We start from the raw sequence: 288,358 nt of genomic DNA on the forward strand, positions 1-288,358 counted from the left end.
TACAAATAATTTAATAACAAAAATACATTTGCATGCACAAATGGCTGATTTATGGTTGTTGGAAATTTGTGAATAATTCAGAATTTTTCACAGATTATTTTGCGTCCCAATGTAGTTTACACTCAGGGAATTATTTTGTTGGATGAAGACAGAATTAGTACAAATAGTCTGGTATTTCAGTGTACACGCAACCTCTTGTCCTACAATTATCAGCTTTGTTAATAATTAGGGAAGAAGTGAAGAAAGCAAGACTCCAAAGCTTTGTGGGTAACATAGCATTTAATACATTTCTGTACATTGGACAAGTGCAAGGACATCTCATTGTGTCCAGTTATTATAGATAGATGGACATTATTATAAACAGATTCTGTTGGAACTGATATAAGAGGCAGCTGAGAGTGGACAGCAAATCTTCACAGAGGATAGCATAAAATGCACAACACAGTTGTGATCGTTCCATTACTGTGAAATTATTTGAAACACATAGTGCCTCAAAGGCACCTTTGTTTGTTGTATAATCCCATAACAGTATTCGATGGATGTATTCCTTTATTGGTCCAGATTTTCCCCATTAGGATTTTAATCTAGGAGACACCTAAATAAAGAGGGGAAAAACCAGCTTAATTTCAGCATAGATTTCTTTGAATGATAACCTATGTACATATCACATTTTTTGAGTTCATATTATGAAAGATTTTGTCAAGTGCATGTTTATTTTCCTCATCCCTTGTCCGTATGCCTCTCTAGTTTGTCACCTTCCTTTTCTGCCCATTTCTTTACCATTTTTTGGTTAGCATTCCTTTCTGATAGCTTGTAACAAAAAATAAGCAGTTCTCATATACTTGATGATCATGGCCATTAAGTAATGCCTTATTTGGTTAGAAGCATGGGGAATCCACAGTGGAGAGCTGCTATCTTTAATATACCCATTTACTGGACATCATCTAGTAGCCAGATAACAATTTACCTTTTGTTCTTGTACGTCATATACTCAGCATTGTACATTGCAATGGCAGAACTGGAAGTAAAACAAATGCTGCATTTTGCCAAATGTGATGGATAAAATAACACATTTGTTCTCTTTCATAGGAAACCTACTGTATGCAGTGTACAAGTTTTTAAATATTCAGTGCTGAAAGGTCTGAGAATCAGAATCTGCATTAGGAATACACAGAAAAGGGGGCAGCAATAAAGTAACCTGTAATGAGCAAGATATGAGGGCTACCAATGCTGATTTCCATCTGAAAAAGCTAGTTGCTTGGTTGAACACATCTAGGAGATACAAATGGTCAATCCACATACAGTTAAAAAAAGAGGCTGCTAAGCCTCGAGCACTCAATTGTACATGGGAATAGCTTAAAGCGGAGTTCCCATTGTTTAAACATTTTTTTTTAGGTATATTCAGCGCACTCACATTTGTAAGATTAATCGTCACTCAATTGCCGATTTGATATAGGAATATATCTTATATTCCTGTTTACTGGAAGTTTCCATAGTGCTTGTGGGCATGTGAAGCCCACAAGCACTATCTTCTGGGCTTTGGTGCAGCTGAGCGACCAGCATGCACTGCCCATTCTCGCGCATGTGCCATATGTACGGCGCAGCGCCGTACACTTCTGACGTTGCCAGCACAACTGGCGACATCGTCGGAAGTGCCCGCCCCCATTGTGATGGCAACAAAGCCCTCGGCGCTGCCCAGTGACTCCTGGGAAACGATGACAGACATCTCCCAGGAGCACTAGCAAGCACGAGCACAGAGGGAAGTGACGTCAGGTGCCTTGGAGAGGAAGAGGCAGATTACGAGGGACCCCCTAGCAACAGACAAGAAAAGGTGAGTAAAAAAAAAAATTTTTTTCACAGGTTTTTATTTATATTTAATGCAGCTGAATAAAACAAAAATAATTTTAGGAGTGGAACTCCACTTTAACCAATTTCCACGTTGAACCTTATCACAATAGTGAGTTTACCACATTTATTTTAAATGATCAAATTCTAAAATATCAGCATATTATTTGTTGTTGGATGACACTCATTTCTTTAAACTGAAAACATCAGATGTATTCCTTTTAAATATTTGCATGGTGTAATTTGCTATATATGACTTGTGACTCCTGTCACAAAAAAACCTACCACTGTCAGATGTCCATTCTTGGCTTTGAACACCTGTGACTCGGTCCCTGATGTAAAATCGATAGACCCTTTCCTGCCTTGGAATTGAAATGTCATGCTAGAAGAAAAAAATGCATTAGGATACTATCTGAATGAACAATACCTTCCTAGGAGCTGTCCATACAATAAAAGTTTGTTAATAATTTATAGAAAGTAATCTATATGGCAGATAATAGAAACAAATGTAACTCATGCTTTACCTTCCATGGCCTATCTTGATTGCATCCTGCTTAGAAGCCAGCATGACCAGCTTAGTGGCAACTTCAAAAATATGATCACACTGTAATACAACATCTCCCTGCAATGAAAAAAAAGGGCTGCCAGTACTACTAGTGAAAGGTGGAAGAAAAACTATAGTGAGTTTCCATAATGTTTAATATATTTAGCCATACCCTGTTGTATCCCTCTCCCAATACCCTTTCTTCTATATTGTGTCTACCTCTCTACCCTGCTTCTGCCCTTGATAGCGTTCCTTGTTTCCCCTACCCTACCCTAGCTTTTCTCAGTCTCTCCCCATTTTTTACTGTACCATTACCATTACCATTTTTTACTGTAACTATACTCTTCACTCCCCTCTCTCTCCACCCCCACATTGTTTTCTGCCTAATCAACAGTTCAGACCACCTATCCACTATTCCAAGCCCATAAGGCCCTGTTAACAATTGTGTGATTTCAGATTTCAGATGTGACTTAAGTCACACAGAATTGCATGACAATGAAAATCACATTGCTTTCAATGGTGCCTATTCACATCAATACACCCCAGCATGGTGAGATTTCAGAAAAGGTTCCTACAGCACGCAGGGTCAAGACAAGGAGTGGGGGGGTGGCATGCTGGCAATGTGGCTGCTTGTTCTGCTCCTTACTGACAGTAACAGTGTCACTCCTGTCAGAAGGAGCAGTGACCATAGCTGCTGGAGGGAGGATTTGGCTTTTTCCTTTCTCCAGCCTCTAGGAGGGCGATAGAGAGCAGGCACTGAGAACTCACCTCAGTATCAGTGCAGCACAGCTGAGGAGTGAGAGCACACTGCTCTTCTTCCTCTCTCGCCTTGTCTTGTGACATATCCCATGACCGGAGTGTGAAAGAAGGAGAAGCTGCCTTCAAGGCCTGGGTGGGTACAGTGTTAATCAGAGTCATCTGTGAGTACAAGGGAAGGGGAGGAGGGGAACGACTCAGACCTCCACTCTCCTCCTCAGATCCCCTCAGACCCTTCCCTCTCTTAGGCTTGGTTCACCTTTGTGTGTTGCAGGAACGTGAGCAAATTGTGTGTGTTCCTACAACGCACAAAAACACACAGTTCTTTTGCAGATATGCGATGACCTCATTAATTCACAGGGTTGCATGCAAGTTGCATTATATAATCATACACTGAATATCAGATCATAATCAGATCACAGCAGTGTGAATCTAACCAAAAGGACCCTCACACAACACCATCCTACAGGCCTGGGAAATGTACTGATGGAAATGTTTATTCAATTAATTCTAATTATTTCCGATTCTAATGCTATGAGACGTTTTAGCCCTTGAATTTGCGTGACTGTTGTTATCCACTTCCTACATGTAGATAACCAGTTCTTTCTGATGCAAATACTCGTTCTCCAAGACAAACTTCTGCACCATGCGAGAACCAACAGAAATAAGCTTACAATGTGGGTTTGTTGTGCACAGTACATTGACACAGTAATCAGCAGTCCGATTAGATTTGGTCTAATGATTTTTTGCCCAACAATCAAGTCCTATATGGGTAACGTTTATTGGTACTTCACCAGTGAAGATAAGTATCAATGTGCCACAAATCTTGGCTGACAACTCTTTGAGTTCCAGGAACAGTCCCACATTTTAAGGACTTGGATCTGGAAAGGTCACTGATTCTGAAAATCATCCACTCCCTGACTAAATGCCTCTCTACTGGGAGGTTCCATTTCTAGTACACCGTTGAAGAGTTCCATCCCCATAAGGTCCCATTAGATAATTATTATTCATTCCCTCTTACCTTCTGCTTATTGTCTTCTGGAGATACATGAATTATGAGAAATCCATCACTCATGTCACTGACAGAAATTTCTGAAATGTAATAAACAAAATTAACCATATACAATTGTAGAGATCCAGCCCTATGCAGCTGTGTCTCTGTCTAAATTTAGGGTGTGTTGTGGCTTAGTTATAACCGGATTGAGCTGTTTATTACCTTTACTGGGTACTATAGTTTTTCATAAGCTTGGTGGGTTGACTGCTTCAGCCTATTGCTGGAAGGAAATTCCAGGAATAAGTGTGGGAAGGATTTTAATCGAGAAAACACATATATGAGAGATACTCAGGCTGCACACCCCAATAAATTGCAAAATGGGATGGTTCTCCGAAGGGGTTTTTAAGCAGCAATGTTAAATGGATGAAAAAACAGTGACTGATTATAAAAAGTCTTTATTTTAACAAGGTGAAATTCAATGTCACGTTCCAATTAAAATATGAGCTCTGGTTATACGATACAATACATATTCCACAAAATAGCAATGTTCACATACTGGAGCAGAACATTACATTACAGCAAGGGTCTCAAACTGGTGGCCCTCCAGTTGTTGCGAAACTACAAGTCCCATCATGCTTCTGCCTGTGGGAGTCATGCTTGTAAATGTCAGTCTTGCAATGCCTCATGGGACTTGTAGTTTTGGAGGGCCGCCAATAGCTGGAGGGCCACCATTTTGAGACCCCTGCATTACAGAATATCAGCCACATTGGCACCCCTTTGACATTCTGTAATGTAATGTTCTGCTCCCCTATGTGAACATCTCTGTTTTGTGGAATATGTATTGTATCATATAGCCAGAGCTCATATTTTAATTGGAACATGACATTGAATTCCGCCTCGTTAAAACAAAGACTTTTTATAATCTATCACTGTTTTTTGATCCATTTAACATTGCTCCTTGAAAACCCTTATGGGAACCATCCCATTTTGTAAGTGTGGGAAGGATTACCACAAGGTCATGGATATTTATCTGACTCAGCCAAACCCTGTGGTGTTCAGTGTTTTGCTTTGGGGAGATGATAAATGTTTGGAAGCACCGTTCCAGTACTCTCTTTCCCCTAAGTCTTCTCATTTGGAGGGGGCCTGTGTGAAGAATTAAGCCAGCCATAGATGGTTTTAATCTTGGCTGGTTCAGCCCAAGATTGGAACCACGTATTGGCAGGCTGAATGTACCTAAGTTGATTGATCGATCAACTTGGATACAACCAGCCTGCTGGATTTTACGAATGCAATTATTGCTAGCGGCTGTAATAGCCATCCCCTGTGGGAGAACACAATGGCCCTGCTGGAGGGATTCCCCCATGAACACTGTGTTAATGGGGGAATCAAGGTATTTCCTTTTGTGTAACCGGTGGTTGCAAGAAAGAAAATCGCTCCATCTATGGCCAGCTTTACTGTCTGGGCCTGGCCTCAGCATGAGCCATGTGATAAGGGCCCTAGAAAATACCCTAGAGCTAGAGTTATCACCTAAGTGGAACTGGGCTGAAAAAGAAATCTTCTTGCTGAAGAGTGTCGCAGAGAAGCTCAGTGAAAGCTGCTGTCTGGACATTGTAAGAAGGATTCTTTCCCTAGAAACACCGTCACTGCTCTCAAAGGGTCACAGATTTATCAGTCTGTCCTGTTTATCAGCATTAATTTTTGGAGGTCACTCCTATAGTGTCTGCTGCCAATTCAGTATATTTGTCCACCTATTTGTGTTTGTTGGGTATCATGTAACCCTAAACCCTCTCTCCAGTAATGCCGCGTACACACGAGCGGACTTTACGGCAGACTTGGTCCGGCGTACTGGATTTCGTCGAACAATTCGATGTGTGTGTGGGCTCCAGCGGACTTTGCTCAAAAGTTGGACGGATTTATGCCGCGTACACACGATCAGACTTTCTGGCATACTTGGTCCGGCACACTTTCTGACAGACTTTGTCCGCCAGGTGCGCCGGACTTTAAAATGGACGGACTTGCCCACACACGACCGGACTTTCTGACGGACTTTCGCCGGAGTTACGGCGGACTTTCAGAATGAACGGACTTGCCCACACATGGACAAGTCCGTTCATTTTGAACGTGACTCAGGTGTGACGGGACTAGAAAAGGAAGTCAATCTTGACGCTTTTATCGGCGAGATTGACACCTTGTGAGCCCCGTCGTGGGTCATACCAGGCCCTTAGGTCTAGTATGGATTTTAAAGGGAAGCCCCTCTACGCCGAAAAAACGGCATGGGGTCCCCCCTAAAATCCATACCAGACCCCGATCCGAGCACGCAGCCCAGCCGGTCAGGAAAGGGGGTGGGGACGAGTGAGCGCCCCCCCTCCTGAACCGTACCAGGCCGCATGCCCTCAAAATGTTGATGAGGACAAGGTCCTCTTCCCGACAACCCTGGCCGTTGGTTGTCGGGGTCTGCGGGAGGGGGGCTTATCGGAAACCGGGAGCCCCCTATAATAAGAGGCTTCTTGGCTTCTTGTCTTCTTCCCTCTTCTCTTCTCCAGATGTTGACATGACGCTCTCTCTGGCTGGACTGCTCTCTGAGGGCTCCGTTGTGACTTATATAGGCGGAGACCCCGCCCCCTTATGATGTCACAGTCCCCGGGCATGCTGGGACTGTGACGTTTTAGGGGGCGTGGTCAGGTGACCACGAGAAGAGAAGAGGGAAGAAGACAAGAAGCCAAGAAGCCCAGAAGTCCGGACCTCCGCTGGCAAGAGAGCGGCCTGAAGACAGCGGAGGAGCCGGCCGAAGAACTGGAACACCGGGAGAAGAGGATCGGAGGGACCCCCAAAGCCGGAAGAAGACACCCCGGAGCTGTTTAATAAATTATTTTAAAAACCTGTGTAGTGTGTTTTATTATTGACGCTTTCTCCCTAGGTAAATGGGTAGGGGTACTATGTACCCCATACTCATTCACATAGGGTGGGGGGCCGGGATCTGGGGGCCCTCTTATTATAGGGGGCTCCCGGATTCCGATAAGCCCCCCCGCCTGCAGACCCCGACAACCAACGGCCAGGGTTGTCGGGAAGAGGCCCTTGTCCTCATCAACATGGGGACAAGGTGCTTTGGGGTCGGGGGCCCCCGTAGGGTCCGTTGGACCAGCATACACACAAGCGGGCTTTCCGTCGGACAGCACACAGACGAGCGGACTTTCCGCCAGAAACTGAGTCCGACGGAAAGATTTAAAACTTGTTTCAAATCTAGGTCCAGCGGGCTTTTGGGAAAAAGTCAGCCGGAAAAGTCTGCTGGAGCCTACACACGGTCGGATTGTTCGGCGGACTCTGGTCCGCCGGACCAAGTATGCCGGAAAGTCCGACCATGTGTATGCGGCATTAGATTTGAAACATGTTTTAAATCTATCCGACGGACTCTTCTTTCTAGTGGACAAACCGGTCGTCTGTGTGCCAGTCCGACGAACTCAAACTGATGCATGCTCTGAAGCAATTACAAGACGGAAGCGCTCGGTCTGGTAAAACTAGCCTTCGTATTGAAGCTAGCAGATTCCTCTTCTGTGATCTTTTAATACAGCACTTTTTTTTTTATTTATAATGCGAGAGGAATGAAGTTGTTTTTCTGCTTTATATTCACACAGAGTTCTCACAAACTACTTTCTTCATGATTTATCCTCATGACATGACTAATATGATATATTTAAAAAGCCAGATCTCCATAAATAAAGTATTAAATTAGATTTTGGACTTTTTTTTTTATTGATTTCCACACTATCTATTTTGCAATGTGTGCTAAATTATACAAACATTTTTTTTAAATTTTATTTTTGTAGTTTCAAGTTACCACAATAACCTTAATATTTTGTGTTGTTTTAATTAACCTTAATGAGGTTGGTGTCCCTTGTTAATTAGACATAGGGGGGTTTATTTTCCAAAGGCAAATTCATTTTTCACTACAAGTGCAAATTGTACTTGGAATTGCACAGAAAGAGCATTTTGAAGTGCCTTCGCTGTGGATCCGAGGGGCATATGCAAGGAACCACAAAAAAAAACCTTTTTCTTGCACATGATTGTATGATAAAATCAGCAGAGCTTCCCCTCATTTCAGCTCTTCCCCTCAGATTTACAGCGACTGCACTTCCCAGGGCCGATCCTAGGGTCACAGGCGCCTGGGTGCAGAAATATTTCTGGCGCCCCCACATGGGCGTGGTCATCTTACTAATGCCTCACCTTTACTAATGTTTCTATGGCAACAACTCCACCTCTCCATCTGTAAGCCCTACCACTTTGCTTTGACAATAACTTGGTTAACGGCTTTGACAAGTCAAAATAAATGTTTTATTTATTGACAATCCTGTGTCAAGTGCATGTAAATCAAAAAGTGTATCAGAAAAAAAAACTTGGGCACAGTGGCTGCGTTTGATGGGCAGTGTCAGCTTTTGATGGGCACGGTGGGCGTTTGATGGGCACAGTGGCTGCGTTTTATGGCTCAGTGGCTGTGTTTGGGCAGTGGCAGCTTTTGATGGGCAGAGTGGCAGTTTTTGATGGGCACAACAGTGTCTGTGTCTGATGGGCACAGTGTCAGCTTTTGATGGGCAGAGTGGCAGTTTTTGATGGGCACAGTGTCAGCTTTTAATGGGCAGAGTGGCAGCTTTTGATGGGCAGAGTGGCAGCTTTTGATGGGCACAGTGGCAGCTTTTGATAGGCACAGTGGCAGCTTTTGATGGGCAGAGTGGCAGTTTTTGATGGGCACAGTGGCAGCTTTTGATGGGCACAGTGGCAGCTTTTGATGGACAGAGTGGCAGTTTTTGATGGGCACAGTGTCAGCTTTTGATGGGCAGAGTGGCAGTTTTTGATGGGCACATTGTCAGCCTTTGATGGGCAGAGTGGCAGTTTTTGATGGGCACAGTGTCAGATTTTGATGGGCAGAGTGGCAGCTTTTGATGGGCAGAGTGGCAGTTTTTGATGGGCACAGTGTCAGCTTTTGATTGGCAGAGTGGCAGTTTTTGATGGGCACAGTGTCAGCTTTTGATGGGCAGAGTGGCAGCTTTTGGTGGGCAGAGTGGCAGTTTTTGATGGGCACAACAGTGGCTGTGTCTGATGGGCACAGTGGCAGTTTTTGATGGGCACAGTGTCAGCTTTTAATGGGCAGAGTGGCAGCTTTTGATGGGCAGAGTGGCAGCTTTTGATGGGCACAGTGGCAGCTTTTGATAGGCACAGTGGCAGCTTTTGATGGGCAGAGTGGCAGTTTTTGATGGGCACAGTGGCAGCTTTTGATGGGCACAGTGGCAGCTTTTGATGGGCAGAGTGGCAGTTTTTGATGGGCACAGTGTCAGCTTTTGATGGGCAGAGTGGCAGTTTTTGATGGGCACATTGTCAGCCTTTGATGGGCAGAGTGGCAGTTTTTGATGGGCACAGTGTCAGATTTTGATGGGCAGAGTGGCAGCTTTTGATGGGCAGAGTGGCAGTTTTTGATGGGCACAGTGTCAGCTTTTGATTGGCAGAGTGGCAGTTTTTGATGGGCACAGTGTCAGCTTTTGATGGGCAGAGTGGCAGCTTTTGGTGGGCAGAGTGGCAGTTTTTGATGGGCACAACAGTGGCTGTGTCTGATGGGCACAGTGGCAGTTTTTGATGGGCACAGTGTCAGCTTTTGATGGGCAGAGTGGCAGTTTTTGATGGGCACAGTGTCAGCTTTTGATGGGCAGAGTGGCAGTTTTTGATGGGCACAGTGTCAGCTTTTGATGGGCAGAGTGGCAGTTTTTGATGGGCACAGTGTCAACTTTTAATGGGCAGAGTGGCAGTTTTTGATGGGCACAGTGTCAGCTTTTGATGGGCAGAGTGGCAGTTTTTGATGGGCACAGTGGCAGCTTTTGATGGGCACAGTGGCAGCTTTTGATGGGCAGAGTGGCAGCTTTTGATGGGCACAGTGTCAGCTTTTGATGGGCAGAGTAGCAGCTTTTGATGGGCAGAGTGGCAGTTTTTGATGGGCACAATAGTAGCTGTGTCTGATGGGCACAGTGTCAGCTTTTGATGGGCACAGTGGCAGTTTTTGATGGGCACAGTGGCAGCTTTTGATGGGCAGAGTGGCAGCTTTTGATTGGCAGTTTTTGATGGACACAGTGTCAGCTTTTGATGGGCAGAGTGGCAGTTTTTGATGGGCACAGTGGCAGCTTTTGATGGGCAGAGTGGCAGTTTTTGATGGGCACAGTGGCAGCTTTTGATGGGCACAGTGGCAGCTTTTGATGGGCAGAGTGGCAGTTTTTGATGGGCACAGTGTCAGCTTTTGATGGGCAGAGTGGCAGTTTTTGATGGGCACATTGTCAGCCTTTGATGGGCAGAGTGGCAGTTTTTGATGGGCACAGTGTCAGATTTTGATGGGCAGAGTGGCAGCTTTTGATGGGCAGAGTGGCAGTTTTTGATGGGCACAGTGTCAGCTTTTGATTGGCAGAGTGGCAGTTTTTGATCGGCACAGTGTCAGCTTTTGATGGGCAGAGTGGCAGCTTTTGGTGGGCAGAGTGGCAGTTTTTGATGGGCACAACAGTGGCTGTGTCTGATGGGCACAGTGGCAGTTTTTGATGGGCACAGTGTCAGCTTTTGATGGGCAGAGTGGCAGTTTTTGATGGGCACAGTGTCAGCTTTTGATGGGCAGAGTGGCAGTTTTTGATGGGCACAGTGTCAGCTTTTGATGGGCAGAGTGGCAGTTTTTGATGGGCACAGTGTCAACTTTTAATGGGCAGAGTGGCAGTTTTTGATGGGCACAGTGTCAGCTTTTGATGGGCAGAGTGGCAGTTTTTGATGGGCACAGTGGCAGCTTTTGATGGGCAGAGTGGCAGCTTTTGATGGGCAGAGTGGCAGCTTTTGATGGGCACAGTGTCAGCTTTTGATGGGCAGAGTAGCAGCTTTTGATGGGCAGAGTGGCAGTTTTTGATGGGCACAATAGTAGCTGTGTCTGATGGGCACAGTGTCAGCTTTTGATGGGCACAGTGGCAGCTTTTGATGGGCACAGTGGCAGTTTTTGATGGGCACAGAGGCAGCTTTTGATGGGCAGAGTGGCAGCTTTTGATTGGCAGTTTTTGATGGACACAGTGTCAGCTTTTGATGGGCAGAGTGGCAGTTTTTGATGGGCACAGTGGCAGCTTTTGATGGGCAGAGTGGCAGTTTTTGATGGGCAGAGTGGCAGCTTTTGATGGGCAGAGTGGCAGTTTTTGATGGGCACAGTGTCAGCTTTTGATGGGCAGAGTGGCAGTTTTTGATGGGCAGAGTGGCAGCTTTTGATGAGCAGAGTGGCAGTTTTTGACGGGCACAGTGTCAGCTTTTGATGGGCACAGTGGCAGTTTTTGATGGGCACAGCGGCAGCTTTTCATGGCCAGAGTGGCAGTTTTTGATGGGCACAGTGGCAGCTTTTGATGGGCAGAGTGTCAGCTTTTGATGGGCAGAGTGGCAGCTTTTGATGGGCAGAGTGGCAGTTTTTGATGGGCACAGTGGCAGCTTTTGATGGGCAGAGTGGCAGTTTTTGATGGGCACAGTGGCAGCTTTTGATGGGCAGAGTGGCAGTTTTTGATGGGCACAGTGTCAGCTTTTGATGGGCAGAGTGGCAGCTTTTGATGGGCAGAGTGGCAGTTTTTGATGGGCACAACAGTGGCTGTGTCTGATGGGCAGAGTGGCAGCTTTTGATGGGCACAGTTGCAGTTTTTGATGGGCAGAGTGGCAGCTTTTGATGGGCAGAGTGGCAGTTTTTGATGGGCACAGTGGCAGCTTTTGATGGGCACAGTGGCAGCTTTTGATGGGCAGAGTGGCAGCTTTTGATGGGCACAACAGTAGCTGTGTTTGATGGGCAGCACAGACTACTTACTTCCTTCCTTGACCGGCCTGGACGCCTGGTGCAGTGCAGGGACAGGGAGGCAGGCAGCCGCAGATCTGCTCTCTCCGGGAGGATTTCTTTCTGTTCCTTCTGTCTTCTCTTCTCTCTGTCTTCTTCAGACGGTAGACCAGCCAGCCAGGCACTAGTCTAGTCCGCTCCCTCTTAGCCACGCTCACGCTGTCTGAGAAGATGGCTGAGGTGGGCGGAGCTCTCAGCTCCGAGCTTCTTTACTAGCCGCGGAGGCGGCGTGCAAGGAATGCTGGAGCTGCTGCGGCGTCCCTGAGTGATGTCACTCTCTGTTCCACAGCTAGACGCCGGCCAAGCGGCCGGCGATTCTAGCTCGGCGCCCCTCTTCTGAAAAGAAATCCAGCGCTGGGGTGCGGTGCACCCCGCGCACCCCGGCCAGGATCGTCCCTGGCACTTCCAACAAGTGCACTTGCTGTGCAATTTCTAAAGTGCACTCTTCACTAGTATTTAGCACTTAATTTTAGAAATGATTTAGCCTTTTGGCAAAAACACACATAGGGGTTGATTTACTAAAGGGAAAGGGGTGCAGTTGCCCTCTGCAAGAGCAGTTGCTCCAGAGCTTAGTAAATGAGCAGAAGCTCTGCTGACTTCCATCATCCAATCATGTGCAAGCAAAAATGCTGTTTTTTTAACTTTCCTTGCACAGGATTGGGTACTCTTTGCAAAGTCAAGCCTTACCTCATTTCCTAAGCTCTGGAGCAATTTCACTTGCAGAGGGCAACTGCCCTCTGCAAAGTGCACAATCTATTTGATTTTATTAAATCAACCCCATAGCCTTTTTGACCTGTACCTGCCTACTCCCAAACAAAATGTCGTTTTGGAATCAAAACACATATAGTCAATAATGTAAGGTAACAAAAAAATTCATTTATTTTGGCTAACAAAAAATTAGGAAGGCAACACTGGAGACACTTTTAGAATCTGTGAAGCCTTTCGTCCCCCAGGACACACATCAAGTTTTAGGACAAAGTCAAGCCTTACCTCATTTCCTAATCTTTGGAGCAATTGCACTTGCAGATGGCAACTGCCCTCTGCAAAGTGCACAGTCTATTTGCTTTTATTAAATCAACCCCATAGTCTTTTTGACCTGTACCTGCCTACTCCCAAACAAAATGTCGTTTTGGAATCAAAACACATATAGTCAATAATGTAAGGTAACAAAAAAATCCATTTATTTTGGTTAACAAAAAATTAGGAAGGCAACACTGGAGACACTTTTAGAATCTGTGAAGCCTTTCGTCCCCCAGGACACACATCAAGTTTTAGGACAAGAAAATTGATATCTTGCGACTAGGGAGCCCAGTCAGACCAGACAGAAACCAGGCAATCACTTTCGAGTCTTCCGTGGAGCCTTCCCTGCACGCTTCTCTGCAGCCTTCCCTCCACGCTTCTCTGCAGCCTTCCTCGGAGGCTGGGCCTCTGGTGGTGTACTTGGGGCAGGAGGAGAAGGAGGAGTGGCTTCATCTGCCAGATACGTTGTAGCAGTAAGCTCCCCTCTCAAGCCCTTCTGATAGGCCTGAAAAATCAAACCCTCACAGAGGAGGCGTTGCCCCTTTTCCAATTCAAGCAATCTGGTGGCCATATATGTCCCATACGCCTCCTCTGCATTATGTGGTGTGCTGAGGATTTGGCTGGCTTCACGTATGAGGGCTAGGGATTCCTCCTCAGTTTGGGTCATTCTCCTGGGCCTTTTGGTGAGAATGCGGACACTCCGTGCTCCGTGCTGACACTCCGTGCAGCTTCTACTCACCCAGCCACAGCCTCCTCCTCTCTCCCACTGGGCAAGGCCTCCTCCTCTCTCCACTGGTCAAGGCCTCCTCCTGGCTGAGGTCATCCTGTGTCAAAAAAAGGGACATAGTTGTAATTTTGTGTTACGCAATCACACACAATTTTCAGCTCATGACTTGCAAATATAATTCTCAACAAATAGTAAAGGCTATCTATTTGACACCACCATTATTACAGCTGATCAACAATATCTGAAGAAGTATATTTTTGGCCACTACTGTCTAGTGATATGTCTACATATTAATATTTGTGATGAAGTCATTTTTTAGCAAGCACTTAAAAATTTGACACGTTAACATCATTAATAACATTTACACAATCACAAATTCCACAAAAAAGGATACCTGGCTGAAGCTGGGCGCATCCACTTCATCAGGGATGAAAAGGCCCAGTTCTTCCTGGGACTCCTCAGCTGGGGTGGAGGTGGATGGAAGGCTGGAGGCAAGAGTGGGGGGAAGGCTTGAGGGAAGGGTGGGGGGAAGGGTCGAAAGTGATTGCCTGGCTTCTGTCTGGTCATCCAGGAATCGCATTTTGTGGTAGTACCACAACTTGGGTACATAAACTTGGTCGGCTGCTGCTCCGGATCTGAGCGACTCCTGGATTTTATTGTGTTCCCACTTATACATGTTTCGCAAGATACCAATTTTCTTGTCCACAAACTTGAGGTCTGCCTGGGGGACTCGAGTCTTCACAAATTCTAAAAGTGTTCCCAGTGTTGCCTTCCTTACAGCTCGATTGAAATATAGTGGGTGTTTGACCTCCCACAGGTTTTTGTTTTCCTGATATAAGTCGATAAATCTCGACAAAAATCTGCCTCTTTAAAGGGATTCATTGGTGCTGAAAGACAAGACAGAAGATCAAAACTGTAATGTCAGTCAGAATTCCCAGGATTATTTTGTGAAGAATCTAGGGGACACATATACACACACACACACACACACACACCCACGTTTAATCTTAACTTCGTTTTTGACGCTCGGTACTTCCACACGGACATACGTAGGCCATCGTAATAGCTTTATATTCACTGCGCATGTGTCATGCTCCGCCTGCGTTGCCCGCCCCTGACGTTCTTTAGTACGATTTGTGCCCGCCCCTTCACTCTTCGTTGCACAGTGGGAGTAGATAGAGAAAGATGGCGGAGAGAATCAGTGGAAGTAGCGCGGAGGAAAGCCCGGAGCCACAACCATCCACATCCCGGAGGAGATATAAGGCCACCAACATGGCTTTTGAAGAGATAGTGGAGATGGTGTCCATATTGAGAAGGGAGGACCACGATGGCAAAAAAGGACCGTACACACGCTGGAATATACGGAAAGACAAAATAATGTCCTCAGTTGTCACCGCTCTAGAAGCTAAATTTGGCACTAAACGGAAGCGGTGGTCTGACATCAAAAGTCGGGAGCCAGAACAATATTGGCGAATAAAGAAGCTGCTTAAAAAAAGTAAGTACTTGTTGTGTTTTCGTATTGAGATACTTAACTTGCATGCTGATCCATATTTTTTTCGTTTATACAGCATCGTTCGTAAAGACCGTTCTTTGTAAAAGACATATGATACTAAAGAAACTGACATTTTTTTTCGCCAAATACAATGGTACAGGGTTGGACATATACATTTATGTCTTGATAATTTTTCGTATTCCAAAAATTTGTTGATGTGGTGTAGATGTGTTGGAAAATATAATGCTTCTTCAAAAATGATTCAGTGTAATGTAAGGACAGGACACAGCAGATGGTTCCACATCTGGACTCACAAGCACTAGTGTACTATGTGACCATAAAGAAATTTTAGAGGGGTAATACACATAGGAGATCATTGAGGTGTCTGCATCTGTGAAACTTGCATGAAAATGTGTATTGTTTATAATTGTTGTTCATAGGTAATGTTCATCCTGTCTTCTAAATTTTTGAGGACAAAAAAAGGCAATTGTCCACAACTCATAACCAACGTTTCAGATTATTTAAAAAAATCTAAAATATCACTGTGTTTTAACTATACCTTTTGTTGAATTATCATAGGGGAGAAAAGACTCAGACAACAGTCCAAGGATCCCGGGACCCCCCCAAGTCACCAGCCTGAGGCTGAAGATAGCCCAAGCCCAAGACCACGCCCACCCGACAAGCTGGAGGAAGGAGAGGTGGAGGAAGTGTGCGACCTTTCAACCCCAACAAGTGAGTGACTGACACCCCAGCGTAAGGTCATGTATTTAGGTGTGCATATTTTAACCCTTGTTTTTTTCACACATTTTAGGTGAGCTTCTGGTTGTGGAAGGCCAAGCGGCAGAGCCATTCAGCACAGACAGTGCCCAAAGACTGATTGGCCAGATAATGCTGTTGAATGGCCAAATTGATAAAATGCGTGACCAAATTCACAGCATGCAACTTCGCCTGGACTCATGCAACAGGAAATGAAGAACATGATTGATGTTTTGGGCAGAATATAATAACGTTTTGCCTAAAAACATCAATCATGTTCTTCATTTCCTTGTGAAGTTTCTTTCTTCTTGAAATTTTTGTTGCAAGTGTTTTCGTTAAAAAAAAAATTTTATGATGCACACGGTGTGTCATCATGTGCTATCTTCCATCATGGGATATCAATGTACTTGTTTTGTGTTTGCAACCCCTTCATCCTCAAAATTATTTAGTGGTGAGAGGAACAAAGGGATTGCACACACAAAACACGTACATTGCTCACCCATGATGGGAGATAGCACATGTTGACTTGACCCTTTTGTAATGCTCAATTTTGAGCATCTTAGAAATTATCGATTTACAAGGGTGACATCACCAGCACCGTTCTTAAAATGTTGAACTTTGTAAGTTCTTTGATTTTTTTGTATGTTTTTCAAAAACACTGTTGTGAAGTTAAAGATTTTAAACAAGGTCTATTTTTGTTTAAATATGCCTTTAATAATGTTTTATAAAAAAAAAAAATGTAAAAAAAAAATTAACCAAAAAAACAAAAAACAAAACAAAACAAAAAAAACAAAAAAAAAATAAATAAATACATTTTTCAAAAAATGCATCTTTCAATGTGCACACAGTAAAATGTTTTTACTACTACAATGTGTGTGGCTGATTATTTCTCAATAATATATTTTTTCCAAAATTTGTTTTTTTTATTTTTTGGAAAAATTAAAGCTCTTCTTGAATAGCAATGGCTCCCCGACCATTAAAATAATTCACATATCGCTCACGCACTTGACGGTGGCCAAGCCAATACGGCCAATTTCCAGGCCTGTCAATTTCCAGGCCTGCCTGTAATATATGTAGCAGAATGTCTACGTAAAAAGTTATGTAGTATGCAGCAAGTATGACGTGATTCATTTTATAGTCTGCCAGATTTATGGCTGAAAGGAACAAATGGAACCGGCTGGCCAGAATCCCAAAGGCATTCTCCACAACTCTTCTTGCTCTGGCCAGCCGGTAATTAAATACCCTCCTCTCAGGGGTGAGTGTTCTTTGGGGGAACGGCCTCATCAAGTGCTCACCGAGAGCAAACGCTTCATCAGTGATAAAAACTGAGGGGAGTCCATCCACATTCTGGTCATCAGGTGGCAATCCCAGGCCGCCAGTCTGGAGACGCTGGCACAGCTTGGTCTGTGCAAACACTCCTCCATCAGACATCCGGCCGTTCTTCCCCACATCCACAAACAGAAAGTCCAAATGTGCCGAGACCACCGCCATCAAAACTACACTATGGAACCCCTTGTAGTTATAGAAATAAGACCCCGAATGCGGTGGTGGCACAATGCGGACATGCTTCCCGTCAATCGCCCCGACACAGTTGGGAAAGTCCCAACAGTCAGTGAACTGGGAGGCCACAGTCTGCCATTCCTGTGTACTGGAAGGAAACTGTGGAGTGCAAAAAAAAATAAATTAAGATAAGGACTTTTAAACATAACTTGGATATCAGATTACACAAAAACATTAGTGAACAACAGCAGTCAAACATTATTAATATGTGTGTTTGTAATTTAAATTAGAAAAAACATAAGGCCCACTTATAAGATTAATCACCCCCTCTGATGGCCCATTGATCAATTTGAATGTGGGGGGAGGGGTTCTAATTAGGTTAAGAAACACACCTGACAGTTTCAAACATTTGAGGGGTGGGGGAGGGGTTCTAATTAGGGTCAAAACACACCTGACAGTTTCAAACATTTGAGGGGTGGGGGAGGGGTTCTAATTAGGTCAAGAAACACACCTGACAGTTTCAAACATTTGAGGGGTGGGGGGGTTCTAATTAGGTTAAGAAACACACCTGACAGTTTCAAACATTTGAGGGGTGGGGGAGGGGTTCTAACTAGGTTAAGAAACACACCTGACAGTTTCAAACATTTGAGGGGTGGGGGAGGGGTTCTAATTAGGTTAAGAAACACGCCTGACAGTTTCAAACATTTGAGGGGTGGGGGAGGGGTTCTAAATAGATTAAGAAAAATGGGGAAAAGTCCCCCGAGCGGGGTTTTTAGGCAGCTAGCTATAGATATGAGCAAGGCATTAAGTAAAATATTAAAACTATTTATTGAAGGGTAATGAATAAGTGTAACAACATATAAATATAAATTGGAAGCTCAAGTGGGAAAATACCCATACCAAATACATATAATAGCAAACATAGGTTATACACAGCATGTGATAAGGCTATTGCATAACAATCCAGACGCGTTTCGACCCATGAATTTTGGGGTCTATTCAGAGGATGAGTTTGCTAAAGAAAAATTTATAATAGTATGTCCAGCTTATTTAAAAGAGTTACAGCATAGGCAAGTTTGTTTAGCAACATGTTTAGTAACACTTTGCACATAATTACCACTGAGTTTGGATGTACCCCTCGATCAGAGCCTCCCCACATAGCAGCTAGACCATCCAGTGTGCCCACATGTAGCAGCACCCCGGAAGAGGGGGGAACAGGAATCCACTTGATATGGCTTGCAAGGAGTCACACGTATAATTGCCCCCCCACCAACACGCCACGGGGGGTGGGGCCGGAACCTACGAAAATTGTCAGAGCGTTAGCTCATGAATATACCCATATAGGTTAGTGGTTAGATTTAACTGTTGGGTGGTCAGAAAGTGTTGTAATAATCTATTACAGCTTGAATTAATCATGTGAAGGATAATAAGATTAGTAAAGTGACTATATTGGTATAACTAATATAAAATATGTCAGGGATGACCTTGTCTTTAAATGCTGACAATGGTGATAGGAAGAAAAGTGAGGGATGTGCACAGTGAATAATGATGTGTAAAATATAAATATAAAAAATATGAAGAAAATGTGAAAAAAGGAACGTGCATGAAAATGATGCGAGTGAGTGTTTAAACAGCAGAAAAAAAGAAAAAAAAAAAAGAGTGTATGTGTGATGTGTGAATTTAAGGAAAAAGTGCATGATATTGCCAAGTATCTAAGTCTACGGCATCCAGAGCTGGTGTGCATATAAATCAAATTAAATATAAGTAAAATATTATTCTATGGGGTCTGACAAAACATTGATAATCAGATGTATCATACGTTCTTACTCACTCCTACCGTTGAGGAAAAGAGTCTGGCCATCCAAGGAGGAAGTGGAGGGATCACACCCAAATCCACCCTCATTAAATAGTGTCCTTAATTAGTACTGAAATTAACAACAGGTATCGTTTCTTCCGGCCCTTAACCCCGTTGTGTAGAGGGACGCTGTGGCTGCCATTGGCAGGCCTCGTGTGGCTCCCCCGGCGTCCATCAAGGCGAAGCCCCGACATCTGTCGTCACCTTCGCCGTAAAATACGTGACGTCATGAGACCGCACGCATATGCGACCCGCACGTGTACGCACACCACACGCAATGTCCGAAGGTGATGGGGGATGCCGCCGGCAGGGTAATCACGCCCGTGGGCGGCCGACCCGGGAATCCGGCCATCCAAGGGGAGAGACAAGGGGAGCGCAGGTAGCTGAGCTCCTAACCCTGCCGGGAAGACACATCAGGGAACATGATCCCCGACCCGGGGAGCATGCGACCATGCAGGCATCACAGGGATCCGATGGCCCAAGCTGCAAGCGGGGAGGCGCCGATCGAGAGGCACACAAACGAGCTCACATATACAATTTGTGAAAAATAACAAATGACAAAAGTTTTCTACATAATTGCTTATTGATCATACAAAGTAAACATTGGAAACTGTGCACTGACAATTCTAACAATAGTCCTAAAAATATGTAAAAACCAAAACAACCCAGAGATGGCAACATAATTTCAACGTTTAAATAGATTTATTTGAAAGGAAATAACTCCCAGATACACAAAATAGTAAATGTATAACAACCCAAATAAGGAAATTTGCATCGGATCCAATGGATCCCTCATTGCTCGCGGTTGCGATGCAATTTTACTCTATTCGCAACCACGAACGAGGCTATGAATTATAGACTCGATTGAGTATAATAATAATACAGACTCACAATACAAGAGCGTAACTGATTTAGTGAGCTCAAGGGGAGAAATGTAATTCCGATTTAGTCCCCTTATTGAGAGTCTACTTAAGATCCTAATATGCGATTTAACACATTTTTGGAAAATATATGGATGCAATCTAATGTGGTATCTAGGATTAACACAGAGGGATATATACAGGAGAACAGACAGTGCACAGCTCATGTCTAACTCCCATGTGTCAAATGGGGGAAGGGGTGTTTAACCACCCGAATTTGTATAGCAAAGAGGGAAGACACATTAAGGAGAGATATCAATGCTGCTCACCCCAATATGGACAAGAAAAATGGGAAAAAGTCCCCCGAGCAGGGTTTTTAGGCAGCTAGCTATAGATATGAGCAAGGCATTAAGTAAAATATTAAAATTCTTTATTGAAGGGTAATGAATAAGTGTAACAACATATAAATATAAATTGGGAGCTCAAGTGGGAAAATACCCATACCAAATACATATAATAGCAAACATAGGTTATACACAGCATGTAATAAGGCTATTGCATAACAATCCTGATGCGTTTCAACCCATGAATTAGGTTAAGAAACACACCTGACATTTTCAAACATTTGATGGGTGGGGGAGGGGTTCTAATTAGGTTAAGAAACACACCTGACAGTTTCAAACATTTCAGGGGGTGGGGGAGGGTCAAACGGTACAATGGAGCTGACAATATACATTGTTCAAGGGACTATAGGCTAGAGATATAAATGGACCCAGGATTGCATGGTGGGGAGGTTATTGAATGTAAATATGCATGTAGGGCAATAAATGATTAATGTCCAAAAACAGGCATGCATGAAGATAAAGGGGACATTCACAGCATATTCCAAGCATGGTAATTAGGTAAGGAGGACATTTAGACTATACATTAGCAAACATTTAATACATATACATATACATAATACATATCATGTAATGTTAAAGGATAAAACTTACCTTCTTATAGTCCTTCTGCATGACTTGAATGATGGCAGAACAAGTCTCTGGGATTATTATCCCCAGAGCCTGGGGGGAGATGCCTGTCGAGAACTTCAAGTCCTGAAGACTTCTCCCAGTCGCCAAGTAACATAAAGTGGCAACTAGCCTCTGCTCCGCACTGATGGCTTGCCTCATGCAGGTATCCTGCCTGCTGATATAGGGGGTCAGCATAGCCAGCAGATGCTCAAAAACGGGGTCCGTCATCCGGAGATAATTCCTGAAATCCTCAGGATAATTCTCACGGAGCTCACGGAGCAAAGGCATATGTGAGAATTGGTCACGCTGGCGCAACCAATTCTTCATCCATGAACTCCTCCTCGCCCTGTTCATGGACTGGGCTTGGGTCAAAGTATTAACCCCAACACCAAGTCCTCACGCAGCACGAACTCGAGAACGAGTACGTCCACGCGACATGGCTTCAAAACGGTCGGCTGGTCAAACAAACAAACTTATAACAAACGCACTGAAGAACAGCAAGGCCTATGAAGAACGACCTGAAAATCAGGAACGAGCGGACCAGAAAGGCCTGCAAGGAAGGTTACAAACTGACCAACACGCACTGAAAAGCAGATACAAACCACACAAGCACAAACTGAACCGCAGAAAATGATCGGAATAAGCTGAAGTGTGAAAAGCGCAAATCGTCTCTAACCAAACTTCTACTAACACGAGATAAACACGAGATTAGCAGAAGGAGCCCAAAGGGTGCCGTAGTGGGGCTTGAACTTCCTCTTTATAGTCCCGTCGTACGTGCTGTACGTCACCGCGTTCCAAACCAGCGGACTTTTGCAGTGATCATGTGTGTCCAAGTCCGTCCCTTTTTAAGTCCGGCGCAAGGAGCCGACAAAGTCCGGCGTAAAGTCCGCCGAGCAAAGTCTGCCGTAAAGTCCGCTCGTGTGTACGCGGCATTATGGTAATGCAATAAAAGGTAAAAAGACCCAAATGACTAGAGACTGATTACTGCCAGAGGATTGTCAGAGAGCTGTTGGGTCCAGATACAGGACAGATAGCCGTAGGAAAGGTAGGAAATCCCAATTTATTTCCAGCAGATTCCTAGGGAGTCTCTGCTACACAATGGGGGTTATTTACTAAAGGAAAATCCAATTTGCACTGCAAGTGCACTTGAAAGTAAGGTCGCTGTAGATCCGAGGGGGACATGCAAGGAAAATAAAAAACAGCATTTTAGCTTGCACATGATTGGATGATAAAATCAGCAGAGCTTACACTCATTTCAGATCTACCCCGTTGATTTAGAGCAACTGCATTTCCAAGTGCACTTGCAGTGCAAAGTGGATTTGCCTTTCGTAAATAAACCCCAATGTTCATTGTTGCAGAATTTATTTTCTTTTAGCCAATTTTCCATTTTTGTTGTCAAAAGAGACATTTTTTTTTAGTTTTTGGCGTTTTTCTAAAGTATATGCCCAGACAAAACTTTTTTCTGATTTTGGGGTGGTTAGAATAGAACACCTGTCAGGTCTTTGCTGCTATCCAGGTATTCTTTAGAAAGCTTAACCCCTAAGTGGTTGTAAACCTCAGACATGAAATATAAATAAAGCATATCCCTCTATAGTGTGTACTTGTCTCAACTAAGTGCACTAAGTGTCACTAATATCTGTCTTCTGTTTCGTTTCTCTGCTATCAGCATGAATCACTTCTGACAAGTTTTCCTGACACCAGGAGTAAAAAGGTGACAGGGGAGGGAACTCCAGCTGATTGACAGTCTCAGCTCGGTTCCTGTATGCTGTGTGAAGGGGGAGTGTCCCTTGTCTCAAATCAGCTCTCAGAGCTCTCCTTACTGAGCTCTACAGAGTGTAACTTCAGCCCTCCGCTACCTTTTTCCTGACAGCTCAGACAAGCTTTATATATTCTGCATTTTGAACAGGATGTAAAGAAAAGAAGACTGCAGATAAATGGGTAGAACTATGAAGGTGGATTTGTTTCATCTGTATCACCGAAGGCCAGTCACTTCATTGGGTATATGTAGGGGTTTACAACCACTTTAAATTACTCTCCTGCTGACAGTGTTTTAAAAAGTAGAAAGTGAGGTGGACTCTCCAGCAATAAAAATAGCTTTTTTTTATGGTGGTGGTAGTAGTGGATGTATATTCTCTTAATTAGTGTAGTGCAACATTAAAATACCGTACTTGTGCATTTGAGCTCATAAAAAACAAAATGAGAAACAAACAAAAACCAAAAAGTTCTCAATTCAGTCCTTCGTATCTGTGAAATATTAAACACCATAGTGCAATTAGCGACAAACACCAATCTTCCGTCTGCCTCCTGTGACATGCGTACCTCCACCAATAGCCTGCTCATCGCCTTCTCAGACCTTTAAGTGAGTTGAGATCTCCAGTAGGAAACCTCTTCTTCCGATCCTCCTCTTGGAGAAATGAGAAACAAACGAAAACCAAAAAGTTCTTAATTCAGCCCTTCGTATCTGTGAAATATTAAACACCACAGTGCAACACCAATAGCCTACACACCTCCTTCTTAGACCTTTAAGTGGGTCGAGATCTCCAGTAGGAAACCTCTTCTTCCGATCCTCCTCTTGGCACCAATTAAAAACACTGTCTTCCTCCAGATGTACCTAAGCATCAAGCCATAAGGACACCATAAAACGGAAAAGCAGACCATAGTGCTCTCTGTATAAAGCTTTTATTTGCGCCCCAATAGCAAAAAAATACACTTACAGGATATCAAAACAGCAAGGATTTTAATATATAACTTGTGCGGCTCATCACTTCACTTGCGCTGACAGTCGCGAGTATGAAGTCATGGGTTCAGCTCAGGGGCGTTGCTGGGTAGCAAAAAGACCAGGGGCTTCAGCCCAAAGTCCAAGGCCTGCCCGGAGTGGGACCAGGGGAGGGGAGGGTGGTAATGACGCAGTGTTTTTTGGCTGGGCGGTGGGGTTGTGTGTTTGTGTGGCGGGGGGTAAGCTCGCTTGTTGGTTGCTGCCTGGCTTACCAGTGCCCATCAATGCTGACCACTAAACTCACCTGCCTGACACACTGACCATTACACTGACCTACCTACCTGACATACGTACACTGACCTACCTGACATACACTGACCTACCTACCTGACACACTGACCTAACTACCTGACACTCTGACCTACCTGACGAACACTGACCTACCTACCTGACATACACTGAACTACCCACCTGACATACACTGTCCTACCTGACACACACTGACCTACCTGACACACACTGACCTACCTGACATACACTGACCTACCTACCTGACATACATACACTGACCTACCTACCTGACATACATACACTGACCTACATACACTGACCTACCTACCTGACACACACTGACCTACCTGACACACTGACCTACCTGACATACACTGACCTACCTACCTGACATACACTGAACTACCCATCTGACATACACTGACCTACCTGACACACACTGACCTACCTACCTGACATACATACACTGACCTTCCTACCTGACATACATACACTGACCTACATACACTGACCTACCTACCTGACACACACTGACCTACCTGACACACTGACCTACCTGACATACACTGACCTACCTGACACACTGACCTACCTGACACACACTAACCTACCTGACATACACTGACCTATCTGACATACACTGACCTACCTACCTGACATACACCGACCTATTTGACACACAATGACCTACCGACCTGACATACATACACTGACCTACCTGACACACACTGACCTACCTGACATACATACACTGACCTACCTGACCAGGAGACAGACTTCATGTGTCCTGCAGCATCTCAGCTCAGCCGTGATGTGTGTGGTGCGCCCATCATCATCACAGCAGGCAGCCAGAGGAGGAGAGCCACCTATCCGAGAGCCGAGTGGGAAGCGGGGATCTCACAGTGATGTGGCCCGCCTTCTGGAGCCTGCAGTGCCTATGATGGACGTCACACGTCCTGCGGTCCCGACATTGGACCATCATAGGCGCTGCAGGCTCCAGAAGGCGGGACCTGCTATATCACTCGGCCGCACTCGGCGGCCCTCGGGATCAGGTCGGTCCGCGCTCGGTGGCGGTGCTCGGGGCTAACAATACAGAGGTACCTGCCTGAGACCCGGGGCTTTTCGGGGACCCATTCGGGGCTCCAGCCCCCCCAGCCCCCCTCCCGACGCCACTGGTTCAGCTCCTCCCCACTAAGAGGTTCAGAGGAAGAAGGTTCCTAACAGAGACAATTGGTTTACATGTTGCACGTCACAGGAGGAAGATGGAAGATTGGTGCCTGTCACTAATTGCACTGCAGTGTTTAATATTTCACAGATATGAAAGAGAATTGAGAACTTTTTGGTTTTCGTTAGTTTTTTTAGTTTGTTTTTTATGAGAACAGATGCACAAGTTTTGCGCTACACTAATTGAGAGAATATAGATTCTTAGGAGGAGTTGTGGAGTCATTGTTAAGTATTTAGTGAGCAATATTTCACAAAGAATATTCAGTGAGATTTTCACAAATTTTTTACTGTTTCACAATATTTTGCACATTTATTTTTTATGTAGTTTGCGCTGATTGGATTTGGTATGTATTTTGGTAGTAGTGGATGGTTGGGGTAGTGGGCGATGCTTTTCTTTAGTAGAGTAAGGGAACGCCAGTTCCGTTAAGATTTCTTTTCTTTGTCTGCAGTTGCACATTTTGCCTCGCTTCCTGTGTGCTGACAGAAAGTGAGGGTAAAGCTCTCCATTGGAGCCCCAGACAGCAGTACAAACCCATTTCTGACCCTGAGTCTGGGTCTATTTCTGACCCTGAGTCTAAAATGGTAATGGATTTTAGCAGTGCTGGGACAAGGCCATTTGGTGCCCAGGGCGAAGATGGCAAACTGCGCCCCCCCCCCCCATTTTTAAGAAAGAATCAATGTCGTTTCAAAACAAGAATATACCTAAAACAATACAAATTAAATTATCACCCCACACACAGTATTTCACCCTTTACATGACCCCCCCCCCCCCACACACACACACACACACACAGTATTGTTACTCTTATGCCTGCTAACAACCCGCCCAGGGCCATCTTTAACCACTTGCTGACCAGCGCACTACGATATACGTCACAATGGCACGGCTGGGCAGATTTTTTTTTAAGTTTTTATTGAACAATTTACATTTTGAACATAGTTCTGCAAGTTACAAGGCAATACTGGAGAATGCATAAAACAAAGAAATGTGGATTATACACAGCAGATCAAAAACATATTCACATCTGTATCCCCCCCTTCCACTGCCACCTCAGTATCCCCCCTTCTATAGCCACCTCTGTATCCCCCCTTCCACAGCCACCTCTGTAACCCCCTTCTATAGCCACCTCAGTATCCCCCCTTCTATAGCCACCTCTGTACCCCCCCCTTCTATAGCCACCTCTGTATACCCCCCTTCTATAGTCACCTCTGTACCCCCCACTTCTATAGCCACCTCTGTATACCCCCCTTCTATAGTCACCTCTGTACCCCCCACTTCTATAGCCACCTCTGTATACCCCCCTTCTATAGTCACCTCTGTACCCCCCACTTCTATAGTCGCCTCTGTATACCCCCTTCTATAGTCACCGCTGTATACCCCCCTTCTATAGTCACTGCTGTATACCCCCCTTCTATAGTCACCTCAATATACACCCCTTCTATAGTCACCGCTGTACCCCCCACTTCTATAGTCACCTCTGTACCCCCCTTCTATAGTCACCTCTGTATACCCCCCTTCTACTGCCACCTCTGTACACCCCTCCCTGTCCACAAACCCCTCTGTATCCAGCCCCCCCCCCCCCCCCAGCCACCATTGTAATCCTCCCTTTAGAGTTCTCACCTCTTTTCACAAATTCCTCCACCTCCTTCTCACAGTTCTCATCCTCCGTGACACTGCACCTCTCTGGTATGTGTGTGCGCTCTTTTTCAAACACACAGTCTCAGTGCAGTCTCAGATCTGTAGCATACAGCCAGAACACTTCACTCTGTTCTGTGCTGTGCTATAGAAGTGTGAGGGGGGGTGATGGGACGGGGGAGCACGGACGATCGCTCTGCCTCACTTCCTGTCACAGGACAGCCACTCCGATCCTGCAGCTCCTGACAGAGGGAGAAGCAGGACGGGTCGGCACTTACACACACAGCCCGCAGCTGTTCTCCTCCCCTGTCAGTGTGGCCGCCTGTGTTAACCCGGCCGAGAAAGCAAACAGGGGAGGATGGCACAGCTGTGTTCATGACCGCTACACCGGAGAACTATTCTAAGCAGTGCAGGCTTCAGGGGCAGCTGCTTTTGCTCTGCGTTAAAGAGGACTCTGAACCCGCCCCCTCTCACACTCCGCCCAGGGCACTCGTCCCTCTCGCCCACCCCTTGTACCGGCTCTGGATTTTAGTATCCAATACAAGAAGTTTGAGAGAATTGTAGCCAAACATTGGCCCATTCTGAAGTATGATCGGATACTTGGTCCAGTGCTTCCTAATCGACCTGAGTTTATTTATCATAAGGCACTGTCACTTTGTGATAGCCTAGCACCAGGAGTGGTGGACCCACCTAAATTAGTGGACAATAGAATTTTTAGCTTTTTATCTGGCTTTTACGCATGTGGCAAGTGTGCCACTTGCAGAAAGGCTAGGAATAACATTAAGAAGCGGAAAGATTTTATGTCTACTGTCACACGTAAACAATATAAGATTGAAGGCCTCATCACTTGTGCATCAGTTGGTGTCGTATACATGCTCGAATGCGACTGCGGCTTGCAGTATGTTGGACGCACTTCGAGAGCATTACACGTACAGGTAGGCGAGCACATTAGTAATATTATAAGAGGAGTTAAAACCCATAGTGTATCCAGGCATTTCAGATTATGTCATTAACGAGACCCCAAATACCTGAAGTTTAGGGGTGTTGAGATGGTCCCCAGACATTGGAGAGGAGGTCACTATATTCACCAACTAAGTCGCAGAGAATCCTTCTGGATTTATGAGACCAAGGTGATGTCTCCTGCAGGGATGAATGTCGACTTTGATCTCAATTGCTTTATTTCCAACAGATAGGTGGTATTTTTTCCGGATTTAGATTTTTAATCAAGGATTTTTATGGATTTTTATGAATTTTTGTACTTATTTACATATGTACGTATTTATTTTTCATTTTTTATTCATTCATTTTTTATTTATTTTATTTTTATTTTTGTATCTATTTTTTTCTACTTTTTTATAATAATTTTTTTATATTAATTTCTATTGTACATTTAATGCCTTTCAAATCATTAAGATGGCCGTGGTCTGATGTCACATTCATTTTAAATCTAATTTTAAATCTATATTTATATTAGTTTTTGGGGTAGAGTGCCCTTTTAATATGTTATGTTTTTTGTTTTAAGAATTGAGACATATAAAGCGCATTATGTTAAATATATTTATATTTATGAGGATATATTTATGAGGATTTAATTGTCCCCTATTTATTAATTCGAAAATAGCGCCAGTCTTATCGACATACATATTTTATTTATATTCTATCTCTGTTTTGTGATCCGTCCCATTTCATGGCTCCCCTGGTGGTTAATGGAAGTCTTTTCCTTGTGATATAAGCTGCTATTGGGCCGCTGTATCCGGGAGCCTGATTCGAGGATTAATGGTTACCATGACACTATTTAAACAATGCGGGCCGTCGATGTGTATTCCTGCCCCGCGCTGATGAAGTCCCGGCCACGGACGTAACACGTACGGGGGGTCAGGAGTCATGTGTGACGTTACCTACGGCCATCTTGATGGTTTGTTTACATGCCCGTACACCGGCACTCGGTTCTGAGTGCTGCTTAATGTGAGTGTACTCGCTTATATTTTTATATTTTATCAATAAAAAGTTAGACAGTGAACACTAGATTCCTCTCCCTCTGTCCTTATATGTTATGGAGAATCTAAAGTTTTACCCAAGTGTGGATTTGAAGACGCTATCCAGAGGGCATCTTACCTGGTGATTTGCTTTCTGTTTACTGCATTGTGACCTGTTTCAGGTCAAATACATGAGGTAAGAGGCCAGCTTTACCTGTGGTGGAGGGATCACTATCACTGGATATATCGTTGTACTCTTCACTGCACTGTACAGAATATAGATTTGTGCTGTCCCCACATGCACTTACCTGGACCTTTGTATTTAATTTTGGACATTTAAATTGTGCTGCACTGCTTCCATTTACATGTTTATTTGAGGTACTATTTGAGTTGACCTTGAGTGCCAGCTTGCATTTAATATGTATTTGATTTTACTTATTTATTATTTTTTGTATGTGTCAGCGCTGAATATCTCTTCATTTTTCTGACCCTGAGTCTATCCAAAACTGGAAAAAAGGTTTATGACTCAACATACTGTACACTTTTAACAAGGTGTCTGATAGAAGAAATTTTCTCAGTGCTGTGAGCATAATGTATCCTTTAGACTGGGTTCACACTGCAGCACGGAGCAGCTCATAGCGTCCCTGTTTCAGGTCAAATGTTTGGCTGAATTCAGACCTGAAGTGGACCAGAAGGCGCACAGGACTCCTGTGCAATTCGCACCGGAGCCACTACTGAGATGTGTGAACTGGCTCCATAGAGAGCCGGTCACAATCTCCTGACATGCGAATTGGATGGGGGGGAAACCCGCATCCAATTTGCAATAGTGTGAACCCAGCCTTACTCTCTTCATTTTATATTTGCAAAAAAATAATAGAATGACAAAATGTTTTTATTACCTTTTATGTTTGAGTATTCAATCATCTGCTTGATTTTGACTTGTTCAGTCACATACAGTTTTGTCTGTGTCAACAGAAGCTGTCGAGTTCGAGCCTTAAATCCATGCCTGTCATACTTGATTGCTGAAATGCCATACTGATCACATGTGGAAAAAAAATATTGCAAACATCTGTTTCTGTCTGCACAAATTTTCAAATTCATGTTTTACATTATTGGCCTACTTTACAAACTAAGAATGTTAGATTGCCTACAGTATACAGTAGAACACTCGTATTTTCTTTTTATAATAGAAGATATATTGTCTCAGAAATGCATTATGTCACTACCAATGCAGTTTATATTCCAGTGAATTTTTCATATCAGTTGTTATCACAACGGTTTGATAAATAAGGTGGACAAAAGCAGCTATGAAGTACAAAAATTAAGTAACCCATACCAACCAATAATTGGATAAGCATTGAGTTTTTGTTATTTGTTAAATTACTTTGCATCCGTGTCCACGTTTTTACATGCAAGTGTAGCTTTGCTGTCACCTAGTTATGTTAAATGCACATTTTAAGCACATTTTTTCCCGATTTGCATTGAAACAGTTTATACAATACATGCACATATTTGCATTTTGTATAGAAACATGAAAAGAGAAGCCCTGCTGCATGAGCATTGTACAAGACGCCTTACCTTAACCTTGTCATAGCTCATGTTCATAAGCAGTTTTATATTGAGATCCTGCTCACCTATAAAATTAAATCACAACATAAGATCACATATGATTCAATCAATACAAATCTGGTGTTGCTATGAAACTTTTTTTTTTTTTTAAAGAACAAACTGACATGTAAAGCTTCTAGCAAACTGTTTAAATTCACACTTATTAAGGCAAAGAGATAATTAAAAGGGTTAAACAAGCAAACATCAGATTAAAGCTGAACTGCAGCTTTACCTTACATCTTGCACAGCTGTACAGACTCCTCTCAAGTACTGAAATTGCTTAAGGTCCATACACACGATCGGACTTTTTGACAACAAACATGCAAATTAGCTGTTTTAAGGCAACATCCAACCGTGTGTACGCTCCATCGGACAAACTTATTCGCTTTTCATTGGACAAATGTTGGCTGTGCAAACAGACAAACTTGGCGGCAACAAAAGCCTGATGTCGGCAAGTCCGATTGTGTGTACACAAAACCATCGGACTTTAGTACAAAGTACAAACACGCATGCTCGGAACCCGGAACCAATGCAAAACAAATCAGACAACAATACAGAAGTTGACCAAAGGGTGGTGCCAGAGAATTGAACGTCCTCTTTTGAAGTGTCATCAGTACATTGAAACGTCCCTACGTTCGTGTTTGTTGCCTAAAAAGTCCTGCCATGTGTATGCTTAACAAGTTCACGGCCAACTCCCTTTGTACAGGAATCCATGGGAAAGTTTGTATAAAGTCCGATTGTGTGTATGAGGCTTTAGCCTGATTTTTCTGCATATTGTGAACTTCTCACAGTGTGTATTAGACAATGGAGAAAATCAGCTTATTTTCAGGGTGCAGGACATCTAGCATCTTCTAGCTCTTTCCTTCCCAACCTTACTGTCCCTTGCTTGCCCCTTGCATTAATTGGATTTCAATTTATTCAGTCATGGAGGCTCAACATTACATGTGGGCGTTACCTAAGGCAGTCTACATGCAAATACAATCTGCAAACTCTCAATCCTCCAGACTAACATCCACCCATCAAAGAATTTTAATTTAATTTGCATTAATCCTTCAAAGGGCCAGTTCACTGCTTGCATTAAGGTCTTATTATACCACACTCACTTAGCCGGGTTTCTTCGAAGGGTTGGCTGACACTTTGCTGATAGCCCTCTTTTTTCCCCCGGAAGAGGTCACTGGCTACAAGTTTCTGCTGCATCTTTATGTACAGAAAAAATGTATAAATCAGTACAAATACTACTGAAATCCAGATCTTTCTTTCAAGTCCTGTAAATAAACATACTAACACAAATAATGTACCTGCTCAATTTTCTTTGGAGTAACAGACCTGCAGTATTTTCTAACCAAATTTCTCATGCACAGCTTATAAAGCTTTTCTGAAACCTGAAAGACAGAATGGGGACATTTATCACTTCTGTCTCACAGTCAGGCAATGATAAAATGGAGCAGTGAAATTGTTTAAGACAGACTTTAGACAGAAATATGATAATTAGACAGCTACATTCATAAATTCCCCTCACAGCTACTCTAAAGTAGCACTGCTACAAAATAAAATTTGCCCCTAGCTACTTAATTGTGCAGCTTTTTATAATTGAAAATTTGTCCCATCCATTGGTAAATCTGTTGCAGTTTTCTGCCTATAATTACAAGTGAAGAGGTAACACTGTGCTAACTGATAGACAGCCTGATTTGCATCTACATACAATTTCCTTGATAAATATCCCTCAGTGTTTGGTTGTAAAGGTTCAGGTTTTTTAAAAAAACAAAAAACAAACATGTCATACTTACCTTCTCTTTGCAGTTGGTTATGAACAGAGTGGCCCCGATCCTCCTCTTCTGGGGTCCCCCCGCGGGGCTCCAGGCTCCTCCTCTTCTCGAGTGTCCCGTCAGAGAAGCGCTCTCCTACGAGACACCTGTGCGGGCATGCTCCCCTGTCCTGCTGCCGCGTCTGTTGATACAGACAGTAGGACTTGGCTCAGCTCCCAGGCGCCCGTGTCATTGGATTTGATTGACAGCAGAGCTAATGGCTGTGCTGCTATCAACCTATCCAATCAGGATACTAGACACCGGCCGGAGCTGGTGTGCTCTTTCCCGTTGCAGGAATTTCCGGGCTCAGCTAAGTATAAGGGGGGCTCGGGGGCGCTGCTGCAGTAAAGAAGGTTTTTTTATATATTTTTTTTTTCTATGCATTAAGGTGAAAAACGCTGAGGGTTTACAACCCCCTTTAAGTTTCCTATTTGCAAATGCTAAGAAAATTAAAAAATGGCAGTTGCCACTACAAGACACAAAAGAAACAGAAGCGTTTTACAATAAATCTTACTCGTCTTATTAACAAACTGCTCAGCAAATATTCCCTGAAGACCCAGACCTCAATACACACTAGCACTCAGCATAGCATTTACTTCACTTTGCACTATCCTCTAATAAAACATGAAGCTTGCAGTGTGTCTTCACATTGATGCTTCATCCTTTTTTTAATGCTCCTCACCCTACCTTTCCCAGCAGATCCTCTCTCCCAACTAAGCATTTATGCTTCAGAAAAACTTCAATATTTTTTGAAGATATTGTTCAATTTATTATAATCAAACACTAACCATACCTTTTCCATAGCTGATGGGGGAGCCAGCCAATTTTTGTCCAAGACATTTTTAGGCACATGGTCTCTAAGTCTGCAGAGGTAGCTGTAATACATTAGGCGGAGGTAGTTTCTATTCTCATCACTGGGAGACTGATTTCGGTTGATAAATCCAACAATGAACCTGAATATGAAATAAAACATGGGGCATCCTTATACAAGAAGCAGCAACAAGCTTTTTTGACAGTCAAGCATATAATATGGCAACAGCCTAAGATACAAAAATTGTCAACACACAATATATTTTTTTCTTCTGTAGATCCTGATATTAAGTATGAAAAATGCATAAGTGACATTAAATGATGGTTCTCAATTACTGAAACACTGTCTGGAGAGGTCCTGGTGCTCTGGATAGGAGGAAGATGGGGACAGGACATAGATAGCACAACCTGGGAAAGCCCCAAAAGTGGTGAAAAGCTGTATGCCCTGAAGTTGTCTACTTTGAAGTTGCAAACATAAAGCGTTAAAAATCTATTGGATTTGCCTCTTCTTACTACCAATGGTCTATCTTGGGAATTAAAACCTTGCTCTGCCAGGAAGGTTGTGGGTGAAGTGTCAAGCTTGGTAATGTACATGTAGTGGTGAATGTACAATGTATGCTATTTGGCTCCCTCTTGGAGTAGTCACACTATTGTAGAATAGGGCAAAAGACCGTTAGCGTTACCCTGGAATTAAACACTCTACCCATGTTCTAATGTTCCTGCCTACATTATGTTTGTACATGTTACTGTGTTCTAACACCAACTAAGGTTGGACATAGATCAGTGATCTCCAAACTGTGACCCCTGGGCAAGACGCAGCCTTTTGCTTGATTTTATTCAACCCTATTCAACCCTTGGGGCACTTTTCCTGACACTTATATGTAATATTATTCCTCCCACTCATACCAACAGTGGGGCATAATTCTTCCCATTGACACCAACAATGGGACATAATTCCTCCCACCAATACCAACAATGGGGCACTATTCATCCCACTGATACTAACAATGGGGCACTATTGCTCCCACTGACACCATATGGGGCACTCAAAGTACCCCCTGAACTCATCTTGAGTAAGATTCACAGAAGATACCGGTGCTCATTAGGGATGAGCTTCGCGCTCGAGTTGAACTCATGTTCGACTCAAACATCGGCTGTTTGCCAGTTCGCCGAATGGTGAACAATTTGGGGTGTTCGCGGCAAATTCGAATGCCGCGGAACACCCTTTAAAAGTCTATGGGAGAAATCAAAAGTGCTAATTTTAAAGGCTTATATGCATGGTATTGTCATAAAAAGTGTTTGGGGACCTGGGTCCTGCCCCAGGGGACATGGATCAATGCAAAAAAAAGTTTTAAAAACGGACGTTTTTTTCGGGAGCAGTGATTTTATTAATGCTTAAAGTGAAACAATAAAAGTGTAATATCCCTTTAAATTTCGTACCTTGGGGGTGTCTATAGTATGCCTGTAAAGGGGCGCATGTTTCCCGTGTTTAGAACAATCTGACAGCAAAATGACATTTAAAAGGAAAAAAAGTCATTTAAAACTACTCGCGGCTATCAATGAATTGCCGGTCCGACAATACACATAAAAGTTCATAGATAAAAACGGCATGGGAATTCCCCACAGGGTAACCCCAAACCAAAATTAAAAAAAAAAATGATGTGGGGGGGGTCCCCCTAAATTCCATACCAGGCCCTTCAGGTCTGGTATGGATATTAAGGGGAACCCCGGCCAAAATTTTTTAAAAAAATGGCGTAGGGTCCCCCTTAAAATCTATACCAGAACCTTCAGGTCTGGTATGGATTTTAAGGGGAACCCCGTGCCAAAATTAAAAAAAAAACGGCGTGGGTTCCCCCCAAAAATCCATACCAGACCCTTATCCGAGCACGCAACCTGGCAGGCCGCAGGAAAAGAGGGGGGACGAGAGAGCGCCCCCCCCTCCTGAACTGTACCAGGCCAAATGCCCTCAATACCTTGTCCCCATGTTGATGGGGACAAGGGCCTCATCCCCACAACCCTTGCCCGGTGGTTGTGAGGGTCTGCGGGCGGGGGGCTTATGGGAATCTGGAAGCCCCCTTTAACAAGGAGACCCCCAGATCCCGGCCCTCCCCCCTGTGTGAAATGGTAAGGGGGTACAAAAGTACCCCTACCATTTCACAAAAAAACTGTCAAAAATGTAAAAATGACAAGAGACAGTTTTTTGACAATTCCTTTATTTAAATGCTTCTTCTTTCTTCTATCTTCTATCTTCTTTCTTCTATTTTCTGTCTTCCTTCAGTTTCTTCCTCCATCTTCTTCTGGTTCTTCTGGTTCTTCCTCCAGTGTTCTCGTCCGGCATCTTCTTATCTTCTTCTCCTCCGGCCGCTCCGCATCCATGATGGCATGGAGGGAGGCTCCCGCTGTGTGACGCTTCTCTCTTCATCTTTTTCTTCATCTTTTCCTCTTCATCTTTTCCTCTTTTCCTCTTTTCCTCTCTATGCAATGCATACTAGCACATTATGACATTGCCTTGAAGGTTTAAAATAATTGTTTTTTTTAAAAGCCAGCGGTTATTACCGCTTTAAAGTGTATGTGTTGTGTCGCACCCTAGACATGTGCTGGGGTGCATATCCTTTGTATGTGCAGCCATGTGGTGAGGGAGCATGTTCACTCTTTAACTCATTCCTGCCTGGCATAGGTTGATCCACTTATGCCGCGTACACACGATCGGACTTTCTGGCATACTTGGTCCGCCAGGTGCGCCAGACTTAAAAACGGACGGACTTGCCCACACACGACCGGACTTTCCGGCGGGCTAGGTCCGCCCGTCTTTCCGACGGTCTTTCGCCCGAGTTACGGCAGACTTTCAGAATGAACGGACTTGCCCACACACAGACAAGTCCGTTCATTTTGAACGTGACTCAGGTATGACCGGACTAGAAAAGGAAGTCAATCTTGCCGCTTTTATCAGCGAGATTGACACCTTGCAAGCCCCGTCGCGGGTCATACCAGGCCCTTAGGTCTGGTATGGATTATAAAGGGAAGCCCCTACCCCGAAAAAACGGCGTGGGGTCCCCCCTAAAATCCATACCAGACCCCGATCCGAGCACGCAGCCCGGCCGGTCAGGAAAGGGGGTGGGGACGAGCGAGCGCCCCCCCCCTTGAACCGTAACAGGCCGCATGCCCTCAACATGGGGGGTGGGTGCTTTGGGGGAGGGGGCACCCTGCGGGGTCCCCCCACCCCAAAGCACCTTGTCCCCATGTTGATGAGGACAAGGGCCTCTTCCCGACAACCCTGGCCATTGGTTGTTGGGGTCTGCGGGAGGGGGCTTATCGGAATCCGGGAGCCCCCTATAATAAGAGGGCCCCCAGATTCTGGCCCCCCACCCTATGTGAATGAGTACGGGGTACATGGTACCCCTACCCATTCACCTAGGGGAAAAAGTGTCAATAATAAAACAAACTACACAGGTTTTTAAAATAATTTATTAAACAGCTCCGGGGGGTCTTCCTCCAGCTTCGGGGGTCTTCCTCCGGCTTTGGGGGTCCCTCTGGTTTCTCTTCTCCCGGCGTCCGGTTGGTTCTTCTCCGCTCTCTCTGGCCTCTTCTCCCGGTGTTCCAGTTCTTCTGCCGGCTCCTCCACTGTCTTCATGCCGTTCTTTTGCCAGCGGAGGTCCGGACTTCTGGGCTTCTTGTCTTCTTCCCTCTTCCTTTCTCCAGATGTTGACACGACGCTCTCTCCAGCTGGACTGCTCTCTGAGCGCTCCGTTGTGACTTATATAGGCGGAGACCCCGCCCCCTTATGCCGTCACAGTCCCTGGGCATGCTGGGACTGTGATGTTTTAGGGGGCGTGGTCAACATCACCCAGTGACCACACCCCCTAAAACGTCACAGTCCCAGAAGGGGACCAGAGAGAGCGGAGAAGAACCAACCGGACGCCGGGAGAAGAGAAACCGGAGGGACCCCCGAAGCCGGAGGAAGACCCCCCCCCGGAGCTGTTTAATAAATTATTTTAAAAACCTGTGTAGTGTGTTTTATTATTGACACTTTTTCCCTAGGTGAATGGGTACCCCATACTCATTCACATAGGGTGGGGGGCCGGGATCTGGGGGCCCTCTTATTATAGGGGGCTCCCGGATTCCGATAAGCCCCCGCCCGCAGACCCCGACAACCAATGGCCAGGGTTGTCGGGAAGAGGCCCTTGTCCTCATCAACATGGGGACAAGGTGCTTTGGGGGAGGGGGGGCCCCGCAGGGTGCCCCCCTCCCCCAAAGCACCCACCACCCATGTTGAGGGCATGCGGCCTGGTACGGTTCAGGAGGGGGGGCGCTCGCTCGTCCCCACCCCCTTTCCTGACCAGCCGGGCTGGGTGCTCGGATTGGGGTCTGGTATGGATTTTAGGGGGGACCCCACGCCGTTTTTTCGGCATAGGGGGTTCCTTTTATAATCCATACCAGACCTAAGGGTCTGATATACCCCGCGCTTGCTGCAATAGGAAAATGTGTTTTTCCTATTGCAGCGAGCGCGAGATGCAATACCCTGCCCTTGCGTCGTATCTGGTCCGTTGGACCAGCATATAGACGAGCGGGCTTTCCGTCGGACCAGCACACAGACAAGTTGACTTTCCGTCAGAAACTGAGTCCGACGGAAAGATTTAAAACATGTTTCAAATCTAGGTCCGGCGGACTTTTGGGAAAAAGTCCGCCAGAGCCTACACACGGTCGGATTGTCCGGCGGACCAAGTATGCCGGAAAGTCCGCTCGTGTGTACGCGGCATAAGATTCACTGAGCTGCTTTAATCACAGCCTCACCTGAGCACTAATACAGAAACACCGCCAGAAGACCCAAGCCTGTCTTAACCAGTACCACCCCGTAGCCCATTCCATCTTTCAACCTTCCAGAGCTGGAGCCTCAGAGATTACATTTTTGCCAGACTATTTGTATAGAGCCCTATTACCCAAGATGATTCACACTGGCATGGACAGGGCTGGAACTTCCTCACTATCTATGGTACACCCCAGTTACTACTCTTGGGATCTCTAATGACTACCTAGACACTTGCACTGCTAACTCTCACAAGAAGGGTTCCTGACCTTAATTATGTTGACATCTAGTAGCCAACTTAGGGAATTAAACAGGGCTCCCTACATATGTAAACCTTAAAACAGATTTTGACCCTCAAATTAAGAGTCCTTCTCAGAAAGGGTTCAGTCCCACCTCCAATGCACGTCATTCGCCTAGGCGAATGACATGTACTGTGCCTGCTCTGCTTCTTGGGATATGCATGTCACATATCTCAAGAGGCCTTAGTGTTTCATTCACAGAGGAGTAGGGGGAAAGGCCTAACAGTGCATCATCGGGAGGCCTACCAGCTAAACTCGGAAGAGCTGGCAGGCTTCCTAATGGTGTCACACACAAACATTGTGGCGTGGGACCCGAGTGGCAGCTGCTGAGAATAGGATCTCAGTACAACACTAGATCCGCTGCCTGGGTGGGTGGGTGAGTATGTGAACTGTGGAGAAACCACAACAAGATTGGCAAGGGTTAAAAAAACAAAAAACAAAGAGGTAGTGGGAAGGCAAAGATCTGCTTTAACCCTTTCACTGCCAGGTCTGTACGGCGTACAGGTCTACAACATTTCTTCCAGTTGCGCAAGTCCGTCCAGGTACGGCTGTACGGACCTATATTCCTCCTCTGCTATAAGCTCATGGTCACTTCAGTGACCATAAACTCATAGCAGAATTGTTCAGCAGACACCAATTTCTTCACTGTGCCCTGTAACCCGCCACTCCACCAGTGGCGTCTCCAGCTTTCATATTTGGGGGGGCACATGGGGGACAGGGACAAAAGTAGGGGGGCAACTATAAAATGCATATATATATCTATAGATCTATAGATCTATAGATATGTATAGATATATAAATATATACTGGGGCCCTTTACTACGACCCTACAACGGCCCTTTCACATGTTCTGCAGAGAGCTCCCTTCCTACTGCATTGGGGTCCCCCAGGGTGGCAGAAAACAAGATATATATGTCACCAGCATACCAAGAAAATATAAGGATCAAAAGCAGTGGGAGAACTATCAGGGTTGCAAAGGTTGTCTTGCCTCCGGACCCTGGTGTTCTGCCACTGTGGGGTTTCCCAGCCTCCTCTTGCTGTCCTGCCCCTGCTATTGACTGCTCTGGTCTGGCATCTTTTGGAATTTACAGGCTGGTTCTCCTGTCCTAAGGATGGGAGAAATCAGTCTGTTTTTTCAGTAACTGAGAGTCCTGGTGGAGTCCTTCCTGCAACTCGCTCTTCTCCCTGCCAATGAGGATGCAGGGGAAGGAGCAGATCGGGCAGCCGTGGTTGTGTGAGCGCTCGTATTATGCAGTGTCAGCAAGCAGAGGGAGGGGGGAGGAATCACCCACAGGAGCTGACTGGGGACTCTCTCCCTCTTAGACATTGATTGTTTGTAAAAAAAAAAAAAAAATGTTTTTTATTGGGGGGGGGGGGCACATGGTGGGGCACAGCATAATGTTGGGGGGGTCAGGGCCCCCTCTGGCTCCCCCCTAGGGACGCCATTGCACTCCACCTGCCTTTGCTGTCATCTAAATTGCTCTTCTATTGCCCTCTTACTGTACCTTTACCTGCCGCTTCACCCCCTACTATGATTCCCCCACCCAGTATCGATCCACCCCCCTCGCTTTCCATTGTGACTGCCCTGTAGCTGTCGCCTTCCCTCCTCTGCCCTCCCGCTGGCTTTCTGTGCTGCAGGGCAGCCACAAAGGTATTGATTTTTTTTCCAACCCCCCTTTAGTGCCCCCTGCCCCCCTGATGTCCCGCAACCGTCACTGAAGCTTCTAGCCAGCTGTTCCTCATCCCAGTCCCACCAGCTGCAGCGCTGACAGAACTGTCAGCATGGCGAAGCTACTGGAGAGCGGGAGGGGGCTGGTAAACAGGTGTGTTTAACCTTCCCCACAGCTTTCTTATCCCCTTTCAGTGCCCCGCAGCTCCCCGATGTACAGGCGGCCTCGCTGCTCTCTGGCTCTCCGTCCTCCCCCTCCCCTGTCAGCATTGAGGGGGAGATGGTATGCCCCCCCTTCAAAGAATACAGTCAGCAATCAGTACCGATGGGACTGTCGTCTGAGGATCTGGTCTGGCATCACAGGGTGAAATCGTTGCAATGATATTGGGAGGATGTAGACCCCTGATGTCTACCCAAAGTCCCCCTCCAAAAAAATGAAAGAAATATTAAAAGTAAATATGTAACTGTACAAAAAATTGAAGTTGTAAAGAAAAAAAAATTTAAAAAAACATGGTAAGGGTAGATTTAGACATGCATCTAAATCTCCCTTGCCTCTGAAGCCCGATCCATGTTCAGATTGCGCTCCAGTGGCTACCGAGGAAGCAATGCGACACCTCCCAACCACCTGTTTTAACCCCATTTTACCAACAAATGCACTGCGACCCCTTGCATTGCATGAGGTTGCAGGGCATTTGTGGCATTTCCCCATTGATATAAATGTGTAGTGTTTGGCGGGCAGCAAAAATTAGCTCAACTGCTCATTTTTGCCGCCTGCCGAGCACCCCCTTAAGCTGCAATAGGCATTGGACAGGGTGCTGGTGCTGTGATGCTGCACGCCCGCAGGAAATTTGACCCAATTTGTAGCAATGCCATGCGCCGAACACAACACATTTATGTCAATGAGGAAAGGCCACAAATGTTAATGGGTGATGCTGGTTAGTTACCGTATACACTCGAGTATAGGCCGACCGAATATAAGCCGAGGCACCTACTTTTACCACAAAAAACTGGAAAAACGTATTGACTCGAGTATAAGAATAGTAAGTAAGAGAGTAAGAATGCAGCAGCTACTGTAAGTGGAAAAGAGGGTCAACAATGCCCATTTGCAGCCTCACTGTGCCCATTTGCATGCCTCAGCCTCACTGTGTCCCCAATCTGCATGCCTCAGCCTCACTGTGTCCCCCATCTGCATGCCTCAGCCTCACTTTGTCCCCCATCTGCATGCCTCAGCCTCACTGTGCCTCAAATACCTGATCGGCGTTGTGCCCATCTGTCGTTGTGCTGGCGTTATGATCTTCCGGCGCTGTCCCCATCTGCAGACTTATTATCTCCCGGCGCTGTTATATATTCAGTCTAGTCAGCGGCCATGCAGTGTACCAAAGCCTTGCCTCCTCCTCCTCCGTGACGGAACACTGACTCGGTTTCCCAGCAGTGAGTCAGTGTTCAGCCTATCATGGACGAGTACGAGGAGGTGGCGGGTCTTTGGTACACTGCAGGTCATCACTAGACTGAATGTATCACAGCGCCGGGAGATAAGGCTGCAGATGGGGACAGAGCCAGGAGGACTCGAGTATAAGCCTAGGGGGGCATTTTCAGCACAAAAAAATGTGCTGAAAAACTCAGCTTATACTTGAGTATATATAGTTATTTTTTATAGCGTCAGGGCACCCGCCGTATATTACCAAATAAAAGATTTAACCCCCTGATCACCCGGCGGGTGATATCAGTTAGGTTTTAGCGTCAGTTAGGATCTGCGTCGCCTCAGGCAACATTAGTTTAGTTCCAGTAGCGCTAACGCCCACGCACGCACCATACACCTCCCTTAGTAGTATAGTGTCTGAACGGATCGATATCTTTGATCTGATCAGAACTATATTAGCGTCCCCAATAGTTTAGGGTTCCCAAAAACTTAGCGTCAGCGGGATCAGCCCAGATACCTGTTAGCACCTGCGTTTAGCCCCTCTGCCCAGCCCACCCAAGTGCAGTATCAATCGATAACTGTCACTTACAAAACACTAAACACATAACTGCAGCATTCACAGAGTCAGGCCTGATCCCTGCGAACAGTAACAGTTTTTTTTGGTAGTGATTGAAGCAGTCGCTGACAGTCAGGTGCTCTATTTTCCCGTGAGTCGCACTAGTGTACCAGTAAATTTAGAGGCCAAAAGTTCCAATTGAAGGTACACTAGCAAAGAGGCCTACACGTTTCTGAGCCTGACAGATGAGAGTGAATTTAAGACCTTCCTGGGCCTATTCCTCCTCATGGACATAGTTAAAAAAAAGTGAGTTACGGTCATATTGGTCCACTGACCCAATTCACCATATGACCGTGTTCTCTGCCTCCATGCAGGGCCGTCTTAAAAAGCGGGCACCCCTGGACACTGCCAGGGGCCCCAGCTGCATGGGGGCCCCTACACTTGACATGTCCCCTTGTAAATGTGTACTGCTCCTTCCCAAGCTCCTTCTTGCTCAGGGGGTGAATTGATATTTTTTTCTGGGCCCCATCAGTTCAATAGAGGGGCCCAGAAGGTGGGAGCTGAGGGACTATTTTTTCATTTTCAGGGTGGAGGTACACCATCCTGCGACCAACCGCATGCTCTAGAGTTCCTGGCTGCAGGGCTATTGGAGCTGCAGCTCCAGGCTCCTCCCTCAATATAGGCCCATGCCAGTGGCTTATCTGTGTCCTGTCCTGAAGGAAGAAGAGCCCTCTGTGCACACATGGAGGAGACAAGTTTCAGCTGAGTCCTGTCTCTGCCGATGCCTCCTATCACAGGATCTGTTCCACTCACACAGATCCTCAGTGTCCAGGAACTGCAGGCAGCTGTCTGGGGGAGGGGCGCTGATATCATCTTAGCCAGCAGGAGCCCGGAAGGAAGGAAATCTGCCATGCTGTTGAGATGAGGTTAGTAATCTTATTAGGGAGGGAGGATTGTGTAGTAACTGACCTGGGGGTGTAATGATTGTGCTAGGGGACAGACTGCCGCTCCCCCCATGTAATGTGCTCTCTTGTGCCCACTATGCCATGTGCTGTGCCATGAAGTGCCCACTATGTCATGTGCTGTGCCATGAAGTGCCCACTATGTCATGTGCAGTTCCTACCATGTAATGTGCAGTGCCCACGATGCCATGTGCATTGCCTACTGTGTAATGTGCTATTTATGCAGTGCCAACCATGTAATGTGCTGTGCTAAGCAGTGCCCACCATGTCATGTGCTGTGCCATGCAGTGCCCACCATGTAATGTGCTGTGCCATGCAGTGCCCACCATGTCATGTGCTGTACCCACCATGTAATGTGCTATGCCATGCAGTGCCCACCATGTTGTGCAGTGCCCACCATGTAAATTGCTGTGCAGTGCCCACCATGTCATTTGCTGTGTTGCGCCCACCATGTCATGTGCTGCGCCATGCAGTGCCTACCATGTAATGTGCTGTACACACCATGTCATGTGCCATGCAGTACCCACAATGGAACGTGCTGTGCAGTGCCCACCATTTAGTGTCCTGTGCCCACCATGTAATGTGCTATGCTGTGTCGTGCAGTGCCCACCATGTCAAGTGCAGTGCCCACCATGTTATGTGCTGTGCCATGCAGTGCCCACCAGGTAATGTGCTCAGCTGTGCCCGCCATCTCACGTGATGTGCTCACCATGTGCATGTGCTGTGTTGTGCCCACCATGTAATGTGCTGTGTTGTGCAGTACCAACCACGTCATGTGCTGTGCTCACCACGTAATGTGCTGTATTGTGCAATGCCAACCGTGTAATGTCCTGTGCCCACCATGTAATGTGCAGTGCCTTGATCACCATTGAATGTGCTGTGCAGTGCCCACTGTCATGTGTTGTGCCCACCATGTAATGTGATGTGCTTTGCCCACCATGTAATGTGCAGTGCTTTGCCCCCCCATGTAATGTTCTATGCTGTGCCCCCCACAGTCTCTCTTTCTCCCCCCTCTCTCTTTCTTTCTCACCCGCTTCACCCCCTCTATCCTACCACCCTCTCTCTCCCCTCTCTCTCTCTTTTACACTCTCTCTATTCCCCTTTTTCTCACCCCCTCTCTCTTTCGTCCCCTCTCTCTCCCAAATGCACACAGGATGTTTAAAAAATGCTCCTCCTCTTGGCAGTAGCCTCATGGCAAGAAAAAAGCCTGACACTTGTAAAAGTGTCCAATGCTTTTACAGGCGTCAAGCACATGGGCGTTAATTAATTTCATTGGCCAGAATAATAATTTATTCTGGTCATTGAAATGAATTAACGCTCAAGTGCTAAACACCTGTAAACATGCCTAAACGCCTGTAAAAGCATTAGACACATTTTTCAAGTGCCACATTTACACGTGTCAAGCATTTTTTCTGCCAAAACACTGCTGCTCCTTGATGCACTGGCCCTGGGGGTTTTTCCTGCTTGTTAGCACCCCTGCCACTAAAAGATTCCTAAAATTTAGGAAGGAGTAAAAAAAACATCGGTGTGCATGAAGCCTAAAGATCATAAGGCACTGTGAGATGCTACAAGCTACACTTTTTTTTTTTTTTGGGGGGGGGGGGGGGGGTTGCGGAAGTAAAAAACACTCAGCTCAGCTGCATCCACTATACTACCCTATTGTACTCACATCTGCCACTATACCACCCTATACTACTCACATCTGCCACTATACCACTATATACTACTCACTCTACCTCCCTATACTATCCAAACCTGACACTATACATTACTACACCCTATAATGTACCCTCCTGACCTTCCCTTTACTGTGTCATCCAACCCCTCTGTATTGTGCCCTCCTGCCCCCCCCCCCCCCCGTACTGTGTACAGTCATACATAAATACAGGCCGCTGATAGGCTGGGAAAGGCATTTATGAGAGAGGGGCAATGTGTACAGGAAGGGGGATAGTTTCAAAAAGGAGTGGGAGCAGTGAGTACAGGGAAAAAGAGTCAGTGTATACAGAGGGTCGTTATATATGGGGTGGGGGGGGCAGTGTATAGAGAAAGCGGAACAGTGTGTATAGGGGGTGAATTTAATTTTGGATAATTCCCTGGTTGTGTGTATTTTTTGTTTCTAATCAGACTCAAAAGCCACACCCAATATGTAGCAATATTTAGCCACACCCTCTCCTTGCCACCATGCACATAGCGTGCTACAGGTCACCATCTCCCTGGTCGGGGCCCTAGTGCATTACTTTGCCCAGGGGCCCATGATGCTATTAAGATGGCCCTGCCTCCATGACCAGGACACAATACAAGCAGATCTTGCGGTTCATGCATTTCAAAGAGATAGTCACGTGGAGCTCGAGAACTGCCCAGACTACATAGGGAGCGCTGGTAAGATTGTGTGGGACTTATTCGGAAATGACTTTTTAGTCACCTTTTTGATTGTGGAATTGGCGCATGTGGCATCGTGCGATCTATTTGCCGGGGCTTCCCCCAACGGTTAGTAGAATCCTTAGACAGGGGAGAGAGCCTGCTTTAAATGTAATAATTTGTTAGCAGTGAAGTGGAGTGATACACGGAATGTTTTCGTTCTGCCCTCCCTTCACGCAGATACGACTGTCCAAATTCCTACGGCGACTGATGTTGTGGAGAAACCCCTCTCTGTCCACGAATACAACCTTAACATGGGAGGGGTGGACCTCAACGACCAGTTGTTGGCACTGTACCTAATTGCCCGTAAGGCCAGACTCTGGTACAAAAAAGTGTCTGTATATTTATTCCAATTAGCTCTGCTGAATGCTTATGTGCTTTACAAAGCTTCAGGACGAACTGGATCCTTCCTTAAATTCCAGGAAGAGATCATCACAGCCCTTCTGTTTTCAGACGGTGTTGTGGCCCACCCTCCCAACACAAATGCAGTGAGCCAGCTGCATGAGAGGCAATTTCTGTATGTCCTCCCTGGTACCCCTACCCAAAGAAATCCCCAAAGAAGATGTCGTGTCTGCAGAAAACGCGGACTTAGGCATGACACTCGCTTTTATTGTCCCTCCTGTCGTGCCCAACCTGGTCTCTGCATCTGCATCCACACACTAGTGGAGATACAGCATTGCGCAGTCCTAGGGCACACTTACACAGGGTCTCGAAAGATGAGATGGCCATCACATTTTGAAAGACCCTAATCTGGAATGTTTACAGTTTACAGTTTATATAAAAGTGTAAAAAAAACACAAAAAAATAAAAAAGCCCAAAAATAGTTAATAAGTGGTTTAATTTTCTTCTAATCAAATACCACCAAAAGAAAGCTCTACTTGTGGGGAAAAAAAAGGACCGTTTGGGTACAGCATTGCATGACCACGCAATTACCAGTTAAAGCAGCGCAGTAGCGAATTGTAAAAAGTGCTCTGGTCATTGAGCAGCCAAATCTTCTGGGAGCCTAGCCGTGTCAAGATGAGGTGCAGACATGTGGCTCCCATGCAGGGCTGTCTTTTATCAGCATGGGGATGCATGAGCATTGTGTACATTTCTGTGCCAGCACCCCATTTATTTCTACTGGAACATGAGGTTGCATACACACAGCCTCTGTATTTTAATATGACATGCAGGTTTGGATCCCAATAGAAATTAATAGAACACTGGCACAGGGATGCACACAATACACAAGAGAGCCCTGCACAGGACACACATGTCTGAATTGTCCTAAACAACTCATGTACATGGAGGCTTAGTGATTTCCCCAGCTCCCCAGGCATCAGAAAACAACAGGGATTTTACACAGTAGCTACTAAGTCTGGACATGGATGGAAATTCAGCTTGTTCACCAGGGACTGGATGAGTTTCAATCCATCTATGGCCATTCCTGCTAAAGAGAAGTCGATCTAATATGATCAACTTCTCTCAAACCAGAAATTTTTGAGAAATTGTTGGAAATTTTTACTTTGATCTGCAGCGCTAATAAATGTATTCTGACCTTTATCACAATGCAATGTCTCAGTGGAGAGGATTCACTTATGTGGATGAGAGGATCGGCTCAGTTTTTTTCAATCAGACACTATCTGATCTGGTCCAGAAACCCGACTTGAAAGGGGGCGAAAGTTCAACTGAGCCTACCTGATCTGCTGGAGCGAGGCGATTTCTGCGGCTCAATCTGAGACATGAAGGATGAAAGATCTCCAAATAAGGCCTGAAATGTTTGCCCTAAGGGACCACGTGTCCATCGCCAAAGCTGTACCTATGTTCAAAGAGGAGCCACATAGTGCCCATAAGACATGTATGGGTGACACAATCCCCAAAATACCAGAAAGCATTCTGACATGGAGCTCTTCACTGACTTCTTGGATTAAGTGCTGGCTTACCAGTTTTTCCTTGACTCCCAGCCAGAAATGCAGAAGCTAACCTCTCTGGAGTGAGCGTGGAAACTGACTCTTGAGCTTCGGTCTCCTTTAACTCAATAGACATTCATCCTGAGGCAGCTAGTCAAACTGGCCGCTATTAATTTAGGCTTCACCTTCTAAGATCAAGAACAATGCAGTGATTGAGTACATCCTTGAAGGATGTAGACAAGACAGCATCTTCTGATGGTAAGGTCATGTATCTGGATAATCCCACAAGGGACACACACTGACCAAAGGAGTGATTCCAAACCCTGGACACCTTACTGTTCAAAAGGGTGTAACTTTGACATCCTGCCGTGACAACATGCTCCAATTTTGTAGAACAAGCACTTGATTCAGGCACCATAAGGAAATTGTCAAGCTGTCCTCTGGAGGCACTTGGAATACTTCCAAAGCTTTGCTTCTATTTAAAGGCATTTCATCAACCTTACAAACAGACGAATAAAAGTTCTGGACAAAGGTCCTCCTCATCTTCCTGTTCAGAAGAGACTGAAGAGGATCGATTGGCTTGAGACCAGTTTTAATAGCCCTGAAAGGATAACTGGATATTGCCAGAACTAGATGGCCCTTGCAGAAGGTGAATTCAGCAATTCATTTAGAGTGTCTTGACTGCATACTTAATTAATTGTGACAACTTGGTCACCATCATCTTAATCACTGTCTGCTTGAACAAAGTAGGACTCATACAGTCATGTTCATCCACATCTCATTGGAAAGAATCTGACAAGGGTTGATTTGCCAGAGAAGGTCCTGAGGCTGCTCATTGGCACAATATATGACCCCTCACAGAGTGAGTGGAAGCAACCCCTTTAGAATGTATTGACCACGTGTTCAATTAATGTGACAACCTGTTAGGTGTTGACATCTTTATCCCTGGCTGCTTGAACCAGCAGGACTTATACAGTCATGCTCATCCATATCTTCTTTTTGGGAGAGTCTGAAGAAGATTGTTTGCCTGGAAGGCTAGGAGACTGCTCACTGATAGAATAGATAACGCTTTCACAGGGTAAGTGGAAACACTAATTTAGAGTGTATTAGCCTCATGTGATAATCTGTTAGGTGTCTTATCCTTGGTTGCTTGAACAAAGCAGTATTCATGCAGTCATGTCTACCTGCATCGTTCCCTTTGGAAACTCAGAAAAGGGCATTTTTGCCTGGTGTGGCTATGTGGCTTCTCATTGCCAGAGCAGCGTGAGCAGAAACCACTCCTTTAGTGACTGACTCCTTTAGTGACATGACTGTATGAGTCCTACTTTGTTCAAGCAGACAGTGATTAAGATGATGGTGACCAAGTTGTCACAATTAATTAAGTATGCAGTCAAGACACTCTAAATGAATTGCTGAATTCACCTTCTGCAAGGGCCATCTAGTTCTGGCAATATCCAGTTATCCTTTCAGGGCTATTAAAACTGGTCTCAAGCCAATCGATCCTCTTCAGTCTCTTCTGAACAGGAAGATGAGGAGGACCTTTGTCCAGAACTTTTATTCGTCTGTTTGTAAGGTTGATGAAATGCCTTTAAATAGAAGCAAAGCTTTGGAAGTATTCCAAGTGCCTCCAGAGGACAGCTTGACAATTTCCTTATGGTGCCTGAATCAAGTGCTTGTTCTACAAAATTGGAGCATGTTGTCACGGCAGGATGTCAAAGTTACACCCTTTTGAACAGTAAGGTGTCCAGGGTTTGGAATCACTCCTTTGGTCAGTGTGTGTCCCTTGTGGGATTATCCAGATACATGACCTTACCATCAGAAGATGCTGTCTTGTCTACATCCTTCAATCCTGACAATCTGCTTATTGAAAGCGACATCCTTTTAGGTGGCATCATCTCTATCCCTGGATGCTTGAACCAGCAGAATACATTCAGTTACGCCCATCCGCATCTTCCTCTTTATAGAGTCTTAAGAGGGCTGTTTTGCCTGGGAAAACTATGAAACTGCTCATTGCCAGAACATATAACCCCTTCACAGGGTAAGTGTAAATAACTCTTTTTGAGTGTATTGACCACTTGTTTAATGAATGTGATAATCCTCATCTCTGGTTGCTTAAACAAAGAAAGATTAATACAGTTATGTTCCTCCGCATCTTCCTCTTTGGAGAGTATGAAGAGGCTGTTTTGCCTGGGAAGGCTATAAGACTGCTCATTGCTAGAATATATAACCCCTTCACAAGGTGAGTGGAAATACTCCTTTTGAGTGTATTGGCCACTTGTTTAACCACTTCAGCCCCAGAAGATTTTACCCCCTTAATGACCAGGCTATTTTTTTGCAATATGGCCATTTTTCATGCGACGCTGTACCCAAATAAAATTGATGTCCTTTTTTCCCACAAATAGAGCTTTCTTTTGGTGGTATTTGATCACCTCTGCGGTTTATATTTTTTGCGCTATAAACAAAAAATAGCAACAATTTTGAAGAAAAAAAAACAATATTTTTTACTTCTGCTATGAAACATATCCAATAAAAAAAATGTAAAAAAACTAATTTCTTCATCAATTTAGCCCAATACATTTTCTGTTACTTATTTTTGGAAAAAAAAATCCCAATAAGCGTATATTGATTTGTTTGCGCAAAAGTTAAAGTGTCTACAAACTATGGGATATTTTTATGCCTTTTTTTATTTTTTTAATAGTAATGGCAACTATCAGCGGTTTTTAGCAGAACTGCGACATTGTGGCGGACAAATCAGACACCTGACTGACACTTTTGACACTTTCTTGGGAACCAGTGACAGTATTACAGTGATCAGTGCTAAAAATATGCACTGTTACTGTACTAATGACACTGGCAGGGAAAGGGTTAACACCAGGGGTGATCAAAGGCTTAAGTGTGTCCTAGGGGATGCTTTCTTACTGTGCGGAGGATGGACTCACTGTATGAAGAGAGAGATCTGTGTTCCTGCTTAGCAGGAACACAAGATCTCTCTGTTCATACCTGACAGGATGGCAATCTGCCTTGTTTACTTCGGCAGACCACCTTCCTGTCTCTCTGGGGAGCGATCGCAGTTGGCTGGTGGACATCAATGATTGGCTCCCCCTGCTGGCTATTGCATGAAATGACGTACAGGTACATTGTTTCACGCAATAGAGCAGGTGGTTAATGAATGCGACAACCTGTTCGGTATCATCATCCTCATCTCTGGTTGCTTTGACAAAGCAAGATTCAAACAATCATGTTTATCCGCATATTCTTTTTTAAGAGCCTGAAGACGTATGGTTTTGCTTGGGAACATTCTGAGACTGCTCATTGGCGGAATGGGTAACCTTTTCACAAGGTTTTGCCTGCCGCTTAACAAAGTAGCCCAGAAAAATAATTGAATGCAGTGGAAAATAGTTTGCTTAGTAACAAACTCTAAAGGGTTAACTACGGCAGGCTGAAGCTTCCATCTACAACCCTGATTCACCAGGTGGTTAATGAACCAAACCTAGCCCTGCCAGGAATCAGGACATGATTGAAAATGAAAAAGTTATGTTCAGAACAGCAACAGAAAGGTAGGTATTTGCAACAGAATTACAACAGAATTACAATAATATTCTGCAATGTACACAAACCACCCAAGGGAATTGTAGACATCATAAAAGCATGCTTCTCCTTTTTTTTTGGGTGAAAAACTGGAGAGCACAAAGAAATATAAAAGGATGTCCTATATTTCAACAGGTAATAGCTGGCTACAGTAGTCATCCACAGGCGACTCCTCTACCTTCTTTGGGAATCCTGGTCTTTTGAGGGGGTTGACACAATGGCACATTAGTAAAGCAAACATGAGAAACCACCACCACCACCACCAATGGGTTAATGCCATGTGTGAACAGACAAAGTATTACTTTGTGCACCTGTTATGAAGAGTACTCACTGTGTTGAGCTGAGGGTATGCATAATGGCTGCAGGGAGCATGGTACAACAATACAGCATTAATTTGGATACAAAGCATTTTTAAATTTAGCTCTCCCAACCTCTGCCATCCAACTGTAAACACCGGCAAAGTGCAAATGCCCATGCCTAGGTGAGACTCTCCCGACACCGCTGCCCATTTCACATGGAACCAGCGGAACCCAAACAAGGCTGTTAGCCGTGATAAAAGCCGCCCGAGGACCAGCAGTGGGGCTCCCAGGATTATGGGTCATTTAGCTGAGACACCAGGGACTGCATCCGGCCTAAACCCACATGCATGGACGGAAAGACAGACAGACAACCAGCCTTTTAGACCAGCCAGGTAGAGGAGCACACCAAGGTCCTGCACATAGGAGAAAAAAAGAACGCAGAGGCTGCAGGTGGGCTCAATTTTTTGAGTTAGGCCCCTTTCACACGGACAGACCGTATGTCCGATTTTCATCCATCCGTTTTCGGATGAAAAACGGACATACATGTATCCCTATGGGATAGCGGATGTCAGCGGATGTACATCCACTGACATCAATCTCCGCTATGCTCCGTTTCTGATGACAGAGGAAAACCCTACTTTTCCATCCGTCTGCGGATCGGATGAAAATGGACTCTACGGTCCGTCTTCATCCGATCCCCCATAGAGGAGAGTGGCGCTCTGACAGGTCGGTCCCTGCACAGTGTGCAGAGACCGACCTGTCATCTGCCTGCTCAGCGGGGATTTACGGAGCGATCCCCCGCTAAGCAAAGCGGAGCCCTAAAGGTACTGGAAGGGGGGGGGGTGGCGGTGCCTATACCCAGCTGTGCTGACATAGAGCTGTCAGAAAAATGTATTTCCATATTGTAAGAAGAACAATAGGGGGGATTCAGTAATTTAAGCCAAGGACACCTAGGCAGACCTGACAGCATTCAGTCCACAAAAATGCTGTGTGTTGTCAGCCAACAACAGGAGTGAATGCATTTCTGGCAGATCAACAGGTATTTTTCTGTACTTGTAGGTGCTTTAAAAGAAAAAAATGGGGACATGTGAATGTACTGCAGAAATGTACTGTGTACTATTGTTTATTTTGCCCTGCCATTAACCATGTGTGGTTCGGTTCGTTTCGATTCAAAATTCTAACAAATTTTGAATTTTTTTGAATTTTTTGAATTTTTCAGAAATTCAGACACAATAGTAACAAATTTAAATGAATCTGAAATAACAAAAAGAAATTCAGCCAAAATTCGAATTCAAATCCAATTCAAATCCAATTCGAAAATGAATTTGAAAAAGAACTCAAAAACAAGAATAGAATAAAATAGAATAAAAAAAAGGAAAATGATAGAATAAAATAGAACAAAATAGAATATAAATGAAAAGAATAGAATAACATATCATAGAAAATAAAGTAATAGAATATAAAAGAACAGAATAGAAAAGAATATACAAGAATAGAATAGAATAGAATAGAAAATAGAATCCAATAGAATATAAAAGAATAGAATAGAAAATATTGGGAAGAATCTGCCTTGTTTACTTCGGCAGACCGCCTTCCTGTCTCTCTGGGGAGCAATCGCAGGTGGCTGGTGGACATCAATGATTGGTTCCCCCTGCTGGCTATTGCACGAAATGACGTACAGGTACGTCATTTCACGCAATAGAGTCGACCGGCCGCAGTATATGTACTGCGGCGGGTCGGCAGGTGGTTGATGAATACGACAACCTGTTCAGTATCATCATCCTCATCTCTGGTTGCTTCGACAAAGCAAGATTCAAACAGTCATGTTTATCCGCATCTTCTTTAAGAGCCTGAAGAGGTACGGTTTTGCTTGGGAACGTTCTGAGACTGCTCATTGGCTGAATGGGTAACCTTTTCACAAGGTTTTGCCTGCCGCTTAACAAAGCAGCCCAGAAAAATAATTAAATGCAGTGGAAAATAGTTTGCTTAGTAACAAACTCTAAAGGGTTAACTACGGCAGGCTGAAGCTTCCATCTACAACCCTGATTCACCAGGTAGTTAATGAACCAAACCTAGCCCTGCCAGGAATCAGGACATAATAAAAAAGTTATGTTCAGAACAGCAACAAAAAGGTAGGTATTTGCAACAGAATTACAATAATATTCTGCAATGTACACAAACCACCCAAGGGAATTGTAGACATCATAAAAGCATGCTTCTCCCTTTTTTTTGGGTGAAAAACTGGAGAGCACAAAGAAATATAAAAGGATGTCCAATATTTCAACAGGTAATAGCTGGATACAGTAGTCATCCACAGGCGACTCCTCTACCTTCTTTGGGAATCCTGGTCTTTTGAGGGGGTTGACACAATGGCACATTGGTAAAGCAAACATGAGAAACCACCACCAATGGGTTAATGCCATGTGTGAACAGACAAAGTATTACTTTGTGCATCTGTTATGCAGAGTACTCCCTGTGTTGAGCTGAGGGTATGCATAGTGGCTGCAGGGAGCATGGTACAACAATACAGCATTAATTTGGATACAAAGCATTTTTAAATTTAGCTCTCCAAACCTCCGCCATCCAACTGTAAACACCGGCAAAGTGCAAATGCCCATGCCTAGGTGAGACTCTCCCGACACCGCTGCCCATTTCACATGGAACCAGCAGAACCCAGACAAGGTTGTTAGCTGAGATAAAAGCCACCCGAGGACCAGCAGTGGGGCTCCCAGGATTATGGGTCATTTAGCTGAGACACCAGGGACTGCATCCGGCCTAAACCCACATGCATGGAGGGAAAGACAGACAGACAACCAGCCCTTTAGACCAGCCAGGTAGAGGAGCACACCAAGGTCCTGCACATAGGAGAAAAAAAGAGCGCAGAGGCTGCAGGTGGGCTCAATTTTTTGAGTTAGGCCCCTTTCACACGGACGGACCGTATGTCCGATTTTCATCCATCCGTTTTCGGATGAAAAACGGACATACATGTATCCCTATGGGATAGCAGATGTCAGCGGATGAACATCCGCTGACATCAATCTCCGCTATGCTCCGTTTTTGATGACGGAGGAAAACCCTACTTTTCCATCCGTCTGCGGATCGGATGAAAACGGACTCTACGGTCCGTCTTCTTCCGATCCCCCATAGAGGAGAGTGGCGCTCTGACAGGTCGGTCCCTGCACAGTGTGCAGAGACAGACCTGTCATCTGCCTGCTCAGCGGGGATTGATGGAGCGATCCCCCGCTAAGCAAAGCGGAGCCCTAAAGGTCCTGGAAGGGGGGGTGGCGGTGCCTATAACCAGCTGTGCTGACATGGAGCTGTCAGAAAAATGTATTTCCATATTGTAAGAAGAACAATAGGGGGGATTCAGTAATTTAAGCCAAGGACACCTAGGCAGGCCTGACAGCATTCAGTCCACAAAAATGCTGTGTGTTGTCAGCCAACAACAAGAGTAAATGCATTTCTGGCAGATCAACAGGTATTTTTCTGTACTTGTAGGTGCTTTAAAAGAAAAAAATGGGGAAATGTGAATGTACTGCAGAAATGTACTGTGTACTATTGTTTATTTTGCCCTGCCATTAACCATGTGTGGTTCGGTTCGTTTCGATTCAAAATTCTAACAAATTTTCAATTTTTCTGATTTTTTAAAATTTTTCAGAAATTCAGACACAATAGTAAAAAATTTAAATGAATCTGAAATAACAAAAAGAAATTCAGCCAAAATTCGAATTCAAATCCAATTCAAATCCAATTCGAAAATGAGTTTGAAAAAGATTTCAAAAACAAGAATAGAATAAAATAGAATAGAAAATAAAAGGAATAGAATAGAATAAAATAGAACAAAATAGAATATAAATTAAAAGAATAGAATAAAATATCATAGAAAATACAGTAATAGAATATAAAAGAACAGAATAGAAAAGAATGTACAAGAACATAATAGAATAGAATAGAAAATAGAATCCAATAGAATATAAAAGAATAGAATAGAAAATAGAATCCAAAAGAATAGAAAAGAATAGAGTAAAACAGAACAAAAATAGAATAGAAAATAAAAGAATACAATAAAATAGAATAGTGATTAAAGGAATAGAATAGAAAAGAATCAGAAAATAATAAAATAGATTAGAATACAATATAAATTAAAAGAATAGAATAGAACAAAAACAATAGAATAAAATAAAATAGAATATAACCTTTTGAAATTCGAATTTCAAATAGAATAAATTTGGATTTGAATTAAATAGATTAGATTAGAATAAAAAAGAAAAAAAGAATAGAATAGCATTGAATAGAATTGAATAGAATAAAGTAGAATATAACCATCTTCTGAAATTCGAATTTTGAATAGAATAAATTCAAATTTGAATAGAATAGAAAAGAACAGAAAAGAAAGCCAACAAGAGAGAGCACACTGCTCCAGGTAAGCTAAAGGTGCAGAGCGTAGTGAGCAAGCACGATATACCTGTGTGAAACACGTCAGCTGTGATTCCTGTACCTGTGTCTGGCATCTGACAATAAAGATTTACTATCAAGCATTCTTTTGGCTCCAGTGTGCGACCATTTCGTTTTCTAATTAATAGAATGGAAAAGAGGACAAAATAATATAATAAAAAATAAGAGAATAAAATAGAAAAGAATAGAATAGAAAAAACAATAGAATACAAAAAAATAGAAATAATATAACCATCTCCTGAAATTCTATTTCAAATCTAATAAATTTGAATTAGAATAGAAAAGAATAGAAAGTATATAACCGTCTTCCGAAATGTGAATTTCGAATAAAATAAAATACAATTCGAAAGCCAATTTGAATTGTCCGAATAAGGTCGAATTGCTTTCAATTCGAATGAATTCAGGAAATTTGAATCAAATTAGAAAATGAATAAATGAAACAAATTCCGAAAGCAAATTAAACGAATTTAACAAATTTAACTAAATTATTTAAATAATGAATCGAAACGAAACATATGTTTTCATTCTGCACATGTATACCTGCCATACACTTTAGGCTGGGTTCACACTGGTTTCTTTGGTCCACACTGAAATCGAATCACATGGGTGTTCACACCCATGCGACCCGATTCCTGCACCATTTGACAGTTTGCACTGCAATATGCAAACCGATCTGGGAGTGTCATTAACTTTCTATTGACACCCGCAGTGGTTCGCATAGGGCAGTGTGAACCGCCTGCGAGTTCTATGAGATGCGGGAACCAGCACTGGAATCGTGCTGGTTCCTGCATCACGCTAGTGTGAACCGGCACTCAAGGTTAAAGCCTCGTACACTCAATGAGAATATTGGATGAATGATCGTCTGGTTTTTTTTGCATGCTAGTCTCATATCAAAAATGAATAGGTTTCTAGCATTACGAAAATTCTCATAAAAAAGACAGAATACAACTTCTTGCAATCATGTAATGTATTTTATCGCATTGCAATGTATCCTATAGTTTCCGAGCATGTGTGGTCTTCATTCAATTTTTTACAGATGAATGCTGTACTGATTAAACGAAAATAGTTTATTCTGGTTTTGTATGAGAACATTTTTCATGCTTGTGCCTTCGGTTAATTTTGCATTAACTATCATGATCGGTTCTCAAAAGCTGTGTACTGTACTAATGATCAGATTATCGGACAATCACAAAGTGGTATTTCTCATCTCGTCTTTCAGGACAGCACCTGGAGAGAGCGCAGCTCCACCCATTTTCCCAGGAAACACTGCAGAAACACCGGAAACACCGGTCACTTCCACCATGGCCTCAGTTGTAGTGTTTCCTCTTCCTATGGTGGAAACGCTGCAGGGAACCAAGGGTGTGCTACACTCTCTCCAGGTGGGGATAGTATAGGGCATACCTGTGGTGTAGTCTGTGTGTGATACAGGCCAGCCCTGCATCCCCCCCTTATGGGGGGGGTTCAGGCTGCTGGGGGTCCCCGCTCTCTTTAGACCAGCAGCTGCAGGCTGGAAGGAGGGACGGCAATCTCCACATCGGTGAGAGCAGCATGTCCTCTGTTTGCAGCCTCCATGCTTTCCAGGTCCCGGGTGGCGAGTGCGTCATTTCCGGCTGGGGGCAGGACTTCTGGTTCTGGTTTTGGCGCTGGTTCCGGCCATTGGAATGCAGGGGGAGGCGGCAGCCTTAAACTGGTGTAATTTCTGGTCCTCGTAGTGGCGAAAGGACCGGGAAAAACAAGACGGCAGCCGGACGCCACTAGGACCTCGGCAGCATGGAAGAGGAACAAGCAGGAGTGGCAGGAGCAGGAGCTACTAACACCAGTCAGACCCAGGTAAGGAGGGGCAGAGGTCCCTGTATATTTTCCTTTAGGGGTCTTGTGTTTTCCCTCTCTTACTCCCCTGGAGGGGAAGGACAGGAGCCTGCATTACTCTCCTTGGAACAGGCACTAAGGAGAGTGTGTTTGTTTTTTTAACATGGTAACTCAGTGGGGGAGTCACTAGGGTTGTAAAGCTGCTGTAACAAACACAGGGGCTAAAGGGTTAGCTCTTCTATTTGGCAGCTGGTTATTGTTTCCCTAAAAGGTAAAGAGCCTTGAATATCGGGTTTTATTGTTTAGATAATGTTTTTAATAGAGTGGGCTTTTGGTGTATTTCAGACAAAAGCCAAGGAAAAAGCTAAACATTCCTCCCCTCCTCCTAAGAGGAAATGCCCGTCTTGCAAAAATACCCTTAGGGAGTCTTGGACCAACGTGTTATGCAGGACTTGTATAGCAGATCTAGTTAAGGAGGAGACTTCCTCAGCTACATCCACTATTCAACCAGGAAACCTACTAAGCTCCTTCCGGAAAGAACTTGCGGACACATTTGAGACGTTCCGTTCTTATCTGGACAAACGCCCAGCTGCACAGCCTAACAGTAGAGGCAGCTCACTATGCTGTTCTTGTCCAAGTGTTTTTGCAGCCAGAGGGGTCAGTGATTCAGAGGACAAAGAGTGAAGTGTTTCCCCAGGTTCTGAGGAAGAAGAGGATGGAGAGAAAGAGGCTTCTTCTTCACGCTATAGATTATCTTTAGAAGAGGTGGATGATCTATTAAAGACTATCCATACAACTTTAAACATTAAAGAGGACAAAGCCCAGTTGTCTTTACATGATAAAATGTTCCAAGGCGTGGAGGAAGTGAAACATCGGGTATTCCCAGTGCATAAATGTCTATCTGAAACTGTGAAAAGAGAGTGGAAGGACCCAGAAAGGGCCCCTTTCTTCTCTGAATCTCTCAAATGGAAATTTCCTTTCAAAGAGGATATCGCTCAAGTATGGATTAATGCCGCGTACACATGAGTGGAATTTCTGACAGAAAGAGTCCGATGGGAGTTCTTCCTCATATATTCTGACCGTGTGTACGCCCCATCTGACTTCTTCTGTCGAAAATTCAGACGGACATAGATAGAGAACATGTTCTATATTTTTCCGACAGAGCAAATTACTATCGGAAAAAACGCTCGTCTGTATGCTGTTCCAACGCACCAAAAACGACGCATGCTCTGAAGCAAGTACGAGACGGAAGCTATTGGCTACTGGCTATTGAACTTCCGTTTTCTAGTCCCGTCATACGTGTTGTATGTCACCGCGTTCTGGACGGTCGGAATTTGGTGTGACCGTATGTATGCAAGACAGCTTGAGCGGAATTCCGTCGGAACTCCGTCGTAAAAACCTTCAGAGTTTATTCCGAAGGCAAAACCGGTCGTGTGTACAGGGCATGAGAAACCAAAGCTTGATGCAGCTTTTTTGCAGGTGTCAAGGAACACAGACCTGGCTTTTGAGGATATGAGCGTCCTAAAAGACGCCATGGATAAAAGGGCAGATTCCCTATTGAAAAAAGCCTGGGACTCAACTTTAACCAATTTAAAACCAGCTATGGCATCAACTGTGGTGGCAAGGAACCTACAGCATTGGCTTGAACAGTTGAAACCCCATACTGAAGCAGGAACTTTTCGCAAGGACCTGATAGACACGCCGCCAGTACTACAGAAAGCAGTTGGGTACATGGCAGATGCCTCAGCTGAATCTATAAAAATGTCAGCAAGATACTCGGCCCTGGTAGAGCACTATGGGTTAAGACGTGGTCAGGGGATACGGCCTCAAAGGCAAATTTATGTGGTCTTCTCTTCTAGGGGAATTTAATGTTTGGCCCTGATCTTGAAGCACATAAAAGAAGGCCTTCACAGTAAAAAAGAAGGTGATCCCTCAGGGCAAGAAAAATTTTCGTACTTTTCGGCAAGTCCAGGGCACAAAGGAGACAGGTTACAAAAGATCCTGGAGGGTTCCGAACTCCTGGCCAAACCACAAAAAATCAGTGACAGTCCTCCGACAGTGGGAGGAAGGCTGCAAACTTTTTTCCCACATTGGAAGACAACAACTAGTCCGTTTGTCCTCAAAACAATATCAGAGGGCTACAGACTGGAGTTCGCTCAGTGGGATTGGAGTCCCCACCAAGTCGGTTTTACATAACCCAGGCTCCCCTTTGACCTAGGAAAATCTCTAGCAATGTCATCTTTCCTGCAAGAACTCATTCAACATAAAGTGATCATAGCTGTTCCCCCAGAACAGGAAGGACGAGACTGCTATTCGCACGTATTCCTAGTGCGGAAACCATCGGGAAATTCCGATTAATTTTGAACCTGAAAATACCAAATATATCCATCCGATACAAGAAGTTCAGGATGGACACAATTTTTTCAGTAAAGAGTCTTCTTACGCCAGGCTGTGTTTTTGGCATCCACAGATTTGAGGGATACGTACCTTCAGGTGCCTATAGCACCAGCATCACAGAAATACCTACGGTTAGCGGTCAAGGTGGAAGGGTCAATCTCACATCTACAGTTCAGAGCCCTTCCCTTCGGGCTGTCTTCCTCACCGAGGATATTCAAAAAAGTTATAGCGGAAGCCTTAACACCCCTCGGATTAAGGGGAATATCGATCGTACCATACCTGGATGACCTCCTGCTATTTGCCAAAACAGGGGATCTGTTGGAGAAGGTTCTGAAAGAGACAGAGCGACACTTGGAGAGCCTCGGCTGGATCATAAACAAAGAGAAATCAAATATGATCCTGCCTCAAGCAATAAGGTTTCTGGGGTATACCATCAATTCCATACAGGAAAGAATTTTTCTCCTAGTGGAAAAAATAGAGAAAGTCCAAAATGCAATAAAAAAGACCCAAACAAATCTCAGAATCTCAATCAGGGCAGCCATGTCAGTACAAGGACTCCTCACAGCATCAATACCAGCAGCGCAATAGGCATGTCTCCATGCAAGAGATTTCCAGCAGGCAATTCTGAGGAATTGTGTCAGAGAGGTTAGCTTGTTGGCCGCGGTGCTGGCCGCGCTGGTGCGCGCCGCTGTGCACCGGTCCATGTTGGCGCGCGCGTTCCTGTGCGTGTCGCTGTGCGTGTTTCTATGGGCGCTGGTGTGCATTCTCCTATGGGCCCTGGCGTGCGCACTGGCGTTCGGGGGCACGCGGGTGCGCGTGTGGGCGTGTGCACGCTCGTGCGTGCACCGGTGCGCAACGGCGTGTGCGCCGTTTGGCGCCAATCGGCCTATTTAGGTCTGCTCTGCACTCTGCCCGGTGCTGCCTGATCAACAGCTCCAGGGTTCCATAGTTCCCTTTGCCTGTTCCTGCGTTCCTGTGTTTCCAAGATCTCCTGACGACCCGGCTTGCTCCTGACATTCTGCTGATTGCTGCCTGTACCTGACCTCGACTGCCTGCTCCTATTGTACCGTGTTGCCTGCCTGTTGCCGAACCCTGCCTGTGCCTTGACCAACCCGCTCTGTTCCTGCTCAGCATCTGTTTGCCTGTGCTCCAGTATACCACTTGCTGCTTGAAGATCTTCTTCCCTCCAGCACCTGGATCCCTCACCCGGCTCTCTTACCATTCCTTACTCCTGTGCCTCCTGTCCATTCTACCACCCTCTGCCCTAACAGACTCACCGGTCTGGTAAGTAAAGTCTGACAGTATCAGGCAGCCATGACCGAGTCCGGGCAGGGGGCCTCCCCATGGATGAACTTTGTAGACATCTGGCGGGTCTTACTCAAGCCGTAAAGAGCCTTCAGGAAGGCTATTCAAGACTGGAGGAACAAGTTCAAGCTTTATCCTCTCCCTCCAATCCCCAGGGAGCATCTTCTTTTGGACTTTCATCTGCACCCTCCGTAGTGATGCTTCCTCCAGAGCCCAGAGTACCCACTCCTGAAAGGTTTGCCGGAGAACGTAGCAAATACCGTGCATTTCGCAATGCCTGCAAGCTCTATTTTGCCTTACAATCACGCACCTTCTCTCTAGAAGCAACCAAGGTGGGCTTTGTCATCCCTTTGTTGTCCGGTGAACCCCAAACCTGGGCCCACCGCCTGCTGAAACAAAAATCAGTATCCCTGGATAGTCTGGAAGCCTTTTCTTGGGCATGTCCCAACTATACAAGGATCCGCAGCTGACTGCGACTGCGGAAGCTGCTCTGCACTCTCTACAACAGGGTCGCAGGGCAGCAGAAGACTAGGCAGTAGAATTCAGACGCTGGAGTTCTGACACGAACTGGAATGACGCCGCCTTGTGTCAGTTAAGAATGGGGCTTTCGGACCCGCTTAAAGATGAGCTGGCACATGTAGGAATACCCCCATCCTTGGATGAACTCATCAACCTGTCCATCCAGATTGACCGTCGCTTGAGAGAATGCCGGTCAGAGAAATCTACTAACCAGTTCCGCCCTACTTGGATGCTACCTAAGGTTCCCAGTTCAGCCGGTCAATTTTCTCTCATCTCTATCACACCAGTCCAAGACGCCCCAGAGCCTAAGCAACTCGGCTTGCTCCGCCCCGCGCTGACCCCTGAGGAGAACCTGCGAAGACGAACCTGCAATCTCTGCCTGTATTGCGGTGAACCCGGGCACTACATGAGGGCTTGCCCCAACAAGATGCGTAAGTGCCTTCCTGTTTCCTCAATGTGTGCATCTGTTTTACCAAAGTCCGGTTCTCACTTAGCTCTCTCCATCACTTTGCAGCTCCCAGGAGGGAATACCCCAGTGAAGGCCATCATTGACTCCGGTGCCTGCAGCTGCTTCGTCGACCTGACCTTCGCTGCTAATCACCGCATCCCGCTTCAACCCAAAGCCCAGGGACTTACTATACACCTGGCGGATGGCTCCACTCTTCGCACTGGCCCAGTCACCCAAGAGACCGTTCCTTTGCTAGCCACCTTTGGCTCCACCAGGAACTCCTTCGTATGGACGCCATTTCGTCTCCTCTCTTTCCCATCATTTTGGGATTACCCTGGCTACAAGCCCACAATCCCAGTATTAACTGGGCCACAGGGGAAGTTACATTTCCTTCTGAGTATTGCCAACAGAACTGCCTGTACAGATCCTCTGTGGAAACCTCCCAACTCCTTTGCCTGGACTCAGATCTGGAACTACGTCAATCCATCCCTGAGCCCTACCAGGACTTTTTGGACGTATTTAGTAAAAAAGGAGCAGAAACATTGCCCCCGCACAGGCCCTATGATTGCCCAATAGAACTCCTACCTGGAACTGAGGTGCCCTTCGGAAGAATCTACCCACTAACTGAGCAGGAGCTAGGCACACTGAAGGTCTATATCGATGAAAATCTGGAGAAGGGATTCACCTGCCCGTCTACCTCGCCAGCCGGCGCGGGTATCTTTTTTGTTGAAAAGAAGGACCATTCCTTACGTCCTTGTATTTCACTATAGGGAATTGAATAGGATAACTATTAAGAATTGTTATCGCCTGCCTTTAGTGCCAGAACTTTTCCAAAGGTTGGGAACCGCAGTTGTGTTCACGAAGCTAGATCTTCGCGGAGCTTACAATTTAATTTGTATCCGGGAAGGGGACGAGTGGAAGACGGCATTCCGCACTCGATTTGGGCACTTCGAGTACCTTGTCATGCCTTTTGGGTTATGCAACGCCCCCGCAACATTCCAACATTTTGTCAACGATATTTTTCGTGACTACCTGGACTTGTACGTGATTGTGTATCTTGATGATATTCTGATCTTCTCTTCGTCGCTAGCCGATCACCGCAGACACGTCCGGAATGTTTTAACCCGGCTCAGACAACACCGCCTCTATGCAAAACTCGAAAAATGTGAGTTTGAACTTCAATGCATCCAATTTCTAGGCCTAATCATCTCGGTGAATGGCATCAAGATGGACCCTCAGAAGGTGTCCGCCATCCTGGACTGGCCTGCGCCTATGGATAAGAAAGGCGTGCAACGCTTCATCGGCTTCTCTTATTTTTACCGGAAATTCATTAGGGGGTTTTCAGCAATAATTACCCCATTAACCGAACTGACCAGACAGGGAACCCGATTCTCTTGGACTCCTAAGGCTCAGGCGGCCTTTGAAAAACTAAAGGAGCTGTTCACATCAGCTACCATCCTGAAACACCCTAATCTTGCTTTACCATTTGTCCTGGAGGTTGACGCCTCAGAAATAGCAGTTGGAGCGGTGCTCTCACAACGGCAAGGTGCCAAAGCTCTTCTTTATCCTGTGGCATTCTTTTCACGCAAGCTCTCAATGTCAGAAAGGAATTATGACATGGGAGATTGGGAACTTCTGGCCATCAAGTCGGCTCTGGAGGAGTGGCGTTACCTTCTGGAGGGTGCTGCACAACCCATCTTGGTGTATACGGATCACAAGAGTCTGGAATATTTGAGGACAGCCAAAAGATTGAGACCACGGCAGGCCAGATGGGCACTTTTCTTTTCCCGATTCCAATTCCACATCACCTATAGGCCAGGTTCTAAGAACGTTAAGCCAGATGCGCTCCCTCGCATGTTTCATGATTCAGAAAAGACCCCGCCTCCTGACACGATCCTCCCCTCTGGGAACTTTTTGCTCCTTCAAGTGGATCTTATTACCAGGATAAAGCGGGCCTCTGTGGGAATGTCTCCGTACCCTGAAACCAAAGTCGTAGTCTCTGAACCCTTAAGGGTGGCTGTAATGGAACTCTGCCATGACCATAAGCTAGCTGGACATTTTGGGGTCTTGATGACTACGGAATTGGTGCAGCGCACCTTCTGGTGGCCCCAACTGTCTAAGGATTGTAAAGATTATGTGGAATCATGCAACACTTGTGCCCGAAGTAAAAATACCCAGACAAGAACTTGGGGATTATTAAAACCTTTACCCGTTCCAGAGAGACCATGGAAAATTATATTGATGGATTTCATTGTGGAACTCCCTCCCTCGGAGGGATTTTCTACCATTTTTGTTGTGATAGATAGGCTATCCAAGATGGCACACTTTCTCCCCATGAAGGGCACACCCTTGGCCATGGACACAGCGAATATTTTTGTTAAAGAAGTGGTAAGGCTGCATGGGGTCCCGGCAAGTATTGTGTCCGATCGCGGTGTCCAATTTTCCTCGAGGTTCTGGAAGGCTCTCTGTGGTTCCTTAGAAATTGAGTTGGCATTTTCATCGGCTTACCATCCCCAGACAAACAGACAAACTGAGAGAACCAATCAAACCTTGGAGCAATACCTCCGCTGCTTCTCTGCTTTCTCTCAAGATGACTGGGTCTCTTTGCTACCCACTGCAGAATTTGCCTACAACAATTCCTTGCATTCCGCCATAAACCAAACACCATTCTTTGCCAACTACGGTTTCCATCCCTCTTTTTTACCCAGTTCGATACCTGAGTGTGCCGTTCCCACAGTTTCTGAAACCATGAATTTTTTTTCGACCAATAACAGACTTTTGAAGAAACTATGGCTAAGTCTCAGGAATACAGCAAAAGAATGTATGATAGAAAAAGGCGCAAGGAGCCGATACTAGAACCCGGCAACCAAGTCTGGTTGTCCACTATAAACTTAAAAATGGCCTGTCCCTCAAGGAAATCGGGTCCTAAATTTATGGGCCCCTTCTCTGTAAAAAGGAAGATAAATGATGTTACGTATGAACTTGATCTGCCTGATTCTTTAAGGTTGCATCCGGTTTTTCATGTATCAATATTGAAGCCTACTATTTCGAATCCCTTTACTGGCCGTACTACTGGCCCGCCTAAACCTATCATAATTGATAACGAAGAGGAATTCGAAGTTGAAGCAATCTTGGATTGCAGGAGGAGGAACAACAGAATTCAGTATCTCATCAAGTGGAAGGGGTATGGATCGGAGGACAACTCCTGGGAACCAGAGAGCAATTTGCATGCCCAGGAACTTTTACAAGCGTTCAAAAATGCCCATGCCCCCAGACTGGCTCAGCTGGGCATCCGGAGGCTGCCTTTAAGGAGGGGGCACTGTCAGAGAGGTTACCTTGTTGGCCGCGGTGCTGGCCGTGCTGGTGCGCGCCGGTGTGCGCTGGTGTGTGTTGGCGCGCGCGTTCCTGTGCGTGCCGCTGTGCGTGTTCCTATGGGCGCTGGTGTGCATGCTCCTGTGGGCCCTGGCGTGCGCACTGGCATTCGGGCGTGCGCCAGTGCGCATCGGCGTGCGCGCGTGTGCGCCTTTTGGCACCAATCTGCCTATTTAGGTCTGCTCTGCACTCTGCCCGGTGCTGCCTGATCAACAGCTCCTGGTTCCATAGTTCCCTTTGCCTGTTCCTGCGTTCCTGTGTTTCCAAGATCTCCTGACGACCCGGCTTGCCCCTGACATTCTGCTGATTGCTGCCTGTACGTGACCTCGACTTGTTTGACCCTGCTTCTGCCTGCTCCTATTGTACCGTATTGCCTGCCTGTTGCCGAACCCTGCCTGTGCCTTGACCAACCCGCTCTGCTCCTGCTCAGCATCTGTTTGCCTGTGCTCCAGTATACCACTTGCTGCTTGAAGATCTTCTTCCCTCCAGCACCTGGATCCCTCACCAGGCTCTCCTACCATTCCTTACTCCTGTGCCTCCTGTCCATTCTACCAGGGGCCACGAGTAGGATACGTACAGGAGACCACCCTCTGCCCTAACGGACTCACCGGTCTGGTAAGTAAAGTCTGACAAATTGGTCCTAAGGGGAGTCTCTGGAGAGGTTGATTAAGATGCCCCCTCAGGTTCAGAGAAAGCTGTGGTGGTGGAGGAGACAGTCAAACTTGGACAAGGGCCTACTCTGGACTTTTCCTATAGAAAGGAGGTTGAGAACAGACGCAAGCTTTTGGAGCTGGGGCACCCATCTGGAAGGACAGATAGCCCAAGGTGTATGGACAAAGAGGCCAAGAGATCCTCCAATTGGAGGGAATTAAGGCCCATTCTTCTGGGACTATGGGCCTTCAAGGATCAAGTCCGAGGTCACCACATTCAGGTGTTGTCCGACAACGCCTACATAACAAGACAGGGCCGTACACCTAAAGGGAAATCTGAATCTAGTAGCAGATTTTCTAAGCAGGGAAAGAGTACTGGAACCAGAGTGGAGTCTGAATTCAGACGTATTCCAGATGCTAATAGGAAAATGGGGAGCCCCCCAGATCGACCTGTTCGCATCCCAAGCTAACGCAAAGGTGGAGGTTTATTTCTCCCTGAACAGGCCAGATCAAGCGGATGGACTGGACGCGCTAGCGCATCCGTAGACCACTTGTGCTATGCCTTTCCCCCTTTCCAGATTATCCTATTACTCAAGAAACTGCAAAGGGTGGCTACAAGCATGACCTTAGTGGCTCCATTTTGGCCCAAGAGGTCATGGTTTTCAACCATACAGAAGATGGCAGTGGAACCCAACTCTTTTTTTCCATTATGAAGAGACCTTCTAACTCAGGGGCCCATTCAACATCCCAATATCAAGAATCTCAGATTGACAGCCTGGTTACTGAGGAGCAAATTCTAAAAAGAAAGGGCTTGTCTAATAAATTTGTTTTAACCCCATAAAATAGCCAAAAAAAGGTCACTGGGGCAATTTACTTTAAAACATGGAAATGTTTCAATTCCTGGTGTGTGACTAAAGTTTTTTTCGCCACAGGAAGTTATTTCTGTTCTAGAATTCCTCCATGAGGGAAAGGAGAAAGGGATGGCGCCTAGTACTTTAAAGGTCCAAGTGGCCGCTGTAGTAGAATTTCATATTAACCAATATATTTTATATTATTCATATTAATTTGCATATGTTTTATTGAATAAGAGAACACGGATGTGTATATATGTATTGAATAAAGCAATTAGCTTTGTTGGTATATATATATATATATATATATATATATATATATATATATAGAGATATATATATAGATATATATATAGATATTGATATTGATATATTTATATGTACAGTGGGAACAAAAATAATAATGGGGTGCTGTGCGTACATTAATGAGGAAAAAAATTAACTTAAATGATTTTAGCAAATGGTTGCAATATAATAAAGAGTGAAAAATTTAAGGGGGTCTGAATACTTTCCGTCCTCACTATATATATTTAATGTAAATAATACAGTACCTTTTTGTGAAGCCAATATATGAATACATACATATAGTATTGTATAGTGAAAAACTATAAGACATAACACACACAAAGCTGGGGTTGTTGCCAGTTAATTTTCCCAAAGTCATAAATCTGTATCCTTGAGTTGGTAAAGTCTTATCAGGACAAGGAGGGTTTGATTTAACCCCTTCCCGCCGACCGAACGCATATATGCGTACTCGGCTTTCCGGGGTTATACCGGGATGATGCCCGCAGCTGCAGGCATCATCCCGGTACCGTTGTTTTCAGCGGGCGATCGGCTACCCGAGTATAACAACCGATGCGGCTAAAAGCCGCTCGGTTGTTATACCGGAGGAGCGGGAGGGGACATCCCCCCCCTCCCGCCGCCTCCCGCCGCTGTTACCGGGCCTCCCGTGCGATCGGGAGGCCCGGTGTCCGTTCCGCTGCCTTCGGCGGCTGGGGGCGGACTGGAACGAAGCTGCGAGCGGCTTCGTTCCAGCCTTCTTCTTGTAAATGCGGAAGCGACGTCATGACGTCACTTCCCGTTTACTCGGCTGCCAATGGCGCCGAATTTAAAAAAGTACACAGTATTCAGAATCGCCGTTTTCGGCGATCTGAATACTTTGAAGTGTAAAGGAGGGATGGGGGGTCTTTTAGACCCCCCATCCCTCCATAAAGAGTACCTGTCACCACATATTACTGTCACAAGGGATGTTTACATTGCTTGTGACAGCAATAAAAGTAAAAAAAAAAAAAAAAAATTTTAAACACAATTTATAAAGTACAAAAATAAATAAAATAAATAAAAAAAAAAAATTTTTTTAAAGTGCCCCTGTCCCCGCGAGCTCGCGCAGCGAAGAAAACGCATACGGAAGTCGCGCCCGCATATGTAAACGGTGTTCAAACCACACATGTGAGGTATCGCCGCGATCGTCAGAGCGAGAGCAATAATTCTAGCCCTAGACTTCCTCTGTAGCTCAAACCTGGTAACCGTAAAAAATTTTTAAAGCGTCGCCTATGGAAATTCAAAGGTACCGTAGTTCGTCGCCATTCCACGAGTGCGTGCAATTATAAAGGGTGACATGTTTGGTATCTATTTACTCGGCGTAACATCATCTTTCACATTATACAAAAAAATTGGGGTAACTTTACTGTTTGGATTTTTTAAAATTCATGAAAGTGTCACTTTTCCAAATATTTGCGTTTAAAACACCGCTGCACAAATACCGTGTGATAAAAAATATTGCAACAATCGTCATTTTATTCTCTAGATTCTCTGCTAAAAAATATATATATAATGTTTGGGGGTTCTAAGTAATTTTCTAGCAAAAAATACGGATTTTAACTTGTAAACACCAAATTTCAAAAATAGGCTTAGTCATATGTACCTAATATGCTTGCATTGTAAGAAACTGTATAAATTAGACCTGCATCTTGTAATACTCTGAGCATAAACCTGTATGTTCCCAGCTGTTGTTAATAAACCTGCATCAATGAATCCCTGCCTGGTTCGATACGTCATCATTCTACTTCACCGTTCTATCGGTATTCCTGGAGAGACAGTTATCTCAGGATCCGCTTATTATAAGATTTTTTTTAAAGCATTGGCCAGAGCTAGGCCAGTACCTTTTTAATTTCTTTCCGAAATGGGATTATCGGTGGTATTACAGGGTTTGACGAAAAAAACATTTAAACCTCCAGAAGCGACAATCAAATTTTGGTCGCTCAAATTAGCACTTTTAGTGGCGGTTACGTCAGCTAGGAAGGTGAGCTAACTGCAAGCCCTGTCTATCATTGAACCATTTTTTTCTATGCTTCCGGACCGGGTAGTGCTAAGAACTGACCCGGGTTTTCTACCAAAGGTTCCAACAGTATTTCATAGGCCGCAGGAAATAGTTCTCTCAACCTTTTGCCCTACATCATCCAGCACTAAGGAAAGAGCTTTCCATACCCTGGATATAAGAAGATGTATACTGCATCTCAAAGTCACAAGAGAATTCAGAAGATCAAATTCACTGTTTATATTGTTCTCAGGCCCACGTAAAGGGTACAGTGCTTCTAAAAACACCATAGGAAGATGGCTGCGAATGACCACCAATGAAGATTACAAAGCTTCAGGGGTAAAGCCTCCAGCAGGGGTAGTGGCCCATTAAACCCGGTCAGTAGCAACGTCCTGGGCGGAACGAGCAGGGTCTTCACCGGGACGGATCTGCAAGGCAGCTACGTGGACAAGTTTGTCCACCTTTTCCCACCACTACAGGTTGGATTTGCTCTCAGTGTCAGAGCAATCGTTCGGCAGGAAAGTCCTGCAGGCGGTGGTCCCACCCTAGAGTAAGTACTCTTATCATCTCTAGGTGCTGTCCTGAAAGACGAGATGCGAAAAACTTAGTTAGACTTACCGGCAGACTTAGTCCTGAAAGACTCATAGAAATACCGTTACCGCTAAGTCTAAGGTTTTTTCACCTGATTTTCTCATGGTGGGTACTAGGGTTGCACCAATACCACTTTTTTAAGACCAAGTACAAGTACCGATTCAAGTACTTACTGATACGGATTACCAATACTTTTTTTTAATGTCATGTGACACTGGCACAAATATGCAGCACTGTTGAGGCGGCACTGATGAGGAGACACTAATATGCAGCACTGATGGGTATTAATAAGTGGCACTATGAGGCGGCACTTTTACAATTCATGCTATGTTATTTTTTTTTAAATGCTTTTTTTTTGGGGGGGGGGGAGTGGATGGTGATTTTTGTTTTTGTTTTTTTTTTTTTTGTTTTTTCACAATTTAACCTTTATATATAGGGGTAAACAGGCCCCTGACATCTCTTCTTTGAGACAGGGAAAGGGACTGAGCACAGAGATTCCCCAGTCCCTTTCTCTGCAGCCTCAGCTGCATTGAAGATAAATTGACAGGAGACAGAGGCTCCTCTCCATTCATGAACTAAAGCATCGTAAACACAGGTAGCTATGCTCAGTTATGAATGGACAGAGTCAGTAATCACTGACTCTGTCCATTCAGAAAAGGAAGGATCCGGTAAATGACATATATACCGGCTCCTTCCTCCGCTCTCCATCCTAACAGATCTGGGATAAGGGGGACCGGAGGAGGACCCGGAGAGAGCGAGGAGCAGACAGGGGAGCCGAAGGAAGACCCGGGAGCCAGGGGAGGATCTAGGAAGCCAGAGGAGAACACAGGGGATGATCGGTGTGGCGGTGGGGGGAGGTACAAGCACCGATCTCCCTGTATAGATTTTAATAAAGCAGCTGACAGCCACGGGAGAGAGAGGAGGATAAGCAGCTGTCAGATGCTTTGTTGAAAGCTATACAGGGAGATCGGTGCTCAATACAACAGGTATCAGATCAAACATCGGAGCATTTGCACGGGTACCAATACCAATACTGGTGCAAATGCTTGGTATCAGCACCAATATATATATATATATATATATATATATATACATATACATATATATATACATATATATATATATATATATATATATATATATATATATATATATATATATTTATTAAGAGATTATTGTAAGAGATTAAACCATGAAACAAATAGACTAAGAGACATAGCCTACAATACCGCTCCTCACTGGTTGCCGTAAATTGATCCCTGCATTAAGAAGGAGCCAGAGGTTTTCTCATTCAAGCTGGAGGGAGTGGCAGTGGGTACAGGGCACTGGTATGCAGAGCATTCTAGCACCTACCAATGTTACAGGCACTATCTAGCAGAATGATCCCCTTCCCGTTAGTGCTTGTATTGTCCATGGTGTCTACAAAGTAAGTGATCACTGAACACCAATGATGGGGCAAAATTTACCATTTATTCTTTCCACTAACAGATAGGCACCATCCTCCCAGTGAAGCAGGGTTATGTATTATTCCCACTGATGCTGGGGCATTTTTTATTCCCACTGACCACTGATGAAGAGATATATTTTACTAGCACTGATATAGGGGATTTTTTACACTGACCACTAATTTAGGGGGATTTTTTTACTCCCACTGATGTAGGGGCATGTATTACCACTGCTGACCACTGAAGTAGGAGTATTTCTTACTACCACTAATGTAGTGCCATTATTTACTCCGACCAGCTACTAATTTAAGGGCATTTTATATGCCTGCTGCAGTGGTTGTTGGTGGTATATATTTTTTTGGGGGGGGGGGCAAACAATCCACCACCACTCACAACCCCCCTGGTCCGTCAGTCGGTCACCAGCCCCACACCTACCCCATCTAGATCGCGGACAGTGCTTCCTCCGGGTGGCGGATGGCGTCTCCTCCTCCTGGTGCTTCACGGCGGCTTCCCCTGCATCTCTTCCCTCCTCGGTGGCCAATAGGATCGCTTTACCTCTCGGCCAATTGAGTGACGGGTCTAAGGACCCACTTCGTGATTGACCAGGAGGAGAATCAGGAATACAATAATGAATATTAATTCACTATTGTCACACAACTGGATGGGCTTGGGGTGCAGTGCTCTGCTCCCCGAGCCCACCCTTTTTTGAAGCCTATTAGAGCCTCTGGCTCTAATCACGTGCTTATAAAAAAAAAAAAACATTGCAATCCATGCATTCTTGCGCCCTTGTCATGAATCAGACCGAGACAGAAGTGCAGTAAAAATCACACTTGTTTAATAATGATAATAGTAGAAGGTAAACAGAGTAAACGTAGTCAGACAAGCCAGGGCGTTAGGGATCCAGGGATCAGCGTACTTCAGGACAAGCCAGGAAATCAGGTAACCGGAGAATCAGCGTAGTGGAACAGCAAGCAGGATTAGGAACCAGAAGGGACATCAGCCAAGCAAGTCTTTAACAGGTACACAGGAGAGAGTCTCTGGATGTGTTGACAAGGCGAAGGCAGATAGGATCTGGACTGAACAGCTTAAGTATGAGCAGGATGAGTCAGCAGGTGAGTCACTGTGGAAATATTGGAGCTGGCAATTAACCGATGGCTGAGTGGCCTGCTCTGAGAAGGAACCCCCTCAGTACCCCCTCCTCAATGACCCCTCCCCCTCGGAGGACCACCAGGTTTGAGGGGAAAACGTCTATGGAAAGCACGGAGGAGGACAGGGGCATGTACATCCGAGGATGAGACCCAAGAGCGTTTTTCCGGACCGTACCCTTTCCAAAGCACCAGGTACTGTATGCGCCCACGGAACCTACGGGAGTCAACAATGGACTGTACTGCATACTCCTCATGGTTCTCAACCTGTACTGGGTGAGGACGTGGCACTGAGGTGGTAAAGCGGTTGCAAACCAAAGGTTTTAATAAGGAGACATGGAATACATTTGAGATATGCATATTAGAGGGAAGGTCTAAAGCGTAAGCCACTGGGTTAACCCTGCAGAGAATACGGAAAGGCCCAATAAACCGAGGTGCCAACTTCAGTGAGGGAATATGGAGTCGGAAGTTGCGAGATGACAGCCAGACCCTGTCCCCAACCTGGTAGGAAGGCGCAGGTAGGTGTCTGCAGTCAGCATGAAGTCTATACCTATCATTGGCATGTTGCAAAGCCTCCTGGACTTGTGCCCAAGTGGAATGAAGACCACGGAGATGCTCTAACGCAGGAACGCTCTGCAGAACAAATGAGTCAGGCAACATGGAAGGTTGAAAACCATAGTTCACCATAAACTGAGACAATCGGGAAGAAAAATTCAAGGCACTATTGTGAGCAAACTCCGCCTAAGGTAAGAGGTCTGACCAGTTGTTATGATGGTTAGAAATATAGCAACGTAGAAACTGCTCCAAGGACTGGTTGGCTCGTTCTGCGGCCCCATTAGACTGTGAGTGATACACAGAGGAGAAAGAAAGCTGAATTCTCAACTATGCACAAAAGGCTCGCCAGAACCGGGACACAAACTGATTACTCCTGTCCGAGACGATCACCTTGGGTAGCCCATGTAAGCGAACGATCTCCCGAGCAAAAATGGAAGCCAGTTCCTTAGATGTGGGCAACTTCTTAAGTGGAATGCAATGAGACATTTTCGAGAACCGATCAACCATCATGAGGATAACTGTGTTGCCCTGAGAGTTGGCTAACTCCACAATGAAATCCATGGACAGGTGGGTCCAAGGCCTCTTTCTATTGGGTATGGGTTGTAGGAGGCCCACTGGAAGGTGTCGTGGTGTCTTACTCTGAGCACACACGGAACAAGCAGCTACGAAGGCGGCTACATCAGCACGTAGACTAGGCCACCAGAATTGTTGGGAAATGGCCCAAAAGAGTTGATTCTCCCCTGGGTGACCAGCAGCTTTGGGAGAATGGTAAGTCTGGAGCATGGCAGTATGGAGACTCTCAGGGACAAAGTAGCAGTCACAAGGTTTCTCAGGAGGAGCATTGATCTGAGTGGCAAGAATTTTGTCACCTAAAGGAGAAGTAATGCTGCGTACACACGACCGGACTTTCTGTCGGAATGAACTCTGACGGTTTTTTCGACGGAGTTCCCAACGAAGTTCCGCTGAAAGGAACTTGCCTACACACAATCACACCAAAATCCGATCGTTTAGAACGCAATGACGTACGACGGGACTAGAAAAAGGAAGTTCTATAGCCAGTAGCCAATAGCTGCCCTTGCGTCGTTTTTGGTCTGTCAGAAACAGCATACAGACGAGCGGTTTTCCAACGGAACTGATTCCGTCGGAAAGATTTGAAACATGTTCTATTTCTAGGTCCGTCAGAACTTTCGAAAGAAAAAGTCCGATAAAGCCCACACACGATTGGAATGTCTGATGGAATTATTCCGTCTGACCTTTTCTGCCGGAAAGTCTGGTCGTGTGTACGTGGCATAAGACTGGTGCGAACCGTAGCCAGAATACGAACAGGAGGAATCACTGAAACAGGAACCCAAATTGGAAGTGGAGGAAAACTGCTGTGACAAAGCATCAGCCCTTACATTCTTAGTACCGGGGTAAGAATGAGACTGTCATTGAAGCTAGACAAGAAAAGAGCCCATGGTGCCCTTTTGGGAGAGAGGCATTTAGTCTCAGACAAGAATGTGAGATTCTTATGGTAAGGAGGAATGAGAACCAGCAGAGTGGTACCTTCGAGATGCCTCCATTCCTTAAGAGCTAAAATGATCGCTAACAACTCTATGTCCCCAATCTCGTAATTGCATTCTGCAGGTGACAATAATAATTGGCAGAGGACGTATACTCATGGGTCGGGGCCACTGTAGGACTGCTAAAAGTTTTCTGGGTCCATCGAAAAACCAGCAGTGGAAATGACAACCCAGGAATTTAACCTGTTCATGATGGAACTCGCACTTCTCTCATTTACAATAGAGATTGTTTTCTCTCAGCTTCTGAAGCACATGACAGACATCTGTGTGGTGGCTCTTTAAGGACTTGGAAAATATGAGGATATTGTCAAGATAAACCACCACACATAGCTACAACAAATCTCGGAGGACATAGTTGATAAATTCCTTGAAAACTGCTGGAGCATTGCAAAGGGCAAATGGCATTACGAGGTACTCATAATGGCCTGTTCTGGTATTAAACGCAGTTTTCCATTCAGCGCCCTCCTTAATTCTCACAAGATTGTATGTCCCTCTCAAACCAAGCTTCGTGAAAAACGTTGCTCCCTTGAGGTGGTCGAATAACTCCGTAATCAACGTAATAGGATAAGCATTCTTAATCGTGAGACGATTGAGACCCCTATAATCGATACAAGGTCTCAGTTCACCACTCTTCTTCTTCACAAAGAAGAAACCAGCACCGGCAGGAGATGAGGATTTGCGGATGAATCCTTGATAAAGTGCGTCTGCAACATACTCCTCCATGGCCTTATCCTCCGAGACCGACAAAGGGTAAACCCGGCCACGAGGGGGTATGGCACCAGATTGAAGGTCAATTGCGCAATCGTATGACCGGTGTGGAGGCAAACTACCTTCTGAAAACATGTCTTGCTGCATTATTGCGACCAGGAAAGAACCTCAGCACAAAACCAATCAAAAGAGGAGTTGTACCTCTGTAACCAAATATAACCAATAACCACCGCAAACTTAGGTGAGGAATTGACTTGGAATTGGATTATCTCATGGTGAAGAGCCCCTACGGCCATGGACAATGGAACAGTCTCATGAGTCACATGGGCAGGCTGTAGAGGTCTCCTGTCAAGAGCCTTAATAGCAAGTGGAGTGGCACGAAGCTGCAGCGGAATCAAGTGCTTAGATACAAAGGCAGCATCAATGAACAGGCCTGCAGCCCCAGAGTCGATTAGAGCTTGTATCTCGACGGACGACTCAGACCAAGAAAGGATGACTGGGACCAGGGGCTTATCCTTCTGGATAACTGGGGACGAAATGACCCCACCTAAGGACTGTCCGCTACAGGACCACAAGGTTCAGGCTTTCCCAGGATGGGTAGGACTTCAAAAAGTGACCTGCCTTGCCACAATAAAGGCACAATCTCTCCCTCCTCCTAAAGGTTTTCTCATCCGCAGAGAGACGTGTGAATCCCAAGTGCATGGGTTCACCTTCACTGACTGATTCGATACCTGGAGGCATGGGAGGTGAGGGAGGCAAGGGTGGGACTGCAAAGCTCAGAGACAAATGAACAGGAGGCTTCCACAAGCGCTCCTTAAAAGAGAATCTTTCTCTGAGTCTGGAGTCAATGAGGATGGCAAATGTGATTAACTTCTCCAGCTCAGTGGATATATCTTGGGCTGCTATCTCATCTTTGATGGTATCTGAGAGACTATGAGAAAAAGCAGCCACGAGGGCCTCATTTTGTTCCAAGTGTAGCGCTGACAACTTTTTTTTTTAGCCATATGTGTGTTATACAGGACATAAGTTGTTATAGTGCCATCTTGTGGACAATTGAAAAGGTACAATACTTTTATGTTTCATGATTAAGAGAAATGACATGGAAGTGATTGATTGTTTACTTCTGAACTTTAACTGTGACCTACCCACAATGCTCCTGTACAAGAGAAGAACTGAACTGCATTGTGGGAGGATATAAAAGGGCTGGGAGCAGCCATCTTAGGCCTCTTGTTCCTGGGACGTGTGGGCTGCCTGCAGAGCTCTGTGGGTGTGTGTGTCCCACAGGGTTGTGGCCTACTTTGTGAGGGAGCGGAGCAGCAGCAGGGATCCTGTCGTTGTATCACAGTGTGCTGGAGGAGCAGAGGTGAATTGTTCCAGAGACCCGTGGAGGAGGTAACCGAGGAATTCTGGTCGTTACTGAACGGAGCAGTGTGACGGCATGGCGGTGGTTCCGTATGGACTGAGAACTGTTGAAACAGAGGCATCCATTTGCCCGGATCCTGTGTGGTGAGAGGGTTAACACCCAGAAGTTTGTTTAAATACTACACACACTTAGAACTGTTACAGAGTGTCGCTGGGACTGATAGTCCCACCGAACAAGTTAAGTTGGAGAACATTACATCTGCATAGACTTCAGTATTCAAGAATTGATATTAGATCTCCTTCGTATAAGAACACTTAACCAGTCTTCTGGATTATAACTGCTTTAGTGTATTACCTTACACTGCGCAACACCCAAGAGGAACCCCTTTTGTGGATTACAATTACAAATTCATAAGCTAGCGAAGACTGAAGACGTCAAGACTATCTCTTTTACTGCAGGGCCCTGCACTTAGTTACAGAGGATAGTGACTTTACAGTTTAGAGCAAGGGGAGCTCCCTGGTATAAATATAGATTTAGTTATATTCTGTGTATGTTATCAATATTGTCATAATTATCTACTATACTGTAATAGGGCGTACACACGGTCAGACTTTGTTCGGACATTTCGACAACAAAATCCTTGGATTTTTTCCGACGGATGTTGGCTCAAACTTGTTTTGCCTACACACGGTCGCACAAAGTTGTCGGAATTTCCGATCGACAACCACGCGGTCACGTACACCACGTACGACGAGACTAGAAAAGGCCGGTTCAGAACCAAGCGCGGCACCCTTTGGGCTCCTTTTGCTAATCTCGTGTTAGTAAAAGTTTGGTGAGAGACGATTCGCGCTTTTTCAGACTCGTGGCTTTCAGATCGTTTTCTGCCGTTCAGTTTGTGCTTGTGGGTTTGTATCTGCTCTTCAGTGCGTGCAAGCAAGTTCCGCGTGACTTTAGGCAGTCATTGTATTCTTGTTCGTTCATTACTGGTTTTCAGGTCGCTCTTCACAGGCCTTGCTGTTCTTCAGTGCGTTCTGTTACTTCGTTCTGAGCAGCCGACCGTTTTCTAGCCATGTTTCGTATGCGTACTCCTCGTAGAGTTCATGCTGTGCGGGGGCTTGGTGCTGGGGTCCTGACCTTGACACAAGTCCAGTCCATGAACAGGGTGGGGAGGAGTTCATGGACCAAGAATTGGTTGCTTCAGCGTGACCAGTTCTGTCATATGCCTTTGCTCCGTGAGATCCGTGAGAATAATCCTGATGATTTCAGGAACTTTCTCAGGATGACGGACCCCGTGTTTCACCGTCTGTTGGCTTCGCTGACCCCCTATATCAGCAGGCAGGATACCTGCATGAGGCAAGCCATCACTGCGGAGCAGAGGTTGGTCGCTATCTTGCGGTATTTGGCCACAGGGAGAAGCCTGCAGGACCTCAAGTTCTCGACAGGCATCTCCCCCCAGGCTCTGGGGATCATTATCCCAGAGACCTGTTCTGCCATCATCCAGGTCCTGCAGAAGGAGTATATGAAGGTAAGATTTTTATCCTTTTATCTCACATTTTATTGTATTTAATGTTTGATAATATATTGTATTTCTTTCCTCATTCCCTAATTACCATGATTGTAATAGGCTGTGAATGTCCCCTTTGTCCTCATGCATGCTGGATTGTTATGTAATTATTATTTTAGGTCCTTCATACATATTTGCCCTTCAATAACCTCTCCAGCATGGTGTCTCCTGCCCTATATTCACCTCATGTAGTCACTTAACAATGTATTTTATCAGCTCTATAGTAGTGCTTTACCCCAAACACCCCCTAAAATGTTGGGAAATGTTATTTTTTATTTAAATTCAGGCAGAGTGCCAGAGGGTTTTTTTTTGTGGTGTCCCCAAATTTTTTGTAACCCTCCCTCCCCCAACTGCTAAGTCAGCTGATCCCAATTCTCTATCCTCAATCATCTATCTGCTGACTTTGCCAAACCCATACACACTATACCCATCTCTTTACTGGTCAGATTTATGGATGAATTCCCCAAAGCATGTAGTGCAAGGGCCTGCCTGTATACTTTCCAATGGTACTGTTTAAAGTTTTTCTATCCTATTATTATCTTGATAGGTAATAGCAGAATGTTCAAATGTACTCAAATGTGTACAGTGTGTATTTATATCTTTGTATTTTGACACTTCTTACCTGTCCAGTGGTCTGCCAATAGTGTAACTAAGGAGGGTCTGTTCCAAGTAATAGCCATTATTTAGGCATTCGTCTCTCAATGAAGTGAAGAGGGTTACCTGTCCAAGAGTTCCCCCCTATAATGTTAGAAATGGCCCATGAGGGGGGAGGGGGAATATGATAGGTGTACCTTATACTTTGTTGTTGTTAAATTCCCCTTAATAAATGCTATCTGGAGGTTGCCCCATAATGTTTGTGTCTAATCTGCTTGCCATGTTTCTGTGAAAAAATAGTAAGGTTTATTGTTTTTTCCTCAACAGTTTCCTTCAACGCCACAGGAATGGCAGACTGTGGCCTCCCACTTTGCCCAGCGGTGGGACTTTCCTAACTGCGGAGGGGCAATTGAAGTGAAACACGTCCACATCGTCCCACCACCCAACTCGGGGTCGTTCTATTATAATTACAAGGGGTTTAATAGTATAGTGATGTTGGCGGTGGTGTCAGCTAATTACGAGTTCTTGTATGTGGACGTGGGGAAGAATGGCCGGATGTCCGATGGTGGAGTGATCGCCCAGATGGAGTTCTACAGGCGTCTCCAGAATGGCAGCTTGGACTTGCCACCTCCAGAGGACAATGTTGAAGGTCTCCCATTTGTGTTCGTTGCTGATGAAGCATTTGCGCTGGGGGACCACCTGATGCGGCCATTCCCGATGAGGACCCTCACCCCGGAACAGAGGGTTTTTAATTACTGGCTGGCCAGAGCCTGAAGAGTGGTGGAGAACACATTTGGAATCCTGGCCAGCCGGTTCCGATTATTTCTGACACCCATCCATATGGCGGAGTATAAACTAAACCATATAATACTTGCCTGCTGTGTTCTCCATAATTTTTTAAGAAAACATTCAGCCAACTATGCTGGCTCAGTTGGGCCTGAGGCCGGAATCCCAAATCCATCAACACTGACGGCACTTGAAAGTGGCCGTCCTGGCTTGCCCTCCCTGAGTGCCCGTGATATCCGGTTACGCTACCTGGAGTTCTTTGCGGGTAGGGGGGCTATCAATATGCCAGACAATCTGTGAAACCTTTTTCAAATAAAAAACAACCAAAAGAAATTCTTTGTGGACATTTACTGCTTGTGTTTGTTTTAGCTGACCCTGACAGAAATGTGTTGAGTGCAGAAAATGTCGTGATTGGGTAACCTTATAAAAAACAGTGTTGGCTGGTACTTCCTAAATGCAAAAACACATTTCACTACAAATGCACTTGCAACTGCACTGAACCTGCACTTGTAGTGCAAAGTGTATTTGCCCTTAGGAAATAACCCCCATTTTTGCATAAAACAGCAATTACATCACCCCAAAAGTGTTGTAGTGTTGAGACAATAATCCACACATTCTTGAGTAAGGCACTTTTTTATACCTGCACAATCACATGTGCATTTACGAAAGGTTTTTAAAACAAACCAACATGTTTGTTGTATAACAATTTTTGCAGTAGCATTATCAAAAATCGAAATATCCATTTCAGATAAAACAGGCCTGTGTAAAACCAACAAGAAAGCCAAAAATCTTGAACTTACAAAGTTCACATTAGGTAAAACCTGAAGGCTATATCAGACATCAGTATTTAGGAACTGGGTTTGATATAGCGTTCAGATGGGGGGAAATCACCCCTGGAAAAGCCAAATTTGGAAGATGCACACCAATTTACGAATGTCAACATGTGCTATCTGCCATCAGGGGGGATCAAGGGACGTGTTTTGGGGGAGCAAGCCCTTCCTCAACGCGACTTTATAATTGAGGAAGGGGTTGCACCCCCAAAACGCGTCCATTGATCTCCCGTGATGGCAGATAGCACATGTTGGCACACTGTGTGCATCCTCCAAATTTGGCTTTTCTAAACAATGAAAACATTTTTGGAAGATTGGACCACAATAAAACAGGTGATTTTGTGGGGTTTAAATTCGCCCCAAAACATCAATGATGTTATTATTTTTTTTAATAACATCATTGATTTTTTGCTGGATGTTTTGCAGTTCGGCATTACACCCCATGATCTCCCCGATCAGGATCTGGGCACTTTCAGAAGTAAAGCGTTCTCTATCCCTCACATCACGATCACCTAAAAAGAGATAAAGAACAAAAAAAAGGTCTCAAAAATCTGCCACCATCCATCTCTTTTACCTGAGCCTGTGGTCGCAGACACTCACCTGTTGTGGTGCCAATCTCCACCACGTCTTCTTCTTCCTCCTGCTCAGCATCTTGTGTTTGTGGTATTTCCCCTTCTTCCAGAGGTGGGGGGTCTCTGTTCTCCTGGGATGAGGGGTGTCCTCCGAGTCTTTTCTCCCCTATGTAAAACAAAAATGGTATACTTAGCACACAGATATTTGATGGCAGAACTAGAAATAGGAAACATTGCTTGGAAGTGGGGTACAATTGTCTATTTTAGCCGAGTTCCAAGATGTATATTTTTTAGTGTCCTTTTTCAAGCTGCAATATTTTACCTGTTTGGTACAAGCTTCACAGATGTATCCCCCCCTATAGTATACACTGGAGCACCTGTGTGCCCCCCCTAATAAAAATGGTGTTCTTGTGTCCCACACTAGTGCTCCAGTGTCCAGATGTGAAAACAGCTGCTCAGTGTCCTCTCCTTACACACAATCTAGTTGGCATTTCATTCTAGTAACAAACCCATCTACACAAACAAATATTTGGCATCCAAGTAGGCCCCAAAAAATGTGTGAAAATGCATATGGCCTAAACAATGGTGTTCTAGAGGCCGAAAGAAAAATGTTTGATACGAACGAATAATGGGCCTATGAACATTAAAGTTGCCCTTTTAAACTTTACAATTAATAAAAGCATATGGAGCAGAACGAACGGAATAAAGACAGAAAGAATAGGAACACAGCACAACTACTTACTTTTTTGCAGCACTCTCCGGATCTTTCGGTACTGCTCTGGCTCTCTCAACTTCAGGTCCGACCACCGTTTTCTGAGCTGATCTTTAGATCTTCGTACCCCGAAATTCCTCTCAAGACTCCTGACCACTTTCGCCATGATCTTGGCCTTTCAGATGTTGGGGTTGGGGTAAGGCCCATATTTTCCGTCATAGTCGGACTTCCTCATGATGTCGACCATCTCCAACATCTCCCCAAACGACATATTTGTGGCCTTAAAACGTCTCCTTCTGGATCGGGACGTGCCTGGATCCGGCCTTTCCTCCTCCTCCTCCTCGTTGCTAGAATTAGCATGCACCTGCTGTAACTCCGCCATCATGCTCTTCACCCACTGCGCCGAACGAAAAGGGGCGGGGAATAGACTAGAAAGAACGTCAGGGGCGGGCGGAGTTACACGCATGCGCAGTGTGTATAAAGCGTAACACGCGTGCGTATTACGTACGATCTGTGAGCGGAGGAAGGAGCATTGGACGCGCCGATCGTAAGAACGAAGGTAAGAGACAAACTTGTGCCTATACTGCTTCTAGATTGAGGCCTATATTGTAACAAGATTAGGAGAGTTTTGTCTGACATTAGGCTTTGTCTTGTGTTGTGTCTTGCAGTGAACATGGATATCTTAATGAAAGACAATGACTTCATGTCAGTATTCGTAGAGATGCTAAGTGAGCTGCCCTGTCTGTGGGAGATTACCCACCCCCATTTCAAGAACCAAGCAAAGAGGAAGGCAGCACTGGAGCAATTGTGTGAAATTGTGAAGCAGGTGATCCCCACGGCAGACATCACTTATTTAAAGATTTTCATTGGTGGCCTGAGGAGCACATATCTGAGGGAGCGCAAGAAAGTCCTGGATTCACAGAGATCTGGAGCAGCAGATGACATCTATGTCCCCAGGATGTTGTACTACGACAGGCTGCACTTTCTGGCAGGCCAGACTGAACCCAGGCCATCCCTCTCCAGTCTTCCTTCCACGCTTCCTTCCCCCCCGGCTGAGGCTTCTGACGCCCAACCTGGGCCTTCCAGGCCACATGTGGAGGAGCCCAGATTGAGCCAGGTATAGCATTCCTCTAAATATTTCTGCTTGTCCAATCAATGATGTTAACTAGATGTTAGTTGGGAGTACTAATTTAGGATTGTGATTGATGATGCAAAACATTACAACCATGTCCCTTTTTCATACACAGGGAAGTCTCAGCCAGGAGGTGGCCGGGCCGAGCCGGCTGGCTGATATCAAGGTCCCTCCACCCCCCCTGAAAAGAGAAAGTGGCAGTAGGAGGAGTACCCTAGAGGAGGCTGCTATAGCATTCTTTTGGAGGGCTACAGAGGTCCTGGGAGCACCCCACACCATGGAGGAGAACATTGCTGCCTTCATAGCCTATAAAATGCAGAGGATGGAGGAGGGCCAAAAAGTCTTGTGTGAGGCCCTCATATCAGAGGTTCTGGAGAAAGGTATGAGGGGCCAAATTACACCTCACACACATCTTGGGGATGGTCCTCCTCCTCCTCCTGCAGGTCCTCCTCCTCCCTCTCCTCCAGGTCCTCCCAGTCCTCCTCCAGGTCCCCCCAGTCCTCCTCCTCCTCCAGGTTCTACTCCTCCTCCTGCCACATCTCCAACTGCACAGCCACAGCCGGGAAGGAAGCGTGGAAGGAAGACCAGACAGTGATTGCCCTGGGTTCAGTCTGGTCGGCCAAAAGATGCAGCCTCTTGTGGTACCACAGATTGGGGACACAGATGTCATCTGCTGCTATCCGGATCTCTGCGAATCCCGGACCAGACTGCCCTCCCTTAGTTATGGACTCCTCAGGCCACCAATTTTGATGTTGAAGAATTGATGTCTGCCGTGGGGGTCCCAGGCTTCACTCATTTCTGCTGTTGATCCAGTGTTGCCTTCCTCTTTGTTTGGTTCTGATCCCTTAATAAAGGATTTTTGTTTTGAATTATACTCTCCTATGTGTTTTACTTCAAAAAGGACAGTTGGTTTGTGAGGATTCAGGTACATTTCAAATATACAATGTGAAATGAACAAGGGACACCAACAACAAACAATCTCCTTGAGATTAAATAATAAAAGATATCAATGGTGTTGGGGTAACTTGACACACAAAACACAGACAAAAATATTCGGGACTAAAAATAAAAATAACATTGAACAAAGATCAGCCTTGGCAAAAATCCAAACATTAAAGAAAAAAAAAGGCTGAAAATCCAAAAAATAAAAAAAATATAAAACTGTCAGATGTGACAACTAATAACAATATATTCAGGGAATCCCACTAAAAAAACACAAATAAAAGTTTGTGAGAAGTGTGTGTGAATATGAGCAGCAAAACTACTTAATTCTTGTCACATTATAAAGAAGAAGAGAGTGCGCTGTATTAAACCATTTTTAACATTGCAGCGTGACGAAAGTGCTGTATCCATTGCGAACGCTAAGTTTACCAGAACGAGCTGTCCCGTGTCGGAATTTCTTCTGAGCATGCGGGGCACTTTGTGCGTCGGAACAGGCCACACACGGTCGGAATTGACGCAATCGGATTTTGTTGTCGGAAAATTTTATCTCCTGCTCTCCAACTTTGTGTGTCGGAAAATCCGATGGAAAATGTCCGATGGCGCCCACACACGGTCGGAATTTCCGACAACACGCTCCGATCGGACATTGTCCATCGGAAAATCCGACCGTGTGTACGGGGCATTACACTACGTTGGTGTGATAGTGTAGTCACTGTAATAACTTTCTATATAAAATATATCATTTACCCAAAGAAAGAAGTCATTTTGATTATTACAGAAGTTTATGTGCAGTGTTGTTATTTTTCCTGCAGGTGGAGCCACAAGCACCCAGGTAGAGGTAAAATACAATATAAGTGTATATTGTGGGTTAAAGTTGGTATTAATATTATTACAACACTGCACTACAGTTGTGTCAAGGGGACTGAACAATTTAAGAGGGGTGAAGAGAATAGAGAACAGGCCCAATAATAAACCAGCAGCTCCACCGAGAGTTATTGCTACATGTGGAGGCTCGTCCAGGATAACTGTCACTCTAAAGTCAAGCACCCCTTAACCACTTAAGGACCGCCTAACGCCGATTTACGTCGGCAAGGCGGCACGGGCAGGCAAAATCACGTACATGTACGTGATTTGCCTCTCGCGGGTGGGGGGTCCGATCGGACCCCCCCCCGGTGCCCGAAGCGGTCCCGTTCTGTTCCCCGGCGATCCGAGATGAGGGGGAGGCCATCCGTTCGTGGCCCCCCCCTCGCGATCGCCGCCGGCCAATGGGAACACTCCTTTGCTGCTGTATGCTAAACAGCAGCAAAGGAAATGATGTCATCTCCCCTCGGCTCGGTATTTTCCGTTCCAGCGCCGAGGGGAGAAGACATCAATGTGAGTGCACAACACACTACACACACAGTAGAACATGCCAGGCATACAAAACACCCCGATCCCCCCCCCCATCGCCCCCCGATCCCCCCCCAATCACCCCCCCCCCCCTGTCACAAACTGACACCAGCAGGTTTTTTTTTTTTTTTTTTTTTTTTTTTTCTGATTACTGCATAGTGTCAGTTTGTGACAGTTACAGTGTTGGGACAGTGAGTATTACCCCCCTTTAGGTCTAGGGTACCCCCCTAACCCCCCCTAATAAAGTTTTAACCCCTTGATCACCCCCTGTCACCAGTGTTGCTAAGCGATCATTTTTCTGATCGCTGTATTAGTGTCGCTGGTGACGCTAGTTAGTGAGGTAAATATTTAGGTTCGCCGTCAGCGTTTTATAGTGACAGGGACCCCCATATACTACCTAATAAATGTTTTAACCCCTTGATTGCCCCCTAGTTAACCCTTTCACCACTGATCACCGTATAACCGTTACGGGTGACGCAGGTTAGTTCGTTTATTTTTTATAGTGTCAGGGCACCCGCCGTTTATTACCTAATAAAGGTTTAGCCCCCTGATCGCCCGGCGGTGATATGCGTCGCCCCAGGCAGCGTCAGATTAGCGCCAGTACCGCTAACACCCACGCACGCAGCATGCGCCTCCCTTAGTGGTATAGTATCTGATCGGATCAATATCTGATCTGATCAGATCTATACTAGCGTCCCCAGCAGTTTAGGGTTCCCAAAAACACAGTGTTAGCGGGATCAGCCCAGATACCCGCTAGCACCTGCGTTTTGCCCCTCCGCCCAGCCCACCCAAGTGCAGTATCGATCGATCACTGTCACTTACAAAACACTAAACGCATAACTGCAGCGTTCACAGAGTCAGGCCTGATCCCTGCGATCGCTAACAGTTTTTTTGGTAGCATTTTGGTGAACTGGCAAGCAAGCACCAGGCAGCGTCAGGTTAGCGCCAGTACCGCTAACACCCACGCACGCACCGTACACCTCCCTTAGTGGTATAGTATCTGATCGGATCAATATCTGATCCGATCAGATCTATACTAGCGTCCCCAGCAGTTTAGGGTTCCCAAAAACGCAGTGTTAGCGGGATCAGCCCAGATACCTGCTAGCACCTGCGTTGTGCCCCTCCGCCCGGCCCAGCCCAGCCCACCCAAGTGCAGTATCGATCGATCACTGACACTTACAAGGCACTAAACGCATAACTGCAGCGTTCGCAGAGTCAGGCCTGATCCCTGCGATCGCTAACAGTTTTTTTGGTAGCATTTTGGTGAACTAGCAAGCACCGGCCCCAGGCAGCGTCAGGTTAGCGCCAGTACCACTAACACCCACGCACGCAGCATACGCCTCCTTTAGTGGTATAGTATCTGAACGGATCAATATCTGATCCGATCAGATCTATACTGGCGTCCCCAGCAGTTTAGGGTTCCCAAAAACGCAGTGTTAGCGGGATCAACCCAGATACCTGCTAGCACCTGCGTTTTGCCCCTCCGCCCGGCCCAGTCCAGCCCACCCAAGTGCAGTATCGATCGATCACTGTCACTTACAAAACACTAAACGCATAACTGCAGCGTTCGCAGAGTCAGGCCTGATCCCTGCGATCGCTAACAGTTTTTTTGGAAGCTTTTTATTGAACTGGCAAGCACCAGCGGCCTAGTACACCCCGGTCGTAGTCAAACCAGCACTGCAGTAACACTTGGTGACGTGGCGAGTCCCATAAGTGCAGTTCAAGCTGGTGAGGTGACAAGCACAAGTAGTGTCCCGCTGCCACCAAAAAGACAAACACAGGCCCGTCGTGCCCATAGTGCCCTTCCTGCTGCATTCGCCAATCCTAATTGGGAACCCACCACTTCTGCAGCGCCCGTACTTCCCCCATTCACATCCCCCCAACGAAATGCAGTCGGCTGCATGAGAGGCATTTTTATGTGCTCCCGAGTACCCCTACCCAACGAACCCCCCCCAAAAAGATGTTGTGTCTGCAGCAAACGCGGATATAGGCGTGACACCCGCTATTATTGTCCCTTCTGTCCTGACAATCCTGGTCTTTGCATTGGTGAATGTTTTGAACGCTACCATACACTAGTTGAGTATTAGCGTAGGGTACAGCATTGCACAGACTAGGCACACTTTCACAGGGTCTCCCAAGATGCCATCGCATTTTGAGAGACCCGAACCTGGAACCGGTTACAGTTATAAAAGTTAGTTACAAAAAAAGTGTAAAAAAAAAAAAAATATATATAAAATAAAAAAAAATAGTTGTCGTTTTATTGTTCTCTCTCTCTATTCTCTCTCTCTATTGTTCTGCTCTTTTTTTACTGTATTCTATTCTGCAGTGTTTTATTGTTATTGTTATTGTTATTGTTATTATGTTTTATCATGTTTGTTTTTCAGGTATGTAATTATTTATACTTTATTGTTTACTGTGCTTTATTGTTAACCATTTTTTTGTCTTCAGGTACGCCATTCACAACTTTGAGTGGTTATACCAGAATGATGCCTGCAGGTTTAGGTATCATCTTGGTATCATTCTTTTCAGCCAGCGGTCGGCTTTCATGTAAAAGCAATCCTAGCGGCTAATTAGCCTCTAGACTGCCTTTACAACCCGTGGGAGGGAATGCCCCCCCCCCCACCGTCTTCCGTGTTTTTCTCTGGCTCTCCTGTCTCAACAGGGAACCTGAGAATGCAGCCGGTGATTCAGCCAGCTGACCATAGAGCTGATCAGAGACAAGAGTGGCTCCAAACATCTCTATGGCCTAAGAAACCGGAAGCTACGAGCATTTTATGACTTAGATTTCGCCGGATGTAAATAGCGCCATTGGGAAATTGGGGAAGCATTTTATCACACCGATCTTGGTGTGGTCAGATGCTTTGAGGGCAGAGGAGAGATCTAGGGTCTAATAGACCCCAATTTTTTCAAAAAAGAGTACCTGTCACTACCTATTGCTATCATAGGGGATATTTACATTCCCCGAGATAACAATAAAAATGATTTAAAAAAAAAAAAAATGAAAGGAACAGTTTAAAAATAAGATAAAAAAGCAAAAAAATAATAAAGAAAAAAAAAAAAAAAAAAAAAAGCACCCCTGTCGCCCCCTGCTCTTGCGCTAAGGCGAACGCAAGCGGCGGTCTGTCGTCAAACGTAAACAGCAATTGCACCATGCATGTGAGGTATCGCCGCGAAGGTCAGATCGAGGGCAGTAATTTTTGCAGTAGACCTCCTCTGTAGATCTAAAGTGGTAACCTGTAAAGGCTTTTAAAGGCTTTTAAAAATGTATTTATTTTGTTGCCACTGCACGTTTGTGCGCAATTGTAAAGCATGTCATGTTTGGTATCCATGTACTCGGCCTAAGATCATCTTTTTTATTTCATCAAACATTTGGGCAATATAGTGTGTTTTAGTGCATTAAAATTTAAAAAAGTGTGTTTTTTCCCCAAAAAATGCGTTTGAAAAATCGCTGCGCAAATACTGTGTGAAAAAAAAAAATGAAACACCCACCATTTTAATCTGTAGGGCATTTGCTTTAAAAAAATATATAATGTTTGGGGGTTCAAAGTAATTTTCTTGCAAAAAAAAAAAAACTTTTTCATGTAAAAAATAAGTGTCAGAAAGGGCTTTGTCTTCAAGTGGTTAGAAGAGTGAGTGATGTGTGACATAAGCTTCTAAATGTTGTGCATAAAATGCCAGGACAGTTCAAAACCCCCCCAAATGACCCCATTTTGGAAAGTAGACACCCCAAGCTATTTGCTGAGAGGCATGTCGAGTCCATGGAATATTTTATATTGCGACACAAGTTGCGGGAAAGAGACAAATTTTTTTTTTTTTTTTTTTTTTTTTGCACAAAGTTGTCACTAAATGATATATTGCTCAAACATGCCATGGGAATATGTGAAATTACACCCCAAAATACATTCTGCTGCTTCTCCTGAGTATGGGGATACCATATGTGTGAGACTTTTTGGGAGCCTAGCCGTGTACGGGACCCCGAAAACCAAGCACCGCCTTCAGGCTTTCTAAGGGGCGTGAATTTTTGATTTCACTCTTCACTGCCTATCACAGTTTCGGAGGCCATGGAATGCCCAGGTGGCACAAAACCCCCCCAAATGACCCCATTTTGGAAAGTAGACACCCCAAGCTATTTGCTGAGAGGTATAGTGAGTATTTTGCAGACCTCACTTTTTGTCACAAAGTTTTGAAATTTGAAAAAAGAAAAAAAAAAAAAGTTTTTTCTTGTCTTTCTTCATTTTCAAAAACAAATGAGAGCTGCAAAATACTCACCATGCCTCTCAGCAAATAGCTTGGGGTGTCTACTTTCCAAAATGGGGTCATTTGGGGGGGGTTTGTGCCACCTGGGCATTCCATGGCCTCCGAAACGGTGTTAGGCAGTGAAGAGTAAAATCAAAAATTCACGCCCTTAAAAACGCTGAAGGCGGTGATTGGTTTTCGGGGCCCCGTACGCGGCTAGGCTCCCAAAAAGTCCCACACATGTGGTATCCCCATACTCAGGAGAAGCAGCTAAATGTATTTTGGGGTGCAATTCCACATAGGCCCATGGCCTGTGTGAGCAATATATCATTTAGTGACAACTTTGTGCAAAAAAAAAAAAAAAAAAAAAAAAAGTGTCACTTTCCCGCAACTTGTGTCAAAATATAAAATATTCCATGGACTCAATATGCCTCTCAGCAAATAGCTTGGGGTGTCTACTTTCCAAAATGGGGTCATTTGGGGGGGGTTGTGCCACCTGGGCATTCCATGGCCTCCGAAACTGTGATAGGCAGTGAAGAGTGAAATCAAAAAGTTACACCCTTAGAAATCCTGAAGGCGGTGATTGGTTTTCGGGGTCCCATACGCGGCTAGGCTCCCAAAAAGTCCCACACATGTGGTATCCCCGTACTCAGGAGAAGTAGCTGAATATATTTTGGGGTGCAATTCCACATAGGCCCATGGCCTGTGTGAGCAATATATCATTTAGTGACAACTTTTTGTAAATATTTTTTTTTTTTTTTTTTTTTGTCATTATTCAATCACTTGGGACAAAAAAAATAAATATTCAATGGGTTCAACATGCCTATCAGCAATTTCCTTGGGGTGTCTACTTTCCAAAATGGGGTCATTTGGGGGGGTTTTGTACTGCCCTGCCATTTTAGCACCTCAAGAAATGACATAGGCAGTCATAAACTAAAAGCTGTGTAAATTCCAGAAAATGTACCCTAGTTTGTAGACGCTATAACTTTTGCGCAAACCAATAAATATACGCTTATTGACATTTTTTTTACCAAAGACATGTGGCCGAATACATTTTGGCCTAAATGTATGACTAAAATTGAGTTTATTGGATTTTTTTTATAACAAAAAGTAGAAAATATCATTTTTTTTCAAAATTTTCGGTCTTTTTCCGTTTATAGCGCAAAAAATAAAAACTGCAGAAGTGATCAAATACCATCAAAAGAAAGCTCTATTTGTGGGAAGAAAAGGACGCAAATTTCGTTTGGGTACAGCATTGCATAACCGCGCAATTAGCAGTTAAAGCGACGCAGTGCCAAATTGGAAAAAGACCTCTGGTCCTTAGGCAGCATAATGGTCCGGGGCTCAAGTGGTTAAGAATCATAAAATGGATCCCCCCACTGTGGCACAGTGGTGTGAGGTGGAAGGCACCCGCTCAGAAGCGAGCGTGGCCATGGAACTCTGGGGAGATATCTGGGAGAAAGAACACATTTTACCGAGTGGTAAAAACACTATCCCCAGAACAAAGAGCCAAGGTGGTCGCAGTAAGACCCAATCATGAGACATTACGTACTTATGCATTATTGGAGTGGAGAAAGGGAGTTCCGGAAAATTTCAGGGGTGCAAGTGTTGAACTCGCTGACAAGACCAAATTTTATCTGACCCACCCAAGGGAAGAAGAGGAGAATTTTGCCACCTTCCCCCAGATGAGTTCAGCAGAAACCAAGGTTCCATCACAGTCAGCAATTGCAATTGAGCCAGAACTCTTTAAAGCCCTGGGAGATTTGGTGTCCCAATGTCAAAAAGGGAACTCAACATGTTCAGGGATTGGGTACCGAAAACTGGGCATTTTCTCGGGCCAACGGCCTGTACCCAAAGGAGAAGACACCTTTGAAGAGTGGTTGGAACAGGCCACGCAAGTGTTGGATGAGTGGGACATCCCTGAAACGCAAAAAAAAAGCGGATTACTGAAAGTCTGAAAGGGCCTGCTTCCGAGGCTATTCGAAATCTGAAGCTTAGCAAACAAAACTGTGTAGCCCAAGACTACCTATAAATATCCTGCAAGATGTGTTCGGACGTACTGAGAAGGTTTCTGATCTAATTTATCAATTAGAACACACCTATCAAGAAACAGGAGAGAAGCTGTCAGAATATATGAGACGGTTAGACAAGGTCATTCACCAAATATTGTTAAATAAGGGATTAGATCCTAGTAAGGTGGATGAAGTTCGAGCCAAACAAGTTTTAAGAGGTGCCCAGCCTTTGGATCCCATCACCCTCCAGTTAAGAACTCGTCAAGATGGAGGCATATTGAAGTACCCAGATCTAATTCAGATTGTACGGGAGGAAGAAGCTATCCTAGAAAGGAAGAAGGAAAAAATTCAAGAACCAAAACACACTGTTGGAGTCAGGACAGTTAGTGTGATGGAAGAGGATCCTCAGATTGCGCTCCTTAAGACTCAGGTGGCCCAGTTAACAGAGATGATGGCTCTGCTGACCACAAGATTCTCTGATCCACCCAATGGAGGAACTAAAGAAAATAAAAAAATATCAGACTTCACATTCAGAAGGGAATCTGGACTTTGTTTCAACTGTGGAGGAGCTGGTCATGTTGGGAGAGTGTGCCCAAGCCCAAGGGCAGCAGCACAACATCAAAAGCCGGCGGAAAACTTCAAAGGGCCCCAGTGAAGGAGTCAACTGGGTGCCCTGTAACAGTCGTCAACTCCAACGAAACCCAGGTTCACAGAGTTTTGAGAGTAAGAGGAGGAATGAAGCTGAATGAGCGTCCATGGAAACGAGGAGTCAAGATGCGCACTAACAAGCAGAAGAAGCCGAACATTCATGGTGAATTTCCCCACAACTTAATGGGACCCTCTCCAATCATCCCCATCCAGGTAGAAGGAATATACGCCAAAGCCCTGCTGGATACCGGAGCCCAAGTGACCTTATTATATAAAGATTTCTATATGAAGCATCTCAAGCATCTCCCTCTGCAAAAGTTGGAAGAGTTGGAGATATGGGGCCTAGGTACCCAGAACTTCCCTTATGAGGGTATATCCCTATCAAACTTACCTTTGACCCGAGTGTGGCTGGAAAGGCGGAGACTTTCGACACCTTGGGGGTTGTGTGTCCTCGGCCCCCTGGGGCTCATAAAAGTTCCCTTATCATCAGAACAAATACTGACCTGGTCAGAAGACTCCTGACACCGCTTGTACAGAAGGAAAGTGCCCCAGCCATGAAGGTACACCCTATGCTAACCCAAGTGTACAAGAATATAGTACACGAACAGGAGGTTTCACCAGAAGGGGTGGGAAAGGTTTGGCATTTAGACCGAGGTGAAGAACTGCTACAACCAGCTGAAGTGGTATGCATGAGGGCCTCTGTCAAGTTGAGTTGGAGACAATCTGGTCCTTTCGTTGTCTTGGAGACAAACACTCAGGAAGAGGATGTGGGTCTGGAAATACTCCCAAAAGTGTTATCTACTAAGGCGCTTAAGAGAAGCAGGGGGAGAGTTTCCATCAGTGTTCGGAATACGACAGCCCTGCCGGTGAAGATACCAGCAAGAATGCTGCTGGGGCAGGCGAATCAAGCAACCCCGGTCTCGCCAAGTGATGTCAAAAGAGGACCCAAAGAGGAGATTCCCATAGAGAACTTTTACCCGAAGAACACCTCCCTTACGCCTGTGTGGATGGAGAGGGCCAAAGCTCAGCTCATAAAATGGAAAGAGGTTTTCTCGAAAAATGAGTTTGATGTGGGGTATGCCAAGAGTGCAGAGCACAAGATCCGGCTGGAGGAAGACAAACCTTTCCGAGAGAGGGTCAGGAGGATCCCACTGGGAGATCTTGAGGACCTTCGAGAACAGCTGGCTGAGCTGAAAAGGACTGGGATTATCAGAGAGTCCAGGAGTCCATACGCCTCCCTGACAGTGGTAGTGAGGAAGAAAAATGGGTCACTACAGCTGTGTATCGACTATAGGACCCTGAACCGACTGACTATTCTCGATCAATACACTACCCCTCGTATAGATGCCCTACAGAGCCTGTCAGGGGCGAAGTGGTTCAGTGTATTAGATTTGAAGAGTGGTTATTATCAGATCCCCATGAGTCCTGAGGATAAGGAGAAGCCTGCTTTCATTACCCCCGTGGGATTCTATGAATTTAACCGGATGCCACAAGGTCTGTCTGGGGCCCCAGCAACTTTCCAGCGGCTTATGGTAGGCGACATGAACTTGATTGAGGTCTTAGTATACTTAGACGATATCATAGTCTTTGGCCGAACTCTTGAAGAGCATGAAGAGCGACTGGAAAAGGTTCTGAAGGGATTACATGATGAGGGCCTGAAACTTTCAATGGAGAAATGTCAGTTCTATCAATCTTCAGTGAACTATTTGGGGCACATTGTGTCTGAAGAAGGGATAGCAACTGACCCTGAGAAGTTGGAAGCTGTTACTTCTTGGCCCAAGCCCACGAATGTGACTGAGCTCAGGTCATTCCTAGAATTCTGCTCCTACTATCGGAGGTTTGTGGAGGGGTTTGCAAAGATAGCCCACCCACTTACAGAGCTTCTGAAGAATCAGGAAGGGGCTGATGTGGATTCAGAGGAACCTTGGAGGCGAAAGGAAGGGCCTCGGAAGAAAAAGGAGTCCATACTGGATCAGTGGACTCCGCAGTGTGAGGAGACATTCAGACAATTGAAGTGGAGCCTTACCACTGCTCCAGTGTTAGCTTATGTGGATCCTACCAAGCCCTATGAACTGCACGTGGATGCTAGCCGAGACGGCCTAGGTGGAGTACTCTACCAAGATCATGATGGACATTTAAGGCCCATTGCTTATGTGAGCAGGAGCCTGTCTCCTGCTGAGAAGAACTACCCCACTCATAAACTTGAGTTTCTGGCCTTGAAGTGGGTCGTGGTAGACAAGCTGAGAGATTACCTGTATGGTGCAGAGTTTGAAGTCAGAACGGATAACAACCCCCTCACATACTTGCTTACCACTGCAAAGTTGGATGCCACAGGCCATAGGTGGTTGGCTGCTCTTTCAACCTTCTCCTTCAGCTTGAAATACAGACCAGGAGTGGGTAACAGAGATGCTGATGCGCTGTCAAGAAGACCCCACAGTCCCCTGAGCTCCCAAAAAGATTGGACTCAGCTTGCCCCCGAAGGGGTAAGAGCCCTTTGTGAAGGAGCAGAAAAACAGGAGAAAGGTGGGGCCAGAGCTGAAGAGATTGGCGTGACTACAGCAGGGGTACCTAGGTATTACTGTAATGTCTCTCAGATTGCAGCAGAAGGTCTAACTAAGTTATCGAGAAAAGACCTTAGGAAGGACCAACAGGAGGATCCACTCTGCAGTTTAGTATTGGAAGCTCTGGAGAGTCAGCACCCTGATTTACTTTTGAAAAGTGCTCAGAAAGAAGCTCTGTTGTTACATAAGAGTGGAGTCGGTTGCAGTTGCAACAAGGGGTGGTCTACCGAAGGGGCCCCTCTGAAGATATGAAGGAGAAGTAGCAACTGTTTCTGCCAGAGAAACACAGAGAGACAGTGTTAATCGCTCTACATGATTGTCATGGACATATGGGGGCAGAAAGAACTCTCCAATTGATAAGGGATAGATTCTATTGGCCTTACATGAGGAAAGAAGTGGAGAATTACTGTCATTCCTGTCATAGGTGTATCCAGAGAAAGACTTTACTGCAACGGGCAGCCCCGATGGGTCATTTATCAAGCCAAGGTCCCATGGATTTACGTGCAGTAGAAAAAATCTGGACAGCCGCACTCCGGAATGGATGAGTAAAATAAAATCTTCTTTATTGAATAACGTAGCATAAAATCAGTACATGGCACTGTTGGAATAATACAGCATAACTGCTAACGCGTTTCACGCTCTCCCAGAGCGCTTACTCATAGCTGGTCTATACAGAGGTGATAACCACTTTTATACACATTATACACCTATCACGTGACCCTGTGTTAACTATGTAACACTAAACAGCTGGCTATTGGGCTGTATAAGGTCTTAGCGCTGGTATAGCTGAGTCTGTGACGTGCAGTGGAATCACTATTGAGACAGAAATATAAAAAGAAGTATATTCATATAAGCAATACAAATATCTATGAATGATCTAAAAAATGTAATAGTGAAACAACCGAGATAAAAACTGAAGCCGACATTCAAATGAACAATATTGTGAAAGATTGCAGGCATATGAACCATATGAACTGGTAGCCGTGGGATCGCAACAAGAAATAAAGAATAAAGTGAAAGATGTTATGTAAAAACTATCGTGTCCGGAGTATACATATATATGTATGTGTATAGGTTATGGATAGCTTCTACCTAAAAAGAGAGAAATTATAAAGGGATGATTTTTCAGGGAAGGTGAACCCAATATAAATTACTGTGTGTGCGGTGCATGTATGTCTTTCGTTAGGTATTTAAGTGAATATTAAGTACATGTCTATATGGTGTAAAAATACCGATTTAACATCACTGACAATATTTGCAGAAACCGATGCAAATATATAAAGATGTGGTAAACAAATAAAACATGTATATTCAAAAAAAAAATTAATTAATAATGAATACCAGGTGGACTAAAAGATACATATGATAAGAGATCCAGGCTATGCAAAAATGTGTGTAAAAAAGTTCTAAACAAAGAAAAAAGAGACTGGTTGGACAAGATAAGGACTATAATAAATATCCGTATTTTATCGGAAAAGCTTGATCAATTGTGTTAAGACCTCTGACGGTCGATACATATATGGATGTTCAACACTCAATCTCAAAGTGTATGGTCTTCAATTCTCAAGCACACGATCTAAAAAAGAGGACATTAAACATATCATGTGTTAACGGTCCCACAGTACCAATCCATGTGTGCGTATAACTAGACCATTCCATATGACATAAGGTACGCTCATCCTTACCAAGGATCAGGGTCAACACTGTTGAATGTCTTGCTTCATAAAAAGAAGTATCTCACGATGAATCTTTTTCAAGTATTTGAACAGAAGTATGTAAGGTGAAAAGTGAATGGGATGCAAATTTTTGAATCCACATTGCTGCTCCTTTCGTTATAAGGTGTAGTATTAGTAATGAGAGTATAATTATCTCATGAATGTATAATCAAATAAATAAACCTATTCTTAATAAATAAGTAAATAAATAAATATTCTACACCTCAACAGGCTAGAACTCTCAGAACTGGTTTTTGTTGTATAGTACATTGTAAAAATGACAGTAAATTATACTCGTGTATCATCTATGCCGTCTCTATACAGCTGGGGTTTTAGTATTTATGTGGCTGCCGCTAAAGATAATGGCTTGTTGGTTACAGAGACTGAATATCAAAACAAATATATAACACATTATTTTATCTTGATATGGACGTGTGTGCAATTTCCCAATCATCCACTTGGATTAGCAGGTGGATACATAACTTAAAGGGGTTAATTAAAGAAGTCAATTAAGAAAATATATATATAAAAGGTAAAAGAGGTCCAAATGTCAAAACAGATGTATAAAGTGCTATTTCGTCTTGATGTGGACATGTATGCAGTTTCCCAATTATCTCCTTAATATTTAATTAACAAGTAGATGCATGACTTATAAGAGTGTAAGGGGAAAAGAAAAAAGAAGGAAACCAATCTAGTGATTGAAGTTGTTTTTCGAATGTTTTCATTCATAAAAATGGGAAACATCCCATTCAAAGTTTAACCCCCGTGGGATCCTAGTGTCTAATGAAAAAATCCAAAGGACTTCTCGTTTGCATAGTATTTGGAATTTGTCACCTCCTCTCACTGGTGTCATGATTCTCTCAATACCTTTAATAACCAAACTAGAGGTATGTTTATGGTGTGTGAAAATCCAATGTTTTGATACATTAGTCAGGTTTTCTTTTTCAATGTTATACAGATGGTCGTGTAGCCTGTCCCTAAGACGCCGTGTTGTGCGACCAACATATTGTACCTGGCAAATCGTACATGTGATTACATATACGACGAACTTAGTGTTGCAATTTATAAAGACCGGAATCAGAAACTCTTTCTTATTACTGCATGATTTTATGTGTTGACCTGTTTTAACGTAGCCGCAGTAGTTACAGGTTTTAGTTCCGCACTTAAAGTTGCCAGTAAAATTAAGCCAATTAGACCTGGTTCGATTAGTTGAAAACAAGCTTGGGGACAAAGAACGTCCTAAAGTGGGTGCTCTACGGGAGACTACCTTAATCCCTTTAGAAAGGATATTGTTGTATATTGGGTCATTGTACAGAACAGGAAGGTGCTTCGTAAGGATTTTCTTTATTTTATTAAACTCTGAACTGTAGGGTGTCGAGAAGACCGGGATCTTGAGGGACTTATCTCCTTTGTATTTAATTTTTTTGTGTGACTTTTTCTTTAAAAGTGAGGATCTTGAGATGGATTTCACTGTGTCAAGTGCCTTATGTATTGATGCTTCTTTATAACCCCGGGCTTTCAAACTGTGTGCCATGTCATTGGCTTCAGCTTCAAAGACTTTTGGGGAGCTACATAGACGTTTCAATCTCAAGAACTGGCCATATGGTATCCCTCTGATTGTGTGACTAGGATGTGCAGAGTCAGCCCTGAGTAAAGTGTTACCACTGAGAGGTTTTCTGTACAGGCTGGATTGAATTTTGCCTTCGGCCCCCACTAGTTTTACATCGAGAAAATCGATAGATCTGGCTTGCAAATTGCCTGTAAACTTTAAGTTAAACGAGTTATCGTTGAAATATGCAAGCCAGATTTTTAGATCTGCCTCTCCATCTGATGTAATAAACAGCAGGTCGTCTATGAAACCACAGAAAAAAACTGTGTCTTTGCGGCGGGGACTATCCGGTCCAAAGACGCGGGACCTCTCCCACCAGCCCATGTAGAGATTGGCCAGTGAGGGCGAAAATTTTGCTCCCATAGAGGCCCCGCACCTTTGGAGGTAATAGTCCCCGTCAAACATAAAGAAGTTGTGTGTTAAAAGGTACTCTAGAGCCTGCACAATGAATTCCTGAAGAACCAAAGAGAGCCTGCCTGTTTTTCTGAGAAAATAAGAAACCACCTGGATCCCCAGATGGTGTGGGATACTGGAATATAAGCTGGTAACATCACAGCTAATCCATCTAAAATTGTCCTCCTATTTAATGTCTTGAAGTTTATTCAACAGGTGATTAGTGTCTTTTATATAGCCAGGGAGGCTGGTTGTTAGGGGTTGTAGATGGGAATCTATCCATTCCCCTAAATGGTCATTTAAAGAGCCTATACCCGCCACTATAGGTCGTCCTGTAAGTGGATCCAACCCCTTATGGATTTTTGGTAAATGATGGAACACTGGTGTTATAGAGCATTCCTGAATAAGGGACTCTTTTTCTCTAGGAGTGAATATTCCAACTTGTATTGCTCTATCTATAAGAGTTGAGAGTGTTTTCTTGAAAGGGACTGCGGGGTTAGAAGACAGCCTCTGGTATGTATGTGTGTCAGATAGTTGGCGCAAAGCCTCTCTTTTGTAAACTTCTGCGTCTAAGACTGCTACCATACCCCCTTTATCTGCATTTCTGATGACAATCTGATCATCTGTGGAGAGATTTTTGAGTGCTTGTCTCTCCTTGATGGTTAGATTGTCTTGTGTCAACCTCTCTTTGTTACAGCTGCGAGCCAGGCGCACTAGATCTCCTTCCACCATTTTTTTAAATAAATCTAGATCTTTCCCTCTGGTAGCCACCGGATAAAAATCTGATCTACCCTTAGAGACCTCAATATGTACATCGGTGGGATCCAGAGGGAACGGATCTGATTCATCAGCCAAATCAGTCAAATCCTGTAAAGCACAGTTATCAATAAATTACATAGGTGAAGATGAAGACTCACCTGTATCGCAGCTGTCTACAGACCCATTAGACTCATTTGATTGACAATCAAAAAAATGCTTTCTGAGGGTTAGAGTCCTTGAAAATTTGTTAATGTCCAAGATCGTTTCAAAAAGATTGAAATGTCTGCTGGGACAGAAGTTCAGACCTTTTGCCAAAAGGCTAAACTCTTCTGTGCTCAGTTGTTTTTTGGACAGATTGATCACATTATGCTTTACTTCTTCGTCTTCTCCAGCAGCGTGTAGCATGCGTTGTTTGTGGTATTCATGCTTCCTGCCCCCTCTTCTTGTCTTTTTGTGGAGGATTTCTTTTTCTTGGTTTGTCTGGACCTGTGAGGGTTTCCTGAAGAATGATTGTTAGTCAATCTAGTTGGCTCCAAAGGGGTTAAAGATCTATCAAGCGATGAATTTGACATGGTGCGTGCTAGAGTGTTATCGGCTGACTCTCCTTCATAGTCTGAAAAGCTTACTTGTTTACCTCGGTATTTACGGGATCTGTTGGAGTTGTAAGATGGCTTATTCCAGGTGTAGACCTTGTTATTTTCATAGTCATTTTTATCCCGGGCCATTTTGCCTTTCTTGGTGTCAATTACAGTTTTTTCCATTCGATCCAATTTTTTGTTTAATCTTTCATCAAGCTCAGTGAAGCCCTTAGCTGTTTGGGAAGTGACAAGATCTTTTTGTATTACAGATATGTCCAGTTGCAATTTTTCTGTCTCTTTTCTCTTTGAGGCGATCAGGATTTTCATGAGTTTAAAGGAACAGGTGTCTAAAGTGTCCATCCACTCCTTTTTAAACTCTTCATCAAATAAATCCGATGTAGGAAATTTTTTGATCCTTAGTCCTCGTGGAATATGTAGAATTGATAAATATTCCGTTAGAAAGGTTATGTCCCAGTAAGCTCTAATTTCCTTAGCCATTAAATTGTTCTAATCTCCTGAAGAGCCATATCAATTGTACCCCTTCGTCTTCCGACGGTTGTGAAGTGGATGCTTGTAATGGCTGTCTTAAGGGATTATTAGACGGTGCCGATAGAGTTCTGCTGTAAACTGCTTCCACAACAGGCACTTGTATACTGGTATGATCCATGATTAGTGTCCAATGTGCTCTCACACTCTGAAACCGAGAATGGTTCTTCAAAAATTGAGTTTAAAGTTAAAGTGTACCTTAATGATGTGGGGAAATCACCGAGCTGGTGGGAGAATTTGTATAGCAAAAGTCCAGATACATGAGGTTAAACAAGATAGTTACCAGCGCTCAAGGTTGTCGGGTTCAAATCTCCTGTCCTCCACTGTGTGAACAACTGTGTGAGCCTCAGGTGCCGGCAATTGCTGTTCCAATGGTATACGTGCAGTAGAAAAAATCTGGACAGCCGCACTCCGGAATGGACGAGTAAAATAAAATCTTCTTTATTGAATAACGTAGCATATATAGCATATGTATACTCCGGACACGATAGTTTTTACATACATCCCTTCACATAACATCTTTCACTTTATTCTTTATTTCTTGTTGCGATCCCACAGCTTCCAGTTCATATGGTTCATATGCCTGCAATCTTTCACAATATTGTTCATTTGAATGCCGGCTTCAGTTTTTATCTCGGTTGTTTCACTATTACATTTTTTAGATCATTCATAGATATTTGTATTGCTTATATGTATATACTTCTTTTTATATTTCTGTCTCAATAGTGATTCCACTGCATGTCACAGACTCAGCTATACCAGCGCTAAGACCTTATACAGCCCAATGGCCAGCTGTTTAGTGTTACATAGTTAACACAGGGTCACGTGATAGGTGTATAATGTGTATAAAAGTGGTTATCACCTCTCTATAGACCAGCTATGAGTAAGCGCTCTGGGAGAGCCAACAGTGCCATGTACTATACTTATGCTACGTTATTCAATAAAGAAGGTTTTATTTTACTCGTCCATTCCGGAGTGCGGCTGTCCAGATTTTTTCTACTGCACGTATACCATTGGAACAGCAATTGCCAGCACCTGGGGCTCACACAGTTGTTCACACAGTTTAGGAGGGGAGATTTGAACCCGACAACCTTGAGCAGTGGTAACTATCTTGTTTAGTCCCATGGATTTAGTTTGCATAGATTTCCTGTGTCTAGAATCTGACTTGAGTGGGCAAGGAAATATTCTGGTAGTCACAGACCATTTTACCAGATATGCTCAAGCTTTCTCCACAAAAGATCAGAAGGCAATCACAGTGGCAAAGACATTAGTGGAGAAGTTCTTTGTCCATTATGGCTTACCACAGAGGATTCACTCAGATCAGGGAAGAGACTTTGAGAGTACGCTCATCAGGAGATTATTGGATCTGTTGGGAATTCAGAAGTCCAGAACTACACCTTATCATCCGCAAGGAGACCTTCAGCCAGAGAGGTTTAATAGAACTCTTGATATGTTGGGGACACTAACCTCTGAGCAAAAGCCCAACTGGAGTAAGCATATTGCTGCTTTAGTACATGCATATAACAGCACCAAGAGTGACGTCACAGGATATTCACCTTATCGGCTGATGTTTGGGTGAGAAGCTAGATTACCAGTGGACTTGGCTTTTGGAACTTCTCTGGATCACACCTCAGAGGCTTCTCATCAAGGATATACAAATAGGCTGAGGGAGAGTCTGAAGATTGCTTATGAGAAGGCTCGGACTATGTCAGACAGCAGAGGGAGCAGAAATAAAAGAAACTTTGACCTCAAAGTAAGGGTTCAAGATCTTCAACCTGGTGACCGAGTCCTATTAAGGAATTTGGGTATTCCTTGCAAACAGAAGTTGGCAAATCGCTGGAGATCACAGCCATACATTGTTTGTAAACAGCTCCCAGGACTTCCAGTATTTGAAATTAGGCCAGAAGGAAGTTCTGGACCAATTAAGACTTGGCATCGGAATCACCTTTTGCCCCTTACTGATGCAGTCACGATAATCCCAGAGGAGGAGTTATCATCTACATCAGAGGTTGCACAACGGCCTGTAACTAGGTCCCAGTCTGGGGCTTTGACAACTGAAGACAGTGTGGAGAGAGAGATTGACATTAGCTGGTTGTGGTCATCTAATATACCCCAAGCTGAAGCGAGTGTTTCATCACCAACAACCAAAGAGGGTAGTGAGGCCCTTAGGCCAGAAGCTTTAGAGTTTGTACCATTGTTCGAAAGAACTGAGAAGTGTTTATCTCCCACTGAAGTAGATGAGAATGGTGTCCATCCAGAAATAGAGGACACACCAAAAGAACAGAGGGGAAAGAGGAACATTCACCCACCTAAGAGACTAACCAATGATACTTTGGGCGAGTGTTCTGAGACAACAAAGGTTACCAGCAAAAGGAATGTTGATGAGCCTAGTACCTCCTCAGTCAATCTGGACAATGAGAGCCTTGTTTCACCCCTTGGCACATCTGTATCTGATACTAAGGTGACAGTTGTGGGTACACAGAATAGCTTTCCAACACATGAAAATTGGTGGGAGGCTCCTCTGTCAGTCCTGTGCACTCGTTTAGAGGCTAAGATGTGTAACAGGAACAAGGTCTTACATATCTATGGGGACCAAAGATTTAAAGCAGGGGGAGTATGTAGCGCTGACAACTTTTTTTTTTAGCCATATGTGTGTTATACAGGACATAAGTTGTTATAGTGCCATCTTGTGGACAATTGAAAAGGTACAATACTTTTATGTTTCATGATTAAGAAAAGTGACATGGAAGTGATTGATTGTTTACTTCTGAACTTTAACTGTGACCTGCCCACAATGCTCCTGGACAAGAGAAGAACTGAACTGCATTGTGGGAGGATATAAAAGGGCTGGGAGCAGCCATCTTAGGTCTCTTGTTCCTGGGATGCTTGGGCTGCCTGCAGAGCTCTGTGGGTGTGTGTGTCCCACAGGGTTGTGGCCTACTTTGTGAGGGAGCGGAGCAGCAGCAGGGATCCTGTCATCGTATCACAGTCTGCTGGAGGAGCAGAAGTGATTGTTCCGGAGACGCGTGGAGGAGGTAACCGAGGACTCCTGGTCGTTATTGAATGGAGCAGTGTGACGGCGTGGCGGTGGTTCCGTACGGACTGAGAACTGTTGAAACAGAGGCATCCATCTGCCCGGATCCTGTGTGGTGAGATGGTTAACACCCAGAAGTTTGTTTAAATACTACACACACTTAGAACTGTTACAGAGTGTCGCTGGGACTGACAGTCCCACGGAACAAGTTAAGTTGGAGAACATTACATCTGCATAGACTTCAGTATTCAAGAATTGATATTAGATGTTTATCTCCTTCATATAAGAACACTTAACCAGTCTTCTGGATTATAACTGCTTTAGTGTATTACCTTACACTGCGCAACACCCAAGAGGAACCCCTTTTGTGGATTACAATTACAAATTCATAAGCTAGCGAAGACTGAAGATGTCAAGACTATCTCTTTAACTGCAGGGCCCTGCACTTAGTTACAGAGGACAGTGACTTTACAGTTTAGAGCAGGGGGAGCTCCCTGGTATAAATATAGTTTTAGTTATATTCTGTGTATGTTATCAATATTGTCATAATTATCTACTATACTGTTACACTACGTTGGTGTGATAGTGTAGTCACTGTAATATAATATATAATATAACTTTCTATATAAAATATATCATTTACCCAAAGAAAGAAGTCATTTTGATTATTACAGAAGTTTATGTGCAGTGTTGTTATGTTTCCTGCAGGTGGAGCCACAAGCACCCAGGTAGAGGTAAAATACAATATAAGTGTATAGTGTGGGTTAAAGTTGGTATTAATATTATTACAACACTGCACTACAGTTGTGTCAAGGGGATTGAACAATTTAAGAGGGGTGAAGAGAATAGAGAACAGGCCCAATAATAAACCAGCAGCTTTGCTGCCAGAGTACGGAATTCAATGGCATAATCGGCAACAATTCTCGTACTCTGTTTGATGGACATGAAGCACTTGGCAGCAGAAGCTGAGCATGGAGGAATGTCAAATACCCAGAGTTTGTGGCTTCTATTAAAAGGGTAACTCAGGACAATGGGTTTTTGCGTCTCCCATAGAGGGTTTGCCCAGGCCAAGGCTCTCTCAGAAAGCAAAGATATCACGAAACCTACTTAGCTTCTGTCCGTGGGAAACACCTGGGGCAGCATCTCAAAAGTATATCTCAACCTGGTTGAGAAACCCTCTGCATTGGACTGGATCGCCCCCAAATCACTGGGGAAGCGGAGCGGAACCAGACATACCTCTTATAGAGGTAATACTCAAGGCGGGTGCCTGTACAGAGACTGGAGCAGCAGCAGGTTGTACCGGAGCAGCCAGGTGATTCAGGAGCGTCTGTAACGCTATGGCAAACTGATCCATGTGGTGATCCTGCTCATCCAATCTGGAAAAATATTACCAACAAGTGGATTTACTGCATCTTCTGAATTCATGGCCTTCGCCTCCTGTCAGAAACCATGAATCAGACCGAGACAGAAGTGCAGTAAAAATCACACTTGTTTAATAATGATAATAGTAAAAGGTAAACAGAGTAAACGTAGTCAAAACATAGTCAGAGTTCGGTAACCAGAACGGATAGTCAGACAATCCAGGACGTCAGGGAGCCAGAGATCAGCATACTTCAGGACAAGCCAGGAAATCAGGTAACCGGAGAATCAGCGTAGTGGAACAGCAAGCATAATCAGGAACCAGAAGGGATGTCAGCCAATCCAGTAACCAGAGAATCAGCGTAGTGGAACAGCAAGCAGAATCAGGAACCAGAAGGGACGTCAGCCAAGCAAGTCTTTAACAGGTATATAGGAGCAGTGCAGCCATCAGAAATTTTTGGGCCCCTTACACAGCTTTAGGCCTGCCCCCCCCCAGCCTGACCACCAACATTCCCCAGGGCTTACCCACAGGCCATCCTACCGAATCCACATGCCGGCCACCCCACCTGTACACACTCAGCCCCCCACAATCCTGTATATATGTCAGCCTTCCTGTATATATGTCAGCCCCCCCACACACACACACACCTGTATATATGCCAGCCCCCCACACACCTGTATATATGTCAGCCCCCCCACACACCTGTATATATGCTAGCCCCCACACACACACCTGTATATATATGCCAGCCCCCTCACACCTGTATATATGTCAGCCCCCTCACACCTCTATATATATCAGTCCCCCCACACACCTGTATATATGTCAGCCCCCCTCACCCCTTTATATATGTCAGCCCCCCCACATACCTGTATAAATGCCAGCCCCTCCACACACAGACACACACACACCTGTATACAGTGGCGGCTGGTGCTCAATTTCTTTTGGGGGGGGGCACAAATAAACTGAAAAATTCAGGAAAAAAAACATCAATTGCAGCCTCACTGTGCCCATCAATTGCAGCCACTGTGCCATCAAATGCAGCCACGTGCCCATCAATTGCAGCCACTGTGCTATCAAACGTAGCCACTGTGCCATCAAATGCTGCCACTGTACCCATCAAATGCTGCCACTGTGCCATCAATTGCTGTCACTGTGCCCATCAAATTCTGCCACTGTGCCCATCAAACTCTGCCACTGTGCCCATCAAATGCCACCAATATGCCCATCACATGCCACTGTGCCCATCACATGCTGCCACTGTACCCATCACATGCGGCCACTGTGCCCATAAAATACCATCACTGTGCCCATCAAATGCCGCCACTGTGCCCATTTAAAAGTTAACATTGAGACCCCCCTCGCCCGCTCGCTTTCTGCCCGGCACTTACCCTATCTCGGTGAGGCAGCGGGTGACGGCGGCAAGCTGTGTCCTCCATGCGTCTCCTCTCCTCCTCCTGATAGGCGTCCAATCACAGCGCCTGTCGTTTCAGGTGACAGGTAACACACCCTCGCTTTCTGATTGGTGGAGAGGCAAGTCAGTGTTAGAACAGCGAATATTCATTCGCTGTTCTAACACACCTGGGTGAACTGCGAGCGCAATGCTCTGCGCTCGCAGTTCACCTTTTTTAAAGCCTATGGCTCTAATCAGCTGCTTCAAAAATGCACGCCCGCCACTGTAATTCAGGTGCCCGGCGTCCAAAAAGGGGCCGGACGCCTGAATAGGGGGTGGCTGCAGCGGCCATGGATAGATTCATGCAATGCAATGCATGAATCTATCCATGATACATAGAGGTGGGTGGCTGGAGAGAGGGGGCGGTGCCCATGCTCCCTTAATATTACGCACCGCCACTGCAGCTGTATATATGCCAGCCCAGCCCCCCACACACACCTGTATGTATATATACATATATATATATATATATATATATATATATATGTCAGCCCCACACATACACAAATCTGTAAACACACAAGGCTCCGGCCCATCCCTGTTGTACACAAACAGTCCCCCTTCCTTTCACAGCCCCTACCTGTAAAGAATTTCTTCCTACCTGGTCCCAGCTCATTTTCACAAAGCTGACATGTTGCTGGCACAGAGAAGCACAGTACACATGGGGTGCACATGCACATAGTAGCCAAAGGTGGCAGTAAAGAGCTCGATGTCTGAGCTCAATGCCACAGAAAGCACACACTGTGAGATCGTTTCTGTAATGCACAGCACGGCTCCCCTTCCCCCGTCCTGCCTTCTTCTGGCCCGGGCAGGCCCCTCAGGTCCTGGGGCCCCTTACAATTGTAACAGCTGTATCCCCCTGATGGCGGCCCTGCAAAGGAGAGAGTCTCTGGATGTGTTGACAAGGCAAAGGCAGAGAGGATCTAGACTGAACAGCTTAAATAAACAGCAGGACTTGACGAGCAGGATATCATCAACAGGTGAGTCACTGTGGAAAGATTGGAGCTGGAAATTGACAGCTGCGTGGCCTGCTCTGAGAAGGAAGGGCTGAGCCCAGCCCTGACAGCCACTGACCTACTGACCACTGGAGTAGGGTAATTTTTACTACTAATAATATAGAGGCATTTTTTTTACTCTCACTGACATGGGGGAATTTGTACTCCCACTGACACTGGTGTTGTCTGTTGGGCATTTTGTACCTCCACTGAGCACCAACATGGAGGCATTTTTTACTTCCACTGAGCACCAACATAGAGGCGGGTTTACTTCCATTTATCAATGATTTACGGACAATTTTACTCTCACTGAGCTTCTAAGCCAGGACATCTTGTTCTACTCCTAACCATTGACATAGGTATTTTGTACTCCCATTCAGTATCTACTGTACATATTGACATTTTTACTTCACTGACCTCTGATGTTGGGGCTTTTTTTCCCCCTCCTACTGACCACAGTCCATTCCCAAATACTGTGATGGACAGTGAACTGGCTCTTTTTAAAAAAAAACGTTTGGGGACCACTGACCTACATGATAAAATAGTATTAATATCCTATATAATGTATTCTTGCTTACTTCCTGATTGTCTGAGCTGCCCATGCACGCTTCTTGGCAGCCCGTCGGGCTAAAACACCTCTCCAGCATGATTCCAGCTTGACAGCTGTAAAATATAATAAACAGTTAGCATAATCTGTTGTACTCATGAATCTAATCTGACATACTGTACAGTATCATGCACGGATAACAGTGAGAAAGATATCAGTTGTTACAGGTCAACACTCAAAGCACAACTTGTTACCATTTAGTACAGTACACAAATACAGTACCCATGGATTTATTTATAATGTTAAACTCCTAAACTTGCATTCCCAAATGGTACTGACGGGCTCCAAACATACAAAGCAGCCTGCACATAGCTGTAAATTTATTCTTTAGCAGCCTGGGTAACCCTAATTCTGGGCTGCTGTAACCAGCAAGTTGTAACACCCCTTTGTACTGCTGCTAGAATACATATTTTCAGACATACAGTATTATTATATCTTTTTTCTTTTACCATTTTTAATAGAGGACAATAGTGCTACGATTTGTGTCAGGAATCAGGGATTCTAAATACCTTCATGAATATACAGTGGGGACAGAAAGTATTCAGACCCCCTTAAATTTTTCACTCTTTGTTATATTGCAGCCATTTGCTAAAATCATTTAAGTTCATTTTTTTTCCTCATTAATGTACACACAGCACCCCATATTGACAGAAAAACACAGAATTGTTGACATTTTTGCAGATTTATTAAAAAAGAAAAACTGAAATATCACATGGTCCTAAGTATTCAGACCCTTTGCTCAGTATTTAGTAGAAACAACCTTTTGATCTAATACAGCCATGAGTCTTTTTGGAAAAGATGCAACAAGTTTTTCACACCTGGATTTGGGGATCCTCTGCCATTCCTCCTTGCATATCCTCTCCAGTTCTGTCAGGTTGTATGGTAAACGTTGGTGGACAGCCATTTTTAGGTCTCTCCAGAGATGCTCAATTGGGTTTAAGTCAGGGCTCTGGCTGGGCCATTCAAGAACAGTCATGGAGTTGTTGTGAAGCCACTCCTTCGTTATTTTAGCTGTGTGCTTAGGGTCCTTGTCTTGTTGGAAGGTAAACCTTCGGCCCAGTCTGAGGACCTGAGCACTCTGGAGAAGGTTTTCTTCCAGGATATCCCTGTATTTGGCCGCATTCATCTTTCCCTCGATTGCAACCAGTCGTCCTGTCCCTGCAGCTAAAAAACACCCCCACAGCATGATGCTGCCACCACCATGCTTCACTGTTGGGACTGTATTGGACAGGTGATGAGCAGTGCCTGGTTTTCTCCACACATACCACTTAGAATTAAGGCCAAAAAGTTCTATCTTGGTCTCATCAGACCAGAGAATCTTATTTCTCATATAGTGTCACAGCAAAGGATCTGAATGATTTTAGCAAATGGCTGCAATATAACAAAAAGTGAAAAATTTAAGGGGGTCTGAATACTTTCGGTCCCCACTGTAAATACATATATTAAAGCAGAAATTCAGTCATTTTTTTCATCTTTCCATTTATTAAATCTTCTGCCCTTGTTGTTTTAACTTTGGATAGTAAAATTTTTTTTTCTGCCAGTAAATACCTTATACAGCCCACTTCCTGTTTCTTGTCTGCAAAAAAGCCTAGGCTTATGACATCATGCACAGCTCTCTCTCTCACTCTCATGAGAGTTTGTTAGGAAGGTTGGGGAGATGAGTCATAAAAGGAACAATCAGAGCTGGAGGTGTGCCTCTGTGTGTCTGTGTAAATCCAGGAAGTGAACAGGCAGCAGCATCAGCTGCCCATAGTTAAAATGGTTGGAGCCAGACTCAGTGGAGGGAGCTTTTTGCAGCATATTTGGCAAGTACAGAATCATGGTATATATAAAATAATATGCAAAGTGGTTGATGATAACCCAATAACACTACTTGGCTTATACATAACAGGGATTACTTTTTTCAAGATCTTTTTCCCAACTTTCAACATTAGTAACGGAAGGATAGGAAACATACTTTCTCCCCCTGCACTTATCTCCTTGTTATAGAGCTGAGTATCCTTTGAATAGATATTTCAGTGGAGTAAGGAAATAAGAGCAGAAATCCATGGGTACCTGCTTTCTTCTTTTTCAGGAAAGCTCTTTTTCCTAAGCACCCTTTGTATTTGGCTTGGATTTTTGAAACTAAAATTAGAGAAAAGATACACACATAATATACATGAAAATCATTATGGGACTATCTACAAAGCTTTCAAATTAAATAGGACACCAAACTTTATAAAACATAACAATCAACTATTTACAAAAGTGAAAATTTTTTCTCAGAACGTGGAATAGCATTGCGAGAAGGAACAGTAAAATACAACCATGGTATAGAACTGCAAAACAGGAAGAAGAGCTTTTATATCTAATGGACATATATGGCTGTACTTACAGTGCCTTGAAAAAGTATTCATAGCTCTTGAATTTTTCCACATTTTTTTCATGTTACAACCAAAAACATAAATGTATTTTATTGGGATTTTATGTGATAGATTAACACAAATTGTGAAGTGGAAGGAAAATGATAAACGGTTTTAAACATTTTTTACTAATAAATATCTGAAAAGTGTGGTGTGCATTTGTATTCAGCCCCCTTCACTCTGATACCCCTAACTAAAATTGAATGGAACCAATTGCCTTCAGAAGTCACCTAATTAGTAAATAGAGTCCACCTGTGTATAATGTAATCTCAGTATAAATACAGCTGTTCTGTGAAGCCCTCAGAGGATTGTTGTAGAATCTTGTGAACAAACAGAATCATGAAGGCCAAGGAACACACCAGACAGGTCAGGAATAAAGTTGTTGAGAAATTTAAAGCAGGGTTAGGTTATAAAAAAATATCCCAAACTTTGAACACCTCACGAAGCACTGTTCAATCCGTCATCCAAAAATGGAAAGAGTATGGCACAACTGCAAACCTACCAAGACATGGCCGTCCACCTAAACTGACAGGCCAGGCAAGGAGAGCATTAATCAGAGAAGCAGCCAAGAGGCCCATGATAACTATGGAGGAGCTGCAGAGATCCACAGCTCAGGTGGGAGAATCTATCCACAGGACAACTATTAGTTATGTACTCCACAAATCTGGCCTTTATGGAAGAGTGTCAAGAAGAAAACCATTGTTGAAAGAAAGCCATAAGAAGTCCAGTTTGCAGTTTGTGAGAAGCCATGTGGGGGACACAGCAAACATGTGAAAGAAAGTGCTCTGGTCAGATGAGACCAAAATTGAACTTTATGGCCTAAAACCTATATGTGTCGGAAAACTAACACTGCATATCACCCTGAACACACCATCCCCACCATGAAACATGGTGGTGGCAGCATCATGTTGTGGGGATGCTTTTCTTCAGCAGGGACAGGGAAGCTGGTCAGAGTTGATGGGAAGATGGATGGAGCCAAATACAGGGCAATCTTAGAAGAAAACCTGTTAGAGTCTGCTAGACTTGAGACTGGGGAGATGGTTCACCTTCCATCAGGACAATGACCCTAAACATGATTGGCATCCCCTGCGCCCAATCAGCATGCAATCGCGCCTATGCCGGCGAATGCGCGCCCCCCCAGTGTCTATTACACTAAATGACGTACAGGTACGTCGTTTCACACAATAGAGCCAACATGCCGCACTACATCTGTGGTAGGCGGTCAGCAAGTGGTTAAAGGAAATTATAATGTTTTTTAATTTTATTTTGTTTATACATTTCTATCTAATGTCTTATTACTATTTACTGTCCAAATGCAATATTTGTTCTACAATTCAACATTTAATATATAACAAAGATTTCCCAGAACACAATGGGTTTTCTCAAAAGATAGCACAGCAGTAGTTAACCTGCCTTTTGAAGCTTGCTTTGTTCAGCTAATGCAGGCAATACATGATTATTTTTTTTCATACGGCCAGAGGGTTAAATGAAAAAAGCAAATTGATTAATCCATCCACACATACGATGTGGATGGAGGAATTGCTCTCACTGAGCTATTGTATTCCGCCAGCGGGAAGTCTTCTGACAGCAGAATACAATGATCAGTATTTTCTGCATTAGCCGGGGGGCACTGATTATTCAAGAAAAACCTGACAGGCCTGGCTGTACACAAGTTTATCGATGGACTGACTTACCACCTAGCTAGCCCATACATAGATCAAAATTCAGTAGGTCCCTACTGAAGTTTCGATCCACGTATGACCGGCTTAAGAACGCAGACTGTCAACTGGTGGATGAGTCACTGGTCTAAGTCATTTACTTGTATGTAAAATTGTCAGGAGGTATTTATGTGCAAGCAACAGGCCACGGAGCCCATAGAAAACATGTGAAAAGGAGCTTAAAGCTCACCTGCGGGCTCAAAAGGAGAATCCTGAATATTAATAGGCAATATTTTATATCTGACTTACAAAAAAGTTTTTTCTATTTTTTTACCTAAATAAATACAGACACACAAAATATGTAAAAAAACAATAAACATTCCCTTTAGCACAAATTGACAACTTTACATCAAGTTGATCTCTTTTACATATATGTTTTATCTTTTAGAGGACAGGCTAGGGAGTTCTGGAGGGAAAACTTGCACGCAATATGGACTCTCACCTACCCTTTAAATATCTTCTTCCTGAGGTGATTTTCAGAAGTTAGATCTTGAATCAAGACCAGCTGCCCTGCCTGCCTTTCCCTTAGTCATGACTATCCTTTGTTGGGGGTATCCTCACTGACTATTGTGGGTGGACAGGGTGATTCAGGACTTTAATGGACTGTTATGTTCAAATGAAGTCTTGGTGACTGAGATTTGGTGTTTGGTGTTTATTTCACATATTCTTTGTTTAGGGTTATTAAAAAAGTTTAAAAAAGGGAGTGGATCGGGGGGAGTGGTCTGGACTTGGCTGAGTGAGGACGCATAGTGCACGAGCTCCAGGCGCTCCATTAGTTACAGATCGACATCTCTAATATGGCTAGAACAAACGGTATGATTCAGGTTAAACAGTGGGATACTGAAACCTCTCGCAAGGCAGCGAAACTTAGTGATACTCAACCCGAGATCCAGCAATACTTTACAGTCCCACAGAAATGGGGACTTGGGAATAAAATGGAAAACTTGAAAGGTCAAATTGTGGGATCTCCCAAAGCGGTGAGTGACATACCTGGAGGAAAAGAAAGACTGGAGAATACATTGAATACTCAGGAAACCGTGGTTATAACCAAAGTGATATCCTCTCAACAGAGATCAGTGGCTCCATGCAATGTAGAAGAAGATCTAAGAACACTAATACAAGCGCTCCCAACAAGGGCAGACCTAGAGGCTCTCATTCACAGAGTGGAGGACGCCCATCGTACGAAAATACATCAGGTGCAGACGGAGATACAATTACTAGCAGACCGCCTAACAGCAGGCGAGGCAACAGCGATCACCTTGAAAGAGAGAGAGGACTTACTGGAGAGAGAGAGGGGTCACATTCGGAAACAGTAGTAGCATTACAGCTGCAGATCGAAGACCTCGAGGACCGTAGCCGCCGTTGTAATTTGCGGCTCTGAGGTATCCCAGATGTCACGGACCAGGAGAATCTTCAGAAGAAGGTAGTGGCCATTTTTCATAAAGTTTTGGAGGGCAGGGTTCCGGCTAATATGGACATGGACAGAGTACACAGGGCGTTGGGTCCTAAATCCCTGGACCCCCAATGCCCTTGTGACATAATCTGCTTCCTTCACCGATTTATACATAAAGAGACTTTACTCCGGAAAGCTTGGAAGGCAGGTACAGTAGAAGTTGATGTGGCATCTGTTAAAATATTACCTGACCTGTCCCAAGCTACATTACAGCGTAGAGCTCTGCTCCGTCCTGTATTGGACAGAGTGCGCCTGGAGGGCTGCCCTTATCGGTGGAGATATCCATGAGCAGTAACAATAAGGAAGGGTCTGTCTACATTTACACTCTGGTCGCAAAGTGACCTTCCGGACCTGTTTTCTTTTTTAAAAGTGGAGCCGTTTGTTGTCCCGAATTAGCTGCACCACTATCGCAGACAAAAAGTCATATAGAAGTTAAGGCCTTACAGAGAAAAGTATCTATGGATGAAATGGAGACTGGTACTGGAACGGGAAAAGGTCATTCTTAGAGTTCTCATAGGATATTGAAGAACAATAACTGTGGCAGACTTAAAGTCATATGAAATCCTCTCCATCCCCTGACTGTTCATTTTTTTTTATTTTTTTTTTCTCTCTTCCCTTTTTTTTTGGCTGGAGGGTTATTGATCTTGAGGAGTCAACCTAATCCCCATCCTATGAGTATCACCCTAATTGAAAGACCTAAACCAATGGAAGTATGGATATTGATAGATATTAATATTAATAGAGCGTTACAGTCCTATACTGTGAGGAAGGAGACGAGGTCAGATGTTATTCTGTAGTATGCGCTCTAAGGTGGAAGGAGAAGAAGAGTCAAACAGGGGATCTCTATGATGAGAATTGGGAAGACATATGAACATGGATATCAGTCAATATAGTATATAAGTGGAATGTATGGGGATTGAATGAGAAGAGATAGTAGAAGTGCTATAGATGGATGGGTAGATGAGTGGATGCAGGGGGGATATAGTAAAGAGGAAAGGTCTGGGGGGGAGGGGGGATACTTAGAGGATAAGGGTATGGGTAGTAAAGGCAATAGGGGGTCACTTGGAATACACTAAGATCTTTTTTTTTTTATTATTTCTATATGAAATAAAAATCGCCCTTTTTTTGACTAAAATGATAAAAATTATTTAAAAATATTTGATCACTAATTTCATGGGAGATATAAAGTACAAGAGGGGGAGTGGGGAGGGAAGTGGGGGGGGGGGGGGATGGGGGGGAGAAGGGAGATACATATATAACACATAGGGAAAAACAGAAAAAAATCACTCAAATCCTTAATAAGGAAAAAATAATTTGTAGATTACACAAATAAGTTTTATATAATGCCCTAATGAGGGAAACGCATTTTGATGGAGTTTATCACGGAGGTGTTTTTCATTTTTTTTTGCTGTTTATATTTTTTTTTTTGGTTGGGATTTTATTTTCCTTTTTTTTTTAATTTTCATGTTTGAATTGGTTTGAGGGTTTTCTTTTTCTTTTTTTGGAAGACATCTCTTCAGGGGTATCATCGGTAACACCAAACACAAGGAAGAAGATCTCCCAAACAATGGTAGAAGCGAGAATAGTGGATATATATATCTTTTCCATCCAGGGGAAACGGATTACACCTTTTTCTCCAACCCACATAGAGTATATTTGCGCATTGATTTTTTTTTTTATTCGACATAAACAATTACATTAAGTTATGAAGGTCTCTATTGGGTCAATCACTTGGTCGGATCACGCACCAATTTTTTAAAACTATAACCTTGTGGATAGGTGTCGCTCAGGTCCTACGATGTGGAAACTTAATGAAAGCCTCCTAGAGGACCCCTCAGTGATAGAGGACATCCAGTGGGAGGCAAAATGTTTTTTTCAGATGAATGATAGTCCAGAATGTGCTCCTGGAGTTATCTGGGAAACTCACAAAGCAGTAATACAAGGAGTACTGATTAAGCACAGTGCAAGAATTAACAAGGAAAGGGAAGCAAAACTAACAGTGATGTTGACAAATATTTACTGCTTAGAGGCGCAACACAAACACACCCCGACTACAGAGGTAGAAAAAGAACTTTTAAGCACTCGTAGACAAGTGACTGATTTACTCCAATACAAAACTAAAATGGCATTACAAATAGGATGTAAATGTAGTTATGAGTCTGGTAATAAATGTGGTAGACAACTTGCGAGAGCTTTGCGCGAATTGCATTCAATGACATATGTTCCTTCAATTTTAAGTGTCGAGGGAGATGAAGTTTAATTACCTAAACAAATTGCTGATGCGTTTGGTGATTTCTACTCCTCACTCTATAAATTGAAGCTGGATGTACCAGATCAATCTGGCATCATGTGGAATGCTGAGCTTGACAGATATTACACAGCAGGAGTTGGAATCACCAATTACGTTAGAAGAATTGCAGACAGCAATAAGATCAGCAAAGACGGGAAAGGCACCATGACCAGATGGCTTTACAGTCCAGTATTATAAGCTTTATTACCCATTTTGGGGCCTTATCTGGTCAAAATGCTCAATGGGCTGGGTGACGCAACATCTTTCCATCTAGAATCTGTGAAAGCTACGATCTCGGTGATACCAAAAGAAGGTAAAGATCCGAAGCAATGTGGAAGCTTTAGGCCGATATCTCTATTAAATGTTGACCTGAAATTATTCAGTAAGATTATAGCTCTAAAGTTACAACAGCAATTGCCCTTTTTGATCCATCAGGATCAAGTGGGATTTGTACCGACAAGAGAAGCCCGAGATAATACCATCAAAGCTCTGAATTTAATGCATATAGCCAACTCGACCAAGACCTCATGTGTGTTCCTGGGAACAGATGCAGAAAAAGCTTTTGATCGGATTGACTGGGGATTTATGTTTGCAGTCCTACGACATATAAAATTAGGAGAAAAAATGCTCAAATGGATCACCAGTATTTATAAGGGGCCTACGGGCCAAGTCAAGGTAAATGGAGTTATATCCCCTTCCTTCGCGATCACAAATGAGACAAGGCAGGGTTGCCCATTGTCCTCTCTATTGTTCGCTCTGTCTCTCGAGCCTCTCCTATGTAGAGATCGACTAAACGCGGATATTGGGGGGATAATGGTGGAAAGAATACAATACAAAGTGTCAGCATATGCAGATGATATGCTTTTTTCAATGACCAACCCCATAATTTCTCTTCCGAATCTATTTAGGGAAATAGAGCTTTACAGTTCACTATCCTATCTTAAGATAAACTTTTCTAAATCAGAGGCCTTGGTGGTAGCGGTCTCGAATGAAATGATAAAGTTAATGAAATTAAATCACAAATTTTAATGGATGGACCAGTCCCTGAAGTACTTGGGGACCTGCATTACTGCCGATTTCTCATGTGTATATGAGCTTAACTGTTTGCCATTACTATGCGGTGTTCGGCACCTGCTGGAGAGATGGCATAAGGGACTACATTCTTGGTTCAGAAGGAGTAACATAATAAAAATGAAAATCCTACCAAAGTTCCTATACCTTTTTCAGGCTATACCCATTGCTATTCCTAGGATGTTTTTTAGGAATATCCACACATTACTCACAAAATTTATCTGGGCACATAGACATCCAAGGATCAGAAGGACACTCTTGACGCTACCAAAACAATATGGGGGGCTAGCGGGCCCTGATATGTATAAAAATTATCAGGCAGCTCATGTGGGCCGAATGATAGACTGGTGCTGACATGGTGATCTAAAGATCTGGCCAAGATTGGAGCAAGCACAGATTAGGGAATTACTGCATAGGGCACCGTGGTGCTTTAGAGATCTTCTACCTACAACCAAGTCACACCCAACTATAGGACCAACATTACGTATATGCCATAATCTTTTTTCCAAGGGTAAGTTATCCTCAAGAGATTCACCCTTGGTCCCAATATTGGGAAACCCACAATTCATACTAAGCCTACAGAAAGGATCCTTTGACAAACTGATTAAGCGGGGATTATATCAGGCTTTGCATTTCCTGAGACTAGGTTGTTGGCCAACGTTGCAGGAATTGACAGGTAGAAAGGGTCCTTTTCAATTCAATTTTTGGCGGGTGGCACAATTAAGATACTTTTTACACACTATGGGGCCTCCTGAGTCCTTGGACCGCAGCTTGCTGCCATTTGAGAAATGCTGTTCAGAAAATGGACCACTTTCTCAAGGATGTATGCGTTATTGATTAAACCATCGGAGAACTACCAGTTGCCCTTTTTGCGAAAATAGGAACTGGATCTGGGAAGGACCTTCTCAGAAGGCCAGAGTATTAATATAATACAATCCATATTTAAAACAGCGACCTGTACGAAAATGCAGGAAACAAATTATAAGATCATATCCCAATGGTATAGAACCCAGCTATACTCCAAAGATGTTTTCCGAACATATCGGATGGTTGCTGGCACTGCCAGGTGGAACGGGGGACTCTATTACACATTTTTTGGTCCTGTCCTAGAATTAAGAAATTTTGGAGAGAGGTATGGGAGATTACCCAAAAATTCAGTGATATTGAAATCCAGGAAGACCCGGCCTTCTTCCTATTGCATTTATCGGAAATCCCGGCTAAAACCTACAGGAAGTCTATGTGCCACCTATTAAATGCAGCTAAAGCATGTATTCCCCTTATGTGGAAACAGATGCAACCTCCTACAGTCGGTATGTGGCTTAGGAAGGTAGAGGAAGCAAACGGAATGGAAGATTTAATCTGGACATCCTGACAAAAACAAGGATTTTATATGAAAACATGGTCATCATGGAATTCTTTCGTCTCTTCGCAGAAGGGAAGAAAACTTATTGATGTGAGCCCCAGGAGATGAGGTCCTTTTCAAATCGAGAGAAGGGGGTATAGAATGGAAGGGAAAGGGGGAATTTTTTTTTTTTTTTTCTCTTGGGGGGGGGGGGGTAGAGTGGGGAGGGAGGGCCCTCCCTTTTTCCCCCTCCCTTTTTCCCTTTGTTAGACTCAGGGGGGGAGGGGGGTTATGATTGGGGTCTGGGTTTTTTTTGTTTTTTGTTTTTTTAGGGGGGGTAGTAAAGAAAGGGAGGGGAATAGTCTGATATTAGCTGCCATAGCCGAAATATTAGGAGGGGTAGTTGTTGCGCCGGATCCTAAGTCAGAGGTAGCGTCAACCCCTGACCGGGTTTAGGGTAACAACTTGGAAAGTAGAATTTAGATAAAGATACTTCTTACTTGATTTCCTTCTACTGCCCCGTACACACGGTCGGATTTTCCGACGGAAAATGTGCGATCGGAGCGTGTTGTCGGACATTCCGACCGTGTGTGGGCTCCATCGGACATTTTCTATCTGATTTTCCGACACACAAAGTTTGAGAGCAGGCTATAAAATTTTCCGACAACAAAATCCGTTCGCGTCAATTCCGACCGTGTGTGGCCAGTTCCGACGCACACAGTGCCACGCATGCTCAGAAGAAATTCCGAGACGGAACAGCTCGGTCTGGTAAAATGAGCGTTCGGAATGGATACAGTGCTTTCGTCACGCTGCAATGTTTTAAATAGTTTAATACAGCGCACTCTGTTCATCTTTATAATGTGAGAAGAATGAAGTAGTTTTGCTGCTCATATTCACACAGACTTCTCACAAACTTATTTCTTTATTACTTATCGGGATTCCCTCAATATATTTTGATTTGTCACATCTGACCAATTTTTTTTTGGTTGTTTTTAATTTTTTAATTTTTTTTTCAAGGCTGTTTTTTTTTTTTTTTTTTTGGGTTTGTATTTTTTCAAGGCTGTTTTATTTTTATTTTTTTTTGGTTTTTACTCCAGAATATTTTTGTGTGTGTTTTGTGTGTCAAGTTACCACAACACCATTGATATCTTGTATTATTTAATCTCAAAGAGATTGTTTGGTGTTGGTGTCCCTTGTTAATTTCACATTGTATTTTGAAATGTACCTGCCTCCTCACTAACAAACTGTCCTTTTTGAAGGAAAACACACATAGGTGAGTATAATTGAAACAAAAATTCCTTTATTAAGGGCTCACACAGAGGGAGGCAACGCTGGAGAAACAGCAGAAATTGGTGAAGCCTTTGACCCCCAGGGCAGACATCAATTCTTTTCCAGCAAAATTGGTGGCCTGAGGAGTCCATATGTAAGGGAGTACAATCTGGTCCAGAAGTCCCAGAGATCCTGAAAGCAGCAGATGACATCTGTGTCCCCAGGCTGTGGTCATACAAGAGACAGCATCTTTGGCCAGACCAGACTGAACCCAGGGCCATCACTCTCTGGTCTTCCTTCCACGCTTCCTTCCACGCTGTGGCTGTGGTGGTGGAGTTGTGGCAGGAGGAGGAGGAGGATGGTCCAACTCAATCACTTCGGTATTGGGTGTGATTTCGCCACTCACCCCTTTAGTTAGGACTTCATAAATAAGTTTCTCACACATGAGGCGTTGACCCTCCTGCATGCCCTTCAGTTTGGTGGCAGCCATGCAGGCAAAGGCCTCTTCAGGAGTGGGTAAGGCTCTGAGGGACGCAGAAGCCTCCTGAATGAGCCTGAGCGCTGAATCCTGCATGTGACTCCCCTTCCTGGGTCTTTTGTATGGAAAGCGGAGGGGAGGAACCTGCGATTCGGTCAGGCTCCGACTGGTCCCAGGCTTCTCCTGGCTGACACTTAGCCCCGCCTCCTCCTGGCTGCCACTAACCCCCGCCTCCTCCTGGCTACCACATTCCACAGCCTCCTCCTGTGTGCCACATTCCACAGCCTCCTCCTGGCTGAGGTCTTCCTGTGTATGAAAAAGGGACATAGTTTTAGTTTTTTCTTCATCAATCACACACAATTTTCATCTCATGATTGTTGCAAATTGAATGTTCACAAATATAACAGACTATCCTTCTGAGCCCAGCATTTTTCATTCTTGTCCCAAGTATTTTCGGCCACTACTGTCTATTGATATGTAAAACACGTTCTTAAATCAGCAATTAGTGATCAATAATAACATCTAGTAAACATCATTTATTTATTGACCAGAAATCTGTAGAAGAATGCTATACCTGACTCCATCTGGGCTCCTCCACTTCTTCCTGGCTGGAAGTCCCAGGTTGGACATCGGAAGCCTCAGCTGGGGTGGAAGGAAGAGTGGAAGGAAGGGTTGAGAGGGATTCCCTGACTCCAGTCTGGTCTGACAGAAAACTAAGTCTCTCATAGTACCACAGCCTGGGGACATAAATGTCATCTGCTGCAGCTCCGGATCTCTGGGAATCCGTGACCTTCTTGCTCTCCCTTAGATAAGTGCTCCTCAGGCCACCAATATTGGTTTTTAAATATGGGATGGTTGCCATGGGGACCACCGGCTTCCCCAACTCCAGCAGTTTCTCCAGCGCTGCCTGCCTCTTTTGTTTATGATTATAATGAGGATGTTTCACCTGCCACAGACAGGGCAGCTCCCTCTACTTGTCTATGAACAGGGGAAGGAAGTTGTGGTCATTGAAGCCATCCATTTTATCTGCAAAACACAACACGAGACAAACCCTAATGTCAGGCAAAACTCTCCTAATCTTGTTACAATATAGGCCTCAATCTAGAAGCAGTATAGGCCCAAGTTTAGATCTTACCTTCGTTCTCACGATCGGCGCCTCCGATACTCCTTCCTCCGCTCACAGATCGTACGTACTACCCACGTGTGTTACGCTTTATACACACTGCTCATGTGTGTAACTCCGCCTGCCCCTGACGTTCTTTCTAGTCTCTTCCCCACCCCTTTCTGTTCAGCGCAGTGGGGGAAGAGCACATGGCAGAGACACAGCAGGTGCATGCTAATTATAGCAACGAGGAGGAGGAGGAGGAAAGCCTGGAGCCAGAAACATCTGGATCCAGAAGGAGACGATTTAAGGCCTCAAATATGTCCTTTGGGGAGATGTTGGAGATGGTCAACATCCTGAAGAAGGCCGACTATGACGGGAAGTATGGACCTTACCCCAACCCCAATGTCAGAAAGGCCAAGATCATGGCGAAAGTGGTCAAGAGTCTGCACCGGAATTTCGGGGTACGACGATCAAAAGATCAGCTCAGGAAACGGTGGTCGGACCTCAAATTAAGAGAGCATGAGCAGTACAGAAAGATCCGGAGAGTGCTACAAAAAGTAAGTAGTTGTCCTGTGTTCCTATTCTTTTTATGTTTATTACGTTCGTGCTGCTCCATGTCCTTTTCTTAACTGTTATCCATTTCTAAATGTGAACTTTCATGTTCATGGGCACATTATTCGTTCGTATCAAACATTTTTCGTGCTGCCTAGAAAACACCATTCTTTTGGCCATATGCATTTGCCCACATTTTTTAGGGCCTATTTGTCTGAAACTAATTTGGTTGTGTAGATGTGTTTGTTACTAGAATGAAATGCAAAATAGATTCTGTGTAAGGAGAGGACACTCAGCAGCTGGTTACACATCTGGATGCTGGAGCACTAGTGTGGGACACAAGAACACCCTTTTTATTAGGGGTCCCATACAGGTGCTCCAGTGGATACTATAGGGGTGTCTCCATCTGTGAAGCTTGTACAAAACAGGTAAAGTATTGAAGCTTGACAAAGGACACTAAAAATTTTACATCTTGGAACTCTGCCAAAACAGACAATTGTACCCCACTTCCAAGCAATGTTTCATATTTATAGTTCTGCCATCAAATATATGTGTGCTAAGTATACCATTTTTTTTTGACATAGGGGAGAAAAGACTCGGAGGACACCCCTCATCCGAGGAGACCAGAGACCCCCCACCTCTGGAAGAAGGGGAAATCCACCCAAGCAACACAGAGCAGGAGGAGGAAGACGTGGAGGAAATTGGCACCACAACAGGTGAGTGTCTGCGACCACAGGCTCAGGTAAGAGATGGATGCCGGCATATTTAAAATACATGTTTTTTTTTGGTTTCTATCTTTTTAGGTGATCGTGATGTTGTGGATCCAGATCCTTTCACCTCGGAAAGTGCACAGATCCTCATCAGGGAGATCATGGGGTGTAATAGGGACTTGGAAAACATCAAGAAAAACATCAATGATGTTATTCAAAAAAATAAGAACATCACTGATGTTTTGGGGAGAGTTTAAAACCCCTCCAAATCCCTTTGTTTTTTGGTGTGCTACAATTTTTAAACTTTTTGTGTCAAATTGTAGAAAAGCCAAATTTTGAAGAGGCACACAGTGTGTCAACATGTGCTATCTGCCATCACGGGAGATCAATGTAGGCGTTTTGGGGGCGCAACCCCTTCCTCAATAATAAAGTAGCTGTGAGGAAGGGGTTGCACCCCCAAAACACGTCCCTTGATCCCCCGTGATGGCAGGTAGCACATGTTGATATTCGGCTATTTGTGTGCATCTTCAAAATTTGGCTTTTCCGGGGGTGACTTCACCCCATATGAACGCAATATCAAACACAGTTTGTAAATACTCATGTCTGATATTGCCTTCAAGTTCTACCAAATGTGAACTTTGTAAGTTCAAGATTTGTGTCTTTCTTGTTGGTTTTAAACATGCCTGTTTTATCTTAAATGGACATTTCTATTTCTAATGTGACTCCAAAAATTGTTATACAACAAACATGTTGGTTTGTTTTAAAAACCTTTTCTAAATGCACATGTGATTGTGCAGGTATTAAAAAGATAATCAAGAATGTGTGGATTATTGTCTCAACACTCCAACACTTTTGTGGTGCTCTAAGTGGTGTTTTCTGTGACAATGGGTGTTATTTCCTAAAGGCAAATCCACTTTGCACTACAAGTGCAGTTTCAAGTGCACTTGTAGTGCAAAGTGTCTTTGCCTTTAGTAAATAACACCCAACAGTGCTTTGTAAGGTTACACAATCACACCATTTTCAGGACTCACCACATTTCTGTCAGGGTCAGCTAAAACAAACACAAGCAGTCAATGTCACCAAAGATTTGCTTATTTTTTTTTTTATTTGAAAAAGGTTTTACACATTGTCTGGCATATTGATAGCCCCCCCTACCCGCAAAGTATTCAAGGTATCTTAGCCGGACATCACGGGCACTCATGGGGGGCAAGCCAGGATGGCCACTTTTAAGCGCCGTCAGGGTTGGTTCATTTTGCATTCCGGCCTTAGGCCCAACTGAGCTAGCATAGTTGGCAGAATGTTGCCGTAAAAAGTTGTGTAGAACACAGCACACCAGGTTGATATGATTCAGTTTGTACTCCGCCATATGTATGGGTGTAAGAAATAGGCGGAACCGGCTGGCCATGATTCCAAACGTGTTCTCCACCACTCTTCTGGCTCTGGCCAGCCGGTAATTAAAAACCCTCTGGTCCGGGGTGAGGGTCCTCATCGGGAATGGCCGCATAAGATGGTCCCCCAGCACAAAAGCTTCATCCGCAACAAAGACAAATGGAAGTCCTTCCACACTGTCTTCTGGAGGTGGCAAGTCCAAGCTGCCATTCTGGAGACGCCTGTAGAACTCCATCTGGGCGATGACTCCACCATCAGACATCCGGCCATTCTTCCCCACGTCCACATACAGAAATTCATAAGTAGCCGACACCACCGCCAACATCACAATACTATTGAACCCCTTATAATTATAATAGTACGACCCCGAGTTGGGTGGTGGGATGATGTAGACGTGTTTCCCATCAATTGCCCCTCCGCAGTTAGGAAAGTCCCACCGCTGGGCAAAGTGGGAGGCCACAGTCTGCCATTCCTGTGGCGTGGAAGGAAACTGTGGAGTAAAAAAAAAATCAAATTAGTCTTTTTGCACATAAACATGGAAAGCAGATTAGACACAAACATCAAGATACCATTTATTTATGGGAAATTTTTAAAGACCAAAGTATAAGGTACACCTATCAGATTTCCCCCCCCCATGGGCAATTTCTAACATTATAGGGGGGGGACTCTTGGACAGGTAACCCTCTCCACTTCATTGAGAGATGAATGCCTATATAATGTGTATTACTTTGAACAGACCCTCCTTAGTTACACTATTGGCAGCCCACTAGACAGGTAAGAAGTGTCATAATACAAAGATATAAATACACACTGTACACATTTGAGCACATTTGGACATTCTGCTATTACCTATCAAGATAATAATAGGATACCAAAACTTTAAACAGTACCATTTGAAAGTATTCAGGCAGGCCCTTGCACTACATGCTTTTGGGAACTCATCCATAAATCTGACCACAAAAGAGATGGCTATAGTGTGTATGGGTTTGGCAAAGTCAGCAGATAGATGATTGAGGATAGATAGAGAATTGGTATCAGCTGACTTAGCAGTTGGGGGGAGGGAGGGTTCCAAATGATTTGGGGTGTTTGGGGTAAAGCACTACTGTGGAGCTGATAAAATACATTGTTAAGTGACTACATGAGGTGAATATATGGCCAGGAGACCATGCTGGGGAGGTAAGTGAAGGCAAATATGTATGAAGGCCAAAAAAATTATTACATAAAAATCCAGCATGAATGAGAACAAAGGGGACATTCACAGCATATTACAGTCATGGTAATTAGGGAATGAGGAAAGAAATACAATATATTAGCAAACATTATATACAATAAAATGTGATATTAAAGGATAAAAATCTTACCTTAATATACTCCTTCTGCAGGACCTGGATGATGGCAGAACAGGTCTCTGGGATAATGATCCCCAGAGCCTGGGGGGAGATGCCTGTCGAGAACTTCAAGTCCTGCAGACTTCTCCCCATCGCCAAGTACCGCAGGGTGGCGACGAGCCTCTGCTCCGGAGTGATGGCTTGCCTCATGCAGGTATCCTGCCTGCTGATATAGGGGGTCAGCAAAGCCAACAAACGGTGAAATACGGGGTCCGTCATCCTGAGAAAGTTCCTGAAATCATCAAGATTATTCTCACGGATCTCAAGGAGCAAAGGCATATGACAGAACTGGTCATGCTGGAGCAACCAATTCTTGGTCCATGAACTCCTCCCCACCCTGTTCATGGACTGGACTTGTGTCAAGGTCAGGACCCCAACACCAAGCCCCCGCACAGCACGAACTCTACAAGGAGTATGTATACGCAACATGGCTAGAAAACGGTCGGCTGCTCAGAACGAAGTAACAGAACGCACTGAAGAACAGCAAGGCCTGTGAAGAGCGACCTGAAAAACAGTAACGAACGAACAAGAACAGAATGACAAGAGTCACGCGACACTTGCTGCACGCACTGAAGAGCAGATACAAACCCACAAGCAGAAACTGAACAGCAGAAAACGATCTGAAAACCACAAGTCTGAAAAAGCGCGAATCGTCTCTCACCAAACTTTTACTAACACGAGATTAGCAAAAGGAGCCCAAAGGGTGCCGCGCTTGGTTCTGAACTGGCCTTTTCTAGCCTCGTCGTACGTGGTGTACGTCATCGCGTTCTTGGCAATCGGAAATTCCGACAACTTTGTGCGACCGTGTGTACGCAAAAAAGTTTGAGCCAACATCCGTCGGAAAAAATCCATGGATTTTGTTGTCGGAATGTCCGATCAATGTCCGATCGTGTGTACGGGGCATAAGGATAACGGCAAGTTTAAATGGTGTTGGATTTAAAGATGTACAATTAAATAAAGTGTAAATATCGCGCTCAGACACAAACTCAATCAGCAAAAAAGCAGCAACAATAAACCATCTAATACCTAATGGTGCTAATAAATACAAATGTGAAAAAGTTGCGCTACATTAAACCATTTCTCTATAAAAGAAATGCTATAAACCAGTGACATACAAAAATCAAGGACACGCCCAGATCAAGGGTGCACCCCAACACCCTAAATTCCTTCTGGTGATGGGTACATAAATGAATAGTGAAATTAACCAGATGGCAACAAATTGAAATAAATCATATGCAAGACAAATAAATAAATAAATAAGTAATGTCCATATGAAAATTAAATATAGTGAGCAGCGTCTTCCTTAAATGTGATACAAAGGTATGTGAGTATGTAATTCACAGCGGGTGTCAGGAACCAAATAATCAGCCTTATTCTTTGATGTCCACAAATGAGAGACAACTTTAAACATCTTTAAAAAATTGCAGCCTTTTATTGGGTCTAAAAGCACATGAATACATTTTTGTAATAAACCTTTTTTATGTATTTCTTTTTTTAAATAATTTCTTTATTTTATTTTATCAAAGGAAAATAAACAGCCTTTTCCATGATTAGCATACAGCATATACATACATGCAGCCAAGAACATATCTTTAAAACCAAATGTGAAAAAGCTGCGCTACATTAAACCATTTCGCTATAAAAGAAATGCTATAAACCAGTGACATACAAAAATCAAGGACACACCCAGATCAAGGGTGCACCCCAACACCCTAAATTCCTTCTGGTAATGGGTATATAAATGAATAGTGAAATTAACCAGATGGCAACAAATTGAAATAAATTATATGCAAGACAAATAAATAAATAATGTCCATATGAAAATTAAATATAGTGAGCAGCGTCTTCCTTAAATGTGATACAAAGGTGAAAGGTATGTGAGTATGTAATCCACAGCGGGTGTCAGGAACCAGATAATCAGCCTTATTCTTTGATGTCCACAAATGAGAGACAACTTGTAAAACTCTGTATATGATAACCCTTACCGGAACCGGTGGACCCCCTAAAGAGCGGGGTCATACGAGCAGACAGATTAAGCCCTCTGCGGGGACAATTGAATCCTCTGGTATCTCGAATCCTTTAGTTGCCTTGAGCGGTCAGCAAGGGTTTCACCAAGTAGCAATAAATGCTTATCAGCTGGATGTCGCCAATCTGAAAAGAAAAGCACACTCGGGCTCCCAGTCACGAGTGAGCAAACAGAGAGGGACTCCAGTCGTGTAGTAGGTTAAAATGAAAATCTTTAATGCTAACTAAATAGACAAAGCTCACAAGACAGCATGTACAGAGATAGTGTACAGAGATATTGTACAGAGATATTGCATAGAGGTGCATACATAAGTAAAAAGCTGGCTAGCTAAAACAGTCAATAAAAAGCACCGGTGTACCGGGTCACATGTAGCGTGATTGCGTCAGCACAACGCGCCGCCCTACATATTTCGCAATACCTTGCGTCTTCCTGGGGCACGGTCGACATGCTGACACATCACTCAAATAGTATCCATTTGGGACCAAGCCTCACTTTCACTCCAAATTTGTATTGGCTGTGATAGGGACCAAGCCTCGCTATTGCTCAGGAACCAAGCCTCGCTTTCACTCCCAAAGCACATAGGCTAAAAAGGAAATCAAGCCTCATTATCACATGGGCAACATATTGGAGCACAGAGACCACGTGGACCACAAAGACGGTACCAAGCCTCAATCTGGGACTCCAGCATAACGTACCAGAGCAAAACCATAATATGAGATACATAAAAATCACATCATATTGTCTTTATATTAAACAGAACTAAATTGCATTGAAAACATACTGCAGCACATTTAATACCAGAACAAAGGATACAAAATATATGAAATAATAAAAAGTTAAAAATAAGGAAAAAAGGGGGAATACTTTAAAACGAAGGGTATCTATAGAGACAGTTCCATGAGCTGAACGCTCATAAATAGGCATACAGACATACCACCAAAGAGTGGTAGGCCATACAATTAAACAGTAATCAGGTGTTCTTATGAGTTATCAATAAACGCATTAATTTCTATATCTGTATTCAAACCATAAGGTTTGAGACATCCCATTTTGTATATCCAGCTCATTTCAAGCTTTAAAAGGGCACGCCTCTTTGGTCCCCCTCTTCAAGGAAGTTTAAGCCTCTCTAACCCTATCATAGAGATACCTTTAGGGTTTTGTTGGTGAATCTCCAGATAATGTCTGGAAAGAGGATGACCCTTAAAGCCTCTTTTAAAGTTTTAGCTAGCCGGCTTTTACTTATGTATGCACCTCTATGCAATATCTCTGTACAATATCTCTGTACACTATCTCTGTACATGCTGTCTTGTGAGCTTTGTCTATTTAGTTAGCATTAAAGATTTTCATTTTAACCTACTAAACGACTGGAGTCCCTCTCTGTTTGCTCACTCGTGGCTGGGAGCCCGAGTGTGCTTTTCTTTTCAGATTGGGGACATCCAGCTGATAAGCATTTATTGCTACTTGGTGAAACCCTTGCTACCCGCTCAAGGCAACTAAAGGATTCGAGATACCAGAGGATTCAATTGTCCCCGCAGAGGGCTTAATCTGTCTGCTCGTATGACCCCGCTCTTTAGGGGGTCCACCGGTTCCGGTAAGGGTTATCATATACAGAGTTTTACAAGTTGTCTCTCATTTGTGGACATCAAAGAATAAGGCTGATTATCTAGTTCCTGACACCGGCTGTGGATTACATACTCACATACCTTTCATCTTTTTATTACATTTAAGGAAGACGCTGCTCACTATATTTAATTTTCATATGGACATTATTTATTTATTTATTTGTCTTGCATATAATTTATTTCAATTTGTTGCCATCTGGTTAATTTCACTATTCATTTATGTACCCATCACCAGAAGGAATTTAGGGTGTTGGGGTGCACCCTTGATCTGGGTGTGTCCTTGATTTTTGTATGTCACTGGTTTATAGCATTTCTTTTATAGCGAAATGGTTTAATGTAGCGCAACTTTTTCACATTTGGTTTTAAAGATATGTTCTTGGCTGCATGTATGTATATGCTGTATGCTAATCATGGAAGAGGCTGTTTATTTTCCTTTGATAAAATAAAATAAAGAAATTATTTTAAAAAATAAATAAATAAAAAAGGTTTATTACAAAAATGTATTTATGTGCTTTTAGACCCAATAAAAGGCTGCAATTTTTTAAAGATGTTTATGTGTTTGTTGTTTAATTTATTTACCCTTTTTATTTCAGGGGGTTTTAAATATTTTTATTAAAGGGGTGTTTATGGGGTCTGCAATCCCATGAGCTGGAACTATTTTTTTTAGATGTAACTGCCCCCTGGTAATGTTCAGACTTGGTAACAGCAGTATGGCAGTAACAGATGCCACTATGCAGCCATTCATATAATTTATATACATCTGTAGATACCATTTGTTTATTTTTATAATCAGTGACAGCAATCTCTCGTTAAATTACCCAGCTGATGCTTTCTCTGTTCAAATGCATCCACAGTAGCAAATAAGGTGCGAGGAAAACGTATGAAAAGCTTGGTTCTGAAAAAAACATAAATACAGCACATTTAGCACAAGGGATATACCTTGATATATGGATCCTAAAATGTTATCTTAAAGTTATATCTACAATTATTTTTGTGGCTTACCTTCCAAGTTTGTACTCATTGGGTTGGTATCCAATGTACTTCACCAATCTCTCTACACCTTCATGGGCAGATCCAGCCCAACTAGGCCAGGTATATGGACACAGGGATTTATACCTAGGTACATGTGAACGACACTTATTAGTACGAAGTATTCTTGTCTGCAAATATTTCAGCACTGCTAATGCAATAACACATTTTATGTAAATTGGAACCTAAGAACAAAAAAAATCATATTTTGTATTTGCCAATACTGTAGATTCATGACAAATCCTGTGAGCTTTAAATTTCTTGGTCTTAGTGAATTTATGTGCAAATCGGCATGAGCCTTTTTTTTCATATAATGTACTACATGGCCTTTGCACTGTGGTCAGTCAAAAGGGCCAATAAGGATTTTGAATTAGCCAGCTCCCTCACTATAAAAGTGGGGCTCAAAGCAGCCATAATGTCAGTATATTGGAAGTTGTAGGGTAAGCTGACAAACTGCATAGGAAGAGATGAGTTAGGGTTAGTAGAAAACTATGCTTTACAGCTACAGTGGGGCAAAAAAGTATTTAGTCAGCCACCAATTGTGCAAGTTCTCCCACTTAAAAAGATGAGAGAGGCCTCTAATTGTCATCATAGGTATACCTAAACTATGAGAGACAAAATGTGGAAACAAATCCAGACAATCATATTGTCTGATTTTTGAAAGAATTTATTTGCAAATTATGGTGGAAAATAAGTATTTGGTAAATATCAAAAGTTCATCTCAATACTTTGTTATATATCCTTTGTTGGCAATGACAGAGGTCAAACATTTTCTGTAATGCCCCGTACACACGGTCGGATTTTCCGATCGGAGCGTGTTGTCGGAAATTCCGACCGTTTGTGAGCTCCATCGGACATTTTCCATCGGATTTTCCGACACACAAAGTTGGAGAGCAGGAGATAAAATTTTCCAACAACAAAATCCGTTGTCGGAAATTCCGATCGTGTGTACACAAATCCGACGGACAAAGTGCCACGCATGCTCAGAATAAATAAAAAGATGAAAGCTATTGGCCACTGCCCCGTTTATAGTCCCGACGTACGTGTTTTACGTCACCGCGTTTAGAACGATCGGATTTTCCGACAACTTTGTGCGACCGTGTGTAGACAAAACAAGTTTGAGCCAACATCAGAAAAAATCCTAGGATTTTGTTGTTGGAATGTCCGAACAAAGTCCGACCGTGTGTACGCCCTATAAGTCTTCACAAGGTTGTCACACACTGTTGCTGTTATGTTGGCCCATTCCTCCATGCAGATCTCCTCTAGAGCAGTGATATTTTGGGGCTGTCGCTGGGCAACACGGACTTTCAACTCCCTCCAAAGGTTTTCTATGGGGTTGAGATCTGGAAACTGGCTAGGCCACTCCAGGACCTTGAAATGCTTCTTACGAAGCCACTCCTTCATTGCCCAGGTAGTGTGTTTGGGATCATTGTCATGCTGAAAGACACAGCCACGTTTCATCTTCAATGCCCTTGCTGATGGGAGGAGGTTTGCACTGAAATTCTCATGATACAGTACATGGCCCCATTCATTCTTTCATGTACACAGATCAGTCGTCCTGTTCCCTTTGCAGAGAAATAGCCCCAAAGCATGATGTTGCCACCCCCATGCTTCACAGTAGGTATGGTGTTCTTTGGTTGCAACTCAGCATTCTCTCTCCTCCAAACACGACGAGTTGTGTTTCTACCAAATGGTTCTACTTTGGTTTCATCTGACCATATGACATTCTCCCAATCCTCTTCTGGATCATCCAAATGCTCTCTAGCAAACCTCAGATGGGCCCGAACATGTACTGGCTTAAGCAGGGGGACACGTCTGGCACTGCAGGATCTGAGTCTCTGGCAGCGTAGTGTGTTACTGATGGTAGCCTTTGTTACGTTGGTCCCAGCCCTCTGCAGGTCATTCACTAGGTCCCCCTGTGTAGTTCTGAGATTTTTGCTCACCGTTCTTGTGATCATTTTGACCCCACGGGGTGAGATCTTGCGTGGAGCCCCATATCGAGGGAGATTATCAGTGGTCTTGTATGTCTTCCATTTTCTAATTATTGCTCCCACAATTGATTTCTTCACACCAAGCTGCTTGCCTATTGCAGATTCAGTCTTCCCAGCCTGGTGCAGGTCTACAATTTTGTTTCTGGTTTCCTTTGATAGCTCTTTGGTCTTCACCATAGTAGAGTTTGGAGTGTGACTGTTTGAGGTTGTGGACAGGTGTCTTTCATACTAATAACAAGTTCAAACAGGTGCCATTAATACAGGTAATGAGTGGAGGACAGAGGAGCCTCTTAAAAAAAGAGGATACAGGTCTGTGAGAGCCAGAAATCTTGCTTGTTTGTAGGTGACCAAATACTTACTTTCCACCATAATTTGCAAATAAATTCTTTCAAAAATCAGACAATGTGATTGTCTGGATTTGTTTCCACACTTTGTCTCTCATAGTTGAGGTATACCTATGATGACAATTACAGGCCTCTTTCATCTTTTTAAGTGGGAGAACTTGCACAATTGGTGTCTGACTAAATACTTTTTTGCCCCACTGTATATGCATGCTAGATGTTTTTGCAGCTGCTTCTAGGGGCGTCTGGCATTTTTGTTTTTTTTTCTTGCCTCTAAACTCCCCTGTTAGCCTATGTGTCCATGCTCACATAGGTTTTTAGCAGCATTTAGTGGCAGGGGCTTTTGGAAGCAGAAAAAAAAGTGCCAATGCATCCAGGAGCAGCAGAGTTTGGGCAGAAAAAGCGTTTGATGCTTGTAAATGCATGTAAACGCTTGTTAACGCTAGCCATGTTTAGCGCTTGAGCGTTAATTAATTTCAATGGGCAGAATAAATTATTATTCTGGCCAATGAAATGAATTAATATCCAAGCGCTTGATGCCTGTAAACTTGCCTGGACACTTTTACAAGCATCAGGCTTTTTTTGCCAAAACGCTGCTGCCAGGAGGAAGGGTACCCAGGAGTGTTTTGTTTGCAAAATGTCCTGTGTTCATGTACAGTTGTGCATATAAGTTTACATACCCTGGCAGAATTTATGTTTCTTGGCCATTTTTCAGCGAATATAATGATAACACAAAAACATTTATTTCACTCATGGTTAGTGTTTGGCTTAAGCCATTTATTATCAATCGTGTTTACTCTTTTTAAATCATAATGGCAACAGAAACTACACAAATGACCCTGATCAAAAGTTTACCTACCATGGTGATTTTGGCCTGATAACATGCACACAAGTTGACACAAATGGGTTTGAATGGCTATTAAAGGTAACCATCCTCACCTGTGATCTGTTTGCTTGTAATTAGTGTGTGTGTGTATAAAAATTCAATGAGTTTCTGGACTCTTGACAGACCCTTTTCATCCAGTGCTGCACTGACATTTCTGGATTCTGAGTCATGGGGAAAGCAAAAGAATTGTCAAAGGATCTGTGAGAAAAGGTAGTTGAACTGTATAAAACAGGAAAGGGATATAAAAAGATATCCAAGGAATTGAGAATGCCAATCAGCAGTGTTCAAACTCTAATCAAGAAGTGGAAAATGAGGGGTTCTGTTGAAACCAAACCACGATCAGGTAGACCAACTAAAATTTCAGCTACAACTGCCAGGAAAATTGTTCGGGATGCAAAGAAAAACCCAGAAATAACTTAAGGTGAAATACAGGACTCTCTGAAAACATGTGGCGTGGCTGTTTCAAGATGCACAATAAGGAGGCACTTGAAGAAAGATAGGCTGCATGGTCGAGTCGCCAGAATAAAGCCATTACTATGCAAATGGCCTACAATACGCCAAACAGCACAGAGACAAGCCTCAAACCTTCTGGCACAAAGTCATTTGAAGTGATGAGACCAAAATTGAGCTTTTTGGCCACAACCATAAATGCTACATTTGGAGAGGAGTCAACAAGGCCTATGATGAAAGGTATACCATTCCTACCTTGAAACACAGAGGTGGATCACTAATGTTTTGGGGATGTGTGAGCTACAAAGGCACAGGAAATTTGGTCAAAATTGATGGCAAGATGATCAAAAAATACTGGAGGAACATTTGCATTCATCAGCCAGGAAGCTGCGCATGGGACGTACATGGACATTCCAACATGACAATGATCCAAAACACAAGGCCAAGTCAACCTGTCATTGGCTACAGCAGAATAAAGTGAAGGTTCTGGAGTGGCCATCTGAGTCTCTTGACCTCAATATCATTGAGCCCCTCTGGGGAGATCTCAAACGTGCAGTTCATGCAAGACAGCCCAAGAATTTACAGGAACTGGAGGCTTTTTGCCAAGAGGAATGGGCAGCTTTACCATCTGAGAAGATAAAGAGCACCATCAACAAATACCACAAAGGATTTCAAGCTGTCATTGATGTTAAAGGGGGCAATTGTTTGAGATCTCCCCAGAGGGGCTCAATGATATTGAGGTCAAGAGACTCGGATGGCCACTCCAGAACTACCCAAATGACCCTGATCAAAAGTTTACATACCCCAGTCCTTAATACTTAAGAACTGGGGTATGTAAAATTTTGATCAGGGTCATTTGGGTAGTTTCTGTTGCCATTATGATTTAAAAAGAGTAAACACATTTGTTTGATAATAAATGGCTTCAGCCAAACACTAACCATGAGTGAAAGAAAAGTTTTTGTGTTATCATTCATATTCTCTGAAAAATGGCCAATAAATCATAAGTTCTGCCAGGGTATGTAAACTTATAAGCACAACTGTATATAACGAGCTGCTGCTTACCTGTGTGAGGTATCCATGTCTGCAAGTGCAGTGCAGCAGAAAGCTCCTGTCAGCTACAACACATGTGAATGAATCCTTCATTCAAAATGTCCTGTGTGCATGAGGCCTAAATGCTGGCTCTTTGGGCAGTCACCCCCTTTGCTGCCTCTTTTGCTCTCAACTCTAGTTTAGTTGATTTGAAGGCACCTGTCATATGTATATGCTGTTCTGTCCATAGCAAACTTTTTTTTTTTTACTGCAAGGCTTTCTTTAAAAAAAAGTACTTTTGCCTGAGAGGACTGAAATTGTGCAGTGTTCATTTCTTTTGGGGGTATATTGGTTTATAGTTCATGTTTGTATGGCCTTTCTTTAGGTTGAAGTGTTCTAAGCAAAGTGAATATTGGTAATGTGTTCACTTCAAATGCCTAATTGTGTGGGAGGGAAATGTAAAAACAAGATATTTGCTAACGCATGATTTGGTATTTTGCATTTAATTCGCTGGGCAATCGAAAGCCAGTGGATTAGCCAGTGGATTAGCAGAGAGGGGTGGCAGACATCTAGCAGTTGGTATGTGGCTAATTTTTTGCATCGTTCCTCTAACACCAGTAGCAGCAAGATCTCACATCTCCATTCATACAGACACTATTTTTTCTTTCTAATCATAATAGTTTCTTTCACCCTGCCATTCATTCAAAGTGATACAAGTGTGCGCTAAGATGCTTGTCTCATTTCTCCTTACATTGTGTCTTTTCGTGATCTCAATACCATTCCCAGCAAGTCCGAAATCTCTTTATGTTTTGTTTGCTTGCCAATATTGTGTACCTATACGCCATTTTTCTTGTATTTTCGTACAGTGTAATTGGAGTAGAGGAGTAGTCAAGGAGTGTTACTTGTTATGTTTATAAAGCTTTCAAGAACTTCAGATTTTCTGGTATTTTAGGGAAAAGTATTACATCTTATACATCATATTTGACAACCAGAATATCGATGATAAATACACAGTTACTCCAAGAATGAGATCTTGCTTGAAAAAATAATTTACGGGGGGGGCAGGAGGCGGAGCCTAGCGGAGCAGACATGCATTGTTAGAGCTCCACACCGCTGAGGAGAGAAGAGAAGGACAAAGCGGAGCCTGCAGGCTCAAAAGGTATCCATTTGAACCTTTTTGCCCCAGGGAACAAACTGTGAAAGTTTGGGCAGGAAATATGGTACTGGGAGGAAACTGTGGCAGAAATAAAAATCACCTCACAAAGAGCTCACAGGCACTCACTGCAGCTGAAGCAGCTCCAGTCACCTCACAAGATACAGCATCAGGGCGCTCTCACAGACAGAAAATGTCACAGCAAGACTCTCCATTTGAGTCAGATACAGAACAAATCCTCTCACAAACTTCTCCACAAGCCTCCTCAGTATCCCCAGTAATATTATTACAATTTGAAAAGATGCTTCATAAGGCTTTAAAACAAACCTCAGACCAAATAACAAAAAGCCTAACCAAAGAAATAAGAGAGCTGGGAAACCGCACCGCAGCCTTAGAAATAAAAATGGATGAAATTGAAATTACAACCCAAGAAAATGTAACAGAATTGGAACAATTAAAAAAGGAGAATTTAATACTTCAAACTAAGCTCGAAGATTACGAAAATAGAGCCAGACGTTCAAACTTGCGCATAAGGGGAATACCTGAAACTGTGACAGACCTGCAATCTACTATTACTGCTCTATTACAAGAACTAAAGCCAGATATCCCTATTGAACGTTTAGAACTGGACAGAGTACACAGAGCCCTCACAGCCAAAAAGAAAGATGGACCCCCACGTGATATAATCACAAAATTTCATTATTACAGAACGAAAGAACAAATACTAATTGCTGCAAGAGAAAAAAAGGAACTTAATTTTCAAGGACACAATTATCAAATTTTTGCTGACCTATCCCAACTTACCATTACTAAAAGACGATCCATGAAACCCCAACTAATGGAACTGCAACGCCACAACATTATGTATCAATGGGGCTTCCCCTTTTCAGTCAGATTTAACTACCAAGGTACAATTTACAGAAGCAGATCAGCAGATGAACTACAACAAACCCTTTTAAAATTAAATCTGACAGAACCCACAAGCAGCAACACTCCCACACGCAGAAGAATGGCATCATCTTCACCTTCAGGCAGCACCCAGAAAATTTCAGAACAAAATGGGAATCATCATTCTCACAAAAGAGGCCGTTATGCCACATCATCCATGGACCAAGAAGATTCAATGGACTGACATCCTAATTCCTGATATCTCTTCATTTATTATACTAAGAGATGGTTCTCTATAAAAAACCTATATTTATAACTGAATGTAACTGCATTCTGATAGTCACACACTGTGTGGGATCATGTTACATTCCAGTTTTATTTCTTATTACTTCTGATTCATATAGCCTTAGAATATATAAGTGAAATAAGGAAATTCTTGTTCAGTTATATATTATCAGGTAATAACAATAGATTTATTACTTTTTAGGACAAATATGTTCAATAATCCAGAAGTAATGGAAGCGTTTTCTTTCTTTTCTTAAAACAAATATATTATTACCTAACTAGTTCCTAGAATTATGTTTTTGTTTATTCTAATCTGAAGCAATACAACCTCAATTTTATGAGTTAACATATCTAAACAGTTACATATGAATAAAATATGTAATTGTTTACTCTAAAAGGGTTAAAATCCCAAAATAATTCAAACTGTCTTCATCAATACCAAAGTTATTAACAGTACCTTTCTAACTGAATTATTTAGCCTAGGGCAAGACTAACCATATACAACCACCCTGGAATAAATAATTTCAACAAAAACTATATTCTGCACTCCAATTAATGAAACATCATTTTGATGTCTTTTGACATAGCACTTCTCTCCTGTAAGCGGAAGAACCGTGTACCCCCATTAGCCCTCCTCATTCTCCCAACCATATTATGTGGGAGTGTGACGAAGGCACTTATTCCCCTGAGAGAGATATTTATTCTCTTTCACGGGTAAATTGTGATTACTTGCAAAAAATAATTTATACAATGTATCATCTAATCTCATATGTTTTTTGTTTACTCTTTACTCCAGAATTCACTGGTTTCTTTTCTATCTATTCATCTCTTCAGTCCACACAGGTTGATCTGCGCAGTCAGCTCTGCATAACAAAAAGTAAGTCAAAACTATTTGATCTGTTGCCATGGCACCACTGAATATACTTTCCCTGAATGTTCAGGGAATAAATGTCCCTCAAAAAAGGACCAAAGCCTTCCGTACTTTCCATAACAAGAAGGCTCACATAGTATGCCTCCAAGAAACACACTTCACCAAAGATTCTACTCCAAAATATATTTCTCCTTTTTATCAACAAATTTACACGGCTTCTGCCTGTACCAAGCAAAGGGGAACTCTAATTGCATTTCACCGATCCACACCATTCACCTTATCATCAGAAATTAAAGACCCAGAAGGTAGATACCTGATACTCATGGGTTATATAATGGATACAGCAATCACGGTGATTTCCTACTACGCTCCTAACAAACAACCTACACCATTCCTCTCACATATATTACAAGTGATTAATACACACAAAATAGGAACAGTGATAATGTGTGGGGATTCGAACCAGGTCCTCCTCCCATTTCTAGATAAATCACCTTTTACACCATCCAAAATAACCTCTAGATTACCTTTTTCTCAACTTCTTTCCAAATACAATCTGGTAGATTCATGGAGAGAAAGTAACCCAATGAAAAAGAAATTCACTTATTTCTTGCACCCTCATCAAACCTTCACCAGAATAGATCATATTTTTCTAACAATAGGAATGATACCAGAAATTATTGCATCAGATATAATTCCGATTCCGTGGTCTGACCATAATGCAGTATACACTACTATAGCCTCAGCTATACCAAAAGCGCATGACCCAACGTGGTACTTACCGGACATAATGCTCAAACACCCACTACATCAGATGGCCATTGAACAAGCTTTAAAGGAATACATATCAATTAATAATACAACAGACATCTCCCCAATAACACTGTGGGAAGCTCATAAGCCTGTCTTGCGTGGTACAATACAAAGACAAATGGCCCTATTTAAACGGGAACGCAAAAATCTAGCAAAAAAACTAGAACTCAATTTTAATGCAGCCTACGTATCATTTCAAGATAATCCATCTCAGAGTACAAAATCTCATCTGGAAAAATCTAGATTGGAATACGATCTATTTCAGTTGATAAATCCCTCAAACGCTCCAAACACAATTTCTACATGAATACAAACAAACCAGGTACATATTTGGCTCGGGCATTAAATTCAACTAACAAATCTTTCAAACCAATACGTTTGAAATTATCAAAAAATGTTTACACTTGTAATCCAGTCAAAATAGTCCATAAATTTCACTCACATCTCGCAACTTTATACAAGACAAACAATGAATTTAATCCTACAGAGGCTGAATCCTTCTTCTCAAAAATAACCTTACCTGAGTTATCTCAGAATCAAAAAAGCAGTTTGGATGAGCCTATAACTATAGATGAAGTTGCTAACGCCATAAAAGACCTAAAACTTAACAAAAGACCAGGCCCAGACGGCTACTCGGCTTTATACTATAAAACATTCTCAGAAATTCTCTCTCCCATTCTCACTGAAACTTTTAACAAACTTCTAGATGGACATTCTTTTCGGCAAGAAACACTAATGGCAATTGTTTGTATGATCCCAAAACCCCTTTCTGATGATACTTCCTGTGTGAATTATCGGCCTATCTCTTTGTTAAACCTCAATATTAAATTATTAGCAAAAATAATAGCAAAACGCCTCAATAGCATTATAGGAAAATTAATACATAGAGATCAAGTAGGCTTCATGCCAAATAGACAGGCAGGCGATAATATACGCAGGGCAGTGTTATTGGCACATATTGCTAAAAAACGGAAAATCCCTTTATGTTTTCTATCTCTCGATATTAAGAGGGCATTTGACACAGTATCCTGGCAATATATGCAATATTCATTACAAAAATGGGGTTTTGGACCCCACTTTTTAACATGGATCAAAGCATTATATAATAAACCCAAAGCCTATATAAAATATGCTGGATACAAATCTGAAGCCTTTAATATCGAAAGAGGTACCCGACAGGGTTGCCCATTATCTCCCTTATTATTTGCCCTTATACTCGAACCCATGGCCCAATACATCAGAACAAACCAAACTATAACTGGCATTGAAGTAGGAGGTATTACACACAAATTATGTATATTTGCAGACGATATATTACTTTTTCTATCATCACCACAGGTCTCTGGTCCTAACTTAATACCAGCTCTTGATGGATTTGCAGCCCTATCCGGCCTTATGATTAATCCTAAGAAATGCCTAGTGCTTAATATTTCACTCACAAACATGGAATTGATCCCGGCTAGGGCTGCACTCCCATTCACATGGGCAGAAAAATCAATCCCATATCTTGGAATTCATTTAACAGCATCTCATTCTGACTTATTCTCAACCAATTATCCTCCTGTATTAAGACAGATCACAAATCTAATAAAACAATGGTCGCAACTTCCTTTATCCTGGATAGGGAAGATTAATGCAATCAAAATGACTATTCTACCCAAATTGCTTTATCTATTCAGAGTCCTCCCTATTCCAATTCCTTCCTATTTTTTGAGAATAGTACAAAAAAGAGCAACTTCGTTTATATGGGGCTCTTCTAAACCACGTATACCTATACACACACTACATCTTCCCAAAAATAAAGGAGGCCTGGGATACCCTAATTTTACTAACTACTACAGAGCAGCACATTTGGCCAGTCTGTCCAAATACCATGCAAAACAGGAAATCCCATTATGGGTATTTATAGAGGCTTCAGAAAATGACCCTCTATTAATATCAAATTTATTATGGCTTGATCCTAAAGACCGCTTTAAAATTCATAATCCCATAACTAAACACTTCTTATCTCTCTGGGATAAACTAAAAACCAAATATCAGTTACAATCTCCACACAATCCTCTCCTTTCTTTTATCAGAAATCCGGCCTTTTATCCGGCATGGATCTACCCAAATTCTTTTAAAGCTTGGACAACATCAGGCATTCAGACACTAAATGACTTCATAGCATCTAAATCATTCCTTTCATTCCCATCGCTTAGAGAAAAATATGATCTACCAAACTCTGAGATATTTAGATATCTCCAAATCAAAAATTTCTATACACCATTCCTAAAGGGGGATACACCATTATCCCAATTATCCATTTTTGAATCAATCTGTACAAAAGATCCATTTGCTAAAGGTACAATTTCATCACTTTATAATCAATTATATGGAGTAGCAAATCTTAATAGACCCTCTTACGTTCAGAGGTGGGAGGAGGACCTGGGACAAACTTTAGAAGACACGGACTGGTCTAACATATGGCTCACATCTAAGTCATCTTCACCCAACATCTTAGCACTGGAGACAAATTATAAAGTCCTAACTCGCTGGTACCTTGTACCCGCTAGAGTGGCAAAATATTCACCTAATACCTCAGCTCTTTGTTTTCGAGGATGCCCAGAAATAGGCACATATTTACACATATGGTGGACGTGCCCAGTAATCCAAACCTTCTGGAAGGAAGTCTTCGTGATTGCATCTAAAATATTTAAAAAAATAATACAACCAGATCCATATTTAACTTTACTTAATCTAAAACCGGAATGGTTAACACTCTCTCAATTCAAACTTATGATCCAACTAATAACGGCTGCAAAACAAACAGTGGCCAAGGCATGGAAATCTCCTACATTGGTACTAGCAGAAACAATTCACAGAATGAATAATACAATGTCCCATGCTAAGATGGTAGCCATCGATCAAAATCAAATTCCAAAGTTTGAAAAACTTTGGCATCCTTGGATAAAATAACAGTTCCTGTCAAACTTCAATGACTCTGTCCTGTTGCCATGGTAACAGATTAAATGACTTACAGAGACACCCATTCTAAGGCTTCAAAGAGAACTAAAAAGAATAATAAACTGACGAGCGGGACAACCTTGTGGACCATACCTCTACCTTTCAACCCTTTTTCTTCTTTCTCTTTCCTTTATTATCAGAATTTATTTGACCTATATACACTCTACTTGTAAACAATATGTATAGTAGGTATAAATCATTTAAATACCTACAAAAGTAACTAAGGAAATGATATATATATCTTTAATTTAGGTTTACGTGAACCCAGTGTTTAATATTTGAAATTTCATGATATTTACCTATATAAACCCTACTGTAAAACAATGAGCTTACTTTATAGATCCTTGTAAACTTACTTTATGTATCTTTATAACATTGTATACTCAATAAACTTCTTTTGACAAGGAAAAAATAATTTACAAGCCAATATTATTACTATTATTATTATTATTATTATACAGGATTTATATAGCGCCAACAGTTTGCGCAGCGCTTTACAACATTAGGGCAGACAGTACACTTACAATACAAATCCGTACAGGAGGGATCAGAGGGCCTTGCTCGTTAGAGCTTACAATCTAGAAGGGAGGGCCAAGTGGAAACAAAAGATAATAACTGTGGGGGATGAGCTGATGGAAAAAATGATAATACAGTTGTTAGGTGTGGGTAGGATAGGCTTCTCTGAAGAGCAGGGTTTTCAGGGATCGTCTAAAAGCTAGTAAAGTAGGAGATAAGCGGACAGATTGAAATGGTTTTTGGTAAAATTGCCAATTGTGACGTGTCACAGAAACTCAATTAATTAAACATTTTTAGTGCTATTATGCAGTCACAAAAGGATATGTGTTCCCATAGGACTTTGAAAGGCAGTAATCATAACTTGTATATAAAAAATGTAACAAAGCTTTATTTCACAAATAAAAAAAAAAGAACAAAGCTTAAAACCAACATGGCTGGTGTTTTTTTGTGTATACATAGCACAACATGTGAACAAATACCCACAAGCAATCACCACTAGGCAGCGTTACATAGTCATAAAGTTCAGGTACATTGCACCACAGTCCTCAAAGGGACATACATTCACACCCAACCCGTTTTGAGGTAATGCCTTTTTTTCTTTACCTCAGGGGTGTATGAAAAACCCTGGGTCTATAATTCAATCGTCAACATTGTTGAAAACTTGCAATTACATACCAAAATAAATTACCTTGTATGATACAACATTCACACATTCATGATGATTATCTTTGAGACCCAGGATTTTCCATACACTCCTGAAGAAGAAGACAATGGAATTAACCTGAAACACATTGGGTGTGGATGTATGCCCTTTGGGGACTGTGGTGTAATGTACATGAACTTTATGACTATGTAATGCTCCCTAGTGAAGGTCAGTTGTGGGTATTTTTCAATAGACATGTGCAATTCTTTCAGTTCAGAATTTGTTTTTTAACAAATTTTGACAAATTCGTTAATTCCGAAATTCCAGAATTTCCGAATTTTTCAATTTTCGAAATTTAGAATTTCCGAATTTTGAATTTCCGAATTTTCAAATTTCCAGAAATTCGGAATTCGGAAATTCAAAATTTCAGAAATTGGAAAACTGGAAATTTTGGAAATGGGAAATTTCGAAACTGGAAATTTCGGAAATTGGAAATTTCGGAAATTCGGAAGTTCGGAAATTCTTAATTAGGAAATTCGGAAATCCGAAAAATTAAAATGAAAATCTGAAAATTCAAAAGAATGAAAATCCGAAAATTCGACAACTCGAAAATCTGAAACGATAAATAACTAATAGTAACTATTAAATTGTAGGTATTGGAATTTCCTTTCAAATTTGGCTGTTAGTGAACGTAACGAATTATCTGAAATAATGAATGCCGTATCTAAGCGAATGGAACGTAAAGCTCTAATAATAGTAAATAACAATAATAATAATAAAACCTTTTTATTGTTATTATTTATTAAAAATTTGTTAAATTCCACTTGTTTAGATGCGGCTTTCTTTAATTTGGATAATTCGTAACTTCAGATATATTTGTATTCATTACGTTCACAAACAGCTAAATTTGAAAGGAAATTCCAATACCTATAATTTAATAGTTATTATTAGTTAGTAATTATTTCAAATTTTACAGATTTTCTTTTTTTTTTTTCAGATTTTTGAATTTTCGGGTTTTAGAATTTTTGAATTTCTGAATTTCGAATTCCAAAAATCTGGGAATTCGGAAATTCTTAATTCGGAAATTCGAAAATCCGAAATTTCGAATTTTCAAATTTCCGAAAAAAGCAAAAAAAGAATAAAGCAAAAACAAACACATTTTTTGTCAGTGCACATGTCTATTTTTTTAACATGTGTTCTGTATACACAAAAAAAAACACCAACCGTGTTGTTTTTAAGCTTGTTCTTTTTATTTATTTGTGAAATAAAGCTTTGTTACATTTTTTTTAAATACAAGCTGTGATTACTGCCTTTCAAAGTCCCTTGGGAAACATATCCTTTCTGATATTGCATATGGGGATGTGGGCAGTGTAATTTTGGATCTCTACACCATTATCAAATTGTATACATTCAAAATACTAACAACACCACAAGGCCATTCACAATTCTGCCCCAAGCTACATCACCAATCTTGTCTCCAAATATCAACCAAACCGTCTCTCTACTCCTCCCAAGACCTCCTGCTCTCTAGCTTTCTCCTCCCATGCTCATCTCCAGGGCTTCTACAAAGCCTCTTCCATCCTCTGGAACTCTCTACCTTAATCTGTCCAGCTATTTCCTACTCTGGCCACCTTTAATACCTGAAAACTCATCTCTTTAGGGAAGCTAATCTGCCTCTAACAACTGAACTTTTAACTCTTCTATTAGCTCATCCCCCACAGTTATTACCTTTTGTACCACTTGCCCCACCCTATTAGATTGTAAGCTCTTATGAGCGGGGGCCCTTTTAACCCTCCAGTATTTTATTTTATTGTAATTGTACTGTCTCCCTTTCTATTGTAAAGCAGTGAGAAACTGTTGGCTATACATAAATCCTGTATAATATTAATAATATCATAAAATCTGGATCTATAATAAAAAAAAAACCTGGAATAGAAGTAAACACTGCATTGGCAATATTCTGGCCCCAGTAGAATGAAAGATGCTATCTTAAATGAAATACATTTTTCTGGATTGACACATTAAAAAGAGAATTGTTTACCTAGTTGGAAATTAAATCCAACAATCTGGGTCTAAAGCTCACCTAATGCTATAATATGTGTGTACAATCTTTGTACAGTCTCTTTTTGATTTAACAAAAAATGCAGTATGGGTACCTACCTAAATTATCCATTTAACTTGTATCCAGTCAGAAAGATAGGTATAGCCTCTATGACAATAATAATAATATGTAATAGTAATATGTAGAAATTTGTACCATCATCCAGAGACTTAGAGATATAGGGATCAGGAGCTTGGTCCCCAACCAAGCTACCTTGGAGAACAGGGGCAATTGGACTATCTCGGTACAGGTGAAGCCAGAGTAAATATAAACAAATATGTAAAAAAATGTATAAAAATGTGCATTAAAGCACACACTTCTGTCCAATAGAGACAGCTCACGGTAGTTGTTGGAGTACATGAGTCCCGGGCCCGGCGTCCAATACTATCTCTGTTGGGCAGAAGTGCGTGTGCTTTAATGCACCCCCATTCCCTGCCTATTTTCCTGTAGCAGTGCAAATTCTTCCTGGGTATCGTTACTCCTATTCCCAGCCGGTCTTTACTTCCTGGGACCCCTGAATCTACCGTATCTTCATACAAAATACCAGTCCATTGACTTCTTATCCCCCCTAGTCACCGTGGAGACCTTTTGGTGACGTCCAGTGCATGCTGGGTTTTGATATTCTTTTGACGAAGCGGCATTAGACTGCAAAACTAGTTGAGATGTTATCTGTGATCAACTATCCCACTGTGATCTTCCCCGTTTGGGGACCATTATTTTGGTGATACACATAGAATTGAATTTAAAATAAACATGCAAAAATGTACAAATAGAGGTTACTTTGAAAAAAACTACATACTGTAAAAAAATACATACAAACACTAAAAGTACTTTCAGAAATATAGGATTATACAGCTGAAATTTTATGTGATGGGCAGCCCCACTGAATAATTGAGAGGCTGCATGGGGTGAGGCCAAGCTTGACTTTTATAGAAAGCATCAATTCCACATAGCATATTTCTGGATGTACTGATTTACACAGCTTTTATTCATGCATTCTTTTGTATCACATGCATAGTTTTTTTTTTGAGCAGGTTGGTGACAGGTTTATTTTATTGTGACCAGGCAACTGTCAAAGTATCTATAAACAAAAGAAGAAAAAAAAACTCTTTACAAAAGATAACATTCATGAGTGAACTTATATGTATGGGCTGATTGCAAACTAACTGTTTATCTGTAAAAAGCAGTAGTATACAATGTACTGTAAATGCAGTTGGATGTACCATTAAAATTCAGTCTGCGAATTAAATAAATTTGAAAAATTAACCTTAAATACATTAATGTTTTCAGTGTAGAGAATTACCTCTGTAAGAAGTTTTCATATTTTCTACGGTAGGCAAATCCTGCTCTTCTCACCCTTAAATACTCCATTAAACCCAGATATTTCACTTGGTGACGAACCACTATATCATCAAATTTTCCTGTGATACACATGAATACATTTAAATAACAGTGTTTTACAAACAAGTAAAGAATTTTTAAAATAGGGCCTCCTTCACATAGGTATACTTAAGCATACACCCGTAGGAGCACTGTATTTGTGTACACGGGATGTACAGGTGTTCTGTTAATCTGTGTGTCGGCAGTTCCATTCATGTCAATTGGGATGCAGTACTGCACAGACACAGCCACTGCTCCCAATCTGACATCCGTGTTGGTGCTGGTGCATGTCCCCGAACTCACACTGTCTGCGTTCGGGGGCAACTACCCATACTAACATGTTAAATTGGGAGCAGGGGCTGTGTCCATGCAGCTGCGGTGTTCCAACTGACATGAAGGGGACTGCCTGCATGCAGAGGCATGGAACACCTGTGCATCCCATATGGGCAAACACGGTCATCACATAGGTGTGTGCTTAAAGTGTTACTAAACTCAGGACCCTGTATTCACAAAATCTGGTCTCCCATAGTACACAGAACATGGAAATGTGATTATTTTAGTAAATATAAACTGCACATGGTAAATGATGATATTTTCAACATATTTGAACAGGCAAACGCTAGATCTTTATTCAAGCGGTGCCTACATATAAAAGGGACATACCTGAATAAAAACACAAGCAAAATTTGCCTTTTTAATAATTTAACACAACCAATAATAGAAATCAATATTGTCCTCTTTAGCAGAAATTACTTCTTGCAGGTATTTTGATTACTGCCCAACATTCTCTGACATTAGCTTTGTGAATTTTTTTACCACTCCATGCAAAATTCCTTCAGTTACAAGTTTTTTGTGGGTTTTCTTTCATGAACTTCCCATTTCAATCCACCCACAATATTTCCATGGGATTCAGATTAAGAATTTGACCAATGCACAGCCCTTAACTTCTCCTTTTTTAAATCATTCCTTGCTGCTTTTTCTAGTGTGGTTGACATCATTATCATGCTGAAAGATATGCTGTATTTTTAGTTCAACTTAAACTTTGGGACAGGTGGCCTCACATTCTTTGATGTGATAGACAAGCCATAGCTGAGGCAGTAAATCAACCTAAAACCATTGCATTTCCAACACTATGCTTCAAAGTTGGTTTTAGGTTCTTTTCCTGAAATGCTGTCATCAGTTTGCCCCAAACACGTCTCATGTTACAGTGACCGAATAAATCTATCTTTGATTCAACAATCCACAGCACACTGTTCCAGTAAACCTGGTCTATGCCTATACACTCAACAGCCACTTTATTAGGTACACTTGTTTAATTGCTTGGTAACACAAATTTCTAATTGGCCAATCACATGGCAGAAACTTAATGCATTTAAGCATCTAGATGTGGTGAAGACAACTTCCTGAAGTTTAAACCGAGCATCAGAATGGGGAAGAAAGGGGATTTAAGTGACTTTGAACGTGGCATGGTTGTTGGTGTCAGACAGGCTGGTCTGAATATTTCAAAAACTGCTGATCTACTGGGATTTTCACGCACAACAATCTCTAGGGTTTACAGAAAATGGTCTAAAAAAGAGAAAATATCCAGTGAGCGGCAGTTGTGTGCCTTGTTGATGTCAGAGGAGAATGGGCAGACTGGTTCGAAATGATAGAAAGGCAAAAGTAATTAAAATAACCACTCGTTACAACCAAGGTATGAAGAAGTAGCATCTCTGAACGCACAACACATCGAACCTTGAAGCAGAAGGGCTACTGCAGCAGAAGACCACACCAGGCGTCACTCATGTCAGCAAAGAACAGGAAACTGAGGCTACAATTTGCAATGTTGCCTGATCTGATTGGATTTCAGCTGTGATATGTAGATGGTAAGGTCAGAATTTGGCATAAACATGAAAGTATGGATCTATCCTGCCTTGTATCAACAGTTCAGGCTGGTGGTGTAATGGTGTGGGGCAAATTTTCTTGGCACACTTTGGGTCCCTTAGTACCAATTGAACATCATTTAAATGCCATGGCCGACCTGGGTATTGTTGACGACCATATCCATCCCTTTATGACTACAGTGTACCCATCTTCTGATGGCTACTTCCAGCAGGATAATGCACCATGTCACAAAGCTCAAATCATTTCACCACTGGTTTCTTGAACATGACAATGAGTTCACTATACTCCAATGGCCTCCACAGTCACCAGATCTCAATCCAATAGAGCACTTTTGGGATGTGGCGGAAAGGCAGATTCACATCAGGGATGTGCAGCCAACAAATCTGCAGAAACTGCATGATGCTATCATGCCAATATGGACCAAAATCTCTGAGGAATGTTTCTAACACCTTGTTGAATGTATGCCACAAAGAATTAAAGCAATTAGGGCATAAGGTTGTCCAACCTATTACTAGCAAGGTGCGCCTAATAAAGTGGCTGGTGAGTGCATGTTCATTGGGAAACTGTAATCTTGCTTTACTGTTCTTTTTGGACAGTGAAAATTTATTCCTGGGACCTGCATTGTACCATGCAGGTAAAATTGTTGCAATCCCTTTATGATTGTAGATGCATGCACATTGACACCAACTGTTGCAAGAGTTACCTGCAAGTTCTGTGAAGAAATTTTGGGGTTCTTAGCATCAAAAGGGGTCATCTTGAGCTGAATTTTCTGGGCTGGCCAGTACTGGACAAATTAGCTGTTCTTTGAAACCTATGCCACTTGTAGATTTTTTTCCTTACAGAGGATAATGGTTTTAACTAAATGAATAAAAGCATATTATTGTAAACAACCTTCTATCTGCTACTTTTGCTACACAGCTTGGTCTGTTAAAGGAAGTTGAAAAATAACAGACTTACTGTCAGAATCAATAGATAACTGATCCAGAAAAACAGAATGCTTTGTCAATACTACTGACTGCATTATATACTGTATGTCATTTTGCCTTTAGTACCACTTTCAGATCTGTTTTCCTGTTCATACAGTATATGTTGAAAAAGTCAACATCTTAATATGTGTAGGGTGCATGGCTTGACGCATAGCAGGATAGGACATGTGGCTGATCAGCTCCCACTCTGGTCCTTCTCTCACATCGCAGCTCCACCTCACCCCATGAGCAGGCAAGGCGTCAGCACTACCCTCTGAGCTCCAGGGACCGAAAAACCATGAGAAATCGTCTGGTTCTCCAACAAAAATGGCCCGGATTTCAAGACCACGCCAAGTTCCAAGTTGGCGGCGACCTGCTCGGCGGCTGCACAAGCAGCGCACGCTGCCTCTCAGGTACAGGCCACTCAGTTTCCCCAGGCCTCTGACCCTTATCCCATCCACTCGAGAAGTCCTTCTCCTACCCCCCCACAGCTCCAAAGACGGCTGGGACAACAAAGCTCTCCCTAGAAAGCAGGACATTGAGTCTTATATAGGCAGACTGGAGAGATCATATAAGAGGGAAATCACTGACCTCCACAAGGATATAGGTCACTGCATGGATTATATTGAAAACTCTGTAGAAGAGTTAATTACTAGAATTTCGGAGCATGAGGAGAATCTATAGGAGCATACTATACAGATCCAACAACTGTTCTATGGCTTAGATGATCAAGAAAACAGAAGCCGTCGCAATAATATTTGCATTCGCGGCTTGCCGGAGACTATGGAAAATAAAGATCTGGCGACTGCAGTTACCACCGTGTTTAACCAGCTTCTGGGTAAACCCAAAGAATCAGTGATAGAAATAGACTGTATTCACAGATCTCTGGGACCCCGCAACCCAAACTTAGCCTTTCCTTGAGATGTTATCTATACTACAGTATCCATTTTTTCAACATTAAAGCTGACATCATGCAGGCAGCTCGCTCTAAAGATTTCATCCTAATCAATGACATACCTGTCATGTTGCTTGCTGACCTGTCTAAACAGACTTTGTTTATGAGGAAATCCCTGAGACCAGTAACAGATGCCCTGCAAGCCAAACGGATCAAGTACAGATGGGGATTCCCGTTCCAACTCTCAACTTCTTACAATGGCAAATCATCTGCCTTCAGCACGCTTGTAGACCTGGCTAACTGTCTGGGAACTTTTGAATTACCTCAAATACATGTCACCGGACAGGCTTCTACAATCAGTGACTTCCGGCTACCCTCTCTCCACTGGATGGGAAACATTTTTGAAAAATAAACGTCCTCTCTCAAGTGCATCCAAATCCCCTGCTAGATGAAAACCCCCGGGGCTCCGAGAGAGGTGGGTGTCCCTTTTTTTTTGGTCATCCAGCCCGGACCCCTGGGATTTGATGGACATGGCAGCCCCTGCGGCCGCCCCAAAGGTTATATTTTGCCTGTATTACTATAAGTTTAACTTTGTTGGTTCATCTAAAGGTTATTTTACTGTTTGTTATTGGTGCTGCGCTTTTGTGCACGGATGTGCGGGGGGATCCCTCAGGTTATTAGTTCACTCCTAGAGATAACTGTGCCACTCCTGAGTTGGTCTTTCCTTTAAACCCCCCTGCAGGGTTCACCAGCACAATCCGTGACCACTTTGCACATAGTCATTATATCTTCCAACTGGGGCGGGAAGTCCCTAGTAAGTTTTGCCACCTTCCCAATGTTCGGGTTAGCAGAGCCTTTACTGTCTCTGTATTTAGTGTTTGTCTTAGTTCTATATTACAGTGCCCATTGCTTTTCCCCACAACGGTCACTAGAGGGAGCAGCTCCCTCATTTCTGAGAGTAGAACCTTCAGCTCCATGGCGTTTAGGCATGTATTGCTCTGCTCTCTGTTCTACCCACACCAGGATTTCATTCCATCAGAATTGTCTAATACTCCCTACCTAATGCAGCCAGTCTGGATTACACTGCTTCTTTTCTTATCTTTTCTTCTTAGGGCTGGTGCAAGGATTTTTGACACCCTAGGCGAAACCTCATTTTGCCACCCCCTCCCCTTGGCTCCGCCCCTGACTCCACCCACTTTCCCCTGCCCATGTATACAGTGGAGGTGGCGGGGTTGAGATTTTTGCAGTGCCTCGCCACTATTTCTTCAGCCGTGGTCCGCAGGCCCGCACTTGCACCCCTGGACCCGGTCTGAAGACAAACAGTGGTGATACCAGCTCGCTTCCTCACACCAGCCTTGGTCCACAGGTGTATAGACAGGCCAGGGTAGTATATCGACAGGCCAGGGTGGTATATGGACAGGCCAGGGTGGTATATAGACAGGCCAGGGTGCTATATAGACAGACCAGGGTGGTATATAGACAGGGTCACAGGGTGGTATATAGCCAGGGTCACAGGGTGGTATATAGACAGGCCAGGGTGGTATATGGACAGGCCAGGGTGGTATATAGACAGACCAGGGTGGTATATGGACAGGCCAGGGTCACAGGGTGGTATACGGACAGGCCAGGGTGGTATATGGACAAGCCAGGGTGGTATATAACCAGGGTCCCAGGGTGGTATATAGCCAGGGTCACAGGGTGGTATACAGACAGGCCAGGGTGGTATATGGACAGACTAGGGTGGTATATGGACAAGCTAGGGCCACAGGGTGGTATATGGACAGGCCAGGGTGGTATATAGACAGGCCAGGGTGGTATATAGATAGGCCAGGGATGTATATGGACAGGCCAGGGTGGTATATAGCCAGGGTCACAGGGTGGTATATGGACAAGCTAGGGTCACAGGGTGGTATATGGACAGGCCAGGGTGGTATATAGACAGGCCAGGGTAGTATATAGACAGGCCAGGGTGGTATATGGACAGGCCAGGGTGGTATATAGCCAGGGTCACAGGGTGGTATATAGCAAGGGTCACAGGATGGTATATAGACAGGCCAGGGTGGTATTTAGCAAGGGTCACAGGATGGTATATAGACAAGCCAGGGTGGTATATGGACAGGCCAGGGTCACAGGGTGGTATATGGACATGCTAGGGTCACAGGGTGGTATATAGCAAGGGTCACAGGGTGGTATATAGACAGGCCAGGGTGGTATATGGACAGGCCAGGGTCACAGGGTGGTATATGGACAGGCCAAGGTGGTATATGGACAGGCCAGAGTGGTATATGGAGAGGCCAGGGTCACAGGGTGGTATATAGCCAGGGTGGTATATGGACAGGCCAGGGTCACAGGGTGGTATATAGCCAGGGTGGTATATGGACAGGCTAGGCCCTAGCCTAGTGGGGAAGAGAATGGGCGAGAGGAGGAAGAGAGGTGTAAAGAAAAGAGGGGGGTAGAGAGAGATAAATAAAGGGAGAGGGGGGAAGAAGGTGCAGAGCACAAAGTGGTGGGAACAGAGAGGGGGGTAGTTCTGGGGATGGAAGTCACACTCACCATTTACTGTATGTCTCCCCCATTCAGTCTGGTGTCCCTCAGGGCTGTAGCAGCTATTGTTTGAAAAGCGCTGCTCAGCTGTTCACAAAACTCCTCTCGCAGCACAGAACAAGTACAAGGCATGCATGTGGATGGACTGTGGGCGGGCACAAATGGGAGGTGGAGTATCGGATTGGAGAAGCAGCAGAGTGAGGGCGGGGGTTTGGAGGACAGTGGAGACAGAACACAGCCCGACTCCTGTGTAAGCTTTCCCCGCTTTCACTGTTACTGTGACAGCATACTCTCCATCTCCACACTACAAGTCATGGTGCCTGAGGGAGAAGACGCTCGTCCTGCAGCTACCCACACAGACTCCGCCCACGCTTGTTTATCCTTATCCCCGCCCGTCTCATCCTCTGGCTTGTCACCCAGCATACTGCAATAAAGCGCCAATCTGCTCTATGCGGCGGGGGTGTAATAGCAGGGAGCGGTGCAAAATTACTTTGTCAGCAAAGATTGTCCCGCCTAATGGTTACGCCGGCCCTGTTTCTTCTCCCTTCTAATCTCCCCCCCCCCCATATTTGAGTTATGATTTTGTGTTGCATCAAGCTGTCCTACAATATAATCAAACCTGCAGCTCCTTACTCCACATCACATGGCGTCCACTTTGGCATTAAAGATTTCCTCGCAAAATTGCCAAGGATTTAACACCCCTGAGAAACATAGGCAATTGCTCTATCATTTTCACAAATACAAAACGCAGATACTCTTTCACCAAGAAACGCACTTTAGTTCGGATGCGGTGCTACCTCCTGGCACCATAGCACGAACCCTGTAGCCAGATCTAAGGGGGTTTTGATCGCATTTCACCGCTCCTTCACCCCAGAAGTGCTAGATTCAGATATTGACCCTAAAGGGCGCTTCCTTTTTATGAAATTGAAATACATGCAAACGATATTCACAATTGCAAATGCTTATCTCCATAACCAGGAGCAGCTCCACTTCCTTTCCTCTGTGACAGCGCGCTTGAAGTCTTTCGGGACCCTCAACTTGATCTTAGGAGGTGACTTTAACGCCCCCCTTATCCTAAGGCTGGACTCCTCCACCGGTAAGTCACACATATCTCCCTCCACACTAAGATACGGTCCACCTTCACCAGCCTCTCCTTGGTGGATACCTGTAAATACTCAACCCCACTGAGCAAGACTATGCGTTTTATTCCTCAGCACACAGGTCCTACAGCAGGATAGACTACATCTTCCTTTCACAATCCCTACTGGATTACAACCCTTCCTGCACAATTGGACTAAAACTATGGCCAGACCACGCACCAGTACACCTCACCCTAGGTAGACTCCCACAACATACACGTAGCTGTTCGTGGAGACTAAACGATAACCTACTCAGACATAACATGTACAGCAGCGATATCCAAAGCTATAGAGGATTTAATCCATTCTCACATTGGGGACGAGACCTCCGCCATGAATCAATGGGAGACTTTGAAATGCGTTCTCCGGGGATTTTTATTTAACATGGCTCTAGATTGAAACATGCCACAATGTCACAGAAGACATTAAATACTTCTTTGCTCTTATTGCTTCTTTCGAAGCATCACATAAACACACACTAGATCCCAACACGCTAGCAGGGTTGTCTAATGTGCAACGCAACCTCCTGCGCCTTTTAATGGAATGCTCGTTAGCTGCTAGAAATAAAGGCAGCCATCTTCACTATTCCCAAGCTAACAAATGTGGGAAACACTTAGCTTGAGTTATACATCCCAGACAACACAGGCAGAATATACCCCACATTTTCACCCCTCTAACCAAATACTTCATAAGAAATTGTCTCCGAATTCAAGGAATTCTACGCCTCACTCTATAATCTGTCCCTCCTTCAGCTACGGGCGCCCTCCCCAACTCAGCTCACCTAGATATGCCACTATATATATATAGGACACTGCCTTACCTATGATCCCCCCCAGCGGCATAGAAAGTCTTGAACAACCGATCACTACCTCAGATTTTTTGAGTGTGATCAAAGGGCTTAAAAATGGCAAAAGCCCAGGCCCGGATGGATATACTCCCCGGTTCTATAAAACGTTCGCTCCCCAACTGGCCCCGATTATAGGACGAGCATTTGAGGAGGTATTTGAGACACACCCCCTTTCACCCCAGCTACTCCAAGCCCAGATAGTAGTGATACCCAAACCAGGGAAAGACCATACGAATTGCGGCAATTATAGACCCATATCGTTATTGAATGTCGTTTTTAAACTATTTTCAAAAATTATCCCGAATTGCCTCACTCCCCTGCTCCCCTCCCTTGTTCACAGTGACCAAGTAGGTTTCATCCCGGGACGAGAGGCCAGACACTACATCTAATATCCTACGCTCAACGTAAGCAAATTCCCACCTGGCTTCTGGCATGTGACACTGAGAAAGCCTTTGATAGGGTCAGCTGGCCATTCCTTCAAGCGTCCCTACAACAGATAGGTCTAGGCCCTAAGCTATTGCCCAAAAAAATGTTGCAGTATTCTAACCCCTCGTGAAAGTTGTGGCTAATGGGGAAGTCTCGGGGGCCTTTGGGATCAGGAATGGTACTGGACAAGGGTGTCCCCTGTCCCCATTACTGTTCGCAATCACAATCGAACACTTAGCTCAGGCGATTCGTCATAATGATTCTATACACGGAATCCCCACACCCTCGGTGCATAGCAAGTTATCCCTTATATGCCGACGACTTGTTACTTTATGTTACACAACCACAAATTAGTATCCCCGCCTTTATCCAGCTCTAAATATATCTTTTCCTCCAGCGGTCCTGACCACAATCCGACAGTAATTCCCTTTCAATTGGCAATCCCGGTCGATTAAGTACTTGGGGACTGAGATCCCTCGAGACTTTCATGACATCTATCCCTTGGACTTCAGCCCCTTACTGACTAAGATTAGACGCTCTCTAGAATCATGGCACCATCTTCAACTATCATGGTTCGGTTGAATGAACGTCCTCAAGATGGACATTCTCCCCAAATTATTATATCTATTTCAAACCCTCCGTATCACCCTACCCAGTGCCTTTTTCCACTCACTCCGCTCCCTAGCGATCAAATTCATTTGGCAACATCACCCCTCCAGACTCAAACATAAAATAATGTGATCTCTCAGGCTCAAGGGGGGAATTGGTCTCCCCAACTTTCAGGTTTATCATGCCCTTGCCATAATATCTAGGCTACTTGAATGGTTCCCCCGCCCCTTGACCAAACCCTCTATAACCTTTCCGGACAGATCCACAGACCACTCACAGCTTTCAAGGACATGTGTAGTCTCTATCAGACCCCACACATATACTCTCTCTCAGATTTACAAAGAAATTCTGTCCCATATCCATAATCTACTGCCTAACTTCACGCAGAGGTGGTCCAGGGATTTGGGGAATGAAATATCCCCGGGACAATGGCATACCTTATTTACACTCACACACAAAACATCTATCTCCGGGTTTACACAGGAGAAGAATTACAAACTCCTATCTCTGTGATACAGGGATTCATTCACAGTCCACAGAATGTTCCCCAACATTACAGACATCTGCTGGTGCTGTCACAGATGAAAAGGCACCTACCTCCATGTGTGGTGGAACTGTGATCGAGTTTACCCTTTTTGGAACCAGATTTTTGAAATCTACAATGACATGTATAATGATTCTCTCGTTCCCTCCCCTAAGGTGCTCTCCTATCCATCCTACCTGGTCCAATTAAATCACATAAAAAGTGTCTTCTCAGATTCTTTCTGTCAGCTGCTTATCATGTCATAACGCAACATTGGAAATCAGAAGCTATTCCCCCTCCATAAATGGATAGACGTCATTAATGACACCATGCTTATGGAGGAACTGCAGGCAAAGGTGGGAGATGCTTGGGACAAACACACCAAACTGTGGCAGATCTGGCTTCATTACTCCTCCTCTAACCCTCTGCTTAACAGGATATCTACATAGGGAACATGACTTCCTAGATCTAGAGATATAATGCTGGTTTCCCCCTGCCAAGGTCGACCAGTGAAATCAGGTTCCTAATTTTGATACCATGTTTCCCCGAAAATAAACCCAGATCTTATATTAATTTTGGCAATAAAAGACACAGTAGGACTTATTTTTGGGGTAGGTCTTACCATGTAATTTGCTGCCTTCTCTCCCCCTCTCTCTTCCTGCCTGACAGGAATCCCTAGTGTGAACTGAGTTAAAATACTTGTAAAAGCCTATAATCCACTCTATTACAGTAGTATATAATGTACAATGTGTGTGTTTCTCTAATATAGTTGTGCCAAATAACTTTGTTATAGCACCACTCTGCGCTTCTGTGACCTGACGGAGCTCTCTTCCCCGCAATTATAGTACAGAAACACACACATTGTACATTATATATTACTGTAATAGAGTGAATTATATGATTTTACAAGCATTTTAAACTAGGGCTTATTTTCAGAGTAGGGCTTATATTGCAGCCCTCCTGGAAAATAACGCTAGGTCTTATCTTCGAGGTAGGTCTTATTTTTGGGGAAACACGGTAGTTACATTTTCTTTCCAATGTTGGGGACTCTGGATGCTGGGATTATACCTTGTACGCACTGTTCATAATCCCCCGCTTCCTCTTTCTGACCATTTCTCTTTTCCCTCTCCTATACCCTTGTGTTATTTATTATTACCTGTAACCCAAAGTGACATGGATATCAAATTATGTTATTGAGAACTATTTCAAGCACATATACAAATGTTTGCAATGTTTGGTATACATCGTGGTATTCGTTTACCACTATCCCCCTCCCCCTCTTTTTCTTCATTCTGTACCCCCTGTTGCTTTATTTGAAAATCAATAAAACATATTCAACCTTAATATGTGTAGGGATGTGTATTCCTAGCCTCTGTTTTCTGTGAATTCTTTTGTATTTTTGCAAGGCTTCTCCTGAAAATAGATTCTAGGACTTTCACTTTTACATCGCCTGCCAATCACACTGTTGGGAGTGTTCTAGAGTCAAGTGTCGGGGATGTGGATCTGAGATGTGGGAGTTCTACCTGTCTTGTCATCTGGCCAACCCCTTGTAAATTTGTCATCAATGTCAGCTCACCCTCATTGGGAGAGGGTACCGTCAAAAGTCCTTCCCTTCTGGGGATAGGAGCCTAGCATAAGCAGGCCTAGTACCAAGTGCAAGAAGGGCTGGAGCCCAGGCCTGGAAGGCATCATCCTTCTGTGCAGGCTGTGTGTCTAGCGGCCATGCCAGCCGATTCTTATATTGAAATGAACAAACCTTTTGTTTTGTGGCTGCTGCATTCCAATGGAAGTAGAGACTCCTGGGTACTAGACCTATGCAGTGACTTCTAACCTGAGAAGCTATTGGAGCCTGTCATTTGGATTTGGGGATAATACACTTTACCCTGTTCTTCTTTCCTTCTATTATGTTCATAACTAAACTTTGAAACTGCAGTCTGGTTTAGACCTTGACTTCTTCCCCTTCAAAAAAATGAAAGTGTAATACACACTTGGGATAACTTATTCCTAAGAGGAAGTCCCCCTTATCTTTATAAGGCCCTCAGAGTGGAGCCACTAAAGATTTATGAACTCCAGGGTACTCTCTTAAACTTCCACTAAGCAGAGGCTTGGGATCCCCTGTTGCCTAGGTGCTACAGAGGTGGGTGTAATCTCTCCCCCAAACAGGATTACAGATATGCAAAGCATGACACCAGGAGTTGGTAATTTTGAATATTTATTTTTAATAAGAGATCTTCAGCCAAGAAATTAGTGAGGAGAGTTTGGAGATAATTACAATATTTACACCTATATATTTCATAAATATATCTCCGCTAAACATACTTAGATGATATTTACCTGTGGGTTGAGATTAAAAATAACTGATAGGTGTATCATAAATTCTAAAACTGTCAGTAATTACTATATTTACAGTTGTTATATTACCTTATCAACATTGTAGAGCTCTAATGCTTTCTTTAATAAGGAAATGTGTGCATGTTTGTGTAGTAATCTTGTTATAACCAACTAGAATTTTTCTTTTAGTGATCTGACATCAGACATCTGAATCCTGATTTTCTGCCATGGGTCACTGTTTTTTGCACATCACTGCCCTATGCACTGCTTTATTGAATAAACCCTCAAGTGCAACACTGCCTATTTTTTTAAATACTCTTCTTACCTGGTTGTTTGTCATTATTTGGTTTGATACATCTAATGTACGCTGGCTCCTTGGACATCAAGATTTCTATAAGGCTTGACAGGCTATTTTTAAATTGAGTGGTTACCTGAAAGGATGTGCAAGGAAATTATTAATTTCCATCGTGTATTTGCAAATTATAAACACATTGTAACCTAAGGTAAAAGTTTAAAGGTAAGGTTTTTTGCATGGTACAGATATACAGGCTTTTTCAGGAAGGTAGGGCAATGAGTAACAAGAGTGTGTAAAGTGCAGTAACCCATTTTAACCAGTAGCTCAATTAGCAACCATCCCTATGACAAACCAATTACAGTAAATTAAAACTTGATAGGTTGCTATTGGATACTGAATGTGTTGAATTATTTTTACTCTTTGCACTGCCTTTGTGAGTCAGCTGGTGAGAACAAGCCCTTGTAAGTGTGGATGCTGAATTGTAAATTCTTGACGTTTCAAGGTTTTTATTTTATGCTTACAAATCGGCTTTTTACTTCAGCACAATATTTAAAAACACAGTAATTCTTTTGTTTGGTACTAATACAGTTACAATGTATGTACTTTCTGCCTTTCTATTATATATGTAACCTATACTGTGGAGGTTGTGTTAAGTTAAAAACCAATGTTGGAACCTCTTTTATTTTTGTTTGTGAAAAACCTTTAATAAAAATATTGCAACACAAAAACACAGTGGGGTTGATTTACTAAAACAGGAGAGTGCAAAATCTGATGCAGCTCTGCATAGAAACCAATCAGCTTCCAGGTTTTATTGTCAAAGCCTTATTGAACAAGCTAAAGTTAGAAGCTGATTGGCTACCATGCACAGCTGCACCAGATTTTGCACTTTCCAGTTTTAGTGAATCAACAGTAATTTAACATGTTGCCTGCAATGTGAGATACTATTAAAATAAAAACCACAATATATTTTTCAGTGAAGTAGAATACATTATTTTGGTTGGCAGGATAAGTGGAAAATGTATAATTATCTATATAGCACAGGGGAAGGTAGAGAAACAACAATTCCCCAAATCAACACACTCTAAATACTTAAAAAAGTATTAGTAGTGTCAGTAGTGTCAGGACCTGTGTCAGGGATACCCTGTGGCAAGGCAGATGTGCGGGAGAGCGCGCATGCATGTTCCTACGAGAATGCGCCACAACAGCAGCGCGTGTACGTGTGCAGAGATATGCGGCAAGTGCGCATGCGCGGGAACACGCGACAGGTGTGCGTGCATGCGCGCTAACTTGGCTTGGCGCCAGCAACCCTTTAAAAGCACAGCAGCTGCTCTAGTGCAGTGCTGTCTGATCTGCAGCTTTACCTGAGCCTGATCTTGTACCTGCTGGTATTACCTCACCCTGCTCCATTTGACTACTGCTGCCTTCCCCTCTCCTGCCCTGGCTTGCCTTGACCTTGCTATATCTGAAACTGTTGATCTTCTGTTGCCGAACCACTGCCTGTCTGCTGACTCCTCTTTGCCTGCTGTATTAACTACCCATTACCCGTGCTGACCCGGCTTGTCTCACTCTGCTCCAGTCTGTTCCTTAGCCAGTTCCCGCCTAGATCCAGGGGTCACTGACCCACACCTGTAACCACCGTCTCCAACTGCCTCTACAGTCCAGTTCTGGTGGAATCATCTCTACTCATCTGTATCAGCTACCACAGATCTTACAGGCTCTACTACCTCACTGCGTTCTCGTAACCACTGTTGCAACCCTAGTGGTCCCCGAGCCAGGTCTGTAAGAGAGGTCTCCTTCTACAGTTGGGCTCTGATACGAGGTATGTGATAACCTGGATCATCTGCTGATGGCATTGTTGTTCCGAGAGCAGAAGCTCCCAGGCTCCCAGCAGCCAGTAGATCCCAGTAATCAATCTCCACCTGATGCTGGCTGCTGGGAGGGTATTTAGTCCCTCCTCTACTTTTCCCTGGTGCTTCAGTGTTTTGCTCTGCTAGCCAAATACTACTTGCTGTTTAATCCTGAACCGGATTCCTGGCTGATCTTGCTCCTGTCTGGTACTTGTACTTTGCTGCCTTATATATTCTCCCTTTGTTCCTGATCCAAATCCTGATTCCCCTCTTCCTTGCATCTCTGGTATTACCCTGTTTATCTGTGTTCCTCACTTTGTATATATTGTATTATAGTTTGTTTTCTGGTGTTTGGATAGGTTTTATATCAATGTTAATAAACATGCTTAAATCATGTTTAGTCTGGTCTCAGTTTAGCTACAAAGATCTGACCATCCCTGTTGCTTGATGCCTGCTCTCAGTATCCCTTACAAATAGGCTATGTGCAGGTGGTTGTTTATTTGACTTACAGTTTCAGGACGCTTTCTGTTGTCCAGTTCTGATGCATGAAAACAATCCCTTAGGATATAATTTTTGGATTTGATAACCACCTAAAATACAGGGCAGTTGATAAAAATTCTACAAACAAATGTCTTTTTTTCAATGGGTAAAGGTAAGTTATGCTTTTGAATGGAATACAAAAGAAAGCAAAACATATAAACTATGGTTTTCATTTAAGTAATTTGTGTAGCATTAATAGCATTGAGAAATACTTGTAAATTAGCAACTCACATTGGATCACTTCTGGTCTACTCTGCATCCCACAAAAAGCTCTCCACCATCTTGTTGGTTTCCACTTCCTCATCTAAGCTGTCATCCAGCCTGACATCAAGACTATCCAGGCTGCAAGTTGTAAGAAGAGGCTACCCATCCAGATGCAAGAGCCGACCGCTCATGGATTACATACAAAAAATGCCATCTCTACCCATGTTAGTAGCTCTAATTTCCAAGTATTTCTCAATACTATTAATGCTGCACTTAGTTTGGTGCCCCCCCCCCCCGGTGTGTTCTCTTGGTCCTGCAGGTGTATTCACCCAGTACTCCTATCTTGGTCTGAGGTCCCCTGCTGTTGTGAGACTGACCATCTGAAGCCCTTATTATGTGTTGAACCTGATTTTTACTGTTACAATGTGAGTTGCCATTTGTCTTTTCATCACAATAAATCAGTTAATATACTATACTCAGATTGCGCACTGCTGTTCTTTTTATCTGTTTGCCTAGAGATACTTCAGTCTCTTCAGAGGTGCTGCATCTGGTGAATTGAGATCAGCGAAAAGTTATCCTGAACACTCTAATTGAACTCTGTGAACTTTTTGCTGTTCTGCATAGACCTTTATGTGAACACAACACTTAATGCGCCATATACCCCATTACTACTGTTCTAGTATACAGTTCATGCCCCAACTTTCTGCATTAAACATATGGTTTCTCCCTCTCCTGCCACCTAAGCCTTACTACTGGCAATCACTATGATAAGCCATATTGGCCAATAGTGAACCTTAACAAGGGGAAAGAACAGGCTGTTGATTCAGATAGGTATCAATGTTTGTGTACTAGAATATCCCAAATTATTTTACATGACCACTGAAGAGAAAGTCAACTGACTTTAGGATTAGGTTTCTGGATGTGCCTGTCATCTGGTGGCAACAGTGGTTCGGGTCAGATTTTAAAATTTTAAAGGGTCAGTAAATTAAAAGTTAATATTCCACAAGTTGCTGAGCTCTAGCACAGAGTTCCCCCTGCCAGAATTCATTATTTGCCCATTCAATCCCAGACAGAAATACCCCCCATAATGGGCATGGCAGATGCATGAAGCTAGGAAATCAGGTAAAGAAATGTCAGCACTAGGGCTTCCAAGAAATATGGGAAAATGGTAGGAGATTTAACCTTCCAGCATCTAACCAAAACAGAAATATCAGTGGACCGGCATGATCATTTGTAATGCATAGACAAGTAATAAGACCATATAAAATTTACCTCCTTAATGTTCCGGTACAAAAGGTCATTATTCTTCTCCAAAAATCCTATACAAGAAATTCAAAATGTTGTGTTAGAGCTGCAAATCTGGAAGGTAGATTATCAGAGGGATTATCATGTGTTAGCATGCAATTTATATACACATAGATGCTACAACGATTTTTATGTATCATATTGTGATTAGTAACTATGCATGTAACTATGGTGGTAGTATCATGTTTACGGCATTGTTTTCTCTTGTAGAACTACATATTTATGATGTAATTTCCTGTCTCTGTGTTCCTGTTTTCCAATAAAACAAGAAGGGCTCAGCCATGTGTCCAGCATCATCCGGACTGGTAGGGATCATATATACATCAGTATCCAACAAGTTCTTGGTTTAGCTAAAGGCACAGTATGAAATACTGCTGCTGATACAGATTTAGGTCAGAGTTACAACAAAACAGTCTCTTAAAAATAAAAAGGTCAGAAAGCATATATGATGGCAACTAACAGTATTTCATCAAAATTTTCATTCGCTAATCTGATGAACCATAACTACCAATCCTGGCAATTTAAAATGAAGATGCTGAGAGAGGGTACATGGAAGAGTATAAAAGAGCTCAGACAAAATCCACCTATAGTCGAGGGGAAAAATCAAAAAGGTCAAAGTTATATAACTCTAAGCACAGAATAAAATCAAATTGTGCACAGTGTGAAACAGAAATGTGGGAGAAGTTACAGAAAGTATATGACAGCATCCTTAGCAATAAACTGTACTTAAAGAGGAACTTTAGTTTAATTTTATTTTTAGGTCAGCAACTTCAAATACTATAGCTGCTGAAATGTAAAAATCAAGTACTTACCAGTGCCTGGGGTTCAGCGCTGTCTTCCCAAAGCTGGTTCTTCTTACTGCTGCGTGTCACTGGTGCTGCCATCTTGGATACGGGAGCCAGCTGTGTCTTCCTAAAAAAACACAGATGCCTCCCCACTGTGCATGCACAAGCCCGTGTGAATCATCCTGTGGCCTCCTGGGATATGTGATGTGTCCCAGGAGGCTGCTGGAGCAGAGGGGAAAGAGCAAGGGATGCCATCTATGTCTAGCTGAGGATTGCGGAAGTGGGAGTGGGTACTTAAAAAAGTCATTACTGACCTCCTCCCAAGAAAAAGACCTGTAACTCAATTACAGACTGGGGAGAGGGAGCAAACCAGGGGGACTTTACTTTTTGAGTGAATTTCTGCTTTACCCTGACACGTGAAATAAAAAATAAAATGTAAAAAATAACAAATACTAAAGGATCCATACATAGAATAGAAAAAAAATCCTGTGATCACATTGTATTGAAATGAGTCAGTTTTCCCTGAAAAAAACCTTCAAGGAAAGATCTAAAACTCTCACATTCATTGAGGCCTGGCGGTGTGGTGGCATTAAGAAATTTGATCCAGCGCATCTCTCGCTGGAGCAGAATCTTATTCCAATCCTCCCGCAGGCTGGAATGTGGACTCTATCAAGAACAGTAAAGTTGACTCTGGGCATCCTATAATTGTGTCCCTTGGCTACATGTCGGCCAAGTGGCAAGTACAAATTACCAATACTCGTGCTGTGCATGTGCTTGATGACCCGTTGACCTAGTTCTTGTTTAGTTTTCCCTACATAAAAAGACCCACACTGGCACTGATATACCACGCCTCACATTTTGCAATTAGCAAAATGCTTCACCCGAAAGCGATCACCATTGAGAAATGTGAAGTGTGTCCTCCTTCCAATTACAGGACATTGAGAACATGACCCAAATGGAAAGGTACCCCAGGTCTTAAAAGGATCCCCCTGAAGTCCCCTCTGTATTCACTTTGAACAAGTCTCCCACCAATCGATCCAGCTTATCTATAGATAATCTGTGGATTTTTAGTTACTAAGTTCCCCAAAGTGGGATCCTCAGTAAGAATTGGCCAATATTTTGTGAGAATCTTTCTAATTTTGTCATGTTCATTTGAGTGGTGCCGTCCTCCTTATTTTTCCCTTTATGTTTAAAGATGAGATCTTGTCTTTTGATACTTTTAACACGATTAAATGCCTTTTTTTAACCACTTTCCGCCCAGCCTATAGCAAAATGACGGCCGGGCGGTGGTTCAGTTATCCTGACTGGGTGTCATATGACGTCCTTCAGGATAACAGCCGCCGTGCGCCGGTGGGGGCGCGCACCGCAGCGATCGGTGGATCGGTGTGTCAGTCTGACACACCGCTCCACTGATCTCGGTAAAGAGCCTCTGGCGGAGGCTCTTTACCATGTGATCAGCCATGTCCAATCACGGCTGATCATGATGTAAATAGGAAGAGCCGTTGATCGGCTTTCCCTCACTCGCGTCTGACAGACGCGAGTAGAGGAGAGCCGATCGGCGGCTCTCCTGACAGGGGGGGTCTGCGCTGATTGTTTATCACTAGATCACCAGGGATGCCACTAGGACCACCAGGAAAGGGGGCAACATGTGCATGGCCAGGTATGTACTCCATGGCCATCCACATGTTCAAATGAATGCCCAATCTGTGCCAATCAGTGCCCACAAATGGGCACTAATTGGCACCAGTATGTACTAACACATCAGTGATGCCCAGCAATGCCACCCATCAGTATTATCAGTGCCACCCATCAGTGACATCAGTGCAACCCATCAGTGCCACCTGTCAGTGCCCATCCATGCCCATCAGTGCCCACCTATCAGTGCCCATCCGTGCCACCTATCAGTGCCACCCATAAGTACCCATCAGTGCCACCCATAAGTACCCATCAGTGCTGCCTACAAGTGCCCATCAGTGCCGCCTACAAGTGCCCATCAGTGCTGCCTATGAGTGCCCATCAGTGCCGCCTATGAGTGCCCATCAGTGCCGCATACCAGTGCCACCTATCAGTGCTCATCAGTGTCACCTATTAGTGCCCGTCAGTGCCACCTCATCAGTGCCACCTCATTGGTGCCACCTCATTGGTGCCCATCAGTGCCACCTTATCAGTGCCCATCAGTGAAGCCATATCAGTGCCCATCATTGAAGGAGAAAACTTACTTATTTACAAAAATTTTTAACAGAAACAAAGAAAAACGTTTTATTTGTTGCTCAAAAAATAAAAATCCCAGAGGTGATCAAATACCACCAAAAGAAAGCTCTATTTGTGGGAACAAAATGATAAAAAATTTGTTTGGGTACAGTGTAGCATGACCGCGCAATTGTCATTCAAATTGCGACAGCGATGAAAGGTGAAAATTGGCTTGGGCAGGAAGGTGTCTAAGTGCCTGGTATTGAAGTGGTTTAAACATGATTTTGTATAGCCTCTTGCTAACAGTCTGCTGCTGCAGGAAAATAACACCCTATGGGAGGATGACTTGGATGTTGAGGAGGATGATGAAGACATTTCAAATGTAGTTCAACAACAACCAAAACGTTTAAGAGGAAATCAAACAAATTTCCTCCATTGAGTCAAAGTCCCGCTCTAGCATTGTTTGTGAGACAGACAACAAAGGAGATAGAAAATATGAGAAATGACAATGCCACAAAAAATTTGAGTTCCGAACAAAATCTGTCTCTCAATTCTTTGGAAAACAACTCTGAAATAACAATAAAGGCATCAGACAAGGGAGGAAATATTGTTCTCATGGACAATAAGATGTATGAGAACATGTGTTTCGAAATTTTGAATGATAGAAAGTGCTATCATAAGATTTCTTCGTCCCTTGTTGATAGGTTCAATCAAGACTTCTATCAGTTGGTGGATGAGGCCCATAGTGAGGTGATTATTTCCAAGGATCTGTGGGAATTTATCCGCACTAAGTATCCCCATATACCCACCATGTTTGAACTGCTGAAGGTACACAAGGACCTTTACAATCCACCCAGGAGACCCATCATCTCAGGTAATGGTTGTGTCTCAGAAGCCATGAGTCAGGTAATTGATGATTATTTGAGACCTCATGTTATGGATTTGATGTCCTATACCAAAGACACAATTCACTTGTTTCATTTGTTTGATTTTGGAAAATTAAGAGATCCCCAGTAAAGCTTTATTAGTTACGATTGACGTTGAATCGCTCTATAACAGTATTCTACATGATTTGGGTGTTGCAGCTGTGGGAAGAGTACTCCAACAGAGAGCAACACATGAACGGAAATACAAGTTTATACTTACCATGTTGGACTTTATTTTGAGACACAATGTCTTTTGTATACAAGGGCTCCCACTATCTCCGGGTATAGGGTGTGGCTATGGGGACATGTTGTGCCCCCTCTTACGCCAACCTGTACCTGGGGGAGTGGGAGAAAGCTCTATGTGAACACAGCATATTGTCATGTGGCAAAGATTCATAAACAATTTGCTGTTGATATGGGATGGTCCAGAAAACAAATTAATGAGTTGTCTTAACCATATGAATTGCAATAATTTTAACCTCTTTTTCACAATGACCTATGATCATTGTAAGGTCGACTTTTTGGATGTGAGCACCCTAAAGGACGAAAATGGTACAGTTACAAGTAAGCTATTCAGGAAGGATTCAGGAAGGATACTGCTGGCAACACTTTGTTGCATGCCAGTAGTTTCCATCTGAAGTCCTTGAAAAAATCTATACCCTTTAGTCAATTCTTGCGCATCAAACGTAATTGTACTACGGACACTGACTTCCAATTGGAGGCCGATGCACTTACCAGCAGACAGTTAGCAAGAGGCTATACAAAATCATTAAAAAAAGGCATTTAATCATGTTGAAAGTATCAAAAGACATGATCCCATCTTTAAACTTAAAGGGAAAAATAAGGAGGACAGCACCACTAGAATTATTTATTGGGACATATAAATTAAGTTTGGTAAATTATATGTAATAAATAATATGTAATAGCAGGGGCACTGCTGATTTGTGTACAAGAGACCCTTAATTTGCATTGATTGTTAGTTTGCTCTTTCCTTTGGTGATTTCAGAAACTGGGTATTTTTTATTCCCCTTTTGTGTTTATATGCTAAGTGTATTTAGACCTTTTTCCTGGTCGCCTCCATCATGGCTACCATCTGGGTCTCCGTATGTTGTCATCCTGGAGACAAGATATGATGTGGCAATATGGGGCGTAGTGATGCTGCAGTCGCGTACATTGACGCGATTTGCGTCACTTTCCTGTGCATGCGCAGTACATTAGGAACGCCGATATTGTACACCGGCGCTATTCCTTCCTCATCTGTGCAGGGCATAGACATTCCACTGATGTGGAGCCATGCCATATACCCTAGGATGGCTACCAGCACACTAGAACCGTGAAATACAATTTGCATCACAGCTATCACCCCCCCCCGCAACTGTGTCCCCATCACCCTTCACAACTGTGTCCCCATCACCCTCCCCCCACAACTGTGTCCCCATCGCAGCCACCATCCCCCTTCACAACTGTGTCACCATCACCCTCCCCCCACAACTGTGTCCCCATCTCAGCTATCACCCCCCCTCGCAGCTGTGTCCCCATCACCCTTCACAACTGTGTCACTATCACAGCCGTCACCCCCTCCCCATAACTGTTCCCCCAACAGAGCCATCACCCCTCGACACAGGACGGTGTCCACATCAGAAGCAATCCCTTCCCGTCCGCACATTTGTTTCCTCCCCAACACAGTCTCTCTGCTGTATAGTGTGCAGACCTTCTGCACTTCCTAGCTCCCGGCCCGCTGTATGCAAATATACAGCTTAAGGATACCAATGGTAACAGCGAGGCGGGAGAAGAGAGGTGCAGCCTATCCTAGCAAGTAACACATTGTGGAGGCTCCAGGAATGGTTGTGGGACCTGCGCTGCATATTGCCGGGCGGAGTATGCATTGCAGCTTTCACAACCCGATAGGGAGACTGTCCCTTCAGTGAGTGTGAGGACTCCAGCTGCGGGCCAGTAAAAACGTCATAGCGGGCCGGATGTGGTCCACGGGCCGTGGTTTGGAGACCCCTGGTTTAAACAGTTTGCTGAAGACAAGCAGACTAAGGACATGGATTACTGGAACCATGTCATGTGGTCTGATGAGACCAAGATAAACTTATTTGGTTCAGATGGTGTCAAGCGTGTGTGGCGGTAACCAGGTGAGGAGTACAAAGACAAGTGTGTCTTGCCTACAGTCAAGCATGGTGGTGGGAGTGTCATGGTCTGGGGCTGCATGAGTGCTGCTGGCACTGGGGAGCTACAGTTCATTGAGGGAACCATGAATGCCAACATGTACTGTGACATACTGAAGCAGAGCATGATCCCCTCCCTTTGGAGACTGGGCTGCAGAGCAGTATTTCAACATGATAACAACCCCAAACACACAAGCTGAAGGTAAAGGTGATGGACTGGGCAAGCATGTCTCCAGACCTAAACCCTATTGAGCATCTGTGGGGCATCCTCAAACAGAAAGTGGGGGAGAGCAAGAGCAAGGTCTCTAACATCTAAAACATATATATATATATATATATATATATATATATATATATATATATATATATATATATATATATGTTTCGGGGGTTAAAATGAAACATATGTTAGAATTCTAGCTGATCATAAAAATATTTACTTACCCACAGCGCAGTATGTGACCTCCCCTGCGTAGTGAAGAAGTTGAAAGTCTACCCAGTCAATAGACTTCCTTGCCCCAGGGCCTGCAAGCTTGCGGCTGTAAAAAACACAGCAGATGATATGGAAAAGAGGATTTTACTCAGCATAAATACATTCACTGCCCTGTACCAAGTACAGGAATTTGACAGAGCTAGCAATAAGGCCACTACTGGCATCAGCCACGGGCCTACCGCCTAGGTTGAATACCTTCAATATGTGAGGTAAGTAGCCACAAAACAGCACTTACATAATCTTAAGCTTTAGTTTAGATTTCAGAAGGACCAGGTAAAGCAGATCTATACTCAGAAATTAAGATTTGGTATCTTATATGCAACAACTAGAAATGGAACATCTAGAACATCTAGAAATCTTGCTTTTCCCTGGTAACATTGCCTAGGCACTAGGGATGAGCCGAACACCCCCCTGTTCGGTTCGCACCAGAACATGCAAACAGGCAAAACATTCGTTCGAACATGTGAACACCATTAAAGTCTATGGGACACGAACATGAATAATCAAATGTGCTAATTTTAAAGGCTTATATGCAAGTTATTGTCATAAAAAGTGTTTGGGGACCTGGGTCCTGCCCCAGGGGACATGGATCAATGCAAAAAAAAGTTTTAAAAATGGCCGTTTTTTCGGGAGCAGTGATTTTAATAATGCTTAAAGTGAAACAATAAAAGTGTAATATCCCTTTAAATTTCGTACCTGGGGGGCGTGGCCTGACGCATGGAGTGAGAGGACGTGCTGTTCCACAGCTCCCGGATCCCGCGGCTCTACAGGGCATTTCTGAACCGAATCAGGCTGTATAAACTACTCCGATGGGGAAAGCTAAGTACCGGGACCAACAGGGAACGGGGGGTTCTCGTCCAGGAGGGGATTTGGGGAACTTTTTCACCCGATCTTCGGCCGCGGCCCAGCGCCAGCCAAGATCCAAGATGGCGCCGGCGCCTCCGTCCCCGGCCCGCTCCGAGTCAGCCCTGGACACTATGGCCTGCCCACAGGCATCTCACACTACCCCTGTGCCCCCAGCTTCCCCCACCAGCCTCTCCAGGTGCCGATCCACTGCATCCATAGGATCAGAGGATGGATGGGATCTAGAATCCCAGATGAGATCCCTGCACAACTACATGCGGTCCCTCCCTACCAAGGCTGATTTTGAGCAGTGTGTGCACCGCATAGAAAAAACCTACAAACAGGAGATTTCTGAGCTTAAAAGGGACATTGGTGTTCGTTTTGAGGACATTGAAGCTACAACAGAGACACTCCATGCCTCTGTTCAGAAGCATGAGGAAATACTTAACTCCCACACAACCATGCTGCAGCACCTTGCGTTTCAACAAGATGACATCGAGAACAGAAACAGGCGTAATAATATTCGCATACGCGGCATTCCTGAATCTGTGGAACCCAAGAACTTGAGGGCAGCGGTGACGGCCATTTTCAATCAGCTCTTACAATTACCCAAAGATAACCCACTTGAACTAGACCGGGTCCACAGGACCTCAGGCCCCAGGAATCCTGACCCCTCATTCGTTCGAGATACACTCTGCAGAGTGCACTTTTACAACATTAAGGAATCCATCATGCGGGCAGCCAGCGTGCAGGACTCTATCCTTTTCAATACCATACCCGTGATGCTACTACCTGACCTTTCACGTTTAACCCTGACCATGCGGAAGGCCCTGAAGCCTCTCACACAGCTTCTCCAATCACGTCAAATAAAATACCAATGGCGCTTTCCCTTTCAGTTACGGGTGCACCATGAGGGTAAGATTGCCACATTCCGCATGCTGGGTGACCTCCCTGCATTCCTGGGCACCCTGGAGTTGCCACAGGTGTCTTTACCAGATTGGCCTTTCTCTCCAACTACACCAGGCCTGCTGTACATCCCTCAGTGGCAGAAACACAGCCGCAAACGCCGTCCTGGATCCTCACCCCGCATAGACCCTGATGACTGATGCTATACGGACCGGCTGGTCTTCTATTGTTTTTTTCCTCTACCTGAGTAGGAATGCCTACTACACCACCTTGGATCCTTAAGGACTTCCATCTCTCGAGCCTCTACAGATAGCCTTCACTTTCCCACACCTCTTCCAGCAAGCAGTTCCTGTTACTGGTTTTTCTTCAGTTGGAAGACAGAAAACTCTTCCTTAATGTTATGGTTACGCACGTTTGGGGCCCTTATGCCTTAGAAGATACCAGGTTTCTCTGCTAAAAATGGCTCAAAGGCTCATAAGCTGCATCAGGAAGATCCTCTTTGGCCTCATGGGACTGCTGCGGTCCTCACCTGTTGTGAAGCTGATCCCACTGCTCTTCCAGTCTCGTCAAGCCGGAGGTTCCTGACTACTACTGTTGAACTACCTTTTTTCCTGGGACTGGTGTACCTGTTTGCACTCTGCTGTTGCCCTCATGGCACACCCAGTTGTTTAGAATGTTGTACTAACCCATGTTTTTCCCCCTATTGTGTCTCTGATTTTGAAACCTTACCATCTATACTTATATAGGCTAATTACGTTTACAAGTACAGCCCAGATTAATCCACATATTATTGGCCCTATGGTTCCCGGGGCTCCGGGAGCTCCCGCCATGCTAAACACTAACCCCCCCTTAGGAATACTCGGTGCCACCATTTGGCACCGTTCCATAGTTTACAGATACTCTATATCTTACAGTTTTTTGTTTTGTTTTCTATCTTCTTTATTTTCTTTCTCCCAACTATTGTTTAACTGGTGTCACCTAGTGGCCTACCTTATCACAACCAGTACACTGTTTAATTTGTTAAGTTTAGGGTTCCGGGCTCCCTCTTCTGATCTTTTCAGATCAGACTGTAATATCGATTGGACAATCACGGATACTGGGACCCTTTTCCGTTCTCGGCTTTCTCTCCCCTTTCTCTCTTCTCTCTTGATCCTTCCTGATATTTCTTTCATTCCTCCTCTACCTTTTCCCGCTCTCTCCCCCACATCTATCCCCTCCCCTCACATGTTCCCTTCCCCTTCCACTCCTCCGCTGGCTGGGGCAGCTTTTCGAGGGACTCTCGTTGTTTCTTTTTTCTCCCCCTTCCCTTCATACCCACCTTGACATGACCGCTACTCCACCACTTAATCTAGCTTCTTACAATTGTAGAGGCTTTAATACCCCAGAAAAACGTAGCCAAATCCTTTATCACTTCCATAAACAGAAAACTAATATTCTCTTATTACAAGAAACCCATTTCAGGACCGATTCCATACCCATGATGCGCAGTCGATTTTATACCACTTGGTTTCACAGTACCAACCCCGCTGCAAAGTCCAAGGGGGTTTCGATCGCGTTTCATAGGTCTTTTCACCCTGAGATTATTGACTCATATATTGATGATCACGGTCATTTTATATTTCTCAAACTGAAAATTAATAATTTTCTCTTTACAGTCGCCAACATCTACGCTCCAAACACAGATCAGGCGCGCTTCCTATCATCCACTCTTGCCAGATTGACCTCTTTTGGAGGTTCTAGTGTTATCGTTGGAGGAGACATCAATGTGGCCCTTTCCCCGTCTGCCGACAACTCTACTGGTAAGTCCTCTATGTCCACGACCTCACTCTCACATATAAAATCTCTTTTACATTCTTGTCAATTAGTGGACGTGTGGCGCATACATCACCCTACTGACAGAGATTTCACATACTTCTCTATAGCACACAACTCATATAGCAGACTGGACTACTTTCTCATCTCCCAATCCCTCCTAGACACACCCTTACTAACCTCTATAGGACATGCTCTTTGGTCTGACCATGCCCCTGTATATCTGTCTTTCGCCCGACCCCCACAGTTACGTAGGGGGCATTCCTGGCGCCTCAATGACAATCTCTTACGAGACTCAGTATGCATCGCTGAAGTTACTAAAGCAATTCACAACTTTAAAATCGACCACATGGCAGATACAACTTCCCCACTTAACCAATGGGAGACGCTGAAGTGTGTGGTCAGGGGCGTCTTAATCCTCACGTCTGAAAAAGATTAGGTCTGACGACATCAAGCGCCTCCTGACCAGCATTTCAGATCTTGAATCCCTACACAAATCAAATCTGGACCCCTCCATTTTTGTGGCCCTTTCCAACTCCCGCCGAGATCTACTCCAATTATTAGACTCTCACTCTCTCATAGCTAGGGATCGCGCCCGAAAATCTTATTACTCTATAGCCAAAAAATGCGGCCAACATCTGGCTCGGGTTATTCATCCCAGGGCCCCACGTCTTCCCATTCCCTTCATCACCAAACCAGACCAGACTAAAGTTTTTGGTTGCAAAGACATATCCACCACATTTAAAGATTATTATGCCCAGTTATATAACCTGCCGCAACCCTCCCCACCGAGTTCTCTGCCCCCATCCCAAGACCCAATGTGGACCTATATAATGGAAACGGCACTACCTGTGATTGACCCCCAGACTTCCGCGGACTTAGATGACCCTCTGTTGGAACCGGAGTTCCTTGGCGCCATCAAGGAATTAAAACCGGGTAAATGCCCAGGCCCCGATGGCTACTCTCCGGGGTTTTATAAAACCTTTGCACCCTTATTAGTACCGCTTCTCACTAAGGCCTTTAATTCCATAGATGATACCACCCTCCCTTCCAAAACACTTCTCTCAGCCAATGTCTCCATTATACCAAAACCCAATAAAGATCCTTCCCAATGCAGCAGTTACTGCCCGATATCGCTTTTAAACATTGACCTTAAGCTCTTTGCCAAAATCCTCGCCAATCGTCTCTCTCCTTCTCTCCCCGGGATCATACATAGAGACCAGGTGGGCTTCGTCCCGGGCAGAGAGGCACGAGACAACACCACCAGAACTATTAACCTCATCTCCTATGCCCAACGCCACCATCAACAGATCTGCCTTCTCTCCTTTGATGCCGAGAAGGCTTTCGATCGGGTTAACTGGCGCTTACTAAAACTTTCCCTTGAGCAAATTGGGTTGGGACACCCTTTCATCTCCAAAATCATGTCACTCTACTCCAATCCCTCTGCCTCGGTCCTGGTTAATGGGACTCCTTCAGCTGCATTTGACATCTCCAATGGGACTCGCCAAGGATGCCCCCTCTCACCCCTTCTTTTTGCTATAGTAATGGAACATCTAGCATGTGCCATTCGCCAAAACGATTCCATACAAGGCATACACACGCCTTCCGCACATCATAAACTTGCACTTTACGCCGACGATCTACTCATTTACGCACGCCAACCACATATTACTCTCCCCTCCTTGTTCTTGGAGTTCCAACGTATCGGAAATCTGAGCAATTTTAAACTCAATATCTCCAAGACTGATGCGCTTAATATCTCCCTCCCTGCTCCCACATTGTCCTCCCTCAAATCTAACTATACCTTTCACTGGCAGACCAAGGGCATTAAGTATTTAGGCGTAACCATACCGGCTAACCTATCACTTCTCTATACACTGAATTACATCCCCCTCCTCTCTCAACTCCGTAAAGACCTTGCCTACTGGGGAGACAAACCAATACCCTGGTTTGGACGCATAAACACCCTTAAGATGGACACCTTACCTAAATTGCTCTACCTATTTCAGACCATCCCGATCATGGTACCCAAACCCTTTTTCTCCACTCTACGCTCTATTCCATCCGCTTCCTGTGGAATAAAGGATTATCGAGAATCAAATTTAAGTTACTCACCCGACCAAAACTGCAAGGAGGCACAGGTCTACCTGACTTTGAGCTATATTACAAAGCCACAGTAATGGCACGTATCCTTGACTGGTTCCCACGACCTTCCCAAAAAGCGTCGGTTATGGTTGAACAGGATATGTCCCCCATTGACCTTAGGGCTTTACTATGGGGCTATAAACGTAACTTATCAGTTTTGGCCGATTCATCACCCCTTACCACAGCTGCCCTCATACTTTGGTATAAGAGAGGTCTATGCGAGATTCTATCTTCAGACCCATCTCCCTTATCATCACTTTTCGATAATCCCGCCTTTCCACAAGGCACAGGGGCTCATGCTATTGGTTCTCTCTCTCGCTCCTCTTGGCCCCAAGCACATTCCTTTATCCGGGCTGACAATGGAACACCAAACATCCCTTCAGGGAATCGAGACTGGCTCACTTCCATACACCTTTCCACCTTCACCAAACATCTTTTCACTTCCTCTCAGACCCATCGCCCCTTGACTGACTTTGAACACCTCAGCTCTATGCAAGAGTTACCTAGACACCTACTCTCATATATCTACAGTCTTATTCATTCTCTTACACAGAAAGACCTTCCCACCTACACTAGAGTATGGTCGGCAGACCTGGGAAAGACCATCTCCAGAGCGGATTGGCAAACTGCGTTCCATTTCGCACATAAGTCCTCAATCTCATGCTATTCACAAGAAAAAAAATTCAAGGTCATGGCGAGGTGGTATAGGGACCCCGCCTCTCTACGGAAAATCTTCCCCACCACTTCAAATCTGTGTTGGCGTTGTTCTCTTGCGACAGGGTCGTACCTACATATCTGGTGGGAATGTGATCGGATCCGGCCCTTCTGGAATCAGGTATCCCAGGTTTATGAAAAAATGTATGATGATCCTCTGCACTTGACCCCTGAGATAGCCCTCCTATCTATTCTGCCAGGTTCAATAGCCTCCCAAAAACGCAATCTTTTACGTTTTTTTTTGTCGGCAGCTCGCCAACTCATACCCCTTTTCTGGAAGACAACGACTATCCCCCCATTGTCTCTCTGGACCTCCACCATGAATGATATCATGCGAATGGAGGAGATGCTAGCGCTTGACAATGACACCTACGAGAAATTCACAATTTTATGGTCGGTTTGGCAGCTCTTCTCCGCCTCAGATACGCTGTCTTCCTTGCTCCCTGCCCCCTAGATTACAGCTTCCCCTATAAATTTAAACACAAGCCGATCCCCTGACCATGTCTAGGGATCTGGAGTCTTTCCTTCTCAACTCCAGCCAGCGGAACCCCCTCTCCCTACTCTTCCCTCCTTTTCCCCCCCTCTTTTCTTTTCTGTTCTTCTTCCCCCCTACTCATTTCCTAATTATTCTGTTCTCTTTCTTCCTGACCTTTTATCCTGATACTTGACATGATTCATTTATGTTAAAATTTTACATAATAAATTATCAGCTTAGCTGTGGGCGATAGCCATTTTGCTCGCTGATTGATCTTTCAATATGCCTTCCTTTATGTCAAATGTATTAACTCTTTTGTTGTTTTATAACAATAAAAACATTTTCAACCCTAAATTTCGTACCTGGGGGGTGTCTATAGTATGCCTGTAAAGGGGCGCATGTTTCCCGTGTTTAGAACAGTCTGACAGCAAAATGACATTTCAAAGGAAAAAAAGTCATTTAAAACTACTAGCGGCTATTAATGCATTGCCGATCCGACAATACACATAGAAGTTCATTGATAAAAACGGCATAGGAATTCCCCACAGGGGAACCCTGAACCAAAATTAAAAAAAAAAAAATGACGTGGGGGTCCCCCTAAATTCAATACCAGGCCCTTCAGGTCTGGTATGGATATTAAGGGGAACCCCACGCTAAAATAAAAAAAAACGGCGTGGGGCCCCCCAAAAATCCATACCAGATCCTTATCCGAGCACGCAACCTGGCAGGCCACAGGAAAAGAGGGGGGACGAGAGAGCACCCCTCCCTCCTGAACCGTACCAGGCCACATGCCCTCAGCATTGGGAGGGTGCTTTGGAGTAGCCCCCCAAAACACCTTGTCCCCATGTTGATGCGGACAAGGGCCTCATCCCCACAACCCTGGCCGGTGGTTGTGGGGGTCTGTGGGCGGGGGACTTATTGGAATCTGGAAGCCCCCTTTAACAAGGGGACCCCCAGATCCCGGCCCTCCCCCCTGTGTGAAATGGTAAGGGGGTACCCCTACCATTTCACTAAAAAACTGTCAAAAATGTTAAAAATTACAAGAGACAGTTTTTGACAATTCCTTTATTTAAATGCTTCTTCTTTCTTCTTCCTTCATCTTCTTCTGGTTCTTCTGGTTCTTGTGGTTTTTCCTCCGGTGTTCTCGTCCAGCATCTCCTCCGCGGCGTCTTCTTCCCTTCTTCTCCTCGGGCCGCTCCGCATCCATGGCATGGAGGGAAGCTCCAGGTCTTCTCTTCATCTTCTTCTCTTCATCTTCTTCTCTTCATCTTCTTTTCGGCCGCTCCGCATCCATGCTGGCATGGAGGGAGGCTCCCGCTGTGTGATGCTTCTCCTCTTCTGACGGTTCTTAAATAACGGGCCCCCTCTGACGCATGTGACTTGACGGGACTTCCCTGTGGCATCACGGGGAATGCCACAGGGAAGTCCTGTCATGTCCCCGTGCGTCAGAGGGGGGCGGGGTCACCGGGTGGCCCCGCCCCCCCGTTATTTAAGAACCGTCAGAAGAGGAGAGCGTCACACAGCGGGAGCCTCCCTCCATGCCAGCATGAATGCGGAGCGGCCCGAAAAGAAGATGAAGACAAGAAGATGAAGAGAAGAAGATGAAGAGAAGAGCGGGAGCCTCCCTCCATGCCATGGATGCAGAGCGGCCCGAGGAGAAGAAGGGAAGAAGACGCTGCGGAGGAGATGCTGGACGAGAACACCAGAGGAAGAACCACATGAACCAGAAGAACCAGAAGAAGAAGAGATGAAGGAAGAAGAAAGAAGAAGCATTTAAATAAAGGAATTGTCAAAAACTGTCTCTTGTCATTTTTAACATTTTTGACAGTTTTTTAGTGAAATGGTAGGGGTAAAAGTACCCCCTTACCATTTCACACAGGGGGGAGGGCTGGGATCTGGGGGTCCCCTTGTTAAAGGGGGCTTCCAGATTCCGATAAGCCCCCCGCCCGCAGACCCCCGAAACCACCGGCCAGGGTTGTGGGGATGAGGCCCTTGTCCTCATCAGCATGGGGACAAGGTGTTTTGGGGGGCTACCCCAAAGCACCCTCCCAATGTTGAGGGCATGTGGCCTGGTACGGTTCAGGAGGGGGGGGCGCTCTCTCGTCCCCCCCTCTTTTCCTGCGGCCTGCCAGGTTGCGTGCTCGGATAAGGGTCTGGTATGGATTTTTGGGGGGACCCCACGCTGTTTTTTTTTAAATTTTGGCACGGGGTTCCCCTTAATATCCATACCAGACCTGAAGGGCCTGGTATGGAATTTAGGGGGACCCCCACGTCATTTTTTTAAAAATTTTGGCCGGGGTTCCCCTTAATATCCATACCAGACCTGAAGGGCCTGGTATGGAATTTAGGGGGACCCCCCACGTCATTTTTTTTTTTAAATTTTGGTTCAGGGTTCCCCTGTGGGGAATTCCCATGCCGTTTTTATCAATGAACTTCTATGTGTATTGTCGGACCAGCAATGCATTAATAGCCGCGAGTAGTTTTAAATTACTTTTTTTCCTTTGAAATGTCATTTTGCTGTCAGACTGTTCTAAACACGGGAAACATGCGCCCCTTTACAGGCATACTATAGACACCCCCCAGGTACAAAATTTAAAGGGATATTACACTTTTATTGTTTCACTTTAAGCATTATTAAAATCACTGCTCACGAAAAAACTGACGTTTTTAAAACTTTTTTTGCATTGATCCATGTCCCCTGGGGCAGGACCCAGGTCCCCAAACACTTTTTATGACAATACCATGCATATAAGCCTTTTAAAATTAGCACTTTTGATTTCTCCCATAGACTTTTAAAGGGTGTTCCACGGCATTCGAATTTGCCGCGAACACCCCAAATTGTTCGCTGTTCGGCGAACTTGCGAACAGCCCATATTCGAGTTGAACATGAGTTCGACTCGAACTCAAAGCTCATCCCTACTAGGCACACCTTTTGTGCTTTATTTTTTTATGTGTACAGTAAATGTTTTATTATTTACTAATATATTGTACATTGTTACCCTGAAAAGTCTTGCTTTTCCCAGGTGACATTGCCTAGGTACACCTTTGTGCATTATTTTTTTATAGAACAAATGTTTTATTATTTACTAATATATTGTACATTGTTTCTTTTAACAATAATATATTTAAGAACGCTATCAGCTTTGAAATGTTAACGTTTACACTTACGTTAAGAAATGAGGATGATCCCCAACCTTCTCTTCCAACTTTGCTAGAAAGCTGAGATCTGTGGCTTCACCAGGACGCAAACACTCCTCATCCTGCAGTGGAAAAAAGACAAAATGAACGAAGAAAATTAAATTTAGATTTTACATGTATAAACTAAAGACTTCCCTGGTAGTAATGATGTGAGTATTTAATCAAAATCAAGGGTGTATGAGAGTTCAAGGACCTGGAATACCCCTAAATTCAAGAATATTACAAATGGGAAACAATTTTCTTCTCTTTAAGCTGTACATATACTGTATTAAGAGAATAAACTAAATGAGTCATTGAAAAAAAGAGTGTTTTAAAAATGTAGATATTTATTGTGTCACCAACTTAAAAGCTTAACTGCAAGAATTATCTTTATTGCCAACTTACATGGTCAAGCTACTTACCATATCTGATACCTAGAAGGCTGCTAGGGATGCTGAAAACCACTGTAGTAGCCCACTCTATATACAGTGATAGCTGCAATCTTCTGGGTCCTGCTGGAATGGCTTTCCCTCTGCACACTGAAAACACAAGGTTGCTCACTCAGCACCACCACCATTTAGAGAAAGCCTTGAATTTTTTTTCAGTGAATACAAGGCATTCTCTAATTGCAGGATCCAGAGGATCATCACTATCGCTCTATGAAGCGCTGGCTGCTACAGTCATTTTCAGCATTCCAAGCAACCTTTCAGACATAAGGGTAATTACATCATGCCAAGCTAAACCAATGCAAGTTGTCAATATAACATAATTCATGGAGTTCTGCTTTAAAGGGGTTGTAAAGGTAATTTTATTTTTTTTTTAAAATAACTAACATGTCATACTTACCTTCACTGTGCAGCTCGTTCTGCACAGAGTGGCCCCGAACCTGCTCTTCTGGGGTCCCTCGGCGGCTGTTTCAGCTCCTCCCCGCAAGAACTCTCCACCTTAATGCGAGCTCCCTCGCATGGTGGTTAGTTCTTGCGGGCGCGCTCCCGTGATACAGCCGGCGGCTATATCCGCTCACTGTATCACTCGGCCCCGTCCCCCGGTGCGCCGCGTCATCGGATGTGATTGACAGCAGCGCGAGCCAATGGCTGCGCTGCTTTCAATTCATCCACTGCAGCCAATCAGCGACCAGGCTGAGCTGCAATAGAGATGACGGGAACGAGCAGCGGAGATTCGAGGTGTCAGGTAAGTAAAACGGGGGGGGCTGGGGGCGGCGGTATTGTCAAAAGTTTTTTCACCTTAATGCATATAATGCATTAAGGTGAAAACATTTTTACCTTTACAACCCCTTTAAAGCCAAACACAAGCTTTGTGTTTAAACAAACGCACACCTTTTCCTGCTGTGAGATACAAAAGGTTTATTAAAAAAACTACTCTCTCTCAGATAATGAACCACTTCGCCCTGAAAATTGTTGCAATTATAAATGTTTAGGCATTTCCGTGTTTATTTCTTTTGTTTGTATTGGTATGACACAAAAAAGTGGAGAAACAAAAAGCCAAATCTGACACATTGTTAAGTTTGTTGTCCCACTAGCTAGATAAACTGTGCACAGGCTAATGGCCCATACACACATCCCAAAAATCGGACGACAGATCGTCCATTTTTGTTTGCATGCTAGTCGCATATTGAAAAATGGAGAGGTTACTAAAGTTACCAAAATTCTTGGGCGACAGAATAAAAAACATCGGAAGTGATGTTATGTGTTGTAGTGTATTTGTATTGTATTTTCTAACGATAACTGTACTGATTAAACGAAAATCGTACGATCTGGTATCATACGAGAACATTTTTTGTGTTCGTCTGATCGGATAATCTCGAATGAACTGTCATGACCAGCTCTCGAAAACTCTGTACTAACGATCTGATTATCGTACGATACTTTCGAAAGTGGTATTTTTCATTTGATTTTTAGATATAGCCATAAGGCTGAGAGTGCAGTCATCACAGGGGGCCCACTTCAAGGGTAAATAAACATTTAGCTCACCTAAATTAGTTCAACTTTTAGTGCTTGCAATAACTGTACTTATTCTTTATTTACAAAAAAAAAAATGGGAAATACATTTACATTATAAATCTATGCCATGAGGAGGAACTACAGTAGCTGGCAAGTGTAGAACAAGTATTCAACTCATCCATCAGCCAAATACTTGTAGCGGCTGTCAATTGGAGATGCAATTACTTTTTGGGCTTGTTTTACAGGTGGGCTATTCTGTAAATCTGGCCCCGGGGTTGACAGGGTTAATTTAAAACTACATCCATATTTGACTATGCCCACTGACTGCTATGAGGGGAAAAGTTCTGAGTTCTTCCCAGGGGGAGCCCAAGCAATCATGGACACACCCCCTAGAGGTGCATCCCCACAAAACCCTAGCTGGCAGAAGCATGCTGCTAAAAACAGTGCTCACATGGCTCCATGTGGTCACTGTTCTAAGCAGCTGTGAAGACTACCAATGCTGGTCAGAAAGAGAAATGCTGGCTTGTCAAATGAGTGCGTGGAATACACTTAGTAATATGGTAGTTATGTATATTTTATTTACTAAAAACAGGGTACAGGGTAGGAGGGTGTTAGGACTGGGAAATTGAGTTGGGATTTAAAGTGTTGCTAAACTCAGGACCCTGCATTCACTATATCTGTTCTCCCACAATACACATAAGATGAAAATGCAGTTATTTTATTCAATATAAATGGATAAACACCTTTTCTCATAAGCGGTATATAGCAGTCTTGTGACTTCTATCAGTGTCTGGTTAAAGCTTATAGGAGGAGTTTTCATTCTCCTTTGATTGTTCTATGAAGATGCATGACCCTTGACCCTCTGTCTGGACAGTGCTGATTGGCCCTGTGCTGATCACATGCACCCTCCCAAGAAAAAAAAAAAACGCTCTAGCGATACACACCGAACTGAGCATGTACAGAGTGCCCCCAAGGCTCTGTTCTGTCAGGAGAAGGATTGGGGACTGTGGAAGAAGGGGAGGATCAGCAAAGACAGGATCAAACAGCCATTTTACACAATGTGCAGGATTAATCCCTTAGCTTCCACATTGAGTATAACAGGCAAGCTTTACTGCATATACAGACTGATTTTACTGTTGTGGGTTTAGTAACACTTTAAGCCAAGCCTAGAATGGAACATTTGGATCCTCATGCAGTTCACCTGTCACATGTGATATGCCTCCCTATGAAATCTATGCATTTTCTCCTAAATACTCAAATTCATCTAAGAAAATGTTCGCAAAAGTAGATTATTGTATTCTCTAAATTGTTACTGAGAGATGTAGGAGGCTGCTATTGCTGACCTCCTTCAGAGAATAATAGTATCCTAGCTTTCTTTGGCTTGAATACTTCTTGGAACACTGACCTAGGACAAGCATGCATATTATAAATTCAGAGTGAAGTCAGAGTTTATTATCTGCATACTGGTTGCTCAGAATTTACAGAAGCTCTTGTACCAGCATGACAGCTAAGTGTCTAGCATTTTCAACAGTAGCGGACTAAAACTTCTTTCCTATATATCAAAGCGCATTTCATTTTAAAATAACATTTGTACAATTCTATGAATGTATTATCTTTGTAAATAGCAGCTAGTAAATGCTAATTTACCATTATAGCAATTATTCCTTTGTGTTTTTCTTCAATTAAATCACAAATAATCTTGTTGTCAAAATAATGAACTGGCTCCCACTAATCAGGAAAGAAAAACATAATTATGAGTTTATAATAATAATGTAAACACACGTTTAATTATATCATTCACCGCCTTACCAGAATACTGTGTACAATAGTTTACCTGTAGATCAGATAGACATATACTTGGACACTGCAAGAACCACCTATAAATGAATTGCGCTACATTCTACTGTAAACAAAAACAATGATATTAATTTTTCCTGTGTACAGTATCTAAACATTGTGAATATGCTCCAAAACATGAAAGAATGGTCAGAAATTCAGACATGATTTAGTCTGTTTACACATAAAGCCCATGTAGATGACATTTGCTGCACATGTGATTGAGTCACTGCTTCTCTCAGCAATTCTCCTCTTCTCAATCTGATCACTGGATTATAGAAGGAAGGCTCTCCCACATCACTTAGGAAGTAGGAAGTTAGATTAATTTAATTTAACTTAAATTAGATTCATGTGTCTGTTTTAAGAGAACAGGAAAAAAAAAACCTGTTTAAAATAAAAAAACAAAACAAAACAAAACTAGAATTAATAATTTGGACATATTATAGAACATTAAACCCAAACCCACTTATGTACAACAATGTAATAACCAGCCGCTGACGATATACAGGGGCAGGTTGGTACGGCTGCGCAAACCGCTGTAGGTGTACGTTGGCCACTTTCGGAGGTATAGGGGCTGCGGCATGATGCCAGAGCCGATGCGTGTGGCCGGCGGTTGCGATGTCCGCTGGCCACCCGCGATCGCTCCACAGAGAGCCAGAACGGGGATCTGTGTATTTCAAGAAACAGATCCCTGTTCTGTCGGGGGAGTAGAGAGAGATTGTCTGTTCCTAGTGATTAGGAACAGAGACCTCTCTCTACTCCCAGTCAGTCCACTCCCCTCATAGTTAGAAACACCTCCCTAGGACACACTTAACCCCTTGATCGCCCCCTAGTGTTAACCCCTTCCCTGACAGTGACATTTATACAGTAATTAGTGGCTATTTTTAGCTCTGATCGCTGTATAAGTGTCACTGGTCCCAAAAAAGTATCAAAGTGTCCGATCTGTCTGCCGCAATGTCGCGGACCCGCTAAAAAAATCGCTGATCACCACCATTATGAGTAAAAAAAAAATAATAATAAAAATGCCATAAATATATCCCCTATTTTGTAGATGCTATAACTTTTGCGCAAACCAATCAATATACGCTTATTGCGATTTTTTTTTTACCAAAAATATGTAGAAGAATATATATTGGCCTAAACTGATAAAGACATTTTTTTTTTTTTGGATATTTATTATAGCAAAAAGTAAAAAATATTGTGTTTTTTCAAAAGTGTCACACTTTTTTTGTTTATAGCGCAAAAAATAAAAACCGCAGAGGTGATCAAATACCACCGAAAGAAAGCTCTATTTGTGGGAAAAAAAGTACATCAATTTTGTTTGGGTACAACTTCGCACGACCGCGCAATTGTCAGTTATAGCGACACAAAAAAAATGGCCTGGTCATTAAGGGGGCAAATCCTTCTGGGGGCTGAAGTGGTTAAAGTGATTGTAATGGTTCTAAGTTAAAAAAAACAAAAAACAAACATGTTATACTTACTTGCTCTGTGCATTGGTTTTCAACAGAGCATCCCTGATCCTACTCTTCTGGGGTCCCAGGGGTCATGGCTCCCCCCTTGTTCCCCCTGGCTCCCCCCTTGCTCTGGGGGCACTTGCGCAGGCTCGCTTACGAGTGTCCATTGAAAAACAGAGCGCAGCTCAGCCCCGTCCCCTGCTCCCTCCTCACTTTCTGTGATGGACAGCAGTGGGAGCCAATGGCTCCCTCTGCTATGTCTGAACCTATATGGAGGGAGAGAGGCTTTGCTCTCGTGCACAGCGCTGGTTCGAGATTGGGCAATGTAAAAGCACTCGGGCTTTCATATTGGGATTGCAGATGAGGCTTCTTTCAGGCGCTCTACAGGTGCTTTTTTAGCGCTAAAGCGCCTGAAAAACGCCCCAGTGTGAAAGGGGTCTCGGTGTGAAAGCACTCGGGCTTTCACATTGGGATTGCAGATGAGGCTTCTTTCAGGCGCTTTACAGGCGCTTTTTTTAACGCTACAGCGCCTGAAAAACGCCAGAAAATGCCCCAGTGTGAAAGGGGTCTTAGGCACAACTTGACCATGACCACGGCATATTATGCATGCGCCAGAACTTGTTTTTACCCTTTCTCTCCTGCCACCCTCTCTCTCTCCCCTTCTACTATTTCTATCTCTCTCTTTCTCTCCCTCCAACTTTCTTTCTATGCCCCTTCCCTCTTTTTCTTCAACCCCTCCCCCCCACTAATCTTAACTGCTGCACTCTACACGCTGTGTTTTTTGCTACTTAATCATAACCCCTGCACTCTATACACTATGATGTATGTTACATATCCCTGACCAAAGTGTTTATTGTCTCAAAAGTTGCTGGTTTTTGTAAGCTTCATTTCATAAGTTTTCATCAACCACTTGCCCTCCGGAAGTTTTACCACCCTTCACGATGACCATTTTTTGCGATACGGCACTGCGTTATTTTAACTTACAATTGCGTGCGTTGCTGTACCCAAAAAAAATGTATGTCCTTTTTTTCCCACAAATAGAGCTTTCTTTTAGTGGTATTTAATCACCACTTTATTTTTTGCGCTATAAACATAAAAATCACCCACAATTTAAAAAAAAAAAACAAAAACAATATTTTTTACTTTGTGCTATAAAACATATCCAATAAAAAGAAAATGAAAAAAATTGTATTTCTTCATCAATTTAGGTCAATATGTATTCTGCTACATATTTTTGGTAAAAAAAAAATCCCATTACCCAGGATCCCCCATTCACATTTAATCCTGATACTTCGCCACAATGCTTCCTCGGCTGTACTGAATGAGGCACTTTATTACATATTTGGTGAACATGTCCTGTGGCTTCTCGTTTCTGGACCAAGATATATGATCTACTATGTTCAATTCTTCATATCACTCTCACTAAAAACCCTTATTTTTTACGCTATAAACATAAAAATCATCCACAATTAAAAAAAAAAAAAAAAAAAACAAAAACAATATTTTTTACTTTGTGCTATAAAACATATCCAATAAAAAGAAAATGAAAAAAATTGTATTTCTTCATCAATTTAGGTCAACATGTATTCTGCTACATATTTTTAGTAAAAAAAAATCCCATTACCCAGGATCCCCCATTCACATTTAATCCTGATACTTCGCCACAATGCTTCCTCGGCTGTACTGAATGAGGCACTTTATTACATATTTGGTGAACATGTCCTGTGGCTTCTCGTTTCTGGACCAAGATATATGATCTACTATGTTCAATTCTTCATATCACTCTCACTAAAAACCCTTGGGAAGCTCTCCTACACAAACCCGTTCCCCATCTCAATATCTGTAAAAGAAAGCTGGTAGGTTTTGTTTTCTTGGCAGCCCGACAAACATTAGCCAAAGCATGGAAACAGAAATCGATACCCTTCTTTGAGGTCAAACAATGCCTATTGGGTACTATGGTTCACAAAAGAGTTACCTCTATCCTCAACAATAGTCACACTAAATTCCTGAAAATATGGGAACCTTGGCTTAATTATATCAAACACTTATATATTGATCATTCTCTTCTTTCTCTCTGATCAAATGCTTCAACTACTACTGTCATCACCAATATTGGTTCCAATATTCTTGTCCCAATCTCACGGATCCCTCACCCCTCCCCCCCTTCTCTTTGCTACTTTCTTATTTTTTATCCATTTACTTATATATTTTTACGATCTTTTCTGATCAGTTTTACATTTTTTAAAGAGAGTGTATGTTGTTGCGCCTAGTGCCCATCCTGTGTGCATGAGCCCTAAAAGCTCCTAAAAGCTTGTAAAAGCATAAGACACTTTTACAAGCTCCAGTTATTTTTTCTTCAAAAACGCTGCTGGCTTCTAGGAGAGTTAAATAAAGAGTTAAGTAAACCTCCTGTGTGCATGAGGCCAAAGGTTTAATGTACACAGGACATTTTAAAACCTCTCCTGAACGATTTAACTTGGCAAATGGTTACTGATGTTTAAAACGTCAGTTTTGCCGTGTTTACATGCCGCGTTTAGCCGTGTTTGCATTTAGAAGCGTTTTATTTTTGCAAATAGTCAAAAATTAAAAATGCCTGTAAACGAAACGTGGCTAAACGCGAGTTACCAGGTTTACACGCGTTTACAAGCTGTTACAGGCATTTGGCGTTTCAAATGCCTCTGAACATCCGTCCTGAACTTTTTTTGCTTTCCAAGAAATGCTTCTAAACTCAACTGCCTAGAAACTACTATAAACGACCCTGTGTACATGTACTGATAAGATAACATAGAGGAGAGTTCAGGGCAGCTGAAAAAAAATGCCCAACTGCTCCTAAACATCCGTTTACCAGCAGCGGTGTACATGAGGCCCTAGGCCTCTTCCACATGAGGCGGATCCCCTTAGCGGAGTCCGCCAGCTCAGCAGGAGATCGCTCCGTTGATCTCCACTGAGCCAGCGGATGACAGGTCCGTCTCTGCTCACTGAGCGGGGGGGGGCCTGTCAGAGCTCTGCTGATTGCTGATTCCTATGGAGAGATCAGATGAAAACGGACAGCATGTCCGTTTTCATCAGATTGCACCCGATCCGCCAAGATGGATGGTAAATGTATCGCCATACGTCTGATTTTAACGGATCGGATAGCAGACGGGTGTCAACGGAAACGCATCTCCGCTGACATCCGTCTCCCCATAGAAGTCAATGGATGGCCCACTCGGATCCTCCTGAAAAACGGACAGGCGGATCTGAGCGGGCTTGCCGTGTGAAAGGGACCTAAGGCATTTAGCAGAGTTTAGTGGCAGGAGAAAAAAAAAACACTGCCAGTGCGTCCAGGAGCAGCAGAGTTTGGGCAGAAAAAACACTTGACACTACTAAAAGCTGCTAGAAGCTACTAAACAAGCCTAAAAGCTAGTGCTTGTGCATGAATTAATTTCAATGGCCAGAATAATTTATTTACATTGGCCATTGAAATGAATTATTGCCCAAGAGCTGGACGCCTGAAAAACCTACTAAAAGCTTGTAAAAGCTTACAAAAGTTTTAGACACTTTTACAATTATCAGACATTTTTCTGCAAAAAGGAGAGTTAAGAAAACGTCTTGTATACATGAGGCCTAAAGCAGGCTCAGTCAAAGTGATACATTTTGTGTGCAGAAAAGCATATGTATAATAGTTTTGTTTTTAATTATCCTTTGTTCTGAGGTTTATGTATGAGACTGTAATTGTGGCACAGTATAAAGAATTTAGGATTTCCCAGTGGGGCTTTAACCACTTCAGCCCCGGAAGGATTTACCCCCTTCCTGACCAGAGCACTTTTTACAATTCGGCACTGCGTCGCTTTAACTGCTAATTGCGCGGTCATGCAATGCTCTACCCAAACGAAATTTGCGTCCTTTTCTTCCCACAAATAGAGCTTTCTTTTGATGGTATTTGATCACCTCTGCCGTTTTTATTTTTTGCGCTATAAACGGAAAAAGACTGAAAATTTTGAAAAAAAATGATATTTTCTACTTTTTGTTATAAAAAAAATCCAATAAACTAAATTTTAGTCATACATTTAGGCCAAAATGTATTCGGCCACATGTCTTTGGTAAAAAAAATGTCAATAAGCGTATATTTATTGGTTTGCGCAAAAGTTATAGCGTCTACAAACTAGGGTACATTTTCTGGAATTTACACAGCTTTTAGTTTATGACTGCCTATGTCATTTCTTGAGGTGCTAAAATGGCAGGGCAGTACAAACCCCCCCCCAAATGACCCCATTTTGGAAAGTAGACACCCCAAGGAAATTGCTGAGAGGCATGTTGAACCCATTGAATATTTATTTTTTTTGTCCCAAGTGATTGAATAATGACAAAAAAAAAAAAAAAATTTACAAAAAGTTGTCACTAAATGATATATTGCTCACATAGGCCATGGGCATATGTGGAATTGCACCCCAAAATACATTCAGCTGCTTCTCCTGAGTACGGGGATACCACATGTGTGGCACTTTTTGGGAGCCTAGCCGCGTACGGGGCCCCGAAAACCCAGCACCACCTTCAGGATTTCTAAGGGCATACATTTTTGATTTCACTCCTCACTACCTATCACAGTTTTGAAGGCCATAAAATGCCAAGATGGCACAACCCCCCCCCAAATGACCCCATTTTGGAAAGTAGACACCCCAAGCTATTTGCTGAGAGGCATGGTGAGTATTTTGCAGCTCTCATTTGTTTTTGAAAATGAAGAAAGACCAGAAAAAAATTTTTTTTTTTTTCTTTTTTCAATTTTCAAAACCTTGTGACAAAAAGTGAGGTCTGCAAAATACTCACTATACCTCTCAGCAAATAGCTTGGGGTGTCTACTTTCCAAAATGGGGTCATTTGGGGGGGTTTTGTGCCACCTGGGCTTTCCATGGCCTCCGAAACTGTGATAGGCAGTGAAGAGTGAAATCAAAAATTTACGGCCTTAGAAAGCCTGAAGGCGGTGCTTGGTTTTCGGGGTCCCGTACGCGGCTAGGCTCCCAAAAAGTCTCACACATGTGGTATCCCCGTACTCAGGAGAAGCAACAGAATTTATTTTGGGGTGTAATTTCACAAATCCCCATGGCGTGTTTGAGCAATATAACATTTAGTGACAACTTTGTGCAAAAAAAAAAAAAAAAAAAAAAAATTTGTCTCTTTCCCGCAACTTGTGTCACAATATAAAATATTCCATGGACTCGACATGCCTCTCAGCAAATAGCTTGGGGTGTCTACTTTCCAAAATGGGGTCATTTGGGGGGGTTTGAACTGTCCTGGCATTTTATGCACAACATTTAGAAGCTTACGTCACACATCACCCACTCTTCTAACCACTTGAAGACAAAGCCCTTTCTGACACTTTTTGATTACATGAAAAAATTATTTTTTTTTGCAAGAAAATTACTTTGAACCCCCAAACATTATATATTATTTTAAAGCAAATGCCCTACAGATTAAAATGGTGGGTGTTTCATTTTTTTTTTTCACACAGTAATTGCGCAGCGATTTTTCAAACGCATTTTTTGTGGAAAAAACACACTTTTTTAAATTTTAATGCACTAAAACACACTATATTGCCCAAATGTTTGATGAAATAAAAAAGATGATCTTAGGCCGAGTACATGGATACCAAACATGACATGCTTTACAATTGCGCACAAACGTGCAGTGGCAACAAAATTAATACATTTTTAAAAGCCTTTAAAAGCCTTTACAGGTTACCACTTTAGATTTACAGAGGAGGTCTACTGCTAAAATTACTGCCCTCGATCTGACCTTCGCGGTGATACCTCACATGCATGGTGCAATTGCTGTTTACATTTGACGCCAGACCGACGCTTGCGTTCGCCTTAGCGCGAGAGCAGGGGGGACAGGGGTGCTTTTTTTTTTTTTTTTTTTTTTCTTTATTATTTTTTTGCTTTTTTATCTTATTTTTAAACTGTTCCTTTCATATTTTTTTTTTAAATCATTTTTATTGTTATCTCAGGGAATGTAAATATCCCCTATGATAGCAATAGGTAGTGACAGGTACTCTTTTTTGAAAAAATTGGGGTCTATTAGACCCTAGATTTCTCCTCTGCCCTCAAAGCATCTGACCACACCAAGATCGGTGTGATAAAATGCTTTCCCAATTTCCCAATAGCGCTGTTTACATCCGGCGAAATCTAAGTCCTAAAATGCTCGTAGCTTCCGGTTTCTTAGGCCATAGAGATGTTTGGAGCCACTCTGGTCTCTGATCAGCTCTATGGTCAGCTGGCTGAATCACCGGCTGCATTCTCAGGTTCCCTGTTGAGACAGGAGAGCCAGAGAAAAACACGGAAGACGGTGGGGGGGGGGGGGCATTCCCTCCCACTGCTTGTAAAAGCAGTCTAGAGGCTAATTAGCCACGAGGATTGCTTTTACATGAAAGCCGACCGCTGGCTGAAAAGAATGATACCAAGATGATACCTAAACCTGCAGGCATCATTCTGGTATAACCACTCAAAGTCGTGAATGGCGTACCTGAAGACAAAAAAATGGTTAACAATAAAGCACAGTAAACGGTAAAGTATAAAAAATTGCATACCTGAAAAGCAAACATGATAAAACATAATAACAATAAAACATTGCAGAATAGAATACAGTAAAAAAGAGCAGAACACCAGAGAGAGAATAGAGAGAGAGAGAACAATAAAACGACAACTATTTTTTTTTATTTTTGTTTGTGTTTTTTTTTTTTTTTTTACACTTTTTTTTTGTAACTGTAACTTTTATAACTGTAACCGGTTCCAGGTTCGGGTCTCTCAAAATGCGATGGCATCTTGGGAGACCCTGTGAAAGTGTGTCCTAGTCTGTGCAATGCTGTACCCTACGCTAATACTCAACTAGTGAATGGTAGCGTTCAAAACATTCACCAATGCAAAGACCAGGATTATCAGGACAGGAGGGACAATAATAGCGGGTGTCACGTCTATATACGCGCTTGCTGCAGACACATCTTTTTTGGGGGGGTTCATTGGGTAGGGGTACTCGGGAGGACATATAAATGCCTCTCATGCAGCCGACTGCATTTGGTTGGGGATGTGAATGGGGGAAATACGGGCGCTGCAGAAGTGGTGGGTTCCCAATTAGGATTGGCGAATGCAGCAGGAAGGGCATTATGGGCACGACGGGCCTGTGTTTGTCTTTTTGGTGGCAGCGGGACACTACTTGTGCTTGCCACCTCACCAGCTTGAACTGCACTTATGGGACTCGCCACGTCACCAAGTGTTACTGCAGTGCTGGTATGACTACGACTGGGGTGTACTAGGCCGCTGGCGCTTGCCAGTTCACCAAAACGCTACAAAAAAAAGTGACAGTGATCGATCGATACTGCACTTGGGTGGGCTGGGCTGGGCCGGGCGGAGGGGCAAAACGCAGGTGCTAGCAGGTATCTGGGCTGATCCCACTAACACTGCGTTTTTGGGAACCCTAAACTGCTGGGGATGCTAGTATAGATCTGATCGGATCAGATATTGATCCGATCAGATACTATACCACTAAGGGAGGTGTACGGTGTGTGCGTGGGTGTTAGCGGTACTGGCGCTAATCTGACGCTGCTTGGGGCTGGTGCTTGCCAGTTCACCAAAATGCTACCAAAAAAACTGTTAGCGATCGCAGGGATCAGGCCTGACTCTGCGAACGCTGCAGTTATGCGTTTAGTGTTTTGTAAGTGACAGTGATCGATCGATACTGCACTTGGGTGGGCTGGGCGGAGGGGCAAAACGCAGGTGCTAGCAGGTATCTGGGCTGATCCCGCTAACACTGCGTTTTTGGGAACCCTAAACTGCTGGGGACGCCAGTATAGATCTGATCGGATCAGATATTGATGTGTTCAGATACTATACCACTAAGGGAGGTGTACGGTGCGTGTACGGTGCGTGCGTAGGTGTTCGCGGTACTGGCGCTAATCTGACGCTGCCTGGGGCGACGCATATCACCGCCGGGCGATCAGGGGGCTAAACCTTTATTCAGTAATAAACGGCGGGTGCCCTGACACTAAAAAAAATAAACAAACTAACCAGCGTCACCCGTAACAGTTATACGGTGATCAGTGGTGAAAGGGTTAACTAGGGGGCAATCAAGGGGTTAAAACATTTATTAGGTAGTATATGGGGGTCCCTGTCGCTATAAAACGCTGACAGCGAACCTAAATATTTACGTTCCTAACTAGCGTCACCAGCGACACTAATACAGCGATCAGAAAAATGATCGCTTAGCGACACTGGTGACAGGGGGTGATCAAGGGGTTAAAACTTTATTAGGGGGGGTTAGGGGGGTACCCTAGACCTACAGGGGGCTAATACTAACTGTCCTACCACTGCTAACTGTCACAAACTGACACCATGCAGTAATCAGGAAAAAAACAAAACAAAACAAAAAAACCTGCTTGCTGTCAGTTTGTGACAGGGGGGGGGGGTGATTGGGGGGGGATCGGGGGGCGATCGGGGGGGGATCGGGGGTGTTTAGTGTGCCTGGCATGTTCTACTGTGTTGTGTGTGTGTTGGTGCACTTACATGTCTTCTCTCCTCGGTGCTGGAACGGAAACTGGCCAGCCGAGGAGAGATGACATCACATCCTCTGCCTCTGTGTACTATACAGAGGCAGGGGATGTTTCTCATTGGCTGGGAGCGATCGCGAGGGGGGGGCCACGATCGGATGGTCTCCCCCTCGTCTCTCAACTCTCCCAGCCAAACGCCGACCGCCGATGGCACCGGGGGGGGGTCCGATCGGACCCCCCGCCCGCGGGAAGGCAATCACGTACCAGGTACGTGATTTTGCCTGCCCGTGCCGCTCTGCTCACGTATATATGCGTGAGGCGGTCGGCAAGTGGTTAAAGCAGCAAAGTACACCATTACAAAAAATCATTAATAAGACAGTTTATTGACAAAGTGTCCAGTATCATATATTCATGTAGAATCTGGTCCAATGATAAATTCATATTCCATAGAATGGCAAAAATACATTTATAATCCATAAAGCGGTAAAAATGCATATCACATTATTACATTACATAGTGTAGTAAAATGCCGAAGCCCCGACGCGTTTCGACCTATATGCAGTCTCTTCTGGGGGCACATCTGAATCTATAAAGTAATACAAATATTCAGAATTGTGGATATTTTCTAAAAAAGAATCACATTAAATAAATCATGATGATGGGTTTTACTGTTAAAATGAGGTAGATGTCTCTAATATGGGCATTGGGGAGCCATTGAGAGGTCCAATCCCTTCCCTTTCCATGCACCAGGAGGAACAGACCCCTGAATTGCATGATACTCAAATGCCTCCCATGGTAGTTTGTGACTAGACTTCATTGGATTCCATGCAGGAGTCCGGAGTTATGGCTTTGGCACTCTGCTCCTGTCTATAATACTTTACACCTATTGATCCCTTTGGTACATCTCATGATCATGTAAAATGTTATTCTATATGTGGTTTTTATGCTTGGGGGATCGTTGTAGGTCCCGGTGGGTGCAGTTTTACTTCCCCCCCTCTGGGTGGAGCCTGGCTCCTTTGGGACTTCCCGGCAGGGTGGGGGTGTATTGACATTCCGTACGCCCCCATGCTTGCTCCACTCTGCGTCTGTCATCAGGCGCCGCGGCAAGCTTCACCCTGCCGGCGGCGTCCCGTGTTAACCTCCGGAGTGTCTATGGCGGTGTGCGCGTGCGTGAGGGCCCGGCGCGCGCACGCCGTCATGACGTCATGCATTTTGCGACGGAGATGACGACGGTGGTCAGGACCTTCTGGTCTTCCGGGACGCCGAGGGAGCCACACGTGGGCTGCAGCGTGCGGCCCATACGCCATGATCCTGGGTGGGTGGGGGAGCTTGGCACCTGCATAGGATTATCCCATTAGCCTCAGCCTAGTTATATAGGAGACCAAATGTTTACCAGTCAAATAGTACTTCCATGCTGGCCTGGGCAGACGGTACCTGTTCTCTCAGTAACTGCAGTCCGGTTTCTGTCAGCCAACAAGCTTCACACACTTCATACAATTCTATGCAGCACAAGGTAAATTATCATGTCTTCTCAACCACATTATCCCATTTCACATCCCCCTATATTCATACACTGTCATTTTGGTTGGCTCTTCATTTTTTTTCTTTTTTCACCTTTCATATTTTTGTTGGTTTGGTTTTGTTCTTTACCCTTCACTTTTTTGCCAACACTTGGTCTATCACACTATTACACAATGACTACACCGTATCATGCACTTTCCTAAGGACTCTCTAATTCCACTCACAGCACACACTTTCACACACACACATCAGGCACTAATTTGCACACCGCATAGGGTTTGTTAGCAACACTAATTCATTTGGATTATTCGCCTAATTCATGTGATACAATTAATTTTCCTAAATATGTACACATTTTCAGTCTCTATATACAATCAAAATTAATATTTACAATGATGACTTAAATACTAATACATTACTTCATTAACTGGCTATCCATGGATGTCTATTGCAGGTGTCCACTCTTTCGCTCCCCCGGGGGGGCGTGCACCAGTGTGGCTCCTTGTAAGCCCCCTTGGGGCCGGCTCCTTCCCCGTCTGGGGGGTTGGGGATGGCCTGCGTACCACTCGGACCTCTCAATGGCTCCCCAATGCCCCTATTAGAGACATCTACCTCATTTTAACGGTAAAACCCATCATCATGATTTATTTAATGTGATTCTTTTTTAGAAAATATCCACAATTCTGAATATTTGTATTACTTTATAGATTCAGATGTGCCCCCTGAAGAGATCGCATATAGGTCGAAACGCGTCGGGGCTTCGGCATTTTACTACACTATGTAATGTAATGATGTGATATGCATTTTCACCGCTTATGGATTATAAATGTATTTTTGCCTTTCTATGGAATATGAATTTATCATTGGACCAGATTCTACATGAATATATGATACTGGACACTTTGTCAATAAACTGTCTTATTAATGATTTTTTGTAATGGTGTACTTTGCTGCTTTAAAGCCCCACTGGGGAATCCTAAATTCTTTAGACAAATCAATTTCGGGGTGCGCAGCTCTTTTGTTCTCTCCTATGTATGTCTCCCCTTAGTTGCAAATTGTGGCACAGTATTTGGGATTTTATTGTGGGTACAATGACTGTGTCATATGTGTACAGCACATACAGCCAATAGGCACAGGTTCTTTTTAATCATCCCTCTGTAAGCCACTTCCACTGTTAGGGACAACTTGACCATGAACACCATTTGCCATGGCGCACTGTAGAACTTGTTTTTTCCCAAGGCTCCCTAGGTGTTTCAAAATCCTAATCATGCTCATATTTTTTTATGCTGTTTTCCCTTTTGATTGTAAAGCCAAGCAGATTACTTGTTATGGGTATTGTTAATGTTTACATATTGTTTAAATATCAGTTATTTTATTTTCTAATAGAAGTTTCTGTCATTTTTGAGATTGCCAGTAAAAATGCGCCTTGGTACCACTTCTAGTATATTCCTGTACACCAAATCCTTCTGTATTTACACTGATGCCAGCTCTCAGGGACTTGGGGCTGTACGTACTCAAGATTAGGGTGGGTTTGAAAGTGTCATGCCAGTTGAAACTTGCGGCCACTAAGCAAAAGCTTCATAACTATAACTCCTTCAAGCTAGAATTACTGGCACAGGTATGAGTCGTAATAGAGAAATTTGCAGACTATTTCTTGGGCGAACAGGTGGACATGTACACTGACAACAATACTCTAGCATACCTTGAGACTAAACTTGGACCCTTATAGAAAAGTTGGGTTGCTCATATGGCTCGCTTAAACGACACAATTTACTATGTGGGGTGGTTACACAGTAACATTAATGTCCTGTCCTAATATCCTTTATATCCACCACAAGGGGGATGGATCAACATCTGGAGGAATATGAGGTTGTCTCATCTCAAACAGGGAATCTGGAAAGGCTGGGTAGGCTGGCAGTTCACAACGAACTGCAACAACAAAGTGAGTGTACCTGAAATATACAGAACTGGCTCATGATCCTGACATCTCTCATGCTTGGAGATTTCTGTCTAGGAACAGAAAGCTCACTTATCAAGAATGGATCCGATTAACTTCTTCAGTTTGACATCTGCTTCGACAGTGGAACAGGCTAGAGAAGTAAAATGGATGTAGTCCCACTTTACAGCAATATAGCTATCAATTAGTGATTCCCCAATCAACTGATTTAGCAATCTGTCAGATACTGCATTGCACCAGTGGACAATTCAGTGCTGAGATGTATGCCCATAGGTACTTTTACTGTCCTGGTTTGTCATCATAGATGCAACAAGCTTGTCAGGAGTGCCAAAATTGTGATCTTCATAAAGGACAGGCTGAACAAACCACTGCTCTCATTTCAGCTGTTAACCATGGACTTTCTCACTGTAATGCCCCGTACACACGGTCGGACTTTGTTCGGACATTCCGACAACAAAATCCTAGGATTTTTTCCGACGGATGTTGGCTCAAACTTGTCTTGCATACACACGGTCACACAAAGTTGTCGAAAAATCTGATCGTTCTAAACGCGGTGACGTAAAACACGTACGTCAGGACTATAAACGGGGCAGTGGCCAATAGCTTTCATCTCTTTATTTATTCTGAGCATGCGTGACACTTTGTCCGTCGGATTTGTGTACACACGATCGGAATTTCCGACAACGGATTTTGTTGTCGGAAAATTTTATATCCTGCTCTCAAACTTTGTGTGTCGGAAAATCCGATGGAAAATGTGTGATGAGCCTACACATGGTCGGAATTTCCGACAACAAGGTCCTATCACACATTTTCCGTCGGAAAATCCAACCGTGTGTACGGGGCATTAGGGAGACATCCTCTGGATATTGATATGCTTTGGTATTTGTAGAGGACTTTTTCAAATTTGTTATCAAATGACTGTCATCACAGTCAAGCTCTTTTGGACACATGTGGCACATCCAACAAGTTTTTTTCTGAGTTGAGTTTGAGAGGTGTTTGTAAGTCAGATATATCACTCCATACCATCCGCAAGGAAATAAAGTATGTGAGCTCTTTAATCAGACTCTGGTAGGCATAATTTGTACCTTGGGGCAAGAGTATCATGAACGATGACCTTAGCATGGAGGCAATGTGGTATGGGCCTACAACCACACAGCTCAAAAGGCCACAGGATATTTTCCCTTCTTTTTACCGTTTGGCCAAAGTAGTCGCTTACCTGTGGATCTGCTCTATAAGACAGATATACACAGATGGTGCTAGAACATCATCAAAACCCAGCAGACAAGCATGTGTTTGATCCAATATGCCTTTGGCTTGGGAAAAGGGTTCTTATTTATTTTCCAAAATATTAGTGTGGTTGCAAATTTGAGCCCAAATAGAAACCTCACCCATACCGCAATGAAAAACAACCTTTCCAGATCATCCTGTGTATGATGTTGTTTCAGAAGACCAGGAAGGGCTTCAATTTACACCAGAATCTGCTTTGACCATGTATCTTCAGTGAAGACTCTTTTCCATCACCCTGCAAGGATTCTGGGGATTGAAGGATGCAATAATCTGATACAGCCTCCACGGGAGGTGCTCCTCATTCTGTGGTTTGTAAGCTAATGTAATATTGCCATTGAAAAAGTGCCTTGTTGACCCATATTACCTTCTCTGCCTGAAGATAGATATTGTATAGTATATAACCTGCAACATTTGTAGTGCCATAGTTGTATACTACCTTTCTGATCATTTGAGTTCTACAATATACATAATGTTTAAGTGTCAATGTTGAATACTCCCTCCTCCTCTTGCAGACACTGGTTAAGCCCACAAGGAGAGATGTGTGGCCTTTGCAATCTGTGGGAGGGAGGACCATTTGGGTGTTGCCATGGCAACCTAGGGGGGGGGGTGTGGTTGTAGGTGGAGAGCTGAGGTTGGGGGGGGCTGTTGGGCAGTAGGCTTGTGGTTGAGCCCATGACATCCTGGACAGGGGAGGAGCATATGACTGTGCCCATGGCATTTCTGGCAAGCCCTTGTAAGTGCTGGGGAGGGGCTTGTTGGTGTCTGAACAGCAGACTGGGCAGTGGAGAGGATTGTGGATACCTTGGCCAGGAGGCGAAGTTTGTAGGTGTTGTCATGGCAGCCAGGCAGAAGAGGGACCTGTGGGTGTAGCCATGGCTTAGCAGGAAATATTATTTAGGTATTGACATGGTATCTCAGGCAGGACAGGAGTTAATGATCTGAGGTTGTGAATGGTGCCGTGGCTTTTTGGGTACCGAACAGTGTAGAGCAGCCATTCTCAATCAGGGTTCTTCCAGCAGTTGCTAGGTGGTCCTTGAACTGTGGCTGATTGACCTCTTGGTCCTATTGGTGTCTACATGACACCAATGATCTATTTAGCTGTCTGCCCACTGACCACCAATGACCCAAGATGAATTGGTTTTTGCAGGGGTTTCTCTCGGGTAAAAAGATTGATAAAGGCTAGTTTAGAGGGGTGTGGGTGTGTCCAATGTACTCTGGGTAGGAAAGGAGTTTGTGGGCATATTTGGTGGAGGAAGGGGCCCCTAGGTTCTGCCATAGAAACTTGGGCAGGGGGAAGGGATTGTGGTTGCTGAGCAGGGGAGGAAATTGTGGGTGACCTGTGCAAGGTAAGAGAATGCAGGCTTTTACAGGCAGCAACCTGGGCAGGGAGAGGAGCTGGTGTCTCTTTCTGAGTTTGGAAACCATGGTTCTCTACAACAGCTCTCTCTTACCTGGTTGCCATAAAATGTTTGTGAGCCAGTAGCTTGTATGTTGTTATGGCAACCTCAGTAGAGGGTAGTGTTGTCATAGCAACCTTGGCAGGGGATCAGCATTTTGGTGTTGCCCTAAAATGAGGGAGGAGCTTGTGGGATTTGCCATGGCAACCTGTAAAGGGGAGGTTGTGGGCATTCTTTTAAAGTACGCTTTCAGGTGGTTAAGAATCAGAACTAAAAGCATGCTTGGCACAAAAGAACATACTGCATGAGAATGTTTTCAGAGAAATCATAATTCTGAAGAAAATAAATGAAAAAATAGCATGAGGGAGAGTTAGCAGATCTCTGGATTTATGCTTAAGAGCTCATTCAGATGATCCATGTGCTGAGCCACTGTTCTCTGCATCTGCATCTGCCCTGGAGCTGTGTGCAGGCAGTCTATAAAAGTGGATATTGAAGGAGTGGCTGCATGGACACAGCCAAAATGTCAAACGTTTTCATGCGTGCAGGAGCATGTGCATGGATCTGAACACAGACCGTGTGAGTTAGAAACCATGCTTCCACGCCTGCAGACGTCAGATTTTGACGCAAGGCTGTGTCCGTGCAGCTGCTGTGTCTGCATCCACTTGTATAGGCTGCCTGTGTGGAGCTCCAAAGCGGGATGCAGACAAAGAAAACAATGTCTGTCAACACCCATCTGTATGAGCCCTAAAATGCCAGTAGACAGGGAAACATCTTGTTTTTTAAAAATTAATCAATGATTTGCAATACCTCAATTCCCTCTGTTTCATATTCATCTTGCTCTGTCTTGAGTGTCATAGAAATGAAGAGTTGCTGAAGTTTCTCATTACAATAGTTAATGCAAAACTGTTCAAAGCTACAAACAAAGATACACAATTACTGTTTGATTAGAAATCAAAAAAGCTTCCAAAAAAGCTTTGCTAAGACCAAAATTCTACAATGATTCTGTGAGACCTTTTAAAATCCTAACTTAAGTAAACTATATCTAAAGCCAAATTTCTGTTTTATTTTTGGCTAGAGTAGGGAATATGTGAAAACAAAGAATGTTTTATGTAAAAGTTTTCTAGAAGTATGAAATGCTGCAATGTTCAAACCGATTTCTGAGAATCTTGAATGTTAACTTGCAGTTGCACCCCTCCAGGACCTCACATGTTATAGATGTGAATTTTTTTGGATTGCAGCACAATGATCAGTTCTACAGTCTTATGCCCTGTACACACGATAGGATTTTCCAACAACAAAACCGTGGATTTTTTTCCAATGGATGTTGGCTTAAACTTGTCACACAAATGTTGTCGGAATTTCCGAACGTCAAGAACGCAGTGACGTACAACACGTACGACAAGCCGAGAAAAATGAAGTTCAATAGCCAGTGCGGCTCTTCTGCTTGATTCCGAGCATGCGTGAAATTTTGTGCGTCGGAATTTCCGACAACAGATTTTGTTGCCAGAAAATTTGAGATCCAGATCTCAAATTTTGTTTGTCGGAAATTCCGACGGAAAATGTCTGATGGAGCCTACACATGGTCGGAATTTCAAGCTCCCATCGAACATTTGTTGTCGGAAAATCCTATCGTGTGTACAGGGCATAAGGCTTTGTTCACATCTATGCAGGTGTGACGGTGCGTGCGTATGCACGTGTCACACCAAAACGTACATTTCCGCAATGCACAAGAGTGAACCTATCCTAAGGACCCTTTTAAAAGAGCTGTTCAATCAGGGTCACCTGTCAGTCCAGGGACCTCAATGAAAGCTCCATGTAAGTTTAGGGGCAGGCAGACGTAAACATACATGCATCCATTTACATTTGCTCACCTCCAAGACCATATAGGTCCAGAAAAAAAAATTTGAAAAAGGTCTGCATCCTTTTTCTGTTTTTTTTTTTTTGGATCTAAACGTGAAGGATTGGAGGTAGTCAGTGCCTTGAAAAAGTAATCATACCCCTCGAAATTTTCCACATTTTGTCGTGCTACAACCAAAAATGTAAATGTGTTTTATTGGGATTTTATGTAATAGACCAACACAAAGTGGCACATAATTGTGAAGTGGAAGGAAAATGATAAATGGCTTTCCAAATTTTTTACAAATAAATATGTGTAAACTGTGGTGTGCATTTGTATAAATTCCCCTGAGTCAATGCTTTGTAGAAACACCTTTCGCTGCAATTACAGCTGCAAGTCTTTTTGGGGATGTCTCTACCAGCTTTCAACATCTAGAGAGTGACATTTTTCTTTCACATTCTTCTTTGCAAAATAGCTCAACCTCTGTCAGACTGGACGGAGACAACTGTGAACAGCAATTTTCAAGTTTTGCCACAGATTCTCAATTGGATTTAGGTCTGGACTTTGACTGGGCAATTCTAACACATGAATATGCTTTGATCTAAACCATTTCATTGTAGCTCTGGCTGTATGTTTACTGTTGTTGTCCTGCTGGAAGGTGAACCTCTGCCCCAGTCTCAAATCTTTTGCAGACTCTAACAGATTTTCTTCTAAGGTTGCCCTGTATTTGACTCCATCCATCTTCCCATCAACTTTGACCAGCTTCCCTGTCCCTGCTGAAGAAAAGCATCCCCACAACATGATGCTGCCACCACCGTGTTTTACGGTGGGGATGGTGTGTTCAGGGTGATGTACAGTGTTAGTTTTCTGCGACACATAGCGTTTTGCTTTTAGGCCAAAAAGTTCAATTTTGGTCTCATCTAACCAGAGCACCTTCTTCCACATGTTTGCTGTGTACCCCACATGGCTTCTGGCAAATTGCAAACAGAACTTCTTATGGCTCTCCTTTCCCGGCCCGTCAGTTTAGGTGGATGGCTGTGTCTTGGTAGGTTTGCAGTTGTGCCATACTCTTTGCATTTTCGGATGATGGATTAAACAGTGCTACATGAGATGTTCAAATCTTGGGATATGTCTTTATAACCTAACCATGCTTTAAACTTCTCCACAACTTTATCCCTGACCTGTCTGGTGCGTTCCTTGGCCTTCATGGTGCTGTTTGTTCACCAAGGTTCACTAACAAACCTCTGAGGGCTTCACAGAACAGCTGTATTTATACTGAGCTTAAATTATACACAGATGGACTCTATTTACTAATTAGGTGATTTCTAGGGATGAGCTTCGAGTTCGAGTCGAACTCATGTTTGACTCGAAGATTGGCTGTTCGCAAGTTCGCCGAACAGTGAACAATTTGGGGTGTTCGCGGCAAATTCGAATGCCGCGGAACACCCTTTAAAAGTCTATGGGAGAAATCAAAAGTGCTAATTTTAAAGGCTTATATGCAAGTTATTGTCATAAGAAGTGTTTGGGGACCTGGGTCCTGCCCCAGGGGACATGGATCAATGCAAAAAAAAGTTTTAAAAACGGCCGTTTTTTCAGGAGCAGTGATTTTAATAATGCTTAAGTCAAACAATAAAAGTGTAATATCCCTTTAAATTTCGTAGCTGGGGGGTGTCTATAGTATGCCTGTAAAGGGGCGCCTGTTTCCCGTGTTTAGAACAGTCTGGCAGCGAAATGACATTTCGAAGGAAAAAAGCCATTTAAAACTACTTGCGGCTATTGCATTGCCGGTCCGACAATACACATAGAAGTTCATTGATAAAAACGGCATGGGAATTCCCCACAGGGGAACCCCGAACCAAAATTTTTTAAAAAATGACGTGGGGGTCCCCCTAAATTCCATACCAGGCCCTTCAGGTCTGGTATGGATATTAAGGGGAACCCCTGCCAAAATTAAAAAAAAAAAATGATGTGGGGGTCCCCCTAAATTCCATACCAGACCCTTCAGGTCTGGTATGGATTTTAAGGGGAACCCCGCGCCAAAAAAAAAAAAAAAGCAGCGTGGGGTCCCCCCAAAAATCCATACCAGACCCTTATCCGAGCACGCAACCTGGCAGGCCGCAGGAAAAGAGGGGGGGACGAGAGAGCACCCCCCCTCCTGAACCGTACCAGGCCACATGCCCTCAACATTGGGAGAGTGCTTTGGGGTAGCCCTCCAAAACACCTTGTCCCCATGTTGATGAGGACAAGGGCCTCATCTCCACAACCCTGGCCGGTGGTTGTGGGGGTCTGCGGGCGGGGGGCTTATCGGAATCTGAAAGGGGACCCCCAGATCCCGGCCCCCCCCTGTGTGAAATGGTAAGGGGGTACATACCCTTACCATTTCACTAAAAAACTGTCAAAAGTGTTAAAAATGACAAGAGACAGTTTTTGACAATTCCTTTATTTAAATGCTTCTTCTTTCTTCTTTCTTCTATCTTCCTTCATCTTCTTCTTTTGGTTCTTCTGGCTCTTCTGGTTCTTCCTCCGGCGTTCTCGTCCAGCATCTCCTCCGCGGCGTCTTCTATCTTCTTCTCCTCGGGCCGCTCCGCACCCATGGCATGGGGGGAGGCTCCCGCTCTTCTCTTCATCTTCTTCTCTTCTTCATCTTCTTCTTTTCTTCTCTTCTTCTCTTCTTCATCTTCTTCTCCGGGCCGCTCCGCATCCATGCTGGCATGTAGGGAGGCTCCCGCTGTGTGACGGCGTTTCCTCGTCTGATGGTTCTTAAATAACGGGGGCGGGGCCACCCGGTGACCCCGCCCCCCTCTGACGCAGGGGACATGACGGGACTTCCCTGTGGCATTCCCCGTGATGTCACAGGGAAGTCCCGTCAAGTCACCGTGCGTCAGAGGGGGGCAGGGTCACCGGGTGCCCCCCCCCGTTATTTAAGAACCGTCAGACGAGGAGACGCCGTCACACAGTGGGAGCCTCCCTCCATGCCAGCATGGATGCGGAGCGGCCCGGAGAAGAAAATGAAGAAGAGAAGAAGGGAAGAAAAGAAGAAGATGAAGAAGAAGATGAAGAAGAAGATGAAGAAGAGAAGAAGATGAAGAGAAGAACAGGAGCCTCCCCCCATGCCATGGGTGCGGAGCGGCCCAAGGAGAAGAAGATAGAAGACGCCGCGGAGGAGATGCTGGACGAGAACGCCGGAGGAAGAACCAGAAGAGCCAGAAGAACCAGAAGAAGAAGAAGAAGATGAAGGCAGATAGAAGAAACAAGAAAGAAGAAGCATTTAAATAAAGGAATTGTCAAAAACTGTCTCTTGTCATTTTTAACATTTTTGACAGTTTTTTAGTGAAATGGTAGGGGTACTTTTGTACCCCCTTACCATTTCACACAGGGGGGGCCGGGATCTGGAGGTCCCCTTGTTAAAGGGGGCTTCCAGATTCCAATAAGCCCCCCGCCCGCAGACCCCCCACAACCACCGGCCAGGGTTGTGGGGATGAGGCCCTTGTCCTCATCAACATGGGGACAAGGTGTTTTGGGGGGCTACCCCAAAGCACCCTCTCAATGTTGAGGGCATGTGGCCTGGTACAGTTCAGGAGGGGGGGACCGCTCTCTCGTCCCCCCCTCTTTTCCTGCGGCCTGCCAGGTTGCGTGCTCGGATAAGGGTAAGGGTCTGGTATGGATTCTTGGGGGGACCCTACGCCGTTTTTTTTTTTTTTTTGCGCGGGGTTCCCCTTAAAATCCGTACCAGACCTGAAGGGTCTGGTATGGAATTCAGGGGAACCCCCATATCATTTTTTTTTTAAATTTTGGCCAGGGTTCCCCTTAATATCCATACCAGACCTGAAGGGCCTGGTATGGAATTTAGGGGAACCCCACGTCATTTTTTTTTTTAATTTTGGTTCGGGGTTCCCCTGTGGGGAATTCCCATGCCGTTTTTATCAATGAACTTCTATGTGTATTGTCGGACCGGCAATGCAATAGCCGCGAGTAGTTTTATATGGCTTTTTTCCTTCGAAATGTCATTTTGCTGTCAGACTGTTCTAAACACAGGAAACATGCGTCCCTTTACAGGCATACTATAGACACCCCCCAGCTACGAAATTTAAAGGGATATTACACTTTTATTGTTTGACTTTAAGCATTATTAAAATCACTGCTCCTGAAAAAACGGCCGTTTTTAAAACTTTTTTTTGCATTGATCCATGTCCCCTGGGGCAGGACCCAGGTCCCCAATCACTTTTTATGACAATAACTTGCATATAAGCCTTTAAAATTAGCACTTTTGATTATTCATGTTTGTGTCCCATAGACTTTAACGGTGTTCGCGTGTTCGAACAAACTTTTTTCCTGTTTGCATGTTCTGGTGCGAACCGAACAGGGGGTGTTCGGCTCATCCCTAGTGATTTCTAAAAGGCAATTGGTTACACTAGATTTTAGTTAGGGGTATCAGAGTAAAAGGGGCTGAATACAAATGCACACATACTTTTCACATATCTATTTGTAAAAAAAGAAACCCAATTTTCATTTTCCTTCCACTTCACAATTATGTGCCATTTTGTGTTGGTCTATCACCTAAAAACCCAGTACATTTATGTTTTTGGTTGCAACATGACAAAATGTGTAAAATATCAAGATGTATGAATACTTTTTCAAGGCACTGTAAATGGAAGCATGTCCATTTACTTTCAGTTGCCAATAGGTCAAATATGAGTCCAGAAAGCTCTGGATTTTATAAATGGGTCTTAAAAATTGAATGGAGGCAGATGTAACAAAAGTGACATTCGCCCCATTCTGCTCCAAATCAGCAGGAAGCCTGTTTACGGATCCCCTGCTTAGCAGACCAGACAGCATTCGTGTGAAAGAGGCCATGGATGGAAATGCTGCTCCTCCAAATATAACGTACAATTAGTGAGCATTATCACCCTAGGATAGAAAGTGTGTTGCTAGCAGGATAACCTGGTGGAAAAAAAGAAAAGAAAAGCCTGATAAAAGAAGATTATTGGAACCACCATATTTAAAGCGTAGGTTTAGGTATGATTTTTCTTTTTTGCATATTTACATGCATGCCTGATTGATCCCTGCATAAGCCACATATTACTGCAGTAGTTGCCACTACTACAGTGATAGCAGAAGTCTTCTTGGTTCAGTGTCTAGTGGCTGTAATTCTTCATAGTAACAACAGGTGGTCACTTGTTTAGCACTCAGAGAAAGCCTTGTATTTTTTTAAATGAGTACAAGGTGTTCTCTGAATGGCGGCAGTACTGAGCGAGTGAACCCCTGTGGTTACTATGCAGAAGGCAGCTGCTGGGCACAGGATCCAGAAAATTGCTAATATCACTGTAGTAGGACTGACTACTATAGTGATTTACAGTTTACAAAGGGAACAGTCAGGTATGGGATATACAGTACATACTTACATTGGACACACTATAACACTGCCAGGGGCACTTTAACTTTAATTTGTTATAACCTAAATTAGATTCAAATTATGGGATCATTTAGGTACCCCTTACAGTGTTATAGTTTGTTCCATCCCCTGTCACTGTCACTTTGCCTGGACAGTTTGGTCTGCATGTACATATGGAGTGTAAACAGAAGCATGTGAAATAAAAGAGGTAAATGATGAATATCATTGAAATTACTAAACACATTAAGTCATCAAAATACAAATATTTCCACAAAAGTGGTCCTTACGCTAAATAATCATATACTGTTAGCCTACCCAAGGATATGTCCGTAAGAACAAAAAATGGGAGAAATCTGCCCATCCTTAGGTGCATTAAGACCTAAAATAATTATCCTGCAACTCAATGAGAAGAAGCAGTGCAGATGCAATTGCAATCGCCTTAACATTTTTTGAGGAAAGGATTTGGAAGGTTTTAGTTCTTTAACAAATTGTAAAGACTAGCTCTTCTAATATCATTATTGCTCATTATTGTCCCTTGTTTGGCCTTATACTTGCCATGCATCACATCATGCTATCTGGGCAAAAGAAAGTAATTTATGGGCAGTGTTAGAGTTATCCAAGAATGGAGTGTTACCTGTTTGATTCAAATACTTCAAAGCCATAAATATCTAAAAGTCCAATAACAGTTTTCTTAGGTGGCTCCTGTTAAATAGTACAAGTTTACAGACATTAGTAATACAGTCAGTCTTTACTACAGATCAACAAACGAAGAAACATAATAATGAAAATGCAGACTTCTCACATGAATTCATGAAAATAAGGGGCCTTTGGCATGCATGAGCTAAGTCCCTGGTGCTCAACATGAAGCACAACAGGCTGCATGGCCTGCTTCAGTGTAGGTCTGAAGCACAGGGTTGTTTATATTCACACAGGAGCCATTGTCTACTATCCTGTAGCCTTAGTGAAAACAAAACCACAGACTTGTTAGTACAGGAGCTCTTACAGATAGGGACTTGCGCCTGTATATCGAATCACAAGAGGAGAAGTTGGCAGTCAGAATGGCATCTAACAATTGTTATCCTTTATTGCAAAAACATTAAAAACAGCCAATGCATTTCGGCCGTCAGGCCTTAATTAAACGTGACGTCAAAAGTGACGCCAGGCCGTCAGGCTCAAGTAAAATGACATTACAAGCATTCAAATAGTAAATCAAGCGGTCACATGACCCAAAAACACAGGTGAGTTAAAATGCAAAACCCGAGATAGAATAAAATCAAATAGACAAAAACAATAAAAAGAATAGGCCAGTGTGTAAAGCCTCAGAGCATATAGCAGTGATTATCTGCAACAGTTTTTTTGAAATCAAAGAGAGGGCAGGTTTCCTGAACAATATTTGTGATCAAAGCTGTCTTAATGCATGGGCGGCGCTGCCCAGGGGCCCCAGGAGCCCCAGGTGCATGGGGGACCCATGGTAATCTTGCATTACATTGTAATTGCCAACTGTTCTGGATTGGCTGGGACAGTCCCACTTTTTACTCAGTTGTCCCAGGATAGTCGAGTCCCAGGCAGCGTCCTGGAACCTGTACTGTGCCCATATGATCCCAGTATTGTGCCCTACTGACTCCCCCTGTAATATACCTTTCTGCCTCCCCACCTGTACTGCGCCCTTTATGTTTATTAGTCTTTGATTTATGGCATGTTTTCTTATTGCTTAACCACTTGCTTACTGGGCACCTAAACCCCCCTCCTGCCCAGACCAATTTTCAGCTTTTAGCGCTGTCACTTTTTTAACAATAATTGCACGGTCATACAACACTGTACCCAAATGAAATTTTTATCATTTTTTCCCACAAATAGAGCTTTCTTTTGGTGGTATTTGACCACCTCTGGGTTTTTTATTTTTTGTTAAAAAATTTAACAAGACCGAAAAATGTTTAAAAAAATACAAAACCATTTTATTTTTTGTTAAAAAATTTAACAAGACCGAAAAATGTTTAAAAAAATACAAAACCATTTTATATTTTGTTAATAAATTTTGCAAATAGGTAATTTTTCTCCTTCATAGGCTACACTGATGGGCACGGATAGGCTGCATTGATGGGCACTGATAAGGCGGCACTGATGTGCACTAATAGGCAGCACCGGTGGGCACTAATGAGATGGCACTGGTGGGCACTGATGAGGTGGCATTGGTGGGCACTGATGGGCGGCACTGAAGGGCATTGATAGGGAACTGACCGGGGACTCTAGTGGAGCAGTATATAAAGGTATTGAATATAAAAAAAAAGACAACATATACAAAACTGTATATAAAAAGGAAAATATGCAAATCCTACCTATAATTCATACCCTGGGGGATGCAAGTTTGCATTTTATGCATCCAATACACCTCATGCTCAAAAAGTCTATGATATCTATTCCCTCCTCTATCCGCAGGGAGCACTCTCTCTCTGCTACAGAAAGAGAAGGTGGACATATCTACTGTATGTAGGTGTCTACAGTATTTAGACACATTAGAGACATTTTTGGCATTGAGGTTCAGTGAATAGGAGGTGATGAACAGTAATGTTAAAAATACGTGAGTGCAAAGGTCTTACAGTGCAGCCTACATACTGTACTTTGCAAGCCTCACATTGAGTTAAATACTTTGGCACTATTTACTAAAAAAAAAAAAAACTTTTTTCCTGAGGGAACCATTAATTAAAAAAAAAATTGCTTAGTTTAATGGCACTCTGGCCAATAGTTCAACCCATTATTGTAATATCTGCAAAAATGTTATAGATAATAATGTGTAATTCATTGTATTTTTGAACATGCTTTACTAGATTATAAACAAGAGCATTATAAAATGATAAACAGAAAATGATATAAAATTATAAAAAGAAAATTAGTTCACATGCTTTACCTTATTTGCAAGTGACCCATTGATTTTGTTGACAAGCCAGTTAAAGGATCTTCCATACATAGCTTTGGCAAGGGCATCTCTGGCATAATATGCCAATTCTAAATTGAGAGGACTCAGAACCTGCATATAAAAACATGTGCAGAATTGAATAACCTAATTTTAGTTAAAAAAAAATACAAGATTGCCATATTCCATTAGCCTCAGCCTTGGCTGTAATAAAATAAAAACACACTCTTACGCTACATTCGCACACGTGATTAGCCTGGTGAAAATTGCAGCAGCAGGAACCTTCTGATTCCTGCTTTTGCTGTGAGCATCTAGCTGTGGCCACCAAGCCTGTATAACGACAGATCACTGGTGGCCACAGCTGTTTGCGGCTGTCCGCACAGCCAGTGATGACCTGCGGCGATTGTTGCTCGATGCACTTTGGCTACATATGAACAAGAAACCAGTGCCGGTGGTAGGGTTGGCACCTCATCCCATTAAAACTGAACACATACTATTTATACAGGTCATGTGGCTAATTTAATGCAGATAAGGCACTAAGTGAGTTTAATTACCAACTTAATCAGCCATAGAACCTGTACAACTAATATGTGTTCAGTTTTAAAAGGGATGAGTTGTCAACCCTAGCCGGTGCTGAAGACAGCAGCAGGAATCTGATTCCTGCAGCTGTTTCAGCTACCTGTGAGCAACTAGCTGCTGCTGTTGAGCCCTGTACACTTCAGCAACAGGTCGCTGGTGACCGACCGCAGCTATCCGTGACTGTCCACTCAGTCAGTGATTACCTGTGGTGATTCCTGCCAGTGCAGTTCGAACAAGGCTTAATCGCTGGTACAAATGTAGCCTTAATAATTGATCCTCAATTTCTCTGTCTCAACAGAAAGCAGCTTACAGGTGCCTTTGACACAATGGCGCTATAGCAGCTTTGCAGTTATTTATGATATAAGCATTTTCTGCTATTGTTAAAATGCAGTAAATGACAGAGACAGAGCCTGCATTAGCAGTGAAAGGGTCCCTGAAATATTAGAACAGGCATCCCATGAGAGATAACTGATTTTGGCCAGGTGGATCCTACTCACAACAGCAAGAGGTTGCAAGAGTAGTATGAGTGCTGACAGGTGGGAAGCACGTGTACAGGCTTGTCTGGCCTAAACAGATGTGTAGCAAGTCAGACAGACAAGGGAGAGCTGGAGACTGTGGAAGGACAGAGGCAGTCCCTGTCTTAACAGATCCATGTATCTGAGCTAAGGCAGACCATAGATGAATCATTTTTTTTCATTCAACCATTGGGTTAAAAAGAAAAAAATGGATTTCCCCACCAACACACTCGATATGGATGGGGGGGGGATCAAACCCGCTGAGGTATTGTATTCTGACAGTGAGGAGAGTTCCCCCTTCTGTCAGAATACACTGACCAGCACTGCCGGTTATAGCCAGTGGTGCTGATCGTGTGGAAATTTCCCAACAGGCTGGTTGTACAGAAGTCAATCGGTAGATCGATTCCTGTACAACCATAGAATAAAAATCAATAAGTAACGTTGCGCTCTAGGTATTGGCTATAGTAATAGTGACTATACAATAAAACACATATAAAATAAAATCCCAAGTAATAGTCACACAGTGCTAAAGAGTAGCCAATAAATTAATAAATATAAAAGTGCAAGTGGTAAAGGTGACAATAGTGAAAAAACTTTGTGTAAACTAATGTTACAATGATGGAAAAGTCCACATAGGTAATTCTTCAGATAGGTATTAAAGTGCTACTAGTATAAAGCAAATCCATATTAAGGTGAGCTGAAGTACTGACGTGCTACTCCAAATGACATTTTGTGCAGATCCAAAGAAAACTATTATTGGTGACTTGGTGATTCAATTCTTCAGTGGAATTACACCTCTGTGCAAAGTGGTCCCTTACCTTACTACCGTAAGGTAATGGCGTGAGAAAATGTAAAGATGACCAAGGTAGTCCGGGTTCCTGCCACAGACCAGTAGGAGTTTTTCTCTGTATAACTCAGCAGTAGGTATGGGAAAAGGAGTGAGTAGCTCCAGGTCCAATATGGTGTATAGGAGAGAGAAAAGATGGAGGCCCAGATCGTGAAGTATATTAAGACTAGGTACGTTTTATTAAAAAAGAGCCAAATGTACACACATTAAAAAATAAACAAACAAAGCACAGCACAATGAGTGGTGAGCTTGCAACCTGACGTCACTTCCGGTGCCTATCTATTTCCTGGAAGTACATTCGGCTCTTTAATAAAACGTACCTAGTCTTTATATACTTCACGATCTGGACCTCCATCTTTTCTCTCTTCTATACACCATATTGGACCTGGAGCTACCCACTTCTTTTCCCATACCTACTGCTGAGTTATACAGAGAAAAACTCCTGACTCCAGACACGTTACAGGTCCCAGAAGACTGTGGAACAATTCACAGTGCGCAGTGCAGCTCACGCATGCGTAGTGGGCACCTGGCTGTAAAGCCACAAACTGTCTCAGCCAGGTGCCAACAGTTGAGATACCAGCACCAGGGAAAGAAGACCAAGAGAAGTAGAACTATAGGCAATTGTTTTCACTTTGGATAGAGCAAGGAATGTTATAACCCCTGTCAGATTTTTTTTTTCGCCATCTGTGTCCTATTTCAGAGATTTCCCTTCACTTCCTGTTTCATAGTCAAACAGGAAGTTAGAGGAAATCCCTTGGAGACCCCCAGGTCACCCAGACTAGTATCCCCATTGGAAAATTTCTCCTCTATTACGTTTCTGGGGACAACCCAAAATTTGGGATTTTCTTTACTTTCACTTTCAATGGTAATGGTAAACAGGACAAATAGAGAGGAAGAATCTCCTTAATGGGGGCAAAGACAGCAATAACTGACAGGTGTTCTAATCCCTCTCCACGCTATTCAAAACTAAAAAAAAATGCCTTTAGTTATACTTTAGGCAGAAAATAGAAAGAACTGTATAACAAATAGCCTGGTGGCTGAGAATTATTTTTGTTCATTGTTATAAAGTCCTGTGTGCATGAGGCCTAATGCTGAGCAACCCCTGTGAGGTTAGAACCTTCTACATGTTGGATGAAAAAAAATCAAAAGCTAAACTTAAAGTGGAGGTTCACACAAAAATTGAACCTCCGCTTTTCGGAACCCTCCCCCCCTCCGGTGTCACATTTGGCACCTTTCAGGGGGGTGCAGATACCTGTCTAAGACAGGTATTTGCACCCACTTCCGGCACAGACTCCCACGGGAGTCTATGCCTCTTCCTGTCCCCCCACGCTGTCTGCTGGGACACACACAGGTCCCAGGAGATAGCGGGGACCAGTTAGGACATGCAGCGCATGCGCAGTAGGGAATCGGGAAGTGAAGCCACAACACTTCAGTTCCCGATTCCCTCACAGAGAATGGTGGCGGCAGCTGCCGAGGATCGAGGGACGGTTCGGCCGCGGGTGCTGACACCGCTGGATTAGGGGACAGGTGAGTGTCCTTATTTTGAAAGGCAGCAGCTGCAGTATTTGTAGCTGCTGACTTTTTTAAAAAAAATTTCGTTGGACTCCCTGTTCCTTTAAAGCATGTTATACAGCACAGTGCTTGTGCTGTGTAATTTGGCCCTTTCTATCACCTAAAATACCTGGCTGATCCTGCCTGGTTCTGCCCTCCCCCTGTAAACTGACCATGGTTTATCATGGCAGCTGAGCCCCGAGACTGTGGTCAGTTTAGGTGTCTCCTTCATCCGCAGCTCTGCTCGCCCCGTCCTATCCCCCCTCCCCTCCTTGCCTGTCAGCTCTGTGTGTGAGCCGCCCCTTCTAGCACCGTTCCGAGCAGTATAAAACATACTGCTCACAATCACTGCCAACTCCTCTGCTAGGATAACATGTAGTATACAGTGTATGACGTTTTTTTTAATTCTTCTTCTAAATAACTTATTACTCCTCGCCGATCAGTGATCACGTGACCACCTGTCGCTCTCTTTCTCCAATGTATCTACTACAGAGGGAGGTCATGTGATTGCCCAGCAGATTTCCCTCTGTAGTACATACATCGGAGGAAGAGAGCAATGGGCGGTTACATGACCGCTGATTAGCAAGGAGAAATAAGGTATTTAGAAAAATAATTTTTTTTAAATGACATACACTGTATACTACATGTTATCCTTGCAGATGGGATGGCAGTGATTGTGAGCACTGCCTTTACAACCCCTTTAATCTGCTGCATTAACTGAAACTTTGATAAACTCTCAATTTGTAGCTAAAATCTCACAATATATGAGCATAAAACAATTCCAAAAACACAAAATACAGACATATAGTTAAGGATCAAGGCCTGGGTTTAAATGCCTTTTATTTACCAATGTTCTTATTTATATTTTTCTAGAGGCTTTCAGGGTTAACCATCATAGGCCCCTTTCACACGGGGCGGATCCACTCAGCGAACTCTGCTAGAACAGCGGGATCGCTCCTTTGTTTCTCACTGAGCAGGCGGATGACAGGTCCGTCTCTGCTCACTGTGCAGGGATGGACCTAACAGAGCCCCGCTGTTCTTTATGGGAAGATCAGATGAATATGGACAGCATGTCCATTTTCATCTGATCTCATCCGCTCCGCTGGACGGATGGCGAAAGTATCGTCATCCGTCTGTTTTCAGCGGATCTTGTCGGATCAGATGGCAGGCGGGTGATGGCGGACACATCTCCACTGACATCCTGCCCATACAAGTCAATGGGTTGCCCGCTCAGATACGCCTAAAAACGGACAGGCGGATCTTTGCGGGTCGATCGTGTGAAAGGGGCCATAAGATAAATGACATTGTGGTTGATTTACTAAAACTGGAGAGTGATGTGCAGCATCATAGCAGCTGTAGATTAAACAGAGGCAAAGATGGCAGTTTCCTTGGCTGAAAATGATAGGAGGATTTACTTACACTTTAATTGAAAAAGTTGAAGGTGGAAGATGACTGGCTGCCATGCACAGCTGCACCAGATTTTGCACTCTCCCATTTTAGTAAATCAACCCCTTTGTTAAAAGTTGTTTACCCACACTATTTTTATATTTATCACACAAAAAAGACATACCTGTTCTGACCTTGCCTCAATCTTTTTATGTGTTAATGCTTCTTGTAAAATAGATAGGGGAACCCCAAGAAGCTGTGTAAAGAAACCCAATAAAGTGTTATGTAATACAAGATGCTTTAGTTTTTTTTTATAGACAATGTTAGCACAGTCACCTTACAATTGAATAATGCATGTGGTTGTTTATTACGCACATTCCATGCAATTACTGGAAATCTCAGTTTAGCAAAAATCATGTTAGAATGCCAAGAGCACCTTTTTATTCCTGTTTTTTTTTTTTTTTTTTTTTTTTTTTTTTAGCATTAATCAGTACTGAACATTGGAATAGTAATAATGAGATACAAGCACAGATACTGTATGAGGTGTGTTGTAGATTACTTTTGCAGCCCTCAAAAGGAAGTTGGTACATTGGACTGCCTTCTCCTGCTTTTACCTTGCCAATGGTCAGTGATACGATCAATAAAATGTTCAGACCAATAACAGGTCAAAGTCCAAGATGTTGACTACCTTGGTGAGGTCTGTAAATGTATTGTATATTGGCAGACCTAGGTCTACAGGTCTCTACGTCTGATGACAGATTCCTAGTAGACATGTGCAATTCGTTTCGGTACGAATACAAATTGTTGGTTGAAATTCATTCAAATTTGTTTCATTTCATTCGTTTTCTAATGAATTACAAATTTTCAAAGCGATACAAATTTGGATCGGTCGAAAAATGATCAATCAATACAAATTTTGTGTGAAGAATAGCTGCTTGTTAGGCATTGGGCAGGGAAGGTGGCCGCCCGCCTCTTTAACCTCCCTGGTGGTATGATTATTTCAGATTTTAGGTGCTGAAAGCGGTACAATTATTTTGCACAGAAATGTGGCGTTTTATATTATAGGCCTGTAATTCTTAGGAATAATTCACTTAAATCTGTCCAAACAAGAGTCTAGTAGACATCCCAGGTATGATAAAGTTTGAAAAACGAAATAAAAAATTATAATATAATAAATAACTATAAATAATTATACCAAATAATAATATAATAATAATAAAAATTATTCAATAATGTAATCAAATCAAAAACACTGAAATTTGCTCAGTTGCAGAATTGTCGCTTTCGTTACTTTTAGTGTTTGGTGATGGATTTCCCCACAAATCACTATCGCTCAATCCTGCAAGTGATTCTAATTTATTATTGCTGTTTTCTAGCGGGTCTAAAGGAACTTTTGATGTAAAGGGACACTTTTTGGTTGCTATGGACAATCTCCAGTTTCCAGGCAGAAAGAACAGTCTTTATAATATAAAACTGCATGCAGGACACTGGGCAAACCACTAGGGACAAAGGGGATGTATAATTATTTGAAACAGTACTGTAATCTGTAAGATTACAGTATACTGTATCTGTACTGTGTATTTTACCTTTTGAATTTGGCACCAAACTCCGTCCCCGTGCATCGCAACGCTCGCAGGGGACGGAGCTCGGCAGTGTGAATCGAGCGAGACACGGCGGCTCGCCGATCACAGCGGGTAGACATCGCAGGATCCAGGGGACAAGGTAAGTATCCTCTACATGGATCCTGCGATGCGATCTGGCTCGGGGATACCGCTTTGGGTATTGAAAATCCACCCCGAGCCAGACTCGGGAATACCGCCAGGGGGGTTAACAACCGATTGCTCATCAGCTGTCAGCGAGCGTCCCCACTGACAGCTGAAATGTAAACAAAAGAATGCCAGCAATAGCAAATTTGGAAAAAAAACAACGTGCCCCCCCCCCCCCCCCAATCCAAACCAGGCCCTTAAGGTCTGATATGGATTCAAAGAGAAACCCCACACCAATTTTTTTTTCAAATGGCGTGGGAACCCCCCCAAAATCCATACCAGACCCATAATCGGAGCATGCAGCTTGGCAGGTCAGGAAAGGGGGGGAGAGAGAGCGCCCCCCCCTCCTGAACCATACCAGACCACATGCTCTCAACATGAGGGGGTGCTTTGGGACAGGGAGGCTGCCCCCCACCCCAAAGCACCTTGTCTCCATGTTGATGAGGACAAGGGCCTCTTCCCCACAACCCTGGGTCGGTGGTTGTGGGGGTCTCCGGCTTATTAGAATATGGACACAAAAAAAAATAAAAAAATCCTCAGGTCTTGTCGAAGGCTCCCCGCCGACTGCCTGCTCCTGTATCTGACATTTTTTAAACAGGTAAGGGGCAGGGTCACCCGATGACATCAGTGGGTGACCCCACCTCTTGTGCCATCATCAACCCAGCATGTCCCAAGGGGGCAGGGTCACCTGTTATCATCATTGGGTGACTACGCCCCTTACCTATTTAAGAAATGTCTGATGGAGGAGCAGGCAGTTGGTGGGGAGCCTTCGACGAGACCAGAGATTTTTTTATTCATTCTTCAGGTCTAGCAGTGCGGCGGGTGGCACGAGATGGATCTACATCGGGGGACATTGTTTTTTATTTTTTTTTAAAAGGCATTGTCAAAAATTCATGTACTGTCTTTATTCACTTTGTACACTTTTTTTGGTGAATGGGTAAGGGTACTATGTACCCCATACTCATTCACATAGGGGGGCTGGGATCTGGGGGCTGATGAGTTATCGGTTGTTAAGGACACGGCGGCTGGCAACCAGCTATTCTTCACACAGAATTCTAATCAGTCGATTATTTTCCGACCGATCCGAATTCGAATTGTTCCAAAAATTTGGAATTCCTTAGAAAATGAAAAAACAAAACAAAATTTAACAAAAACTAAACTAACTAAACTAAACGAATTCCAAAACGAATCAACAAAACTAATATAGTAACATAACGAATCTATCCAAAACTAAGCAAATTTTACCATTCTGTACATGTCTAATTTCTAGATGTACATGGATATCTTTGCGTGTCTCCATTAACGCTCTGTTCACATTTTGTAAAGGTAAATTGCCACCCATGCTTTGCAAATTTGTGTGCAGTTTTGTGAGCAGTTTTACATGCATTTAAATTCTGGACCTCAGAGGTAAACTATAAGCAGTGTTTTGACTCTGTTGCTTCAATCAATTTGTGGAGATTTTGCATGGAGCTAGGCTTTAAAATACCCGTATTTTGCATTTCTCCTGTAGTATGTTGGTTATAGTAAACTTTGTGATGTTACCATGTGTTAATTGCATCCTTTCCCATTTTGTTCACTATTTTCACCCACTTCAATACTTTGATAAATTCTTTAGACTTCAACATAGAGTTTCACTTATTAGAAGACTGGACTGGAGTGTTTATCTGCATGCCAGACTATGCACAGGCCACTGTGTAGTAAAGACAGAACAATCACGCTTATTCAATATATGAAACATATATGAATACAGTGAAGTGCAGAAGCCACAGATATGAAACTAATCCTTCTACATAAGTTGTAGCTGTGTATCTGCAGTAATTTCTTCAGTGGATCATTTTGAAAATACAAAAAATGAAAGGATTTCTTCTAAGCTCAGTAGCAAGGGGAGGGGATCTGAGGTCATCACAGAGCCTACAGCTCTGAGCCCTGATTGGAGGGAAGGGGCACGCCTCCGTTCACACAGTATGTAGAACAAGCACAGCTGTGGATATGAGACACAGGCTGAGTGCTGCAGCTCTTTCCCCTGCCATTTAAAGGGGCTGTAAACCCTCAAGGTTTTTCACCTTAATGCATTCTATGCATTAAGGTGAAAAACCTCCTGTGATGCAGCAGCCCCCCCCCCCGAGCCCCCCTTTTACTTACCTGAACCCAGTCTTTCCAGTGACGGGGATGAGCACACCAGCTCCAGCCGGTGTCTTGGGTCCTGATTGGATAGATCGATAGCAGCACAGCCATTGGCTCCCACTGCTGGCAATCAAATCCCATGATGCGGTGGCAGAGCTGTCTGTGTCAATGGATGCAGCAGCAGGACACAGGATCGTACCTGCACAAGTGCCACGAGGGAGAGTGACTCTCCAACGGGGCACTTGAGTTGAGGAGGAGCCAGGAGCGCTGCTGAGGGACCCCAGAAGAGGAGGATTGGGGCCACTCTGTGCAAAACCAACTGCACAGAGGAGGTAAATATGACATGTTTGGGGTTATTTTTTGTTTTTTTAAAACTAACCTTTACATATCCTTTAACACTTGGTATCAGTAAATGTTGACAAAAATCATGCCGATAACAGAGGAACCAGGTAGCAGAGAGAAACCACACTTACTGCTTTGGAAAGAGGAAAGTACACAGTATAGAAATAAATAAATAGGCACATGAACGGGTATGAGGACCGTGCACCTTCTGAATCAATAGGCAGTTGTTCAGCATATTATGATTGTCATAAGGTCAGTGCTAAAATCATAACTCAGTGCTCATACAATATGAATTAATCAGTAATGGAAGATCAACTAATAAAATAAACAAATAAATAAATATATATATAGTAAAACCTTGCTTTGCGAGCATAAATCGTTCCAGAAACATGCTTGTAATCCAAAGCACTTGTATATCAAAGCATTTTTTTACAGGGTATAAAAGAGAAGAGAGGCACCTCTAAGTGTAGCAATAAGTTGCTAAATGTTGTACCTTCATTAAATGTAACCATATTGCTACACTTTGAGGCTCCTCTCTTCTTTTTTATACTCCAGTTGTGACATGACGCTACTCTTATATCAAGACATCACTTGTATATCAAGGCAAAATTTATTAAAACATTTTGCTTGTCTTGCAAAACGCTCTCAAACCAAGGTTTTACTATATATATATATATATATATATATATATATATATATATATATATATATATATATATATATATATATATAGTAAATATATATTTTATATATTATAAAAAGGCTAAGATAAGCCACTAACTAACCAAAAAAAATTAGTTTAAAAAATGTTTTAAAAAGTTTGACATCCCTTTGTTGCCTTTTTGCTTTTGTAAGTATGTTTTTGGTTATTTTATTATTTTTAATAATTAAAAAAGGCAATGCCCAAGGTTATTGGCCCTCTTTTTTGTTTTTTTATTATCCCTAACACTAATTTAAAAGAATACATTCTAGGTAAATACAATTTATCGCACGCATTGTGAATACCTTAGAAATCCATCGGATCTGTGTGCCGTCCATGATTATGGCATGCCCATGGCTGTCCTCCTCATACTTTACGTTACCTAAGTGCAGAACACTGGCCACTAATCCAAAAAGATTCTAGAAATAGGAAGCAAAAGAGAAAAAAAAAACCTCTAGGGTCCCTTATTATTATGGCTTAGTTGCATTGAAAACAATGTGTCCTGGACTAGCGGAATTGGATAAATTTGGACATTGAGTTAGTGCAGGGTCAGCTAAAAACAGATATATCTATCTCTATTCTATATCTAGACAACACATTACAATTGCCACTTTCTCTCTTGGTGAGTTGTATAGTTCAATTGTAGGATTACATATACAGTGGAAAGAATGTCTACACACCCTTTAAAAATGCCAGGTTTTTGAGATGCAAAATAATCAGATCATGATGAAGCACTTCAGAATTTTTCCATCTTTAATGGGTACAGAATCTCCACAGATGAGCCACTGCAATTGAGTGGTCCGGTTTCCCCACTTAGTTCACACACAGCCAGTACACAATATCTGGTGCAATAAAACAGTCTAGGGGTATATGTTGTACTGTATTTAATGAGTAAAACTAGGGTAGGTATGGGGGAGGAATGGGATACCCCAAGAACTAAAGTAACTGAGGACACTTCTCACTATGCTGCCAGGGAACTTCCTCAAAGTCACTACTTGCTAAGCAAAGGGTTTTAGACTTTTGTCTGTGTAGAACTGGTAGCTGCATACAGTCTCTAGGGCACAGGACTCAAGGGTCAGTATTCACAAGCCTAAAGGTCATCAGCTGCCACCTTCTGAATGATTTTAGGGAATAGGCCCCCAGCCTTAGCTAAGGCTGGGACCTTAATTAAGTCCACACAGCGTTTCTGTAGAATGCCCAGAGGGGCAGAGCCTCTCAGGCAGGGGACTCCTCTGGCAGAGCTCACCCAGGATCCAAAGACCTGTTTTGTTGCTTCAGATTATTTAAGGGCTGTCTGACCACCTTCTGGACACACCCCTTCAGGGATTGCCTGGGTTTCCATAAATATTCATGCTGTTCTCCCATTCTTCCTCCCACTGTTATTCTAGAATTTTACAGAATCTAGGGGGAAGCAATCAGGCAAGCAACCTGTGTAACACAGAGCAGGTTAGAGCAATCAACCCCTGCAATCTGCACTAACTAGAAGGGTGCTACAAATATGACCTATACTCTGTGCAATTGGATTAAAAACAAACAAACAAACAAACTGAAAACTTTAAAGGGGAAAAGAAAAAAAACTATAATAATGTAGTTGCACAAATATGCACACACTTAAACTAGTACTTTGTTAAAGCACCTTTCGATTTTATGACAGCATTCAGTCTTATGGGGTGGGAATCTATCAGCATTGCACATCTTGCCTTGGGAATCTTTGCACACTCTTCCTTACAAAAGTGCTTCAAATCTGTCAGATTGTGAGGGCATCTCCTGTGCACAATCCTCTGCAAGTCGCCCCTCAGATTTTCATTGAATTCAGGTCTGGGCTCTGGCTGGTGCATTCCAAAACTTTGATCTTCTTCTGGTGAATCCATTCTTTTGTTGATTTGAAGGTATGCTTTGGGTCATTGTTGTGCTGATAGGTGAAATTCCTCTTCATCTTCAGCATTTTAGCAGAGGCCTGAAGGTTTTGTGCAAAAATTTAAAACTGTTAACTCATAATTCCCTCCACCTGGACTGAAACCCTAAATCCAGCTGAAGAAAAATCGCCCCAATGATAATGCTTTTTTTTGCATTGAGCCAAACATTTTTTTTGGAATTATTGGCAAAAAGTTAAATTTTGGTCTCATCAGGCCATAACACATTTTCCCACATATTTTTGGTAGACATGATATATGTTTTTCCAAAATGTACTGGGCTTGGATGTTTTTCTTAGCAAGAAAAGGCTTCTGTTTTGCCACCCTACCCCACAGCCTCCTGGACCAGATTTCTTCTTTTTATTATTATTATTATTATTATTTTTAAAGAAACAGCCAGCTCTTGGTAATGTCACTGTTGTGCCATATTTGCTGTGCTTGTTGATGACCGTCTTCACTGTGTTCCATGGTATATCTAATGCCTTGGAATTTTTTTGTACCTTTCCCTGACTGATACCTTCCAACAAAGAGATCCTTTTGATGCCTTTTATGCTTTTTGTGGACTATGGCTTTTGTTGTAAGAGGCAAATGTAAAAAAAATCCTACTAGAACAGCAGAGTTTTATATAGGCTTAATCAAAGTCACTTTCACTGACATCAGGGGTGTTCTGACTACTGTTTAACATCAGTTTGAATGTGATTCGTTAATTCTGAGCACAGTCACATCCCTAATTATAAGAAGGTGTATACACCTATGCTACCACATTATTTTATGGGGAGTCCACTAAACAATGTTAGTTTGTTTTTAATTGAATTGCACACATTATAGGCCCTATTAAGGTTGAAAAAATCAGAGGCGATTTATCTTTCGCAATTTTTTTTTACATCTCAAAAACCTGACATTTTTACAGGGGTGTGTAGACTTTTTCTTTCCACTGTAAATCAGGTACCGTGATGCATATAGTAGTGCATTGTTGGTTTAGTTTTTATTGCACTGTTGATTTAGTTTTTTATAACCATAATTACATGACAAAAATGTAGAGAAGGTTGGTGACCTCAAGAGTTAGGGAGAGCTGACATCCTTCCTTGTAAAGTGGGTTACCAGGCATGGTGGGTGTAATGCAAGATGAAATGATGGGCGCCAGTCACTTTTTTGAATGCGAACAAGAGATTTATTGTCTCTTAACAAGAACTGTGGGAGATCAGGTTAGGGCCAGAACACCCTTAGGTAGATGCAATGTTAATTGGCAGACTCCGAGACACTATAGGAAGACAGCTATACAGGGAAAAAGCCTCCAGCCGGATGCCACGTCTGTAAAGGTAGGACCGCTGTCTCCTATGGCACTGAACTTGTAACAGTCACTAAATGTAGTTGTACCTAACTATTGGTAACACAGAACAGTCCATTTCTTATCTCACAGTATCCCAGTGTAGATCTTCAATCACTGAGCTCCCAGTCTCTCACTAGACTTCCAGATAGAAGTCATCACCGGATCTCCTGAGCTCTTCTGCAGCTATCCCACTGTATACTCCTCAAGCGTCACCCCGGTTAACCTGCTGGGTCCCTGGCTTGGCTCTCACTGAAGCTTTCCCACTTCTTTATCGTCCCCAGCTGGTGAGAAGACTGCTCTCGTACTTGCTCAAGCTTACTCACTGTAGTCTCCAATAATAAGGTGGATGGTCCCTTAGTGGCAAAGGCTTGTCCTTTACCTCCGATCACAACTGATTCCCTGTCCAGCAGGCCAAGGGACTAAAGAAACCCCTGCCTATTGGCTGAGACACCCCATCCATTCATGATCTGTCCTTGCTATGCCCTTGTTGATCTAATGTCACCAGCCACAATGCCACCTAGTTACAGAAGAGAAAAGTGCAGCAACTCCAGAATTAGGGGGAAGTCAGTGGATCTCCTAACAATTAGCCAGGACCATTACTACCTGGCAAACTAAATTTGTTAGCAACCCTGCCTAAACACCTGGGTGCTACATCTACAACATAAATAATGATTCAGAATACAATGTTATCTTTTTGTTTACTATATCAGCATCATTGAAAACAAAGTATTGTGTGTTGTGGATTTTTTTGTACATTTATTAGTGCATAAGTGGGCATACTATGGGTATAGGCTTCTTACCTCTATGTCAGCTTCTGTGAACTCAATAATGGTAAATGCCCTGCGCACTAACTTCCAGTTGGCTTTGTCACTGATAGAACTTACTTTGGCACACTCTCCCTAGGGAAAAAAGTACAAACATTTCCTGTAATATTTAAAATAAATACCACTTTACAAAACGCCTGCAGATTCTGTCCTTACCTGAATGAGGTAACTGTAAAGCTCTGGGTTACGCTCTAGACCCAGCCAACGTATAAGATGATCCTCACCTCCCTCTAATAACTGGTAGAAGATGTGAAAATTTCTCTCCCCATGATTCTGATGGACCACCCGAGACTTCTCTATTAAATAACTAAGTATGTGACCTCCAGCTGGTGCTCCCTGCAAATTAAGATACAACACAATGCTTACAAATTACAAAAAAGTCTCTGGTAATGACAATATTGGTTCAATATACCTAATCCAAGAAGAGCAGCAAACTCGGTACAATCAGATTGTACAATATCTGTACAAAATATTACCAACAACTGTGTAGAGTAAAGATTTTTAGATTGTAATGTGTGTTGCCTATTTTAGGCATTACCTAAATCAAATTGAATTTTAGGTATATTGGATGCAAGTCCAGTTTCAAACTGAATTGTAACACTACATTGCTGGTAACTATGCAATAAACGTCTACATTTAAAAAAAATATAAATTTTGGTATGAACATATCACATACACGTACAATTGATTTATAATACTCTCCCAATCCTTCATTACTCAGAGACTCCTGGATATCTTTGCCATACATTTTGAACATTTTCTAAGTTGCAAAATACATATTAAAGTGCACTTGTACCCAGATTATGGACGCTAAAGTATTTACATATTTACATATTTTGAATAAGGATTAAAGTGTTACTAAACCCAGTAATATGAAAAAAGTTCATCAGCCCCCCGCAGTGACCACAGTTTATAAGCCTTCTTTTTACATTAAAATACTGCCACTATATACCTTTTTGGCTGATCTGTATACCACAGTCATGTGATAAACTGCAGGCTCTGCCCAAGTGCTGAGTGTTCAGGTAGGAGAAGATCTCTGTAAATGAGGGACGTGGCCGTGTGGGCGGTGCCCCGTATGTCCACACCTTTTCTTAATTGTGGCAGCAGACACAGGGAGATGATCCCTGGTCTGCTGTCACAGCGGGAATGGGGGGGAGGGGACATGGGGGCTGGTGCATTCATAACATATTACATGTTACACCCTTAACCGGTTACCGTCCTCCCTATAGCACTTTTACTGCTACAGAGCAGCCGCGCTGCACAGGATCACATACTGTATATCTATTCTGGGTATCGGGCGCAAGTGCGCGCCGGAGTCGGCTCACTCCACTGTAAACAAGGCAGGTTGCTGTTCTGTCAGTAAGAAGGGCAAAGCAAAGCAGGGACACCGATCTATGCCTTCCTCTAGTTAAAGCACCTCCCCCACAGCAGTAAAACACCAGCTAGGCACATAGTTAACCCTTTGATTACCCATGATGTTAAACCCTTCCCAGCTGATTGTCAACATTACTAGTAGAAAAAATTAATAAATATAAATCCCATAGTTTGTAGACGCTATAACTTTTGCGCAAACCAATTAATATTCGCTCATTGGGATTTTTTTTACCAAAAATATGTAGCAGAATACAAATTGGCTTAAAATGATGAAGACATTATATTTTTTCATGTTTTTATTGGATATGTTTTATAGCAGAAAGTAAAAAAATATTGTTTTTTTTTTCTTCAAAATTGTCGTTGTTTATAAATAAATTGTTAATAAATTGTTTATAGCGCAAAAAATAAAAACTGCACAGGTGATCAAATACCACCAAATTGTTATTTAAAGTAATGCAGTGCCATATCACAAACATGGGGGCAAGGTGCTTTGGGGTGGGGGGCACAGGGCTCCCCCCCTGCCCCAAAGCACCAACCCCCCCCCATGTTGAGGACATGTGGCCTTGTATGGTCAGAGCCTTAGGCCGGGTTCACACTGGTACAACAAGCGCTCCGACATTGGGAGCTCATGTCGCATGATGTGTGAAAATCAATGGTTCCCTATGGGGGCCATCTTATCTGGTCCGACACAAGTCGATCCGACTTTGAAAATGCTCCCTGCACTACTTTGGTCCGACTTTGATCCTACTTCAGCCCATTGATTATCACTGATGTCAGATCAAAGTCAGATCCCCTTCTTAACTGACCTGACTTTGGCATGCGACTTGTGCTCTAATGATCTTGAAGAGGAAATCCACACCAAATTTAAGAAAAAACGGCATGGGTTCCCCCTCCGAGGGCATACCAGGCCCTATGGTCTGGTATGGATTTTTAGGGGAACCCCCACGCTGAAAAAACGGCATTGGGGCCCCCAAAATCCATACCAGACCCTTATCCAAGCACACAGCCCGGCAGGTCAAGAAAGGGGTTGGGGACGAGCGAGCGCCCCCCCCCGAACCGCACCAGGCAGCATGCCCTCAACACAGGGGGTGTGGGTGCTTTGGGGCAGGGGGGCCCTGCGCCCCCCCCACCCCAAAGCACCTTGCCCCCATGTTGATGAGAACAAGGGCCTCTTCCCGACAACCCTGGCCGTTAGTTGTTGGGGTCTGCAGGCAGTGGGCTTATTGAAATCTGGAAGCCCCCTTTAACAAGATCTGGGCCCCCACCTATGTGAATGAGTAAGGGGGACATTGTACCCCTACCCATTCACCTAAAAAAATGTCAAAAGACCGAAGGGCCTGGTATGCTCTTGGAGGCGGAACCCATGCCGTTTTTTGTTTTTTTTAAATTTGGCATGGCGTTCCGCCTAAAGATTCATACTAGACACAGTGCCTGGTATTGTTGGGGATCAAAGTCAGATCCCTGTTCATTGAAGTCGGAATTCAAGTCGCAGGGCAAATTCGGATCCAAAGTGGTACGTCGTACCGGCGTGAACCCGGCCTTAGTGTCTCAAGAAATGAGATAGGCCATCGGTACATCAGGTGTGATGAATTTTCAATGATTGCCACCATAGCTTGTGGACGCTATAACTTTCACAAAGACCAAATAATATACACTGATTTTGGTTATTTTTACCAAAGATATGTAGCAGCATAAATGTTGCCCAAAATTTATGAAGAAAAATTACTAATTTGCAAAATATTATTACCGAAACTAAGAAAAATGCATTTTTTTACAAACTTTTCTTTCTTCTTTCTTTTGTCTTTTTTTCATTTATAACTTTAAAATTTAAAACCCAGTGGTGATTAAATACCACCAAAAGAAAGCTCTATTTATGTGAAAAAAGGACAAAAATTTCATATGGGTACAATGATGACTGAGTAGTTGTCATTCAAAATGTGAGAGTGCTGAAAGCTGAAAATTGGCCTGGTTAGGAAAGGGGTATAAGTGCCCAGTGGACAAGGGTTAATAGCCCGTTTGTTGTTCTGTCCTCAGATCTAGGACATTGTGACAGGATTTGTTTTTGTTATGCCCCGTACACACGGTCCGATTTTCCAATGGAAAATGTGTGATAGGACCTTGTTGCCGGAAATTCCGACCATGTGTAGGCTCCATCACACATTTTTCATCGGATTTTCCGACACACAAAGTTTGAGAGCAGGATATAAAATTTTCCGACAACAAAATCCGTTGTCGGAAATTCCGATCGTGTGTACACAAATCCGACGGAAAAAGTGCCACGCATTCTCAGAATAAATAAAGAGATGAAAGCTATTGGCCACTGCCCCGTTTATAGTCCCGACGTACGTGTTTTACGTCACCGCGTTCAGAACGATCGGATTTTCCGACAACTTTGTGTGACCGTGCGTATGCAAGACAAGTTTGAGCCAACATCCGTCGGAAAGAATCCTAGGATTTTGTTGTCGGAATGTCCGAACAAAGTCCGACCGTGTGTACGGGGCATTACTACTCCAACATATATTTGTAGTTAGTGCAAAAACAAAATGAGGATCCCAGAAACTAGCCATTAAGATTACATCTTTATTAGGCTGCATTCACACCTGAGCGTATCGTTTTTGAGCGTTTCTTCCAGCATTTTTTCGGGCATATTTGCGCGTTTCCATGCAGCGTTGTCCGGCGTTTTTGAGCTTTGGCATTTTTTTTATTAGCCAATAGGAAAAATGATCATCTTTTTCATCATTTGTTGCTATGTTGTTAGATTTTGTCATCTGCTTCCTGCTCCAAAAATGCCCAAATCTGCCCGATTCGCGCGACAAAAAAGGGTCCAGAACTTGTTTGAGCTTCAGGCGTAGGGCTTCAGCCGACTTGGAGTGGAGATGTGAACCATTTCCATAGAGAATAATGGATTTTTTCCCCTCAAGCGTTTTGTATCTTCAGGCTTCAAGCTACAAAACGCTCAGGTGTGAATGGGCTCTTACTGAAGTGGCTCTTTAAGACCCCTTTCACACCGGAGGTGTTTTTCAGGCGCTAAAGGGCTAAAAATAGAGCCTGTAAAATGCCTCCCCTGCAGCCCCAGTGTGAAAGCCCGAGTGCTTTCACACTGGAGCGGTGTGCTTGCAGGACGCTAGAAAAAATCCTGCAAGCAGCATCTTTGGAGCGGTTTAGGAGTAGTGTATACACTGCTCCTCCACCGCCCCTGCCCATTGAAATGAATGGGCACCGCTGCCGAAGTGCCTGCAAAACGTTTTGGCAGCGTCCACTTAACTGACGAAGCGGACGTTTAACTGACGTCCACTTCGTCAGTTAAAGCACTGTGTCACTTTAACTGACAATTGCACGTCGTGCGACGCTGTACCCAATAAATATCCTAAAAAAACAAATTTCTTCATCAGTTTAGGCCAATATGTATTCTTCTACATATTTTTGGTAAAAAAAAAACAATTGCAATAAGCGTGTATTAAAAGTGCCCCGTTAGCCCCCGAAAAGCGCCACTAAAACAACAGTAAAGTGCCGCTAAAACTAGCGCCGCTTAACCTCTAACGCGGCCGCGATGTGAGTGTGAAAGGGGTCTAAGGTTACATTCCCAATATTAAAGGGCATAGTAAAAGGTGCATTATGCATAGCTCGATATGTATGCCTTGTGTAATGTGGTATGGTGTGTTGACAAAAATGTTGCAGATGCCTGTTTTTGTATGAAGAGGCGTACTGAAAGCCAGATAAAAATTAATGGGCTGCCCCTAATGCAATGCACAATAATGCATGCAAAGATAAAAATGCATTGACACGTGCATTAAAGCCCTGCCTTACTGTGAATGGGCCATTACATTTTTCCCAGAGCATGAAGTGTACTATAAACAAAGAATAGAAGCACACATGTACCTTGTAGTCAAATTGTACATCCATATACTTTCCAAATCTGCTTGAGTTGTCATTACGAAGAGTTTTGGCATTTCCAAAAGCCTGAGAAATATCAAATTGAAATATTAGTGTTTCACTTTTAACATGAAATTTATACAAACTAAAGTTAATTTTATGAGTTGTCTATCCACCTCCAGAACGGGATTGGAGAGAAGGAGTCGATCTCTAATTGTTTGAAGCTTTTCTGTGGTTGGGCATGCCATTGCCAAGTACTGAAGGATTTTCTTTGATGTTTCAGTTTTTCCAGATCCACTCTCTCCAGAGATGAGGATAAAATGATTGTTTCGCTCAGCACACATTACCCTATATGCATTATCTGCAATAGCATAGCTAAAGAAAGACAGAAAACAGAAATGTATAAAAGTTCTCAAAGCAATTAATACAGACATGTCATTCTACATTGCTTTCAAAATTGTAATTCAATTTCATGCTTGATGTTGCCTTGGTTAGTCAGAACCCTTACAGGTTACTGGTAATACTGGTTTCCTTTTGTTAAAGCCCAACACCAGCCACAGCGTTTTATTTTATTTTTTTTTTATATAGTTGCTGTCTGTGTCAATTGTCTCTCACTTCCTGTATATATTATTTATAGGCCATACCATACATATAAAGAAAAGTGGGGCCAAAAGGTCAAAAAAGCAAACCTATATAAAATGAACAAATTTGACCTCTTACACACATGTGCCAAAGGGTTAATAAAAATTGTTATTAATTCAAAAGTTTAAAAAAAACGCAATGAACAAAAATCAACATAAGCCCCAACTCCTCAAAAATAACTACCCAGATAAAAAAACATAAAAAAAAGTAAATCAACAAAACACACAATTCCTAAGAAGAACAAAAGAAAAGAATTGCACTAGGTGCGTGAAAAATGTGAATAAAATGTAAATAAAAATGGTCCTGCTGCTATGCACTATAACCCCAATATAAGGGCACAAAAACATGTACAACTTTAAGAAGTGCAGCGCTGGACTAGCTAATGTAAGTAAATAGTGATAAACTCTATTATTACAAACACAGCAACCAAATCCATATCGTTCGTGATTAAACAATGTATAAAGTGCTCTAAAGTATTAACTCAAAAAACACATGAAACACAAGAACTATGAAGAAGTGAATAAAATCATGAAAAGTCCAAAAATTGTGTTTGTTATATAAATGTTCTATGCAGGTTCAAGGATAAATTTCCACCATTCAATGTTTGCCCACCACCAATTAGTAGAAATGAAGGCTTACCAAAAAGCCTGTGTAATACATGGGGTGCTCATAAAAATACCTAAAAAATAATGAAACATCAAAAAATGTATATGTGAATAAACCATAAAGTCCAAATATATTGTGTAGATGCTCTATACAGGTGCAGGGATGAGTCTTCACCATACACACTCTATGCAGGTTTTGAGATGAGTCCTTACATACAGTGTTGCCCACCACCAGGTAGTAAAATTGAAGGCTTACCAAAAAGCCTGTGACCGCCCTTATTTAGGGGGGTCCAAACAGGCTTAGTAGATGAAAGCAAATCACTCTGGGGGTAGTTCAGGGGACACCGCTAAGCAGATACATCGGACTCCTTCATGGACAGCCAGCCAGCAGCAGCTACAGATGCCTCACACAATCCTATCGCAGGATCTCCTCTCATAGGACCGCTCGTAATGACTCCAACAGATCCAGCACAAAAATGTTTTTAGGTGCCTTTTCTTGGCACCTAAAACATTTTTGTGCTGGATCTGTTGGAGTCATTACGAGCGGTCCTATGAGAGGAGATCCTGCGATAGGATTGTGCGAGGCATCTGTAGCTGCTGCTGGCTGGCTGTCCATGAAGGAGTCCGATGTATCTGCTTAGCGGTGTCCCCTGAACTACCCCCAGAGTGATTTGCTTTCATCTACTAAGCCTGTTTGGACTCCCCTGAATAAGGGCGGTCACAGGCTTTTTGGTAAGCCTTCAATTTTACTACCTGGTGGTGGGCAACACTGTATGTAAGGACTCATCTCAAAACCTGCATAGAGCGTGTATGGTGAAGACTCATCCCTGCACCTGTATAGAGCATCTACACAATATATTTGGACTTTATGATTTATTCACATATACATTTTTTGATGTTTCATTATTTTTTAAGTATTTTTATGAGCGCCCCATGTATTACACAGGCTTTTTGGTAAGCCTTCATTTCTACTATTTGGTGGTGGGCAAACATTGAATGGTGGAAATTTATCCTTGAACCTGCATAGAACATTTATATAACAAACACAATTTTTGGACTTTTCATGATTTTATTCACTTCTTCATAGTTCTTGTGTTTCATGTGTTTTTTGAGTTAATACTTTAGAGCACTTTATACATTGTTTAATCACAAACGATATGGATTTGGTTGCTGTGTTTGTAATAATAGAGTTTATCACTATTTACTTACATTAGCTAGTCCAGCTCTGCACTTCTTAAAGTTGTACACAATTCCTAAGGTTTAAGGTCTCATATGAGAGAGAGAGGGAAGAGAGAGAGAAAGGAGAGAGAGAAGAGAGAGAGGAGATGGAGAGAGGAGAGAGTAAAGGAGGCAAACAAAGGTCAAAAAGTTACTGAAGGAGCAGACAGCAGTGACAGGAGACAGAAATATAAAAGTAACACCCAGAAATACTGGTCCACATGATCATTAAACTTAGCATTCTGTTTAAATATAAAGAAAAAGGGGTGGGGCAAGTAGGATTTTCCCAATACCGTGATAAGATATTACAAGAATTTTATAAAAACCATTAACTACTTAAGGACCGGAAGGATTTACCCCCTTAATGACCAGGCCATTTTTTGCAATTCGGCACTGCGTCGCTTTAACTGACAATTGCACGTCGTGTGACGCTGTACCCAAACAAAATTGACATCCTTTTTTTCACGCAAATAGAGCTTTCTTTTGGTGGTATTTGATCACCTCTGCATTTTTTTTTTGTGCTATAAACAAAAAAAGACTGACAATTTTGAAAAAAAAAAACAATATTTTTTACTTTTTGCTATAATAAATATCCCAAAAAAAAACAAATTTCTTCATCAGTTTAGGCCAATTCTTCTACATATTTTTGATTAAAAAAAATTGCAATAAGCGTGTATTAAATGGTTTGTGCAAAAGTTATAGCGTCTACAAAATAGGGGATAGATTTATGGCATTTTTATTATATTTTTTTTTTTTTACTAGTAATGGCGATGATCAGCGATTTTTAGCGGGACTGCGACATTGCGGCAGACAGATCACACTTTTGACACTTTTTTGGATCAGTGACATTTATACAGTGATCAGTGCTTTAAAATGCACTAATTACTGTACAAATGACACTGGCAGGGAATGGGTTAACACTAGGGGGTGATCAAGGGGTTAAATGTGTTCCCTGGGAGGTGTTTCGAACTGTGGGGGGAGGGGACTGACTGGAAGTACAGAGAGATTTTTGTTCCTAATCACTAGGAACAGACAATCTTCCTCTACTACCCGATCGCGGGTGGCTGGCAGACATTGCGGCCACTGGCCACACTCATCAGCTCCCCCACCGTGCATCGAGCACGCACGCACGTACAGCTACAGCGATTTGCGTGAACAAATTGACCTGCAGTATAATGACGGCAACTGGTCGGCAAGCGGTTAAAGTTTATTTTACATGCAATCAACATTACAGTTTACCCCTGAGACGAGACACATAGGTTTACACCACAGATTTTACATCCCTGTGGTTTTCTTTAGTTTCCTGGAAGTCATCCCCCAAGATCTACGGGGGGTGACTGGGACCTATGAATACTTTGCTCTGGATTGAGCGATTGAATGCAACTGTTTTCCTGGGTTTAAATGAAATGCACACATTTCATATGATAGTTTTAGGTCATTGGTTTTCTTTTTTCTCTTTTTTTTTCTTTTTTCTTCTTTCTTTTCTTTTTCTCTTTTCCTTTTTCCATTTTCTTTTACTTTTTTTCCTTTTCCTTTCTATTCCTTTTTTCACTTTATCCTCTTATCTTTTCATGTCATCTTCCAGGCCAAGTATCTTTTCAGTGGATTCTTTCTCTCTGTCACAGAGAGTATACTGTATACATACTTTCATAGAATAGCTTCTCCTTTATATATGTTTTCCTTACACTTGTTTACATTACTGATGAGTTTGCCTTGCCAGTATGGTAATGATGTCTCAACTTGTATATCCTTTATATGTTCTGCTTAAATGGTATCATTGGCTTATCTAGGATCTTCTTCCTGGCTGTTGTCACCTTCTTTGGCCACTGGGGGTTTTCTGGGTGTTGTTCTTCCTTTGGCAAGCATGCAATTCCTGTAGAGGGAGCTGTATTGACGGGGGAACCCCTGCCGATCTCCTCCCCCTCTGCTGTGAGACAGGACGATAGGACCAGCCCCTGGTGGGTGTCCCGCAGTCGGCGAATGCGCCGCTCAAGGGGACACCCATGGCTTCTTTGGCCACCCCTCCATCTAGGCATAGTGATGGCCACAACTGCCCCCTTCTGCCCCGTTGTCCAGGGCTTCAATGGGGCAACACGCGTGCGCCGTCACTGGCAGTGTATACTCACTGCTTTACATTGTAGCAAAGTTGGGGAAGTGGAAGTGCAGGGGTAGTTACTGATGCTGACCCATGCGCGTCCACACCTGAAGCGTTTTTTGCATGGACTATCTCGGTACTTGATAATGGACAACAATCAATGAATGATAAAAATAAAGTTTAATGCAGACAGAAAAAATATACAAACAGTGTATTTAAAAAAGCATTGCATACACCACATTTAACTAGCTACTGACGGGTTACCCCGTAGAGTTTCTATTGAAGAAGGGTATACATAAAATCCTCAACCGGTTTTGCAGCAAGAGACTGCTTCTTCAGGAGGGAAGGTCTATAAGACAGATAATGCATTGAAACAGAGCATAATAAACAGCAATATAATATTTAGCAAGGAGTTACATTCAGTGTTGAATTAAGAAGGCCAGCTCACCAATTCGGACAGGACCAGCAAACGACAGGACCCAACGACAGGGTCCTGACATGTAGTCCATACAAAAAACTTTTCAGGTGTCGACGCGCATGGGTCAGCATCAGCAACTTCCCCTGCACCTCCACTTCCCCAACTTCTTAATCTCAACCTGGATGATGGTACTTTTACATGATTTATTTTCCTTTTCTACTTGAGGCTATACTCATTTATTGCCATTGTAGCAAAGTGTCATTTCTTCACTGTTGTCACATGAAAAGATATAATCAAATATTTACAAAAATGTGAGGGGTGTACTCATCTTTATGAGATATATATATATATATATATATATATATATACACTGTATATACAGTGCCTTGCAAAAGTATTCACTCCCCTTGGCATTTTTCGTGTTTTGTTGCCTCACAACCTACAATTAACATGGATTGTTTGAGGATTCGCATCATTTAATTTACAGAACATGCCCACAACTTTGAAGATGGTTTTTTGTTTTTTTTATTGTGAAGCAAACAACAAATAGGACAACATAACAGAAAAAGTCAATGTGCATAACTATTCACCCCCCTAAAGTCAATACTTTGTAGAGCCACCTTTTGCGGCTATCACAGCTCCAAGTCACTTTGGGTAAGTCTCTATGAGCTTGCCACATCTTATCACTGGGATTTTTGCCCATTCCTCCTTGCAAAACTGCTCCAGCTCCTTTACGTTGGATGGTTTGCTCTTGTGAACAGCAATCTTTAAGTCTGACCACAATTTTCTATTGGATTGAGGTCTGGGCTTTGACTAGGCCATTCCAACACATTTACATGTTTCCCCTTAAACCACTCAAGTGTTGCTTTAGCAGTGTGTTTGGGGTCATTGTCCTGCTGCAAGGTGAACCTCCGTCCTAGCCTCAAATCACACACAGAGTAGTACAGGTTTTGGGTGATGTGATGTGTTGGGTTTGCGCCAGACATAGCATTTTCTTTGATGGCCAAAAAGTTCAATTGTAGTCTCATCAGAGCAGAGCACCTTCCTCCATACATTTTGGGAGTCTACCACGTGCCTTTTTGCAAACTCAAAATGTGCCATTTTGTTTTTTGCTGAAAGTAATGGCTTTCTTCTGGCCACTCTGCCATAAAGCCCAACTCTAGGAAGCGTATGGCTTATTGTCATCCTATGTACAGATACTCCAGTCTCTGCTGTGTAAGTCTGCAGCTCCTCCAGGGTTACCTTAGGTCTCCGTGCTGCTTCTCTGATTAATGCCTTCCTTGCCCGGTCCGTGAGTTTTGATGTGCAGTGGTCTCTTGGCAGGTTTTCTGTTGTGTCATGTTCTTTCCATTTGGTTATGATAACTTTGATGGTGCTCTTAGGGCTCATCAAAGATTTGGATATTTTTTTATAACCTAACCCTGACTTCTCAACAACATTGTCCCTTACTTCTTTGGAGAGTTCCTTGGTCTTCATGGAAGTGTTTGGTTAGTGGTGCCTCTTGCTTAGGTGTTGCAGCCTCTGGGGCCTTTTAAAAAGGTGTGTATATGTAATGACAGATCATGTGACACTCAGATTGCACACAGGTGGACATTATTTCGCTAATTATGGTTGCACCAGAGCTTTTTATGGGCTTCATAACAAAGGGGGTGAATACATACACACATGTCAATTATCAGTTTTTTATTTCTGAAAAATTGTTTTATGAATATATTTTTCTAATTTTACTTCAACTTAAACTATTGTGTTCTGATCCATCACATATAATTCAGATTGAAAAACACATTGAACTAAAGGCTGTAATGTAACAAAATATATATAAATACATACATACATACATACATCTTTTCCAGGAGTTTTCCTGGGTTGAATAAATTTGTCTTGATACAACTACTACTCCTATGTGCTGGATCTTGAATCTAGTTGATTTGTTGTTGGTAAGTTATGCTCACATCTTGTTTGCTATCCCTATATGCCATCTAGTGTCTGTTTGCAATATTACATGTCTGGGTTGGATATTATTAATTTTTCTTATATCCAATTATTATTATTATTATTATTATACAGGCTTTATATAGCGCCAACAGTTTACGCAGCGCTTTACAACATTAGGGAGGACAGTACAAGTACAATACAATTTAATACAGGAGGAATCAGAGGGCCCTGCTCGTTAGAGCTTACTATAATGGCGTTTTTCTGCTGCTAATTATGTTGAGAGTGAATGAGTTGGATGCAATCATTCAATCCTACCACCGTCCATTAAATATCTGTGATTCCTTTGAATGGAGCTTTTACCTATTGGAAATAGTAGGACTGATATGTATGCTTTATCTATTCACTCAATAATTATCATTGGGTTTGACCAATAGTTGGACTTACAATAACTTACACGATTATATTATACTATATTATTTAGCATTTATAGGGATCCTTTGGATATGCTCCCATGCTTGCCCAGGGATGTTTGACCTCGATGCCTCCTCTGTTTGCTAGTCCAGCGCCTAAGGTAGATATCCTTCTTGCCAATGATTTTAATAATTCTAGAATGTATGGGATAATCACCATTGTTTCTAGTATATCTTGTATCTGTATTTACATATTCTATTATTTTTCCTAGTGCATAGTCCTCCCGTTCTCCTGTTTGCTCTTCTGAAGAACCGGAGAACCTCAAAACATGTTGAGAGTTTGACCTTTTATATGTTCACATGGTGATTGGAGGTATCCTAAACTCTAAGTGATCCCCAATTGTTGTGGAATGACCACTTAGAGGAATTTATTGTATGTCGTTTTTTTATGATGTTGTTTTTAAACTGTAATGTTGACTACATGTAAAATAAACTTTAATGGTTTTTATAAAATTGTTGCAATGTCTTATGATGATACAGAGAAAATCCTACTTGCCCCACCACCCCTTTTTCTTTATATTTAAACACATATTTGGGATGTTGGTACCTTTATTTCTTGATTTATAGATACACCTGAGCAGTTATTTTATAAACGTAGTATTCTGGGTGCTAATCTTTCTTTCAATCTTTTGGTTTTGCACCTCTTCGATGAGTGCCCCCATAGGAAGCTGCTTCCTATGCAAGCACTCAAGTAGGCTCGATCCTGAGCCATGCTGCCTTTGTCTATAGACAGAGACAGCTCAGCTCGTTCCTGTCGCCTGTCCCCTTGTCACAGGATTTGACTGACAGCAGTGGAGCCAATGGGCTCAGGTAAGTATAAGGGTGGGCTAGGGAGGGGGATCTTGTTGCACAGAATTTTTTTGCCTTAATGCAGAGAATGCATTAAAATAATCCCTCCCAACTGGCTCTGACAGCAACAGGGACCAATGACTCCTGCTGCTGTATCTGGGCCAATCAGGAGCAAGATACCCATGCACATTGCTGGATTGAGATTGTGCTCAGGTAAGTATTGGGGTACTGCGGGGGAAGCTGCATGCAGGAGGGTTTTTTAACCTTACTGCAAGGTAAAAAAACTTCTGCCTTTATAACCACTTTAAAAATATCTTGCAATTCCAGTTTAGGATAAGAAGAGCACAGACCAGTGGCGGCCCATCCATATGGGGAGCAGGGGCGCTGCCCCCCTAATCCTTTTTTTAGAAGCATATGATTAGAGCTGGAGGCTCTAATTGGCTTAAAAGGGTGGACTCGGGGTGCAGAGCACTGTGCCCTGAGCCCACCCAGCCCACTTAGTTTGCTATTGTCTTCCTGATTTTCCTCCCGGCCAATCCCGGCTCAGGAAGCGGGTCCTGAGACCCGTTTCGCCGAGAGAAGAAGCGATTCTATTAGCAGCTGAGGAGGAGGAGGGAGGAGACGCAGGGGAAGCTGCAACACGTGAAGCCGAGGAAGGAGGATACGCAGGGTGAAGCCACCTTTCACCGCCCAGAGGAAGCCCATGACCTAGATGGGGTAAGTGTGGGGACCGATTGACCGGGGGGGGGGGGTTGCTTTAAGATCTGTGTTAAAACTATCAAAATCGTAACTAAAAATTGTTAGAAAATCTCAATAAAGATGATCAAAGCTTTTTTAAAGGATGTGTAGACATTTGTTGTTCACACTGCTCTAATACAAGCTGAAACCAATATGTACGTGGCTCTAAAAAGCAAAACAAAAGACTGGTAACATGATATCTTTATAGTTACTGCAACATTTTCATACATGTGTGGCGGCAGCTCAATGAAATTCACTCCTTGGTAAATTTCCATTTGCCTCTCGGTATATAGATCAAGTTCCTTGTATGGGTTCACAGACACCAGTAATGTCCCAATGTATGTCTAAGAATCACAAAATAAAAAAAAAAACATGTAAAACTATTTTGAGTAATATTAAAAAAATCAGTCTAAAGTCAAAAAATGTAATCAAGGCACTGAAGTACAATTTAGAGTATAATTTATAAAGTATGATCACAATTAATAGTTTAAATATATGTCATGGCAAAATGGCATGCACACTTCCCCAAGTGCAAGTAGAGAAACAACTGTTGATGTGCCAGAAATATAATATGCTTCTACCTTGATGCAACAACACAGTTCTGATCTCCTAAGCTCGTGTTGTCAGCCCTGCCATCACTTCTAAAGGATTACAAAGAACAGAGATCTCTCATCATCTCCCCCCTCCTCCTTTCTCCATAACCCCTCCTTGTACACGGAGAGCACAGGAAATTATCAGCTCACAAGGTTTCTGGCAAAATCAACAGGGGTTTTTTTACACTTATAAAACAGATATATCAAAACATTTTCAATGGTATATTAAACAGGCCAAAGGGAAGCAAAAAAGAGAAGAGAAGCAGCATGAGCAATGTGTTCAACAGGTTAATACAAGGTTGGAGTAGTTTTCTGAAAACTAGCAAAGCATCCTTCAGCTCCAGTTAAACACATATCAAAATGGGATTTCTGAACCCAAGGGCTGTAATTGCTTATGTATTTACAGTATTCTTTAGGTAACTGTTGTGTTGGAACTTTTATTTAAGGACAGATTCACTTGCTTGAGCACAAATTAAAACATTGTTGCTGATGCCTACCTAAAGTGGGAATAAACTCCAATCTCTGACTTTGTACCTATAGGTAAACCTTATTATAGGCTTACCTATAGGTACGGTAAATATCTCCTAAACGTTCACCGTTTAGGAGATATTTAATGTATATGCAGCCGATGACATAACCGGGCCGTGCCTTCAGAGTCCTGTGCCGTAAACAGCGGCTCCCCCACGCATGCGCAGGAGTAACATCATTGCGAATCCAGCCAGTCACACTGCCAGTGTCCCCAGACCCAGAAAGAAGACTGGGTGAAGATGGAAGCAGCCTTCAGTGATGACAGCGCATCGATGGAATGCTTACTTTTCAGGTAAGTTTCATATAATGTGCTAGTATGCACTGCATACTAGCACATTATGGCATTACCTTTCAGGTCAGAAAAAAAAATCACTCCGAGGTTTACTACCACTTTAGCCTGGGTTCACACATGTGCGGTGCGAATTGAAGCTCAGGTTTCACTGGGAAGATAAAAATCAGTTGTTCAGAGATTCCTCTGTGTTGTAGCTGTGGAACAGTGAGCAGCAGGGAGGGGGGGGGGAGGTGTAGTGAGGAGAAGGAGAAAATCCATGTTTAGAACGCAATGCATCTGCGAATCAGATGCGTTCCCATAGAAGATAATGGGCTTGTAATTCGCACCGCAATGCCCAGAAAACGCACATGTTTTTTGTGCAATGCGCAGTGCGAATGCAACGCACATATGTGAACCAGATGCATTCAGATGAATGTATTTTAAAATGTCCTGCGAATTGGATGCGCATCTAATTCGCATAGGTGTGAACGGGGGCTTAAAGAAACAGTCAACAGTCTATTGGTTGAACTAGATGGACTTTTTTTAACCTATGTAACTAAATGTGTTTAAAAGTGAAACTCTAGGATTTTTTTTTTTTTTTGAGGCACTACAAGTCAGATAAGTTACCTGTATAGTGATGACTGTGCTATGCCCAGATCACTGTTGTTTACTGTACAAATCATAGCTTCACTGATGCACACAGCAATCTTCGAGTTCCAGCTCTCTCTACAGTGCAGGATCCCGTTGTTCACCCTTCTTTTCCTCTCTTCTTGTCCATTCACAAAATACCTTGCATTCTGTTCACAGAATACATGATGTTCCTTCAACTGACAAGAGGAGATCCTGTTTTTTTACCTGCCTCTCCATGTCCATTTAAAGAATGCCTGACATTCTGTAATCAATATATAAGCCATTTTCTAAATGGAAGAGGGGAGACGAAAGGGAACACTAGGACCCTTTTTGTTTGAGAGCTGAAACTCTCAGTCTCATCGCCAGATAAAAAGTACTGTGTGTAGTATCCAGCATCCATGAAGGTATGATTTGTACAGTAAACAGGAGCAATCCAGGCAGATAGTCATCATTAAAGGTAACTTATTTGACTTATGGTGTGTCCTACATTTTGTTTTCTGCAGTTTAACTTTAAAGTGGTTGTAAAGGCTTAAGGGTTTTTACCTTCATGCATTCTATGCATGAAGGTAAAAAAACCTTCTGGGTGCAGCCCCTCTAATACTCACCTGAGCCCCCTCTCGATTCAGCGATGTGCATGAGACATTGGCTGAGACAGCAACCGGAGCCATTGACTCCCACTGCTGTCAATCACAACCAGTGAGCCAATGAGGAGAGAGTGGCATGGGACCTAGCCACAGCTCTATGTGTCTTATTAACGCATACAGCACGGCTCGGGAGCGAGAATGCACCAGTGCGTCCATAGCAAGCAACAAGCTATTGGGAGCACTGGTCAAAGCGGAGGAGCAGGGAGCGCCAGCGGGGAACCTGAAAAGAAGAGGATCAGGGCTGCTCTGTACAAAACCACTGCACGGGGCAGGCAAGTATGACATTTTAACATCTCCACTGGAGCTGAAGGGTACTTTAAGGCTTCAGTAAAGCTGTTCATAATCTGCTCAAGGGTTTGTGGAAAACACTGCTCCTATCTAAGCGGAAGTGTACAGTAAAATCAAGGTTTCAAGAAAGCTGCCTGCTGGCTGATATTGATTACTGTCAGACTAATGTTTACAAACAAGGAAAAAATGTCTACTAGACAATAATGATGTTCATATAGTAAAGTAAATTATTGATACTGCATTTACAACACAGTTCTCCTACTGGTGTTATAGTACCACTGCTGTCAACAAAATATTAAAACCAGAATTACATAAATAAGATTCTCCTGGAATCTCTTGCGCAGGTTGTCCATAAAAGCGGTTTCACTGGTGTGTGAATCTAGCAGCACAAAATCTTGCACGCCAACTTTTTCCCGAGCAGATAGTGAGCCTTCAATGTGCGTATCTGCTCCATTTTTTTTAGCACTTTCAATCTAAGAAAAGACAGAAAAAAATCAGTTTTGGAATCCATTCACACACTCTAAGAATATGACTTCAAACTGGATTAATGGATTCTATCAAGATCAGTCACTCTCTAGATCAGTGGTTCTCAACTCCTGTCCTCGGGACCCACTAACAGGCCAGGTTTGCAAGATAACTGAAATGCATCACAGGTGATATCATTTGCTGCTCAGTGATTGCAGTATTCTAGTCTGCATCTCCCCAAGGTAATACTTAAAATCTGGTAATCTATTAGTGGGTCCTGAGGACAGGAGTTGAGAACTACTGCTTTAGATTGTTAAAGTTCTCGAGACTCCAACCAGGGGCAATACTAATGCACAAGGTTCCCAGCTTTTAAATAATTTAAATACGAATAATTTTGCTTCCAAGAGTTTATTACATACTTGGAGCTAGCTCCCTTTACTTTTTTATAGTGTAAATATGCTGTCCCCTCAAAAGAACGCAACACATAACCATTAATGTCTAAACCGCTGGCAACAAAAGTGAGTGAAAATGTCCAAACTGGGCCCAATTAGCCATTTTCCCTGTCATGTAACTTGTTAGTGTTACAAGGTCTCAGGTGTGAATGGGGACCAGGTGTGTTGAATTTGGTAATATTGCTCTCACTCTCTCATACTGGTCCCTGGAAGTTTAACATGGCACCTCATGGCAAAGAACTCTCTGAGGGTCTGAAAAAAAGAATTGTTGCTCTACATAAAGATGGCCTAGGCTATAAGAAAATTGCCAAGACCCTGAAACTGAGCTGCAGCACGGTGGCCAAGACCATACAGCGGTTTAACAGGACGGGTTCCATTCAGAACATGGTCGACTGGGGAGCTACAGTTCATTGAGGGAATCATGAATGCCAACATGTACTGTGACATACTGAAACAGAGCACGTTCCCCTCCCTTCGAAGGCTGGGCCGCAGGGCAGTATTCCAACATGATAATGACCCCAAACACACCTCCAAGACAACCACTGCCTTGCTAAGGAAGCTGAGGGTAAAGGTGATGAACTGGCCTAGCATGTCTCCAGACCTAAACCCTATTGAGCATCTGTGGGGCATCCTCAAATGGAAGGCGGAGGAGCGCAAGGTCTCTACCATCCACCAGCTTCGTGATGTCATCATGGAGGACTGAAAGAGGACTCCAGTGGCAACCTGTGAAGCTCCACAGAAACTCCATGCCCAAGAGGGTTAAAGCAGTGCTGGAAAATAATGGTAGCCACACAAAATATGGACACTTTGGTCCCAATTTGGACATTTTATCTTAGGGGTGTACTCACTTTTGTTGCCAGCAGTTTAGACATTAATGACTGTGTGTTGAGTTATTTTGAGGGGACAGCAAATTTACACTGTTATACAAGCTGTACACTCACTACATTACATTCTAGCAAAGTATCATTTCTTCAGTGTTGTCACATGAAAAGATATAATAAAATATTTACAAAAATGTGAGGGGTGTACTCCCTTTTGTGAGATACTCTACAACTAAAGCAGGTTTTATACACAACTTTTTGACATAAAAATGTGCTTTGATCTCTTGAACAAAAAGCTGGGATTCAGCCAAGAGCAGGAGAGTAGGAGAATTTGTAGTAGTTTTATCATACTCTTAAAACAGCTAGACAGATACATTGATGAACACTATAGAACCCCCTATGTGTGAGCTAGACAAGCTACATATACTAGCATATACCAGCAATGAATTATTATTATTATTATACAGAATTTATATAGTACAAAAGTTTTCAAAATTAAGTAAGACAGAGCAGTTACAGTACAATTTGATATAAGAGGACCCTGCCCATGGTAGTTTACAAGCTAAATGAGAAGACGAGTGGTACAAAAGGTAATAACTGTAAGAGATGAGGCGATAGGAAAGATGAAAGTACTGTTTTTAGGTGGAGGTGGGAAAGGCTTCTCTGAAGAGATGTGTTTTCAGGAGTCACCTAAAGGTGGACAGAGTAGGAGATAGCCAGACAGATTGGGTAGGGAATTTGAGGGGATGGGAGAGGCTCTGGAGAAATCCCAGAAGTGAGCATTAGAGGAGGTGACAAGGAAACCAGAGAGCAGGGGATCTTGGGAGAATGGAAGTGTACAATCTGGGTGATAATTCTAGATTAGGTTGGTGATGTAGCTGGGGGCAGAATTTTGGATGGCTTTGTATGTTGTTAGTATTTAGAATTTTTTATGTTAGCTAGAGACTGCCAGAGAGGAGCAACAGCCACAGATCGGTTGGGTTACTAAGTTGGAGTCTAGCAGCAGTTAGCCTACTGAGAAGGGGCAGTGTTGTTGGTCTTGAAGGGGTGAATTTTCAAAATGTCAAAGTGTTAGTAAACCCAGCACCCTGCATTCTCTATATCAGGGGTATTGAAATAAAATTCATGGAGGTCCGATTAGTAAAATTTTCTTCCAGCCGAGGTCCGAATCGCAGTTTTGTGCGATGACTCATATTCTTTACATCACAGCCCAGCTGTGCAGGTATGACAGTCTATTTATTTGAATGGGCTGCTGTGCCTGCTTTTTTTTGCTGGGAAAAAATCCTGGCACCTTTTTAAAAATGCAGCCACATGGAGACTGCATGGTGCGTTTGTACCGTGCAATTTCCATGTGCAGAAAATTGCACCTTGCATTTCAGTGTGTTTAAGAGTCAATGGTACCCCTACACTTTTTTTGTACAGCACTTTATTTTGTGTGCAGCTGCTTGTCCCCTTCACATCTTCCTCAGCACAGCACTGCCCCCCTTCACATATCCCCCCCCACACAGCATTGCCCCTTCACATATCCCCCCCACACAGTATTTCCCCTTCACATATCCCCCCACACAGCATTGCCCCTTCACATATCCCCCCCACACAGCATTGCCCCTTCACATATCCCCCCACACAGCATTGCCCCTTCACATATCCCCCCCACACAGCATTGCCCCTTCACATATCCCCCCCACACAGCATTGCCCCTTCACATATCCCCCCCCACACAGCATTGCCCCTTCACATATCCCCCCCCCCACACAGCATTGCCCCTTCACATATCCCCCCCCCACACAGCATTGCCCCTTCACATATCCCCCCCCACACAGCATTGCCCCTTCACATATCCCCCCCCCACACAGCATTGCCCCTTCACAGATCACCCCCCCACACAGCATTGCCCCTTCACATATCACCCCCCACATAGCATTGCCCCTTCACAGATCACCCCCCACAGAGCATTTCCCCTTCACAGATCACCCCCCACACAACATTGACCCTTCACAGATCACCCCCCACACAGCATTGCCCCTTCACAGATCACCCCCCCCCCACACAGCATTGCCCCTTCACAGATCACCCCCCCCACACACACACACAGCATTTCCCCTTCACATATCCCCCCACACAGCATTGCCCCTTCACATATCCCCCCACACAGCATGCCCCTTCACATATCACCCCACACAGTATTGCCCCTTCACATATCCCCCCCACACAGTATTGCCCCTTCACATATCACCCCACACAGTATTGCCCCTTCACATATCACCCCACACAGTATTGCCCCTTCACATATCACCCCACACAGTATTGCCCCTTCACATATCCCCCCACACAGTATTGCCCCTTCACATCCCTCCCCCACACATACAGTATTGCCCCTTCACATATCACCCCCACACAGCATTGCCCCCATTCCCCCGCTCCCCATCCTTCACAGTTCCATGTACATTCCTCCCTTCACTCTCCTACCTTTCACAGAGCGGAGAGCAGGAGGCGGGACAATCCTAAACTGAAGGCACAGCAGCACTGGGCGGGGCGCGGGAGCTGCCGCGTTAACTGTTCATATTAGTGAACTGGTGATTGGCTGCTAGGACCACCTCCTAGCAGCCAATCACCTGCCGTTTAGCATGACAGGCAGCTACCTCTCTCCACGCAGTGCTGATCCCGCCCCCAGTCCAGAATTGTCCCGCCTCCCGCCGTCCGCTCCTCTCTACTCTAATGACAGTGGAGGAGGCTGGAGACAAAAGCAGCGACTAAATGGCGTGATTGTGGTGGTCCGGAAAGAGCAGCAGCTCGGGCCGGACGCGGACCGCCATTTAGTGATGCCCGCTCTATATCTTGTCTCAAACAGTACACAGAACTTGGAAATGCAATTATTTTAGTAAATATAAACTGCTAAATACGTTTTCTCATCAGCAGTGTATAGCAGTCTTGTGACTTCTGTCAGTGCCTGGTTAAAGCTTATAGGAAGTGTTTTCATACTGCACCAGCTGTCCGGTCAGGATGTAGGACCCCTGACCCTTTGTCTGGACAGTACTGATTGGCCCTGTACTGATCACATGCAGTCTCCCAAAAAAAAAACCTCTAGCAATACAGACCAAACTGAGCATGTGCAGCCTGACTTTCCTGTGTCTTATCCCGACATGTTTTGGAGGGCAATGCAAGAAGGGGAGGATCTGTGCATACAGGATCAAACAGTCTTTTTACACAATGCAGAGGATTAACCCCTTAGGTTCCACATTGAGTATAACAAGCATGCTTTGTTGCATATACAGACTGTTTTTACTGTAGTTGGTTTAGTAACACTTTAAGGCAGCAAAAGAAAGGTCAGGGTCAATAATTACACCTAGCAAACTAGCACGAGTGAAGGTACTGATAGTCATGTTATTGATGTTGATGAGGGGGGACAGGCCATTTAATGTATTGTAAAAATAATCTTGTGACTCTAAAGCCACCTAGATCACTTTTACAAGAAAGCTGAGATTTGGCTGAAAAAAAAATATAGCTACAGTAGCAGCTATGAGCTTGGTTTATTCCCTTTACTACCAGGAAGTTTATAAACATATCTTGGCAGATAAGGGGTTAATGAGAGTGACGATGTAGGTTGGTTTAACAGCATGGTGGCAGGTGTTGTATTTTAGCAGGGCAGATTTGTATAGGGTAAACGGTCAAAGCCTGGTCCTGCACATAGAAAGGAGAGCAAGTGTGTCCAAGGAGGATAAAAGTGAAGTATTGTAGATAAAACTGGCAGGCCAGGACAGGGTGAGATTTGGTTGTAAAGGCAGTCGGTAGCAGAATAGAAAAGAGAAAGGTTAAAGTGGTGAAGGTTTCTATTGGTAACCGTTTGCTGGTTTGGAGGGACAGAAGTTTGGAGACAGGGGGCGTGGCTAACGACTGGGTTGTGATCTAAGGCGCCTGAGCTCCGTCCATGCCACTTAGATCCTGAAGCAATCCTCCTAGCCTGACCGCTATCTGAAGGCCTCTCCAGTCTCAACAAATCCCCAAGATCCCTGTGCACGCCAGGCGATGGTCAAATATGGCCCGGCCATGGAGGATGCCACGGGATTTGCGCCGCCAGCACCTCCATGCCAGCAGCAGCAAAATGGCGCCGGCCGACTCCATTCCCTGAACCTCAGCCATCCATCCACCTCCCTGCAAGCACAGCAACATCGTGGGAAGGGTGAGTCACAGCATACCCCTGCCTGCAGCCCTGAAGACCCCCTCCTTTTCTCCCCCCCAGTGGACACTGATCCAGCTTCCCCTCATGCTGCTAATACAACCACAGGCCCTCCAGAGCCCTCTCTATAATAAATCATGGAGACTATACAGCACAGCCATGCTTCCCTTACCACACAGATGGACTCTATTAAAACTGACTTATCCTTTCTAAAACATGATGTACAGCTATTGAGGCACAGAGTACAAAACGCTGAACAATGCATAGGGGATTTAGAGGATGAAACACGTTCCTTGCAGGGCTCTGTTAGGGAGCTGCGCCAGGCCCAAGATTACACATTTGATAAGCTCACAGACATGGAGGTCCGCCTGAGACGCAATAATCTCCGCTTCCTAGGCTTCCCAGAAGTTTCAGAGGAAAGGCTGCAGAAGTGTTCACGGAACACTGGCTGACATCCACATTTGGCACCAATACCTTTTCAGCACTGTTTGCCGTTGAGAGAGCGCATAGGGTCCCATTACGCCCGCTACCCCCTGGGGCACCGCCACGCGCCATGCTTATTAAACTGCTGCACTTCAGAAACAGAGAGGCTACTCTCAGGGCAGCCAGAGAGAAAGGACGCCTGGCGCTCTTTAATGGCAATGGCATCACCACCTTCCCAGACTTCTCAGTAGCCACTCAAAAGCAATGTGCCACTTTTTTAGCGATTAAACGGCGACTGTGTGATCTTCAATTGCCATACGGCATGTTATACCTGGCGCGTCTGCGGGTCATACACCAGGGCAGGGCTCACTTCTTCACTGATCCTAAAGAAGCAGCTCACTGGGCAGGCACACTAGGTCCTTTGGAACAGAGGAACCAGCACCAGATATCCCCTCCTCGCTGACTATCATGACACCCTATCAAGCGCACCCAATAAAACAGTTTTTTCCTTTTCTGATATCCTGACTTCCCTGCTTGTTGTTGTTAACAGGAGAGACTAGGGGTCAGCACACGTAATACTGTCAAAACGAATAAGTGGATATGTACAGCGCTGCGCTAGACCGAGGAAAACGCTAGGATAGCAGCTAACACACCTATAGACTCAAGGTAAAAAGTGACAAAAAATACATATAAAGTGTAGCGCTATAAACTAGCAAGCATATAGGTCAAAAAAACTAAGTGCATACACACATTGAATAAAGTTTAAAGCAAACTAGATGTGACCGTAAATATGGATTGCACAATATACATATGCAGTGTTGATCTGCAAAAGCAATTAGGTAAAACAATAAATGGTAAACCTAATTGACAAAAAATAAATAAATAATAAAAAATAAATAAATAAATACATTTATGCTTGCTAGTTTATAGTGCTACACTTTATATGTATTTTTAGCACACGTAATACTGCATGCCCATACTAGCACCTCTCCACCTACAAGAAGGTTGAGACACTTGGTAATAATCCAAATAAGACCACACTACCAATATCTCCTATGGCTGACTATCCCCATCATTGCCATGTTGGCTTAATTTGTGGACATCCTCCAGCCACTTTGGAGAATATTCTGACATGGCCGGGCTACTAACTATCCAGTTCATTAAGCGGGCACGAATGGTAGCTTATGACCACAGTCCTTCCTTTTGTTATTTAGGGTTTGTTGGCTGGGAGACTACTTTAAAGCCCCCCTGCTTCGCAGTTCTAGTTCAGGGAACAAAACTCTCATGTGTTTTGGTATGGGAGTCGGGAGGGTTAGGGTGGATTGGGAGGGTCAGGGAATTTTCCCTATTCTGTTGTTGTTCCTAAATGACTGTTATTCTATACCATTTGTTTACAGGTTCACAGGCCTGACAGGCCATCAGGGGACTCAGGTATTATTGAATGGAAGCACAATGTTCTCTTCTATGTATTTATCAAGGTTCGCCCCACCTCTCGGGATGCACAGGGTTCCAAGGTTTGGTTGACTCTGCGGCGTCGCGAGAGATGGGCGCTTGAAAGAGCTAAAATAGCGTACGCCCTTCACTCCACTTACTCCACATACGCCCGAGGGACTTCTATCCTTAAAGCCAAATCAGTACCAATCTCTATTAAACACATTAAACTTGACCCTAACGGCTGCTTTGTAGTCCATGTGCTGGAATTTCTTGGTAAAACCTATACAGTGACGAACATCTATGTCCCACCACCTTTTACCAAAAATTTTTTTGAAAAGGTGATGGGCACGATACTGGAGATTGCTGAAGGTCCCTTAATAATAGCTGGGGACTACAACACAGTTCTAGACAACTCTATGGATAGATTTAGATGTTCTACGCTATCCCCCATAACAAACTCAGCAGGCACAATTGTTGAGGAAAATGATGAAATTATGAAAGCATTTGTCGCTTTCTACTCCAAGCTTTATGCTACTAGAGCTCACTATACAATAGTGGAACTAGATAACTATCTCTCAGACATTTCACTCCCTAAATTAACGGACCATCAGGTCTCCGGACTTAATGCTCCGTTGACAACAGAAGAAATAGGGGAGGCTATACAATCGTTCGCCAGACATAAAACACCAGGATTAGATGGATTTCCCATTGAGTGGTACATGTAGTTTCGGGACCTATTGATCCCACATTTGCTGTGAATGTACAATTTTGCTCTTAAAACAGTTGCCGCCCTCCATGTCGGAAGCACTGATAGTCCTGATTCCCAAACCCCATAAGGATCACCTCCTTTGCGAATCATATAGACCTATTTCGCTTATTAACTCAGATATTAAAATCCTGGCCAAGGTGCTTGCCAACGACTGAATACAGTAATCACAACTATTATAGAGGCAGACCAAAATGGATTTATGCCTGGATGATTGACCTCTATTAATTTGCGCAGACTCTTTACCAATGTACAAGCAGTTCATGACATAACTGGCTCTCAAGCTGTACTGGCTTTAGATGCTCACAAGGCCCTTGACTCAGTCAAATGGCCATATCTTTTTGAAGTCATGGCTAAGTTCTTATTCGGCACTAACTTTTAAAGGTGGGTGCAGCTCCTATATTCCAAACCCATCACTAGACTGAGGGTTAACGCATCCATATCAGACCCCTTCCTGATAAAGAGAGGCACCAGACAGGGATGTCCTCTGTCTCCACTACTATTTGCGCTGGCGATAGAGCCCCTTGCAGCAATGATAAGGGCCCGTGGGGAAGTGAGGGGACTGACGATTGGGGGTCTAGAGGAAAAGGTATCCTTATATGCAGATGATATGCTGATATATCTGGAGGACCCCCAGTCGTCACTCCCTGCCCTGCTAGATATTATCCGGCGATTTGGCCACTTTTCAGGGTTCCAGGTTAATTGGGACAAATCCCTTTTGTTTCAAATTGACCAGGAGACACCAATAGTACTGCCCCCAGAGTGCCCACTACAAATAGTTCACACTTTTCGATATCTCAAGGTATTGATACAACACCCTATTTCCTCTTATGCCAAGATTAATTTAGACCCCCTTATCAGCAGATTAAAAAACACCCTGAAAACATGGAACAATCTCCCCCTTACACTGTTAGGAAGAATAAATATTTTCAAAATTATTTATCCCACGATTCCTGTACGTCCTGAGCAATTCACCAATACACATTACCAAAGCAAAATTTAAAGAGATAAACTCTATAATCACCAACTTCATCTAGAGGGGCGGTGTAGTGAGGATCGCTAAACACAACCTACAGCTACCTACTTTGGAAGGGCCCCTGTCTCCAAACTTACTATTTCGCCTCACAACTGGCGAACTGGCGAACGCCCATTGGTGGTTTCATACTGAGGCCAACAATGCAGCTGCTGCCCTGGAGGCGGCCATCCTCACCTCATATGAATCTCTCCAGAACCTCATATACCGTATGTCGCTTCGGGGGAGGGAAGGGGTGAATGTCCTGGCCATGACTTTACGGATCTTTAGAATCTCTAAGCTGTTACCACCTAGTACCCATACCGTATACTCTCCCAATGCCCCACTATGCGGAAACCCATGCCTACCAGAATTTTACCAAAGAACTGACGGGGGCTACTGGTTCAAAAAAGGGGTAAAAACAATATCACACTTATTTGCAGATAACACGTTCCGTTCTTTTGCGGAATTCCAAAGGGACTTTGGTCTCCCATGCACGGCCTACTTTCAATACCTACAGATACGACACACTGCTGCTGCACAATTTGGTCTTCGAAATTTAGAGATGCGATCTTCCCTACTTGAACGCCTATTGACCCCTCCCACACCAAACTGGTTTCGTCTTACTATAAGACTCTACTCCACTCTATGACTAATAGGCTTACCACCATTAACCATAGATAGCGCTCTGACATACCTGAGTTGACGGAGGAGATCTGAGGGGAGGTTCTTCCCCTGCAGGTGCCCTCTGTTATTTCCTCAACATGGTGACCAGACTAAACTACTATATAGATCCTATTTTACACCATGTTTGTTATATAGATTGAAGCGATTATCCTCTCCCTTATGCTCCTGATGTGGAATGGCCAATGGCACATTCTTTCATCTAATGTGGGAATGTGCTCCAATAAAGAACTTCTGGTCAAAAGTTACGGCCTTCATAAGCTCTGTAGCTAAGATACCTATCATTTGCAATCCTCTTAGATGCCTACTAGGATACATTGACGATGAAGATTTATCCAAAAATGTACAATCGTTTATATGTATAGTGATGTTTTATGCTGAAAAAATGATAACCATGCATTGGAAATCTCAATCCCTACCTACTATAAAGTTCTGGCTTACCATTATCAACCAAGCAATACCACTATATAAGTTAACATACGAAGCTAGAGGGTGCCCAAAAAAGTTCTCTAAAATATGGAACTCCTGGGTCAACTCAGACACACCATACCACTTGCCCCTTAGGATACAGAAGATAATAGGGACATTACAGATTTGGGAATACCAGGGACTGAACCCTAAATGGAGTAGACTGTGCTGATTGACAGGGCTGTCTTTTCACATGGGCACGCTGGGCAGTTGCCCAGGGGCCCCACTTGTCTAGTGTGCCCCAGCCTAGGGGCCCCACGTTCACCTGGGGCCCCGGCCCACTGTGTGAACATCCTGCACATCCAGGGATTGGCGAGCAAGCCGGCTGGATGTGCACTGTGCAGCTCCGATTAAAGACTTCACCTGTCAGATCCAAGCTGTGATGTCGGTTATGGGCGGGACTGCTACTCAGACCCGCCCCCTCTGTCAAACAATGTAATGAAAGAGTCGGCTCACATCATACTTCATTATATGCAGTGCTCCTCCCCTTCCTTATCACATCCGCACACCACACTTTCCCATTCCTCCCTTACACAGAGCACAGTGGCCCCTCCCCTCTAGCACGTTGTGCCTAAGCCCCGCCCCTCCCCTCCCGCTACGCCCTTTCTGCCATGAGCAGCAGGTGAATGTGAGGTGAGTGTATAGTGAGAGGAGGCTGAGCTCTGATTGAGACATTCACAGAAGGGACTACAGGTTCCTGCATGTCAGCTGCTTTCTGAGAAGGTTTGTGTGTCTGCAGCTCTGATGTTTGTTATTGTGTCATCACTATGTACAGTGCTGAGGATATCACTTCCTGGGTACTACATGTTGTGTGCTGGTGGGGGGGAAATGATGTGTCAGGCTTGCTTCCCCCTCAGCTCTCTGTATGTATTAGTGGGATCTCTCATTGCAGATATTGCATCTCTTTGAAGATTGGATCTGTCCAGTGTGTGGGCTCTGGGGCCCCCTACAGGAGATCTGAGAGGGTGATCAGGCACCTAGGGGTGTCTGGCAGTAAAGAGAACCTGCCATCGTCCATTCAGATCAAAGTGAAAGATAAGTAGCTGAGCGCCTCCATTGCTGACACCATCCCTGCACTCAACTGCCATCTGTCTGTCTGTCTGTAAGGCACCTGGTGAATGCTTTGCTCTGTGCCAAGGCCCCATCCCTGGTGTGGGGACACTTTAACCACTTGCCGCACGCCCTATTACAAAATGACGGCGGCAAAGTGGTTTGATATCCCTGACCGGACGTCATATGACGTGATCAGGATATCGAGCCGCTGCGCGCCCCCGGGGACGCGCATCGCAGCAATCGTTGTTGCGGGGTGTCAGTCTGACACTCTGCAACACCGATCTAGGTAAAGAGTCTCTGACGGAGACTCTTTACTACGTGATCAGCCGTGTCCAATCACATGCAGTTCACGATGTAAGTAGGAAGAGCTGGTGATCGGCTTTTCCTCACTCGCGTCTGACAGACGCGAGTAGAGGAGAGCCGATCGGCTGCTCTCCTGACAGGGGGGGTTTGTGCTGATTGTTTATAAGCACAGCCCCCCTTGGATCCTACCCAGGACCACCAGGGAAGCCGCCCAGGACCACCAGGGAAGCCGCCCAGGACCACCAGGGAAGCCGCCCAGGACCACCAGGGAAACCAGCCACACTGGACCACCAGGTATGCCCCCTAGACCCCCAGGGAAATACTAATCAGTGCAAAGGCAGCTGCCAATCAATGCCCAGGCAGCTGCCAATCAGTGCCCACTCCAATGCCTACCACTGCCAGTGCCACCAGGGAAGCCTATCTGTGCCTCATATGTGCCACGTATCAGTGCCCATCAGTGCCGCCTATCAGTGCCCATCAGTGCCACCTATCAGTGCCACCTTATCAGTGCCCAGCAGTGCCGCCTTTCAATGCCCATCAGTGTTGCCTATCAGTGCCAACCAGTGCCACCCAGTGCCACCCATGAGTGCCCATCAGTACCGCCTATCAATGCCCATCAGTGCTGCATATCAGTGCCACCCATCAGTGCCACCTACCAGTGCCCATCAGTGCCGCATATCAGTGCCCATCCTCAGTGCCCGCTCATTGGTGTCACCTCATCGGTGCTGCCGTATCAGTGCCTGTCAGTGCCGCCTTATTAGTGCCCATCAGTGAAAGAGAAAACTTACTTATTTACAATTTTTTTTAACAGAAACAAAAGCAAAACTTTTATTTTTTTCAAAATTTTCGGTCTTTTGTTATTTGTTTAGCAAAAAATAAAAACCGCATAGGTGATCAAATACCACCAAAAGAAAGCTCTATTTGTGGGAACAAAATGATAAAAATGTAGTTTGGGTACACTGTAGCATCACTGCGCAATTGTCATTCAAACTGCGACAGCGCTGATAGCTGAAAATTGATCTGGGCAGGAAGGTGTCTAAGTGCCCTGTATTGAAGTGGTTAAACCTGACATTTAACTGAAAATCTAAATGGGTACACACTATTCATTTTTTTCTCATCCAACCAGCAGGCTGAATGAAAAAAAACTGACAGCTCTGGCTGGCTCTTTAATTAAATTGGTTGTTTGACACAGGGGGTGGGTCTGGGTAGCAGTACTACCCATACCCAACATCACAGCTTGGATCTGACAGGTAAAGTCTGTCATTGAAGCTGCACAGTGCACATCCAGCTGGCTTGCTTGCCAATCCCTGGATGTTCACACTGCTGCAGGTCCTATTCAGTTGACATATATCGCTGGCTGGGACAAAGATGTAAAGTGTCAGGATCAGTTGTCTGTTCACCTCCCCAGGTTTTTTTTTCAGCCTTGTGTAGCCCTGCACTCATAGATCACCACTTTCACTTACTGGCTGGGTTCACACTGGGAACCCTGCGAATCCACCCGACTCACATAACAGTTCACACTGCCATATGCAAACTGCTGGGGAGGGTCAATACAATGTTAACCACGTGCCGACCGCCTTACGCAGATATACTGGGGCAGAATGGCACGGGCAGGCAAAGTAATGTATGAGTACGTTACTTGCCTCCCGCGGGCAGGGGTGCCCAAGGCGGTCGGCATCTTTGCACGAGCGATCAGAGGTGAGGGGGAGGCCATCCATTCGTGGCCACCCCCTCGCGATCGCTCCCAGCCAATGACATTCTTCCTCTGCCTCTGAAATGTAAACAGCGGCAGAGGAAGTGATGTCATCTCTCCTCGAGTCGGTCTTTTCCATTCCGGCGCCGAGGAGAGAAGACATCAAGTAAGTGCACCAAACACCACACTAACAGTAGAACACTCTAGGCACACATTTCACCCCCCATCACCCCCCGATCACCCCCCTGTACCCCCTGTCACAGTGACAACAATAGCAGTTTTTTTTTTTCTGATTATTGCATTTGTGTCAGTTTGTGACAGTTATAAGTGGTAGGGCAGTTAGAGTTAACCCCCTTTAGGTCTAGGATACCCCCCTAACCCCCCCTAATAAAGGTTAACCCCATGATCACCCCCCGTCGCCAGTGTCACTAAGCGATCGTTTTTCTGATCGCTGTATTAGTGTCACTGGTGACGCTAGTTAGGGAGGTAAGTATATAGGTTCGCCGTCAGCTTTTTATAGTGTCAGGGCCCCCCATATACTACCTAATAAAGGTTTTAACCCCCTGATTGCCCCCTAGTTAACCCTTTCACCAGTGATCACCCTATAAGTGTTGCGGGTGACGCTGGTTAGTTAGTTTATTTTTTATAGTTTCAGGGCACCTGCCGTTTATTACCTAACAAAGGTTTAACCCCCTGATCGCCCGGCGGTGATATAAGTTAGGTTTTAGGGTCAGATAGGGTCTGCGTCACCTCAGGCAGCATCAGGTTAGCACCAGTACCGCTAACACCCACGCACGCAGCATACACCTCCCTTAGTGGTATAGTTATAGATCAGATCTATACTAGCGTCCCCAGCAGTTTAGGGTTCCCAAAAATGCAGTGTTAGCGGGATCAGCCCAGATACCTGCTAGCACCTGCGTTTTGCCCCTCGGCCCAGCCCTGCCCAGCCCACCCAAGTGCAGTATCGATCGATCACTGTCACTTACAAAACAATAAACACACATAACTGCAACGTTCGCAGAGTCAGGCCTAATCCCTGCGATCGCTAACAGTTTTTTTGGTAGCATTTTGATATAGTCGCTAACAGTTAGCAGCTTTTTTACCTGTGAGTCTCACTAGTGTACCACTAAATTTAGAGCCCAAAATGGCAAATCGAAGGTACACTAGTGAAGAGGCCTACACGTTTCTGAGCATGACAGATAGTGAAGAGGAAGTCACTCATCTGTCAGATTCAGGCTCAGAATACGATCCTGTAGACGACAGCGGCTCCATGACAGATAGCTCTGATGATGGAGTAGTGGTCCCTGCCAAGGTCAGGCGTACCAGACCCCGATCTTCTTCTGCTGTTGTTGAGGTGCAAGAATCGCAGGTCCCTCATATGGAGCAGAGCAGTACTAGCGCCACTATTCCTTCTGGTGAACTGGCAAGCACCAGCGGCCTAGTACACCCTGGTCATATATCCAGCACTGCAGTAACACTTGGTGACGTGGCAAGTCCCATAAGTGCAGTTCAAGCTGGTGAGGTGGCAAGCACAAGTAGTGTCCCGCTGCCACCAAGAAGAAGACGAACACAGGCCCGTCGTGCCCATAGTGCCCTTCCTGCTGCATTCGCCAATCCTAATTGGGAACCCACCACTTCTGCAGCACCCGTACTTCCCCCATTCACTGGCCAACCTGGCATTCAGGTGGAAACAGTTGATTTTACATCACTTGATTTTTATTCGCTGTTTTTCACCGAAGATCTCTATAGATCTATTGTGGATCAAAGCAATTTGTATGCTGGTCAACAGATCGCCACTATTCCCCAGTCCTCCCTTGCCAGAGATTGGAAACCAATTACGGTTTCCGAATTTAAGATCTTTCTGGGCCTTTCCCTCAAAATGGGCTTAACTAAAAAGAGTGAGTTGCGGTCATATTGGTCCACTGACCCAATTCACCATATGCCCTTGTTCTCTGCCTCCATGACCAGGGCACTGTGACAAACATGGGTGTCAGATCCCTGCCCTCCTCGCTAACTTGCAACGAAGGACCAGCCAACCTCACACCACGCTGTCACTTACGTAACAATGCCACTCTCAGCTGCGCCCAGCACAAAGATTTTCCAGCTTGCGGGACCACAATCTAGGTGCGAGCAGCCTAAGAGTGATTGTCACTGGGCTAATTACACAATTAACCCTTTAACTGCCACCATCCCCGTTTAAAAGACCGAGCCGGGGGAGACTCGTAATTTTAGCAATACCAATTATAATTTTAGAATAAGCATCTGCCACACACACTGCCACCACAGGCAGGTCTGCTCAGAGTCTTACTCTACAACAGTAGCGCCCTTCAAGAGGCAGGTTCGTTTATAGCTTGCATTAAGAGCTTTAGAGACAAGGTTAACACTTTTCAACATAAGGGTTTATTATGAAAAGGTCAAAGTTGATGCAAATAAAACATTTACAGAAAAAAGATGTTTCAAAAGATAAAGACAATATACAGCCACAGAGCAATAAGGTAGAATTGGGAAGAAAGAATACTTGCAATTAATGTCCGAGGGTTGATCAGAGTTCGATCGATGAGCTAGGTAATCGGTTCTCGACTTGGCAGATGTTTCTTCTTGGATGGTAAAAAGGAGAACTGTCTATTGTCTTAGCATCTCCTCTTTTCTGTCAGATCAAAGGGGGTGTTGACAACGACCAGTGACCAATCGTCTGGTCATCTTGTTTAGGGGTTGGCTGCTGGGAGGTGTCTACACTTATAACAACGTCCCAGGTAGATTTTGTGATACATATTCATATATCTGCATCTATAGTGTTTACAGACTCCAAATATCCATATTATTATTCAGCGTGAGATTTCCTTCAAAACAAGTATAAACATGCCATATCTATAATGTATAGTCTGCTTAGGAGGAATAAGTGGTACCAGTGGTTTCCCATATGACCTGACATAGGGGTGTCTGGACTTGAAATGTTACAAATTATCTGAGGAAACTAAATATGTCCATATTACGGCTGTGCTATTACTAAGTCAGAAGTTATGAAACATGCTGAAATTTCATACTTATCCACTGAGGTGTATTCAGACATTTTACAACCGGGGCCTGTTAGGTCTCTGAATGGAGAGGGTGACAGTTTTACGACAGGCCTGAACACTCTGCCCTTTCAACGAGCTGTGTTTTACTGACCTAGCCTGGTTCTGTTTTCTCTGTTGAGATAACCTTTTCTGTTGAACTTAAAAAGCTTTGAATTCCTAAGACAAGGGAGGAGGGAGTTCAGATTTCTCTGTAATGTTACATGGTTAGCCAAACTGTCATGGCTACTTCCACACAAGATGGCAGCTAGCTACAGCTTTTCATGTCCCATACGTGATATCGTTACAGGCACCATACAAGCAGATTTTGCGGTTCATGCACTTCAACAACAATGAACTCTGTCGTCCTCGTGGAGACCCTGGATACGATCTGCTCTACAAAATTCGGCCCCTCGTAAACCACTTCAACCAACATTTTGCAGACTTGTTTACTCCCCATCAAGTTGTCTGCGTTGATGAGTCCCTGATTAAGTTTTCTGGCTGCTTGTCATTCAAACAGTACCTTCCCAGGAAGCGTGCCAGATACGGGGTCAAGATGTATAAGCTCTGTGACAGGGCCACAGGCTATACATGTAGTTTTATGGTTTACGAGGGCAAAGATAGTCACGTAGAGACGACAAACTGCCCTGACTACATAGGAAGCGCTGGCAAGATTGTGTGGGACTTGGTGTCACCCTTATTCGGAAAGGGGTACCACTTGTACGTGGACAATTATTGCCACTTTTTAGTCACCTTTTTAATCATCAGATTGGAGCATGTGGCACCGTGCGACCTAATCACCGGGGCTTTCCCCAGCGGCTTGTAGATTCCCACCTGCTTCAAGTGTAATAATTTGCTCGCTATGAAGTGGAGGGATAATAAGAATGTTTTCGTTCTTACCTCCCTTCATGCAGACACGACGGTCCAAATTCCTACGGCCACTGGTGTTGTGGAGAAACCCCCTCTGTGTCCACGAATATAACCTTAACATGGGAGGGGTGGACCTCAACGACCAGTTGTTGGCGCTGCACCTAGTTGCCCGTAAGGCCAGACGCTGGTACAAAAAAGTGTCTGTTTATTTATTTCAATTGACTTTGCTGAACGCTCATGTGCTATACAGAGCTTCAAGACGGACTGGATCCTTCCTTAAATTCCAGGAAGAGACGGTGCTCCACCTCACCTTCCCCAACCAAATGCAGTAAGCCGGCTGCATGAGAGGCATTTTCCGTATGTCCTCCCGAGTACCCCTACCCAACGAGCCACCCAAAGAAGATGTCGTGTCTGCAGCAAGCGCGGATATAGACGTGACACCCGCTATTATTGTCCCTCCTGTCCTGACAATCCTGGTCTTTGCATTGGTGAATGTTTTGAACGTTCACTAGTTGAGTATTAGCGTAGGGTACAGCACTGCACAGGCTAGGCACACTAACACAGGGTCTCCCAAGATGCCATCGCATTTTGAGAGACCCGAACCTGGTATCAGTTACAAAAGTTATAGTTACAAAAAAAAAGTGTAAAAAAAAAAAAAAAAAGTAAAAAAAATAAAAACACAAAAAAATATAAAATAAAAAAAACAAAAATAGTTGTCATTTTATTGTTCTCTCTCTCTCTATTCTCTCTCTATTGTTCTGCTCTTTTTTACTGAATTCTATTCTGCAATGTTTTATTGTTATTATGTTTTACCATGTTTGCTTTTCAGATATGTAATTTTTTTATACTTTACTGTTTACTGTGTTTTATTGTTAACCATTCTTTTGTTTTCAGGTACGCAATTCAGCTGCAGCGCGGATTTATTTATCTTGACAGCAACAGCGTTTGCTCCCACGATACATAAAGCCGTGACTCCAGCGCCATCGGCAGAGGGCGGAGGAGCGATTTGCTCCTACCTTATGCGGGAGGATGCTCTAATGCTTCAGCATATATATATTTTAGGCACAGGTTGCGTTAAATGTTTTATTTTTTACTATGTTTTTTTTTGTATTTGCTTTGCAGGTATGGTAAGTCTTACTGTTATACTGTAATGTTACTTTGTTTTATTGTTAACCATCATTTCCTTAGCAGGTACGCCATTCAGTTGCAGGGCGGATTTATTTATCTTGACAGCAACAGCGTTTCCTCCCACGATACATAAAGCCGTGACTCCAGTGCTGTAGGAGGTGATTTCACCACCACAGTTAAAAAAAGAGCATATATGCCAAAGCATGGGGGCAGCAGGGGCGGAGGAGCGATTTGCTCCTACCTTTTGGGGAGGATGCCCCCATGCTTCAGCATATATAAACGGTGCATGTATGCCCATCATTAGAAGTGGGTGGATGAAGGGAGGTATTCTAATGGTGGGCATACCCACCGATCAATCTCTTTTTTTCGTTCAGCCCACAGGCTGCATGAAAAAAAAGTTTACAATATATGCCCAACAAGGACCAGCAACGTACTGGTATGTTGCTGGACTTTGAGTGGTTAAACTAGAATGATGCTTGTAGGTTTAGGTATCATCTTGGTATCATTCTTTTCAGCCAGCGGTCGGCTTTCATGTAAAAGCAATCCTAGTGGCTAATTAGCCTCTACACTGCTTTTACAAGCAGTGGGAAGGAATGCCCCCCCCACCGTCTTCCATGTTTTTCGCTGGCGCTCCTATCCCAACAAGGAACCTGAGAATGCAGCCGGTGATTCAGCCAGCTGACCATAGAGCTGATCAGAGACCAGAATGGCTCCAAACATCTCTATGGCCTAAGAAACCGGAAGCTACGAGCATTTCATGACTTAGATTTCGCCGGATGTGAACAGCGCCATTGGGAAATTGGGAAAGCATTTTATCACACCGATCTTGGTGTGGTCAGATGCTTTGAGGGCAGAGGAGAGATCTAGGGTCTAATAGACCCTAATTTTTTCAAAAAAGAGTACCTGTCACTACCTATTGCTATCATAGGGGATATTTACATTCTCTGAGATAACAATAAAAATGATAAAAAAAAAAAATGAAAGGAACAGTTTAAAAATAAGATAAAAAAGCAAAAAAATAATAAAGAAAGAAAAAAAAAAAGCACCCCTGTCCCCCCCTGCTCTCGCGCAAAGGCGAACGCAAGTGTCGGTCAGGCATCAAATGTAAACGGCAATTGCACCATGCATGTGAGGTATCACCACGAAGGTCAGATCGAGGGCAGTAATTTTAGTAATATAGCTCCTCTGTAAATCTAAAGTGGTAACCTGTAAAGGCTTTCAAAGGCTTTTAAAAATGTATTTAGTTTGTCGCCACTGCACTATGGTGTGCGCAATTTTAAAGCATGTCATGTTTGGTATCCATGTACTCGGCCTAAGATCATCTTTTTTATTTCATCAAACATTTGGGCAATATAGTGTGTTTTAGTGCATTAAAATTTAAAAAAGTGAGCTTTTTCCCAAAAAAATGCGTTTGAAAAATCGCTGCGCAAATACTGTGTGAAAAAAAAAAATGAAACACCCACCATTTTAACTTGAAAAAAATATATAATGTTTGGGGGTTCAAAGTAATTTTCTTGCAAAAAAAAAAAAAAATTTTTCATGTAAACAAAAAGTGTCAGAAAGGGCTTTGTCTTCAAGTGGTTAGAAGAGTAGGTGATGTGTGACATAAGCTTCTAAATGTTGTGCATAAAATGCCAGGACACTTCAAACCCCCCCAAATGACCCCATTTTGGAAAGTAGACACCCCAAGCTATTTGCTGAGAGGCATGTCGAGTCCATGGAATATATTGATATGATATATTGCTCAAACATGCCATGGGAAGATGTGAAATTACACCCCAAAATACATTCTGTCGGGGATACCACATGTGTGAGACTTTTTGGGAGCCTAGCCGCGTACGGGACCCCGAAAACCAAGCACCGCCTTCAGGCTTTCTAAGGGCGTACATTTTTTATTTCACTCTTCACTGCCTATCACAGTTTCGAAGGCCATGGAATGCCCAGGTGGCACAACCCCCCCCCCCCCCCCCAAATGACCCTATTTTGGAAAGTAGACACCCCAAGCTATTTGCTGAGAGGTATAGTGAGTATTTTGGAAAAAAGGAAAAAAGAAACTGCGCTTTGGTAAGGTGTACAAAAAACAAAATTGAGCTGCAATTCCACTATGTAACATACACAGTCTAGACTAATAGGAAAACAATTTGAATCGTGCTAGAGAGGACTTGTGTCCTGGCATATGGTCACCAATCCACAATAGTCCTTAAGCGGGTATAAATAAACAATAAATGAAGAGAAACATAAGTGATAACAAAGTATTAGTCCATCGACCATAAATTGCTTAATAAAAAATATATGAAATTGAAACTTAAGTCCATGTGCAAAGAATAAATCACCCATGTGATATATATAAATTCATGTCAACGAAAAAAATCTTGCTGTAAAAGGAAAGTGCTTGATCCACCACCACAGGTAAACAATGGCCGCTTACCAGAGACCCATGATCCCCCACTACAGAGGATCAATGAGGGCTGTTAGAAGTAAGGTGCTCCGGATGACATCCGATGAACCGAGAGCCTAATGCCGCGTACACACGGTCGGACTTTCCGGCATACTTGGTCCGGCGGACCAGAGTGTGCCGGACAATCCGCCCGTGTGTGGGCGGCGGCGGACTTTTCCGGCGGACTTCTTCCCAAAAGCCCGCCGGACCTAGATTTGAAACAAGTTTTAAATCTTTCCGTAGGACTCAGTTTCGGGCGGAAAGTCCGCTCGTGTGTGTGCTGGTCCGACGGAAAGCCCGCTCGTGTGTAGGCTGGTCCGACGGACCAGATACGACGCGAGGGCAGGGTATTGCATCTCGCGCTCTCTGCAATAGGAAAAACTAATTTTCCTATTGCGGTGAGCGCGGTGCATGCCAGGCCCTTAGGTCTGGTATGGATTATAAAGGGAACCCCCTACGCCGAAAAAACGGCGTGGGGTCCCCCCTAAAATCCATACCAGACCCCGATCCGAGCACGCAGCCTGGCCGGTCAGGAAAGGGGGTGGGGACGAGCGAGCGCCCCCCCCTCCTGAACCGTACCAGGCCGCATGCCCTCAACATGGGCGGTGGGTGCTTTGGGGGAGGGGGGCGCCCTGCGGGGCCCCCCCACCCCAAAGCACCTTGTCCCCATGTTGATGAGGACAAGGGCCTCTTCCCGACAACCCTGGCCGTTGGTTGTCGGGGTCTGCGGGCGGGGGCTTATCGGAATCTGGGAGCCCCCTTTAATAAGGGGGCCCCCAGATCCCGGCCCCCCACCCTATGTGAATGAGTATGGGGTACATGGTACCCCTACCCATTCACCTAGGGAAAAAGTGTAAGTAATAAAACACACTACACAGGTTTTTAAAATATTTTATTAAACAGCTCGGGGGGGGGGATCTTCCTCCGGCTTCGGGGGTCTTCTTCCGGCTTCGGGGGTCCCTCCGCTTCATCTTCTCCCGGCGTCCGGTTGGTTCTTCTCCGCTCTCTTCTCCCGGTGTTCCTGTTCTTCGGCCGGATCCTCTGCTGTCTTCAAGTAGCTCTCTTGCCAGCAGAGGTCCGGACTTCTGGGCTTCTGGGCTTCTGGGCTTCTCTTCCCCAGATGTTGACACGACGCTCTCTCCTGCTGGACTGCTCTCCGAGGGCTGCGTTGTGACTTATATAGGTGGAGACCCCGCCCCCTTTTGATGTCACAGTCCCTGGGCATGCTGGGACTGTGACGTTTTAGGGGGCGTGGTCACTGGGTGATGTTGACCACGCCCCCTAAAACGTCACAGTCCCAGCATGCCCAGGGACTGTGACATCAAAAGGGGGCGGGGTCTCCACCTATATAAGTCACAACGCAGCCCTCGGAGAGCAGTCCAGCAGGAGAGAGTGTCGTGTCAACATCTGGGGAAGAGAAGCCCAGAAGCCCAGAAGCCCAGAAGCCCAGAAGTCCGGACCTCTGCTGGCAAGAGAGCTACTTGAAGACAGCAGAGGAGCCGGCCGAAGAACAGGAACACCGGGAGAAGAGAGCGGAGAAGAACCAACCGGACGCCGGGAGAAGATGAAGCGGAGGGACCCCCGAAGCCGGAAGAAGACCCCCGAAGCCGGAGGAAGATCCCCCCCCCCCCGAGCTGTTTAATAAAATATTTTAAAAACCTGTGTAGTGTGTTTTATTACTTACACTTTTTCCCTAGGTGAATGGGTAGGGGTACCATGTACCCCATACTCATTCACATAGGGTGGGGGGCCGGGATCTGGGGGCCCCCTTATTAAAGGGGGCTCCCAGATTCCGATAAGCCCCCGCCCGCAGACCCCGACAACCAACGGCCAGGGTTGTCGGGAAGAGGCCCTTGTCCTCATCAACATGGGGACAAGGTGCTTTGGGGTGGGGGGGCCCCGCAGGGCGCCCCCCTCCCCCAAAGCACCCACCCCCCATGTTGAGGGCATGCGGCCTGGTACGGTTCAGGAGGGGGGGGGGGCGCTCGCTCGTCCCCACCCCCTTTCCTGACCGGCCAGGCTGCGTGCTCGGATCGGGGTCTGGTATGGATTTTAGGGGGGACTCCACGCCGTTTTTTCGGCGTAGGGGGTTCCCTTTATAATCCATACCAGACCTAAGGGCCCGGTATGCCCCGCGACGGGGCTCGCAAGGTGTCAATCTCGCCGATAAAAGCGGCAAGATTGACATCCTTTTCTAGTCCCGTCGCACCTGAGTCACGTTCAAAATGAACGGACTTGTCCGTGTGTGGGCAAGTCCGTTCATTCTGAAAGTCCGCCAGAACTCCGGCGAAAGTCCGTCGGAAAGACGGGCGGACTTAGCCCGCCGGAAAGTCCGGGTGTGTGTGGGCAAGTCCGTCCGTTTTAAAGTCCGGCGCACCTGGCGGACAAAGTCCGTCGGAAAGTGTGCCGGACCAAGTAGGATAGAAAGTCCGACCGTGTGTACGCGGCATTAGAGTGTAGTGGTACAACAAGCACTTTCCTTCTACAGCAAGGTTTTTTTCGTTGATATGAATTTATATATATCACATGGGGGATTTATTGTTTGCACATGGACTTAAGTTTCAATTTTAATATTTTTTTTATTAAGCAATTTATAGTGAGTATTTTGCAGACCTCACTTTTTGTCACCAAGTTTTGAAAATTGAAAAAAGAAAAAACAAAATTTTTTCTTGTCTTTCTTTATTTTCAAAAACAAATGAGAGCTGCAAAATACTCACCATGCCTCTCAGCAAATAGCTTGGGGTGTCTACTTTCCAAAATGGGGTCATTTGGGGGGGTTTGTGCTATCCTGACATTTTATGACCTTCGAAACTGTGATAGGTAGTGAGGAGTGATCCAAAAATTTACGCCCTTAGAAATCCTGAAGGCGGTGATTGGTTTTCGGGGCCCGGTATGCAGCTAGGCTCCCAAAAAGTCCCACACATGTGGTATCCACATACTCAGGAGAAGCAGCAGAATGTATTTTGGGGTGTAATTCCACATATACCCATGGTATGTTTGAGCAATATATCATTTACTGACAACTTAGTGCAAAAAAAAAAAATGTGTCACATTCCCGCAGCTTGTGTCAAAATATAAAATATTCCATGGACTCAACATGCCTCTCAGCAAATAGCTTGGGGTGTCTACTTTCCAAAATGGGGTAATTTGGGGGGGTTTTGTGCCATCTGGGCATTTTATGGCCTTCAAAACTGATAGGTAGTGAGGAGTGAAATCAAAACTTTACGCCGTTAGAAATCTGGATGGCAGTGCTTGGTTTTCGGGACCCCGTACGCGGCTAGGCTCCCAAAAAGTCCCACACATGTGGTATCCCCATACTCAGGAGAAGCAGCAGAATGTATTTTGGGGTGTAATTCCACATATACCCATGGCATGTTTGAGCAATATATAATTAAGTGACAACTTTGTGCAAAAAAAAAAAAAAGTTTGTAATTTTCCCGCAACTTGTGTCAAAATATAAAATATTCCATGGAAACATGCCTCTCAGCAAATAGCTTGGGGTGTCTACTTTCCAAAATGGGGTCATTTGGGGGGGGTTTTGTGCCATCTTGGCATTTTATGGCCTTCAAAACTGTGATAGGTAGTGAGGAGTGAAATCAAAAATTTACGCCCTTAGAAATCCTGAAGGCGGTGCTTGGTTTTGGGGCCCCGTACGCAGCTAGGCTCCCAAAAGTCCCACACATGTGGTATCCCCGTACTCAGGAGAAGCAGCAGAATGTATTTTGGGGTGTAATTCCACATATGCCCATGGCATGTTTGAGCAATATATCATTTAGTGACAACTTTGTGCAAAAAAAAAAAAAAAAAGTTTGTAATTTTCCCGCAACTTGTGTCAAAATATAAAATATTCCATGGACTCAACATGCCGCTCAGCAAATAGCTTTGGGTGTCTACTTTCCAAAATGGGGTCATTTGGGGGGGTTTGTGCCATCTTGGCATTTTATGGCCTTCAAAACTGTGATAGGTAGTGAGGAGTGAAATCAAAAATTTACGCCCTTAGGAATCCTGAAGGTGGGGCTTGGTTTTCAGGGCCCAGTACGCAGCTAGGCTCCCAAAAAGACCCACACATGTGGTATGCCCATACTCAGGAGAAGCAGCTAAATGTATTTTGGGGTGCAATTCCACATATGCCCATGGCCTGTGTGAGCAATATATCATTTAGTGACAACTTTTTGTAAATTTTTTTTTTTTTTGTCATTATTCAATCACTTGGGACAAAAAAAATAATATTTAATGGGCTCAACATGCATCTCAGCAATTTTCTTGGGGTGTCTACTTTCCAAAATGTAGATATTTGCCAGCAGACCAAGGATCAGCACACGGTGGCGTCCAAACGGTTTAATTTATTGCATGATCACAACACAAAAGGTGCAACGTTTCGGAGTCGCGCAGGACCCCTTCATCACATGCCTGACGTTGCACCTGTTGTGTTGTGATCATGCAATAAATTAAACCGTTTGGACGCCACCGTGTGCTGATCCTTGGTGTGCTGGCAAATATCTACATTGTGACTTGAACCAGTATCCAGCTGGTTGTTGCTGCAGCACCCGACCTTTAAGAGCTTATACCAGGAACGTGTGCGATGGGAATATGAAACATTACTTTCCAAAATGGGGTCATTTGGGGGGGTTTTGTACTGCCCTGCCATTTTAGCAACTCAAGAAATGACATAGGCAGTCATAAACTAAAAGCTGTGTAAATTCCAGAAAATGTACCCTAGTTTGTAGACACTATAACTTTTGCGCAAACCAATAAATATACGCTTATTTGACATTTTCTTTACCAAAGACATGTGGCCGAATACATTTTGGCCTAAATGTATGACTAAAATTGAGTTTATTGGATTTTTTTTATAACAAAAAGTAGAAAATATCATTTTTTTTCAAAATTTTTGGTCTTTTTCCATTTATAGCCAAAAAAATAAAAACTGCAGAGGTGATCAAATACCATCAAAAGAAAGCTTTATTTGTGGTAAGAAAAGGACGCAAATTTTGTTTGGGTACAGCATTGCATGACCGCGCAATTAGCAGTTAAAGCGATGCAGTGCCAAATTGTAAAAAGTGCTCTGGTCAGGAAGGGGGTAAATCCTTCCGGGGCTGAAGTGGTTGATGATACCTCCATTTCAGCTCGCATATCGCACTGCGAACTGTCAGCGATCCAATTCTGGTGCAGACCAATAAAAGGGTCCTGTGCGAGTTTAGTCCAAATGCGATGTGATTTCAGACTTATGCCCTGTACACACGGTCGGATTTTCCGATGGAAAATGTGTGATAGGACCTTGTTGTCGGAAATTCTGACAGTGTGTGGGTTCCATCACACATTTTCCATCGGATTTTCTGACACACAAAGTTTGAGAGCAGGATATAAAATTTTCCGACAACAAAATCCGTTGTCGGAAATTCCGATCATGTGTACACAAATCCGACGGACAAAGTGCCACGCATGCTCAGAATAAATAAAGGGATGAAAGCTATTGGCCACTGCCCCGTTTATAGTCCCGACGTATGTGTTTTACGTCACCGCGTTTAGAACGATCGGATTTTCCAACAACTTTGTGTGACCATGTGTATGCAAGACAAGTTTGAGCCAACATCCGTCTGAAAAAATCCTAGGATTTCGTTGTCGGAATGTCCGAACAAAGTCCGATCGTGTATACGGGCCATTACTATCTGTATGGCTGAAATCACATCGCACAGACATCGCATGTGATTTGCCACTGTAAGAAGAGGCCTGCCACGGGTCACCATCCCCCTGGTAGGGGCCCCAGCGCACTACTTTGCCCAGGGGGCCCTTGATGCTGTTAAGGTGGCACTGCTGATTGATGACACACTTTGTATGTTGTTTCATGATGTATTCCTGTATACCTGATAAATGTATTGCACTATGACTGAAGCGATGTTCGCTCAGATTATACACATGTGTAACTGCTATTTGTTGTGTTTATAAAACAATAAAAAAGTTAACCTTTAAAAAAAAAAGTTTGGAGACAGGGAGAGAGTGAAGCTGTTAAGGCTAGGCTAAGGTCAGAAAAAAGGAAAAGGGGTGTTAGAATAGTTACAAGGAGTGCCAAGGTGAGAAAATACATGGCTGTTACCGTCAGAGTGAGTTGCATTAGATTAAAAAAAAAGAGATTAGGTTGAGGGGTAGCTAGGTTTTTAACATTGTCGTCAAGTCCACAAGGCTAACAAATCACTGCAATGCACAGAGGACCCAGAGGGAAGAGATGAATACATTGAGCATTAAAACAGAGGAGGGACAGAGAGGGAGATATTAGAAAAACTTAAGACTCCATCTCCTTTTCATCCACTGGGTCTGGGTAAGGGAGTCCAGTGGAGACCACCATGGGAGAGGGCAGCCAGGTTTCAGTAACAGCAAGTAGGCTGGAGAAGTTAGAAATAAAAGATCATTGACAAAGTCGTGTTTGTTGCAGACAGAGCAGGCATTCCAGAGGGAACACAAAAAGGTGGGGCTGCCATGCTGACGCAGGAAAATTTAAATTAAAGTGTGAGGGTTGTAGCTGCTGCTAGTGGAAGGAGGAAGAAAGGTGCCAGTTTTGAGGGTGGGAGTTAGATGGTATGTGCAGTTATATGAATCTTATCGCTGGAACATGCTACTTATATAGTTCATACCTAGGAAGTCTTTTGTTTCATCAATGTAGTGATCTATAATAAAACCAATAATTTAATCTGAAAAGATTACATTAATAATAAAAATGGCTGTATATTTGATAGGCTAGCCTGTCACTGCTATACACTTGTCTGTATTTTTCCTATAATATTTTGTATGTTTTTGGTGCATTTGTATTGCCTGTTTGATGTGTTTTTATGCTTTATGCAATTTTGTTTTGGACAATGTTTATCATCAATATCTTCTAGAACAGGAACCGTTTGAATTAATTTTCTCCTTCACATCCACTTGGATGTATTCACGTGTCCCTTGATGCAGTTTGATGGACATTAAGCTTTTTATATGTTTATACACGTCTTCTCATTACTGTGCATAATATGTTTTGCTTTGTAGGCCGACAATATTGGTCAACTGATGTGTAATTTTGCATTGTCACTTCATTGATTTCATTTTAATTGATTTCCACAATTATTTAGCGGTGCACTTTACCCCCCCCCCCCCCCATGTGCTCTCCTTTCCACCACAGTTGCCTATAGGGGATACAAGACAAAGGGGAACCAATAGCGCAATACGGTTTTTATTTAAAATAGGATAAAACATACAAATGCCTGCTTACATTTTCCTGTGCTGTCCTATATCCTGGCACTAAGGATTGCTCGCATATAGGCTAGTGGAAACCGTGCATTGCTCAGTCTGCACTGGGAATCGGCATGCGTTCTACCGCCTCTGAGAGATAAACCAGGAACTGGGACCCGGATTTGACCGTAAGGCGCCACGAGGTACGTTTTGTAATTGCTACATCATCAGGAAGCATACTGGTCACTAGGCAGAAGACGCTATAAAGCCTAAAAGTGGATTGTGATAGGCGGAGAAAGTAAATATCTGCCCTATTCAATCCTATGAAGCTAATGCCACCTGAAACAATCTCCTACGGAGACAGAGATGAATCATATGTCATGCATAGATACACTAATAATACTGTATATAAATATTGTAAACAAATATATTAATATAGAACATTGTGACAATATTAAATATTAAATCCATTCACTGGGTTTACTTGGTACTTCCTCATGTTCACACCCCTCTTGGTTTGGGTATGTGGGTTCTATCACCTAGTACTTTTACTCTCCACCTGGCCTTTTGACACCGTTACATGCCTCTTCAGGCTGAAGTCCTTCAATCTGCCCATGTGCAGTTCTACTTATATATATTTACACAATGTTCTTTTTCACAGAAATCCATTGGAACTGTCATACAGTCTGTACCAATATTTAATTGTCAACTGGGAACCACACCACCACCGATGCCTCTTGTATCGCTCATTTGTGCCTCAGAGCAGCCATGGATATGCGGCCACAGCTCCCTGGGGATGTTTGTTTCCCATGGTGCCTTCAGCTATCAACACTACTTCCTGTATATCCAATTTATATGTAGGTAAGAGTGCTTGGAAAATATTCCATCCCTCCTCTGTCCTTCTTCCCCTTGTGTCAGCCATCTGTTTACTCTGCATTATTTGTCCCACTACAGATCTATCCATTTTGTTATTGCTCCTGATGAGTGAACATCTCCACGAAATGTGTAGAGCCCCAGCCTTATGCTATATCATCGCAATCATGTGATTTTGAGATTGATCAAAATGGATTTTTATCGTCAATTATCACCACCAACATAATTATTTTCATTATTAATTGGAACAATTTTACTATATTTATGTAATTATTACAATTATACTGTGAATCGTGTTGTCATTATGTACAAAAAAACTGTTAAGGTGTTACCTTTGATTATCATGCTATCTTTACCATTCTATGTATAATTGTCTGGAATCTATAAACATGTGATTGCATATTTAATTCTCTTAGCCATGCTTCCTACAAAGTCCCAACCAACCCCCCTCTTTTAATAAATATTAAAATAACCATTAAAATAAATCTTTAAAATCTGTGTTTTAGCACAATGATGACAAATATTAGGTGTGTCTGAAATTTACATTATATATTTTGATGTGTGTCAATATCAATTTCTACTTGATTATTCACATATATCAATATAGGATTGATGATAATTGGACAAATTAGCTATTTCTAAAAGAAGTGAAGACCATAATTAATCATTGGTTAAAAAACAATTGAGGTCTAAATCTATGTTCATCCCGGCTGGCTATAGGGTGTCTAGCCGATATAACCATTTGGTTTCATTCTGGGATACTGCCTGTAAGGTGGGTACCTTGCCAATGTCTAGAAATTTTATCTATTCAACAGAATGTGAGCAACTTGGTATCTCTATTATGGTACTGTCTAAAATGTTTTGACACACTGTGCTTGACAAACCCATTTTTTTATATTGGTGATGTGTTCATTAATTCTAGTGCGCAATTTGCACGAATTTCTGACCACATACTGCAAGGGACATGGGCATTCCAACACATATGTGACATACTCAGAGTCACACGTAATCAACAAACGTATTTTATGTTCATGTTTAGTGACTACCGAGCGGAAATTGTCAATTTTCCTTTTACTCCTTTTAGTGGTTTTGCGTGCCTTACATTTAGTACAGTAGTGAAATCCTTCCCTGTCCTAGCCTTCTTAGGAGGGTCTGGGATGTTAGGTGCTATTTTGTTTCTAAGCCCTGGAGCCCTCCTATAAATGAAAAAAAAAATATTACTCCAAGGAGACTTAGATGGGACATTAATCCCAATGATGGCATAGAGGACCTCAGCTTGCTAGATGAATGGTACCAATTTTTTAATGAGAATGAACAAAAGCTCATGTAACTTATGATTAAAAGAAGGAAAACCAAAAATATGTTGTTGGAATCCAAAATAACTGAGCTTAAAGCGGAGTTCCACCCTGAAAATTTTTTTTTTTGCATATTCACAGACCTTTAATAGTATTAAGAAACATTTTTTTTTACTTACCAGAAACGCTCTGTTGCTATGTATTGGCTCCTAAGCTGCCACTCCCTAGTCCGCGGCTCTCCTTGTCACTTCCTCTCTCACCTGTGCTCCTGGGAAATGTGAGTCATCATTTCCCAGGAGTCAGTGGGCAGTACTTGAGCAAAAATTGCATTATTTCCCGACAGGAAATGACGAGATTTAAGGCGGTTGCCATAACAATGGGGCCTTCCTCCGCTGCCGCCCATTGTTATGGCAACTTTCTAAACAATCGGCGATATGGCCGCCGGAGCATCGCGCATGCGCCATATCGAGAGGTGCATGCTGGTTACCCAGCATGCACCTCTCCATCAGTAATCCAGGAGGAAACTGCGATTGGGCTTCACATGCCCACAATCATCAAGGCAATGGCCAGAAGAGGATTTTATTAATAGTAACTATAAAAAAAAGAATATAATTCAGACCCACTAGCAAACATCTGTGGCCGGAATTCCGCTTTAAAGAGAAAATGGTACCATTCATGGGCACCAATGACTATCAAGAGAAAGCTAAAAAAAAAATAGAAACATATTTATCTAAATATGATGGAGATATTAAACAAAAGAAGGTTAAAAATACCAAAGAGACCTTAAGGATTTTAATGAAAATAAAGTTTATAAATGGCAGGAAGACATTAATTCCCCAGGATAAAAAGAATCCTCAACCGAGAGAGAGATGGAGGTACAAGATATTATAGCACAGCTGACAACTAGTTCTAGTTCAACCACTAATACTATAAAAGACACCAAACCCCAGAACAAACCCAAAAATTCAGCTACCAATCCTAATACCCACGGATGCCTCAATATTCTGTTCCTACTCATATTAAATTTGCACCATTGAGAACAGGACCCCTGAATATAATAGATATTATGATTATGGTCATAATCATCATCCACCTAGGCCACCCAGAGGTGGGTATAGGGGTAACTTTAGAGGCAGACCAGCACCATACCAAAATTATTACCATCGGGGGGTAAGAGGTTGGAAAAAACCCTACAGGATCCCACCCCCACCACCCCAAAACTACCCCAGAGAATACACAGAAAGAGAGGAAAGAGAGGAGGAAGGGTTTATTCAATTTGGCAGGGGTCCAGTTTTCGATAAATTTGAGGCATTCATCGATATTAAATATATGCGAGGAAACTCAATGTTAAAAAACATTATGTAGGATTACCTACTATTCCCTCATCAGATATAGGTGGTGATGTATATGTACTTAGTAGGCTCAAAAATAATTCAGTGTTAAACCCAAAAAAGGATACTCATCATTTTATTGAAGTATTCAAAAATCTAATTCAGGATGAGGTAAAAAAAAAAAAATACAAAAAAATAAGAAAAATAAACGAATATGGGAGGGAATTAAACAATTGGAGAAAAATGAATCGATAGTGGTGAGACCAGCGGACAAAGGGGGGGGGGACTAGTTCTACTTAATAAGGAAGATTATTACAAAGAGGTGAATAGACTACTTGCTGATACTACCACATATAAAAGGTAAAGACAGATCCCACAATTGAATTAAAATCTGAATTAACCTATTGGGTTAAGAAGGAGACAAACAATAACATTTTGGACAAAAAAGAGGCCAAATACCTTATTCCATATGTTCCTAAAATACCAGTATTATATATAGTTCCCAAAGTGCATAAATCCAAAGATCACCCCCCAGGATGGCCCATCATTAGTGGAATTGATTCCCTATATTCTAGGGTGGGTAAATATTTGGACATTTATCTACAACCCTTAGTTATGCAAGGAAAGGCTTATCTCAAAGACGGTAGAGAATTAATCAAACTATTACAAAAAATAGAAGTCAGTGAAGATACAATACTTGTAACAGTGGATGTCGAATACCTGTATACAATTATAAAACAAGTGGATGGCCTTAAAGTGGTTAAATGGGCTCTAAAAAAAAATCAACCTTCACTCAAAGATGCACACATCCAATTTTTAATCGAAGGGTTAAAAATGCCTATGGGGAATAATTATTGTTGGTTCCAGAACCAGTATTACAATCAAATCAAGGGGGTAGCTATGGGGGCACACTATGCCCTCAGCGTAGCCAACTTAGTACTCAATAAATGGGAGCATGAAATGGGTTCTATCCTTCTATCCCAGACTGGGATATCTTCTGAACAAAGGAAACTACCATGATTATGCTTTAATTACCTACACGAAAGCCGGAGATTATCCTGGGAGCCCTACCAACCACGGCGGCGAGGAGATCGCTGAGGCTATATCCATATGCACATTGCCCCTTTGGGATGACCGGATCTGGTGAGTGGGGACCCTTGAGGGGAGCACAAAAGTCACCAAGGATACTGAGAGCACTTCAGTCACGTTTCCTGAGGGATCTTTTTCACAATTTTTGGAGAAACCCAATACACAATTTATGGACTGTTATATGTACACTATATGATTTTGTTTGGCGTTATGCCCACAGATACTTTGAAATGCTTTGAACTGTCTGCAATTTATGGCTTTTTGAATAGCTAACTTAAGTGTACTACTCTTATTATTATTATTTATGTGGATTGAAATATTTGAGTTTTAGGTTATGGAAGTATATCACTAGCATACCTATAGGGTATTATTATAGTTATTCAGTCTCACATTTACCCAACACTTTTGGGAGGAATTATATGGCACCTTTTTATGGCATCTATTACGTTATACAGTATTCTAACACACATAGAGGCCTATTAATCTGAACACTTTAACAATTTTATTAATGGTATTTATTTTTTATTATTTCTAATTTTTGTAATCACCACACATTTGAGTTTAGGTGGGTTACGCTCACTAGTGGGGTAGCAAGGTGGCCCCCCACCATATTATAGTTGTCTATCCCATTATAAACCTATATAGGGAGCGCCACACCCCATTATTGATTTATATTTGTATCTCTGTTTTCTAGCTGGTCTAAAGCCACTTTTGACGTAAAGGGACACTTTTTGGTTGCTATGGACAATCTCCAGTTTCCAGGCAGAAAGAACAGTATATATAATATAAAACTGCATGCAGGACATTGGACAAAGCACTGGGGACAAAAGGGATGTGAAATAATTTCATACAGTACTGTAATCTGTAAGATTACAGTACTGTATGTGTTATGATTTTTACTTTTCTTTTTAATTTGCCGCCAGGCTCCGCCCCCGTGCATCGCGACGCTCGCAGGGAACGGAGCCTGGCACAGGGAGACTTCGCAGGAGACAGAGCCCACAGACACAGCGGGGGACATCGCAGGATCCTGGGGACAAGGTAAGTACAGCGCACCAGGATCCTGCAATGTAATCCTGAGTGTAGCTTGGGGTTACCGCTAATGGTGCAGAAATGTAACCCCGAGCCACACTCAGGAAAACTGTCAGGGAGGCTACAGCAACTGATAAGAATGGCTATGTGCCTATCCAAAGCTGTCACCACCCGCAATGGCTTAAGGCCATTCCTAAAGGTCAATAGATGCGGGTTAGGAGGAATTGTGACAATTTGGAGGATTATAACACCCAATCAGAAATCCTTACCACTAGGTTCGAAAAGGGCTATTCTCCTACAGAATTAAACCACTGGAAAAATAAAGTCTTTGATATGGGCAGGGATTCTCTTTTAACTAACACCAAGAAAAGGGCATTCCAATGCGACTAGGCCTTTATAACAGGATTCCACCAGCAATACAAGGAAGTAGAAAATATTTTTTTTTTAAATGGGCCCATCCTTCTTAAAGGTAGAGATCTTAAAAATAAAAAAATGAATTTATAAGCTCCAGGGCTTAGAAACAAAATAGCACCCAGCATCCCAGACCCTCCTAAGAAGGCTAGTACTTTTTTGGACAGAGAAAGATTTCACTACTGTACTAGATGTAAGGCATGCAAAACCACTAAAAGGAGTAAAAGGAAAATTGACAGTTTCTGCTCGGTAGTCACTAAACATGAACATAAAATATATATATTGTACAATTTTGGGGCATTGAGAAATACAACAGACCATGGAGGGGAGCACATAAGGTCAAATCCATCAGCCAAAATTAATCTAAATGGATACACACCTTACATACTCTTACATCGGATGGCCTTAATGTTGAATTTGATTTGAACTGTTTTTTTAAGTAATTTTTAATCTTCACTTTATATGTACTGTATACTAATTTCCGGCATGCTATTTACTTCTCTTCTTCATTTTTTATATATATCGAGTTTTTTATATTATCTAGTCATCCATTTTAACTCATAGACTCGTACCATCATGTATTTGATTTAGCCATGTTTATGGCTCAATTATATATTTTTGAGATCAAAATTTTAGATCCTTATTATGTTTTAGGATGGAGAGCTTTGTATCTATATAGCTGCCTTGGTGGCAGAGTCATTTGTTGTCATGAACTCCAGTTTACTATGGTCATATTTGTCTTCACCAACCTATACCGTTACAGGCCGCCATTATAGTGGAGACGGTTTCTCCAATAAAATGGCCGTTCATACTTACGCCAAAAAAAAGACAGTTTATCTTTACCTGCCTAGAAAATGGCTGGTGCTATGTTGGAGACATTTTCTCTAACAAAATGGCCACTAACACACTTCCTGTTTCTGAACATAAATAGAGTTGTCCAACAACCAATCTGATTTCCCTGTGTGAAGTCAAGTGCCGTGACCTAACGCGTAGGGCGTGGTTGGATGTTTGAGCAAACCGGAAGTGACATAAGAACCGTGTTTTGCACTGCACAAGCCTGTTTTTATCTACTTTTATGTAAGGATCCATTTGGCGTTTTAATAAATTCTGACCACTTGTCTGCCTGTCTCCTGAACTGACCCTGGCCTGTTTATTTACCACATTTTTGCCTGCTGGACAGATCCTTTGTTTTTTTGCTGAGCATGTCTCTGCCTGCTGGCTGTACTGACCCTGATCTGTTTATCAACCACGTTTCTGCCTGCTGCCTGGACTAATCCTTGGCTTGTTTGCTGACCAGGTCTCTGCCTGCCACCAATAGTGACCCATCTGCACATCCCATTGACTACATACCTGTGAGACAACAGTAGCACCCATCCTCTGTGGACAACTGTGCTACTGGAGCCACAGGTACAATTTTGTTCACCCTTTATTCAGCCTCCTGTACTGCCTGTCTAGTAAACATAACATTGTGCTATGGGGGAAAGCCACGTACCAGTAGGTTGGGCCTGCTTGGGTTTTAGGAACTAGGACTACTGTAGGTGAAGCTACACTCAGTACCATTCCCTAATTATTAGTATAGAGGCAACCATTACAGTACATTGTTTTCTATAGAGTGTTCGTTGATTTTTGTGATACCAAGATGCAATTTCAGGTACACAATCAGTCCATATGAAAAAATGGTGGTGGTTTATCACAAAGTGGAGGATTTTGTTGGTTTATTCAATGATCAAGACACTTGTTCACTTTATTATGTCAGGTTGGTGACCTATGGACTCACTGTTTATGTTAGATTGATTATATTATTAAGCGCAACACATTTTTTCATATACTCTTATTTGTGACAATATCTCACTAGAGTGGTGCAGCTATTTTATTAATTTGTCATCACAATGCACAGTTTATTTTTGTTTTTGTACACAATCAGTCCAACACAAGTGGTATCCTCATACTCGGCAGGAATAGTAGAATATAATTTGGGGTGTAATTCTAAGTATTTCAATAATTCTAAGTTCAATATGTTGGTCGAACTGTTTATATGCTGTAAGGCTGAAAGAACACATAGTGAATATATGCAAAGGCGTCCCTAATCATAGCCTCTCTAAACATTATGCTTTGTGTCATGGTAAAGATCAGAGTAGAACATCGTTTAGTCCTAACTGGAGGGGCAGTCATATGAGGAGAAATTTCCAAATTGGAAACCTGGTGAATATATTCTTTAGAACTTATAGACCTCATGGCCTTAACATTGAGTGGGATGTTAATGCCTTTATCAATAATAGTTGAAGTCTTTTCCTTCCTCTTTTTTGGTAATTAATTGAACAATTCTTTTTTTTAGTTTTTAGGTTTTTAAAATTAATTTATTGATGTAGTAATAATTTGGTTATTTAAACACTAAATCATGCTTATTGATGTAATTATGAATATATATTTTTTGATTGTTTGTTTTTATGTAATGTTAATATGAAGTGCTATTGCAGTTGTATATTGTTGGTATATGTATGGTTTCTAACCACAAGATGGTGCTAGTGTCCGCCTCTTGACTATGCCTTTTAAAAAATAATTTGGGGTGGATTCTTTCCAAAATGTGGTTATTTTGTAGATGTTTCCACTGTCCTGGTGCTCTCAGGCCCCCAAAAATGTAATAGGTAGCTAGGAAATGAGATGGTAATATATGTCCCTAGAAAGCCTTAAAGGAGTCGTAAAGTCTGCAGCTGCCCCCCAGAGTCCCCCTTTTTCTTACCTGAACCCGATCGTTCCAGCGATGAGCACGAGCCCAGCAGCTCCAACCACTGTCTTGGGTCCTCATTGCATAGATTGATAGCAGCGGGAGCCATTGGCTCCCGCTGCTGTCAATCAAATCCCGTGACACGGGAGCTGGGGGTGGGGCCAAGACCTGCTGTCTGTGTCAATAAACGTGCCCGCACAGGAGAGCATGGCCGCACAGGTGCCCCCATGGAAAGCAGCTCTCCATGGGGGCACCCAATGAAGAGGAGGGGCCAGGAGCGCTGTCGAGGGACCCCAGAAAAGGAGGATCGGGGCCGCTCTGTGCAAAACCCTTGCACAGAGCAGGTAAGCATGACATGTTTGTTATTTAGAAAAAAAAACGAAACTTTACAATCACTTTAATGTGCTCCTTGGATGTTGGGCCTCTATGTGGCTAGTCTATGAAAAAGTTCACGCATGTGGTATCGCCATATTCGAGAGAAATAGAATGTGTTTTGTGGTGTAATTGTAAGCATTCTTATGCTGTGTGTGAGATTTAACTTGTTAAATTTTCAATTTTGTGAAAATTTTCTTTTATTGCTTTCATAATTTTAAAAAGAATTTTGGCAAAAAAAATACAACTTCAAAAACTCACCCTGCCTCTTACTAAATACCTTGGACTATCTACTTCTCAAAAGGGGGTAATGGGGGGGGGGGGGTATTTGTACTGACCTTGCATTTTAGGGCCTCAAGAAATGAGAACATTGGGATTGATCAATTTTCAAGTATACTGTATATATCATAGTTTGTGTTTGTAGACACACAGACTAAATAATATATACCGATACATAGCAGAATACATTTTATACATTTATGAAGAAAGATTATATATTTACAACGTTTTATAACAGAAACTAAAAAAACATATTTTTTATTTTGAATATTGCAGTAAGCTAGGCAAACCCCTAAAAAAAAGCACTCAAAGAAGTGAGATCCTGAAATTACATTCCACAGATAAAGGACATTGAGCAGCACATACTGGAATCTTCCCTAGGCATGGCTAACCCCCCCCCCCCCTCAACAATACCTCTTCACATGCAGAAGCCATCCACTCCTATCTTAAAATTTTCAGTCTGCCCTCTCTGCCAACCATAGAGGGCAATGCTCTGGAATCTCCTATCTCTGTAGAGGAAGTTGTTAACCTGATAATTTCCATAAAGCAGTGGCAAGCCCCAGGACCAAATGGTTTCAACTTGTCATGTTATAAAACTTTTCAGAAAACTCTATGCCTATTCCTATGTTTTGTATTCAACATCATCTGTTTCAAAAGTCTACAATAAATAATAATCTGAGCAAGGTGAATTTCACCAATGTCTTATCTCAAAACCATTAAAGCCCAGCGCCAGCCAAAATTTTCCTTTAGTTTTGTTACATTGCCCCCTAGATGGCGCTTCATACATGCATTCACAGAATGCACATAACTATTTGCAGTACATGAATAAGTGTGAAAGGGTCTTTACTTGAATGTGTGTCTATCTATGTTTATACTATATCTATGTAAAGCCTGCAACAGAGTGGGTCCTTATAAACTTTACTTCATACGTAATTGCCTTGCAACAATGACTAATTGATTTGCATAACAACTTTAACTCTGAATTTGGATGCTAACAGCTACTGAACGAAGTGGATATTTCTATATGCCGCACATATAGACATTCTAAACAACAAATACAATATATAATGTATACAGGCATGCATTCCTTTTACATTTTAATTCATATGTGCTTGTGATCTTAAGTAATTTAATTGGACATATTTTCCTAATTTTATACAGCATCACAGACTATCTTTAAAATTCATCAAGTATAAATGTACAGTAGAGTAGGGCAAAGTTGGCACGTTGTAATTCCCTCTATAGCCACTAGATGTCCCCATAGCTGTAAGTCTGTGGAGGCTGACTTACAGAGTTGAAGCTGAACTAAACTCTCTAAAGGCCCGTACACCTGATCGGACTTTTTGACAACAAACATGCAAATTAGCTGTTTTGGAGCAACATCCGACCGTGTGTACGCTCCATCGGACAAACTTTTTCTGTTTCCATCGGACTTTTGTTGGCTGTGAGAATGGACAAACATTTTCCGGCAACAAAAGTCCGATGGAGCAAAGTCCGATCATGTGTACACAAAAGCATCGGACTTTTGTACAAACTACAGTACGCGGCCGCGAGAATGTTTCCAGTGCGAACCCATCGCACTGGTTGTCGGCGACAGGGTACTGTACATCTCGCGCTGGCTACAATAGGAAAAACACATTTTCCTATTGCAGCAAGCGCGAGAGGGAATTCCGTCCTGGGGGCATACCAGGCCCTTAGGTCTGGTATGGATTTTAAGGGGACCCCCCTACGCCGAAAAAACGGCGTGGGGGTCCCCCCCAAAATCCATACCATACCCGGTGCTTGGTCGGACTGTGAGGTCATAAGGGGGCGTGGTCATGTCATAGTCACAAGGTGCTGTGGGGGGGCTGCAGGCCCCCCTCCCCCAAAGCACCCACCCCCCATGTTGAGGGCATGCGGCCTGGTACGGTTCAGGAGAGGGGTGCGCTGGCTCGTCCCCACCCCCCTTCCTGACCGGCCGGGCTGTGTGCTCGGATAAGGGTCTGGTATGGATTTTGGGGGGACCCCCACGCCGTTTTTTCGGTGTAGGGGGTTCCCCTTAAAATCCATACCTGATCTAAGGGCCTGGTATGCCCCTGGAGGGGAACCCATGCCGGTTTTTTATTTAAAATTTGGCGTGGAGTTCCCCCTCGAGATTCATACCAAACACAGTGCCTGGCATTGGCGGGAAGTCGGATCCCCGCACCAGTGTGAACCTGGCTCGCAAGGTGTCAATCTCGCCAATAAAAGTGGCGAGATTGACACAATATCACACAACAATACAGAAGTTGACCAAAGGGTGGTGGTAAAGAGCTGAAAAACCACATGATTTGGTGAAAGTTGGCTGGAAAAGTCCTGTTGTCTGTATGCAAGACAAACTTCTGGCCAACACTCTTTGTACAAAAATCCAAGGGAAAGTTTGTACAAAGTCCTATCGTGTGTATGGGGCTTAAGACCCCTTTCAGACTGCCAGCGTTTTTCAGGCGCTACAGCGCTAAAAATAGCGCCTGTATAGCTCCTGAAAAAAGCGGCTCCTTTCACTCCAGTGTGAAAGCCAGAGGGCTTTCACACTGGAGCGGTGCGCTGGCAGGGCGTCACAAAAAAGTCCTGCCAGCAGCTCCTACACCGCTGCTCCCCATTGAAATCAGTGGGGCAGTGCTGCGATACTGCCGGCAAATCGCCGCTCCGGCGGCCTTTTTGGGCGGATTTAACCCCTTTTTAGCCACTAGCGGGGAGTTAAAACCGCCCCGCTAGCGGCCGAATAGCGCCACTGAAACGACGGTAAAGCGGTGCTAAAAATATCGCCGCTTTACTGCTGATGCCCCCCCGCGGCTCGGTGTGAAAGGGCTCTAAATCAACATTAACTATTTTTCATTCTTATGCTGCTAGCATTAGTAAATAGATAGGACAGTATATTTTATTCTCTTGTTTTAAACATTTTCTGGCTTCCTGGTTTCTGACCTAGGCCAAAATGATGTCATGCATCTCAGAAGTTTTCATGGGCATTTTTATTTCATCTAGGGTTTTCCAAGCTAAGCACATCCTCCTTCCTGCATGTCTGAGATAAGGGCAGATGGATTCCAGGATTCATGCTACATGAATCATCTGCCCTTACTCAAGATTGCCATGACTAGAGGTTTGTTTTTCAAAGTGATTTCTGAACAAAATAAAGCATGCAGACATGGATGGATGGGTGAGTTTGCTTTGAATATTAAAAATGAATAAAATAGCATTTTTAGTTTGTAGTGCTCAAATACAGTTTAATTACGTTTTAAAGCATAACTAACATCCGCAATACTTACCTCTGCTTAATAATCTGATGCCTGTGAGGTCCCTTGCTGGTGCCAGCATCTCCTTCCTGGCTTCTTCAGAATCTTAATTGGCCAGTGCAGGATGACACCACTCCTGCACATGAGCAGACATTCAGTTATCCTGGCACACAGGCACTGTGCCAGAATATAAACTAACCTGCAAATGCAGCTCAGTGTACTTTAAAAAGGAGACTGTGAGCAGGCAGGTAGGGTTATTTTATTGCAGAATAAAAAGCCTGCCTGCTCACATATTTTTTTTTACACTTTAGTTCCGCTTTAAGTGCCAATAAGCAGGCAGAGAGCTTCCTGGGTTTGTTTCTATGAGGAAAGAGAGTGATTGCTGTTGGTGGACCAGGCCAGATCAAAGTGTAAGCAGTTGGGCCTTATTTTTTTAGATTTCCTTTAGCCTGGAGCGGTCAAAGAACTTTATGTATTTTTGGGACTACTCACATCCCCTTGTTTGGGGGTACTGGACTCTGGGACTGTCAGGAAGGCACTGGCACCAGTACAGCTGAATCTTCCAGACATCCACGGGTGCGCAGGCGCAGATGTGCGGATGCCTATGTGCCTGTCCATAACCGTGCACGAATGCACTTTCGCGAACTTGCATCTGCGCCCGACCGTCGCTAATGTTGGCGCCAATGACACTATATAAACTGTAGTAGTGCTATCAGCCACTGCTGTCTGATCTGCAGCTAATACCTGTGTTCCTGCATCTGTTCCGGTATTTACCCCTGTTAATGATTTAGCTTGCCTTGACCTTGGCCTGTCTCTGAATTTGCTCTGTTTCCTGTTAATCTGCCTGATTCTACATTGCCGACCTCTGCTTGTACCCTGACGATTTTCTGCCCGCCGTCTATGCCTGTATCTGATCGTCTGTGTCGACCTGGCTTGTCTGACTTTGCATCCAGTTATTCTCCAGCTCAGCTCTGCATGCTACCTGGTCCCTGCTGGTTCTTCACCTTCTGAGTGTTACCTATCCTGCTGCACCAGTCATCTGCCACCTAATGTGAGCTGCCATCCACTGTTCCAGTGGTCTAACTTGATCCTGGCGACACACCTGCTCCTGTGGCTGACGGAACATCTTACAGGCACTCATACCTCGCCGCTCTCTCAGGGCTGGGCTGTACGAAAGGCTTCCTTCTACACATCAGGCTCTGCCACAAGGTACGTGACAGGGACACTCCTCCTGTGAGTAATGTGCTTCTTTTTAGGGATGGGCGGAATGGACCCCTGAACACCCAATTAACTAACCCCATTAAAGTCAATGGGACCCGAGTGTCAAAAATCAAAAGTGCCCATTTTGAAGGCTTATATGCAAGTAATTGGGCATACAATGGTTATAGGGATCTGGGTCCTGCTCTGGAGGACATGTATCAATAAGTTTGTGAAAAACGTAATTTTTAAATGAGCAGTGATTTTTTGATTTTTAAAGTGAAAGCCTAAAAATGGAAAATTCCTTCCAATATAGTGCCTGGGGGGTCCCCTTAGTCTCCCTGTAAAGTGGCAGATCTGTACCATGTCTAGAATCTGCTGCAGAAATAATTGCATTTATAAAGCCAAAAAAAAAGACATTTTCCTGCAAGCCTACTTTATTTTGATCAGCAACAGCTGGGGATCCAGTGGATATGATGAGGCCAGGCCACAATGTAGTACACTGGAAACAAGATTAGAGATTTTTTGGATACATTCTGGTGTCACTTTGACTCTGTATAGAAGTAAAAATTGGTCTTTGGGTGTCGGTGGCGCCTTCCCATCATAACCCTATAGTGGTAATCTTGAAGAAAGCAAGAACTGGCCTTGCTGAAAAAAGTTACGATGATATGCACCTGTCAAACAGGTTCAGAAAAATTGGTCTTTGGGTGTCGGTGGCGCATTCCCACTGTAACCCTATAGAGGTACTCTTGATGAAAGCAAGAATTGGCCTTGCTGTAAAAAATTGCACTGATATGCACCTGTCAAACAGGTGCAGAAAAATTGGTCTTCAGGTGTCGGTGGCACCTTCCCACTGTAACCCTATAGAGGTGCTCTTGATGAAGGCAAAAAAAAATTGCAATGATATGCACCTGTCAAACAGGTGCTGAAAAAATGGTCTTTGGGTGTTAATTGTGCCCATGAAACCTATACCAAAAACATTCTTCCAGATGAAATGATTGAACACCCTCAAAGCTAGGCAGCCTCGACGTCCTGCAGAGATTCCACATCCCAAAAAGACTTAATCAGTGACATTGGCATCAGGGGCTTCATAGCTGGTAATCCAGGACTGATTCATTTTTATAAAAGTCAAACGGTCCACGGAATCTTTGGACAGATGCGTTCTATGATCAGTAACGAAACCTCCTGCAGCACTGAATACCTGTTCTGAAAGCATGCTGGAAGCAGGGCAGCCCAACAACTTAATAGCATACTGGGCAAGTTCTGGCCAGTGGTCTATTCTCATGACCCAGTAAGTCAGTGGATCGTCCGCTAGAAAACTCTCCATCTCTGTTTTGGCCCCGAGGTAATCGTCCACCATGTGATGCAGATGCTGCCGATGGGATGTGGAAGCTGACAGCCCTGGGCGGCGAGGACTAAAAAAATTCCAAAATCCCTCACTTAGGAGGACGCCTTCTCCAACGCTCCTCTCTTGACAAACAGAAGACTCAAAACAACGTTTTCCATGACTCTGTAACCTACTGGAGTCAGGAAAAACGTTCAATAAAATCCTCTTTAACGTGTCCTCAATAGTTTTTATCTTCTGCACTCTCTGTGGGGACGGGATGAGTTCCGAGACCTTCCCCTTATAACGGTGGTCAAGGAAGGTTGCCAACCAGTAATCATCCTTCTACTTTATGCCACGTATTCTTGGGTCCTTTCGCAGGCTTTGAAGTATGAGGTTGCCCATGCGCCTCAAATTTGCCAAGGCTTGAGAAGCAGACTCCTTGGGGTCAGACTGAAACCTGTGCCCAAGGGGCAGGTTGGGATCCATTAGAGTAAGGCCTGAAGTAGGAGTGAAGATGACTGTCAACAGGTATCGGTTAAGCTAGGATGGGACATCCTGCAAGCATCCCCAGACAGAAGTGTGAGTAGGATCAGTTCCCTGGTGTCCCTATGCTCACAAGAGGATGTTAAGACGAGGTCACTGTGCCTGGGTCCAGGCAGGAATGACTTAAAGAGCAAACATGTTTTCCTACTAGTACACTACATAACTAAAGCCTCGTACACATGATCAGATTTTCCGCAGACAAAACCTCAGAGTTTTGTCTGAAGGTGTGTGCCTGGATTTTGTCTTGCATACAAACGGCAAGGAATTGTCGGCCAACAAACACGAACGTAGTGACGTACTACGTGATTTTTCAGCTCTTTAGTGCCACCCTTTGGGCTCCTTCTGCTAATTTTATGTTAGTAGAAGTTTGGTGAGTGTTGATTTGCGCTTTTCATTTCATCCTTTTCATTTTGCGCTTTTCATTTAGCGCTTTTCAGTTCACGCTTTTCATTTCACGCTTTTCAGTTCTGGCTTTTCAGTTTGTTTCTGAACGGCCGTTCGTCAACCAGACATGTTACGGAATCGGAGGAGATAACGTGTTATTTATTATTGGCCTTGGAGTTATTGCTTTGACCCAAGCCCAGTCCAGGAACAGGAGGAGGAGGATTTCTTGGACCAAAAATTGGTTGCTTTATTCATCGTGACCAATTAGGTCATATGCCTTTTCTGCGGGAACTCCAGAAAAATAATCCGGATGATTTTCAAAATTATCTTCAGATGACGGACCCCTGCTTTCACCAACTCTTGGCATTGCTGACCCCCTATATTAAGAAGCAGGACACATGCATGAGGCTTTTATTTTATTTTTTGGTTGAATAATGATTTGATTTGGTATATTGTCTATATTTTGCATAGAATGCACTTTTTGGTTAATTTCTATTGGCAGATAGCAATGTCTAATTTTATTTGTTTACTTTTTTAATGCACAATAAAAAAAAATGTGAAGAATGATACTTGGCTATGTGTTTTACTTCAAATGAAAGTTTGGGAGTAGGCAGCTACATTTAAAAAAATACAATGTAAAATTGACAAGGAACACCAACATAGTTGTATCTTTGATCTTAAAAACCATGGGATAATGGTGTTGCGGTAACTTGCCCAAAAAAAAAAAAAAAAAAAGCATAATAATATTATTCTTGATATCACTAGAAAATAAAAGTCTTTTAAAATACGTTTAACATAACTCCCTCAGTATCACCAGCAAAGCAGCTTCATTATTATCCCATTAAATAAAGAAGAAGAGAATGTGCAATGCATTTCGAGATTTCATAATTTGCCACGTCACGAATGTTAATTCTCCATTACGAACGCTAGTTTACAAGACCTACTGCTTCCAGCTTGTCCTTGCTTCCGAGCATGTGTGTTTGTACTTTGGACTTTTGTCCGACGGACTTGTGTACACAAGCTCAGGAAATCCAACAACAGACATTTGTCTGCAGAAAATTTTAAAGCCTGCCATCCAACATTTGTCCGTGGAAAATCCAACAATTGTGCGATGGAGTGAAAAAAAAAACAGATGGTTAACGCTGTGCTCGAAAACAGTATGTGAAAAGAAAAAAAGAAGAAATTGAAATAATAATCAAATAAATAAACCTGCCAGCACCAAAAAGCTCTATATACAAACTCAAATCTGTAAAAAACATGGGGTGGGTGCAGCGCTAATAACAGAGTGAAAAAACAAAAAATTTAAATTGGTATCAAATATTCAGAAGTGGTGAAAAACCTGAAATAATGAAAACCTAAAGCAGAGTCCCAGTATTGAAATGTGAAAAAAACTAAGATATGATGTTACATAAATAGTGAGCCTAATTGAGCAATATAAACTCTATAATGACATAAGCAAGTATCAAATATTATATTAAATAATCCAAAAAGTATAAACGCACGCTCGGAAAATCCAACAACAGACATTTGCCTGTCATCCAACATTTGTCCGTGGAAAATCCAACAATTGTCCGATGGAGCATATAAACGGTCGGATTTTCCACCAACAGCCTGTCATCACACAATTCCCATCGGAAAATCCGATTGTGTGTTATGGATGGAACTGATTAAAATCCGGATACAACAATACATGTACAAAAAATTGCTCACTGAGTTCAGACATAGAGCCTGGAGGTTTATGCTCAAAGTAAAGTTCAGCTCAGAAGCAGTATTAATCCCTGTCCCAAACAGAAAAAAAAAATGTTTTACTACTGATGTTGGAAGAGAAAGGAAAGTCAGTTTGTATCTGAGAGACTGTAGTGCAGTAAGATGTCTGTAGTGTAGTACACACATTGGTGTCTCCACTGTATCCTTCCCCCAGCACACGCCTTACTTATCACTATCCATACCAACCGTGGGTTGGCCCCTGCAGTACACACTACACAGAGCTCACCAACCAGTTTATACACCAGAAGAATATGTGCATTAACCCATTAGTAACATTAATCCATTGGTGAACAAATCCTAGAGCATATTTGATAATCCCTTAGTGAACTATCTTCAGTGTATTAACATTTAGCCTCTGCAACTAGTCCCTAGTTAATGTGGGGTAACCCAAGATTGCCCATTCCTCTGGCCATATGTCATAACCTCCCAGCACCCAGTCCTCAGCCCATGCATATAACCCACTAAAAACTCTAAACTAATCCCTTAGACCCCAGCTAATGTACCATAACACCTCAGCACTCGGTAACCAATGTATCTGTTTAACCTGCCAACACCTAGTCAGCAGCTTATGTGTGATAACCCCCCTGTTCCCAGTCCCTGGCACATGTGCATTAACCACTCAGCACACAGTCTCTGGAGCATGTGGGATAATCACATTTATTCAATAAACAACAAAAATCGTTATTATCTTAACTGCCCCAGTCCAATTGTGATCACAGTTTCACTGCCTCATCTCCCCAGTACCACCAAAACTGTTCATAGACTCCATGTTGCTTCAGTTTTGGTGCCCCCTTTTCAACCTCAATTACTCTTAAATTCACTGACACACTCCTGTTTCAGTGTTCTCTGCACCACTTTCATGATCCACAGTGCTACTGGCACACTCCCTGCCAGCTCCACTGTCCTAGAATAGCCTACCTCAATTTCAGTGGGCTCATTTCCTAAACACTGATATTTACCTTTTTATCCTACTTTCTAAGGCCCTTGGTACATGGCTCTTATGCAGCTGCTGTACCTTTCAGTTTAATGAATGGGTGCCAATCTGAATGCGTGTCTCTCTCCTGTATGGGCATGACCATATTTTTTGTTGCTAAGTATTGAAAGATCAGTATGAGTCAAAGGGTTATCTATACTGCCTGTTGCCAGACCCTCTGCAATTCTCTTCTGCATATACTGCCCCAGGGCCGGTGCTACCACTAGACAAACTAGTGAACTGTTTTCCCTCCGCGTCTGCATGCTCTGCAGGCTGCAGCATGTAACTCAGTCTCAGGCAGCTGCTCTGTCCGACCGGTAGTGTGATTAGAGGCGCAGTGCAGCACTGGAGCCAGTGATAGAGGAAGCAGAGCCAATGCTTCCTGAATAGCGCCACCTCCTGTCACATGGGCAGGGCAGAGTGGGTCGAATCAGGGGTGGAGCCAATGGGGGTGGCAAAATGAGGTTTCGCCTAGGGTGTCAAAAATCCTTGCACCAGCCCTGTACTGCCCACCATCATACCCTTCATGCTCCTCTCCTGCACATACTGTACCCTGTCATACCCTCTATAATCCTCTCCTGCACATACTGCCCACCATCATACACTTCACACTCCCCTCCTTAGTAGCTTACAAAACAAGTTTATTTATATCTCTAGCAAGTCACTTTGCTGCTTATCAGGCTGAAATGCTCTTAAAGCTTGCAGTGGGGCTCCCCTTACTGTAAGGGTTAAATTCCCTATTTTGTCTAGGACAGCCTTTTTCAAACAGGGTGCCCAGGCATCTTGGAGTGCCTTGAGCTTTCTTCAGGGGTGCCTTCGCAAAATGCCTAAAAATGTATCAAAAATTGTATACAAGCCAGCAGGTAGATGAAGCCTGCCTTTTAGTTACACAAAGCCACAGGTTTTCATCATGCTCCATTACGACTCTCTAGACACTGGCATCCTAACAACCAATGATGTCATCTGTTAATAAGAGGATGTCGGTCGCCTCCACAGCATCCTTGTTTGACCCTCCTCTGCCTCTCTCCCTCAGCACTAGGGTCACATTAGTTGACTGATAAAGAGAGCAACTGAGGGAGAAGAGAAACATTGGAATACTAGTCAGTAC

At 43.4% G+C, this 288,358-nt stretch overlaps 1 protein-coding gene across 1 annotated transcript; it reads right to left on the reverse strand.

The window, feature by feature from the left end:
• Positions 1 to 1,221: 1,221 nt before the first annotated feature.
• On the reverse strand, positions 1,222 to 241,390 carry MYO1H (myosin IH). Its single transcript, XM_073603280.1, has 32 exons — positions 241,322 to 241,390; positions 240,277 to 240,438; positions 237,240 to 237,355; positions 228,278 to 228,476; positions 228,108 to 228,188; positions 223,011 to 223,190; positions 222,831 to 222,929; positions 219,093 to 219,206; positions 214,040 to 214,111; positions 208,972 to 209,091; positions 206,701 to 206,768; positions 199,645 to 199,750; positions 182,518 to 182,598; positions 178,901 to 178,992; positions 168,789 to 168,883; positions 162,240 to 162,286; positions 160,733 to 160,813; positions 158,407 to 158,512; positions 145,842 to 145,959; positions 129,539 to 129,652; positions 129,355 to 129,431; positions 109,777 to 109,845; positions 107,693 to 107,777; positions 33,282 to 33,441; positions 31,982 to 32,065; positions 31,787 to 31,880; positions 30,654 to 30,709; positions 29,975 to 30,110; positions 4,167 to 4,237; positions 2,370 to 2,467; positions 2,131 to 2,227; positions 1,222 to 1,272 (listed from the first exon to the last, which is right to left on the reverse strand). The coding sequence occupies exons 1-32, from the start codon at positions 241,388 to 241,390 to the stop codon at positions 1,222 to 1,224; spliced, it is 3,198 nt and encodes a 1,065-aa protein (XP_073459381.1).
• Positions 241,391 to 288,358: the final 46,968 nt, after the last annotated feature.

The sequence above is a fragment of the Aquarana catesbeiana genome, linkage group LG01 (genome assembly GCF_042186555.1).
Source record: "Aquarana catesbeiana isolate 2022-GZ linkage group LG01, ASM4218655v1, whole genome shotgun sequence".
Lineage (NCBI taxonomy): Eukaryota > Metazoa > Chordata > Amphibia > Anura > Ranidae > Aquarana > Aquarana catesbeiana.

Coding starts and splice junctions, on each gene's coding strand:
- MYO1H (XM_073603280.1), bottom strand. CDS start 241,390: ATGTTGGAATACTGCCCTGCGGCCCAGCCTTCGAAGGGAGGGGAACGT. Junction 168,884..178,900: donor GATCATCCTCATTTCTTAAC/GTAAGTGTAAAC, acceptor TGTTTTTTACAG/CCGCAAGCTTGCAGGCCCTG. Junction 162,287..168,788: donor GGTCACATACTGCGCTGTGG/GTAAGTAAATAT, acceptor TTTCTTGTATAG/GATTTTTGGAGAAGAATAAT.